The 269765-nt window shown below is 41.3% G+C and overlaps 8 protein-coding genes and 1 long non-coding RNA gene across 31 annotated transcripts; 5 read left to right on the top strand and 4 right to left on the bottom strand.

The window, feature by feature from the left end:
• Positions 1 to 13504: 13504 nt before the first annotated feature.
• ppp1r13l (protein phosphatase 1, regulatory subunit 13 like) lies at positions 13505 to 40895 on the bottom strand. Of its 2 annotated transcripts, none has more exons than XM_074640229.1 (13): positions 40739 to 40895; positions 30800 to 30862; positions 30564 to 30685; positions 27980 to 28532; positions 25502 to 25594; positions 25264 to 25352; positions 23382 to 23754; positions 22834 to 23285; positions 22465 to 22599; positions 17447 to 17580; positions 16468 to 16634; positions 15939 to 16132; positions 13505 to 15833 (listed from the first exon to the last, which is right to left on the bottom strand). In XM_074640229.1, the coding sequence occupies exons 2-13, from the start codon at positions 30834 to 30836 to the stop codon at positions 15798 to 15800; spliced, it is 2385 nt and encodes a 794-aa protein (XP_074496330.1). In that variant the 5' UTR covers positions 30837 to 30862; positions 40739 to 40895; the 3' UTR covers positions 13505 to 15797. The 2 variants fall into 2 exon arrangements, with proteins under 2 accessions (XP_074496330.1, XP_074496331.1); XM_074640230.1 differs by lacking the exon at positions 40739 to 40895 and adding an exon at positions 31137 to 31371.
• Positions 40896 to 44785: 3890 nt separating this feature from the next.
• On the top strand, positions 44786 to 47199 carry opa3 (outer mitochondrial membrane lipid metabolism regulator OPA3). Its single transcript, XM_074640254.1, has 2 exons — positions 44786 to 44972; positions 46193 to 47199. The coding sequence occupies exons 1-2, from the start codon at positions 44831 to 44833 to the stop codon at positions 46519 to 46521; spliced, it is 471 nt and encodes a 156-aa protein (XP_074496355.1). The 5' UTR covers positions 44786 to 44830; the 3' UTR covers positions 46522 to 47199.
• A 1334-nt stretch (positions 47200 to 48533) lies between these two features.
• hnrnpul1 (heterogeneous nuclear ribonucleoprotein U-like 1) lies at positions 48534 to 62934 on the top strand. Of its 4 annotated transcripts, none has more exons than XM_074640225.1 (16): positions 48534 to 48687; positions 49216 to 49501; positions 50450 to 50782; positions 52117 to 52330; positions 52474 to 52547; positions 53108 to 53247; positions 54288 to 54387; positions 54502 to 54614; positions 54881 to 55147; positions 56057 to 56179; positions 57145 to 57273; positions 59589 to 59757; positions 60560 to 60847; positions 61030 to 61175; positions 61269 to 61472; positions 61998 to 62934. In XM_074640225.1, exons 2-16 carry the CDS (start codon positions 49249 to 49251, stop codon positions 62112 to 62114), a joined length of 2670 nt encoding a protein of 889 aa, XP_074496326.1. In that variant the 5' UTR covers positions 48534 to 48687; positions 49216 to 49248; the 3' UTR covers positions 62115 to 62934. The 4 variants fall into 4 exon arrangements, with proteins under 4 accessions (XP_074496326.1, XP_074496325.1, XP_074496328.1 ...); XM_074640224.1 differs by having other exon boundaries at positions 50438 to 50782; XM_074640227.1 differs by having other exon boundaries at positions 48594 to 48687; positions 49216 to 49529; positions 50438 to 50782.
• A 3075-nt stretch (positions 62935 to 66009) lies between these two features.
• On the bottom strand, positions 66010 to 91766 carry rasgrp4 (RAS guanyl releasing protein 4). Of its 2 annotated transcripts, none has more exons than XM_074640233.1 (17): positions 91252 to 91766; positions 79831 to 79988; positions 76697 to 76808; positions 76420 to 76482; positions 76174 to 76305; positions 75880 to 76021; positions 74584 to 74757; positions 74339 to 74455; positions 72541 to 72816; positions 72368 to 72448; positions 71974 to 72078; positions 71745 to 71854; positions 71463 to 71610; positions 71332 to 71368; positions 69731 to 69862; positions 69429 to 69631; positions 66010 to 67105 (listed from the first exon to the last, which is right to left on the bottom strand). In XM_074640233.1, exons 1-17 carry the CDS (start codon positions 91266 to 91268, stop codon positions 66992 to 66994), a joined length of 2121 nt encoding a protein of 706 aa, XP_074496334.1. In that variant the 5' UTR covers positions 91269 to 91766; the 3' UTR covers positions 66010 to 66991. The 2 variants fall into 2 exon arrangements, with proteins under 2 accessions (XP_074496334.1, XP_074496335.1); XM_074640234.1 differs by having other exon boundaries at positions 69743 to 69862; positions 91252 to 91765.
• On the top strand, positions 77226 to 78209 carry LOC141770825 (uncharacterized). Its single transcript, XR_012594628.1, has 2 exons — positions 77226 to 77660; positions 77765 to 78209. It is a non-coding gene; the product is annotated as an uncharacterized LOC141770825 (long non-coding RNA).
• Positions 91767 to 95131: 3365 nt separating the features above from the next.
• ryr1b (ryanodine receptor 1b (skeletal)) lies at positions 95132 to 201989 on the top strand. Of its 16 annotated transcripts, none has more exons than XM_074640188.1 (110): positions 95132 to 95270; positions 98059 to 98129; positions 116772 to 116894; positions 116991 to 117092; positions 118939 to 118959; positions 124027 to 124101; positions 124209 to 124287; positions 124658 to 124770; positions 124891 to 124990; positions 125245 to 125341; positions 125440 to 125514; positions 127014 to 127170; positions 127292 to 127456; positions 127912 to 128033; positions 128243 to 128429; positions 129035 to 129170; positions 129264 to 129359; positions 130750 to 130868; positions 131136 to 131269; positions 131411 to 131652; positions 131747 to 131939; positions 133123 to 133339; positions 133434 to 133538; positions 134256 to 134359; positions 134463 to 134546; positions 134631 to 134790; positions 135019 to 135166; positions 135277 to 135482; positions 136545 to 136719; positions 136821 to 137029; positions 137106 to 137446; positions 138421 to 138559; positions 138820 to 138980; positions 140781 to 140943; positions 141075 to 141161; positions 142675 to 142901; positions 144073 to 144517; positions 144602 to 145171; positions 145307 to 145507; positions 145802 to 145913; positions 147050 to 147196; positions 147348 to 147621; positions 148477 to 148594; positions 148746 to 148878; positions 149096 to 149190; positions 149294 to 149429; positions 149517 to 149700; positions 149862 to 149973; positions 151041 to 151161; positions 151260 to 151429; positions 151572 to 151792; positions 151985 to 152075; positions 153693 to 153833; positions 153948 to 154108; positions 154400 to 154478; positions 154585 to 154674; positions 156009 to 156149; positions 156662 to 156739; positions 156839 to 156914; positions 157018 to 157141; positions 158067 to 158182; positions 158297 to 158364; positions 159391 to 159512; positions 159796 to 159845; positions 161340 to 161400; positions 161526 to 161652; positions 161739 to 161847; positions 161943 to 162024; positions 163362 to 163492; positions 163635 to 163955; positions 164144 to 164384; positions 164615 to 164702; positions 164805 to 164897; positions 165301 to 165315; positions 166915 to 167085; positions 167329 to 167388; positions 167960 to 168094; positions 168234 to 168346; positions 168460 to 168556; positions 168668 to 168774; positions 168866 to 168917; positions 170128 to 170208; positions 173743 to 173842; positions 175508 to 175587; positions 176914 to 176990; positions 177142 to 177215; positions 177724 to 177741; positions 181710 to 181790; positions 183105 to 183193; positions 183585 to 183713; positions 184896 to 185000; positions 186882 to 186911; positions 188634 to 188663; positions 188811 to 188892; positions 189463 to 190781; positions 190866 to 190975; positions 191825 to 192020; positions 192447 to 192533; positions 193456 to 193710; positions 193810 to 193940; positions 195411 to 195453; positions 195546 to 195679; positions 195766 to 195826; positions 195914 to 196060; positions 197380 to 197514; positions 197625 to 197781; positions 199258 to 199322; positions 199437 to 199537; positions 200020 to 200071; positions 200206 to 201989. In XM_074640188.1, the coding sequence occupies exons 2-110, from the start codon at positions 98082 to 98084 to the stop codon at positions 200299 to 200301; spliced, it is 15354 nt and encodes a 5117-aa protein (XP_074496289.1). In that variant the 5' UTR covers positions 95132 to 95270; positions 98059 to 98081; the 3' UTR covers positions 200302 to 201989. The 16 variants fall into 16 exon arrangements, with proteins under 16 accessions (XP_074496289.1, XP_074496288.1, XP_074496303.1 ...); XM_074640187.1 differs by having other exon boundaries at positions 95135 to 95270; positions 98056 to 98129; XM_074640192.1 differs by lacking the exon at positions 95132 to 95270 and having other exon boundaries at positions 97781 to 98129; positions 170128 to 170190.
• A 3142-nt stretch (positions 201990 to 205131) lies between these two features.
• LOC141770550 (galectin-4-like) lies at positions 205132 to 212344 on the top strand. 2 transcript variants are annotated; one of them, XM_074640185.1, is made up of 15 exons: positions 205132 to 205274; positions 206088 to 206176; positions 206591 to 206795; positions 208190 to 208303; positions 208426 to 208467; positions 209516 to 209568; positions 209676 to 209704; positions 209825 to 209880; positions 209972 to 210001; positions 210191 to 210286; positions 210427 to 210453; positions 210539 to 210568; positions 211233 to 211321; positions 211757 to 211922; positions 212027 to 212344. In XM_074640185.1, exons 1-15 carry the CDS (start codon positions 205230 to 205232, stop codon positions 212171 to 212173), a joined length of 1218 nt encoding a protein of 405 aa, XP_074496286.1. In that variant the 5' UTR covers positions 205132 to 205229; the 3' UTR covers positions 212174 to 212344. The 2 variants fall into 2 exon arrangements, with proteins under 2 accessions (XP_074496286.1, XP_074496287.1); XM_074640186.1 differs by lacking the exon at positions 208426 to 208467 and having other exon boundaries at positions 212027 to 212342.
• Positions 212345 to 212439: 95 nt separating this feature from the next.
• axl (AXL receptor tyrosine kinase) lies at positions 212440 to 256028 on the bottom strand. The gene is made up of 21 exons (XM_074640184.1): positions 255408 to 256028; positions 249299 to 249509; positions 247264 to 247364; positions 246957 to 247139; positions 240984 to 241064; positions 240755 to 240870; positions 238311 to 238506; positions 230233 to 230372; positions 229559 to 229703; positions 229247 to 229264; positions 227851 to 227980; positions 227488 to 227579; positions 223573 to 223668; positions 222721 to 222798; positions 222156 to 222248; positions 220400 to 220521; positions 219719 to 219828; positions 218499 to 218658; positions 217527 to 217663; positions 214201 to 216897; positions 212440 to 214147 (listed from the first exon to the last, which is right to left on the bottom strand). The coding sequence occupies exons 1-20, from the start codon at positions 255574 to 255576 to the stop codon at positions 216450 to 216452; spliced, it is 2826 nt and encodes a 941-aa protein (XP_074496285.1). The 5' UTR covers positions 255577 to 256028; the 3' UTR covers positions 212440 to 214147; positions 214201 to 216449.
• Positions 256029 to 262617: 6589 nt separating this feature from the next.
• On the bottom strand, positions 262618 to 266591 carry LOC141770824 (uncharacterized). 2 transcript variants are annotated; one of them, XM_074640672.1, is made up of 6 exons: positions 266210 to 266591; positions 265591 to 266009; positions 264928 to 264982; positions 264750 to 264827; positions 264330 to 264578; positions 262618 to 263763 (listed from the first exon to the last, which is right to left on the bottom strand). In XM_074640672.1, the coding sequence occupies exons 1-6, from the start codon at positions 266232 to 266234 to the stop codon at positions 263222 to 263224; spliced, it is 1368 nt and encodes a 455-aa protein (XP_074496773.1). In that variant the 5' UTR covers positions 266235 to 266591; the 3' UTR covers positions 262618 to 263221. The 2 variants fall into 2 exon arrangements, with proteins under 2 accessions (XP_074496773.1, XP_074496772.1); XM_074640671.1 differs by having other exon boundaries at positions 265591 to 265984.
• Between the last annotated feature and the right edge of the window lie 3174 nt (positions 266592 to 269765).

Genomic DNA, 269765 nt, shown 5'->3' with positions numbered 1-269765 from the left:
AATGAAATCCACAGGGCTTACGCTGAGTATTTAATGAGGTGCACTGCTCTTAGCTAGAATCCCCCCTCCCACAGAAACGGGTTTAACCTTTCGGCTGTTTTTTGTTTTTGTTGTTGTTGTTTTTTGGTTCTTTCCAGCCGGTCAGCACAGCCCGCAAAGCTGCCTATCTGATGCTCCATTTGTCTTTGGCTGTCAGAGTGACAAGCGACCTCTCAGTCCATCATGAAGCAGGGATCGATACACTCTCCTTAGTCTGAGCACATCCTCCCCCATCACTCTCTTTCTTTTCTTCCTCCTTAGCCACCTCCTCCTTAGCCACCTCCCCCCCTCCCTCGGAGTAAAGGACAGGGAAGGAGATAGGAGGATTGATTGGGTGAGGAGAGTGAGATGAGGGCACTAATGATATTGCATAGGGTGATACCGATGTATGGCTTTGTTAATGTCAGACAGATATTGATCGCGCAGTACACAAGCAATGTTGTCTCTCTCCGATATGATCGAGTGTTTGACCACAAATATATACAACAGCTTCTAAAACCTGCAGTACAATTTCACTGTCAAGGTTTCAGTGTTGTTTCAACTTCCAAATGTAAGATTTTGAAATACTTTGGCACAACACATTCGATATTAGTGACTTCATTCCAAAGATATCCGTATCAGCCTCACTCACATGCTGTCAGTTTATGCATAAAACATAAAAAAAGAATTTGACATGAACATTTAGCTTAAAGGTAGGGTCGGTAATGCTGAGAAACTAGCAAGATTACACTAGATTTAAAAAAAGATCCAACCGAAAACCCCAGCCCAGTGTTGCCAACTCTTTTCCAATGAAAGAAGCTAGCAGCACTATCTCCAAAAGTCACTAAATCTAGCAAGATTTGTCACGCCCCTTGGCCCCTTTTTGCCATCAAAACCACTACAGTTACCCTCAGCGTCACTTTAGGACTAGGCAACAAAACCTCTATAGTTAGGTTTAGTAAAGAACTACATGTTGGGCTTAAAACTACTACGTTGGCACAGTGAAAATGACACTGAACATTGTGAACACGGGACATGAACAAACAGCTGATTGTAATGTGACATGAACAGCGGTCTCCTGGATGAAAGCCTTGTGTTTGTTGGACCCATCCACCTCCCCTCCCCTTCCACCCGCCCTGTGTGAGTCTCTTTTGCTCTTTAAACTATGTCACCACACTCCCGGCACACTTTCTCGAAGCGTTTACTGTTGCCGTGTATGGGTTTACATTATAGTTAATGGAACGCCCGGTGCGTTTCACACCGGCGCTAAAGGGTGCCTTGTGCGGCGGTATCGAACGCAGACGGCCGTGACAAAGCCTCAGTACTTAACGCCCTGGTAATGAGAACGGGCTGGAAAGTTGCCAAGTCGGCAGCACTGACAGTCCGTCCCTTCAGGCCTCCCTCCAAAGCCACTCCCCCAAAAATGATCATTGTGAACATAAACATATCAAAATGAATGTAAACAATGAACATGGCTATTGTTAGTGTTCACAGCTGTCAAGCTAGCAGCTTGTGGAACGCACAATGAGTGCACAGGCAGGTAGCCGTCCAATCATTTCATTAGGCCCGAATGAGATGATCGGACGGATTTATTACAGTCCTGCGATAGCCACAGGTACTGGCTTTTTCAGATCATTAGATTTATTGATTGCTGTCGGGATATAAAGAGAGTTTCAAAAAATATAACAAAAAATGTATTTAAACAACAATACCAATCCTACCTTTAAGACAAAATCGGAAGTGTGTCAGCCAATAATATAAAAAATAGGACTACAAATTTGTACGTAAGTAGAGGTGCAGCTACCGTAAGAATTCTGGGGCCTCTGAATGAATAATGACCTCAGCTTTTGTTTTAAAATTGTGAAAATGTCACCAACATTTTTAATGAAAGAAGGACGGACAGAAACAAATTATTCTTTCATACAAAAAGGGAACACGTTAAGCAGGTAAATGACTCAACATGCATGCAATCAGCCCTAGTTGTGGGCCCCATTCTTAAAATGAAGGAAGTTTTTCTTTCTAGTCACAAAATAATCTACATTATTTAGTTGCTGCAAAGGGCCATAATGATGATCCATCACTTTCCAGAGAAGGAAAAGTCTCAGTGCTTGAGTTTAATAGTTGAGGCCAAGATGCACAGTTTTGCAATAATAATTCTCATACATATTACTGAAATTATTCTTCAGGTGTGGGTGAACTCAAACTTAGGGTGTTGCGGGTCCAGAAGGAAAAGGAGGAAGCTGAGCACCAGCGGGTAGAAGCTGCCATTCAGCGAGAACAAGAGCAGCAAAAATTCATCAAAGAAAAAGAGAAGGAGATTTTGAAGCTGCAGGAGGATGCAAAGAACTTCATCACTTTGGAGAACTTGGATCAGCGTATAGAAGAAGCTCTGCATCGTCACCACCATCCACCCCAACGTTTCCACCTGTGACGTGTGCGTGCGTGTGTGTAGCATGCCACTGTCTGAGTTAAGGGACGTGTCACTAGGTGACAATAAGACTCTTATCTCCTTACCCGCCAATCATTTTCTATAAGCCGATTAGAGAATAATGAGCTAACGTGGGATTGAGACGACTTCTAGGTGAGAAGGCAACAACCACCTTGCAATGAGATGACAGACGGTCACATGCAGCAGCGTATATATATCTACACCTACAGCACAACACTGCTGGAAATGAAGTTCAATTACAACATTCTTGATGAGATGGAGAAAAAAAAAGCTGCAGGCGAATGAAATAGAGCAAGGCTTCATATTTTAAGAAAGCTTTTGTTTTCCCTTTAGGAGCGCTGTGGCTGCACCTTCCCTACACAAATGGCCACCTCAGCAAACCCTGTAAGGAGGGTGAGAGGGTGGAGGGGGGGGTGTAGTGTTAGCAGAAAGCTTGAGGTGGTAAGTAGCTCAAAAGGGAAAACACAGCTAATCCAATACTCACTGAGGAGGGGAAACACAATCACTTTGCAGCTCTAAAACATAATTATTGCGAGGAAGCGTTGGATCTGCGTGGCTGTCTTATGACATTACACGTCATTTATTCAATTCAGATATGAAAAACATGTGCTGAAGCATCCAGGATGCTCTTTCTCTCAAGCCTGCTGTTGTTGTTGTTCTTTTGTGAAACAGCCGTGGGGGGAAATATCGATATTTTAGCAAGATGCAATCTATTATCTCTGTTACAGACAAGGGCTAACAAGAGATCCTGTTTGTGTCCCAAGCACTTTGGGCAAAATGCAAATGCAGCAGCTCAATCTCCCGTCTGGGCTGCACACAGCTGACGAGGGCTGGTTTGTGTCTGTGTGTGTGTGTGTGTGTGTGTGTGTGCGCTGCAGTACGGCCAGGGTTTACGCGCCACCACGTCCACGTCCTTCCCTGAAAAGACAATACACGGAGAAAGTCGGGGGGGCTCATGACTCTTTTCATTGTTTTCCATGAATGTTCTCCCTCCCCTCTCTGCCTCTGGAGGGCTGAATTATTTATCGTACAAAAGCAGAGAAATGCAAAGGGATACAAGGACAATCAAAATGGAAGAGAGCTCAGCGTGAAATACACAAATACGCCCACACACGTTCACATGTCAGAAATTCCCACACAAACACACACACAGTCTGAATATGGATGCATGGTTCAGTGATAGTGGATGCCTGAAAAATTGTCTTCATTTACATGCTTTGCTTTTCTATATTTGGTGAGCTGGTCTGTCTGAATTAACAGGGGAGGGAGACCTAAGGGAAGACACAGAGAGAGAGAGAGAGAGAGGAGGGGGTGAGGTTTTCTCAGGAGGAGAGAGAGATTAATGTACCAGTAAATTGATTACACGGCGAGCTGTGATGCACTGTTGAGGAGGAGAGTTTGGGGACCAACAAGTCAAAGCAGCAGCTTGTTGAGATGTAAACACTTCCAGCGGGATCACGGTTTCATCACCATGACACCTGAGAGACACCTGTGATTCAACAACAGCATTCATGGCAGATAATACAAATGATTCTGTATTACCTGAGATGTAAAGAAGAGGCTTTACACTTAGATTACAATCATACTGTAGCTACATGATTGATGGTAACGCATGTTCCAATGTGATCATATAGGATTGTTAAACAATACTAGAGTTATTATTTAACTTAAGTATACACAAGTCCCAGTCACACTATGAACAAATCACATGGTCACACTACTTGATCAATTGCAAACCACTTGCAAATTGCATTTATTTGACCAGATTAGGACACTGATTGTGTGCTTCTTGAGATGTGTGTTTGTACAGTACATTCAGAATGTATTCAACAGGGCTGTCAAAGTAAACGTGATACAAATGCGTTAACGCAAATTTGTTTTAAGGCCACTAATTTTTTTAATGCATTAACGCAACTCATCATATGACACTAGAAAACCTAAGGAATCCATTGGTACAAACTCATACTAGCTTGTCGCAAAGGAGGCTAAATAACGCTCCAAACTTATGCAAAATTTTGGCGATGAAAAACTGGCATGGTCATTTTCAAAGGGGTCCCTTGACCTCTGACCTCAAGATATGTGAATGAAAATGGGTTCTATGGGTACCCACGAGTCTCCCCTTTACAGACATGCCCACTTTATGATAATTACATGCAGTTTGGGGCAAGTCATAGTCAAGTCAGCACACTGACACACTGACAGCTGTTGTTGCCTGTTGGGCTGCAGTTTGCCGTGTTATGATTTGAGCATATTTTTCTGTGCTAAATGAAGTACCTGTGAGGGTTTCTGGACATTATTTGTCATTGTTTTGTTAATTGATTTCCAATAATAAATATATACATACATTTGCATAAAGCAAGGATATTTATCCACTCCCATGCTATAAAACTGCTTTAAAATGAAGTGTAATAACTGTGAAGTTATTCACGTGTCTGAAGGCTGAAGTTGATGGATAACCTTCCGTAAATTTACTCCTCAAGATAATCTGCACTAAGAGAGCTGGATGTGAAGTGTAGCAGGCTCAAACTTGGAGAGAGAGGAAAGTTTTTGGGGATACGTGCAACACAAAACAGTGTACTATAGCCATATTATGTTTGGAATATAAAAGAATAAGTATGTCTATTTCGCCCTGAAAAACTTGGAATTAATTGTAACTCAGGTCTTTGTTAAGGACATAAAGGGATGAGTGTTTGATACTCAAAAGATAGATTTTGCATGGACTCTCACTTTAATGGTCGGGCAACAGAGAGAGTGATTGAAAGGGAGACAGAGTTAGAGATATGAAAGGTGTTCAGGAAAGTGACCACCCAAAGAGTAACCGTCCTGTCCACTTTATTGATGGGACGCCGACCCCGGCTCCGGCTAACTTGGATTGCTTCAGCAGCTCGATCCTGTTGAAATAGCTTCCAGAGGATTATTCATCTGTCCTCCGTTTCTTTTCGGCGTAGTCACAGTCAGTTTCTTTCCTCTCTAACATCCATCCTCAGGAGGGATGTACGAGCAGAATACACACCAGACGTGGAACAAACCTCCACCAGATGGTAGGATGCTAGATACAAAAAATAGGCTTATGGGGATAAAGTAAACATGCCAATTTAGCAAAACTTTAATAAACAAATGTAATACACATCGACCCTTAGTCTGAACTTTATTCGGAAGGGAGGCGGGGAATTGAAAGAGCGGACTGAAATCAGTTTAGAAAGCTGTACGTTACTGAAAAACAAAAGCTCCACAATAAATTTCTTTGTCGTTTTACGAGAAAAGCGATCTTACAATTGATGCGGTAGAACATTTCGACTGCAGCTTTTTCTTCATTACATCCCCAAAATCTTCTGATTGACATTGGAATTGGAATAGACATTAAATTATTACTGTGGCAGTTATAACTGATATATTTAGATTGTAGACTGTCTCTATTGTTGAAGTAGCACTGGCTAGCACTCTGCATTCTGCCAGTTTGTAATCAGGGCTGAAAAGTTCCCCAGAGGGTGAACCTTACTGATTATGGTGATCCCATGACTTTTCCTCCAGAGCCACCATGATGTTGACTTTAGTGGTTTTTAGGTCATCAGGGCAGGACGAAGGCTCTAGCCCTTTCGGTGTCCTAGACGGATGCTCTAGGGTTGGGGGTCAGGGTTCTGGGGAGTTGAACTCTAGCCGAACTTGAACTCTGAAAAAACGTATTTCTATAAAACGGTTGCTATATCGTGACAGTAGTACATGAAACAGGTAACCTGAAAAAAAATCATGTGCCTCTGTGTCCTCCAGTGCTCCTTACGGCATCTGCAAGATTTCACAGACCGGAAAAAAACAAGCAGTAAGAGCTGATCTGAGGTCTGCTGTCCATCTGCTGTCTATGAGAGCCGGCTGTCAATCACTGGCGAACTCCGACCAAACGGTCAAACAAGGCAGCGCTGATCAAATATGAATCAATATTATGTTACGTTAATGTCTATTTCTCTCCTCAAATGTTTTCAGAATCATCTTGTAGTGCACGGTTTAGCTGTAAAATGAGAAAGTTTGTGACCCCGCCGCCATTGTGAAATCTGGTGAAGGAACGCCAAGTTCCGGTCACATGACCGGAGCACAGCCAATAGGAACGCTCTCTCAATAAAATTACTGTGATTGGTCAAAGTCTCCCGTCACGGGCTAGATTTTCTGAAGCCTGAAAACAGAGCCATGAAGAGGTGCAGAAGTCTAGTTTTCTCTCAGGACACCTGAATTACAATATGCTGAAAGCTTATTATGGAATTTTTGCCCAATGATGCCATAAATATACTGCCTACTGACACTTTAAATGTATCGAGAACACATAGTTCATCTGAAGTTTTATCCACATTAGTATGGTGGACAGCCATGAACAGAGCTGCCTGATATAGAGCGCTTCACTGCAACAAGGCAGACCGCGCTATTTAACTGAGGTCAACACACAAAACTATGATATTACACAACTCTCCTCAGCTCTCCACAGTGTCCTCTCCTCTCCATCTCTCCATCTCTTCATCACGCCATCTCTCCGTCTCTCTCTGTCTCTGTCTCTCATTTAGTCTGGTGCCTTGTAATATGTTTTCCCAGGTGCAGCATATTTGCCCACATCTTCCTCCTTTTTATTCATTAACCTCACAGTGAACTGAAACAGCACCTCGTTATGAACATTTGAAAGGGACGGTGGAGCAGTCACTAATCAGATCAGACAGCAAGAAAATACCAGGGCACACACACACATACCAGGGTCAGGGTGTAGATTCAACACACGCACACACACACGCACACACACACACACACGCTACGTTTGAGAGTTTCCGCTGGATCTTGATGTAATGAAGTTGTGGTAAATAATGAAATAAATGCTTGAGTGGCCATTTAAAGGGATGAGATGATGAAGAAAGCGCTAGAGTTGAGTCATTCGTGTACTACTGTAGCGAGAGAGAGGAAGAAAGGATGAGAAAGAGACAGAGAGAGAAACATCCAAAGAGAGAGAGGATGAGAGATGGAGGACGGGATGGGGGTCTCATGCTTTTTGGCAATTAAAGTGATTAATTCCCTCCCGCTGAGGAGGTGGTGGGAGTTGGGGATGCTCGGTTAATGGAGCCAGATTAAGAATAATTGCTGCTCGGGCAGTCGCTCTGTAAAGGACTCAAAGAGGCTGAGAACACCCAGAACAGAGAGGAGAGGAGACCGAGTCAGATGCAGAGGTTGTTCTCACAAAGCGATGATACCCAGAGAGGACCTGAGAGGGGATGGATGGAGGAGAGCAGCGTATGTGACGGAGCAAACAAAGGCTTTTGTGAAAACTTTCAAATCCTGTTCCTGTATGTTTTTCCCCCCCAAATCCATTCTGGTATTTGTCCTTGATTGTCATTTTAGTAAAGACCTATATAGTAATAGAGCTCCTTGTTAAAGGAACAGGCCAACATTTTGTGAAATATGCAACATACAGTACGTAGGGGAGAGCGGGGTCGGTTGGGACGCTTTTGTATCGATGGCAAATAGCCTTCTATTACTCACAGGCTACTTGAACAGTAATGACAATAATATGATGAAATTATCTCGTTTTTTAGAGCCCAACCCAAACATAAAAAGGCACAATTTTGTTGTGCATTTTCCCATAATTCTGCCTCCCCGGGACCATTGGGACACTTTGTTCTGGGCTAAAAAGATATGATTTAAATTGAAAAATGTGCAGTTTAAATTTGAACACCTTATATTTAAACATTCACTCAGTGGGTCTTATTCATTTAGGAAGAGCCTTTGTGTTGTTTTTGTCTGCTTTTTGTTGATTTGTAACAAGGTAAGAACTATAAACAATACTGTCCCAACCGTTAGGTTGTTATTATGGAATTTTTGCCCAATGATGCCAAAAATATACTAACTACTGCCACTTTAACTATGAAATTGGTCTTATCACTTAATGACACAAAATAGCTCTTTTTACTGATGGAATTTCCCTACATTGCTTTGCTTAAAGGTACCATGATGGTGTAAATTGAGCGACTGTAACCCTTGAATAGTGAAATGGTTAACTGTAGTTATGATTAGATGTAAAAAATGCAGGGGAATTTCTCTCTCTCCGCACACCCTGCAATTGTTTTGTTGTATCCTTTCCTTTTATTACCCTCTATGCAGCAGCATCCATTCGGGACATGACCACGTGACGTCATCCCCGACAGGAATTTCTGGTCGGACAGGGAGGGCAGGGAGAGCGAGAGAGAGAGAGTGGAGGCGTAAAGGAGGAGAGAGATGAGGAATGAGAACATTACGCATTGGGTCGAACTCTGGCAGAGTGAGAGCTTAAGTGAAATGGTTCCCCATGGGAGCGAGACAGAGGGGTGGTGGGGGGATGGAGTGCGACTCCTTGCCAGTCTGATTTGTCTCCTAAAAAGAGTCAGAGGAGGACATAAGAGATGGGACAACTGAAAAAGGGAAGGACACAGAGGAAAGAGATGATAGTGGAGGAGGAGGAGGAGGTTGTAGTGAGAGAAGATGGCAGGGTTTCACCAGCACGCATGGCCCTAGCTTAGCCTGTGCTGACGGGACTTGTTGTCCTGAAGGCCTCAATGATTTATTAAAGTGAGGAGTGGCAGAGAAGAGGGCAGCCAGGCAAGCTCTGATTAACTAGGGGAGCGAGGGAGGACAAGCACTCCTCTATTATTCATTACTCCACAGGAGCACAGAGAGGGAGCGTGGCAAGAATAGCCCAAGAAAGACAGAAAGATATTTTTGTAGACTGAGCCCACCACCATCCTTTTTAAAAAACATTTTTTTTAGTTTGTTTGTTTCCACTTTTTTAGTGCGTGCCCTTGATGCAAGGCTCGCTGGATTCAGTAAAGCTCTGTTTCTGCAGGGCCATGGATCTGTCTGCCCACCTCAGTGTCTGAGCGAGAGTGGAGCATGCATGCATAAATGTAGCCATACACATGCACACACACACACACACACACACACACACACACACACACACACACACACACACACAGACACAGGGTCTCCCTTCAAGGCAGTTTGTTGGCTGTCACATACAATACTCTCAAATATAGGGAGACATCAGTCCAGTTCTGGTCTGGACTGTTGGAAAACGGACATGGCACGCGACACGATTGCATCCGTCACCCAACTGTTGTCGCAGCGACAAAAATGCACATATATACACACTTGTTTGTTGTCCCTAAATAATGAAGCACGGCTCTTGCTGAGATCACACTATAAGATACTTTCCTGCCGCTGGTCTGACAGAACCAATCTCTTCGGAGGTATAACTGAGAGGGGCGTCTCTTCAATACTTAAAAGGCAAAAACATACAACATTGATGACTTGTGGGTCCACTGGTTGTCTTCTTACAGTAAGACGGATACACCGGTCACGTCTGCGACAACGTCTATGTCACCTCCATATTCACAAACAAAAATATGAAATGAACCCCTCCTTTAAAGCAGCAGTAGGCGAGATTGGAGCAAATATGATTAAAAAAAAGTTATTTTTATAAAACGGTCACTATATCCTGACAATAGTGCATGAGACAAATCATGTGTCTCTGTGTCCTCCGGTGCTCCTAATGGCATCTGCAAGATTTCACAAACCGGAGGAAAACAACCAATCAGAGCCGAGCTGGAGCCTTGCCGTATCTGAGCAGCGGTCAATCACTCGTAAACTGTGATCAAACGGTCAAAATAGGCAGCTTTGTTTGTGACCCGGCAGCCATGTTGAGATCAGTTGAGGAAATACCAAGCACCGCCCACCAGCCGGAGCACATGTTCTCATTTTACAGCTAAACAGTACACTACGAGATGTTTCTGAAAACATTTTTTGCGAGAAATAGACATTACAGTAACAGAATATTGATTCATATTTGATCAGCGCTGCAAAGTTTGATCGTAGATCGTAGATAGGAGGTGCAGAAGTTTTCTCTTAGAACACTTGAGTTACAATATGCTGAAAGGTTATTATGGAATTTTTGCCCAATGATGCCAAAAATATTCTGCCTCCTGCCGCTTTAAATATTGTTTTTCTCTCTTTTTGTCACCATCAGAACAGATTTCAGGTCGAAATAGCTGATTCTATTTGCTGTCAGTCAGGCCAGGTGTTTTGGAGCACATTTGACATAACTTTCATTCCTCTGGCACGCATCCCATCAAACAGAAAATTGTGTGGTGCGCTCAGAAAGGTATTCCATTCCCTCGCACTCTTTATTTCTCTTCATTCAATTTTCCCATCCTGCTCTGCCATTGTCTCAGCCTGCCCAGCTATGCTCTTTACTTCATGCCTGAAAAGCCCGTCTACTCTTAGTGCTCTTATGTGTTTATTTGACAGCAGCAGCAGCAGTTGAGGGTCGGCATGTCGTGTCAAGTGGGGTTGTCAGACCCTGATGGGCCAAAGAGGCTGGCTCCGATAATGGCCTGCATTGCTGAAATCACAGTGTGTAGCCTATATGTGTAGGTGGGGGGTGGGGGGGAAGAGAGGCAGAACTGAACGCAGTGAGGAGAATGAGAATAAGATGAGAATAAAAATGTGCAACCACGCCGCAGACTGGGTAAGCACTCCTCCGCCACCCCCAACCAGCTGGCTGCAGCCCACGTCAATAACATGTTCATTTTGCTCCATCGTGGTTGTAATGGGGTTTCAATGAGGCATCAAATGAGTTCTGCTTGAGCGGAATCACCGTTCAGCACAAAACTCTTCACTACTGCAGATACTATTCTTTCTCCAGTGCAGCAAAGAGCAACAGGGAGAGAGGGGCCCAAGGGACATGTGCATTTGTGGTTGCGGGAGCGTGTCTGAGACTCAGTGATCAGTAAAATAGAAAACCCAGCATATGATGTAAAGTAATCTAAGAGACAGGCAATGTTTAATTTTCAGTTTCAACAAGAAACATTCACAAAGGTAGTTGTTATTGTGGCACTGTGTTGTAGTCATGGATTGCATTAGATTGTGTTTTCTGCAGCAAATATTCAAATATTCAGGATAGCAGTCATTTAAATTGATGATCTTGTGAGTTTTTAGAGGTCTGAAGAGGCAAAACCTTCACAATAAAAGATGAGAGAAAACCTATACTGTTAGAGGTAAACAAAATGTTTTTGATGATATCTGGAGACCTTTTATGTACTTCTTAATACATGATGTTAATGTTGGTGAGGGATAGGGTAGTATTATGGTCTTGTACATTTATCTGAGAAATACCCTTTATTTTATTTTATTTTATTTTATTATGATGTTTACATATATTTTTTAGGGCTGTCAATCAATTAAAATATTTAAACGCGATTAATCGCATGATTTTCCATAGTTAATCGCAATTAATCGCAAATTAATCGTACATTTATTCATTTGTTCAAAATGTACCTTAAAGGGAGATTTGTCAAGTATTTAATAGTTTTATCAACATGGGAATGGAAAAATATGTTGCTTTATGCAAATGTATGTATATATTTATTACTGGAAATTAATTAGCAACACAATACAATGACAAATATTGTCCAGAAACCCTCACAGGTACTGCATTTAGCATAACAAAATGCTCAAATCATAACAAGGCAAACTCAAGCAACAACAGCTGTCAGTGTACTGACTTGACTATGACTTGCCCCAAACTGCTCCTTAGGTTTTCCGGTTTCATATGATACCAGTAAGCTTTTAAACAGTCAAAACTTTGACAGCCCTAATATATATATATATTTTTTTATATTTATACTCATTTTTATTATTAATTATTTTTATGTCTGTATTCAGCTGATGGGTGGGGTGATGGGAGGGAGTACGGGATGGAAAATGTTTTACATAACTGTTATTCACTGTACCGTTTGATGCGATTTGCAAACTGAAAACCAATAATGTAAAAAAAAAAAAGATTACAGAAAAGACAGAAAAGATGAGCATAATTTGTAAAGCAGAAATATATATATTTTTTGTCTTTTTAAATCTTCTTTTATCCTTTTAATCATATTGTGACCCCCATGCTGCGGACCACTGATTTAAATGAATGTTACACTTTTTTTCATCATCTAACCAAAGAATTGCTCTACAGTAAATGTGAAAACCTATCATGAAAATGACCGAAATTGAATTCCCTCTACGCGAATAATTACATTCAATCTGATGAAATGACTCATTTGCTCTTTGAGTTTGCATTTTCTTCCTAGAAAGCCGCTGAATGAAATTACAGTCCACATTGTCTCACCTCCTTGGTTGACTTGTTGAAGAAATATAATGTTTTATGAATAAAGATGAGACTAAACATGGGCATTTTGCAGTGTATGCTCCTTTTCTTCACCGTGGCCTTCTAGTCAAGGCCAGGAGGAGATCTGTTTCAACATTATCTATGCTGCCACGGACCAGTGGACACTTCAGTCCACTTAAATCATCTGAATTATTCACCAGAAACACTGAAACCACTACTTTAGCTCACCACAGCTACACACCACAGTGTGTGTGAGTAAACTGTGCATGTGTCTCTGTGTATGTCATCATCATCCTCATCATCATATGTTTTCTATAATCTACATGAAATTAAAAAACATTAAACATCAGTCAGCTTCAAACAGTGTTGACACTGATCTTCCTCAGGGATTGCGATGAAGCATGCGAGCGTTGGTGTTTTCTTTAATACCAGTGGGGTAGAGATAGTCTGCAGATCAAAAGGCTTGAGTCAGACTTAATTAAAAAAATATTAATCATGTTTGTAGTTTTTTTTTGTAATTATCCTTTTACATAATAGTGAAGCTAATTGATTCATTAAGAATCACAGCAGTTGCTCGGGCGCTCGGTGGTGTAAGAGAACACGAGAATAAATAGAACTTCAAAGAAGAAGAAACAAAGTGGTTTAATATGACACACACTGATGCTGCTGCAAAACGGCCTCAATAAATGGTGTTTTACTATATGTTAGTTTACATTTGCTGGTAGCATTGACACATGTAAATGTGCTGAGTTTATTTTTGATTATACAGTGTCATCTGCTGGTCAGTAAGGGACATTTCACATTTCTTATTTTAAACCACAAACACACGACTGGAACAAACGATTACAATGGAAACCAAAAAAACATGTGATTCATGTATTTATTGAGTATTTTAAACATTTGGTCACCCCTTGAGAGGAGTTACAGGTTGAAGGGGAACACCAGCCAAATTAAGAATTTTAATATGTTCTTTCCACGTCCGAGGAATGTCCAATCAGTATTTGTGAACATGAGCTGCTCTCTCTCTCAAAGACAGAAACCAGAGAAGTTAGCCTCAAACTTGTGATGTCATCAAGTATAAAGTCTAGAGTTGCTTTATAGACGATGAATGGGAGACTGATCTTGTGGACACACAGAATGTTTTTTTTCTTGTTTTATACCCAAATGAGCTTTATTCTATTGTAGTGTTCTTAGTTGTGAAACAGACATTTTCCCATATACTCAGAACATTCCCCTGGGTGCTCTCAGTGTCATTTAGAACAGTGGTTCCCAACCTGGGGTCCGGGCCCCCCTTAGGGGGGCACCAAAGATCACAGGGGGTGCGCCAGGATTTGTCTGCTCTGAGGTTGTCAAAAGTAGATTTGCACATGTCTAACTGTATATAATTTCTACAAAAGAATATATATTTATTGCTACTAGAAGGTCACCTTCTGTTCAACCCTGGTATTTAGGCACAGTAGCAGATAAAGATCAGACTACAATAATATTATTAGTATTATACTATTTATAGAATTAGATTCCAGTGGTGGCTGTGTAGGATTGTTTCCGACTTGTGTGAACCAAACATTTCTAATAACTCCAGAGCGTTGTAAAGTCCAAAAGTCAACATTTATTGAAAAAAGATAGATGTAATAATTTCCAAAATTCACAACATGTTTTATCTAATGAAATATTCTGCTTCAATCCATATTTGTTGGCGTTTAGCCTTTCAAAAATTTTCACTATGGTCAAAAACCATGACCCCACACAAAGGCAGGCACACACCTGTATTAACAGTAATTTAACAGCAACATCAATTTAATTTATTTAATAAAAAAAAAGACTAACTCATTTAATACACTGAATCACTTTATTCAAATTGTAATTTCTTTAAGGCTAATGACATCAGCTTTTCTTGGATACAATTAGGGGGGGCTTCAAGGACAATAGGCTGGGAACCACTGATCTAGAACATCTTTACCAATTCATTGTCTATGGAGCAGCTCCACACTTTATACCCAATGGCATCACAAGTTTGTGTTTTAGCACTTTAGTTTTTGGATTTGGGAGATAGTCGTTCATGTTTACAAATGTTTTTTTGGACTGTCTTAGACCGTAGGAATAACATGTATGAATCTTAAAAATGGGCTTAGTCCCCCTTTACGTGCGCAGCAGCCCCTCGCAACAAAAGTGTTACACTGGAAACTAATAAAAACACAAAACAAATGCATCACCAAACATTCATTCTACCACAGTGAATACACACACATCCACAAAAAGACCACTTTCAATATCATAGAAAAATGTTTTCTTCCAAAGAGATTAATTTATATAGGCAGCATAAAATGCCTACATGGTGTGTTAGGACTAGAGCCAAGTAGAAACCAGCCAGATGCAGCTAAATTTGGCTGATTTAAAAATATGTAAAGTCTACAGCCACATTTGTACGAAACACATGTTCGAAAAGAATATTTAGCTTGTAAAATCACGAGTGTGGCTTTTGTTAGGATTCATCGGAAAAACTATTTGCAAAAACAGTCATATGTACATAGAGTTAGCAATATCATAAAAGAATAAAAGCTCAATGTTAACTCCTGACCGCTCTCTCGATGCTTCTTTGACCTAGCAGCAGACAACTCTCCTCCAGTAATGAGTAGGTTGCTTTTGCTCTGATTGAAGCAGCCCTTTGCTAAATTGAGCAATCATGGGTCGTGTTTGTTGAGGGCACGCAGCTACATTGACCTCGCTGATGAGTGGACTACAGCCACTGTTTGCATTCTGATTACCAACCAGCCAATGAGTCAGAAAGGTCGACGTCTGACTAGAACACAGCTGAGCAAAACAGCAGGGAACACGGCCCTTTGTAACCTTTGGATAGACGGGCGTAGTTTGACAGAAGAGGTTTAGCACAGTGCAGAGCTGTAGCTTCACTAGAAAAAAAATATCCTACAGCAGAGATGTCTTCTAGTCTAGAGAGATGTATCCTCGTCAGTGAGCCGTAAACGAATACCGAGACTTCTCCTTCAACTCTCCTTGACTGACAGATCAAAACCATTTCTCATGCCCTGCAGCGATACAGCCTTTCCATAATCACACAGACGCAGTCCTGTCAAATAACAGTGTGAAGCTGTAAAGCACACGCAGTCCTCTGCTCTAGTTTGACCATCATCAAGACACCGCTTAGCAGAGAGATTTGGGTCGAACCTTTGGGAAAAGCTGGAAAAAAACAAAATGTTAATATTCATTTTTTTTTTCTCTGCATGACAATCAGGAGGTGAAAGCTAAATTGTTCAACCCTTCATTTATAAATTGGTATCTTACCCCAAAGTAGTTGTTTGGAACGAAGCCCTCCCTGCCACAGAGCGAGGCCCACCACCAGTCCGAGCCTTCAGGTTTCTGCAGGATGGTGACCATGTCTCCCTCTTTGAAGCCCAGCTCGTCGGTTGCCTGAGACGGGTAGCTCCACAGAGCGTACAGCACCCCGCTGTTCTCCGCGCCCATGGCCTCCTCCACACCTGGGATCACAAAGAAAACAGGTTATGTATGCATGTTTAACACTTCCCTTTAAGTTCCCTTGAGTGAGAATATTGGCTAAAAGCCATAGGCTAAAAGTAAACATGAGTTTTACAATGGATATTTTAACATCAGCTTTATGATGTGTACGTATGTGAATGACTGATGGGAGACTAAGACTCAAACCCGTCACATTTAACAATCGGTTCAAAGAGCAAAGGTCGGAGCCCCAGGAACTGTCAAATGGTGTCATTTTATGATTTGTTCTATTATGTTTGACTTTTAGCATTTAATAGTGCCGTGTCATAGGGTGTGTGTGTGTGTGTAATTGTCTCACCCCTAAGGAAGGTCTCGCACTCCTCAAACCCTACAGCGTAAGGATCACACTTCTGGGAGGCGGTAGCACCGTCGCTCTCCGTCATGGCCACGACGGCGGCTCCGTTCCTCACCAGAAACTCACACAGAGGACGGTCGTTACAAGAAGCTGCACAATGCAGCGGAGTCCTGTGGGCCAACAAACCGGCAGTTAATATATGTAGCAGAGTACAATCTGAAAATGTCACATTATGAACTCCACACATTGGCAAACTCAAAACTTAACCTGCAACCATTTATGTGCTGAGTTACACAACACCTTTACAGGAGGCCAAAGACAACGAGAGAGACAGTGGTGGAAGAAGTATTCAGATCCTTTACCTTTCAGTGTATTATTGTACTACTATATATGATGTTTCGGGATTCATATTACTACTGCATTAATGTGTATGTTGCATTTTACCCATGGTTGTGCAAATTTGAACTCCTTTAAATAGGCCTACTGTTGAGTAGTTTAATCTACAGCGATGCATCATATTCTATAAGATCATCATATGTTTGCAGCGTTGCTATCCTGCAAGAACCACATTATCTCTAAAAAGTCAACTTTTCATGAGCTCAAATGTCCTGCTTTCAGCTTTGTGACGATGCATTTTCCAGCTGATCCAAGAAGGTTTTAAACAGTTTATTTAGCTTAAGAAGCACACATAAAGAAGAACACATAAAGGAACACTTCATCCTTCAGTTTATCAAAAATATTCAAAATCAACACATCTGGACTAAACTAAAGCTGAAATGTAAATGTAGTAAAAAGTACAACATTTGCCTCTGAGACGTAGTGGAGTAGAAGTATACAGTTTCATAAAAGGGAATGGGAAGTACTCAAATAAAGTACAAGTGCCTTGAATTTGTACTTAAGTATAGTACTTGAGTAAATGTACTTAGTTACATTCCACCGCTGGAGAGAGGATACAGGTGTGAAAGAATAAGCAGATGTTTACCAGCCGTGGCTGTCTGGTGCGCTGACATTGGCTCCAATGCGAACCAGGAAATCCACCACATTGTAATGTCCCCCACAAATGGCGTTGTGAAGGGCAGTGATGCCTTCATCATTGGGTTGGCTGGGGTCGTTCATCTATGGAAGACATTTTACACAGAGTGGATTCATCAGCTAAACTGTAAACTGTAACTAGAAAATTTTGCAAGAAATTTTGACCAGTGTGCTTGGTGCTGGGGGGGGGGTCTGAGGACCATAGTGAGGTTATAAGAAGGGGGATGATAGGCCCAATAAAGTCCAAAGTCTAGTGACCCGTTTAAACTTTGAATCATTTTTCTACATTAAAGTATGGCGACTCTGAATGGCCCTAAAGACGAGTGTTTTTGAGCTCTCTTCATGTCAATTTGCCATTCATTCCTATGGAGCAAAAAAATTGCGCTTTCGCGCAATTTTTTCAGGAGCTGCTGAGATTTCTTTCGATAACAGTGACACCAGCCTTCTCGTACACTGGGACAGCCTTCATGTTGAGAAGCAGGGTGAACACCTTAATGGGATTGTGGACTTGGTCTTTCTTGTACCACAGGTACACCGCGTCCCCTTTGGTCCCCTCGCTCAGGTTAACACTCACTGGCGTGTATTTTTGCTGCTGAAGGGCATGATACTCAGCATCATCAGTGGAGACATTCAGATCACTGAGTGCACGCCCGGGGTCGGTGGTCTGACGGTACCAGATGAAGACATCGGATCCTCCTGCACCCTTGTTAGTATCTTCATCCACACGGATGTAACCATTCTTTAAGTAGTTGGAATCTGCTCCGTAGGAATCAGTGACAGTGACATCACAGATGTAGGTTCTCTTCTCTCTCTTCAACCAGGCGTGGATCCAGTTCCCTCCAGCCTTGCGGTTCAGATCACAGGCCAGTCTCTCCAAGTCATTCCGAAACTTCACGGCTTCACTATCTGCATTTGTAGAGACCTCAATGTCCACTATGGGAGTATAATACTCTCCGGACCCTCTGAAGTACCAAAGGTAGACACAGTCCCCTTTTGCTCCAGCATTTAGATTTCTATCGATCTTTTTGTACCCTGCATCGATCAATCCAGCAGCCATGTCATTGTTGAATGTAACTTGGAGCTTGGTGATTGGTACTGACCCACGTTTGTACCAAATGTAGATGTCCTTTCCCCCTACACCCTTGTTCAGATCAATATCGATTCTCGTGAAGCCTTGGTGTTGGAGCTTATTTTTGCCTGTTCTAAAAATGGTGTATTGGAATAATTCCGCATACTGGGGTCCCTAAACAGTTTTAGAATTATATAAATTGGGTATCACTGTAAAGCTGAGACTCTTGTGGATCCAATGAGCCTAACTGTATTCATGTGTGATGATGTTAGTCCCCATTTTGAAACTTGGCCTAACTGTGTAAAATGACTTGTGGTGACCTCTAGGATAATCACAGCCTCATGAAACTTTACAGCCACAAACTAGAGACCTGGAGCATTCAGAGCATGGATGGCTTTCCTAGCTAGGTTTACAATAAGGAGGTTTCTGCAGGATTGGTAGGTTATCCAAGATGGGATAGCGTCTGAGCTGCATCTCAAATGAATCTTTAGGTTCCCAGCTCAGATGATGTACACCAATTCTATTAGCTTTATTTTGACTTGGAGGGGTAAGGATAAGTTATATTAAAGAAAATTACTTATACTTTTGGGAGGGAAAATCAGCTAATTACATAAAAAGTTATTTTTATAAAATGGTTGCTATATCGTGACAGTAGTGCGTGAAACAGGTAACCTGAAAAAAATCATGTTCCTCTGTGTCCTCCGGTGCTCCTAACGGCATCTGCAAGATTTCACAGACCGGAGGAAAACAAGCAGTAAGAGCTGATCTGAGGTCTGCTGTCCAGCTGCCATCTACGAGAGCCAGCTGTCAATCACTCACGAACTCTGACCAAACGGTCAAACTAGGCAGCGCTAATCAAATATGAATCAATATTCTGTTATGTTAATGCCTATTTCTCTCCTCAGATGTTTTCAGAATCATCAGCGTGTCACGCACTCTAGCCCTTAACGACCCACGCAATACACACCCATTATAAAATCTGAAGCGGTCTGAAAATTTCACAAAACGTAAACTGCGATTTCGTGAAAACCGTGCCAGCCATCAAAAAATGTCCATTTGGCCAAATAAAGTCTCAAGTCTAGTGACCCGTTTAAACTTTTAATCATGTTTCTACGTTAAAGTATGGCGACTCTGTATGGCCCGAAAGATGAGTGTTTTTGAGCACTCTTCACGTTGATTTTCAATGCATTCCTATGGAACAAAAAATCCTGCTTTTGCGCGATTTTTTCGGAAACCGTTGCGCGAATCTCTTAGTCAGGTCATAGCACACGATTCCCGATCATTCCGCACGGTTTGATGTACTTTTTGTACATGTGCTGGCAACGCTGCCGGAGGAGTAGCGCGCCAAACTTTTAGGCGGAAGATGAAGAATAAGAAAATAAATGCGTCGAATAATAGACCAGTGTGCTTTGCACAAGGCTTTGCCTTGTGCTTCTAGGCACACTGGAATTACGCTACAAGAATTTCTGCTCTCAGATATTCTTAATCAACAAAGTGGGCTTTCTGTTTGTGTCTATTGTGGGGGTCTCCAACAAGTAATCGTTTCTGAGTGGCTCGCTGAAGGTTCAAAGAATGTGTACATATATTTGATAACACAAAGTAACTTTGTAAACCTATTCAAATTTCTATTCAATCAAATGACACAAAATCATTACTTGCCCATCAGCTGTCAACATTAGGCCATGTTAGAAGGATAGCAAGCGCACACCAGATTTGACAATGACAACAGAAAATAGCCAGGCCAAGAAAAGGCAAGAAATATACTATTTTTATGAGGAATGGGTGACAGATTTTTTTTTCCACAAATGTAAATGACAAATGTGCGTGTCTCATTTGCGGCGCGAGCGTGTCAGTTGGTAGAATATGTAACATTGAGCGTCACTCCAAAGTCCACATCAACTTTTCATGGGACTTTCCGGCTAGTAGTAGTCTACGAAACAGAGAAGGTAAAGGAGCTGGAAACAACAATTAAAAAACAGTCTCTGTTTACCAAACTGACGAAGAAGCCCTTCCCCTATGGCGGAATTGTAATAGAGGCATTGAATGGCTGACATGTTATTAAAGGGCCATAAAAGTATGACAGAAATGATGTCTGCTATTGGTGATTTACAACTTGGTGCTATGAGTAGCTCTCGGCCACTTTCATTTTGTCAAATTAGCTCTCAGAGGAAAAAAAGGTTGGAGAACCCAACTGGCTTTATCCACTTTATCCTCCTTCTAAAGCTACTTTCAGAATCACCTTGAGCCAGCTTTTAAACCACAGACTGTTAAAATGGAAGTAAAAGCTGATGTGCAGTATGAGAAACTTCCAGACAAATGTATTTCTGTATGAAGGAGAAGTAGCAGGGATGTGTTGAATGCAGGCTCAGCAAACCTTCCCTGACTGAATGAAAGTTAAGTTTCACATATATTTCAGTGTTTCTTAAAGTCTAAATCCAGAACTGGAGCACCTACTATTGCACTACACTTTACTGTCTTGACTAGTTTTGAGGGACTTTTTACCCTGTAAATCTTTTCTTTTTTTTTATGGAGGCTGCTGATGTAAGCTAAAAAAATGCATTCTCCAAAAATGAATTACAAAAAAATGTTTTTGTAAGAAAATAGATAAATATAGGAAACAATTAGAGCTTTCAAAGTTAACGCGATAACAACGTGTTAACGCAAATTCAGTTTAACGCCACTATTTTTTTAATGCATTAACGCAAATTACGATTTTCAGTTTTAAAGCTAGAGTGAAGATGAACGAAACTAGAATGGCACTCGGAGAGCGCAGACCTCCACCAAGGTGCGTGACTTTAAAAACAGATCACAGCTCACAGCTGGCGGTACCGTGAGGTGGTCGGCTTATTATTAACAAGGTGTGTTTCTGTGTAATGTATCGGCGGATGCCTCTCTCATTCAGGAGCTTTGTTATGTCTGTATAACGTTACACTACGTTGTCTCTCATCCCGTCATCTAGCGCTTTGTTCTTTGTCACCGCGGACGGCCAGCAGCTCCCGCACCTCGATGTCTCGCCACACACCCACACATGAATCTCTCTGCTCTCAGAAGGTCATGCGTCATCAACGCGTCATCAGTTACACTGCTCATGTGTTATACCCTGTGGTCTTAATGATCAGGCTGATTGGAATCCTTAAAATCCTGAATCCGGATCATGATCCGGATCGCCACCAAAATCTAATGGACTGTTCATTGTGCTACACCCCAACCCTCCTCATTCAAATCTGTCGCAAACTTTTGGAGTAATCCTGCTCACAGACCAACAAACAAACAAACCAACAAACCAACGTCGGTGAAAACATAACCTCCTTCCTAGGCCTAGAAGTAATTAGAAAACCTAAGGAATACATTGTTGTATTAGCTTGTTGTGAAGGAGGTTAAATAACGCTCCAAACTTACACTAAATTTTGGCGAGGAAAAACTGGTACGGCCATTTTCAAAGGGGTCCCTTGCCCTCTGACGTCAAGATATGTGAATGAAAATGGGTTCTATGGCCTTTATTTTAATGAATCAATTCATTTTTATCTTGTAATAAATCTTTATTCTCAATAGATTGTGTTTTATATAACTAGTTGGTAGTCTTTACATTTTGGATTTTTTGGCAAATTTCTTTGAATCAATTCAAAGTCTACAGTTTTAAGGATTTTGCTTCCCTTACTGAATCAAAGCTTCATGTTTATTAAAAATATATATATTATTTGTATATAATTATTAGTGCATTATGGGTATTATGGGTTTAGTATTTTAGGTATGATTACTATTACTGGGAGTAGTAGCAGCAGATAGCTGTAGCTGCAGTACAGCAGTAGTCGTACTTGCAGTGACAGTATATATACAATAAGGTATATTACCCCCCCACACACACACACACACACACACACACACACACACACACACACCTCCTGCACGGCCCTCTGCACTGTCTCAAGTTCTCCGACCAACGCTCCGTCCAGCAGCAGGACGAGTGGGCTGAGGCGAGCTCGCCTCCCAGTACCTTTGTCCCGCTTGGCCTGTCGCAGAATGGAATGGTAGCACTGAAGGGACACACAGGATAAGGTAAAACACTTGACAGCAGAGAATGTCATCCACCACAGGGATTTAAACCAAAATGTAAAGTTAGCTGTTTTATAATGAGAATCGTTGACAGATCATGTAGTTTTCCTTTACAGTGGGTTGAATGCATAATATTTAATAAGGCAGTTTTTTTCTAACAATTTGACACATTTCTGCTTGTCCAGAGATTATTACATCATCAGTTGCTTCCTTACTCTGAATTCAGGATGCATCGTGGGTGCAGGTAGAGGGGCAGGAGGCGTAGCAAAGTCCTCTCCCTCTGAAGAGCTGCTGGTCTCGCTACCTTGCTCCCCCTTCTGGCGGTGTTCCTTCCTGCGAAAAAGCTTGTCGATGAGATTCTTGTATTGGTTGGGCTGGTAATGGGAGGCCCTCTTCAGGGGCTGCGACTGGTCCGAGGAGCCCCGTCTCTTCAGGGCCCGGGGGATTTCTGCCCGCATGCGGAGCAACTCCTCCAGATTAGGAATCTCCTGGCTCTGGGCCTCAGGGGCCACCACTGGCTGTAGCCTGGTGGGGCTGAGGGGCCGGGGAGCTTTGGGAGCGCCCTCCCCTTTGCCTTCTGGCATGCTGGTATTCTCCGAAATCACAGGTATGTGATGAACCAAGTCCAGCCGCTCTAACTCTGCGTCTATATCCCCTGAGTTCAGCGCTGCAAAAAGATGGAAACCAAACCACATTTGTAACGCAACGTTAGTTGAACATAGAGAGTGTCAGAGTGTGTGTGCAGATGTTAAAGGTGTTATACCGTCACTGTACACGGCTGGCTGTCTCAGCTCAGGTGGGTGTTGCAGTGGATGGGGTACATGATGGAGGAAGTACTCCCTCGGCATGGGTACAGGTGGTTGGTGAGGTGCCATGTCACCCTCTCCTCCCAGGACTCTGGGGTGGCGGGTTGTCATCGCTCCCCAGCGGGGGTTTTGGAGACGCATGATGACGGAGAGAGGGATGGGCTTGCGCTGGCGGGACTGAGTAGAAGTCGGGGGAATGGAAATACGGGAGATGATGGGCTGAGGGTGGTAAGGGGAGTGGACTGGGGATGAAACATCTGGAGGTACTGTTATACGCGTGTTACGGGGGAGAGAGGCATTGGAAAACAGGAGAGATTGAGAGCGAGGATCCTGGGAAAGAAAGAAAAGGTCAGGGATAAATTCTTCTAATCTAATCCCAATCCACTGAATCAGATGACTGTATATTGTGAAGTGTCTCTCATCGTTCCAAATCACAGAGAATTATCAAATAACTCTGCAGCTCTATGCAGATATTAACCCTCCCATAGCTTGTTGTTTTGATTTTACGGCAAATGTATTGTGCAGTTCAGTCTCAATGCTTTCATAAAAAAACATCAAAAGGAAAATGAACACTAGGCTCGTATTCATCCGTTGGACAGAAACAGGGATGATAATATTGTTGCTTTGTGACTGCTGGATGGGGAAATAAATATTTCCTGAGACAACCTAACTTAAAGGGATAGCTTGGGTGTTTTGAGGTGGGGTTATATGAGGTATTCATCCATAGTCAGTGTATTACCTACAGTACATGACAGTCGGCACGACCCCAGTTTGGAGACGCAGACAGGAGTTATCACACAGGAGCAAAGCAATTTAGTGCTGTGGACGGGGGCAGCAGCAAAACACATTTTAACCACCTAAAAAAACAATATCAGTTTAAGTGTACGCTATAGTTAGAATATTTTTAACCGCTTTACTTTACAGCCCTCTCCAATGGGGAACTGAAGCCTTTGTGTCCATCTATCTCTCGCCAAAGCCACCAGACTCCATTGAAAAAAACTGCAATTTTTACCTTGCAGAACACAGAGGTTGCTGGGCTACCGCTGCCTCGATCAGTTAGTTTTTTTGTGTTATTGTGTGACTTTGGTTAGTTCAGATTCACCAAAGTCACACAATACCACAGACAAACTAACTGATCGAGGCAGGAGTAGACCAGCAACTCCCTTGTTCTGTGGGGCAAAATTACAGTTGTTTTTTTTAATGGAGTCTGGTTGCTTTGGTGAGAGCAGAGATTACAGCTTTAGTTCCCCGTTGGAAACATAGACCGTACAGCTGTCTCGTGGCAAGGTAAACTGGCAAAAATATTGCAAATATAGCGTACACTTAAACTGATGTTGACAGTTTTAGGTGAGCCTTTCTTTTAGGTGGCTAAAATACATTTTGCTGCTTTACATCCAGTACATTGCTTTGGTTCTGTGCGGTAACTCCTGCCTTCTTAATACACTGACTATGGTTAAGTACCTCATACATCCCCACTTCAAAACAACCAAACCATTCCTTTAACAAGCCAGTAACACTGTGCTGACTGTGTATCACACTGCTTTTAGCAGTTTTGATGGTTTTCTGACCCATAGAGGCCAAAAATGGTCTAATGCATCTTTAAAAAAAGAAATGCGTTTTGAGTTCAAGAGGCTGGTGAATCCCCGCCCACAGTCTGTTAGCCAGTTCACCCTGTTACTGGCAGTACCTCCCATTTCGTGGAGATCTGTGGCTTCTCAACAACTCGAGGGAATGGCTTAACACAGATTTAAGAAAAAAAGGGTTCGGGCTACAACATAAACCACACAAATAAATCTCTCACAGCACCTCTTTGAAAGCCTCTCTGTTAACACCACCCACCTTTTTGGGGCTCGGGGCCGGAGGAGGGCCATCGAGGTTGGACTCTCTCCAGCTGCTGTTTGGCACAGACGGCCGCAGCCAGTCTGTCTCTGTAACAGGAAAGTGTTACATTAGAAAACAGAGACCACATATAGAACAGCCAGAGCGCCAGGTCTTGTACCCAAATGGTTTGCCCTGGACTTATTCCACAACTTCACATACAAAATCAAAGCTGAGAGAGTGTCAGAAGTCAACCAACTGTCATAGGTGTGGTGAGATTTCTTCTCGTAGGACACATCAAGATCTGTCTCATTCCACTTGCCAGAACTCTTTTGCCGCTGCACACCCTCATCTGGGAGAGAGGGAGAGATTGGGAGAGAAAATAAGAGAAGAAAGGAAACACAGGAAACAGTGCCAGAAAGAGGGAGACATTACAAAAGGAGACTTCAGTATTGCAGTAATTTACAGGGCAGTATTTCTCCAAGACATTTTATTTGTAGAGTTGGAGAATCTGTGAAAGGGCCCTTAAACCCAGAGTAATTCAATTCTTTTGGATAGGTTGATGGAGTATTTTCGTAGCTAAGCTCTGTTAGAATGTTTAAAAAATAGGGTATTTTTCTATTTTTGTGGCAAACTGGCATGTAAGGCTAAAAATAACTAATACAAAATATCATTTAAATAATGTTGTTTGAAGCTGCAGGGGTTGTGCAACAGCTTCATGGTATGATGAAGGGCCGTGCAATGTGGTGCTTGTTCTTATCACTGGTTGTGTAATATGTGTGATGTGTGGTTGTGATTTGCTTTAGTACATGTTGCTTTGTTGCCTGTTTCTTTATTATTACTACTGTGGAGGCAGCTATATGAAAAGACGATGCGTCATATCATGTGTGCAGCATTTGAGCCCAAGACAAGTTTCCCTATGGGGACAATAAAGTACTGTATATTGTATCGTACTACTATACTGTATAAAGATATGAAGCCCATCTTTTTGTTCTGTCAGCCTCCAGAGCTTCACACCCATCTTTAATGAATACACACTGTTTGGGGTTCATAAAAGCTGCAGTAGGCAGATTGGAGCAAATATCATTAAAAAAGGTTATCTTTCTAAAACGGTCACTATATCCTGACAGTACTGCATGAGAAAAAAATCATGTGCATCAGTGTCCTCCGGTGCTCCTAACGGTATCTGCAAGATTTCACAGACCAGAGGAAAACAACCAATCAGAGCCGAGCTGGAGCCTTGCCATCTCTGAGCAGCTGTCAATCACTCGCAAACTCCGATCAAACGGTCAAAACTAGGCAGTGCTGACTAAATATGAATCAATATTCTGTTACTGTATTGTCTATTTCTCACTTCAAATGTTTTCAGAAACATCTTGTAGTGTACTGTTTAGCTGTAAAATGAGAAAGTTTGTGAGATCAATTGAGGAAATACCAAGCACCGCCCACCAACTTTCTCATTTTACAGCTAAACAGTACACTACAAGATGTTTCTGGAAACATTTTACGTGAGAAATAGGCATTACAGTTACAGAATATTAATTCATATTTGATCAGTGCTGCTGATTTTGACCGTTTGATCAGAATTTGCAAGTGATTGACAGCTGCCTCTGTTGAATGAACAGCCAATAGGAACACTCTCCGTGAAATGACCTGTGATTGGTCAAAGTCTCCAGTCAAGGGCTAGATTTTTTAAAGCCTGAAAACAGAGCCATGAGGAGGAGCAGGAGTCTAGTTATCTCTCAGAACACTTGAATTACAATATGCTGAAAGGTTATTATGGCATTTTTGCCCAATGACGGCAAAAATATACTGCCCACTGCCGCTTTATCATGACAATTGACTTATTTATGAGCTACTACTGTGGTTGGCAGCATTGCTGACCCTATCTGCTCCCTTGAAATACCATATCTAAAAAAAACTGATTCATCACCAAATTAGAAAAGATCACTGAGGGACAGTTCAGAATTTCTGGTTCAAAATGTGCATTGTCATCATGTTGACTGAAGAGTACCAGCTTCATGCTTAAACAGCACATCTGTAACTGAAACATCCACCCCAAGACAAGACTGCTTCTATTTCCAAAAGTATCCCTCCTTCACGAAACATTACAATGCTGGTCATATTGCAAATACTGCAGCACAAAGCCCTCGATTATACGTTGAGGTGATATTTCTTTTATATACAGTATGCCACTCTTTCAGGTAGTTTCCCACCTTGCATGTGCTGTCAACTCAAAATGATTACAATGGGATAATTAAAGGCAGGGTTGACAATGCTATCCAGTATCCACTATTTGTTATATTGGTTGAAATGGTCTTTACACCCCGACAGCGATCCATTACTGATTAGCTCTGAAAAAGGACTGGAAAAGAGCCATCATCCGTAGCTGCTGTAATCCTGTAAAAACGTCTACCAATCACTGCCTCACGGTCTGCTTGGAAAGATCCAATCAGATGTCTCCCTGCCTCCCTGCTCGTACTCTACCCTTGGCGTGCACCAGTCTGAACTCAAAGTGCGTCGCCGCTGCAAGTTTACTGGAGAATGGAAGAGAAAACTCAACCAAAAGTAGCACTGCCGCGGTTACCGCGTTACCTTGGATGAGCCCCGAGGGGGGGGGTTAGACGGAGCTCCTGAGGCAATGCTACTTTCAAATGATGCTAGCTTTCCAACATCGTCGCCCCGGTTTTTAAATATTTCTGCTGGGTTTAGTTGCCATCTAACTACAGCCACTTACCAGGTTTCCTGAAACCTCCAAAATTTCGAGGGAGCGTGCTGGATCCTGGATTGAAAGACAAAGGAGAGCGGCTTCTGTCTGCGCGAGGCGACCTGCGGCCCATCTGGCCGCTGTCGTACGGGCTCAGCAGGTTGGAGGAGGGCTGGGGCGAGGTAGGCCAAGGTGGCTGCTCAAAAGTAGAAGCCGTGGGGCTCGGAGAAGGGCTTCTATCCACGTAACTGATTGAGCCCCGTGGGCTGCTGTCGTAACGAACGGGGGAATTACGCCTCGGGGTGTGAGGCGAATGTCTGGGGCTCTTCTGGACGTACGAGTAGATGTCGGACCCAGCTCGAGGAAGTGGAGAGCGTGCCTTCCTCTGGATCTCGGGGGATGAGTGTGGGCTGGGGTAGAAGACAGTAGGGGGGGATGGTGTGTTTTTATTGCTGTAGAAGACGTCCACGGGATGGAAAGTTGTTGAGCTCGGGGAGAAAGGCTTGGAGCTGGAGCTGCCATTACTGCTGCCACTTGACTCCCTCGTGAAGATGGAGGTGTCGGACAGCCCGGTGGGGCTGGTCTGAAGGGAAAATGTATCTGTTATTAATAAATATTAAATGGAATGACTATATCACTGTGCTGGGTATCAAAATGTTTACATTGTTTCATTTTAACAAAGATATAACACTTATTTTGTTGGCATTCAACAACTGCTGCACCAACGGGTCTTTGACAGTCTGTCAATAGAGTGCTGCAGGGCTGACATATTTTTGTAGGCCAACCAGGAAGTTAGCATCGCCTTGGGTTCCCCGACAAAAAGCCAATGGGATTTTTCCATTGGGTTTTGGATTATTGCAGAAAATAAGCTCTGTGGCAAACAAATGTTTATGATACTTACACGTTTTTCTCCGTAAAATAATCTTCACAAATGACCACCACGTTTATGATTTTTGAAGCTTGAATACAATCGGCAGAAGTGAAAAGCTAACGTTAGGCTGTAAACGAACTACAACACGGTCTCATTACTTCACGTCGCCACCACTAAACTAAAGTCGTGATGACATTTAGTTGTCTCATTTAGCCACTTGTTAGCAAACCACCTTTTTGAAGTCACGTAAAGGATTCAAAATTGACGAGTGGGGTATTTACTTTATGTCGTAGAACAAAACGTTAAAATTAGGGCTGTCAAAGTTAACGCGATAATTATGTGTTAACGCAAATTTGTTTTAATGCCACTAATGTCTTTATTGCATTAACGCAACTTGCGATTTTTAAGCGGTAGCGGGCTCAGTTTTCAAGCTAGACTGAATACTGATACTAGTATCATATGAAACTAGAAAACCTAAGAAATCCATTGGGACCAACCATGTCATACTAGCTTGTCACAAAGGAGGCTAAATAACACTCCAAACTTACTCTAAATTTTGGTGAGAAAAAACTGGCATGGCCATTTTCAAAGGGGTCCCTTGAGCACTGACCTCTAGATATGTGAATGAAAATGGGTTCTATGGGTACCCACGAGTCTCCCCTTTACAGACATGCCCACTTTATGATAATCACATGCAGTTTGGGGCAAGTCATAGTCAAGTCAGCACACTGACACACTGAAAGCTGTTGTTGTCTGTTGGGCTGCAGTTTGCCATGTTATGATTTGAGCATATTTTTTATGCTAAATGCAGTACCTGTGAGGGTTTCTGGACAATATGTGTCATTGTTTTGTGTTTTTGATTTCCAATGATAAATATATACATACATTTGCATAAAGTAAGCATATTTTCCCACTCCCATGTTGATAAGAGTATTAAATACTTGACAAATCTCCCTTTAAGGTACATTTTGAACAGATAAAAATATGTGCAATTAATTTGCGATTAATCACAATAAACTATGGACAATCATGCGATTAATTAAATATTTTAATCGATTGACAGCCTTAGTTAAAATCTCTCAAGCTTGTGTTAACCACAGACCTTATTTCAGGCATCTAACTAAAAACCCATTCAAAAAACCCATTGACTTCCAGACGAAGGAACCGGAAGTGCTAAAATACTAACTCATTTCCGGGTTTTAGGACTCATTGTTGTCAATTTCAGTTTTATTTTTATTTGGTAGGGACGTTGCAATTTAACATAATGCCAATACAGGGCATGAAACTGATGTGCTGCACACAGAGTTTATAGCTATTGCTAATGCACATCTCTTGCACCACTCTATGGATAAGACTCATGGAACATGTTGTTGTTGAATATATTCACAAGGTAACTATTGTTTTATTTTGAGTAATATAAAAAGGTGTTTAACTTTTATTGGCCAGTACAGCTGTAGATACCCATTTATCTTAGAATATGGACAGATAAACCCCAGGAGCACATTTTATCTTTTAAGAAAGAATGATGAAAGAAACCCGTGAATGGAAAACCCAGATAGAGACCAACTATGAGAGGGTGCGAGACTTCAACTCACTAAAGAGGGACACTCTGGAGGAGACCAGTACTGGAGGTGTGTTTATGTGTGTGTGTGTGTGTGTGTGTGTGTGTGTGTGTGTGTGTGTGTGTGTGTGCGTGTGTGTGCGTGTGTGCGTGTGTGTGTGTGTGTGTGTGTGTGTGCGTACCTGAGACTCAGCCTTTTTGTTGTTGTTGTTGGAGGAGGCCTCCTTCAGCAGAGAGTTGAACTCTCTGGATAACTCATCTGCTGTAGCCAGCGATGCATTCAGATCATCATTTATCGTCTGGACTGAACACAAACCACATAAGCACCACAGACAATTAGCACAGGATATTACTCCCATGTGCACACATATACACTGAGCCAAAGACAAAGACAAGTCAAGGATAGGTGGAAACTCACACAGCATGCTGCTGCCAAAGCTCGTCTGAGAACTCATGGCTGTGAGGTAGCAGCGCTCGGCTCCTGACAAAAGGAAACACACCAGTTAGGAGAAAATTGTCACACACCCTTCAACTGACAAGGATATCACAATGTCATTAGGTAGACTCCCATTCAGCACTAGACATTCTATGGGACTTGGCGTGCCTCAGTCAACGATAAAACGCAACAAAGATTTGCACGAACAGGCTCTGCTCTGTCATTCCATTCCACTGAGCCTTTGACTCTTACTTTGATGCAATAAAATTAGACTTGCTGTGGCTTCAAACTGAAAACGCTAAGGAGTGTTTAACCCTACCCTTTCTCTCCTGCTGAAGGCTCCTAGCCGTCTCAACCCTCCAGGCGCTCTGACAAAGAGCCAATTTTCTGTGAGCACATAACCTGAACAACCTTCATGTCTACACAAGCCACAATGTCCTCATTCTTTGGCAACTGCAAAAAAAAAAAACGCTTGCAGGCATGCTTGAAACAACGAATCACTCCACTAAATGACCTCCCAGTCCTTTGAGGCCCCTTTCAGGAAAACTGGTGTCTGTCCTGTTTGCTGACTCAACCACATTATCTGGGACGCCAGGTGTTCCAACTTAACATCACGTATGACTGGTCTGTTTGAAAGACTGTTTCAGACAGACAGACAGACAAACAGACAGACAGACAGACAGACAGACAGGTGCACCGCACAGATAGTCAAGTAGGTGACAGACTATATTAAAAATCCAAACAGCTGTATATGCCAATAGGTCAATTAGACAAGACTGGTTGCAAAAAGCTATTCAATGCTATGCCAAAGAATCACTGCATGCCAAATATCACTTAAAATATCTGCATGGGAAATGATTCTTCATCATTAAACATTTCTGGTTTGATTTTCTGCTCACTAATATTCTAATGCATATTTGTATATATTTCATATGTGACAACAACAGCTGTCAAATATTGAGGAAATAAAGACTTTGGGTAAATAAATTGTCAGCTTCTATTTGTTTTGCAGTAAGTGTGACAAATGCTAGTAAAAGAAATTATATAGACCTTAAAATAATGTTCAATAGCTTAGAACAGAAGGTAAGTTGCGAAAATGTCCAAAAAGCTCTTGCGAGACTCGTTGATTGACGAACTATCATAACCTTAAAGGGATAGTTTGGGTGTTTTGAAGTGGGGTTGTATGAGGTACTTATCCATATTAGGTGTATTATACAGTGGATGACTGTCAGCACGCCCCCAGCTTGGAGAAACAGACAAGGATACCGACACCCAGAGCAAAGCAATACAGTGCTGTGGACAGGGACGGCAGAAAAACTTGTTTTAGCCACCTAAAAGAAAGGCTCACCTAAAAATATCAATATCCGTTTCAGTGTACGCTATATTTAGAATATTTTCACTGCTTTATTTTGCCTTCAGACAGCCCTTTTCCACGGGGAACTTTACTGAAAGTGAAACGTATCTTTGCTCTCTCCAAAGCCAGCAGGCTCAGATGACAAAAACAGTACAGTTTCACTTTCAATGAAAGTTTGCGGTCGGAAAATATTCTACATATAGCGTACAATTAAATGGATATCACACTTTTTAGGCACTAACAGTGAAAAAAACTTTGAAAAGCAACAGCGCTGACAGAGCTAACAGTGTTAACCTGGGGGGGAACCGGAGGGTGGGCGCTGCGCTTCTGCAACGGCGCCGTTGGTCAGGGCAGAGCGGCGGCCATGAGCCTGCCAGTGGGGCACGCTCACATGCAGTAACATGCACAAAAAAGCACTAGTGGCCGGCCCAGCTATGTCAACAAAGCACGGAGAAGCCCGGATTACAACGCAATCAGAGGAAGAGAGACTTCCTTCTCTGCTCAGGTAGATATTACTCCTCTGTATCTTTATATAGACAATAGTTGTTTCATGCTATATTAATGTTTTGGATATTGTATAGAGCCCCTTTAAAATACAAAATATTAGTGCATCTTTCTCTTTTAAGTGCTGTACAGCCTTACTACTGTGGAGAACATTTTTAAAGTCCTGATAGGTCTTCATGTACATGACATAAATACCATATTAGTCTAATATATTATTCCCATTAAACAGTAAATATGTGCATGTTGGAGTTGACAAAATATCTGAAAATTGAAGTTAAATTGAATGTTTATCCAAGTGTGTCGAGCCTTCCTAACACACCTGTCCCCCATTTACAATCGTGCCCTAGTTGAACTAATACCGGCCATGTTATTATGGTCTTACAGACAGACAGAAAGTGAGGTCAGTCTCTCATCAGCCTGTGAAAAATAAGGAATCCACTGTCACTGATGATTCAACCGCACGGCCTGCTATGTGACCTCGCAGATATTTTGGTACGTTTCCTACTTCAAAAACAAACCACGGCTACTCTTATACTGTATTAAACCATCAATTTGTTTTGTGTATTGTCTTATAGACATCACTCTGTGAGAAATTGATGTAGTTTATTTTTTTCTTGTGCCCACTATCCCCTAACGTGCCTTGTTCTTCAGGTAATTATACCAGAGTAACCTCCGTTTGTTGGAGGTTGTACTTTTTTCAACTTCAAACTTATTGAGTAGTTGTGTAGAAATAGAAACCCAGATATGATAGGCCACTGTAAGACAGATTTGTAGCTTGAAAGGTAGCCTATTAATTCCCAAAGTTTCAATGGATGCTCCATGTCTCCTCCTGCTTCAACTCTTTGCTAGGTTTAGGTTCAATATGTCCCAGACGTTATTATTTGTATCTATACATGGGAAACAAATGAAACTGATATTGATCTCACTTTGGGGAAGACAACAAAAAAGCTGCAGGGTTCCTATAAGCTTCTTTTGTTAATGTGGGCATAAACAGGAAGGGGTAGAGGATGTTTATCTTTGTTGCCAACCCAGTTTGTTATTAGGCCTGATACAATAGGTGCACATACAAATTGTGCACCTTTTAAAACTAGACCAACGTCTGGATAAGCCCCCAGCACCAGTTGAACATTAGCCAGGGCCAGAGGAAAACATGTGTTATGTAAGGTCATCAAACTGAAGTGTACAGGCTGTAGCCGGGAATTGTCGTGTCTCACATTCCTCAGCACTCCTCCCAGTGAGGCATTCGCCTGACACACACAGTCTGGGACGCTCATCTCCGTCAAGAGCAGCTCACACAAAAAGAGATTACACTCTCACTGACTCACAAAGGTTAGGTCGATCACTCACTCACTGAACTCTGCCTTTCCTGCACACAAATTCATTCACCTCGCCCCTTAACGATTTTCCCTTCACTGGTTCTATGACAATTTTTACTGTGTTGGTGACTGTTTGTGTAATCTATTGTTACTCTGTCAGTACACCATCAAAACTATATTTTATTTTATTTACTTTTTTAATTTAATTAGTACATATTTTGTACTTGTTTATGAAGTTTATTTTTAGCTTTACTCAAGCCTTATTCCCCTGTTAATGTGTCTTAACATAATCAAAAAAGCTGTAAAACAATAAGTACTTAAAGGTTCTCTATATAATATCAAGAACATTAATATAGCAGCAAACAACTATTTGCTATGTAAATATATAGAGGGGTAATGTCTACCTGAGCAGAGAATGAAGTCACTCTCCCTTTGTGTGTGTTGCAATCCAAGCTTCTTCTTGCTTTGTTGACATAGCGTGCCGGTTGCGCGTGCCTTTTAGTGCATGTTCGTGCATGTGCGTGTGCCCCACTGGCTAGCTCACGGCTGCCGCTCTGCACTGCTCTCATACGGCAGTTACAGCTGATAACGCCATCCCAACCGATGGCGCCGTCGCGGAAGCGTAGCACCCACCCCCCGGTTCCCCCCCCCCCCCCCCCCAGGTAAACAATGCTAGCTCTGTCAGCACTGTTGTCTTTGTTTTCACTGTTAGCGCCGTTAGCTACGAGCCATTGCCATGTTGAGAGCCGTGTGGAGGCAACATGTGTAAGAGATGTAATTAAAATGGCTAACAAAGTGTTTTGTCAACTTAAAGGGGACATATGAAAAACTCCCTTTTTCAGTGCTTATGCTCGACCATTTGGGTATCTGGAGTGCCTACCAACCCACAAACTGTGAAATAAGACAACCCAGACAGTTTTTTGTGGGCTTCCAAGATCAGAAAACATGTGATTCAGCAAGCTATTCATATTTGACTCCCCTTCCTATGTCACATGTAGGCTCATTAGAATATAGGCTACCGCCCACAGCTTGAGAACTATCTTTGCAAAGGTGCTCCATATTTTTCTCGCAAGCCAATCAGAGCAGAGTGGGCTTTTTCAGAAGGGGGGTCTTAAAGAGACAGGCGCTAAAACAGAGCGTTTCAGACAGAGGGTGAATACAGGTATATTCAGACAGACAGGAGGAGAACAATAATGTGTTTTTTGAACATTAAAGCATGTAAACATGTTCTAGTAAAAAAACAAAATACAAGTATGAATATGAAAATGAGCATGATATGTCCCCTTTAATAATGATAACAATAATGCATTTTAAAAGGTTCATTCACAGGACAATGGACAGAACTCAGGGTATTGCCTTACTTCCCTTATGACTTTATACTTCTCCTTCTATCATCTCCCATCATTTTCGTTTTTGTTGTTGTTTGAGGTGATAGATTATTTTACAACAAAATGATCTTGACAGCTTGTGTCAGTAATTTGCATCTTGTCTTCCTTTGCTTTTCTTATCAGCATATTTTATTACTGTGCAAATAAACTAAGGTAAACTCAACAGCCTTGGCCGGACTTTGTAAAATGAAGGTTTCAAGAAGAGAAGCATATAGTGAAGTTTTAGGAACAGGCAACATACATGCATTTATCACATAAAGTATCAAGTGAGGCAACTGTTACACCTTAAACGCACAGTAGAAATGGGGTGTTGGTCTGTAAGTTTTGAAACACAGAGACATTAATCATCTGAAAATGTGAAGTGGACTGACAGCTTGTGGCCACTGCAGCGGTCCTATCCCGTACTATTCCAGGCTTGCGGATCTGCTGCTGCACTTTGGTTACTTTCTCAAGAGAAGTTTCCTGGAAACCATATGCACTTTCTGTCCAGTTCCTTTCCAGTCTTGTGATTACGATGTCAGCTGGTTCTACCATTTTAACATACAGCAATTAGCTCTCTCGAGTGGTAAGCCAAGATGAAAGCCACAAGATGAAACAATGAAGGAGTAACTAAACTACTGTATACTATTAACCATTTGGGAACTTTGTTAACGGACACTCAGAAAAGCAGAGAGATACTGTGGGTGGCAGCAGGGAGATTTAAGGATTATAGACAATAATCATTAGCTTTGCAGGGTGTGTCTGACCAAGACTACAAGCGGTCCCTCCCTCTTTCTCTTACCAACAATTGCAGATTACGCATCTACTGTAACCTACTACTCTAGTTTCTGCTGGACTCCATTCATTTCCTCCCCCTCCTGTTGGTTCCTCCTTCAGATCCTTTCTTCAGATCCTTCTGGCTTTGTCTCTGTTCACTTTTGGCAGGAAACTTGGCTAAGACTGAATGATAAAAAAAAATCCCCTGATACAACTGAACAACTCCCTTTGTGGCTTGCGTTTCATTTCTCTTTGTTATGGAGTCCTAAAACCTAAATATTAGAGCTGGGACGATACACCTATCTCTCGATTCAATAGTATCACAATACTTGGATGACGATTCGATATGTATTGTGATCTTTAAGTATTGCGATTATACAAGTATTGTGATTCGATATTACGATTTATTGCGATTTTTGTTAGCTATTTTAACACTAGACCATGGAAAAAAGTTGAATCATACACTTCTAGGGACTTTTACTGTGGAAAATATCTAAATTAATACATTGAATATGTTTAATTTTCAGCATGTATGTAGTCAGAGAGTCTTGAAGTCAAATATATCCATCATTGTCAGGCATTATTTATTAAATGTTTTCCAGCAACCCAAAAATCAAAGAATAAAGACATTTCCTTCATAAATTAGTGGTATTTTCTTTTAATTTATAAGGGACATGTAATGTTTTATACTTCTGGTAAATATAATCTAATGAAGCTTATTTCCATATATGTATTTTGTATATACATTTCCCTTTGTTAACACCTTATTTTGAAAGGCGGACGTAGTCACACGTTTATACTTCCACTAACTTCGCCAAGTCCGTCTCTAGCTCTCCCCGTCAGCTCCGTTCTCTTTATACATCCATGGTCAGCTCCATCGGGGCTGTTTGAATGCATTTAACATAAATGTCAGTATATGGGTGCCCTACAGTTGTAGCGTCAGACGATTTGACCACGGAGATGAGAGTGTCGGCTGGGTTGAGCGCTCGTTACCTCAATACGATGACGTTTCCTGTCCATGACAGAGTTAGCATGCAGCTTTAGCCGTGATGTCTAGCTCTGCTTTTCCTGCAATGTGTGAAACCCAAAGTGTTTCCATACTTCACTGTATGTGTTGTGTTTACCACTTTGGATATAAAATGTGAGGGTGAAGGTCGTACCCACGTGGACTCTCCGCTGTTTTCTACTTTCTCGTCTCAGCTGGCTGCGGTTTGTTTTGGTTGACGGATATGGAACGGATATGACGTCACGTTACTCTGACTACAACAATAAAAGTGGTAACTTCCTTCTACCTCCACATTGACTCAAATGAAGCAAATAAAGGAGCTATGGATTCTGGCATTAAAAAATCGATTTCAAAATTGTAAAAAACAAAACGCGATACATAGGTGAATCAATTTTTTTTCCACCCCTACTAAATCTGTCTGTATGTCATCATGCAGACAACATAAACTAAATAATGTCCCACAGGAGAATAAACCTCTGCCCATGATACACTCTCTTAGGTTCCAGTGGAAAACATAAACCCTTGTATTAAAGTTTAATTTCCACAAGGTCTCTTAACTGCTCTTACACAGCTTGCTTTGAAATATCTGCAATATCATTGCGTCAAGTCACTTTTCATGCCAGATGCCCAATGTCAAAGATAACATCCAGTGTGATGTTTACATTGGCACACCACTATCTCATGTGATGGTAATCGTTTGACATGGGCTGTAAGCATTTCTGGATTCTGACAGGAGATTAAGTCAAATTGTGCAAATACAAGTGGGAGGTATTCTGTATTTATCATGTAAAACATCACTTTGTGGTTCTCATTTTCAGTATCTGCCAAAACCACAGAAAGAGTGTTTCCCAAAAAAGTTGCCATAAAGTAATAAGTAGGGCTGTCGATCAACTCAAATATTTAATCGTGACTAATCGCATGGTTGTCCATAGTTAATCGTGATTAATCACACATTTTTATTTGTTCAAAATGTACCTTAAAGGGAGATTTGTCAAGTATTCAATACTCTTATCAACATGGGAGTGGACAAATATGCTTGCTTTATGCAGATGCATGTATATATCTATTATTGTAAATCAATTAACAACACAAAACAATGACAAATATTGTCCAGAAACCCTCACAGGTACTGCATTTAGCATAAAAATATGCTCATATCATAACATGGCAAACTGCAGCCCAACAGGCAACAACAGCTGTCAGTGTGTCAGTGTGCTGACTTGACTATGACTTGCCCCAAACTGTGGGCATGTCTGTAAAGGGGAGACTCGTGGGTACCCAGAGAACCCATTTTCATTCACATATCTTGAGGTCAGAGGTCAAGGGACACCTTTGAAAATGGCCATGCCAGTTTCCAAAATTTAGCATAAATTTGGATTTGTATTTAGCGTCCTTCGTGATTCCTTATGATTTCTAGTTTCATATGATGCCAGTATCGTCACTGTAGTTTAAAACTAATTTGCGTTAACGCGTTATTATTGTGTTAAATTTCACAGCCCTAGTAATAAGCTGTGTTGACGTTTTTTTCCTAACTGCGTGAGCTGTTCACTTCAATTTGAATTCCATACTGACATACGACTGTCCATAAATGGCTCATCATAACTTACAGACTAAAACACCTGTGAGTTTCTCAGATACAAAAACTCCACCCAAAGTACTTATTTTTATTGCACCCGCACCTACCTTCCTACACAAGTAAACATGCATGCACTATCACGCGCACACAAAGCACATTCTGTTCATGAGAGCAACAGTTATTGACAAAGACAACAACAGCCTTTAACAATGCAGCTCCATTGATCTTCTGAAGCTCAGGATGCAACAATCAGTCTCTGCAGACACTAAGTGGACATACACTATGGACCAAATGATATTTCTGAGATAACAGCTAATCCCTAAACTAATTTACCTTCATTCTTCTGTTGTTGTTCTTCTGTCTCTTTTGGCACAATGGCTTCTAGCACTCTCCAGCTATCTCTGTCACCTCTAGAGCGACTCAGGAATCTCTCAGTGCAACACAACATAACAGACATTTCTGGCAAGTTTCACGCCGCGTCCAATTCCTGCAGGGTGTCATGCTCATGTTGAGGTGCAAAGAGCACAAAGCAGGGCCATTACCAATGAGTGACAGTCAGATGTAGTGTATCTGCTGCTGGCATGTGTGAGCATGCACAGATTATATAATTTAAGAGAAAGTCAAATGACAGTAACAGTAACAGGTTACAGCAAGTGGATTGCACAATGCAGCCCAGCTGGTTTCTGACTGAGACCCAGAGCAGAGCAAACATGTTGGATGTACGCCATTTAAATCCTGCTCTGACAGGAAGGTTACTTTCAGATTAGCAGTCCATGCAATTAATTCAGCAAATAACTGACACATCTGAATTTCTAACCAGCAGTCACAAGAAACAGTGCGTAAGGAACTATTTGTTTCGTGTTTATCACAGCATTACACCAAATCACCATTAAAGCTTCAGTAGGCAGTATATTTTTGGCATCATTGGGCAAAAATTCCATAATAACCTTTCAGCATATTTTAATTTGAGTGTTCTGAGAGAAAACAACACTTCTGCACCTCCTTATGGCTCTGTTTTCAGGCTTTTAAAAAATCTAGCCCGTGATGGGAGACTTTTACCAATCACAGGTCATTTCAGAGACAGAGAGCGTTGCTATTGGCTGTGCTCCAGCTGGTGGGCGGTGCTTGGTATTTCCTCAACTGATCTCGACATGGCTGCTGGGTCACAAACGTTCTCCTTTTACAGCTAAACAGTGCACTACAAGATGGTTCTGAAAACATTTGAGGCGAGAAATAGGCATTACAGTAACAGAATAGTGATTCATATTTGATCAGCGCTGCCTAGTTTGACCGTTTGGTCGGAGTTCAAGAGTGGACAGCAGACTCCAGCTCGGCTCTGATTGGTTGTTTTCCTCCAGTCTGTGAAAACCTGCAGATGCCATTAGGAGGACCGGAGAACACAAGCGCACATGATTTTTTCTCAAATTACCTGTCTCATGCACTACTGTCAGGATATAGTGACTTTTTAAAATCATATTGCTCCATTTCTACCCACTGCAGCTTTAATATCATGAATCTACTACACAATATGGTGAACATCCAAAACTATACCAACATAAAAGATCATAAAAATACCATTCAATCAGATAAGAGCACTATTAAATCACTATTAATGACGCCACAAAACTCCTCTAGTCCCTGTAGACTATAGATAGAAACTCAGGTGTCTTGGTAAAGGGTGCTGTATACTGGCTGAACATCAGTCTACCGATATCCAGCAACTTTCCTCTGTGTTTGTAGACTGTGAGGCATGCCAGGCAGAGATGGTAACATCTGATGTTCATTAGTTTGAGAACAAGCTCCTCCTCGCATTGAAGACCCCTCACAATGACCGAGAAACCCACGGAGACAATCACTCAAAGGGAGAAAAAAAGGCGTTTTCACGACTGGAGCTACCAACAGACTCAAAGAGCTACACTAACTCGCACAACACAGACACGATCTTACACTAAAACATGTTTCTCCACCTCACACGATAGCCTATTTGGCACGCAGATATAGATGCGGAAAAACTTCCTTACCTCAAATCCAATGAGAGCCCTTTTTGTTCTTCTGTCCCAGATCTGAGAGGAAAGCTGAGCCCTGTTCAAAGTTCCTTGTCTTCCTGAAGAAGTAGCTCAGACTGTGTTTGTCTCTTGTGGTGATTGCTCCAGACATTTAGTCATAGCTGCGCACTGGCTCGGAGTCCAGCCCCTCTGGCTCTCTCTCTCTCTCGCTCTCGCTCTCGCTCTCTTTCTCTGCTGTAACCCGAGCCAGGTGTTTCTGCACAGCTGGCCCAGGTGATGCATACCATCGCGAATGATCTGGCAGCTTTTGATTGACGAGCAGGTAGCCGACATGTTGCATGATTTATTACTGGCACATAAAAGCTATAGACAGCTTTACAACCCATGCAAAAATTCAAGTAGTCATATATGCTAAAATATAAACAGTACCGCATTTTGTCTTACATTGGACGTGGACATACGTCTATGTCCACGTCGATTCAGATTTCAAAACAATGGGCAAAAGGTATGGAGGGCGGAACCTGCCAAAATAATAAATAAATAAATTACTTAATAAATAGCTAGCCTATGAAGGTAAGCAAAAATAATATTACATTTTGTCATTAATTAATTGATAAAATCTGACATAAATTGATATTTCTGTTTTAATTTGCTTTTTTTTTTTTTAAATGTTTTACCTTTGTATTAATTCCCTCATTTATTTATTCTTCTGTTTAACTGACACATTTTTTTATTTATTTATTTATTCATTTATGTATTTATCTTTGCATTTATTATTTATATACTTTTTGCATTTATTTTATATTTCCTTTTAAATGTATGTATTGATTTATGTGTTTATGCATGTATTTATTTATTTATTTAACTATGCACAATTTTTATACCCAAATTAACTTTATTCTAGTGTTCTCAGTTGTGAAACAGAAAATGAACCCATATACTCCATATAACCCTGGGTATATTCCCCTGGGTGCGCTCAGTGTCATCTAGAACATCTCTCCCTATTCATTGTCTATGGAGCAGCTCCACACTTTATACCCTATAACATCACAAGTTTGAGTTTTAGCACTCTAGTCTTTGGATTTATAGGAGAGAGTTCATGTTTGCTAGTATTTTTTGGACTGTCTTTGACCATAATAACATGTATGAATTTTGAAAATGGACGTAGTTCCCCTTTAATGCCTATACCAGATAGGACCGTTTAGCAGTATTGGAAAGTAACTAAGTACTCATGTGCTGTACTTAAGTACAATTTTGAGGTACTTTAGTTGAGTATTTCCATTTCCTGCTACTTTATACTTCTACTCCCCTGGATCTCAGAGGCAAATATTGTAGTTACTTTTTTCTCCACTACATTTATTTGATACATTTAGTTAGGTTTAGTAGTTACTTTGCAGATTCAAATTCATAATACAAAATGTAATCAACAAATAAATTATGATGTAATATTATAGATATTGATAAGACTTTGATCCATTGATGAAATTCACAAACTACCTGGCAGTATAAGCCCCTCTTTTAACAGCTGCAACATTAAAGTGATGAACGCATTAATGCATCTATTATTATAATACAATAACACAATATTATTCTGAAATGGGCCATTCTGCAAAATGAGTAGGCCAACTTTTAACTTTTATACTTTAGTTCTTCTTCCACCACTGCCATTTAGGAAAATGATCAATAGGCCTATGTCATTCTATTCTCATCAATGCTGGTGTTAAAGTCAGACAAAGATCATTACCTAACATTACCCATTACCCAATATTACAGTATCACTGCATCACCGATTGTGAAATGAAATGGAACTCTTCCAATGAAACGTAAGTGTCAACCTAGGTTCTTTAAATTTGCGTAAGTTCACATTATTTAAAAGGTGAGTCACATAATAAAGGATTGGTCTTGTTACTTGCGCATGTGGGCGTTTTAACTTGGAAAAAAAAGTTCAGAAACTTGTGTTTGGTGGATTATTTCTTTGTTGTTACAATGCTGATTGGCATTGTATTTTACATGGTTGGAAAGCCTGTTTATTTACCTTCACAATGATGTCCAACTTGTAAAGATCATGCAATTGTGGGATGAGCAGCACAGCTGATTATGTGGGTAGCGGCCAAGAACAATTTGCTAAAATGCTCTACCAATGGTAAACAGTGTATTCTCCTGTTGGTATTGACTCTTGTTTTGAGCTCCAGGTGCACCTGTGTGCATGGGGCCTGCTAGGTACTGCGCCCTACTAAAGTGATAATTTGGTGTCTGCTCCAAGCATCGGCATGCCACGTTTATCTAATCTTGATAAGGCCCATGCGATAGGGCAATTTGAGGCTGGTGTTCCGCAAAACCAAGTTGCAGCATTATTTGGAGTCAGCCCTGGTACCATCTCCAAACCGAAGGCCAAGTTCCGTGAAACCGGTGATGTAAAAGACAGACCATGAAGTGGGCGTCCTAGGAAGACAACACCCCAGGAAAACCGGTTCATCACCCTTACAACACTGAGGAACCGTAGGCTGTCTTCTAGAGATTTGCCGGCAAGGTTTGCAGGACGTTATGGCAAACAGATCTCTGATCAGACGGTCAGGAACAGACTGCACACAGCCAATCTCAGAGCTCAAAAGGCTACCAAGAAGCCTGCAATGACTGCCCTTCACCGTCAGGCCCGTTTGCGCTGGTGTCGACAACACAGACAATGGAACCTGAACATGTGGGGGAATGTCATGTTCAGTGATGAGTCCAGGTTCTGTCTGCAAAAGTTGGATGGCAGGGTCAAAGTATGGAGACGACGCAGAGAACGCTATGCTGATTGTTGCACCGATGGAGTAACAGCTTTTGGTGGGGGCAGTTTTCATGGTGTGGGGCGGCATGTCCCTCACTGGCAAAACAAGGCTTGTCATCATTGAAGGCCATCTCAATGCAGTGAGATATCGGGATGAGATTCTGCAGCCAGTGGCGATCCCATATCTCCACAATCTGGGACCTAACTTCATCCTCCAAGATGACAACGCTCGCCCCCACAGAGCCAGGGTTATCACAGACTACCTCCACAATGTGGGAGTAGAGAGAATGTAACGGCCTGCCGAGAGTCCAGACCTCAACCCAATTCAACACTTGTGGGATCAGCTTGGGCGTGCTGTACGTGTTAGAGTGACCAACACAACCACGCTGGCTGACCTGCAACGAATCCTGGTTGAGGAATGGAACGCCATCCCACAGCAACGTGTGACCAGGTTGGTGACCAGCATGAGGAGGAGGTGCCAGGCTGTTGTGGCTGCGTATGGATCTTCCACCGCTACTGAGGCTCCTGATGGTGTATTAAATGAATAAAGTGTAAAATAGCCAATATGTCTTGTTTGTTCCTTGTTACTGATAGAGAGCTCAATCATCTAATCCACCAAACAACTCAAAACAAGAGTCAGTACCAACAGGAGAATACACTGTTCACCATTGGCAGAGCATTTTGGCAAATTTTTCTTGGGCGCTACCCACGTAATCAGCTGTGCAGCTCATCCCACAAATGCATGATTCTTACAAGCTGGACATCATTGTGAAGGTAAATAAACAGGCTTTCCAACAATGTAAAATACAATGCCAATTAGCATTGTAACAACAGAGAAATAATCGACCAAACACAATTTTTCGGACTTATTTTCCCAGTTTTTATATATATATATATATAAATAATTGTTATTGCAGACCTGCATGTGCATTAACAATACAAATATGCCAGTTGGATTAAGGGATAAATAAAGTATAAAAAAAGAAAAAGACATAAAGTATAAATAAGGGTTCAGCAGTTCCCATAATTTTACAGTTTACATAGCCTATAGAGGTTTGTTGAGTGCTGAATAGTTTGTATGTAGCCTACTGTTGCATTTCATTTATAAAATAAATAAATAAAAGCTTTATAGAATTTATAAATGTACAGAAAATCTTTCTGTGTACTTTTGTGAATGTGAAATAATGACAAAAAATCTATAATATAATGCTGTTTTCCTTCTGAACTGCACACGTCATAAACACGTGGGCGGGTGTGTGACTGACTTGTCAATCATATAACGTCATGACGTCACCTCCACGTTCCCCGCCCTACGCTGGTCAACTGTTTCCGCCAAGATGGTAGTCGGTGCTTTCCCCATCGCCAAGCTCCTCTACCTCGGAGTGAGGCAGATGAGCAAGCCTGTAGCGAACCAAATAAAGGCGGGAGCCCGGAGAAGCGAGTTCTTCAAGACGTACATCTGTCTGCCGCCGGCTCAGAGTGAGTAACCGAGCTAACGGCTACCTGTGACCGCTAGATTGTAGGTGTCAGACACCCGGACGAGGGATAAACCAGGAGGGCTGCGACAACCAATCAGATTGTAGTTGTCAAGACGGCTTATCCAATCATCTTCATGGGTTCATCGGGTTGACCAATGGCAGCCAAGTAAACTCGAAGAGGGCGGGTCTTGTGTGTCATTGAGCTAGTTGCATGAAGCCTTTGCTTTACTGTCAGGACAGGACATCAGTCTGAATGGCTTTTGCCCCTCAATATGAACCATTGTTAACCAGCTGCTATGCTCTGTTGTTGAGACACATTTGCCAGTTCAGTCGTACTAAACACAACCAAAATAACAAGGTAAAGCTAATTGTATACAGTGCTATTTAGCCTTACCTACCTCTAACTAGTCAGCATTCATTTTCAAAAGATTTGCACTATTCACACTAAATTAAAGTGTTTACTGAGCTCTTTGTCAATGCTAGAATATTTTGGACAATAACATGGAAACGTGGACAAAGGCACCAAGGCGCCTTTAAGACATTGTATTTTTATATCCATACCATACCGTGGTATATTTGATATTCTATTCTATATCATATTGAACATAATATATATAGTATAGTACACTATACTATATATATTATGTTCTACTATTTTACTACCTTTCACCTTCTATCTCATAGCCCATACTATATCATAATTTACCATTTTATTCTATACTGATTTTTGCGTCATTAATCACTCTACTGTCACTTTAACTTGTCACTTTTGTCTCCAATGCTCTTATATAATTCTATTTTGTGTTTTATTCTTATGTTAGTGTTATATACCTCTTGTTATTTCGTTGTTTTACTTTCTCTATTTATCTGTATTGCTGTCCTTGTGCTGCTGCAACAACCGCATTTCCCTGCTGGGGATTAAAAAAGGTTTATCTTATCTTATCTTATCTTGTGTAAAATGTTTCCTGACGTATTTGAATTAATAGCAACAAACTGTGCTTAAGAGGTTTAGTGTGCTCTAAGCTCACTACAAAGTCAATCGCACATTGCAAACTGTATACAAACTGTATATGAACACATGCATGTCGTTGCATTCTCACTTGCATTTCAAACTGTTCACTTTGAGACCATCTGCAGCATAAGTGCAAATGTGAGCAACATCCAAAGATCATATTGAAAGTCTAACTGGAACTGTCTACCGTTTGCTCTTTGTCCTCACAGTTTACCACTGGGTTGAGATGAGAACGAAGATGCGGATCATGGGCTTTCGGGGCGCCACCATTAAGCCGCTGAATGAGGACTCGGCTGCAGAGCTGGGTGCAGAGTTGCTGGGGGAGGCAATCATCTTCCTCATTGGCGGTGGATGTATGGTGCTGGAGTACAGCAGGCAGGCGGCTAACTCTCGCCTCAAAGAGGAGGAGCACAACGAGACCATCACAAGCCTACAGACTCAAATAGGAGAACTGACGCTAACCACAGAGACTCTAGATGCTCAGCTCAGAGAGATCAACAGGCAACTGCTGTCCTTTCCTCTTCCCACCAAAAAGTGACTGACTTAGTTCTTTACTATATGACGTGACCCTGTTTGTTGGTCTGTGTGTGAACAAACATAGTACTGCCATATGTACAGTATGATAACAGCCCTGCTTCACACACTATTCCCAGTCCATTAATTTGGGTGGAAGAGGTGGATATATAACATATCGGTGCACTATGGATTTGGGTGCTGTCCTTAGCTCATGTTTTGAGCAACTAGTTGTAAAGGGGGATTGCTATGATATTCATGGTGTATTTCTATGGTTGATCTTGCATGTTCATTATAAAGTTGGCTGTATATAAAAATGTACAACAAAATGACATCCTTGAAGATAATATATTTTATAACAGCTTCAGGCAGCATATTACTTTATCTTTTTATTTCAGTGATCTTCATTGACCTTAAGCACTTAGGAAGGTCTGACTTCCATTCTTCATTTCAATGCATCAATTTGTGAGTGACCCTAGATGATATAGAAATAATAATTTGCACTTGATTGAAGGCCAGAAATGAACAACAAAGACAAACTAACATTGAATCATATTATTGGATCATTTTTAAGAGTGTCTGCCCCTACAGTTTCATGGACACGTCATGTTGTATTTACACTGTAAATCACTTTTATGGTTCATGTACATTAGATGTGAAGACAACTGTAAAAGGAGGATCTCAAATAAAATGGTACACTGTCTGTTAATAGTTTTTTTTCACTTTGCACACAAGTAGTGATGGAGGAAGAATTCTTACTTAAGGAAAAGTACTAATACCACACTGTAAAAATACTCTGTTACAAGTCATGCATTGAAAATGTTAAAGTATGAAGGTATAATCAGGACAATGTATAGTACTCAATGCAGAAAATTGTCCCCTGTGCCTACCATTATATATTATATATCATTAGATTATTATTACTCGCAATAATGTAAGCAGAATTGTACTGTTGTAGTCTATTGAGGTGGAGCTAATTTTTTAATATTTTGTATAGGACTGCAACTAATGATTATTTTTATTAACGATCAATCTACTGATTATTTTCTCCATTAATCGATTGATTGTTTGGTTTATAAAAATTCCAAAAATAATGAGAAGTGCTGTCACAATTACTCAGAGCCCAAAGTGACACCAACAGTCCAAACCTCAAAATAATAATAATAAAAACAAAAATCCTCACATTTGAAAAGCACCAAGAAACTTTTATCAAACAATTATCAAAGTAGTTGCAAATACATTTTCTGTCAATCGATTTATCGACTAATCTTTTCAGCTGCACTTGTAAAAATCTGAATTTGTAAAGTAACTAAAGCTGTCAAATAATTGTAGTGGAGTAAAAAGCAAAAGATTTCCCTCTGTAGTCGAGTAGAAGTAGAAAGTGGCATGAGAATAAAATACTCAAGTACAAGTACCTTAAATTTAAAATTAAGTACAGCAGTACTTGAGTAAACATACTTAGTTACTTTCCACCACTGCACTGTGGTACTACTACTTTAATACAAGTAAAAGCCATGCATTAAAAATGTTAGCCTACTGAAGTAAACGTACAAAAGTATTAGCATCAAAATATAATTTAAATACCAAAAGTAAAAGTAGGCCTACTTATTACGTAGAATGACCCATTTCAGAATAATGTATATTATAATATTGGATAATAATTATTGATGCATTTATGTGTATGTATACTTTTTCCACCACTGTATATGATCATGGATGTATTAAAAGAACAGTATTTAATATATAAGTATACGTACAGTATATAAGTAAGTATATGATGTGTGTAAATAATGATGTAAGATGTGTTAGGGCGGAAGTGATAAGGCGGGTAGGTTTATGACACTACATTACCCAGAATTCATTCAATGTAAACACCGCATCACTTCCCACTTTGGAGTGTTCCAAGTGCGAGATGAGCAATATGCACACAAACTAAACTAATCTGTCTATTTCCCCTCACATTCAGCTGTTCACATATAACTAATTATTACAAACGTACGTGTTGTTAGTAGACACAACACGTGCACCTCGGTGTTTGAATAGTAGTAGAATAAACCTGTGAGTATCAGGTGAAGATAGGCTGGTCTTGTTTACTTCCGGTTGTAGGTGTGTGGTTTCCGGCCGTTAGAGGGCAGCAGCGACACTCTCAACCTCTCATCACGGCTGACCCGCGCAACCAGCCGGAGACAAGGTAGGCCTCAACGTTATCTACTCATTATGCATCATAACCAGGTTATACGCTCAGCACAATGTGCACTGACTAATAGACCTGCGTGCAAAACAGAGCAACGCTTGGAGTTTGCATAGTTTACAAGTTAAAGTGAACTTACTGGTGCTGCATCGGAACGTTAGCATAGCGCCATGCTAACGATGCTACTACCGTTAGCTAGCTATGCTAACGAGGCTACTACCGTTAGCCACGTAGCGACAACTTTAAGTGAATTACACATATTCTAGTGATATGACCGACTCTCAAACAGCTCTGTAGTAATAAACACGATACTATATGTTGTATATATTATAAGGCTTATATTGATTTAGTGGAACCAGGTAGAATGGTGCAGTTTATCCAGCGCTGCTAGCCTGGCTAACCTGCTAACTGATGTAGCCTGTGTTGCTGGGACTCTGCCGCCATCAGATATCGATTTGAAAGTTGGACGCAGTGTTGTGAGCTGTAACGTTACTTAACCATTTCACCCCCCTCCTGTTTTGTTGTTAGCAAACAAGTAAAGGCAACAAACACCGGAGATACATGATGAGTGTTGACGTGAAGAAACTGAAAGTGAACGAACTGAAAGAGGAGCTCCAGCGCCGCGGCCTGGAAACCAGAGGCCTGAAGGCTGACCTGGTGGAGAGGCTGAGAGCCGCGCAGGAGGCGGACGCTCAGGGTGATACCTCAGAGCCTGGGGAGAAGGGAGAGAAGGAGGATGATTACTGCCAGGATAACGACAACGACGATGATGGAGAGGATGCAGAGGATGCAGAGGATGCCCAAGAGCAACAAGGTAAGCCCCACTGATGCTGGATTTGAATGTGAAAGACATTTGTCTGTGCAATATATCCTTGATGCAATATACATCACCTCAAGTGCAACTACCTTTGTTTACATTTTATTTATTACATCTACCCTACCTATTTTACAAGTGCAATTACCTCTGTTAACATTACATCTATTTTTATATATTATACTTCTAGTGTAACACTTCTGTTTATATTTATTTATTACATCTACTTTACCTGTTTTATTTGCTTTATAACTGTGCGTGTTTTACCTGTTATAAGTTTTATCTGCCCCGTTTAGTCTTGTCAAGTATTTGTTTTAGAGCACTGACCAGAAGTGGCAACTGGGAATCTCGTTGTATTTAATAGAATAACAATAAAGCTTTCTATTCTATTTTTAAATATATGTTTAGCTCTCCTATTAGACTTTGATTAAATTAGATCTAACTTTATTGTCATTGTACAGAGTTCAGGTACTGAGACAACGAAATGCAGTTCAGTGTGTGTGAGGCAGAGGCAGTTCTAGTGCAGATGTGTGTGGCATTTAAACTTAAGAATCCTTTGTCTTCAGATTTATATTGTTTATCAATTAACCAAGCTTCATGAAACAATGACAGGGTCTGCTTTATTTGCCTGATTTGAAGTTATGTGCACACTATACAAACGTTAACTTGTAACATAGCCATCTTTTAGATCTAAATTGACTGACTCCTTTGATGAAGCTTATTCCCTGAAAAAATTGCTCTTCACAGATATTGTGTAGAATTGACCAATCTGTGTGTATTTAACATAAAGAGGTCTAAATCAACTTGCAGATGAGAAGTTAAATTTAGAACAAACTGTACAAATAAATCATGCAAGTTCTTCAAGAGTGCATTGAGTTTATATTTTTCAGTTCGTACGAGCTTGAGAGCTAAAAGTTTTGGATCTCCCCTTTTTAGGTGAAGAAGTAGATGAGGGTGAAGATGAGGGCGAGGGTGAAGATGTTGTCGAGGCTGAAGGTGAAGGCGATGGTGACGATGATGCCGAGGCTGGTGCCGAGGCTGATGGCGAGGCTGATGGTGATGGTGAAGCCCCTCAAGAGGAAGATGAGGGTCGAGATTCAGGTGGTTACTACGAGGACGAGGAGGCAGAAGGCGAGCCTTATGAAAGTCGACAAACTTCAGACTCAGGTCACAGCATGCCTGACTTCACAGCAGATGTTGATATCCAGAAATCCGAGATGATGTCCGAGGAAGAGACCAAGCCTGTGCTGGAGCCAGAGGAGACAGCTGAGAACAAATCAGGTGATTTTCAGCAGTTGTTCAACTAAACATGACCTGTAGACAAAGTGTTTTTGCCCAAAGGTACATTTTGTGAAATGCTGTAAATTCCAAATGTCACTAAGACAAAATAACACCTTGATTTGATATTTATCACATAAAGTGTTCACCACCAGAGTAGTGAGGATATAAATAAAGTTGATAGTTGAGAGAGACAAACTCTGCAGACACAGTAAAGTTTTCTAGTATTTAAGACACACATCATGCCATTTAATCGGTGGCATAATGCCTCAGTGATTAGTGTCACCTCATAGAGCATGTTGGATTTGTTCTGCTCTGTGGCTTCCTGCTTCCCCTAAATTGTCAAGATGGGGTTTTCGATTTGTGTGTGTGTTCTAATATGGTGCAAGAAATGAGACGGGCAGGACTCTGACAACTCCAAATAGTGCAACTTCACCTAATAAATGTGGCTATATAAACCAGGTATTCTTAACCAGTGGGTGCCTCAGAGCAACATCTAGTGGGCTGCGGAGGTACTGCCAAATTATGAGTTTATTTAAACATTACATTTTTGGTAATTTACATTATAAGTTATTTTTATTTCTAAACATGCTCAAGTAGTCACATACATTTGAATGCATAATTTCAATGATCAGTTAAGTTTGAATATCACCCCACCAATCACGACACATCATCAAGTAGAGACACAAGTTTTTCCACTGTTAGCTAGCTAGCGTTCCCTCGGATGCAGTGACAAAGAATGGATCAGTTTTTGAGATAAAAGCTCCCAGGTGTGTGGTGAGGATATATGACCCTGATTACATTAAATCTGGATTATAATGGGAGGCATTGATGGATAAGGGTAAGCAGAATATTTATTTTGGTCATTAGAACTGACAGTGGTGTAACACATATTTACAGCCCAGTTTATCTAAATTTTTCTTTGGTCATTAAATGTTTGTTTTGTTCTCATTTATTTGGGAATGTGGTCCTTGGGAATTTTTAACAATCAGAAGTGGGCCTTAAATTACAAAAGGTTGAGAACCCCTTATCTAAGGGAATACAGTAGCTCCGTGATTAATAGTTTGGGAGGTTTACAATATAAAAAATGTTATGACCCTTCAGGAAGGTCTAAATTCAACCATAGTTAACTGTGGCGTTACAAGTTACTGGCAGGAGGGGAACAGAATATTAGAAACACCTCTTTACTACATTGTCAGCAAAAACAGAGTTTTTAAACTGAAACTAACATATATAATGTATAATCTATTACAAAGCTGTCCTTTTCGACTAAGCTTGGTTGTACAGTTGTAACACTGAATGGGTAGCTCACTGTCATTGTTCATTTATCATTTTAGAAGTCAAAGTGGAGGTCAAAATGGAAGATGAACCCGAGCCTGCTCGAGACACACAGGAGGATAGTCGTGGGACAGAACCTCAGGGCGAGGGGGATGGAGCAAGTCGGGCTGAGCAAGTCAAAGCGGAATCTGATAGAAGTGGAAACTACGGCCGCAAGAGACCATATGAAGAGGGCCGGAGCTACGGCTACTATGAGCACCGCGAGGAGAAGAGGTATGCTCATCCTAAACTTGTGTTGTTTTGCATTAGGCTTCTAGCTGGTAGTATTATACACCAACAGTAGAATAAGGGACTGGTCTATTTATATGAACTTTGTCAATGAAAGTGGCTGTTAACGTCATACTCTGCTGTTACAGATCCCGCACACCACAGCCCCCTGCTGAAGATGAGGAAGAGAACATAGATGACACTCTTGTAACAATTGATACATGTAAGTAAGAGGATAAAACAAGTATGTCTTACTTGTGAAAAATGTGGCCACAGCAGGATTGTCTGTTACCTGCAGTGATAGTTAGTGCTCTGTTTACACCTTTTATCAGAAGAAGAGAAGTGAATTCAGGAGTGGACTCCCATCTCACAAGCTCCTTAAGACAAAGTGTTAGATACTATTACCTCAGCCTGCTCCAAAGCCTGCAGTGCTGCAACCCCAAGTGCCTTACCAGAGGTGATATATCTCTGCAAAATGTGTTGGTACATTCTACAATGACGTGTTGGTAGTTAGGTGTATGCCAAATAGACTGAGGAGTCTCTGACAAATGGATCCAGGGAGGCTGCCGGTTGGCCACTGGAAGCCCTGATTTTGACTGATTGTAATAACTGATTTTGATGCCAAAGTGGATTCAAATGACACTTTATGTGCTTACCTCATACAGTTGCATAGCTTAGACTATATTCATACATGTCTATATCATGTTTTGCACTGAAAATGCTGGACATGTCGTATTTTTACAAGCAAATACATTTAAAAAATCTGTTTTGGCTTCTTTTCAGACAACTGTGATCTGCATTTCAAAGTGTCCCGAGATCGCTACAGTGGTTATCCACTGACCATCGAAGGCTTCGCTTACCTGTGGGCTGGAGCACGAGCTACACATGGTGTCACCGAGGGCCGCGTGTGTTATGAGATGAAGGTAATGAATAATAAGTATCTTCCTCTAATGTCAAGGTGGTGACGCGTGCTTCACGCATACAACCAATGAGATGATGTTGCTAAGTTTTCTGACAGCTAGATGTTTCATCTGGTGAAACATTGAGCTACTGTAAATAAACTTTCTGTTTACTGTGTCCACATGTGACATAATGGTTCCTGATACACAAAACATGCTCAGTGTATTAGTTATTTTTGAAACCGTGGATGAGCAGCTAAGCTATGTTGTTTATCCTATTAAAGGGGAACAGTTCAATTAATATTTGTGAACATGAGCTCTTCTCTCTCAAAGCCAGAAACCAGAGAAGTAAGTCTCAAACTTGTGATGTCATTGAGTATAAAGTCTGGAGCTGCTCCATAGATAATGAATGGACCGATTTTGTGGACCCACAGAATGATTGTTTTCTTTTTTATACCCAAATAAGCTTTATTCTACTGTAGTGTTGTCAATTATGAAACAGAAAGTGTTCCCATATACTTGGAACATTCCCCTGGGTGCTCTCTGTGTCATCTAGAACATCTCGCCCTATTCATTGTCTATGGAGCAGCTCCACACTTTATACCCTATGATGACATCACAAGTTTGAGTTTTAGCACTGTAGTTTTTGGATTTGGGAGAGATTTGGCATGTTTATTAATACTTTTTGGACTGTCTTAGACAACAGGAATAACGTATGAATTTTGAAAAAGGGTATAGTTCCTCTTTCACATACAGCATGCTTTTACATTGAAGCACTACATTACTCTTTTGGCCTTTTTGATGTCAGTGTATGCACCATATATTTGCACCATATTTAGTTGTTGAAAACTAACACTGGGCAAGATTTTAAAATCCCACACTGCCTAACTTTGAACACAAATTTCAGAGATTTTACTACCAAAATTCAAAACAAAACATGATGATTAAGTCCGTGTTTAAGTACCTTCCAATGTGATGACTTGTTGCTGTTATCCAGCACTAGATATTCCCTGACTGTCTTCTCTAGGCTTTTTTTTTACCTGATTTGTCCGCCCATTCTTCAGATCAATGAGGAGATTCCTGTAAAGCACCTGCCCAGTAGTGAGCCAGATCCCCATGTGGTCAGAATTGGATGGTCAATCAACCACAGCAGCACTCAGCTTGGTAAGAGGAGCAGTTGCCCAAACAATCAAGATATGATGTTTGACATGAATGAAGCTTTGCTGCAAAGAAGAGCTGTGGCTTAAAATAGTAACATTTCATTCTGTCTTGTTTTAGGTGAGGAGCCATTTTCCTATGGATATGGAGGAACAGGAAAGAAATCCGCTGACTGTAAGTTTGCAGACTTTGGCGAGAAGTTTGGTGAAAACGACGTCATCGGCTGTTACATTGTAAGTAATGGCAACAGTAATTCAACTACTTTATCTTCTTTTAATAGCATCATATAAGGATAATTTGATATAACTGACTTATCATCCTTTATATTGCAAAACAATTTATTAAAATGGACCTCAGTTTGATTAATTTATAACTGTTTCTTTTTGTTTGTTTATCAAATATTTATGGTAATAATTTCTCATAATTCTTGTGTTATTTTGCCCATGTAGTTGACAGTGCAGTATTAACAAGTAAAACTCAAGATGCCTTCCTATTTTAGGACTTTGACAGTGGTGACCAGGTGGAAATCGGCTATTCCAAGAATGGAGTGCCATTGGGAGTGGCTTTCCAGACAACCAAGGAGGCGCTGGCAGGCCGTGCCCTGTTCCCTCACGTCCTGGTGAAGAACTGTGCTGTTGAGTTTAACTTTGGACAGAAGCCGCAGCCGTACTTCCCCCCTCCAGAGGGATACACCTACATCCACGATCTCGACATGGAGCACAAGATCAGAGGCACTAAGGGACCTGCCATCAAAACTGATTGCGAGGTATGGCAGCGCTGAAATTCTAGAACAATATGCGGCTTTTTCTGCTCACAAAAATGCTCACAATGTCCCCCGTACATTACTTTTATAACAGTGACATTACATTAATTCTAGGGTGACTTTTTCCCACATATATATATATCCTCATGCTGAAGCGGACTAAATCCACTTTTTAAAGCGGAAATTAAAATACAATCTTCCCCATCTTCACCCCTGATGAGTTTGCAGTTTGCACCCAAGTTGTCTCTACAGTGCACTCTTATGTATATTTGATGGTAAATGCATTGTTTTCCTTTGCACTGGGTCTACAGCCATACAACTACAGTTTCATTAATGAGAAAGCAGTTATGTTGGCTATTGTGCACTGAATATTTCATTGTTTTTCATTGTCATCCATTATTTGTTGTTTTTCTTTTGCCGCAGTAATGGTATTATTTTTTCCTTTTAGAGGTATTAAAAAGGGTCTTAAAAGTCATTACTTGTTTTTAAAAAATGTGCAGATACTCTGAAAAGAAAAGAAGCAAGTTGTACATGATAGATTTTTTTTTTTTTAAATCCTAAAGGCCCATAGAAGGAATCTCACTTCAATAAGCATTACAAGCAAATATGAAAGTAATGTAATCAACAAAAGTAAACATAGAATCAGAAAGCAAATGTGTAGTAAGCAATATAAATCAAGCAAATCAATGAGTGCCTATCGGACATATTTACCCCTCTTTAGACTTTTTCAATTTTGGTTTTATTTATTTCCGTTTATATTATAATCCTAGTGGATATAATTTGAATTTGACAATGATCAACAGAAAATTCATTTTAGATCAGTTCTTGTTTTAATTGATTTTATAAGGAACTGGTCTTAGGGAGTAACTTAGGGGGTAAAATCAACCTGTTTTCTTCATTCCCTTGTTTCAGATCTTGATGATGGTCGGCCTGCCTGCCTGTGGAAAGACCACTTGGGCCATGAAGTTTGCAGAGTCTAACCCTGAGATGAAGTACAACATCCTGGGAACAAACGCCATCATGGACAAGATGAAGGTGCGTTTGGGCAGCCACCCTTAATACTACACAAACATTCACACTAGGCTTGTGCTGACTGGCGATCGGATCGCATATCGATGATTGATTTTTCCTACGCCAATTTTGAGGTGATTTGAACTTTATCTAAGATATTATGAAAATAATCTTAAGAATCTGCCCCCTACTGTGCATTTAGAGCTGTGCCTGGTGGAGTTGCCTGAGCCCCTTTAATCAGCATGAGTGACGAGTGAATGTTAAATCCTTAATTACAAACCAGTTTGCCATTTACTTTCCATGGATCTGCCCCCCCCCCCTCCATATGCCTGCTCACCAAAACTTTGCTCTGCGCTCCATAAGAGTAGTTAACATTATGGATACTTTTTGGATGGTGATATTAAAGATAGGATAATAATGTTAAACGGTTAATCGGAACATGATGCTGTGATATTGTCGCACCAGCACAGACTTTTAAAAGGAAGCTGTTGTTTGAACAGAGGAGACATTTCTATTCAAAATATATATATATATTTTTTTTAATGTGTAAATATTTTACATAAAATGACACACTCTTTTATAACTGTTTATTCACCTATCTTTAACTCTGTTGCTTGCAGAGAGCTTAAAAGTTTGATTACTTCAAAGCTCAGTCAAATGCTGAGGCACGCTCAAGATGATTATTCAAAACTTTTAATCCAAATTAAATCCTAATGTCAATAATAATAAAAAAAAATACTGAACAGAGAATGAATTATTTTATAAAACCGAATAAATATACTACTTCTACTAAGAATGTTATTATTAATGTGATAAAATATTCTAACAGTAGAAATGTGTTACATTTTTCTTCCGACACTAAGACTAAATTGCCCGGGCTGGCATTTCACTGGCGTGCTGTGGCGTAACTCCCCCTCTTACTCCTGCCACCCCCTCATTCACACGGTGTTACAGTACATTTCTGTCTTATTTGACTATTTGTTCTGCAGGTGATGGGTCTGCGTCGCCAGAAAAACTACTCGGGGCGCTGGGATGTTCTGATCCAGCAGGCCACCCAGTGTCTGAACAGGCTGATCGAGATCGCTGCCCGCAAGAGACGCAACTACATCCTAGATCAGGTACTGCCCTCCCACCCACACTCTGCTCTCATACTCGCCACAGTCAGTCAATGTGCCCTGATGATCACTCTCTCTAATGGACTATTTATTTATCTTTCAGGGGGGCTCTGTGTATTATAGAGTAGAAGAAGCATTGATCACCCTCTTGTCACTTGCTTGTCTTGTACTGTAAAGGAAAAATGATTAATGGCTCTCATAAGTGACAGAATATTTCATGTTTTCATCCCTCAGTATATTTGCACTTGCTATTTCTTGTCATAATACAGTATTGTTTGTCTTGTGAATTCCAACAATGTACAAGTAAACCATGACTATGTAAAGATGTTGAGAAACAAGTAAGCTCTGACTGGTGAGTAAGAAAAACACCTTCCGTTGCTAATTTTAATAAGACAGAGTTGATAGCTTTTTTAAAAGCTATTTTTAAGTGAGATACATGGAACTTTTGAGTGTGTTTTTTAATAAATTGACCCTCAAGGTAAGTAATGACTAACAGTTTTTAGATTTTTAGATCCTTGTGTTCAGCAAATGTGAAAAAGGTAGGTGGGTCTGATGGCGGACTGTCTTTTCAATGGACACTGTGAGTATGTGCAGGTAGGTTATATCTGTATGTTGTTGTCTTGACTGGGACTAGAATCCGTATGAAGAATCAGGTAAGTTGAGGTAAGTGTGGGTGGCCCCCGTCAGAATAGCGAGTTTTGGATGCAGCATGCTCTCGTTTATAAGTGTGAGATCGGTTGTGCTAAAACGAAGATTTAATTTGACCGGTTCAGAAGGAGAGAATTTTCTGTAAAAAGCAAGGAATTGTCAGATGTATGTAGTTGATTTTGTAGACGTTGTTAATGGAAATGATAGCGAATGAAAGAAAGTAGAAGGATTTGGTGGTACTTGTACTTTAATATCTTATTCACTGATTATCACAATGTTGTTTCGATATAAACGTTAGTCGTGACATTACTATAGAACTGCTTTTACTGATATGCTAAAATGAATAATGCAGTGTTGATTATCTGTTGGTCGGTGTAGAAACTACTGGTAGCTGTCGTTGAACAGGGAGGTTGGTTGGTTGGTTGTTTGCAGCAGGTGCTTTGAGTTTCGTGCCGGAGCAGAAACTTTTTCTGTTGAGTGGTAAAGTGTGCCAGCGAGTGCTCTATTTGAATAACAGGACACAGTATGACGCTGACCTTATTCTTATCATCCGCCCGGTTTGTGCTAAATATGTGGCAGTTTGAATTCTGAATGTAACATGTAAATTATGTTATTAACATCCTGTTGTGAATTGCAACCAGCTGCAACATTGAAACATCCGAAGATTTGTTATGAAACGTTTTGTTTTTGATTTCTTAAAGCGAAGTTTAGACTCACTGCACGTCAGTACACACGCGTCGATGAATATGAATAGTTTTTACAACATGGTGGACCAGAGACGGCGATTGAAAGTTAGTCTAAGCTTGACAAATGAGAGTAGCGATGGAATAATCACAAATAATTTGTACGCGTAGATTGCATTTTATGCAACATGTTCGATGTCACAATGCCCCGGTAATGACTAATACTGGGGTTACTAACTGAACTATTATATGGCAAGATATAGAATAATTATATTTTTCACCATGTACCCAATAAAACATCTAATATGTCATTATTTATGGCAAATCACAGTTTATGGCATATTAAATTTGCGCGTGGTGGTTTTTGTTTTCACCATATATTTTTTTCTTTATGTAATACTTTGCAAAGAATGTCAACCAGTATTCTGTTTCTGTACTTGAATTAATAAGCTGAATCAATATTTATTCAATTTTACTGGTAATACAGCGGCGCGTCACACATTTCATCATCCGAAGGCATAGATAATAGATACATCAGCGATTGCTCACAATAGAATCCAGCAATAACACTTTTAAAACGTATTTACGAGCAGCACATTGTCACTGCATGAAGACATATTTGAGTAAGCACAGTAACTACTTGAATATCTATTTTTTGTTATCGATTGATCTGAAACTCGTATGTCTATGTTGAGTTACTGAGCTAATGTACAGTACAGTCAGGTTGAACATTTGTGGGGGGCCCCCTTTTTATGTCAATAATTAACATTCCCCAGCGGCCACTGGGGCACCTGAACGCACTGACTGTGAGGTAAGTCTGTGGAGTGACGAGAGGCCACTAGAACTTGAGTAAAAAGCGTAGACTGACATCCAAGCCAAACCTCTCTCACTTCATTATTGCAGGGTTCCAGCTTCCTTCCAGTGGAAAGCCATTACAAGTAAACAATAACAAACAAGCTTCTACTTCTTTCTTGTCACCATTGCTAGACAAATGTATATGGATCAGCAAGGAGACGAAAAATGCGTCCTTTTGAAGGTTTTCAACGCAAGGCTATTGTAATTTGTCCCACGGACGAGGATTTAAAAGAACGAACATTAAAGCAAACCAATGAGCAGGGGAAGGATGTGCCCGATCATGCTGTTTTAGAAATGAAAGGTAGGAATGCTGTGGAAACAACAAATAAAACACCAGATCTACTTTTTTACTTTTCTATGTGTTGTCTCTAAAATCAAACTTGGAAGATGCCCCCTACCCCCCCTACCCCCCTTCCCCCATCATAGCCTTTGGCCAGATATCAGACCTGGACATTTTTTTTAAAACAGCCCACATGAATTTGATTCTTCCTTATTTTTGCCCCCTATCTGCCACTCGCCATACAGCTTACTTCTGATGCACTGCAAACTGAGATGTGGGCCGTGTTGAGGTCATGTAATCGTAGAGCTAAGATTCTGCAATTTGCTTTCCCTGAAAGGGACGTTTCCAAATAGCAAACTTACAAGCAGTCACGTGCTGAAGTTGTTGGAAGTTAATTTGTAACAGCATTACATCAGCTGTCCTTGGTTTGCAGTGCTGTTTCCTCTTCTCACCAACCTTCTAGTTGTCCCTTTTGTCCCTTTTGTCCCCCTTCCCACCTCTACTGAACTCCCCCCTCTCCTTTGTCTGCTTAAGCAAATGTTTCCTCCATGTTCCCCTGGAGGTGGCGTTTGTTCCCTTTACCCTGCCATCTGCTTTCATCTATCTGCTCTTAATTTCTCTATGATTCCCACTGCCTCTGTATGGTCCTAATTATGTTTTCATTTTGTCTCCCGGTGGTGTGGCTGCTCTGGTCTTCACTACAATCCCCTCCCCCTCTCTTTCTCTCTCTGCCTCTCCATCCGTCTCTCGCTGGATGGGCTGTCTCTCTCTCCTCCTCCTCCTCCTCCTCCTCCTCCTGTGGTCACCTCTGTCACTCTCCAAGCCAACTTTACTCTCCCCGAGGCTTGCGACTTCCTGGAGGCGGTGACGTTTGTTGAGCTCAAGTGCGATGAGGCTGAAAGTCTGCTGAAGCAGTACAATGAGGAGGGCCGCAAGGCTGGCCCGCCCCCTGAGAAACGCTTTGACAACAGGCAGGGCGGGTTCCGCGGCCGGGGCGTCAGCGCTGGCGGCGGCGGCGGCGGCGGTAGCTTCCAGCGGTACGACAACCGCGATGGGGCCCGCGGCAGCTACCAGAACCGCAGTGGAGACAGTGGCAGTGGATACAGAGGAAGTGAGTGGAGCAGTCTGCAGATGTCGTTTTTATTTTGATTATTGATTGATTGTGATTATGTAAATCTGTAGTATGATCGCTTCCTCAGTTCTGTGATTTTAATGTGGAAAAACTATGGCTAGTATATTGTTTACAGTTAAGTTATGTATAGTGCTAATACGTCATTTTTGTTTGTTTGGTAGGCTACAATCGTGGCAGCTATAACCAGAGCCGTTGGAGCAACCGCGACGGAGGCTCTGATTCACGCGCCGGGTATAACCGCAGCCAGCCGTCAGGAGCAAGCTACAATCGCCCGGTCCCTTACACCAAGGCAGCAGCATACAGCCCGGTAATTAACATGCTCTTTTTTATGTATACAATTTAAAAATAAAAAAAAAACTAAATTCAATAGTAATTGAATGTATTCTTGCTTCACCTCCAGGGCTACAGCCAGAGCTACAGTCAAGGGTACAACCAGGGCAGCTACAACCAGAATTACTACAGTCAGTACCCAGGATACAGCCAGAGCTACAGCCAGACGCCCGCCGCTGCACAGACGTACAGCCACCACCAGCAACAGCCAGCGCAGCCACCGCAACAGCAGCAGCAGCAGCAGCAACAGAGCTACAACCAGCAATATCAGCAGGTAGGCAATGAAACTAACACCGCCTCTTACACACGTGTGAAAATCAAGCAGAAGAGAGTGAGGGAGGCAGAGAGCTGGTATTGGACATGGATTTGTGCTTGGCTACGTTACTAGAACCCCAGTTGGTTTCATAGCCCCGTTTACAGTGACGATGTCTACAAGCACAAAATATTCCGGTGTTTGCCCTTATTCCGAAAAAGACAATATTCACACTAAGCCGTTGACATGGCTATTGAAAATTCCACTAATATTCCCGATTACATACAGCCGTGTATACTATGATCCTAAAATAAAACGAAAACTACCGTCGTGACGTAGTTGTGATCATAGCTGAATACATTTTTATTTATTATTTTCCCCCACTTTTACTATTTAATGTGTGACACTCACAGATAGACTTTGGGCAGAGTCGTCCTTCTTCTAAAAGTCATCCACTGTGCCAAAAACAAAATGTGCAGGGGCAGATAAAAAGTGTAAACATGCTCTCACCGCTGTGCTCGCTCGCTTTCTGTTTCTCTCTCCCAGTACGCTCAGCAGTGGCAGCAGTACTACCAGAACCAGAACCAGTGGAACCAGTATTACAGCCAGTACGGCGGCTACCCTGGACAGGGCAGCCAAGGCTCATCTTCCGGTTCCCAGTAGCTTCGCTCCGCATCTGTACCTGCATCCACCCGTGTCCTAAACACTCTGACCTCTGCAGCAAATGGATTTTGTACAGCCTCACATTAAGTCCCCAACCATAACTGTCTCTGTCTGGGTTAACACAGTAGCCTTCATTCCTCACCAATCAATGTACACACGAACTGTATACAGGTTGATGTCTTTTCAAGTTTTTTTACTGAATGAAGTCTTACTCTAAGCAGCGACTGTGAGGTGGTAGATGATAGGTATCAAAACATTTAATGAATGTTATCCATTATGCATTCAATGTGGACGTCTGTCGAACCGCAAACTCCACATTTCCTACAGATTCAAAGAGGTAATTGTATATTTCTAGGATGCGTAGCGTGAAAACGTGACAGGGCAGGAAAAATACAGCAAGGCCTGAATAATTTTGCTTGTTTTGAGAAGCTTAACAAAGAACAAAATGCATGCTTTTTACCTTCACACACCTCCCACCCCCTCTGTCTTGCTCTTTATTTTTCAGTTTCCGAGTGAGCACATTTTATTTACTCCCGATAGAATTCAAACATTATGGAACATTTTTTTATAGGTGTTGATACTGTAGTATTTAAGCGTTAATTCAAGTCTTTGATTGAGAAGAATATTTTGCCACTCTTGAGTAGTTGTATGTGCAGTTTTCTTTTTTTATCCCTTTGTGATTGCTGTTCATTGAGTCCAGTAGTTAAATCCAGATGTTAAACTCATTTTTTTCTACCTGAAAATGAAAATCTGATAATGACCCCGTTACCCATGCTGTCTTCTTGTCTTTATACAATAAATGCAATTGTATACGCCTGGAGATGTTCATATCTTTTTTTTTTTTCATAGTTGAAGATTAATTACACGCACACCATGTAGGTGCGAAGCTGAAAGAACAGCGTCGGTAACGTCTGCACAATACTCCATGCCACGGTATTTTTATTGACTACGTTTCGATCTTGCTTGGATCTTCGTCAGGTCAAAATGTTTGAAAAAGTGGAAACCGCACCTATATTTATACAATATAGGGAGACAAGCTCTATGATGGCTGGTGTAGTTCATCCCAAAACATCCATAAACAATTCACAATTTGATAAAGCACATAAAAACTAATAAAAAAGCCATACTTCTAAATATCAAACATGTTATTTTATGCAATATTCATCTCGTATATCAGAAAGTCCATCGCCTATGTTAAAAAATATTACATTAAGGTAGAGGAAAAAGGAAAGCAGAATATTTAATACTAAATTGGGTTTAAAACACCCTTCTAAATATAATCATCTATATCAAATCCCAATATAGAAAAAGGCTCCCGTTGAAGAATTTTTTTTCATTTTTACAAAGATGTATAAATGTAACCTATATATAGGAAGAGCCATCATAGTACAGCCACTATTATTTGTTTTAGAGAATATGTTTGATCTCATACTCTTGATTCAGACCTCTGGGCGTGAGTCTGGAGAGTGAAAATGTATACACACCGCTCAAAAAAAACTAGAATGGCACTCGGAGGGCGCAGACCTCCGCCCCCCTCTTATCCACCTGTATTTTTGTTTATGTTGAGATCAGCTGTACGTAGCGGAGCATTGTAAACACTTCATTCAAACTGGACAGAAACAAAATAAAACTCACCTAAACCGTCGTTGCTACTCTTTCCAACAATCACCAAGTGTGCTTTGGTCAAAGTCAATTGTAATTTCACCGAATTTAATGTGGAAAAAACGCAGAATCTACAGGTGTCTCCCCCTCCACACTCTCTCTCTGCAGGCAGAATGAAAGTCATGAACGCGTCATCAATTACACTGTGCATGTCTTAAAGCCTGTGGTGTCTAATGCACAGGCTGAGCGGAGTTCTAAAAAAAAATACCCAAAGCCGGATCATGATCCGGATCGCCACCAAAATGTCATTAAAATTCTTTGTGGACTTTTGGAGTAATCCTCCAAACGGACAAACCAACAAACAAACCAATGCCGGTGAAAACATTACCTCTTTCCTAGGCCTTCAGCCTTGACGGAGGTAATTAAGAGAGCACTTAATCATCACAGTATAACAGCAAGTCAGTTAAACTTCAGGGATATCAATCTGTCCATTTAGGAAGCACAAGTGATTGTGAATCACTTTCAGCTGCTTTGGTGCAAATGAAAGTGACAACAGGTGTCAATGGAGAGGCAACAGCAAGACAACCCCCAAAAACTGAATGGTTTTGCATGTGGTGGCCACAAACAGTTGCTCTCTCCTCATCCTTCCTGACTGATTCTTCTCTAGTTTTGTGTTCTGCTAGTGTCCTTGTCACTACTTGTAGCATGAGGCGGTACCTGCAGCCCAATCAGGTTGCACAGGTAGTCCAGCGCCTCCAGGATGGCACATCCATACGGTATCTGCTCCTTTGTGTGAGGAGGAACAGGAGGAGCACTGCCAGAGCCCTACAAAATGACCTCCAGCATGCTACTGGTGAGCATGTTTCTGACCAGACTGTCAGAACCAGACTCCATGACGGTGGCGTGAGGTCCTCTAATGGGACCTGTTCTCACAGCCCAGCACCGTGCAGCTTGATTGGAATTCGCCAGAGAACACCAGAATTGGCAGGTCTGCCATTGGCGCCCCGTTCTCTTCACAGATGAGAGCAGGTTCACACTGAGCACATGTGACAGGCGTGAAAGAGTCTGGAGACGCCATGGTGAACGTTATGCTGCCTGTAACATCATCCAGCATGACCGGTTTGGCGGTGGGTCAGTGATGGTCTGGGGAGGCATGTCCTTTGAGGGTCACACAGACCTCCATGTCATAGCCAACAGTACCCTGACTGCTGTTAGGTAGTGTGTTAATTTTGTACTATCATGGCTCTACACAGTTACATTTATACACCAATCAGCCATAACATTAGGACAGCATGGGCACCCTGACCGGTCTGCGGCTACGCAGCTCCATACGCAACAAACTGCGTTGCGCTATGTGTTCTGACACCTTTCTATTGGAACCAGCATTAACTTTTTCAGCAATGTTAGCTCCAGTAGCTCTTCTATTGGATCAGACAACACGGGCCAGCCTTCACTCCCCACGTGCATCAATGAGCCTTGGGTCACCTGTCACCGGTTCACCGGTTTTTCCTTCCTTGGACCACTTTTGGTAGGTCCTGACCACTGCAGACTGGGAACATCCCACAAGAGCTGCAGTTTTGGAGATGCTCTGACCCAGTCATCTAGCCATCACAATCTGGCCCTTGTCAAAGTCGCTCACATCCTTACGCTGGCCCATTTTTTCTGCTTCCAACACAAAGTTCAAAATGTTCACTTGCTGCCTAATATATCCCGCCCACTGCCAGGAGCCATTGTAACGACATAGTCAATGTTATTCACTTCACCTGTCAGTGGTCTTAATGTTATGGCTGATCGGTGTATATTCTGACACATATTTGTAAAAATGAAAAAATGTTCTACAACAGGTGTCCTTTTTCCATATTAGGATTTGATATAAATAATATTATTTAGAAGGGTGTTTTAAACCCAATTTATTGCACAAGTATTAAATATTTCTTCTTCCCTTTTTCCTCAATGTAATGTAATATCGTTGAACGTAGGTGATGAATTTTCTGATATATGAGATGGTGAATATGGCTTTTATATTACTGTTTTTATGTACAAGTTGTGAATTGTTTCTTGATGTTTTTTTATCACGCTGGTGTATTGAATGAACTACACCTGCCATCATAGAGCTCGTCTGCCTATTGGTGTGCTATATTTAACATTTTGACCCGACGAAGATCCAAGCGGGATCGAAACGTAGTCAATAAAAATACTGTGGCGTGGAGTAGTGTGCGGACGTTAACCTTTTTCCGATATCTTTTTTTTTTTCTGACAGCGAATTAAGTCAAACACAACACATACTGCGTGATTTATCATTGTTGGTGTATCTTTCTTATTTTCAACAAGATTGACATCGTGGACAAAACAAAGAAGCATTCAGCTAAAACACAAGTATAGTTCCAGTGCAGTCCTGCTGAACCTTGAATGAACCTGTTGGAGAAATTTGTTAAAAATGTTGTCAGGGCAGGAAAAAAACATTTTCTGCTACTATCTGCGGTGGTTTATGGATTAGACTTCACAAGCTCCTCTCACTATTTACCAACCAAACTAGGGGTGGGCGATAAGTCCTCTATCGCAATATATGTCATTTTACATTGTTTGTTGTAGCCATTTTCTGGAAATTTAACCAAGAAACGAACCAGATGGCATCGTTAAGGTAGTTAATCACATGTAAAAAGTCCATTAAATCCAACATTGCCATCAAGAAAGGGCCTATTATAACCAGAGATATAAAAGAAATAGATAACTCATAAATGGTAGTAGAGTATATCTACTGGTTGACAAATTGTCTCATGTATAGATCTTCATATAACCCAACACAAAGCCAAACGAAAATGCTTTACCGGCTTACTTTCCAAATTCAGGAGCAATTGTCATATAGCTGCCAAAGGTTAGTGTTAATTTCCTACCCTGCATGTATTCTGTGTATAGATGACCAGGAAACCCTTATGTCTGTCGTCACAAATGACCTTATGGATTGAATCTTAGCACCAGAGAACCAAGGCACCTGTTCCTAACAACAAAAATGAGGTGTTCATAAATTACAGTAGGACAGTCGATGTTTGAAGCCTAAACAATAAGCCAAACTAACGAGACCGACAAAAATAAAATAATAAAAACACGTCTTAACCACACTTAAAACACGAAGGAGTCCATACATATAATTACTGGCATTCTGGTGTGAATGGCCAGCGAATGTTCAATCAGTTCAACACCAGTCAGACACAACGTGGTGGTGTCTGGATGTTTTTTGTCCATGGGGGGGGGTAAATGTTCAGAAGACGGAGCGCTCAGTCTGGCTCTCTGCTCTTGTCTTTGTAGAGATGCAGCTCCTCCATCTTCTCCTGCAGGAAGGAGTGGCTGAGTGGCATGGAGCAGCCTCGGTTCCTTGGCAGTGTGTTGACCTGCCAAACAGAGAAGACAAATCAAGAAAATTGTTTTCAAACTCCGGAGCAATATTTTATTGTGGGAAACCCCTTGTGGGAAAGCTTGTAAAAAAAAGGTTGGTTCAACAAAAATCTTGCAAAAAAAAAGTCTCACTTCACACTAGTGGTTAAGAGCCATGCACAGATTTGGTTTTATCTGCAGAGAAAATAGTTGACAGTGAGGTCTGTGGGTTATCCTGAGTGTTTCTAGAGAGAAATGTTGCTTTTGAATTTGTTAAAGGAGCAGTGTGAAGGATTTAGCAGCGAGGAGATTGCAACCAACTGAAGCCTTTCCCGTGTGCCAAGCGTGTTGGAGAGCTACGGTGGCCGACGCGAAAACGCGAATGTCCTTCTCTAGAGCCATCTGGAGCAGAGCCAGTGCGTAGAGTGATGTGTACGTGGGAAGTGAGTGGTGACGACGGGAGCGAGTAACGTTATCGACTCCGGCCCAAGCAGGAAAAGTTTACAGAGTTTGGTTTGTCTGTTCTGGGCTACTGTAGAAACATAGCGGTGCAACATGGCGGACTCCATGAACAGGATCCGCTCCCTATGTAGATATAACCGGCTCATTCTAAGGTAACGAAAACACAATGATTCTTATTTTCAGGTGATTCTACACTAAAGAAAACATACTTATTAATATTATATTTCCGTTTCTGCCAATAGATCCCCCTGCTTGTTACACACTGGTCCTTTAAATGGAATTCTTGAATTCTTTGATCAGTTTAAATAAAATTCCATTCACCTCCTTTGTACTTAAAAAGGATCAGGATTATTTCTTGACCTGATTTACTGGTTATTGGTGTTAGGGATTTTAGACTAGAGGTCTAAGCAGCCGACCTAAGTGAAAACACTTGTGCAGGGGCGCCTGGGTTAGCTCAGTTGGTAGAGCGGGCGTCCATGTATTAAGGCTTGGTCCTGACCGCGGCGGCCCGGGTTCGAATCCGGCCTGTGGCCCTTTCCGCATCCACTCTCTCTCTCCCCCCTTTCAAGACTCTATCCACTGTCCTGTCATAAAAATGGAAAATGCCCCCAAAAAAATAACTAAAAAAAAAAAAAAAAACACTTGTGCAGAGCTTTAAAGAGATAGTTCGGGTGGGGTTGTATGTGGTAATTATCCATAGTCAGTGTATTACCTAGAGTAGATGACGGTCGGCACGCCTTCAGTTTGGAAAAGCAGACAGGAGTTACTGGACGGAAGCAAAACAATGTACTACTGTGGACGGGCAGCAGTAAAACATACCTAAAAGAAAGGCCCACCTAAAAAATTCAATATCAGTTTAAGCGTACGCTATATTTAGAATATTTTCAGTGCTTTACCTCGCTGTCAGAAAGCCCTTTCCAACGGGGAACTGAACCTGTTATCTATGCTCTCTTCAAAGCCACCAGACTCCATTGAAAAACACAGTAATGTAACCTCGCAGAACCTGGTTGTTGCTTGTTTACCGCTGCCTCGATTGATTTGTTTGTTATTGTATAACTTTGGTGAATCTGAACCAACCAGTCAAACAATAACACCGTCCACAGCAGTACATTGCTTTCGTTCTGTGCAGTAACTCCTGTCTGTTTCTCCAAACTGGAGGCGTGCCGACCGTCATCTACTGTAGGTAATACACTGACTATAAATAACCACCTCATACAACCCAACTTCAAAACACCCGAACCATCCCTTTAAGAGGGGAAAGAGCTGCCAAACAAAATTATAGCCACAGTGTGTAGAATTTTAAATCTTCTGTCTTTGGCAGAAATGTTGTTATTACTTATGCTGTCAAAATCCTTTGAAATATGCATCAATCTAATCTAATCTAGTCAATTTAAACTACAGATTTAACAATTATTACATTATTACAAAAATTCTTTATTTTAGTTATAGAAAGGGGTAGGACCTCATAAGTGTTTACTTATGCCTGCTCCTTTTCGAACATATAATATTTATTTATAATGTGCTGTATATGTTTACTGGTCATTTCATTGATTATTCTTGTTTTATTGTTACATGTTCGAAATAAATCAATCTAATCTAATAAACAATGTGCTCAACATCTGCAGTAAAAGTAGTACATTAACAGTTCATTGTGGCTGACTCATCATTTATTAGCTCCTGTAGTAGCACCTGAATCACTGCTGGAGGCCTCTCTACCTTGGACACATGGAGTCTCTCCAGAGCTCTGCACTGACACACTGATATTTCATCAGTTGCTGAGGTGCTGAACATTTATGACGTAAAAATTAGATTAAAAAAACCCCAGAAAAGGTTGAGACACTCTGTCCTCTGATATGAGGGACTCCTGTCCTGTCTCACCCTTCTCTCTGGGGACGCATGCACAAGAGAGTTGTGGTGGTTTCCCCTCTTGTCCTTCTTCTCAGGTGTCCACACTCCAGGATCCGTCTGCGTGGAGTTGTCCGACAGCGCCGAATCACCGCCGTTATTTTTCCAAAGAGAGGTGTCCTGGTTGTTTTCTGTCTCGTTGCTTTGGGGGAAAACAAAGGTCTCCTCCTCTGAACCTGGCGGGATGGGGGACAATAAGACGTCAGTGTGCTGGGATCAAGGTCGTTTTATAGGCAGGGAATTTGTGTTCTGCATGTGATGGAGAAAGGACGTACTCCAGCCGTTACCCTTTGTTCTGGATTCGGGGGCCGGGGTGCACGGGCAGGACCCAGTTGTGTTTTTGTGTTTCTTCAAGCACTCCATTCTCACCAGATCTCTACAGTGTCTGTGACAGTTTATCCCACAGTCTGAGAGACAGAGCACACGTTGAGACGTTAAAAGAAGCACTGCTGCATAAAGGATGAGTTCACTCAAATTACAAAAGGTCTGTAGATCAAATACTTTGAACTTTCACAGGTGGCAGAAGAAACCCCAGGAACAGATATAACTTTAACGCTGCAGTCGGTAACTTTGAGCAAATATGATAAAAAGTTATTTTTATAAAACGGTCACTATATCCTGACTGTAGTCCATGAGACAGGTAATCTGTGTAAAAAAATCATGTGCCTCTCTCTGTGTCCTCCGGTGCTCCTAATGGCATTTGCAAGATTTCACAGACCGGAGGAAAACAACCAATCAGCCTTGCCGTCTCTGAGCAGCTGTCAATCACTGTCAAACTAGGCAGTGCTGATCAAATATGAATCAATATTCTGTTACTGTAATGCCTATTTCTCACATCAAATGTTTTCAGAAACATCTTGTAGTGTACTGTTTAGCTGTAAAATGAGAAAAAACAGTCTAGCCAAAACCAAGCACCGCCCACCAGCCGGAGCAAACTTTCTCATTTTACAGCTAAACTTTACACTACAAGATGTTTCTGAAAACATTTGAGGCGAGAAATAGTAGGGCTGTCAAAGTTAACGTGATAATAACGTGTTAACGCAAATTCGTTTTAAGGGCACTAATTTCTTTAATGCATTAACGCAACTTGCGATTTTTAGGTTGTAGGTTCAGTTTTAAATCTAGAGTGAAGATACTGGCATCATATGAAACTAGAAAACCTGAGGAGTCCATTGGTACCAACCATGTCATAACGCTCCAAACCTATGCCAAATTTTGACGAGGAAAAACCGGCATAGCCATTTTCAAAGGGGTCCCTTGACCTCTGACCTCAAGATATGTGATATGCCCACTTTATGATCATCACACGCAGTTTGAATTGCCCACTCCCATGATGATAAGAGTATTAAATACCTGACGCACCGCCCTTTAATGTACATTTTAAACAGATACAAAATGTGCAATTAAATTCCGATTAATCACGATTAACTCTGGACAATCATGCAATTCATCACGATTAAATAGTTTAATCGATCGACAGCCCTAATAAATAGGCGTTACAGTAACAGAATCTTGATTCATATTTGATCAGCGCTGCCTAGTTTGACAGCTTGATCGGAGTTCGCCAGTTTCGCGAGCAGTGATTGGCAGCTGCTCTACAGACTCCTCGGCTCTGATTGGTTGTTTTCCTTCAGCGCTGTGAAATCTTTCAGATGCCATTAGGAGCACAGGAACACACAGAGGAACATGATTTTTTTTTTTCAAACTATCTGTCTCATACTCTACTGTCAGGATATAGTGGCCGTTTTATAAAAATAACTTTTTGATCATATTTGTTCAAAGTTACCGACAGCAGCTTTAACTTCTTTTCCCTTACATGGGGCATTGTTTTGCTCTGGTGAAGCTGATGATGTAATGACATGGATTGGGATCTTACCTTTACAGTGGTAGCCCTGTTTGATGACTCCCCACATCTACAAGAGGACAGACATGATATGTGTGATACTGCAGTTTGATTGACCATTTATATATATAAAAAAAACAATACTGGATACAATGGATACTCACAAATCTTCTACAAGTCTCACAGAACGTGGGCCGTTTATACGTGGTTTCGTGGAAGTTATGTGCGTTGAAGTTGTAGCCCAGCTTGGCACATATAGACATTCCCCTCATGAAGTAAGAGGTGATTTCTTCACGGCTGATTTGTCCCTCCCTGGGCAGAAAATTTTCCAAAGTGCGACAACAAAAGTGACTCAGTGAGTTGAGGTTTTTCTGAACACCTCATGGTGCTTTTTGCAGCCACGTCACAGCGAGAGGCCCCGTGTGTGCGTGTTGCAGCTTCCTCACCTGTCAGTTTCGTGAGTGCAGAAGGAGAAGGGGAAGTTGGCTGCTATTTTCTCAAACTCCTCCAGTGAGATGTAACCATCTTGGTTCTGGTCGTAATTTTTCATGATGGACTGCAGGGGGCGACAGAGCAATCAGAGAGTGAGGGGGTCAGGGAGCAGTTGGTTAGTTCTGCTTTATTCTGTAATAAGGAAGTGAAAGACAGGAGACTGCTGCAGTGTCACATACTCACATCCACCATCTGTTTGACGTGTTTAGATATGGTGTCGGGGTCGAGCCTGGGGATGACCCCTGAACCCCACTCTGCCACTGCGGGCGGTTTAACCGGAGCTACAGGCTGTGGACCGACAGATGCAGTGATGAGACACGAAGGACTGCACATGTGAGAAAAAAAAAGAGAGCACACCCACCACATAACACGCTTCCCTAACGTACAGCGCTTTGATGTGGCTCATTTTGATGTGTTTCAGCACCGTGTGCTTTTGTTTTCAAGATGTTACACCCACAGAGAGCACAGAGAGCACACAAACGTCCCTCCTCTTGTGAAAAGAGGTTGCAACAAGTGTGAGCCTGATGATGTTGTAGATAGAGCTCGACTTCAAAGAGGAGCATGCAACTCTACTGACCTGGATCTTGGTGTTCTTGGGTTCCTTGGTGTACGAAAGTTCATATATCTCATCCTCGGTGTAGTATAAATCTAGAGAGAGCTGAAGCAGCACAAGAACATCATTTTAAGATGAATCTTTTTTTTCCCATCTGAATTCTAATAAAGATCACCCTCCTGGTTTCTGTGTTGTACCGTGAGCAGGTGCAGGAGGTCTTTGTTGGCCTCGAAGGGCGGATTGCAGGTGTGGATGGCCAGCAGGTCGTTGATGTTGCTGTACAGGTGCTGAAGCTTGCTCAGGTTGATCTTGTCCTCGTCGACATAGTCCGGCAGGGCCTCGTTCAACGAGATCAGGTCCTTCAGGTGGACGCCCAGGATGGGCACCTTGAAGCCGCTGCACTCGTTGTAAACCCGCCGGTAGTTGATGTAGTTGCTGCATGAGGAGAGCAGCTCCGTCATCTCACTCAGGGCCTGAGAGAGGAAGAAAATCAAGAGAGTAATGATGAATGAGACTGTCACGTCTCCATAGTTGTTAAGTTATTTAGACTTTAGTATAGCCATACAAATATAAAATACAAATTCAGGGGCTTAATAAGAACATTTGGTCCAAAAATTCTATTTACAATTCTGTCAGCACATAAAAACAACAATGTTCCAACACTGTCAGGCAACAAGACTTCTTGTTGAAGCCTGTAAACGGTGAATTTGGTTTGACCTACTGTACAGTAGGCTACGTTCAAACACAAAGCTCATGAGTTTGATGACATAGTTGTGTACAAATTAGGGTTGTCAATCGATTAAAATATTTAATCACAATTAATTGCGTGATTGTCCATAGTTAATCGCGATTAGTCGCAAATTAATTGCTAATTTTGTATCTGTTCAAAATGTACCTTAAAGGGAGATTTGTCAAGTATTTAATACACTAAGTGGGCAAATATGCTGCTTTATGTAAATGCATGTATATATTTATTATTGGAAATCAGTTAACAACACAAAACAATGACAGATATTGTCCAGAAACCGTCACAGGTACTGCATTTGCATAAAAAATATGCTCAAATCATAACATGGCAAACTGCAGCCCAACAGGCAACAACAGCTGTCAGTGTGTCAGTGTGCTGACTTGAATATGACTTGCCCCAAACTACATGTGATTATCATAAAGTGGGCATGTCTGTAAAGGGGAGACTCGTGGGTACCCATAGAACCCATTTTCATTCACATACCTTGAGGTCAGAGGTCAAAGGACCCCTTTGAAAATGGCCATGCCAGTTTGGAGCGTTATTTAGCCTCCTTCGCGACAAGTTAGTATGACATGGTTGGTACCAATGGATTTCCTGTTTTTTCTAGTTTCATGTGATACCAGTATCTTCACTCTAGCTTTAAAACTGAGCCCGCTACAACTTAAAAACCGCAAGTTGCGTTAATGAGTTAAAGAAATTAGTGGCGTTAAAACAAATTTGCGTTAGCACGTTATTATTGCGTTAATTTTGACAGCCCCATAAAATACAAATTTAGGGGTTTAATAAGAACATTTAGTCCAAAAGTTCTATATACGAGTCTGTCATCATGTAAAAACAACAATCCTCCAACATGTTCAGGCAAGTGTGCAACATAACGTCACATCAACAGTGAATTTGGATCATTTGAGTTCAAATGTTCAAGCACATAGCTCATGAGTTTGAGGACATAGTTGTGTACAAACTATACGTCTTTTATGGTGTAAAAAGTGTTATTTTTATAAAAATGTAACAGAAAAACTAAAAAGAAAGAACTGATATGAGGGTGAGAAAAAGAAACATCAAGAGTGTTGTCCCTCAAAAGGAAACAAGAATTGAAAATGTCACCTTCTTGACCGACAGAGAAGGTGGAAGTAACAAAAACACAACTAAAACAAAATGTAAAAGTTCAAGAATTACAATCATCATCGCTTTGTGGTGAGGTAGTCGCTGGCAGACTGACCCGTGGTTATGTGTAATATTTGACAAACCTTAGTGATGTCAGGAGGCAGCAGGTTCGAGGTGTCTTTGAGGCGGGAGATTGAGCTGTGACAGAGGCCTCCAGTCACTGCCATTAGAGTGTTAAAGTTTTGCAGAGTTCGAAGTTTCTGCAGAGGAAAGAGCAGAGTGACACCACAGAGAGTCATTTACAGCTCTTGGCAGCCAAACAAAAAATCCCCCCTCTGAGCCTCTTAGCTGAGTTTATGTGACGTATGAAACCCTCAGCCATGCTTACCTGAGCCACATGAATGAACTTAGTGAAGACCTGGGCTCTCTGCTGGGCTGTGTGTCTGCTGAGGATCATCAGCTGGACCCACTGGGAGACGCCGTTACACATCATGACCGACCGCTCCAGAGGAGGGTTGTCCCTCACCGAGCCTCGCACCACGTAGCTGCGGTAGTCCAGGAACTGGCCAATCAGATGGAAGTAGTCAGGCAGGAAGCAACTTTTAGCACTAAGTTTATCATTGTTTTCACTCAGGTGTACAAGCAGGGTAGAAATCTGTCACTGAATTTAACCTAATCACTTTCACCATTTCACCAATCAGGTAATTGTATTATTCACTGCAAAAATGTTTCCCCAACATCTGGAAGGAACATCTTACCTGACTTCTCAATAAAAGGAAGGATACTATTTTCTAATAAGACCTACTTTATAAAGGGTTTTAGTCTCGGAGTGTAAAAATGCAGCTCTGTCCATTGGATCTTTCTGCAGATCTTGCTAACTGATACCAAAGATAATATTATTATATTATACTATAGAAGTCAATGGAAGGTGTAGTCCTTAAACTCTCTGTCACCAGCAGGGGATCAATTATTATAGCCATATAACTAGGGCTGGATAGGGCTAGGATAATAAACGTGTTAACGCAAATTCATTATAACGCCACTAATTTCTTTAACGCACTAATGCAACTTGAGATTTTTAGATTGTAGCGGGCTCAAAAGAGTGAAGATACAGGTATCACACGAAAACTAGAAAACCTAATCCTGTCATACTAGCTTGTCGTGAAGGAGGCTAAATAACGCTCCAAATTTAGGCAAAATCTTTTAGGAAAAACTGGCATGGCCATTTTCTAAGGAGTCCTTTGACCTCTGACCTCAAGATATGCAAATGTAAATGGGTTCTATGGCTAGCCTACCCACGAGTCTCCCCTTTACAGACATGCCCATTTTATGATAATCACATGCAGGTTGGGGCAAGTCATAGTCAAGTCAGCACACTGACACACTGACATGCTGTTGTTGCCTGTTGGGCTGCAGTTTACCATGTTAATGTAATTAATCAGAATTAACTATGGACCATTATGTAATTAATTGCGATTAAATATTTGAATCGATTGACAGCCCTACATATAACATTTGGCATTTTAATTGGTACGTGTGTTATTAAATCTCCACGGTATACTTTCATCTATGTTTAGTTTTTGTTTCGGTAGCAGCAACATATCTGCAAGTCATGACAACATGATAAGGCCTCATGAAGCAAAGTCAGAATCCCACTTAGTGAAGCGTCGTTCACTGAACTCACTGAAACGTTACAGAAGTTCTTGAACTCCAGGTAGCTGAGGTGTTCAGCCATCTCATCTGGCTCCATGTGGTCGAAGATCAGAGACACCTTCCTCTTCTTCACCGAGGGCGAGGGTGCCTGGAATATGTTCCCATGAGGACCTCTAGAGAAAGAAAGCCAAGCAACAGAACAAAAATTAAAAAAAGAAAATTCCAATGGAAACTCTATTTTCTATTAATAGAAAAAACCTGTTTGAGTTGTGGCCAAAACTACAATTCCTCCAGGGCGTGACGGGTGAATCAAATCAAAACTCACAAGCAGGAGGTGTCGATGAGCTGCGAGTGCGTCTCCTCTCCGTCTGACCGGACCAGCGCCCACAGGTCCCCCATGGTCTGCTCCAGGAGGGGATCTGCCTCGAACACCGCTGGGAACTGGCTGATCCACTGCCTTGTCATGAAGCAGGAAAGAAAATTTGCTTACCACCCACAAACAGGGCAGGGTAACCAGTTCTGTCACAGTCATGTCACACAACACGCCCATGTGCCCGCTGCCTTTACTCACCTGATAAGGTGGCAGACCTGCGTCCGCCTCAGTCCCCTCTTGTCCGAGGGACAATCCTTATAAGTGAGAGAAAGAGTCAAGGATCTAAACACAAGTGGTGCAGATATGGCACAGTATTAAACTAAACACCAGCAGCAGGGGTATATACTTCAAATCTGCTTTGCCGACAAGGAGTGCCAAACAAAGCCAAGCTTGTTTCCTGATCTGATTAATGAATGTGGGCATGTGATTGGGAGCAGTGCTCCGGTGGGACCGGAACAGTGACGGTGGAGGATATAGGGTCAGAAGTTTCTGGGCGAACATCTGAGACGGAACGACCCAACTGTGCATCATCAGGGTCATGTGGACCAGCTGGGACCCTCTGGGGCTGGACAGCTTCCCCTCTGAATCTGCAACCACAACACAGCAGCAGCAGGATTAAACACAACAACAACAACAACAAAAACTGTGAGCTGCACGGCTCAGTGGTCTAGCGGCTCAGTTCAGTTCAGTTCAGTCAGTCAGTCAGTCAGTCAGTTAGTTCTATTTGAAATGGGTTTTAGACTTTCATATTGGTTTTCTCCAGGTGCTATGTTTTTCTGTCACACCCCCCAGAGGCATGCAGCTCAGGTGGATTGGACATTTTTTAATTTCCTATAGTTGTGAGCGTCTGTCTGTGATAACCTGGTGATGAAATGATAAATCTGTCCCGGGTGTTTTCTGTGACCTAGAGTAGAATAAGCAAATAAAAACAAAGGTCTCGACAAATGTATCTAATTTACTTGATATTAGGGCTGTCAAAGTTAACGCCATACTAACACATTAAAGGTCACATATTATACTCCATTTAAACTAGTTATTATAGGTCTCAGACACCTCCAAACCATGTCTCTGAAGTTTTTTTTTCAAAAAAACAATCAGATCATGCATTCCAGCATGTCTCTATAACCTCTGTTTCAGCCCATTTCCAAAAGTGCTGATTTCTGTGTCTGTAGCCTCTGTCTCCTCCCACTCTGCTCTGATTGGTCAGCGTTTTCTGTCAATCAAACGTCCTCAACAACACAGCGTCACCCTCCCCGCCCCCCTCGCGGCCTGAGAGCAGGGAGAGAGAGGAGCTAGAATAAAGTTTATAAACCACTTTAAAGTTTATAAACCAGAAACTTCACCCAGCGCACGTTACCGGAGGAATCTGATCAGAAATCGGCGACACATGATCAACATCTGCGGTCCAGATTCCAGGTTTTCCTGACGGTTTCTCTCAGGTAAATAATACTATTTATATCTCTGTTAGTTAGCTCAGTGTTTACCTCATGCATCAACTCTGTAAACCGTAAACATACACTCTGTTTTACGTCTGTCTTTACAGATCCATCTGTGAGAAATGACCGACAGAATCATCCCAGAGGAGAGCAGACAGCTGAGAGCAGATGGGAGATACAGAGCTAACCCGTTAGCATGTAGCTACATGCTAACGGGTTAGCTACATGCTACCGCTATGACACGGTGTGTAAACACAGCGACCATCAGGGTGGAAAATAGAAGATGTGAAACAGTAGTCAGTTCATTATTTCTGCTAAAAGATAAATGTATGGAAGATCAGAGTAATGGTATATTAGTTACAGTAGTAGCTGTCTCTGTGTTACCATGACTACAGACCACCGGAGCTTAGCTTACCATAGTTTACCAGAGCTGAAGACTTTCTCCTGTACCATGTTAACATAACTAACTAACAGGTGAGATGATTACAAATGCTGTGAATAATTAATATTGTCATCTGTCTACTCAAATAAAGTTTGACTGTGAAACAGAAATGTGTTGTGTTGCTTAGAAGTCACTATTTACTACCTGTAATCTGCTACATGCATGACATCAAATATATCCATCCATCCATCCCATCCATCTGCAACCGCTTATCCCGTTAGGGGTCGCGGGGGGGCTGGAGCCGATCCCAGCCGACATTGGGCGAAGGCAGGGTACACCCTGGACAGGTCGCCAGTCCATCGCAGGGCTGACACATAGACAGACAACCATTCACGCTCACACTCACACCTACGGGCAATTTAGAGTCCACAATTAACCTAACCTGCATGTCTTTGGACTGTGGGAGGAAACCGGAGTACCCGGAGAAAACCCACACTAACACGGGGAGAACATGCAAACTCCACACAGAAGGGTCCCAAGCCAGATTCGAACCTGCAACCCTCTAGCTGTGAGGCGCCAGTGCTAACCACTGCACCACCGTGCATCAAATATATATAATATATAAATATCATCTGTTTAAACAGTGTAATTACATAAAGCCTTTGTGAAAGAACATGTTATATTTAGATGATGGGAGTACATGAAGCCTGTTCTGCTGGTTCTTGCAGACTAACTGTAGGAGCTACTTTGCTCAAGTTCGGTTGAGGAGGAGAGACAGTGACGCGCTGTGGGCCGGGGTCAGCTACTGAAGGTTCTCTCTGGTTCGACCAGGAAACCCTCACGTGGCTTGCATTTCTCTAATGACGTCAGAAGAGAAGGAAAAAAGCGAATTTTTTTTCTGCACCCATTTCCGGACAAACGGAGGAGGAGAAAAAGAGAGAGGATGGTCTTTTATGATACTATGGTGGCCTGTAGACACACTGGGGACAGATATTGATGTTTAAAAGACATGGAAAAGTGCATTTTGCATAATAGGTGACCTTTAACGCAAATTTGTTTTGAAGCCAATTATTTCTTTAACGCTAGTTGCGATTTTTAGGTTGTACCCAGAATGTTTCAATCCGTCTGCAATGTCAAATACAATGCCCCTCTAGTTTCTGTACATTTTATATGTCTGGTATGTTTTTGTTATATTGATTTAATTCCACCGGTGTTACATATATCCGCAATAACCAGGTTACAGTATTAGTTAAAGGCGCGTATTTGTAGACTTAGTATAAGTATCAGCACAAGCTGCTTTCCACTCTTCATCACAAATTTCGGATTGCAAATTTTCTTCCAGGCATTCAATTTACAAATGTCACTTAATAATCATTGTGGCAGCAGGAGTCACACCAGTGGATAACCTCTGCAAATTAGACATGCACTATCTGTGTGCTACTAGAGGTATCCATGTGTTTGTTTGTGTGTGTGTGATTTGGATGAACTCACCAATGATGTGAGTGAGAAAGAGAAGCAGAGAGCAGATAGGAGATGTGTATAGTTTAACATTGCATGGGAATATCCACTTGGCCTCTGCAGCCCAACAGAACAAAGCTTGATTGTATGAGACTGCCCTTTGTCTCCCTCCCTCCCTCCCTCGCTCCCTCCCTCCCTGTCAGTCTCTCTCACCCTGGATTCCCCCCTCACTCTCCCTCATCCCTCATTTATATAACCTGGTTGTGATAAAGAGTAAAGACACATGACAAGCTTTGGGAACACATGCAAACACACGGACTGACAGAGACTGACCGAAGCAGTTCAGACAGCGCTGGATGAGCTCATCCAGGCTGGCAGCGCTGGCACTGGGAGCAGAGCTGGGGCTCTGCAGGGCCCGGGTGATGTCCTGAGGACTGGGACATGTATTCCTCCTCCGCTGGACCAGCTTCCTGCTCTCTCCACTGGGCTTCCTGAGAGAGAGAGAGTGAGAGAGAGAGGCAGACACAGACAGGGAGTATAAGTAGCCTAGAAATAAGTAGAGCAGAGTGTGGTGCAGGTCAGCATCTGAGGAAATGCAGCTTCCCACATCTGATAAGCTGCTGTAGAGCGCTGCAGCTGTCTGAACCATCATGCACTGGCAGAACAACTGCAAACAACTGCATAGTGCTCTGTGTTTCTCCACCTGATGCTGCCAAGCAGAAGGACAGCGGAAGAACAGTCCAGAAAAAGTTCATTATTTGTCAAGTAGCTCACAGGCTTGTACTTGTACTGACAGTTTGTCCAGTTGTAAGTGTCACAGGTTTAGATTTCACAGGTGTAGACCCCCTTCAGGATCGTATTGGCCCTGCTGCAGACCAGTGAATAGTATTTTTACATGCTCTGTGCTTTGAAAAGCTCCTTATTGAATAATTTTGATGCATATTTGTTTTGTCACAAACACACATCCTCTTTGGAACATGGAGCCCATACCTTTGTTGTGTTAAACTTAAAGCAGCAGTAGGCAGGTTGGCGCAAATATGATTAAAAAAAGTTATTTTTATACACTATATCCTGACAGTAGTGCATTAGACAGGTAATCTGAAAAACCTCATGTGCCTCTGTGTCCTCCGGTGCTCCTAATGGCATCTGCAAGATTTCACAGACCGGAGGTAAACAACCAATCAGAGCTGAACTGGAGCCTTGCCGTCTCTGAGCAGCTGTCAATCCCTCGAGAACTCCGATCAAACGGTCAAACTAGGCAGCTCTGATCAAATATGACTCAATATTCTGTTACTGTAATAACTATTTCTCACCTCAAATGTTGTCAGACACATCTTGTAGTGTACTGTTTAACTGTAAAACGAGAAAGTTTGTGACCCAGCTGCCATGTTGAGATCAGTTGAGGAAATACCAAGCACCGCCCACCAGCCGGAGCACACTTTCTAATTTTCCAGCTAAACAGTACACTACAAGATGTTTGTGAAAACATTTTAAAGAAAAGAAAAAGGCATTACAGTAAGAATATTGAGAGCTGCCTCTGTTGAATGAACAGGCAAAAGGAACGCTCTCTCTCAATGAAATGACCTGTGATTTTTTAAAGCCTGTAAACAGAGCCATGAGGAGGTGCAGAAGTCTAGTTTTCTCTCAGAACACTTGAATTACAATATGCTGAAAGGTTGTTATGGAATTTTTGCCCAATGATGCCAAAAATATTCTGCCTACTGCCGCTTTAATGCAACAACAAATGCAGAGTGGGGTAATAGTCTATCAGTTAGGCAATATATAATTATAATGACTACTGTAACAACTCCTTGCATGAGTTTTAAAAACCCACTAGCAACACAGCTGTGTTTATTAAGTGGATTTAAATTGCAGATGACCATTAGTAGGGCTACGAAATGTCTGGTCAAAGTTGCCAATACTTGTCATCACCTTTGTAGTATTAAAGCTACAGTCGGTAAGTTAGAGCAAATATGATAAAGTTATTTTTATAAAACGGTCCCTATATCCTGACAGTACTGCATGATAATCTATGAGAAAAAATAATTCTCCTCTACCTCCTAACGGCATTTGCAATGACAGTTTTATAAAAAATACCTTTTACCAACTGCAGCATTAATGCATCCTTCTAAACAGTATACTGTGAAAATCTGAAGTCGGGCTGAAAAAGTTCAGTATTGCGTCACATTTGAGGTCGGTACAATATGTCCCACATCTACACTAATACTGGTTTGCAAGCCATTGTAATCGTTTCCTCAGAAAACCAGTTCCGTTCAGCACCTGTATGTATTCACAAAAGAGCAGCGAAGTTTGTGGCATATGTGGTAACTAAAGACGGTATTATTTACTGCAATGTTATTCAAAGTATTGAGGACATGAGAGACAAATCTCTGCTGCACAAAGCAAATGAAAGACAGCATGTAAAAATGGGGCAACATGCTTTGCTTCTGCGGTTGCTGAACATTCACTATAGACAATAAAATCTATAAATGCCGTGTGCTGAGTGTTCGCAACCTTGGTTGTCTAGGACACAGAGAAATGAAACACACTGAACACACTAAATTGTTTATTTTCTTTCCTTCTTTTCTTCTTGTGAAATACAGAACAGTTTTACCTCTTCAGGTTTCTAAAAACAACCTGTCTGAGAAGGAAAGATCACCTCTCGGCTGAACTCCTCATAGACGCACAGAATGAAACCTGTGAGAAGGGATTGTAGGCGGACTTGACTTTGCTTTAGGGATCGCCATTAAGTTCAAAAGGTTGGGAACAAGGACAAAAATGAATGACGGAAGGTCAGACACAGCATAGAAGCTGGATTGATGTTGAGTGTGGTCAGAAACTTCCAACCAAAATAAGATCAGAGAGCAGCACTTCTTTCCTCTAGTGTTGACATGGAGTTACTCTTAAAAGGTGCTAAATGCGAGATTGGGAACATTTCTATTGCATCCGCACGGCTCTCAACATGGTGATGGCTGAGCCAGAAGCTCAGAGCTAACAGTGTTAACCTGGAGGGGATCTAGTGAGCTAGCCAGTGGGCCACGTTCGCATGCACTAACATGCACTAAAAGGCATTCGTGGCCAGCCCAGCTATGTCAACAAAGCACAGAGGAGCAGAAAACAGTTCTTTTGAACTGGAAATCAAAAACATTTAATAAATATCGTCCATTGGAACAACCTCCTATCAGAATATATATTTGTGGGGAAAAAAATCACTGCTTACATCAACTATCAACTATATCAACTTCCAAGTGTTTTCTTCAGATTATTTTATTCCTATTATGTCTTGAATGTTGACACAAAATACTTATTTATATTGTTTATTGAGAGTTCGCTTTAGGTTAGCGGTTAATTTCGTTATTTTTTCCTGCTTTGTTTTCTTAGATACATTCCTTGAATTTACATACACACCCGCAAAAACCCACCCACACACAATTTATAGAGTTGTTGCTCTTTTGTGTTTTTTGTTTCCTCAATAAGATGAAATATGATGACATTGTTACTGTTACTCTCGCTCGCCTCTCCAGTGCCCCGGCCTGGCCTCGCTCCTCATTGATGTAAAAATATAATCCTAATTATTATGGTTATCATTTTTTATTATACTACTACTACTACTACTACTAATAAACAAGGATACTTATCACTGCATCTCATACAAACATTCAAACATGCACACACACACACCCACACATATACATACGGTATTGAATCCAATCTAATCTCTAGTCCAAGACTCCTGTCAAATCATCACATACGTCATCGTAACTGCTTTATGTTATTGTCTGTCCATTACGTTTGTCCTTTATTCTTTGTACATTATGTCACTGTATATTTGATTTTGTCACATTACTTCACCAACAAGGCAAAAGTGAGCATGGCTCACAGAGTTTGAGTTGTACTCCGGAAACGAAATAGAAGTTGGAAAGATATCAGTTTTTGGCTAAAATTTAAAAGAATTTGAGCACCCTGGATTTTTAACCCCCAAAAGGCACAACTAGACCACACTGTCAACCATCATACCAAATTTGAAGTTCCTAAGTTAAATAGTTTCCGAGTTCTGTTCCAGAAACGAAACGGATGGAAGGACGGACGGACGAAAGGAGACGCGCAGAGCGCTATATACCTCCGACTACGTTGTCGCGGGGGTATAATCAAAAAAAAAAAAAAAAAGCACAAAGAAGCTCTGATTACAACACCCACAGAGGGAGAGTTACTTCATTCTCTGCTCAGGTAGACATTACTCCTCTATCTTTACATAGACAATAGTTGTTTGCTGTTAAATTAATGCTCTGGATATCGAGAACCTTTTAATTAAGGGCTTTTCAAAAGTCCTTAAAAAGACAAATGAGAGGTTTTCGTCATGATACGATTAATGCTTCCTCTTCAGATCAGGGGCTCAGTTTAGCAACGTCTGACTGTGTTTCACAATAATCAGAAACTGACCCTTTTCATACTTTTTGCATTTAAACTATCTTTGCTTCAGTTTTTGCGGTTTGAGAGTTGAGGGAAAAGGTTTGATCCACAATCCTGCTGCCAAATTGGAAATAAAACCAAAGTAACTTGTGTGTCTGTAGACACAGTGTGTGTCGTTTAACACTGTGAAACTGTCGGCCCTCTCTACTGCAGCTAATGTCACGATATTAACAGGAAACACTCTGAGTTCAGAGAACTGGCGACAAGTTCCCTGAATGACCAGACCTGCATCCCCTTCTCTTAACCTGTGTGTGTGTGTGTGCGTGTGTGTGCGTGTGTGTGTGTGTGTGTGTGTGTGTGTGTGTGTGTGTGTGTGTGTGTGTGTGTGTGTGTGTGTGTGTGTGTGTGTGTGTGTGTGTGTGTGTGCGTGTGTGTGTGTGTGTGTGTGTGCGTGTGTGTTGGGCTGGGGAAATGAGCCGCACACACACACACACACAATATTGTATTCTGAAGTACAGTACTTATGCTTGAGTATTTCGATTTCATGCTACTTTATACTTCTACTCCACTACACTTGAGTGGCAAATATTGTACTTTTTACTCCACTACATTTATTTGATAACTTTAGTTTAGTTACTTTGCAGATTCTGATTAATAATACAAAATATAATAAAGGAATACATTATGATGTAATGATATACATTATAACAATTGTATTGATCCCAGAGAGGAAATTCACAAGATACCCAGCTGATACAATATATAAGTAGTTCAAATTAGCTCCACCTTTAGCAGTTTCAACATTTAAGTGATGTATACATTAAAACATCACTAATTATAATCCAATAAAATAATATACATTATACGGAAATGGGCTATTCTTCATAACATGTACTTTTACTTTAGGTATATTTTGAGGCCGATACGTCTACACTTTAACTTAAGTAAGCATTTGAATGTAGGCCTTTTACTTGTTACAGAGTATTTCTATACTTTGTATTTCCTACTTTTACTTAAGTACAAGATCTGAGTACTTCTTCTTCCCCCATCGATGGACACTCGTGGATTAACATGATCATACATGCGTACGTGGTGACATTAACTGATGTATTTACACCAGGAGCTGCTCTGCCGCCTGTACGTGCTGTTTCATCCAGCCCGTCACAGTTATCTCACAACACGTTTACCCCTCAGCCATGCCTGTATTCAGAAACCCTGATGGGGGGGGGGGGTTATGTCAGTGACAACTCCATCTCTCTGCATCCTGGCAGTCTGGCTCCAGGTGGCTGGTTTGGCAACAAAACCCAACCTCTCCTCCTCTTCTTCGCCTCATTACATCAGCTGGCCACTGAATTAAAAACACTAACACTAAACAGCACAGCATGTACCGCCGTGAGGATAAGTAAACCTCACAACATATGGAGGTGCATGGGTTCATTTGAGCTATATCTCAGACAACTGTTACACTTCAGCAACCTTGTCCAGTGAGGATCGTGCATCTTGTCTTATGATGTCCTTGCAAGATAAATTGAAAGATTAAAAGGGCTGTACGTACGTTTTTACATGTCTAAACATTTCTTAAAGCGATGGTATAGGTAGAATATTTTTGGCATCAAAAATCCACTCGTGGGTGGGCGGTGCTTAGTATTTCCTCAACTGATCTCAACATGGTGGCATGGTCACAAACTTTCTCATTTTACAGCTAAACAGTACACTACAAGATGTTTCTGAAAACATTTGAGGCAAGATATAGGCATTACAGTAACAGAATATTGATTCATATTTGATCAGCGCTGCCTAGTTTGACTGTTTGATCAGAGTTTGCGAGTGATTGACAGCTGCTCAGAGACAGCAAGGCTCCAGCTCGGCTCTGATTGGTTGTTTTCCTCCGGTCTTTGAAATCTTGTAGATGCTGTTAGGAGCCCCGGAGGACACCGGAGGGCACAGAGGCACACGATTTTTTTCCAGCTTACCCATCTCATTCACTAGGGATATAGTCACCGTTTCATAAAAATTACTTTTTGGAATCATATTTGCTCCCACTGCAGCTTTAATCGTTTTTTTATTGCCAATGTGTGAACAGATTGTAACTTAACTTAAAAAATGAGACCTTCTGTGACTTTCTGGGTTTGCTCTCAGCCTGTAGACGGCTTTTAATGTGAAGAATGCGGGCCGTTTTTTTCGGGATAATCCAACTGATGTGACGTCATGAGCACTTGCGAGTGCCTCTACTCTCCTCTGCTCCGTTACAGGGCCAACAGTGTGCAACCATAGCTAACGCCAACAAACAACCAGCCCCCACCAAAGGTATATCTAGTGAAGCCCGTCTTGCAAACCAGGAAAGTGACCGACGTCGGGGGGGAAAACTAGGATCAACATCAGCAGGGCCTTATTAGATTCATGGAGACGTTCAGTCTCGTGAGTGATTCTTACATCTAGCCCTTTTAAATGTGACTCTCCATCCTTAGACCCTCGGTTTGTTGTTTCCTGTCCACATTGTAAAGCCCTTTGAGGCTTGATGTTGGGGCTATATAAATAATATTGATTTCACTTGACTTTGTTAGTTGAGAGAATTAACCAACCTGTAAACAATGTCAGAAAGGCTTAAGATGTTTACAGCTTGTTGTTTTCCTAAGCTCCTTAAAAAAAGGTTTTCATCTGATAACAGTGCGGCAGCATTCAGATGGTTCCTAGAAATTTCAAATTTAAATTAAGCATTAACTTATATTTTTCTGATACTCAACCCAACTCCAGATGCTGATTATCCATTGGGTCACTGGGCGCGTCTTCAATTAATGATAAGTTGATTTAAAATATCAACAAATTGTGAGCTCAAGGTGAAGTCCTAGTTGTTTGTTTTGTAAAAGCAAAAGTATTTAGTACTGATGAAAAAACAACAAATACTTTCACCTGAGAAGCTGGAACAAGTGTATGCTTTTCATTTTTGCTTGATGAATGAATTTTCCCATTTTAATTTCTAAAAGCACACATGAATATTTCCGTGTATATCTTTTACAATTTTGTGTATTATAATGTGCAAACTTGGGCTGTCAAAGTGAACGCGATAATAACGCATTAACAGAAATTTATCTTAACACCACTAATTTCTTTAACGTATTAATGCAATTTGCGATTTTAAGGTTGTAGCGGACTCAGTTTTAAAGCTAGAGTGAAGAAATTGACTGGTATCATATGAAACTAGAAAACCTGAGAAATAGTACTAGGAATAATACGAGGCTAAATAAAGCTTCAAACATGCAAAATTTTGGCGGGGATAAACTGGCATGGCCATTTTCAAAGGGGTCGCTTGACCTCTGACCTCAAGATATGTGAATGTAAATGGGTTCTATGGGTACCCACGAGTCTCCCCTTTACAGACATGCCCACTTTATGATAATCACATGCAGTTTGGGGCAAGTCATAGTCAAGTCAGCACACTGACACGCTGACAGCTGTTGTTGCCTGTTGGGCTGCAGTTTGCCATGTTCTGATTTGAGCATATTTTTTTATGCTAAATGCAGTACCCGTGAGGGTTTCTGGACAATATTTGTCATTGTTTTGTGTTGTTAATTGATTTCCAATAATAATTATATACATACATTAACATAAAGAAAGCATATTTGCCTACTGCCATGTTGAAAAGAGTATTAAATACTTGACAAATCTCCCTTTAAGGTACATTTTGAACAGATAAAAAATGTGTGATTAATCACGATGATTAATTCATGATCGTACATTTGGCCAATTCTCAACTCTCTGACTTCTGATGGATGACTGTCTTATCTCGGTGCCCTTTACAACCCGTCATCTCTCTCTCTGACTCAGAGTGAATCCAGCTCCGTCTGTCAGAGAGACGCTACGCTCGCTACTACAAACAGAAGTGCTGATGGGGAAATGTTATTGATGTCATGACGTCTGTCGGGGAATTTCCCCCAGAGTGTGTGAATGCTGAGCAGGTTGGGATATCTTTTCTGTGTAATGAGCCTGGCCAGCTTAACAGACAGAGAGCTGTTTGTAAATAGAGTCGGCGTGTGGTGGACTCCCATGCAAATCTCAACACAACTGAACTGTTGCTGTTTGGGAATTTGCATTCACCTTTTCCCTAAGACAACACAAAAAGGACCCGTCTATATTTAAAAAGAAAACTCATCACTGCTGAAACTTGATAGAAAATCCTTGTGTGAATGACAATGAAGAAAAAAATCCTATGTAGTCTCTTCTGGGTCTGGGTCCATCATATCATTGGTTTTGTTTTGAGAAGACCTTCCACACCTCCTTTTCCTCACTGACTCCCTCAAACACTTTTCTTTCCTCTTCCTTCATCCTTGCTCTATTCAAACCATTCAGGAAACAGCTTCTGTTTTTTTTCTTTGGAAATCCCCCTCTCACTCCCTTTTCCCATCCGTGTCAAGATTCCTGGCTACAGATCCAGTCCCCCCCCCTCCTTTCTCCCTCTCTCGCTCTCACACTGGCGGGGGGATATGCAAATTCCTCTCTTTCTTTCCTTAATTGATTAATTGAAGCCAGGGCCCTTTGAAGGCCTTGTTTGTGAGCTGCTCTTTTTCCCTCTCCCCTCTCACAACCTGCGTTCTTGTTCCCTCTGCATCTATTGCACTGAGCCATTCATCCACTTGGTGCGACAATAAAGCCACTGTACCAACTATTGTAGTTATAGCATCAGAAACATTGCAATTGCAAAATTGCAACAAATATTCATAAAGTATAAACTGTTTGGGACTGCAGCCATGCATCCATTAGACAATGAAATCATACCTGGGCAACTACTCGGCACCAATTCATACTTTTTCTCCCTCTTTTGTTCTTTGAAAAACTATCGTTAAAACTATATGTTAACTATCTCTCTCACACACACACACACACACACACTCATCTTCTTCTACAAAGATTTCTAAGCAAAATATATTTGTTCTTTTGTTGTATTTAAAACCACACACATCACAATGACCTTCAAAAAAACAATAACATTACAATATTCATCATCATCTATTGTTTTTGAATCATCTTTTATTTATTTATTTAGCATAAACTAAGATTCCATTACAACAAAAAGAAGTTTAAAGACTTCGTCATTTCCTGGAATGTGCTACTGCACAGTAGATGTCACAGAAAGGAATCAGAAATGCTGCATCATGCCTTTTCTGTTGCCATTTTTGCATATGAACAAAATGAAAGTAATTCCAGCAAAGCATGCCTGATCTATCCCTCGCAATCTTCTGCAGATATGTCCACACATCCAGCATTCATTACGTCCAATGTGGACATCTGATTATGTGGCTGGTGGTCATGAACCTTCCACCGACATGAGGAAAAGAATTCCTCCACGGGGTTGAGGAATGGAGAGTAAAGTGGAAGGACAAGTGACACCTTCCTGGGATGGGCTGTAAACCAGTCTGTGACGTATGATGCCTTCAAATGGGCTCGTGTTTACCATCCATATGAACGCCCCCCTCTTGTGGTACTCACAACCTCGGAAGTGGAACGTTTCTGAAAGCTCCGAGTTCAGGAGTTGTTTGTTGATGCCATAAAATGGCGTAAGCCATGGAAGTTAATTTTTCCGTCCATAATAAGTTAATATACTGTAATTTTTTGTTGTTGTAATTTTATAATAGGTCTGAGGAAAATGTTGATATTCCGAATGGGCTCATCTTTCTCCTCTGTCATTATGCCTTTGCATTTACTGCATTATGTTACCAACTTGCTAGCTTGCTAAACTGTTAGCCTCTGTGGCTTCTAGACGCTGACTTGTTGCTTAGCAACGGCGTTCTCATGACTTAACCACTTGAACGCCAAGCATATCTGAAAGCTCCGAGTTCACGAGTTGTGACGTGTTTGTTGACATCGCCAGAAATGGCGGAGGCCATGGAAGTTAATTTTTCGGTGAATAATAAGTTAATATAATTTGTAGACGTCGACAGCAGCGTTCATATTGCCGTTGCTTAGCAGCGGTGTTCCCACGACTGAACCACTTGAACGCCAAGCATATCGTGAACACGACTTCCCATGTTGTAAACACGAGCTCACGAGTTTCATTTGAAGGCACCATGGGAGAGGACGGTGAAGACGCCACATCGTCTTATAGAATAACATAACGTTCTCAATTCGGCCTCATCTGGCACAAGTCTATCATAGAGGACTGGAAATAAGTGCTCAGTGTTGCATGTCCCACTTAGAGGTTTATATTAGAGTTGAGTTTTTATTTTATTTTATCTTTATTTCTTTAGATGCTACATATTGCAGTCCAATTGTACAGTCATTTCATGTTATTTTATGTTGCTGCTTTTTATGGTTTTGAATGTAAATTTAAATTCTTATAATTGTATGCAAACGTGCTAAATAGAGTATAAATACACAGTTTTGGTTGAGTTTGATTGAGAAAACAATTCATGGATTTTGAAAAGACGTGGTCATTGAATGCGTATTGTGTCAAAGTGATCCTCTGTTTAGTCCACACTGACTTCTGTTGTGCTGACTGTGTGAAGAGTTTTGAAAAAGTGAACTTGGTATTGAGAAATACGTGTTACTAAGTGTAAAAAACAAACAAACGTAAGATAACCTCCCCACTGAAGGGGAAGCACAGTAATGTGGCCACTCCATCAGTCCACCTTAAACTCAGGTAAATCACACATGACACACATCTGACTACCTTAACATTTGACACCCAACCCTTTCATTCCAGGCAATCTGATAAGAGCTGAGGTCACAACTACAGCAGTAAAAAAAAAAAAGTACCACTGAAAACACAGGCTACTAAACGTGTAGTTTTCTACATCAGTAAGATCGAATGCAAAAAAAAAAAAAACATCACTGAACTGACGTATGAATGGGGATTAGTTGGAAGGAACAGAAAAGCAGAACCCACTTCCATGGAAAGGTGAGCAGGCAGTGCTCAACAGGCACGCGCAACTGTTGAATGTCAGAGCTTGCTTGTGTGCAGTACACACAAATAATTTGAGATGTTGATATTCTTTACTGATATGCAGGTCAAACACATTGGCCGTGACCGTGTGTGTGTCTGCAACCTTTCTTTTCACACAACACCTGTCTCTTTCTCCACTGCACACTGTCTAGATTCAAATAAATGGCACAAAAACACACACACACTCACATACACACACCAAGCAGAAAATGAAATGGCCTCATTTCTCTTCAAATTGTCAAGAGCCTCTGCACAAACCACACTGCAACTCATAACCTCAAGGTTCACACATCTCGGCTGCACACGAAACACTTGCTGCTAGACTTACACTTGCTGAGAAACTGAGTTGCAAGTGGGTGCACCAGAATCGCGGTTTTGGTTCACTCTCCTCTTTCTGTATTAATTACCTCTTGGTCTTGTTCATTGCGGAGCTCTTCTCCTCAGCGGCACTCCTCCTCCACTGGTGATCTGCACGGGCATCTGAGCGTGTCCCTACAGCTCCATGGTTGACCCTGCTCCTCCTCCTCCTCCTTCTCTGTGTCCTCTTATGTGTTTATGTGCCCAGGACAGCGAGAGCGGGCACTGCAGGACGGAGAGCTGCTGGGGCTGAGGGCTGCCCACCTACCGCTCATCGACAGGACTAAACTCCACGCCTAAACCCTGCTTATCAATCCCCTCTGTGTGTCAGTCAACTTCCCTCTCTCTCTCTCTCTCTGCTATCTGAAGATATCTATCTACCCCAAATCAGCGGTGCTTCATGCTCCCGTTGCCTGCAACAAAGCAAACATGCTGAGAGAAAAAAGGCTCAAACAAGCTTTCAAAGTAGAGCGCAAGAGCTAACAGAAGTCATCCACTTGTTCCTTCAACATAAACAAGTCAGCATCTTAAATGGAGGAACTGGCTCTGACAGATAGGGGAACTCACATCAGTTTCTGTGTGTGTGTGTGTGTGCATGTGTGTGTGTGCCCAAGGGGGAGGGGAGAGGAGGGAGAGAGAGAGAGAGAGAGAGAGAGGGAGAGAGAGAGAGAGAGAGAGAGAGAGAATAGTGAACACAAATGCAGACCCATAGAGGAAGAAGGAGGAGAGTTAGAGAGAGATAGTGATGAGCAATCATCTGAACACCATCAGTGTACTCCAGGAAGCGACATCTGCGGTTCTTTTTTCAGAGCATCAACACAGAAAAAAAGAAATAGGCCACACCTCAGTGTCACTGTTTGATGCAGCTTTCTGGGGCATTGCCTGAACTTGGCAAAAGAATCAGTTCCTGAAAAGAAATCATTAGATGCCTGATAACATTGTTGAATCATGACACACGTCTCTCCTCCTAGATTTGTTCATCCAGGGTCTCCAGTGTCCCCCAAATCACGTCTATCACCCTGATTTTTTTCCTTTTCTTCTTTTTTTTTTTTTTTTTTTAAACTCCCTCTGTCATTTCTCAGGGTGGCAAGTGATTACACAGGGAGGTAGTGTTTGTGCTTGTGAATGTGGCCGTGCAGCTGGACAGGGAGACTCAAAGGCATCCTTGTTTTAACATACCAAGAGGAAGAGGCGACCAAACAGGGGACATTAATGTCCCCAAGTGTGCAGAGGTGGCTTCTTTGCTGCAGGAAGCTGACTGGCTGGCAGAGAGAGTGGGTGATATGGCATTCAAAAGCAGGGAGAGATGCACCAAGCAGGAATCCTGCAGTCGATGCACGCCAAGTCTGAAAACACCTAGAAATGCATTTGGATTTGCATTAGAAAGCAGATCATTGAAGAACTCAAAAACAGGGAACATGGAAATGACATAGAGGAAAAAAAGTGTATAATGCTATTTCCTGGCAATGTGGTAATCTTACTGTAATATTAAGCAATAGTTCTGTAAAACAGGAAGAGTTGCAATCAACTCAGCTGATGAATCTATAAAGACATTTGACACATGCTGAAAAAAAAGAAAGGCTAATGGCCCATGAAGACATTGGAGTAGAAGCGCTGCTGGTAATCACATACAGGTGCTCTTTGGATCCTTCAGGTGTATTGGGCTCATTCTTGTGAAGGGCTCATTGCATGGGTGGAAAAAAGTACAAAATGCAAGTCTCCTTCAGAAATAATCCAAGGCACACTGTAGTGTTTGAACAAAATTAAAATGCCTTTATTTTACATGGCAATAATTGTTTAAAATGACCAACGCTTTGCGACCAACATAGATCTTCATCAGGGTCACTGTGAGCATTCAGCAGTAGCTTGCACACCTATATTGTGTTACACTAATCAGTAGAGTGGGAGGCTGGTTCTCCATCAATAAGCAAGCATATTGCTGGAAAAACAAGGAAATGACACATCATCAATAGGGAGGAGAAAGAGAAGAAAAAAGGGAAATGGGCCACATTTCTTTTAATTATAATTCAACATCACAATGTACATTTTAGCTTCTGCATTTCTCCTGTGAGTCTTTTCACATATGTGATGTTAAAGCTTTTATTTTGGTAATTATTTCAAAAGCGGAAGTCTCTACTCCGTTATTGACGTAGCTACATTACCGGTAACGAAGAGTAAAAGTAACGGTAACTCACGGGGCTCACAGGTGACAGGAAGACGTCATGAGAGAGTTGAACGTATAAACTAGCGTACTTCATGTATTTGTAAAGAATTTGACTTGTTTAGTTTTGTGATAAGTTCGTTAACTTTGTGTCGTTGTTAGCATATAACGCTAATGGTTCAGGTTGCTATGGTAGCTAAGTGGTAACTAACGTTAGCTAGCGCAACGTTAGCGCAGCGTTAGCGTTGCGTTAGCGCAACGTTAGCGCAGCGTTAGCGCTGCGTTAGCGCTGCGTTAGGGTCTTTCGGATATATCATTTATTTTCCTCCTTTGTTTTAATTAAACTTTAAGGAAGCAGCACAATAAACCGCAATAGACAGTCACCGGAGAGACTACCTGATCTACCTGCTATGTGGTTAAAGCTATTATTGGTTATCTTGGAGTCTAGTGATGTGTTGGTCATGAACGAGCTGTCTCTTTGAGCCGGCTCGTTTAAGTGAACGATAATGGTACGTGTCCACAGGGGCGTTTTTTATCGCGAGGGGACGCTTCCCAACATTGGACGCTTGGTGGGCTGTCACTAGACACAAGGCTGTCCCCACCTGATTGGACGAACGCTTTCCCTACGTGGGTTGCTGCTCCCAGCTTTCAAACCGGAAAAACAGTATGGAGGCTCGTTTGGAAACTTTCTTCTCTTATTTCACGAAAATAGTTCACCGAAATGTGTTTCTGAAAACATTTGAGGCGAGAAGTAAGCCATGCAGTTGCTGAATCTGTCTTTATTTTGGATCGACAACGTTTATTTCAAAAGATTCTCGGGAGTTTCGAGAGGCGGCGAGTCGCGTCGGACGCCCGTGATTTACATAAAGTAGACGAGCCCTCAACTTTATGCAAATGAGGAGCGTGCGTTGCGATGCTCCATTTCTCGAATCGCGACACCACGCTACCAGAATGCGTTTGCGCGGCTGCTTACATAGACAATGAATGGGGAGTGTGGAAAGCAGGGAGCCTGTGGACACGTACGATAAGAGCCGGCTCCCGTCTGAGAACAGTTTTTTTTCTTTTTCTTTAATTAATTTAAGGCAGAATGATAGGACGATATTCTCCGTGCCACGGGCACTCCATGCACTGACTGTGACTGAATGTTGTGTTAATGACGTCCGTGCCACCAATCGGGATGACAGACAAGGGTCATACCATCAAACAGGGAGGGGCGGGGGTTCGCGGCGCGCTGACTGTCTACAGGTACAGAGAAGGAGGGAGAGGAGGAGAGAAAGAGAGAGAGGAGTGCGGTGCGCGAATAGCAGACAAGATGAGTGACAGTCGGAAACGAAGCAGCATGTAAAATGATGGTATTCTGTAAATTATAAGGTTTAGTATAATTATATTTAATAATTAAGTGATATATGTGCACACATACTAATCATAGGTCAAAACAGGGATACATTTGGCTGAACTATAAAAGGCAGAAGTGGTAAAATGAAGAGCCTTTTGGGAGTCGAAAGAGCCGGCTCTTTTTGGGGAGCTGAGCCAAATTAAATGGCTCACTAAAAAGAGCCGGAATTCCCATCACTAGAGTTCAGTCCTCGGTGTGATGTCGCCTCCTTCAGGCGCTGCGCCGCAGCTGCAGGTAAACGGAGGCAGATTCGTGAGTTGGCAAAAAAAAGAAAAACAGGCAACAGCAGGTCAGTTCTGAATCAGGACTCACCCTCCCAGCATTCACGTTAGTTCTGGTTCAGTGGCGTATAAACCCCCTCTCCTCCTTTCAGCTCTACCCGTCGGACGGAGTTGTTGTATCTGCGAGCAGCAACGTCCCAACACATCTTCATCCTTCTGCCAGCTGCTGCTGCAGCGGGAGATGGGCGAGCAGGAGAGCATGCTGGAGGATGCCAGATGGAGACTGAAGAGGTAAGGATGTGTAGAGAGGATGCTCACCGTTTCAGTGTGATGCCGCTCAGACTTCCAGTTTTCCTGTCTGGTGCATTTATCCCTGCTGCCTGATATATAACCAAGAGGGGTGTGCCACTGACACTCATGCATTTATCCAGTGTTTCCCTCAGGGCTGCAGGCTGCCCAGACAGAGCTGTTGATGTTGAGAGAAGATAGCATTTAATGGCCTTTTGTAGTCTGCAACGATTATTTTCAGGTGTCTGATCATGATCTATTTGCAATTTTGTGTTAAGGTGTGATAGATCTTTTCAGAGCTCAGGGGGATTTTATTCAGGCTGTAAGGAGACTAACAGGGAAGCTGAATGGACAGACACCTTTTAATTTATTCAGTTAAATGAAATTGGATGTTTGGTCTCTAAAATAAGAAAAATACTAAAAATGCCCAGCATAATCTCCTTTGCCCAAGGTGACATCTTCAAATTGCTTTTATGTCTGACCATCAGTCAGTCATAACAGCAGCGAATCCCCACATCCCAGAAGCTCTAAACCAGCAGAACCAGCAAATGTTTTTTGTTTTTTTTACATTTTTGCTTAAAACACAATCAGTTATTAATAGTGAAATACATTTTCTGCTGATTAGTCACTGTTCATACCCCCCAACCCCCTCCAAAAAAGGATGGAGGGAAGAATCACACTGCTGACATTGATACATTAAAATATAAAATAATACTTTAGGTTAATTTCCTTATGGTGAAATGTCTCAACTTAATGACCTTTTGGGATTCATGCCCAGTCATTCAGACACAGGACAGGTTCATCCCTTTTAAATCACTGCAAAGGGTTTTTGTTGCATGACCACAGTGGCAGCACAGAATTGTCTGGGGGCTGTTGACAGCAATATTGCTACAGATAATTGAGCAGGATGTTAAAAAACAATATGGTAGTAATTACTAATTACTGTCCTTAGTGCAGCTAAGACCTTTGCTACTTTAACACTGAAGCATAAAATCTGAAATTGTGTTGTGAAGGAACACAGAGCTAATTAAAAGCCTGATGTGATGTCAGAGCGTCTCCTCCTGTTATTGATTAGACTGTAAGAAAGCATCACTAGTATCACTGCACTGAATGTGCCAAGCTGTAGGAGAAACACAATGAATGATAACTGTAACCTAAACTGAAATTATCATTTGTCGAATTGCTTATAATCAATAGGGAATTAATGGACAACAATTTTTTCATTTTAAATTGACCAAGTTTTAGGTCCAAGCAGAAAAGTCAAACATTCACTGGTTCCTGCTTCTAATGTAAAGTCTGCAGCTTTTCTCTGCATCGTATCATTGTTAAATATTTGGGTTTTTATGTCGTTCAGACAACATAAACAATCTGAAGACTTACCTTAGGGCTGTGAAAACATGAGATCTTAGACATTTATCATATTTTATAAAGTGTAAGATAGAAGCGATGGAGTCATGAACACATTGATACTTGACAGATTCCTGTATTTATGTTTTGTGTCACAAGTTTAAAGTGAGTTTAAAGTGCCGCTGTGTTGGAAAAGTGAGTATTTCCATGCACTGACTAATCTGAATTTTACAGCATAAGCATCTGAACCTGATTTTAGTCACTATCACTCAAATCTGATCGAACCACGTCCACACAGCCCTGATCAAGCAGATTACCAGATTTTGAGTTTTTTAACTAAGGAAGTTTTTGTGTCCAACTTTATCTTTGATTGTTGTATATAATGTCACAAATATTGAAATATTCGAACCCAAGTTTTCAGGAATTTGTACTCTTCAATTTTTCATATCAAGTTTAGTTCAACAATAGATTAATTAATAATAGTAACATAAAATAAGTCCTATCTATAGACTGTATAAGAAGTGAATGTAGTCACCGTGACGTCACCCATTGGTTTGAACCCTGGAGTTTGGCATCTTGTTTTTTTGCAACCAGAAATGACACTAGAGGGTGGAGCTAAGTACAACCGAACGCTGAAGAAGACATTTTCATGAATCTGTCCTGCATTACTCCTTCAGAGACCAAGATAAACTGTGAAGACACATCATAACATTACACTGATACACCCTCATCAGCTGACTGTCAGCTGATACAGTTGTCTGAATTTTCCAAATATCTCCCTTTGGGTGCAGAGCAGCTAATGTACAGTAGCATTAATGCACTCATGCACCTCATTCTGAAGGCATTTTTGTACAGTGCATCTATTCACTTTGAAGAGTCAAGGTGTGTGTGTGTATGCATCTGTTCTAACTACACACTCCCCAAAGGCTAGTCCTCACCCCCCTTTCTTTTTATAGCCTCAGACACGGGGAGGGAGGGGAGGGATGTGTGTGTGTGTGTTGGAGGGGGTCAGCCTGTGTGAGGGAGTGGCCCACTTCTACAAACATGGTGGCACGGTGGGATGGGTGCCGTGTAAATGTGTAACAAGGTGCCTGCCCCTCCCTCCCTCTCTCCCTCCCTCCCTCCGTCCCTCCCTCTCTCATCTGTGGTTGGGGGATGCAAGGCGAGAGAAGAGAGGAGCCGGAGAGAGCCTCGCCTCCCGTCACTCTCTCTCACAACACCGTGAGAGCCACAGGACTCATGCTGTCCTCCAGCACACCCACACACACTAGCACTGAGAGCGAAAGACACTGAGAGTGTGTGTGAGAGAGAGAGAGAGAGAAAGAGGGGTACAGCAACGAGAAAGGTGCAACGTGGAGAGCGGGAGGGAGGGACGTAGCAAAGGAGATAAAAAGAAAAAAATCAAAATCCTGAACAGAAGGATTTTCTCTTTTCTCCCGAGGAGCTGCGAATAACCCTCGGCGAAGGATGGCAGAAGGGGGAGAGGGAGAGGAGGAGATCCAGTTCCTGCGAACGGTGAGTCCTGCTCACTTTCCTTTTTTGGGAACCTGCACTGGCGGAGATGAGGAGTTATGAGAACAGCGAGGGAGGAAATTAGATTCGTTTTTACTGAAGAGAAGCAATTAATCTAAACGCTACGTGATTCAACTCCTGATCAAAAATGGACTCATGATCTTCAAGCATCAACTTCATAGCTCCTTTGGTTTCACCCTTTCTTCACTTGTGTCACATTTGCTTTTCTGGCATTGGATATTTAAGGTCTAATCTGTAGTTGCAGTTCTCTGAGCCAAGACCTGCTTCTCTATATAGTTGACTATTTTTGCGGTGCCCTGAATGTGCCATGACCCGCTTATTAGTTGCTCTCTTTAAACTTGATAATTGATTCCTTTAATCTCGTGTGAAATCTAACCCACATTACGTGATCATATTAGATCTTTTCAGAATGCACTGCTCATTGTCTCGCCTAATCTCCTCTATATTACATCAAGAATATCCTGTGTTTAAGAATAGGTGGGTAACAGTGTAAGTGTAAGCATATGTGTGTGTGTGTGTGTGTGTGAGCCCAGATAGATAGACAGGGGCTGGTGCATCTGTTAGCATCGTTATCTATTTTTATCTGAGGAAAGTAGAGCCTGTCAGTGTGGGGCGAGGAGGCAGAGCAACAAGCTACCCAGAGCCTGGAGGGGACAGCTGGCCAAAGGCTGCATGTCTTCCTTGGAGAAGCCAACACACAGTCACAGTGGAGGTATCCACTTCACAGTGTCGCACTCAATGGGGGGGGGGGACCCATAAAAATGACCTAAAACAGCTGAGTTGGTGAAATGGGTTTCCAGAGCTAGAGATAAATACTGTAAGCATGCAGTATCTGAGATAAATACTAAATTAAAGTGGTTTGAATATATTATTTTTCATTGAATCCGTTTGTTTCCATGCACCTGAACCTTTAATCTACCACCCTTTAAACCTAAAAAAAGGTAATTAGGATGACATTTTTTTTAATGTTGAGTAGTAATCACCTAGAAGAGCATAGGTTACTGCACAAGTTAGTATTTCCATCTAGAGCTCAACAATATGTTTGAAATCAGTATCAAAAGAATAGCAGTATATTATTTAAATATAATAATTAAGATTTGTATTCATTCATCAGACAAAACTCTTCAAGTTGTTTTTTAATGACAATTTGCTTGGAATAATTAATTTAGACAAAACATTTTATTAATGTTTTTACCAATAACATGATACAATTCCAATGAAAGCCAATAAAGCAATAATACTGTTTCTATTATGTGAGGAACATCCAGGGGACTCGTCTCCGCTCACATAGTTTGTCTTTGAGAGGAAGAGCATCAACGGAACCTCCACAGTGGAATGTATTTCTGTTAAAGTGGAGCTCTACTTTACCACTACAGTCGCTGCAACGTTTCCCTCACTGCCACTTGAATCTAGTTAGCTGTGAAATAATAATAGTTCAAGTACAAAAGAGCCCAGACAGCGGCATGCAGAAAGACCCACAAGCAAATTATACTGATGGACGGGATTCCTGTCGAGCCTGTAGAGTCCACTCACAATATCCACAAGACGGCATTACAGAGCAACACAGCTGTCGATTCTATTACAAAACTATTTTCTCCTCTTTAGAAACTGGGAGATGAATTGTGAGACACTTTAGGCCGAACGCTTTGAATGCCTTCAGTGGGTTTGTCCTTTGTTTGGTTCAAGAGGCCCAGTTAGGATGAAACTATTAGACACCAACACTTCAAAAGGAAAAAACAATGCAGCTCTATTGTAAATTATTGATGTGTTGTGTACTTCAATGGGTTTCTCTTTGACACTAACACCGTCGGGGTCAGGGGTTTAATCCCCGGCGGTGCTTGTGGTGCTGTGAGATTGAAACATCCACCAAATGGTTTGTGCTATCAGTCTTTTAATTAGAGGCCAGCGATGGGAGGCATTGTGTGAGTCAGCTGTTTCTCTCTGCTGGGGCTTTTCCCTGGGTTATAATGGAGGTGGGAGGTGTGATGAGTGGAGTGGAATAGGAGCATGGAGGAGTTCTTGCCTCTCCTGGACCAGCTGGGGCAGCAGACTGTAGTCATATATTCACCTGATATAATCCTTTCACAGTTACATAACCTGCCATGGAAGGTTCACAGCCTGTGTGTCACCAAGGCTCGCTTTTCAGCAGGGGTTTAGCTAGAAGTCATCATCCTATAACAATTTAATGAAATCTTTAAAAAAATTAACAGAAGAGCCATTTCATCACACCATGGTGTCAAGTTTAGGATAACAAACTTGTGATAAAAAAGCTCAAAATGGACCCTAGATGAGATTTATACCAACAAAATATATTCAAAAAAAAAAATTGTGTTCCAAAAAAGTCCTTTGTTTTCCCAAAGAATAGTCTTTGTGAGCTTAAAGCTAGGCACATGTTAGCACATTCTAACTGTGTATTGATAACTACAGCTAGCCTGCTGGTCTTTCAGAGTCCTGGGCAATGAGAAAAAATAATATTTAAGATGTTTTTACTAGGACTTTCAATTGAAATAAAATATTTAATTGCGATTAATCACATGATTTTCCATAGTTAATCGCAAATTAATCACATATTTTTTATCTGCTTAAAATGTACCTTAAAGGGAGATTTTGCAAGTATTTAATACTCTTATCAACATTGGAGTGGGCAAATATGCTGCTTTATGCAAATGTATGTATATATTTATTACTGTAAATCAATTAACAACACAAAATAATGACCGATATTGTCCAGAAACCCTCACAGGTACTGCATTTAGCATTAAAAATATGCTCGAATCATTACATGGCAAACTGCAGCCCAACAGGCAACAACAGCTGTCAGTGTTGTTGCCTTTTTCATTTTCATTCACATATCTAATGATGTGTGAATGAACACATTTTCATTCACATATCTAAAGGTCAGAGGTCAAAGGACCCCTCTGAAAATGGCTATGCCAGTTTAAAATGTAGTGTAAGTTTGGAGTGTTATTTAGCCTCCTTCGTGACAAGCTATTATGACATACCACTGGATTCCTTAGGATTTCTAGTTTCATATGATGCCAGCATACCATACAAAACATGCTTCCTAGTTGGCAAAGTATGGGGTTTCACTGTGACGGGCAGCTTTTCTGCTTGCACAAGTGTAGAGTTATCTGTGAAAGGTATAATCTTACTAAAGCTGCGTCTAAATCTTTGAACAATGGCCTTTGCATGAAATAAGACCAAGCAGTGAAGGGTGAACGTTGTGGAAACCGCTAAAAAAATGTATGTGCTTTACAGAAATTCACTAGGGACTCAAATCAGATATGCAATCTTGAGGTTTTTCAGGTTAAGTTAACTTCTGTTCCATTGTAATGTACTTTACCTCACCGCCAGTTGCTCTTTATTATTTGCTCTCTTGTATCCTGATTGTACAAGGTTTATCTTGTCATGCTTATGAGCTAAGTAATCAATAATAAGACATATTTTCTCTACAGTATTTTAGTATTCAGGCTTGTCCTCCTCCCCACTCGAAGGAATTGTGAGCATGTAGGTGTTCTTACAGATTGAGAAACCTGTTGTTGTGTCTATTTGAGGAAGGAGCTGAAAAAAAAGTACGATAGCAGTGTAATTCTGTCAGTACTTTATCCTTTTCTCTGGTACTCTACTTGTTTTTCATGCCTGCTGGGAATCTTCCAAATCAGATGAAAAGCTGTGAGGGTGGGAGTTTGGGAGTAAGGCAATGCTTTTAGTGTTTTTTTCCCCCATGTTTTTTGTTTTGTTTAAGAGAAGAAAGGAAGAGGAGATTAGATCCTCTAAATGCTGATTCCTGTTCCGTGTGACAGATGGGGGGGGGAATGTTATCCGTTTTGGGCTCCTTCAGCACATCTCCAGTGATCGTTTTCACATCACAAAAGACCACACACAGATTACTCAGCAGTGCTGCTCTATTCTATTCTGGGTTTTATTGTGTTATTCTAATATGGCCCAGGGCTGTGACTCATACAGTGCTGAGTGTGAATAGTTGTACAGTCTACACACTAGCTGGCGGGGCTTAGCCATGGCACCTGCTGTATACAGTAGCAGGTTACTTACATTCTCCTTCCTCTCAAACAAAGTGGATGTTGAACTATATGGTATTCAACCTCCTCCCTAAATAAAAACTCCCTGCAAGCACTTGAGCCCCCACATTAGCTGTCAAGAGATCAGCTTAGCTTGCAATAGCCAGCAATCTTTCCTTTTCTCTTTAGAAAAAGCCCATAGAGAAACCTGCTAAAATGTCTCACTGTGCTATAAACACACAAGAGTCTACATCAGGTAACCCAGAACTCATACAATGGTGCCCGTTTCTCAGCCGGTGAAAGCTGTGTCACTGTTTCACGATGCCACATATGCGGTGTGAATCACACAGGCGAGAGAGAGTTTGAAGGGGTATTTGAGTTCCAGTCTATAACAGCAGTTTCTTTTTTTAGTGTGCTGTGCCACTATAAGTGCACACACTCTGGAGGGAGAAACCAGAGGAGTCAGTGTCCTACTTGCCAGCATCCTTCGGGAGATGTGGTGTGTGTGTGTGTGTAGATGTGGGTGTTTCTGTGCGTGTCAAGTGAGCAGAGATCTTGTTCATTGTTGTGACTGTCAATCCTGCAGACGCCATAGTAACTTTTGTCAGAACTGTACGGGCCGTTTTGTTTGCAGGAAGCACTGATTTGCGGGTTAAAAGGTGAAGAGATGTCCTGGTTAAAACCAGGCTGGATTCGTTTGAAAAGGGATTTTTATGTCAAGGTTACATATGTTTTGATAACTTTTACAACTATATTTCAATGTCACACAGGTCCCACTACACATTGAAGTAACGTCTTTGAAATGCAGGGAAAACAACCTAGATGTTTTTTTAAATTTTCAACAACATTTATCCCAGACTTTCTGTAGACATGTTCAAATGAATAATGCAGTGCTCACTGGAGCACTCACTGGTTTTAGAATACAAGTTCTTCCAATGTCATCTAAGAGTACAGATGGTAGTAAGCATTATGCTTAATCGCTGTTACAATTAAGAGGGGGTCATTGGAAAATGTTCTCTCCCGTAAGGGGTCCCTGGCGCCAAAATGTTTAGTGTGTGCGTCTTAACCACTCAGATGCTCCACCAGTGACTTTTAGACAGTGCTTTCTAGGGTTGGGTTCTAATAATTCAGTTCCAAGTTGGAACAATACCCACATTTGTTAAGCTCTATTACCAAAATCTTTATTTTGTGCACCTTTGTTTAATTATCAAAGAGCTAATTAGAGTAATCACTACATACAACAAACATACAACAGCAAATGTGTAATCTATTAGGCACAACCTTTGAGCTTATCTACTCGTCAATTTCATTACTTAATTTGGTGAAAGTTAAACATAAATTGATTTAATAAGATATTTGAAAGGATTCTGATTCGATAAGTGAATTCAATACTGGATTTATGTGATGAAAGGTCATCCCTGACCTGCCTTCATCTGTCCCAATGCCCGCCTCCTCTTTTCAGACCCCTTCAGCACATATACCAGTCCCCTTTTCCCCAGTCAGTTGTCAGATCATTGGAGTTTCTTTGTTGCCATGTTGCTTGTCTGCCTGCTTACCAGCCTACCCATACCTGTACCTGCACCTGGCTGCCTGTCCACCTACCTGTGTCCACCTACCTGTGTCTACCTGGAAGCTTATTTGGATCTTCAACTGGTCATCATTAACCCATTAAGACCTGAGGGGCCGCCTAAAAAAACACTCTAAACATTTCCCTCTACACCACTGCCCCTACAGGGTATCCTATAACTATAGTCTGCATAAATGTTAAAGGTGCTACATTTGAAATCCAGAGCATTAATATAGCAGCAAACAACTATTTGCAATGTAAAGATATAGTGGAGTAATGTCTACCTGAGCAGAGAATGAAGTTTCACTCCCTCTGTGTATGTTATAATATGAGCTTCTCCGTGCTTTGTTTACCTAGCTGGCCACGCATGCATTTTAGTGCATGTGAGTGTATTTGTTTTGTCCCAGTGGCTAGCTAATGGCCGTCGCTCTGCACTGCTTTCACACGGCGGTTACCGCTGATAACGCTGCCCAGACCCACGGCGTTGTCGTGGAAGCGTAGCGCCCACCCTCCGGTTCCCCCCCAGGTTAACACTGTTAGCTCTGTCAGCACTGTTGCCATTGTTTTAACTGTTAACATTGTTAGCACCATTAGCAAAGACTACAGAAACAAAGAGATGAAACCAGTGTTTCATAGCTCTGCTGCTGCGTGCTGATGTTGCAATGGAACGAACAAGTGGCTTTCACTTTTTTGGCAATATACGTTCTTTGCCGTTAGTTGCTAGCCGCTGGCTCAGCCGTCTCCATGTTGAGAGCCATGTGGAGGCAATAGATAGCTCTGAAATCCGTATTGAGCACCTTTAACCCCACTTTTCCTCACTGTCTCTTTCTTTAAGATGCTAATTTCCAGTTACAGTTGAGATGACATTGATCAAGGAAATCAAAAACTATGATACATATTTTACTGCTTATTATCTCCCCATTCTTTTTTTTTTTTTATCTCAATTGTCTTTGTCCCCTCTCTCTCTCTCTTTTACACACACATACAGTGTGTACATCAGTGAGCTCCAGCAGTAGGCGGTTTTGGGACAGCAGCAGAGGAGGGACGGGGATGAGGGAGGTGGGGAGGGTGCCAGTGAAACAGGGCTTTAGAAGTGCTGAGCCCAGGGGATGAACACATCCACAGCGGGGCAACAACACACGCACACACACATATACAGCACCTGTTAGCCTGCTTGCTTTGGTCACAGCAGTTTACACAATAAACAGGTGGCCTGGTCTGCCCTCTCAGGCACAAGACAGAGAGAGAGAGAGAGGGGATCCTGCAGAAGTAAAGTGACACAACTGTTATGCAAGCGTGTGTGTGTGTGAGCAGAGGATGGATGATTAGCTCTGTCACCTTACAACTAGAAGGATCCAGGGATATTTTCTGCATGAAGGGCCCTTGTGTTCCTCCCCATGTTGCCACTCATAGTTCAAAGATGTCGAAGTGAGGGGGATTGTAAACTAGACATTGAATAGTTTAAATTAAAAATAAGTCAGTCAAACTATTAAATTTAGGACTAACCTCATCGTGAATCTGTTCACCTTCTCCCAAACTTACCAGGCCATGTTTTAACCACACACAAATAAAAACAAAAATACACGCTATTTAATTACATTTTTGCTGATGATTTTTTTATGTGTTAATCTTACACGGCTCAAAACTAGAAGCTAAAAAAAACGAAGGAGTCCATTGGTACCAACCATGTCATACTAGCTTGTCGGGAAGGAGGGTAAATAACGCTCTAAACTTGCGCAAAATTTTGGTGAGGAAAAACTGGCGTGGCCATTTTCAAAGGGGTCCCTTGACCAAGTTATAGTCAAGTCAGCACACTGACACACTGACAGCTGTTGTTGCCTGTTGGGCTGCAGTTTGCCATGTTATGATTTGAGCATATTTTTTATGCTAAATGCAGTACCTGTGAGGGTTTCTGGACAACATCTGTCATTGTTTTGTGTTGTTAATTGATTTCCAATAATAAATATATACATACATTTATATAAAGCAGCTTATTTGCCCACTCCCATGTTGATAAAAGTATTACATACTATTTTAATCGATTTAAAGCCCTAATGGAAACAAAGCAGCATGGTTTTCAAAATAGCTGGCAGTGATATAAAGTTGATGTGATTTGTTGTAAATGCGAAACCTCTGGTGTTGGTCATTTTTAAAGCCGTTTAGAAGCTAGTATAGCATAAAGTGTTCTGCAGCTAAACAAGTCCAGACGCCCAGTGTTTGCTTCATCATTTCTCACTGCTGGTACTTTGTTCCAAGATGCACAAAATCTTCCAGAATGTGTGTGCAACCAGAGTTTTGCCAGAAAGGAAAATGTTTTGGATCCAGTGCAGTCATTTGGTTTGAGGCACTTGGATTAATGCTGCAAAAGCTGTCTGAAAGAGAAATGGGACAATATGGTGTTATTAACTGAAGAAGGTTTAGCAAAGGCTGGGCTGAAACTACTTTTGGGGCTTTGTGAACTTGAAGGGAGGTTCAAGGATATTTGTACTATGGGATGTTGCTTTTCTTGCACATTAAATTCTCTATCTGCGTCTTAACTCACTCCCATGTTAAATTTTTGGACCACACATCTGTTTTAAACAGGCCTGCTGGTCAGGAAAGTACTTTACTTACTCTTAAGGCAAATAGACTTTTTTAAAGGAATGGATTTTGGATTCAGGCCAGCTAAAATAATTTATTTATAACAGTGTTTTCCTTTGAATTGCTGCTGTCTGCCAGACTTATCGTCTTTCAAAGGGCAGAGGCTGTTTAATGTTTGATGTGTGGTAGTTTGTAGCAATTTAACTGAGCCGGAGGGGAATGAAGCCTGTGTGTGCGGGCTGTCAAAACAATATGTGTCAATGAAATTCAGCATCAGTGTTTCTTTAAATCGGATTTGTGAATTATCGCTGTTGAAGAATAGAGTACCCGGTAGCTTAGCTGTGAGTGAAAATCATAAAGTGTAACATAGTATTTCTTAGTAACCTTATCAGAAGAGTTTATGGATCTTTTGCAGTTGTAGCCATTCTCCAGATTTGAACCCTAATTCTGTTATCAGTGTCGCTGAAATGTGTAACCTAAGCTTTAAGAGACGTTGGAATGGTACAATACCTGTCCTTTAATTGCCCCACTTTAGTAACTTAAATGCAATCTGTTTTTTTGGGAAGTGATTCGTTGTTTTTCCGCTTTTGCTTTTTGTCCATTAGAAGTTAGTTGTTCCTGTGCTCAGTGCCTTCCCTGTGAGCAAGAGAGTCTCGCTCATTCTCCAAGTGCGACAAGTATCTCTAAGTGAGACCTCTAAGTATCTGCTGGTCAGCAGAAGGAGGGAATGTGATAGTGACAGGTGCAGCCACCTAAAATAGGAGAGGAGTGGAGGGGGGGAAGGCCCAGAGCAGAGTGGTAGAGCGTAGAGGTAATGGAAAAGGGAACTGCAATGAAATAATAAAGAGTACAGAGAAAAAGTACAAGTACATCCAACAAAATAGTGAGAGAGACGGCAGCAGAAGCAGAATGTGAAAAAGACAAAGCTGTAAATGCTCTGGACACTCTTCTGTGTGCAGTTGAAAGATTTTTTTGCAATGATTCAATGCAGCACAATAACTTTTCAGTCTCGAGCCACCTATAACTTTAGTACGTCATAACAAAACCCAGTCATCCATAACACATTATATCACGTATAACTCAGAGCAGATGTTTGGATGTATTAATCTTACTGTTGCAGTATTTGATTCCCATTCATGGAATGAAATGGTATGTAAATCAATTAGCACACTATTGATTCTTTTTGAAGTTGAGTACACTATACATCAAATCCACATTCATTTGTGTCACTGTCACATTATCATTGCCTGGTACTTGGTAAAGGTCTGCACAGCTTTACTTCTCACCATAATGTAACTTTGATAAACTTAATGTGGTTATTGTGATAGATTACAGTAAGGCAAGTTTCAAGAGTCTACTAATAAAGTTTCATATTGTATTCAGAAATGAATAGAAATTAGGGCTTTCAAAGTTAATGCCTTAACGCAAATTTGTTTTAACGGCACTAATTTCTTCACAGATACATTTTGCATAGGATTTTTTTTTCACAAGCATATAGCCTATGGTGTTTATATTTATTTATAAATGAAATAATTGTTGGTTTGTTGTTTGGTGACCCACTATCAGCCAGTCTGCAGAGACTTTTTCTCCTAAGCTGGGAACAGGATACATTTCATAAACATGTTTACCAGTCAGATGGAAACTTGAGCATTTACACAGTATTTTTTTTATAATTTGAAGTTTTATTGAGTTTTATAACTGGAGTAATATCAACAAAAAGGTGAAAAACAAAACAAACAAAACAGTGGTGGTTACAATAATGCATTGGGCATTGGCACATACCAACAATTACATACGTACTGTATAATACCATCAGATTCTTGATAAGGTTGAGTTGCTCACTCCGGACCCACTAAAGCTTTCCCATTGTTCTTTAATCATTTCATTCTTCCAGTTCAATCTTCCCAGCATCTTTTCACATGCAACTATTTCCATAATTTGTTTCCTCAACATTTTCAGTGTAGGTGTTTGAGGCTCTTTCAATCAACCTAGCACAGGTTATTAAGCCCGTTGTTAATGCATTTCCACAGTACTTGAGTAGAAATGAATTAGGCCTGTTGTATTGTGATGCCAAAGCAGAGGGAAAGAAACCTTTGATGCAACAGAGTAAAAGCTTTTTGTCAACTGAACATGCTGCTGACGGTCTCTGTTAGTTGTTAACATGTTTTAAGTATTTGTTTATTCATCATTATAAAGGTTTGAGTAGATTTAATGGACTGCAGGGTTATCATATGTCAGGCCATCAGTGATCCTGTGAGCCCTTAACTGTAGTAAAATGACAAGAAAAAAGGCAATTTGCAAGTTGTTTTATGAGTATTCAATATATGGCACATTTAGAATACTACCCCCATAATATGACTCTCTGAAACAGGTTTATAAATGTCCACAGTGTTACAGACAAAGAGTAGATGGGAGAGAGAAGGGTAGAAAAGAGAGTCCACAAAGAGACTTTGGTTGAGCTGAATATGTACTCTCCTCATAAATCTCAGTGTTGGGCTGGACTGGGTTCAGGTTACACCTAACAGTTTTTTCCTCTAGATTGTTAAATGTTAAATACAAAAGAAAACAAAACTGTGGTCCCTCTTTAGTCTTAACCATCCATCAATTCACCTTCTAATTCCTGAAAGACAGTGAGGCCTGTTTTCTTAAGGCCCAGACATACCAAGCCGACATCAAAGAACTACATGTAGCGGCGATGAAGGCCAACTGTTGCGTCGCCTCACGTCGCCTTTGTCTTGGCCGACAAGTTGCACAGGAACACACTGCAAAGATGGCCAGTTAGCATTCAACATGCTGAATTGGACGAAAAATCTCAGACACGGGCAGACTAGAGCCGACGGTGCGGGACACACTGAAAAAACTAGGCCGACAGACGCTCACCGACAGCCCCAAACTGTCCGATGGCCAGCCGTTGGCTTGGTGTGTCAGGGCCTTTAGTTTCTTGGAATGGCAGCAGTAGCTATCTGCAGTAAAAAGGGGGACTTCTTCAGAACTAAATCTGATTCTGTTGACACAGTGGTGAATTAAGGAGACGGTTTGGCTATTTTAGAGGTGATATGTACAAGAGATGGTGTGTAGTGTATGTAACCTAAACCCTCAGCCGACCTTATATTTACACTTGGTGACTCTCTTCATATCCTCAGGCAGCACAGACCCATAACCCTCAATCTACCGTGTCAGGTGTTGGGGGTGGACGTTTTATCAGGACCGTGAAAAGAGTCTAAACTCTTAATGCCTTGGAAGTCTTTGGAAGAACGACACAAAATAACGAGTCAGGGAGAAAATAGGAAGGTTGTTTGGGAGATTACATTCTTTATCATACAAAATAGAGGAGAAAACATGAGCGTGCATGATTAAGGAGAGTGTGGGAGGGAGCCACAAGGCCCTGACTGCAATGTGTGATGAAGGATCCTGATAGTGCACCTGTATGGTCTCTTCTGGTTTTCAAAGGGAAACCCCCATCACCACTCTCCCCTCTGCCTTATTGAACTGCTCCTCTCCTCCGCCCACATACTGTGCAATGTGCTGTCCCTCACTCTTTTTATGTCTGCAGAAATATAATCAATGTCCTGAGGTGGCCTGTATCAGCACACTTTGATTGGGCAGAAATCTGGACCGTAAAGAAAAAGAATGGACATTATTATTCATCATTATTTATTTGATAAGTGATTTTGATTATGCGACAGGTGATTCTGTGGTGCGGATGTGGCACTTTGTCAATTCTGAATTTGATATATGTCTCAATGTGAAAGGCTTAAATAGTAAACCAATATTGAGATGAAAATATTTAGAAATCAGTCATAAGCCGAAATAAAGATTCAAAGAAATCTTAGTGAAACAGTAAAAACTACTTTTAAATTACCCTGTTAACTTGCAAATAAAATAAATAAAGACACTAGGGCTGTCAACCGATTACAATATTCAATCGCAAATTAATCACACATTTTTTATCTGTTCAAATGTACCTTAAAGGCAGATTTGTCAAGTATTTAATACTCTTATCAACATGGAAGTGGGCAAATATTCTTGTTTCTGCAAACGTATGTATGTATTTATTATTGTAAATCAATTAATAACACAAAACAATGACAAATATCGTCCAGAAATCCTCACAGGTACTGCCTTTAGCATAACAAATATGCTCAAATCATAACATGGCAAATTACTGCATGTGATTATCATAAAGTGGGCATGTCTGTAAAGGGGAGACTCGTGGGTACCCATAGAACCCATTTTCATTCACATATCTTGAGGTCAGAGGTCAAGGGACCCCTTTGAAAACGGCCATGCCAGTTTTTCCTCGCCAAAATTTTGGAGCGTTATTTTACCTCCTTCGCGACAAGCTAGTATGACATGGTTGGTACCAATGGATTCCTTGCAGCTTTAGCCGTGATGTCTAGCTCTGCTTTCCTGTCAATGTGTGAAACCCAAAGTGTTTCCATACTTTACTGGACGTGTAGTGTTTACCACTTTGGATGTAAAATGTGAGGGTGCAGGTCGTAGCCACGTGAACCCTCTGCCGTTTTCTACTTTCTCATTTTGGCTCGCTGTGGTTTGTTTTTGTTGATGGATACAGAACGAATATGACGTCACATTGCACACTGCATGCACACCAAACTAAACAATCTAACACACTATCTGCCCACAGCAACAACTGCATCAGCTACGTTCCCAGTTGTATAATTACCCCTTGATGCCCATCCTGTCTTACCTCTGTCTTAGTTTAGCAGAGTATGATAGGATCGGAGAGGGCGGACATCTCTCAACGTTTTGCATCTGTTTGCTTCCTGTGTGGGGCGGGCAGCATGCCCGCTAGTCTGGGGAACCCTGGCTATCCTCAGTCTGCGTGTGCACCAGAAGACCCTAGAGAATATACAAAGGTGTCTGCTTTCAGGCGCTATCTGTGCCTCTGGCTGTAAATCTCAGCTGCATTACACACCTCTATTTGCGCACACTAGTTGTGTTTATTTGTCTGTCACTTTACATCCAATTGTCTCAACCTCACCCTCTGACCCCGGACATCCACATAGCCCGGATGCTTTGCCCCCGCCAAGTCCAAACATGGTTTGGCTGTAACCCTACACCCACCATGTTGATGGGACAACAACATTTGTGTTTCATTTATTTATCTTTGCCCGCTGCCCAGGTTTAAGATCAGTAGGTCAGGTGGGTGAAGATAACCAGCACTTCCTGGCTTTCACTCAATACCTCCTACCTGTCTTGGCTCAGATACGGTCATATGAGATTAACAAATAATCAGGAGTTGTGGTTGGCTTACAATAAAGCGTCAGGTGCACATCCTTCAAGCTGCCTCTATTAATATAAGGGTGAGTTAAGCCCAAGAGTTTGTGTGGTCTCTAAGTCAGCTTTTCACATGGGTCGTATTGAGTGCGACTCTTAGAAGGACAGAGCTCTGTAGCTGCTGATGCGCTTGACAGAGTACTATTATAAGTTTCAGTGCCCTAACGTTCAGGGTGGAATAACAGGTCCAGCCATGCACCAACAAAGTGCTGACTGAGGCTTATGTGTTCATCTGCTCCACCAGCCATTTTCTCAAGGTTCTGGCTTGTGCTTCATATCATACTTCACTGGTTAAGTCTGTGAAATACTCACCAAAGCTGTGGTCGAATAGTCTTTTTTGTTTAGGAAGGTTCCTAAGTGAGTGAAATTACCTGGATGTATTAAAGCTGCAGTGGGTAGAAATAGAGCAAATATGATTAAATACAGTCACTATATCCTGACAGTAGTTCATGAGACAGGTAATCTGAAAAAAGTCATGTTCCTCTGTGTCCTCCGGTGCTCCTAATGGCATCTGCAGGATTTCACAGACCGAACAAGTCAATCACTCGAGAACTCCGATCAAACGGTCAAACTAGGCAGCGCCGATCGAATATGAATCAATATTCTGTTACTGTAATGCCTATTTCTCGCCTCAAATGTTTTCAGAAACATCTTGTAGTGTACTGTTTAATAGTAAAATGAGAAGGTTTGTGACCCGGCAGCCATGTTGAGATCAAGTTGAGGAAATACCAAGCACCGCCCACCAGCCGGAGCACAGCCAATAGGAACGCTCTCTCTCTGAAATGACTTGTGATTGGCCAAAGTCTCTAGATTTTTTAAAGCCTGAAAACAGAGCAATGAGGAGGAGAAGTCTAGTTTTCTCTCAGAACACTTGAATTACAATATGCTGAAAGGTTATTATTATATATTATGGAATATTTGTGCCAAAAAAAGTTGCCCACTGAAGCTTTAAGTGGCAGCCATGATAAGAGCTGGTCGAATTCTCTAAATGCTAAAGAAAGGTGCTTCAATGCTTCCTTTCCAATCTCCCTTAGCACAGTATACACTGAACCATCCTTTGCTAAAGAAAAGGAGAAAATTCCGTCACACAATTCCTTGCGGCAGCACCATTCAAAGCGACGCACCATTCGGCCATCAATAACTGTCATTGTTGTTTAATTTTACACTATGGATAAATTAGAAACACCCTTCTTGGGAGGAGTGATTCTGTTTACTTGAATTGTACAGCATTGAGCAAACTCAAAAATAAAGTTGCTAAAAAATCAAAGAAAAAAACATGGAGGTCAGGGAAAAGTGGTTAGGAAAAGACATGAGGACGTCATTTTTTTATTTGACTGCAGCACAAGTTTCAGAATCACTTCTCTTGATATGATGAATGAAAGCTTGATTCCTTGTCCTATTTACTATAATAATAGTTTATTGTATGACATCCACAGACCCATGAAAAACCCTATTTACTTTTATTAATGGCTTCCCACAATGTTTCCCACGGTCACTTACCGTGAGGATTTGTAGTTTGTTCAGCAGTCCATCAAAATCCAGATCATATATTTGTATAATAATAATAATTATTTTTATAACACTTTCCAGAACATATTTACAAAATGATTTGCATATAGGAAAAATTGATAAAGAAATTACAAAACATATTGTCTGCAACATTGAGGCCACGGCTCTGTGCCTGTCTAGCACCTGAACCCCTGATCTCTCCCAGTCCTCCCTTGGCTCCTCTGCCTTTTGGTGTTGCCCACAGAGGTGGAGTGGAGTGGAGTGGAGTGATTGAAGCAGAGTAAAGCTGCCATGTGAGACTGTGGCTGTAGAAATAGATGGAAGCCACTGGGCAGCCCTGCCGTATAACATTGGGGCATATATCGTCTACGGCTGTCATCCGATCGCACATCTTGTCTCGGAGCAATGAGTCACTCGGTTACTTCAGTCTGCTTTTAGACACCCACAAGCTCGACCCTATCTCCTTAATGGGTACTGCAGTCTGAGTCCGTATGCGCTGTCCTCAAAACATGGCCAGTTTAGCCCATTTTATCCTTCTTACTCAGCCCTGTCCAACAGCGCTTTTTTTTCTTTGAAATTACAATTTCTCTCCAGTGACACCTGGTCTCAGAACTCGTCATTTATATTCAGTCCTGGTAAACAAAGATCCATGTTGTCGTGGTGCATAAAGCTACTGCTCTGATACTCAGCTTTGGAGTTGTGTGAGTGGTAGTCAGAGGTGTGGACCCGAGTCACATGACTTTGACTCGAGTCAGACTCTGACAAAGGCTCCAAATTTGATGACTTTAGACTCGACTTGACAAAATTAAAAAAAGACTTGCCACTCGACTTGGACTTTAGCACCAATGACTCGTGGCCTCACTTGGACTTGAGCCTTTTGACTTAAAAATACTTGATACCTTCCCACAAGCCGAAATATCAAAAAGAATGTTGATTATAAAGTGTGTGCACGAAGACGATCAACTGCCCGGTACTGGTGGATGTTAGGTTTATTCATAGACACGGAAGTCATGGAATCAAGTTGCAGGAGGAAACTATGAAGAACTAACGTTATGTTAGTGAGAGCCAGTTGGGACCAGTTACTCTGTTGTTGAAATGACATTACAATCGGTGAAGAGCGCATTATGACTTGTTTAGACTAAACTCAACGTTTAGTTCTTGAGTGCAAAGACTTGAGACTTATTTGTGACTTGTAAAACAATGAAATGGTCTGACCTCTGTTGGTAGATATTGTTGGTGGGAAAGATAGTCCACCACTTTGCTTTAACATGTTCGAGAACTCTCTTTTGCACATTAGCTCAGAGATTTACAGATTTTGCTCAAAAGTCCTGTTTGCTCATGTCTGCAGTGAAGGAGAGAGGGCACGTTGCTCCACTTTCCACAGTGCAAAGCAGGGAACACGAGGACAGGACAGGACAGAGGAGACATTTCAAGGCTGAGGAAAGATAGATGATATCCCAGCCAAAGGGAAGAGGGGACTCTCTTCAGCCAAAGAAACACTAGAGGCCTCTGGGTATAAGAGAGGAGTACATATTATGAGGTCACTGATCTGCATCACTTTCCATTTTCCTGCTGCGTGCCATAAACATAGACATGCAAACTCCTGCGCTGCCCCTCGGCCTCGCTTTGAAGTGCCTGCGTATCCTCCTAAACACTATAAGTCATGGCACATCGACGGTGCTGAATCACCGGGGCGAGACAGTGAGCGGGTCAAGAACGAGAAGACAGAATGATTCACGAGATGTTAGGTGAGAGGGGAGAAAAGTCAGGAATCTGTCCAGAACCGTAGAGAGGAATATCATTCTGGTTAAGTGATGGATCCACTTGCGTAACGACTGAGTCGAAGGAACAGCTGAGAATGTTGAGAGTCAGGTGTGGGTTTCACAGGGGAGGGGGTGTTTATCGCTGTATTTACACCAGTCTCAGGAGGGTCCGGGCATTGACGAGGAGCAACAAATTACTGTCTGTTAGCGTTAACTATTAGCTATTGTACCGGCTTTTACTGACAGGAGCTGTATTATATGAACAAGAATTTAGCCGACTGTTGCTTTAGTTGTGTAATCCATCACAGTGAGCATCATATGTCTAAGTTATTTTACTGTTGTATGGCAGTGGAGTTTAAGTGCAAATCGATTTGAAAAGTCATCACTGCCTTACGTTACAATAACATAACTTTGTCAGAAATGAATGTAGACTTAATGTTCACTGTGATGGAGAACATAGCTAAAGTAAGTTTGCTAATTGATGGTCCGTATAGTGTGGAAATAAATGTAAGAAAATGCATTCAGCAATGAAAAAAGTAATGGTTTATAGTAAATGGGATAAAACACATTAATTTAATTTATTTATTTCAAATTTGAATTTGAGGATAAACCCCTTTAGATGCACCATCTCATTTTCAAGACACAAAAACATGGAAGTTAACAAAAATAAATACATAAATAATAGTAATAGTGATAAAATGAAATGATCCAAGTGACACAAAACACTACATATCTGTTACAAGGGTCATCTAAACAAATCTAACGAAAAATAAAATAAATTAACAATGCCAGACGAAATAACATTATGTCAAAAGCACTAAGTTTACCTACCTATAAGCTAAAATGAAGGTAAATACAATCAAAACAGAGCATTTTAGGTGAACACATTAAGAAGAAAGTAAAGAAGTAATAGATCTGAGTGAGTTGATCCAGTCTCATGGTGCTTTAGATTTAAAGGTGCCATTGATAACATTGATAACATTCAGCCACTAGATGTCGCATTCTCCCTCCCCCGTTCCATTACATTTACTTCACAACAAGTCGTTGCCATGCACTTACCGTCAATCTCAGCAGTTTTTTCCTCACTAACTGATGACTCAGAGATACCATGTGATACCACTGTTGTTGTACTATTGGCTCACAAGCCTTGTTAGAAGTGAGAACCAAACGTCACATATCTTCCACAGAGATGAATAAAACATTAATTTTGGACCCGCCAAATGATTCATTTACAGTCAAAATAATTCTTTTGAGGAAAAGCCACACTTTTATTTGGCACCTTTCTAAAAGCTCTGTGGATGTATTATTATTATTTTTTTAATATTCGTCTACATAAAATTGTATCAATAAGAACTTTAAAAGCACGTCTCCGAAAGTCTTTAAAAAGTATAGGCTCAATAAATAAAGGGTGTTGAGTGTGTCTAAGTGAGTATGATGATCTAAATAGAACTAAAAGGTTAAAGCAAATGCATTTGAAAATAAAGAGCAACCATTAAAGAGTAGTATATTTGTAGTCATTGTGTACTGTACAGAAAGTGCCTCTTTTTATTTTGCTCTGTTTTCTTCTATTATGTGCTGTAGGCAAGTTTTCCTCTTCTGTACTCCTTATGAAACATGTCACTTTAGTCAATAAAAGGTCAGTATTGTACACAACAATGCCTGCACCAAATGTCAAGCCAAGCCAGTTTTATTCAAGAAGTGCTATAAAAACACAAAACAATATGTGCTAAAATAAGAAAAAGCTGGCATATCATCAGGGATGAGCAGCTGCTAAAATGAAAGAGAAATAAGTGTGTGGTTGAACTTAGTGGTGGGAACATAACATGATGTGTCCTAAAAATGAAAGGCCAGTGAATCAAAGTGTCTGTTTGTGTATTGGGTGCAGGATGACCAGATCGTTCTGCAGTGCACTGCCTCCGTCATGAAGGGGGAGCAGATTAAGCTGTGTCTGTCCTGCGAGGGCTTCGGGAACCGTCTCTGCTTCCTGGAACCCACATCCAACGCTCAGGTAAGATGCTGGCACCCTCCCTTCCTCCCTTTTTGTTTCGTCCTGTACTGTGTGTAACCTCGTTTTTATCAACTTTGTCTTATATCTGTGCTGCAGAATGTGCCCCCGGACCTGGCCATATGTGGCTTCATTCTGACGCAGTCCCTGTCGGTCCGCGCTCTGCAGGAGATGTTGGCCAACACAGTGGAGATGACCGAGGTAGGACTCAAAAACAGGAATAAAGAAATGTGAGAGATCGAGTAGAGGAAATGGCTCATGAATGACGAATAGAGATATATACTTTGGTAGAAAGTATATTTCAGGCTGCTAAAATATGTATCTTTCATTTCACTATGTATTCTACTGTGCCTATCTCCTGTCCCTCTCTCTCTGTCACAGGACTGAATTCTTCTATTTCAATTAGGATTGTGGTTGTAGATTTGAGATCTGATTTTGTTGACAGATTTGCTTAAGCATACAATTTTCTTTTAGTTTAGGATTCCTCAATACCTTTTACTGAGAGGAACACTGTGACACCTTTAGAAATATGCAGCTTTGCTTTCTTACTCTGAGTTACATGAGAAAATGAGCACCAACATAATCTGTACGTCCAATATTGCAACAAAAGCCCCGTTTTGACCGCAGGAACTCCCCCCCGGAACTAAGAACCTTTTGAGGAACTCTTTGCGTTTGGACTGCAGGGAACAGGGTCTAAATTAAGTTGTGGGGACATTTTATTGGGCCTTTTTACCTCGAAAAAAGGCCCTTATCGGGGTACCCCGAACATTCGGAGTGGAGTTTGCAGGGATGACCGCCGCTGATTGGGTGAAACACAAACACGGCACTGCTGCTTCAACGGCTTCAACTCGTGTACCACTTCATTCATAAAGAAGAAAGTACTCTAGTATAGTAGTAGGACCGTTTTAGGACGAGGGGAGAACATTTCTTTTTCTTTGATAACATTGAAAGTAAAGTTAGGCTCCTGACTCGTTTAAAAAAAGATAGAAAGACCGTGCGAACGAGCTGAGAAGGCGAGCGGTAGAAGGCAAAGAGAGACGTATCGCGGCGGTGCTGTGAATGAGAGAAAAACAGTTATTTTCTCATTGTTTCACGGCGTTAACGTTCTAAAGCACAAATAAATAAGCTTAAAAGGTACCAGATCAGTCTCTGTAATGGACTCAGATTTATACATTTTATTGATCCTCTCATGTGACTGTGAGTAAGAGGGCAACCAAGCATATTTCCTAAAGATAATTTTAATCAGTTTTAAACCCCAGCTATAAAGCTCATATTTGTAACACATTTTTTATTCCACTGTTATTATAATATATTACGGTTACAAGGGGTATACATACAAGATTTTGCCTTGGATGATAAATAAGGGTTTTATGTGTTTCATCAACTGATCATAATTTGAAATATATGCCTGTTTTGATAATTATATTTACTAACAGTACTCAAACCTGTAACAGCACCGACCTGTTAGTCCATGTATTAGTGTTTTTTTTAGTTTTTTTTTTTTTTTAGTTGGGCTACTTTCTTGTTTAAATATGGATGATCGCAGATTGCGCGTTTTTCCATCATCAATAATACTATACATCAGTGGTTCTCAACCAGGGGTCCAGGGACCCTCAGGGGACCTTGAAGGAGTTCCAGGGGGTCCCCAGAAAAATGAAAATAGTTTCATTGCACTCTTTCATTCACTGTATTAGTGAGCCCAATGTTAATAAGAGTCTTAAGAGTGACTATTCTGATCATAGGGTTCACTTCCTCCATGCTTATCTCCTCAATTGTAGTTGACAACTATAGAATTTTGGTCTTAATCATATCTAACAACTCTTCAGATGGAGGTCCCCGAAGCGAAATATTATCAAATGAAGGTCCGTGACCTAATATTTAGGGGTCCTTATCATGAAAAAGTTTGAGAACCACTGCTGTACATAATGATCCTTCAGCCTATGTGAGCACCGTAGATGGACTCTTTGCTTTTATTTTATTATGATTTTTTTATTTGTTATCTGACACCCCCTCCCCTCCCCTTCCCTTCTTGCTCTCTGCCAAGCAGGCAGTCGATTTGGACCAATGGGTATGTCTGTTAATATGTCTGTTGTCCTGTAACGTGTGTCTCCACCAACCTGGCAACTGTCCTCGTTTCCTGTCCTGTTGCCCAATAGGCAATGAAATAGTGCTGTTGTATCATTCACACGTCTTGATTCATATCTGTTTGGCCCTCCTTCTGAGGGGGTGGTCGCTCTGTACGCCTGTCATTAATTTCTATCTACAGTAACTGATGGGGTCCAAGTAAACAAGCTCCATTGTCTTAAGATTCATCTTTTATAGTGATACTAACTTATACTGGAAAGATCTGAAAAAAAAGCTTTATTGGAAACATTGGATAGAAATGACTAGATCTGCAGTTTAAAAGCCAGTATGAATTCTGTAGTGAACATTATTTCATGTACTTTTTTTCTAATAAGTACAGCTAGCTACCCTACAATAGCAAGCAGATCTAGCAAGGTGCCACAATGCGTCATTCATTTGCATTTCATGCAGAGATATCACCAGCACATTTATCATCATGCCCTTCATCATAAATATTACGGTACCTCGCCTTGCTTGATGTCGTTCCTTTTGTTTCAACACATTGTTCTTTGTTAGTCTTTGATGACGTAAAGCCAATTTCTGTTCCCCTTTTTAATACAGAACGTGTTTTCACACTGCTGTAAAAATTAACTCTAATTAGACGAGCCTCACCTAACTTGGCTTACTTTAAAAACATGGAAATCCACACAATATATACTGTAAGTTTAATGGTATTTTTCTTTTCCAGTAGAGCCAAACATAGGTGATATCACATCTTTCTGATATGTTTGCAGCCATCTAGAAATCTAAGTTTTGATGCAAGTCCCTCTGAATCAGCGAGCAAGCTTTTGTGGGCTCAATATTGCATCAACATTCAACAATCATTTAGTGGGAAATCCATCGACTCACTTTTCTGGCCTTTGTTAGGTTACAACTAGAATTTAATGCAAAACGTTGATGCCCATCCTCTGGGGTTGTCAAAGTATCTGAAGCAAGTCAAGGGGAAAGTAGGTGCACCAATGTATTGCATTTATTGATGAAATATGATCATTCAGTATTCAAAGATGGATTTGTCATACCCACCAGATCGGTTCCACTAGCTTTCAGTTCTCAAATATTTTACAATATTTCTTTAATCACTTAAAAAGCATGTTAATGTGCTTTTTGTCCATACTCTAGCTAACTTTGTGTACCAGTTAAGACAAAATTTAAGCACCTTGTTGTAAAAATTCAGATGAAATAGCAAATATTGGTAACACTTTCTAATAACCATCATTTTTAAATAGTAAACTAATATTTAATTAAACTTTGTTAATAGTTCTTTTACTGTTAACAGTGAAATGATCGTTAATAATTGTTTATAATTATTAGTAATGCTATAATTTCATCATTCGTTTTTGTAATATGACATAATTAGTTTATAATTTCTACATTGTATCCTAGATGATATGAGACAATAACAATTACATTCTGATTACATTAGTAAAGTATTATCAGTTTATTGTTGCACACATTGCAAAATTGTATATATTATATTGAGTATTTGTTAGTGATGACTAAATGATTTGTAAACCTTTAAGAAATTGTTTGTAAAACATCTATAAACATTACATAGATAGATGGACCAGAAACCAATTATTAACCAGTGACAACATAATAACTATTTATTTAATTAATGTTTATAGATGCTTTACATTTTTTTTTTTAAGGTATTATAATCATCAGTTGCAACTTTATAATAGCCATCCAAATAATGTTTATAGACGGTTTATATACCAATTATTAACCATTAACAAAGTGTTACAAATATCTATCTATGTAATGTTTATAGATGTTTTACAAACAGTTTCTTAAAGGTTTACAAATGTTTTTGTAATCATTAACAAATACTGATAATATAGAATATAAAATGTTATAATGTGTGCGACAAATAACAAATTATATCATTACTATGAATAAGTAAACATGATTAATCAGCATTTAGTTGTTTGTTAACAGTAGAATAGCTAAATTTAATTAACCATTCATTTATAATTTATAAATGATGGTTATCATAAAGTTTTACCCAAATATTTTGTTAGTATTTAACTACAGCTGCTGTGAATGTTAGTCACAGGTATGCTCTCAAAACATCAGTTAGCATGTACAATAGTAGAGACTGATTTAGCTGAGAATGTGGACAGAAAACACAGTTTTTCAGCTTTTTTGAAAGATAGATGAAAGAAGCCTTGTCTGGCTGAGGCTAATGGAACTCAAGGGAGGCTCTCTATTGCAGCATTTTATTAGTTGCACTATCGTGGCTGGTTTGGTCAGTTCCTAGCCTCGCAGGAGTTGGAAAATGTGTATGATCCAGGCCTTTCTAATGGTGAGCAGGAGGATGAGAAAAGGAGCCCAGTGGAGGGTCCCACCCATCTGTGTCGGGGGTGAATGGGGAAACCGGACACCACCCAGAGCTCTGGACTGGCCTCTTAACACACACACACACAAATCACACACTGCCACCACCACCTGTCCTAACCAAGCCTAGCGCTAATGCAGACCAGAGCTAATGGTACAGCGCTACCACTTGACATACCTGCCCCTCACTCATCCTGGTGGATTATGGGTGTTTAACCCTACAGAAAAGGCTTAGCGTTATCTCCCCGTAGGCTCAACTAAATGGTTGTTTTAGCTTATCCATCTATAACTGTTGCAGTAATTGTGTTTTCTTGTTGCATCCTTGCTGGATGTTGAGAAAGGTAGGATGGATTGATGTCATGTTTGCCTTTTTTGTGAGATTATAATCTGTGGTGAGTGGATTCAAAGTTTGTTTTGCTTTTTTCAGTCACATCATTGTGATACCTTCTCTTAGAATTATGATTTATAGCATAGCATCGTCCCAGTTTCCGCAACATCTCTACATTGCTTCGCTATTGACGTGGCTCTCGTTGTTATTTTCTTGTACTTGCATAAGAATGGACCCCAACATGTTCTGTACAGTATTTGTTTTGAGAAAAAGTCATCGTTCAGTGATGTGGAGCTGTTAGTTAATATTGCTTCATAATGATTGTACACCAATGACTCACTAAAGTATTTTTTTCAGGGAAGTTGCAATGATACATCTTTGACACACACTCAAGTTGTACATTGCCACAATTGTTCCCATTCACTTCGCCCATCCGTCTCATCCGTCCCATTCTAATCGTTCCTGTATCTCCATCTCTAAAAAAAACGAGAGGACATATGTTTTATTGGTCCCCAAAGGATATACTTGAAGTGAACAGTCTCTATGTTCACAAATCATATGCAGCACATACAGTTATATTAATATTAAGCAATGTTAAATTCGACATACAGTGCTACGTACAACATAGAATTAAAAATTACAGTCTCAACACACAGAGATTCAAGTTGATGATGACAGAGAAGCCCTGAGAGGAAATGAGAAAAAAATGCAGCTGATCCATTCTCAAGTCTGATCTAAATTGTTTTCTCTCCTGTAATTATGACTTAAAAAAAACAGGTCATAAAAAGGTTTTACCAGGATAATATTTCTATGTTCCTGAATTTTTTTTCATCTGTGAAAACAGGTGGAAAAAAGTTTTGGCAGGTGAATTTTTCAATGTTATTTTTTTCATTTGTGAAAACAGGGGGAAAAAAAAGGTTTGGTAAGTTTTTTAAAAGTTTTTTTTATGTTTGTTGTTGTAATATTCATTTCGACCACAAAAAGGCTGAAGTGCACCACTACCCCGTGTTCTAAATAGGACTAAAAGCATTTATGTTTTCTTCCAGGTGAGTCTTGAATTTCCACAACTTGCTAACACACAATATACACCGATCAGCCATAACATTAAGACCACTGACGGGTGAGGTGAATAACATTGATTATCTCGTTACAATGGCACCTGGCAGTGGGGGGGATATATTAGGCAGCAAGTGAACATTTTGAACTTTGAAGTTTGTGTTGGAAGCAGAAAAAATGGTCAAGCGTAAGGAGGATGTGAGCGACTTTGACAAGGGCCAAATTGTGATGGCTAGACGACAGTCAGAGCATCTCCAGAACTGCAGCTCTTGTGGGATGTTCCCGGCCTGCAGTGGTCAGGACCTACCAAAAGTGGTCCAAGGAAGGTGAACCGGCGACAGGGTCAGACCCGAGGCTCATTGATGCATGTGGGGAGTGAAGGCTGGCCCGTGTTGTCTGATCCAATAGAAGAGCTACTGGGGCTCAAATTGCTGAAAAAGTTAATGCTGGTTCCGATAGAAAGGTGTCAGAACACACAGTGCATCTCAGTTTGTTGCGTATGGGGCTGCGTAGCCGCAGACCGGTTAGGGTGCCCATGCTGACCCGCGTCCACCGCCAATAGCACCTACAAATGGGCACGTGAGCATCAGAACTGGACCACGGAGCAATAGAAGAAGGTGGCCCGGTCTGATGAATCACGTTTTCTTTTACATCATGTGGATGGCGACAAGTTGGAGGTGTTGTCTCGGCCTCCAAATTCCCCAGATCTCAATCTAATGGAGCATCTGTGGGATGTGCTGAACAAACAAGTCCGATCCACGGAGGCCCCACCTCGCAACTTACAGGACTTAAAGGATCTGCTACTGACGGCTTGGTGCCAGATACCACAGCAGACCTTCAGAGGTCTAGTGGAGTCCATGCCTCGATGGGTCAGGGCTGTTTTGGCGACCAAAGGGGGACCTACTCAATATTATGCAGGTGCTCATAATGTTATGGCTGATCGGTGTATGTCCTGTGTGTTTAGAGTGTATGGAGAAATTAAAACTCACCTTGAAGAAAACATGAATGCTCTTAGTCCTATTTAGAACACGGGGTAGCGGTGCACTTTAGCCTCTTGTGGTTGAAATGACTTAGAAACTGGATCACCAGGATGTTTTTTTCTCACTTGCCTCTCAGTGCTTCCGTATGATGACATGTTATGATTACAGTTATTGACAGTTTCGTCCTCTGACCTCTGGACCCTCTAAAATATATCCTTGTTTCCTCCCTGTCTGATCAAGGTGTATTTGAAGAAGTCAGTCTTGACAGGCTAGTCTGTTTAATATCTCTCTCTCTCTTCTTCCCCTCCAGTCGTCCCAAGGTGGAGGTCATCGTACCTTACTGTACGGTCACGCCATCCTTCTGAGACACTACCACTCAAGCATGGTAAGACTGCATCCAGAGTTGAGTTTGAAGAAAATAATAAAACTAACTGAAAAAAGGATGGTTTGGTTAAGTTATGGTTATGTCCTGAATAACACCTTTCTCCCCAGTACCTGAGCTGTTTGACTACGTCTCGGTCACTCACGGACAAGCTGGCCTTTGACGTAGGCTTACAAGAAGATTCCACTGGTAAAACCAAACTTGAAAATCCTCCAGCTCTTTTCTAAGCCTGCATTTCACTGATTACTGAAACTCATTAACCTCTAATAGTTTTGTTAAATTGTTTTATTTTGTGAGACTAATAAGTTTTTTAAATTTTGCTGAGTTGGCCATCTGGAACTATTGACATAAATGGAGTCAGCATATCTTCTATTGCAGTACATTTCTTTCACTTTGTACTTTGGCTGAGAAACATTGTTTTGATACCTGTTACAGTGAGGGAACAGTACGTTGTAGGTAAACAGGCAATGGTTTTTGTTTCAATACACTTTGAGTGAACATATCAGTTGTGCGTCTCAATCTCTGTGGGAAACTTAGTTTGTTCCTCTTCTTCTTGCAGGTGAGGCATGTTGGTGGACCATTCACCCAGCCTCCAAGCAGAGGTCAGAAGGTGAAAAGGTCAGGGTGGGTGACGACCTCATCCTTGTCAGTGTGTCTTCTGAGAGATACCTGGTAAGACTCCTCATACTCCGTTTCAAACTCACTTTGCTGTTACACAATGGAAGATTTAGGCATGTATAAGCTGTTCTAAGCTCAACCTGTCCCCCCCTTCTTCTTGTCCTCTGTCCACAGCATCTGTCCTACGCCAGTGGGGATCTGATGGTGGATGCCTCCTTCATGCAGACTCTGTGGAACATGAATCCAATTACCTCAGGATGCGAACTAGCTGAGGGTACAAACCTGCTTTACACATTTTGCACTACAGCCACAAATGTTGTGCAGCCCGCGCAATTCATATACACACATGTACACACTGATATACGTAGAAAATGTACATGTTTTATAGTTGTATTTTAAAATATCAACTGCGAGCATGCAAAAAATTTGGAGATGATATTGGGTGCGATCGGAAATCATGTAGTGTACACTTTACATAGCATAAAGAGACATTTCCACGCTCATTGTGGTGTGTATTCCTCCTCTCAGGGTATCTGACAGGAGGTCACGTTCTCAGGCTGTTCCACGGCCACATGGACGAGTGTCTGGCCATCTCCACGCCAGAGGAAGGAGAGGAAAAGCGCAGGTGAGAGGAAGAGGATGCAGAGTGCTACTGAGCAGCAACATATCTTGTTATTATGATACCACATTATTGTATGTGTCTCTGCCCTGACTCTGCCACAGGATGGCTCACTATGAAGGCGGTGCTGTGTGCAGTCAGGCTCGATCCCTGTGGAGGTTGGAGCCTCTCAGAATCAGGTGATTGTCCCCTCAAGGCATTTACAGAAGACATTTAAATCTGTGCCAGATATGCTTGTTGACAGAATGTTTTGTGTGTGATAAATCTACGGTGTAGAGTATTTTCTTTCCCTATAGAGTTATTGAAACTTAGCAATCGCTGAGTAAACATAAGCATTATTGGCATAACTTCTTACTTCAACAGTTTTGGTATTTTTTTCTTTATAGCATTTTGCCTTTATTTACACTGAACAAAACAGCCTGGTCACACGAAAAGGTGTATGAATGACAGGGTAATGAGCAAGGCGGAGCTAGTGACTTAGAATAAAAAGTGAGAAAGGCTGCTTATGGTGGGCGGGGAGGTGGATGGGTCCAACATATACAGGACTTTCAACCAGGAGGCCGGTGTTCGAGACTGGTGTTTTGTTTTGTAAGATACATAAGTGAAGTGTATCACATGTTTTTCAGTGGCGTTTGTGACGTTTTTTCCGCACTTATGTTATGTCGTTTCCATACGTATTGTATTTGGCTACGTTTTTCCTAAACCTAACTAAGTGAATTTGTTGCCCCCTGCTGGTACTGCACCTTATTCACGCCTCGGTGAGACAAAACGTGACACTGACATGCTATTGTCTGATGGACAGTCAGGTCTATTACACGCTTTGGCGTGATGCTGGGCTTGGAACAAAAATATAAATACAACACTTTTGTTTTTGCTCCCATTTTTTACAAGTTGAAACAAAAGTGGATAACGTAAAAATGATCGAGGTCATGTCCATATATCGTAAGATAAGTCAGTAACGTAAAAATAGTCAAGGTCATGTCCATATATCGTACGATAAAACGATAATGTAAAAATGATCAAGGTCATGTCCACATATCGTAAGATAAGTCAGTAACGTAAAAATAGTCAAGGTCATGTCCATATATCGTACGATAAAACGATAATGTAAAAATGATCAAGGTCATGTCCACATATCGTAAGATAAAACGATAATGTAAAAATGATCAAGGTTATGTCCATATGTCGTACGATAAGTCAATAACGTAAAAATAGTCAAGGTCATGTCCACATATCGTAAGATAAAACGATAACGTAAAAATGATCAAGGTCATGTCCATATGTCGTACGATAAGTCAATAACGTAAAAATGATCAAGGTCATGTCCATATATCGCACGATAAGTCAATATCGTAACTATTGTGACAGGCCTAGTCCTGGGCTGGTGTGGTGACACGTAGTCTGTGGTCGTGAGGCCCGTTGGATGAACTGCCAAATTCTCGGGAACGACATTGGAGACGGCTTTTTTAGTGAAATGAACATTCACTATCATAAGCTTTTATTGTGATCAGCCCTATGCCCATCTGTGTAATAATCATGCTGTTTAATCATGGATTTTAATAAATGTGTTTGTCGCGTTTATATTTTTGTTCATTGTAGTTACTATAATGATATTGTAATAATTAAAAGACGTCGGCTTTTTGATAATATATCGTTTTTTTCCGCTTTCTTCCGGCAGCTGGAGCGGTAGCCACATGAAGTGGGGGCAGTCTTTCCGTATTCGCCACATCACCACAGGCCGGTACCTGTGTATGGACGAGGAGAAGGTTCTGTTGGTGGTCGACCCAGAGAAGGCCAACACCAAACTATCCGCTTTCTGCTTCCGTGCTACAAAGGTCAGAAATTAACATTTTGGTTTCTGTCCACCTGTTATGATGCTATGATTTCTTCTCTCATTGACCTCTCTATGATTTTCTCCCAACCACCCCTCTCTCCCTCGTGGTTCCCCCTGAGCAGGATAAGGTGGAGGTGGCTCAGAAGCGTGATGTTGAGGGGATGGGCATTCCAGAGATAAAGTATGGAGAGTCCATGTGCTTCGTCCAGCATGTGTCCACAGGCCTGTGGGTCACATATGCCGCCCTGGATGCCAAAGCTGCTCGTTTGGGAATGATGAAGAGAAAGGTTAGGATCTACTCTGGGGATCAAAATAAGCTGTAACTGTCTTAATATGGCAGCACAATCTGAGTCACTGCTGATTATGTGAACAATGGAGACAGACCTTTATTAACATATTTAATCATGCAACAATGAAAATAAGAAGAAAACTAAAATATTGCTACGAATGCATGAAACAGATATCTGTCTCTGAGGTTGCTTGGCTGAAGCTCTGTGTTGTTTAATGATTTAGTCATACATAATGATAAATAACATGTATAGCGGTAATACTAATGGGAGGATAAGCAAGTGTTGGGTTTATATCTTTGGAATATATGACATAACGCAGAGCTCTTCAACATTCCCAGTATCTTAAGGACAAGATAAACATACTGCCACCGGAAACAGACCTCGTTGGAGGAAGGATAGAGAGAACTTTGGGGATACCATCTGTAATATAATCATGTTGTCCATGTCCCCAGGTCATTCTGCACCAGGAGGGTCATATGGACGACGCCCTGACTGTGTCCCGCTCCCAACTTGAAGAGTCTCAAGCTGCTCGAATGATTTACAGCACTACAGGCCTCTTCAGGCAGTTCAACAAGTACGTTTATTAGGGCTGTCAATCGGATAAATATTTAATCGTGATTAATCGCATGATTGTCCATAGTTAATCGCGATTTATTGCAAATTAATCACACATTTTTTATCTGTTCAAAATGTACCTTAAAGGGAGATTTGTCAAGTATCATGTTCTCATTTGTTTATGGTACTTACAGCATTGTAATGTGTGATTTGTTTGTGTCCTTCCAGAGGTTTGGACTCTCTGAAAGGGAAGAACAAGTCACCAGGGGCTGTGTCGCTCCCTCTGGAGGGGGTCGTCCTCTCTCTCCAGGACCTCATCTTCTACTTTCATCCCCCCGAGGAGGAACTGGAGCACGAGGAGAAGCAGACCAAACTTCGTTCCCTCCGCAACCGGCAGAACCTCTTCCAAGAGGAGGTAATCTGCATGCTGCCTGCAAAGTCTCACACACCCTCAGACTTTCTCTGACTATTGATTTTTACTGTCTGTTCCTATAAATAAAATAAATTCACCATGCAAAGGGGAACTTTTATGTCCTCATTCAGTTTTGTTACCATTTTTACTGGAACACCACATACACTTTTTTTTTTTATCACTTGTCAGGACATTGTGCTAATTTACTTACCATAACCATCACAGGTACCCAAATCTACATACCTAAACCCAACCAATTACCAAAACCTTAACCTGTAACCCTACCCCAAGTGGACAAGGACACACACACATGTTTTATTGCTATATTTGTGAGGATTACTAAACTATTTCCTGTTTCCCGATAATATAATTCCGGAAAAACAGGACTTTGCGCTTTGTAACTTTGCAGACCTTTTACAACACACTAAAGGAAAGGGAAAAAGCACAAAAGCATAATTGATGCCGTTAACCTTAGGATAGACCTAATTCTAAACTTAACCCTAAAGCCACAATACTGCTACCAACGGCAACAAAATGCATGTAAAAAAATGAATAAGTGTGTGTATAACCTTTCTGGTTCCCTCTTCTGTTTCTGTTGTCTTTCACAGGGAATGATCACCATCGTGCTGGAGTGCATCGACCGCCTGAACGTGTACAACACTGCTGCCCACTTTTCTGAATTTGCCGGGGAGGAAGCTGCAGAGTCCTGGAAGGAGATTGTCAACCTTCTTTACGAGCTGCTGGGTAGAATAATCACTATAAAAGTAATACAGTACTAAATGCTATCTGTGCTGAAAAAAGTAACATTATTTCACTCTCTATCTCTCCACTGAACAGCTTCTTTAATTAGGGGGAACCGCTCTAATTGCGCTTTGTTCTGTGACAACCTGGACTGGCTGGTCAGCAAGCTGGACCGTCTGGAAGCCTCCTCAGGTATCAGATGTGCCACACTTATTCACTGATACCTCCCAGAGTTGATCTGTAGAATTTACTTATTGCTTTTAAGGGGTTGGCTGGTATGGAGGACATAACCTGCCAAAACAAAAAATCAATGAATAAATAAATAAATAAATAAATGACTAAATAAGTCAATAAATGTAGCAAAGCTATAATTAAAAATAAATGTAGCCATTAAGTAATTGATCAAATGTGACATAAATTGATATTTCTGTTTTAATTTGCTTCTTTATTTATTTATCTTTGTATTAATTCCTTTATTTATTTACTCTTCTGTTTAATTTTCCCTTTTTATTTATTTATGTATCTATTTTTGTTATTTTTTTAATTATGTTTAAATTAGTAAATTATTTTTTATTATTTATTTAGTTTTAAATTTATTTTTATTTATTTTATATTTATTTAAAAAAAATGTCTGTATGATGCACGAAGCTGGGAATAAAGACTGGAGCTCAGCTAGCACAGATGGACCATATGCTAGCATATGGTCCATCTGTGCATTCTGACACATGATCTGACCCTCGACACAAGTTGAGTGACAGCCCCCTCATTTGCATAATGAGGCAGAAATGCATAAAGAAATATAAAAAGAAATGTATAAAGAAATGTAATACAAAAAGAATAGATGAATAAATAAGTTTGGGAAAATAAATAAGGGGTGAAATGCAAAGGGAAAACCATACATAAATAAATTAATAGATAGATAAATAAATATATACACACATTTAACAATAAACAGGAAATAAATGTCAAAATAAATACATAAATAAAAATAAATAAATGCAAAAAATAAATAAATACATTTAAAAATGAATACAAATAAATACATGAATAAATAAAGGGATTAAACAAAAGGATAAATAAATAAGGGAATTATTATTAAAAAATCAAATCAAAACACATATCAATTTATATCACATTTTATCAATTCATTTATGGCGACATTTATTTTTAATATTATTTCTGCTGCATTTAATGACATTTATTTATTAATTTATTGACTCATTTATTTGTTTATCCATTTCATTTTGAAAGTTTCCGTCCTCCATAGCCTGGACCTACTGTAGTTATTAGATACAGTTTAAACCTTTAAACTGCTGTGAGCTTATGAATCACTTCTGAATAGATGAGTGAACTTTTATATATATATATACACACATATACACACATACATATATATATATATATATATATATATATATATATATAAATATATATATGTATATATATATATATATATATATATACATATGTCTTAATTCATTAGCTTTATTACCACATTGTTTTCACTTATTGGTACAGGAACTGTTACTACTGTTAGAAAATTGTGAAGAATTGATCATATTCTTCCTCTCTACACATTTAGGTATTCTTGAGGTGCTGTACTGTGTGCTAATTGAAAGCCCCGAGGTTCTGAACATCATCCAGGAGAACCACATTAAATCCATCATCTCTCTCCTGGACAAGCATGGAAGGAACCACAAGGTTTGTCTTTTCTCACTGGCAGGAACAGGGTGGGAAAGTAAAATCAGCCACTGCCTCCAGCTGGCAGGGGTACCTACTTAACCAGACCCTTTTGCAGGTGGTGATTTGTAAAGTTCTAGCATCCTGAAAGCGTATTTGGCTGAAAAAAAAAAACACTTCTTTGTTATGGAATTCCTTTAGCAATTGTAGCCAGCGGTCGACGGTGCGAATTGTCTGCTCTGCTACATTTAGAGTTGATTATAACGTCTGTCTTGCTTCTGCCTTTAGGTCCTGGATGTTTTGCGCTCTCTTTGTGTGTGTAATGGTGTAGCTGTGAGGTCCAATCAGAACCTCATCACTGAAAACCTGCTCCCGGGTCGTGACCTCTTGTTGCAGACCAACATTGTAAACTACGTCACCAGGTACTTAAACTGCTGTTAAGGCACAGACTGTTCGTTGTCTGTTTTTTGACTCGTATTTTTCTTGTAAAAAAATAAATAAAAAGTCACTCTGTCAAATGGTTGTAAAAGTTAACGCTGATGTCTTTGCTCTTCTGTGCTCAGTGTAAGACCCAACGTCTTCCTGGGTACATGTGAGGGGTCCACGCAGTATAAGAAATGGTACTTTGAGATGATGGTCGACTATGTGGAACCCTTTGTGACGGCGCAGGCCAGCCACCTGCGTGTTGGCTGGGCTATGACCGAGGGCTACAGCCCCTACCCTGGAGGAGGAGAAGGCTGGGGAGGCAACGGTGTGGGAGATGACCTCTACTCCTACGGCTACGATGGACTGCATCTATGGTCAGGTAAGATGACTCCCCTAACTAATTTACCATACTACTTTCCATGATGCTGTGTGTCTTGTTTTATGACTTCCTTGCTCTCTGCTCTGCCGTTCAGGTACCGTACCCCGCCAGGTAGCGGCGCCCAGCGCACACACCCTGGCTGCAGACGATGTCGTCAGCTGCTGTCTGGATCTGAGCGTGCCCAGTATCTCCTTCCGTATTAACGGCCACCCGGTTCAGGGCATGTTTGAAAACTTCAATGTGGACGGCCTCTTCTTCCCCGTCATCAGCTTTTCTGCTGGAGTCAAGTAAGTATCAAATTAAAATAAGTTGCGTTCCTGTATTCAATTAATTTGACCGTTTTGTGTTGAATTATGAATGACTTATTTTATCGATTTGCATGTTAATGTCTTTATTTAATGAGTACAACAGTAAATAATTATTTTTTAGAATTTTATTTCTACTAGTGCAGTGCCTGTTTAAAACCGGCCTATTCAAAATGGGCTGAATACTTGGTCTGTGGTGTTGTTGCTTGCAGCTTTCTCGAGAACCGCTCATACAAACAACTTCACTCGACGCTGTGCTTCCTTGGGTCTTGAGCAGTACACCTGCCGTGACATAGCTGCGTCACACACCCAAGTCACAGCTACACCGGTGAAATACACTCCCAGGTCGCTGCTAATCATGGTCAAAAACATCCGTGAAATACACTTAGCGGAGGTAATTTCCAATTAGGCGTATTAGTCGCTTGCTTTGACATAACCACTGCCGTTATAAAGTAGAGCAGGGATATAATTAGCGACGGTATTTTGCTGGTGGTAACGTTACAAGTGTTATAAGAGTATCAAGTCTTTGGGTAAATACACTCCGTTGAAGAGTACGATCACTTTATGGGAGCTGGGAGCTCACAAAGTGATTGTACTCGTTCTCAGTACAGTCTTACTCACGGGCGAAAACACACCCGAGTCGTGCTAGTAGTAATGGCTGAAGTCCCGCCCCTGCTGCTGCACAAAGCGCTGTTCGCTTGTTTATACAACGTTTATTAATATTGAGCATGTCTCGTGTGCACCAAATTTTTTAAAAAGCATTCCCTTGGGTCCCCAGGAATACACTCGCCAAGTTTGAAGAAGTTCGGCTGAGCGGTTCTCGAGATATGGGAATAACACACACAGACAGACACAGATTCTTCTCTTTGTAGTTAGATAAATGTGTTTAAATCCTTCAAATGATCTCTCAAATAATCCCTCTAAAACCTACAGTGTCTCGTCCCCAGAAGAGATTTTACAGCTACTGTGTGTAATGATCCCTCACAGTGCTGAGATGGGGCTGATGGTGAATTGACTGATGAGAGCAGGGAGGGAAACACAGGCTCAGGAATTGGCACAGAGATTAAATCAATGTTTTCTTTATTACGAGTCTTATAAAGATCAAGGCACCGCTGCCATAAAGGATTTAAGTAGTATATAAAGATCTCCGTTTCTGTCACCTCAGGGCTCGGTTCCTCCTTGGCGGTCGCCATGGCGACTTCAAGTTCATGCCCCCGCCCGGCTACGCCCCGTGCTACGAGGCTGTGCTGCCTAGGGAGAGGATGCGCATCGAACCCATCAAGGAGTACAAGCACGACTACCAAGGCGTGCGCAACCTGCTTGGCCCCACGCTGTCCCTCAACCACACCTCGTTCACCCCCTGCCCTGTGGACACTGTTCAGGTAAAGAGCCCCAAACCTGAGAAATCCGACTTTGATCGTGTCATTAAAGTATCTGCTGTACTTTATACTTGCTGACTTTCCTTTCGCTGTATAGATTGTGTTGCCACCCCACTTGGAGCGTATCCGAGAGAAGCTGGCAGAGAATATTCACGAGCTCTGGGCTGTCACCCGTATTGAGCAGGGCTGGACCTATGGGAGTGTGAGTACGCAGTCAGCACTGCAATACAGATGCAACAGTGGTATTGATTTGACAACCTCAGATTTAGATGATTTGGAGCTCTTGAGTAATATGAGAGTAATATTTCAAAACATTATACTGTGTGTATTAATTTTACTATAGATATTAAGACTGTAGTTCATTGTTTAATATAGGGGCCAGTATGTGACTTTTCATTTCTTTAAAAAAAGGGACTTGTGTTATCTCCTTAAATTCCAGCATGATTAAAAACATCTTTATTGATTAGTGCCTTTAGTATGGATTTCAAATATCTCAATGCAGAAAAATACAAAAAATGCAGAGATGTAGTGGAGGCTAAACGCACCTAAATTTGCCCCCTTTTTAGGCTGAAACTAGTTAGGGCTGTCAGTCGATTTAAATATTTAATCGGGATTAATCGCACATTTTTTATCTGTTCAAAATGTACCTTAGCGGGAGATTTGTCAAGTATTTAATACTCTTGTAAATGTATGTACACATTTATTATTTATAAATCAATTAACTACACAAAACAATGACAAATATTCCATAGTCCAGAAACCCTCACAGGTACTGCATTTAGCATAAAAAAAATATGCTCAAATCATAACATGGCAAACTGCAGCCCAACAGGCAACAACAGTCGGTAGACACCGATGTTCGGTCAATGAATCGGTGCATCCCTACTAGTCATTAACCTGCCGTCATCTTCTTCCACAGTTCAGGGATGACAACAAGAAACTCCATCCGTGTCTGGTGGACTTCCAGAGTCTCCCTGAACCAGAGAGGAACTACAACCTGCAGATGTCTGGCGAGACTCTCAAGTGAGTTTGTAATTGAGGTTCTGTGAAGGTTTCAGTTTGAGAGATGTGAGCGTAAGTGGAGAAATTTAATGTCCTTGATGCCCGTGTCCTTGTTATCCCACAGGACTCTCCTGGCGCTGGGTTGCCACGTTGGTATGGGTGACGAGAAAGCAGAGGAGAATCTCAAGAAGATCAAGCTGCCCAAGACGTATGGTGACAATTTTCTGGCTGTATAAACTTTATACATTATCTTTTATGTATATCTGAATATAAACTTCCATCTGTCCTCTAGCTATGTGATGAGCAATGCATACAAGCCTGCCCCCCTTGACCTCAACCATGTCAAACTGACACCTAACCAGAACCAGCTTGTAGAAAAACTGGCAGAAAATGGGCATAATGTTTGGGCAAGGGACCGGGTACGACAAGGATGGACCTACAGTATTGTGCAGGTATTCATTTCCAATCCTTAATATTTTTTTATTTTTATTTCAGAGTTTAATTCATTTCTATCAACTAAATTATCTATCTTAAGACCATGTCCATTTATACAAGTATGATCCAACCGAGGCTAAACCCTGGTGCCATTCCAATGTTTTAATTTTTTTTTTTATAAATAACATTTACAAATAGTTACACCTTTTGTTTTATATCAAGTCGTATTCTGTTACGCTTCTCAGGACATCATGAATAAGCGAAACCCTCGTCTGGTACCATACAACCTGCTGGACGAGAGAACTAAGAAAACCAACCGAGACAGCGTTAACAACGCTGTCCGCACCCTCATTGGCTATGGCTACAACATTGAGCCTCCAGATCAGGAGAGCAGTAAGTCGCATCACCTCATATTAACCTGTTTATTTAATCCAGAATATCATTGAATTTCCATTTTCAGGACATCTCCCTTCTTAATCTTATCTGTCATCTTTTCCCTGCAGCTGGCCATGGCCTGGAGAACACCCGCGGGGACAAGGTACGAATCTTCAGGGCAGAGAGGTCGTACGGCGTCACCCAAGGGAAGTGGTACTTTGAGTTTGAGGCTGTAACCACGGGGGAGATGAGAGTGGGCTGGGCACGTCCCAGTGTCCGCTCTGACATTGAACTGGGAGCAGATGAACTGGCCTACGTCTTTAACGGCAATAAGGTCAGTCCGCATCTTTGGTTCACCTTCGTTAAATCAGTGTCAGTCTTGATTGGACAAATCAAGTGCTTATCAATGCCAAATAGGTAATAAGGTGTTTAAAGTTGTTTTCCAAAACCTTCCAAAACTTTGACAGATGAGATGTGGATCCTCTTTTAGATAAACTTGTTTTGGTGTTGCCCAACCGAGGCCCTGTTCAGACCTGGAATTAACATGCGTCTTGGGTGATTCGATCACAAGTAGACAGCTTTAAGTACGTCTGTTCACACCTGGCATTAAAATGCATCTCCACGTGTGTTTTGAGACACCACTTGTGATCCGATCTCACTTCCCCGCTCTATTTGCAAATAAACACTTAGTATCACATGACTAATACAGCAGACTTTGAGATGTAAAATCACAGGAATGTCAGTAGTGATATCCTACATATTCACATCAAAATATAAGGTTATTGTACCGGCGGCAACAGCGGGGTACAGAGCTTCAGAGAGCCGGGGATGAAAGCGAGTGAGTAGGTGTTAGCTCTGTGCAGTGCACCAACAGTATGATAATAATGCACTTTCCGTGCCTAGTCTGATAGTTTGTAGATATGTAGCCTATAGTTGAGATAAATTTGAATAAAATACAGTTATAGAATAGATAGAATACTTGTCTATTCACATGAGGAGCGCAGTGACACCCCGCGGATCCCAGTGGGACGTCAGTTGAGTAGGCGGTCCTTCAATGTGACCCAGGACACATTCGCGTACACAATGCTAAAGAATGTGGCCCAGACCGCCTCTGAATGTGGTCGGATCTCAATGCGTCCTCAATGCGTCTTGAGTGCGTTGACACCTGTGCTTAGAGCTGTTCACTTGTGATCCGATCACTGAGGACACATTTTAATGCCAGGTCTGAACAGGGCCAGACTTTCTTAGCTAAGTTTGAAATAGACATCAAACCAAGACACGTATAAGTAGTCACAAAAGATCAATAGAATATACTATAGCTCGACATTGATGTCTCTGTTTTTATCTTTTTGGAAGTAGTGTTTTATAGATAATTTATTGATGTAACTCTTTCCAGGCTCAAAGATGGCATGTTGGCAATGACCCCTTCGGTCGCCAGTGGCTGTCTGGTGATGTAGTTGGTTGCATGATTGACCTGACGGAGAATAACATCATGTTCACACTCAACGGAGAAATGTTGATCAGTGACTCCGGCTCGGAGATGGCGTTCAAAGACATTGACATTGGGGAAGGTAAGATAAATCGTTGCTTCAGTTTGTATAAAATATATACAAATATAAAAAATAAATATAAAAATACTTACCAATCAGTTTCCTGTGGTTTTACCCCTCAGGTTTTATACCAGTGTGTGCCCTGGGCCTGGGTCAGGTTGGAAGGATTAATCTCGGGCGGAATGTCAGCAGCCTGCGCTACTTTGCCATCTGTGGCCTGCAGGAAGGATTTGAACCTTTTGCCATCAATATGAAGCGAGACATTACCATGTGGTTCAGTAAAAGTTTGCCCCAGTTTGGACCGGTACCCAGCGATCACAACCATATTGAGGTAATTACTCAGTGACACTTTTTCATTTCTATTGAAGCTAGGTCATGTATTCATCTTTAAACATGTTGTCTCCCAGGTCTCCCGTGTGGACGGGACTGTGGACACCGCCCCCTGTCTCAAGCTGACCCATAGGACCTTTGGCTCGCAGAACGCCAACACCGATATGATGTTCCTCAGACTCAGCATGCCCGTCCAGTTCCACGAGACCTTCAAGGTCACGGCAGGCACAACCCCCCTCACCCGTACCCTCACCATACCCGAGGAGGAAGTGGTGGAGCCCGACTCGGAGTTTGAAGTTCTGAAGAAGTCTGCCAGCCGCAAGGAGCAGGAGGATGACAAGAAGGAGCCGTCTGTACCTAAGGACATCTCTGTGGAAAATGAGAAGGACACAGCGTCAGAGAAGGGAAAGAAAAAAGGGTAAGTGTGGCAGATTGTGTCTTTTAGAGAAGAAGAACAAGCCTGCAGAGTAGTAAAGGTACAGATTAAGTAATTCATCCATCTTCTCGGTATACAACAAAACATGGGTCCGAGAAGAAACTTTATATAAAATTACTAGAGCTGTCAATTGATCGCATGATTGTCCACAGTTAATGGCAAATTAATCACACATTTTGTATCTGTTCAGAGATTTGTCAAGTATTTAATACTCTTATCAACATGGGAGTGGACAAATATGCTTGCTTTATGCAAATGTATGTAAATATTTATTACTGGAAATCAATTAACACAAAACAATGACAAATATTGTCACTACCCTCACGGGTACTTCATTTAGCATAAAATTATGCCCAAATCATAACATGGCAAACTGCAGCCCAACAGGCAACAACAGCTGTCAGTGTGTCAGTGTGCTGACTTGACTATGACTTGCCCCAAACTGCATGTGATTATCATAAAGTGGGCATGTCTGTAAAGAGGAGACTCGTGGGTACCCATAGAACCCATTTTCATTCACATATCTTGAGGTCAGAGCTTAAGGGACCCCTCTGAAAATGGCCATGCCAGTTTTTGTTTGTTTGGAGCGTTATTTAGCCTCCTTCATCACAAGCTAGCTATGGCATGGTTGTTACCAATGGGTTCCTTTGGTTCTAGTTTCATATGATGCCAGTATCTTCACTCTAGCTTTAAACTGAGCCCGCTACAACCTCCGAAACATCGATTGCGTTAATGCGTTAAAGAAATGAATGGCTTTAAAACAAATTCTTAACGTTATTATCGCGTTAACTTTGACAGCCCTACTTGTGCTACATGCAGTTCACTGATGTTACATTACATGGTTTCAGATCAGTTCTTCAAGCATTACCTTAATATCATTTAGCAGTGAGTAAAGCTGTATAGTGCAGCCTGAAGATCTAAGTGTCCTAATAGATGTTATCTTCTGTACACATTAGATTCTTCTCCAAGGCCAAAAAGGTGGTTGCCATGACACCTCTCGCCCCTTCTCCTGCGCCCCCAACGGTGCCACGTTTGGTGGAAGACGTGGTCCCAGATGACAGAGATGACCCTGATACCATCCTGAGTACCACCACTGTAAGCTAAACTGTATCCACTGCTAATGCTAGATATACAGCACCTGTTAATATTATCCCTCCAGTTTGTGCAAAGTCCCTGGATAAGACCGGCACGAGTTGCTGAGCCTGCTCATTGGGAGTTTGTTGCATATTAGGTTCCATCATACTATTTTAAGTTATTATTGCATCTCTAGATAAGGAGATATTACTCCTCCTAGATGTCTCACTCAGATGTCTTCTTGTCTTATTTTCTTCCTTATTGTCTTTGTCTATTTTCAGTATTTCTATTCTGTGAGGATCTTTGCTGGACAGGAGCCCTCTGGTGTGTGGATCGGCTGGGTCACTCCTGACTACCACCAGTATGATCCAACCTTTGACCTTTCCAAAGTGCGCAGTGTCACTGTTACTGTGGGAGATGACAAAGGCAACATACACGACAGGTAAGTCTTTCCCACATGTTAATGGTATTCTCTTACTAAGAACAATGCCAGTACTTGTACAGACTATGTCTGGGGCGGCTGTGGCTCAGAGGGTATAGCAGGTCGTCCACCAATCGGAAGGTCGGCTGTTCGATCCCCCGCTACTCTCGGTCACATGTCGATGTGTCCTTGACCCCAAATTGCTCCCGAAGGCATAGCCATCGGTGTGTGAATGAGTGTTTAGATTAAATCCTGATGGGCGAAGTTGGCACCTTAGCAGCCTCTGCCATCAGTGTATGAATGTTTGAATGCTGACATGTAGTGTAAAGCGCTTTGAATGGTCGGAAGACTAGAAAGCGCTATATAAAAGCAAGTCCATTTACCATTTATTGTTTATTCAATCTTGGTTTAAAGGTGCAATTTGTAAGATATGGCCAGAATTAACCCTTTACAACTCCGTCAAGCTGTCAGAGCTACCATAGAACACACACTGTCACTAACTGCACTCCCCGCATAAATATTATCTGATTTTTGGAAAAATTAAAAAAGCGATTTCAGAGAGAAGCAGACAGAAAGGTCTACAATATGCGTTTGGAGGATATATCAGGATGTCAAACTGATTCAACAGCGAAAAACAGGTTAAAAAGATAAAGATAGAAGCTAAAGATTACAGATCACAGTGTAAAAGTGAACCACCATCACCTGGCGATCGAGACAGAAGGCAATGAAATTAAGGAACAACACCGGTCCTGTAAAGCCGGGTAGGTCTTTATTCACTTTTCCAATCATTACACAGTATACCGTCAGTAGAATTGCGTAGCATAGAAGTGCTAACCCTAGTTAAAGCTGAAGTAGGCGAGATTGGAGCAAATATGATTAAAAGAAGTTATTTTTATAAAACGGTCGCTATATCCTGACAGTAGCACATGAAACAGGTAACCTAAAAAAAATCATGTGCCTCTGTGTCCTCCGGTGCTCCTAACGACATCTGCAAGATTTCACAGACCGGAGGAAAACAAGCAGTCAGAGCTGATCTGAGGTCTGCTGTCTATGAGAGCCGGCTGTCAATCACTTACTAACTCCGATCAAATGGTCAAACTAGGCAGCGCTGATCAAATATGAATCAATATTATGTTACGTTAATGCATATTTCTCGCCTCAAATGTTTTCAGAATCATCTTGTAGTGCACGGTTTAGCTGTAAAATGAGAAAGTTTGTGACGCCGCCGCCATTGTGAAATCTAGTGAAGGAACGCCAAGTTCCGGTCACATGACCGGAGCACAGCCAATAGCAACGCTTGCTCTTTGAAATGACCTGTGATTGGTCAAAGTCTAGTCGTAGATTTTTTAAAGCCTGAAAACAGAGCCATGAGGAGGAGCAGAAGTCTAGTTTTCTCTCAGAACACTTGAATTATAATATGCTGAAAGGTTATTATGGAATCTTTGCCCAATGATGCCAAAAATATTCTGCCTATTCACGCCACTTTAATGATGTGCTAATGTACTCTGCTAATATTAGCTCCACAGGTTTTTACATAGAATTTGACTTTTTTGAAACATATATCTCCTTCCAACCTCTGCAGGTAACTATTAACCATAATCTGAAACGATTTTCTGTAGTGCAGTGTCGTATAGTCCGATGCCAAGCTGTGATTGGCCAGTCTGCGTTCAAAGGGCTGGACTTAGCGAAGGGCCAATTATAGTTCAAACTAACATTATCAACAGAATGTGAGGAGGTTACAGTGTTGACGTTATGTCAAAGAGTCCAGTGTATTGTGTTGCAGAGATATCTGCTGAAATGTGTTTGCTGTTTCTGTTGCAGTATGAAGCACAGTAACTGTTACATGGTGTGGGGAGGGGACCTGGTCAGCAATCAGCAGACCCGCTTCAGCCAGGAGGACATGGTGGTTGGCTGCTTGGTCGACCTGGCAACAGGTCTCATGACCTTTACAGCCAATGGAAAGGAGATTAACACCTTCTACCAGGTAAGGAAAGGCTACACAGTAGTATAGGTTAAGAGTGTATTTGTATCTGTGCTTTTCAGACTGGACTTAAAATGAGTTGGATGAGTTATGTTACACCGTGGAGCTGTAAATCCAGAGGTGTTTTATTTCAGGTGGAGCCCAACACCAAGCTGTTCCCTGCCGTCTTCGTTCAGCCCTCCAATCAGAACATGGTGCAGCTGGAGCTGGGCAAACTCAAGGTCAGAAACTACTTTTGCTCACACACGACAGTACAAAGTCATTTTTTCTCTTCTGATTCAACTTCTCCAACTATCGTGCTTAAAATATTCTTCATGCCTACTTCCTCTTATACCTCATTCAGATCGGCATCATAACTTGGGTCAAACTCGCGTTGGCGGTTTATCTAAATGGGTCAACGCGTGTCAGCCAGTGGCGGATTGTATATTTTAGACCCAAGTTTTCAGAGCTATCCCCCCGCAATCAAACCACCTTTGAATAACCTTACCCTGACACCAGGGCTATGGAGTATTGTCATTCAACATAACCACCCCTTATTCACAGTGACCGTAACCTTCATCGAGTGGAAGTGATTTATTCTTGCTCCGACTGCTGCCACGGCAATCAGTCTTCATCTCTGTAGCGTAATTGTCTCACAGCCCACAGTCCAAAAGTCAGATTTATTGAGAAAAGATAGATGTAATCATTTCCAGAATTCACAACATGTTTTTATCTAACAAAATACTCTGCTTCAATCCATATTTGTTGGTGTTTAGCCTTTCAAAAACAACATTTTCACTGCGCCCAAAAAACTTGGTGCACACAAAGCAGATGACATTTGGTATCCAATGGCCTTAGTGAGCCACTTTGTTTGTATCCCTTGTGCAGAGTCAGGGCTGTGTGTTATTACTACTCATTCAGACTGTGACAAGCTGTTGTTTCAGCACTACGGCGCTGTTATTACATACTGCAACGCTGTTTCTACGCAAACATTTAGCTCTCTAATGGTGCTAAATATCAGGGCGCTATCATATACGACCTCCGAGCAAGCAAAAATGCCATACAACACAAATAACACAATCAGCATTCAACAGGCTTCCAAATAGATTCCAGCCAAGCTGCTGGGCAAAAAGACACCCATGCCAACACGCACATACTCAAAGGCACAGAGGTCAATGAATCTGAATGTCATTCACACCAGCAGCAACGATCTAAAGCCAGCAATAATCAATAGCTAATAAAGATACAGTAAAATTCATTAAACTTACCAAAGCTGCTCATCATTTCAAGACCATCCTCCTTTCTTCTTTAAAAAGAGGGCAATGACATGGATAAAAAGGCTTTGTGAATAAATCTGCTACCAAATCAGTGCATTAAAACACAACAGAGCTAAGGAAAAGTCTAAACAGAAAAACATAAAGCACTACATCTAAAAATCTAAATGTCACGAAAAAAGTCTAGATAAATCTCAGAACTTCAACTTGGATTACTACTACGTTATGTGCTAGCTAGCTAGTTTTACTTCAGTTAACCAAAGATTAACCGGTGACTGCTGTCTGGGTCCAACATAGGTTGAACCTTCATCTCATGCACATCTGCTGTACAAAAACACCCATTATTTAGTTTCTTGTGCTGGCTTAATTAGTTTGTTTTCTTGTTAGACCCATTGCTTTCTTCCTTTTCAATTCTCATTGTTTACCTGTTTTTTTATGATTGTCTACGCCTCCTCCCCCTCTCGCTCTTTTTCCCTCCCAGAACATCATGCCCATCTCGGCGGCCATGTTCCGCAGCGAGTGTAAGAACCCGGTCCCCCAGTGCCCTCCCAGGCTGGATGTCCAGATGCTGACCCCAGTCATCTGGAGCCGTATGCCCAATCGCTTCCTCAACCCAGAGGTGGGCAGAGTGAGTGAGAGGTTGGGCTGGATGGTGGAGTGTACTGAACCTCTCATCATGATGGCTCTGCACATCCCAGAGGAGAACAGGTCAGTAGTAGTAGTAGACTATAACCCCCGGTTCCCTCGTCTCCAAGTCAATGGGTTGTTTAGTTAGATGCCTGAAATAATATCTGTGGATAACACACACATTTTGTTCTACGACTTAAAATATATCAATAAATAACCCACTCTTTTTTTTAAGCTTTTAAAAAAGCTTAAAAAAGGCAGTTGATATCAAGTGGCTAAATGAGCCTTTAGCTTTAGCTGGTGGTGACATTGAAGTCATGCGACCGCGGTGTAGTTCGTTGATAGCCTAACACCAGCTTTTTATTTCTGGCGATTGCATTTACGCTTCCAAGATCATAGAAGTGGTGTTCATTTGTGAAGATTATTTTGCTGAACAGAACAGTTTGTTTGCCACACAGTTTATTTTCTGAAATAATCCAAAATCCAATGGAAAAAAATTCCATTGGATTTTTGTTGAGGAAACCCAGGGCGATGCAAACTTCCAGGTTTTACTACAAAAATACAGCACAGCATCCCGGCAGCACTCTATAATCCAGTTGAACAAAGACATGTTTTTTTCCTACAGAGCCTAGCAGGTATCAGGGGTAAAAGTTAAAACCTTAAAGGAACAATATGTAGCACTGACAGCTAGCGTTTAAAATGGGAAAACAGCAGTCCAAATACAAAACATTGGAGCCGTGGCCCGTCTGCTCCTCCGGTGTGACTGATTTTCGCAATTTGAGGGTTACCTTCTAGACACGACCACGTTAACGTCTGGTCAGCACTAGTCAGAATCCCTTCACCTGCTGTGTGTCTCATCACTGCCTTGTTAACCCGGCTGCACACGGACCACAGAGAGATGAGCCGAGGCTTTTCAAGTCGGGTACAATCTAAGGTTAACGTCATCTCTGTTGATCCATGGGCAGGGGACGGGATCACACCGGCCAAAACAAAAAACGATTTTCCGGACCGGAATGGAAATTTCAAAGGAGAACATACTGGCTGTAGCGTTGTTGTCGGAGAAGCCAGTATTTCTAATTATTTTCCTTAATCTCTGATGACATATCATGGTCATTTTATGATTTATTACAGTAAATACATTACATATTGGTCCTTTAAATCAGGAATTTAAGTAATTTCTAATAAGTAATTACCCGTGCTCACCCGTGTTTCCTGATCAGTTTTGATCTTTGAATCTGTCTTTGTTTCTCAGGTGTATTGACATCCTGGAGCTGTCGGAGCGTCAGGACCTGATGAAGTTCCACTACCACACCCTCATGCTCTACTGCGCTGTGTGTGCACTCGGCAATAACCGAGTGGCTCATGCCCTGTGCAGCCACGTGGATGAATCCCAGCTGTTCTACGCCACCGAGAACACCTACCTGCCAGGACCTCTCCGCAGCGGCTACTACGACCTGCTCATCAGCATTCACCTGGAGTCTGCCAAACGGGCACGCCTGGGCACCAACAGGGAGTTCATCGTCCCAATGACTCAGGAGACTCTCAGCATCCACCTCTATCCTGATGCTAAAAAGGCCCATTCTCTCCCCGGTGTTGGCCTAACCACCTGCTTACGGCCCAAGCTACATTTCTCATCCATCAACTTTGTCGGCACAGACCCTGACTTGTACACCCTTAGTCCTATTTTCCCCCTGCAGGTAAGAGACAGGTTGCATTGCAAAAATGTAATGAAATTTGGGTTGCCTTTTGCTTATTTTTATCATACCCCCCTCAAATCTCAGGAGCTGAAGACCAGGGCGATCAGCATGTTAACAGAGGCTGTGCTGGATGGGAGCCAGGCTATGCGGGATCCAGTAGGAGGCAGTGTGGAGTTCCACTTTGTCCCAATCCTGAAGCTGATCAGCACACTGCTGATGATGGGCATCTTCAACGATGAGAACACCAAGCACATCCTCAAGATGATTGACCCAAATGTTTTCAGCGGAAAGGAGGAGGTGGAGGAGGAGGAGGTAGAGAAAGCTGAGGAGGGTGGAGCTGCCAAGGGAGAAGGTGAGGAAAAGGAGGAGGAGGAAACAGATGAGGCCGAGCTCGAGGACGAAGGGGTAGGTGACGAGGAAGAGGAGGAGCTGAAAGATTTAGAAGGGGGAAAGCATAAGGAGGGAGAAGCCGAGCCTAAGGAGGAAGGAGAAGAGGAGAAGGAGGAGGGAGAGGCCAAAGGAGGAAAGGTGGATGGAGAGATGGCAGAGGAGGAGAAGGAGGCAGAAGCAGTGGAGGAAGAAGCGAAAGATGAGGAGGAGGGTCTGGAAGAGGGATTGCTCCAGATGAAGCTGCCAGAGTCCGTCAAACTCCAGGTCATTATATGTCATATTTAAACAGTCTGCATTCGTCTGTATGCATCTGCTCAGAATTCATATCCTTAAAATATCTGTTAACTTTGTACGTATTTTACATCTTAAACTCTCATTCCTATTGTCTACCTCTCTCAGATGTGCACACTCCTGCAGTACTTCTGCGACTGCGAGCTGCGACACAGAGTGGAGGGCATCGTGGCCTATTCAGACGAGTTTGTCAATGAAATTCAGAAGAACCAGCGTGTTCGTTACAACCTGTTAATGAGAGCCTTCACCATGTCGGCTGCTGAGACTGCACGCAAGACCCGCGAGTTCCGTTCACCACCTCATGACCAGGTACTGATGAACCACCATTACCAAATATGGGTTAGAATTTGAATTGGATTAGGATAATATTACTCCCAAAAGCTATAGGTTGACACCGAATTTCTAAGGAAAATGACAACTGACATTGAGTTTTGAAGGCACAAGGTGTTACGTCATATGTAAGAACAACAAAGACAGACATTCTGTCTTGCAAAAGACCCTAAGAAGCCCCCGGAAATGTATGAAATGAAATGACTCATGCCAAATGAGAAGAAAACAGACAAAATATGCTGATGGGGTTGTCTTACTGTGTTCCTCTTCTAGGTTATTTTGCTGACCAACTTTAAGCACAGTCCAGAGGATGAGTTAAGTCCAGTGCCTGAGGAGGTGCGGGACACTCTGGTAGAGTTCCACAACGACCTCCTGCTTCACTGCGGTGAGAAGTTCTTTAAAGATCCTGTGTGTTTTTATGTTTTTGGGTTGTCCGTACGTTACGCACCATAGGCTGTATATAAGAAGTGGACGTGGGCGCCTGGTTAGCTAGGTTGGTAGAGCGGGCGCCCATATCTGGCAAAGGCTCAGTCCTAGCCGCGGTGGACCAGGGTTCGAATCCGGCCTGTGGACCTTTCTGCATGTCATCTCTCTCTCTCTCCCCCCTTTCCAAGACTTTATCCACTGTCCTATCAATAAAATGCTTAAAAAATGCCCCCATAAAATAACTTAAAAAAAAAGAAAAAAGAAGTGGACGTAATCACCACCACGTCACTCGTTGGTTTGTGGACTGCCGTTTTGAAGCCTCGAGTTCGGCATTTTGGCTGTTGCCATATTGGTTATTTGCAACCAGAAGTGACACGAGAGAGCGGAGCTAAGTTTAACCGAACCCTGGAGCCGAACGCCGAAGTCAATTTTAGGCGACCAAAATTTTATAATTAACTTTAATGAACTGAAAACACTGTGAAAGGATTAAAGTTCTACGACGAAAACACGGACAACTCTCAGACCGGACAACGGCGTGGTAGCGACCTGTTAATCACAAGGTAGCCACGCCCTAAAGCATCCCCTGCTTTATGGTCTATTTGACTCTAAATGGGACCATAATGTACTAAATTACCATCATGCTGTATTGAAGAAGACTTGAAACTAGAGATTGAGACCATAAACTCATGTTTACAATGTTTACTGAGGTAATAAATGAAATGAGAAGTAGGGTCATTTTCTCATAGACTTCTATACAATCTGACTTGTTTTTACAACCAGCGGAGTCGCCCCCTGCTGGCTGTTAGAAAGAATGCAAATTCAAGGCTCTTCTGCATTGGCTTCACTTTTCAGACCCAGAAGTTGCCACTCTCGTGGACACGATATCTCAGGAAGGCTATGCTAATTATGACAATTTAGCACAAATGTCTAACAGGATAAAATGATGACATTTTTGACAGACATGGATGTAAACTGCAACTTTTCTTGTTGTCTTCTTGTCGTTGAGGCGGTAACTCTGGTTTACTCTGCAGGTGTGAATGACTTTTTACGTTAAGTATTTTGGGCTCTTAATGTGAATTCTCATTTTACACACAGGTATACATATTGAGGAGGAGACAGAGGAGGAAGAGGTGGACTCCTCACTGAGGGGCAGGCTCATCAGTCTGGTTGATAAGGTCAAGAGCTTGCGCAAGAAGAAGGAGGAGGAGGAGAAGCCAGAGGTCGAGGAGGAAGTAAAACCCAGTAAGAGCAGCATCCGAATGACCTGTTAGAAGGACTTGATTGGCAACTATAGCCAAAAAAAAGCAAAATCTGCCTTTATAAATCCATAACAATCTAACACATGATATTACACAACAGACATATTGCATCTCTCTGTTTCTGCTCCAACAAGGCACCCTTCAGGAACTGATCTCCCACACTATGATCCACTGGGCCCAGGAGTCGTTCATTCAGAACCCTGAGCTGGTGCGTCTGATGTTCAGCCTGCTCCACAGGCAGTACGACGGCCTCGGCGAGCTGATCCGATCGCTGCCCAAAGCCTACGCCATTAACGCCGTGTCCGTTCAGGACACCATGGACCTACTCGAGTGTTTGGGACAGATCCGTTCGCTGCTCATTGTCCAGATGGGGCCAGAAGAGGAGCGGCTCATGATCCAGAGCATCGGGTCAGTGTTGGGGTCATGATATGTGCTCATTATGCATCTGTAGTTGTGATAAAGACGGGACGTGCAATTTTGATTTCCTTTTAGTAATATATAAGGCTGTCAATTGATTAAAATATTTTATCGCGATTAAGCACAAATTAATTGCACATTTTTTTATCTTTTCAAAATGTACCTTTAAGGGAGATTTGTCAAGTATTTAATATTCTTATCAACATGGGAGTGGGCAAATATGCTTGCTTTATGCAAATGTATGTATATATTTATTGACAACACAAAACAATGACAAATATTGATCCAGAAACCCTCTCAGGTACTGCATTTAGCATAAAAATATGCTCAAATCATAACATGGCAAACTGCAGCCCAACAGGTAACAACAGCTGTCAGAGTGTCAGTGTGCTGACTTGACTCTGACTTGCCCCAAACTGCATGTGATTATCATAAAGTGGGCATGTCTGTAAAGGGGAGACTCGTGGGTACCCATAGAACCCATTTTCATTCACATATCTTGAGGTCAGAGGTCAAGGGACCCCTTTAAAAATTGTCACGCCAATTTTCCCTCGCCAAAAATTTAGCGCAAGTTTGGAGCGTTAGTTTTCTAGTTTCATATGATAACAGTATTTTCACTCTAGCTTTAAAAATGAACCGCTACAACCTAAACATCGCAAGTTGCGTTAATGTGTTAAAGAAATTTGTGCCGTTAATATCGCGTTAACTTTGACAGCCCTAGTAATATACTGTATTTTTGTTAAATGCTCGCCCTACCCTAATATCTCAATCTGAAGTTGTTTTCTAATGTGTCGTCAGAACTTCATCAGTGAATCTGACTTGTGTATTTGTTTGTTATTCTTTCAGGAACATCATGAACAACAAGGTGTTCTACCAGCACCCCAATCTGATGAGAGCTCTTGGTATGCACGAGACTGTCATGGAAGTGATGGTCAATGTGTTGGGCGGAGGAGGAGACTCGAAGGTAACTTTGATCATTTTCTATTTGTTTAGTTTATCTATCTTATTCAGTCTAACCAGTCTATGTGAGGGGCCTGTTGGACACTTTCATTGTTTGAGCGTGCATCGTACAGCCCACAGTAGACAGAATGTATCTTTTCACTTTTTCTCTTCAGGAGATTCGATTCCCCCAAATGGTGACCAACTGCTGTCGTTTCCTGTGTTACTTCTGTCGCATCAGCCGACAGAACCAGCGCTCCATGTTTGACCATCTGAGCTACCTGCTACAGAACAGCGGCATCGGCTTGGGTTGGTGTCAGCCACCTGTCACACTGTTTGCTGTACTGTACATAGGGCGACTTTTTATTTAAATAGTGGATTTATCTGTATTTTTGAATGTTTAAAAAGATGTAAAGATCAGATTCTAAACTTCCCATCATCATCTGAAGACCTATGACATTTTTCCCCAGGAAAAATCAAGATAGAAATCAGTTTAAAAACAGACTTGCTTATTTTACATTTGCAGGCATGCGTGGGTCCACGCCTCTGGATGTGGCTGCGGCTTCTTGCATCGACAACAATGAGCTGGCGTTGGCTCTACAGGAGCAGGACCTGGAAATGGTTTGAGAAAATAAAAAAAAAATGACAAGAAAGAAAAACACATGAAAGGCTATAGTGGACTTGTTATTTTATAATCTCTCTTGGTGTCCCTCACATGATGTAGGTGGTGACATACCTGGCGGGATGCGGTCTGAAGATGTGTCCGATGCTCCTTTCTAAGGGCTACCCTGACATCAGCTGGAACCCCTGTGGAGGAGAGAGATACCTGGATTTCCTCCGCTTTGCTGTCTTTGTTAACGGTCAGCACACTCCCATGTAATGGTTAAATTTTGTTGTTTTGAGTTTTGGGTAACCGTCGCTAACATCTGCATGTCTTCTCCTCATAGGAGAGAGTGTGGAGGAGAACGCCAACGTCGTGGTGCGTCTGCTCATCCGTCGGCCCGAGTGCTTCGGCCCGGCCCTGAGAGGAGAGGGCGGGAACGGTCTGCTGGCTGCCGTGGAGGAGGCCATCAAGATCTCAGAGGATCCAGCTAGGGATGGACCCACTGTCAAAAAAGACAGACGCTTCATGTAAGTGTTGGTGCAGTAGATGTGATACAGGCTCATTCACCTTTCAGTTTGTATTTTCAAAATTTGATCAAGCTGCAATACTCAACAAATAACAATCTAGACAAATTGATGAATGGACATTTTGTTTTAAAGCTACTCTAACACGTTTTCTTGATTGGCAGGTTTGGTGGTGAGGAACAGCAGGAGGAGAACCGTGTACATCTGGGAAATGCCATCATGTCCTTCTACTCAGCCCTCATTGATCTGCTGGGCCGCTGCGCCCCTGAGATGCATGTGAGTACAATGGCTTGTCACAATATTGATTTTGCGGATACAAGCGGCCAAAATGAGTTTCCTTCGTAGTCTGGCTGGGCTCAACCTTAAAGATACGTTGAGGATGTCAGACATCCAGAGGAAACTCAGAGTAGAGGCAGACTTCTCCAGACACACCAAACCGACATCAAAGAACTAATGGCGACGATGGTCGCCTGTTGCGTTGCCTCCCGTCGCCTGTGTCTTGGTCAAAAAAGTACACTGCAAAGACTACCGGTGACGGCCAGTAAGCACGTATGTTCTGCACATGCGTGAGAGGAAATAACTATCCATACCAGCGGGCGGCGGTAGTCTGAATTCGTCATTCAAAAAGGGAAACCAGAAGACCGAGGATGGCGGATATACAAGCCGTTGTTATGATATGTACATGAAACAAAGTGGCGTTTGTCGAAACCACTCTCACTCAGCACTTAGCTTCATTCTAGACAGCCATGCTGTTGTGAAAATATCCGTGTATTGGAATGATCAGATGAGATGAAGATGAAAAATGAGAAGAGCCTTCTGTGTGACTTTACTCGTTGGCTTGCTTTCCTCACTTCCGTTTCTCTTCCCGTGCACTGATTCATTTAAGCTGAACAGCCAATCAGAGTAATTTCTCTCACCGACGAGCTCCGCCGCCGATTCAACATGCTGAATCGGCCAAAAAACTCCAACGAGAGCCGACGGTACGGGACACACCGCAAAAACTAGACTGACAGACACTCATCGACGGCCCCAATCTGTCCAACAGCCGACCATCGGCTTGGTGTGCCAGGCCTTTAGAGGTTTTACGAAAATTCCCAACTGGTAAGAGGCCCCCGGGGTAGAACCAGAACACGTTAGAGAGATCTCGTTTTGGCCTGGGAACGCCTCGGGGCCCCCCAGAAAGAGCTGGGGAGATAATACTTTGCTTATCCTGCTGCCCCCGCAACCCGGCCCCAAATAAGTGAATGAAAATGGATGGATGGATGAATTTTCTTAAGCTCAGTATGTGGTTGATGAACAGTAGTTAATCTCATACAGTATATCCGAAATGTTCATATCTACAGCTGATCCAAGCAGGCAAGGGTGAAGCTCTGAGAATCAGGGCCATCCTGAGGTCTCTGGTGCCCATAGAGGACCTGGTGGGAGTCATCAGCTTATCCGTGCAGATCCCTGCTTACGGCAAAGGTTAGATACCACGTTGGAATCATGTATGGACACACTGCGTAAGTGTACAATATTTTGGCATCATCCTGCATATCTGATTTCTTCTGTCCAAACCACAGATAGTCAGGTTATTGAGCCGAAGATGTCCGCCAGTTTTGTGCCAGACCACAAGGCCTCCATGGTGCTGTTCCTCGACAGAGTGTACGGTATTGACAACCAGGACTTCTTGCTTCATGTGCTGGAGGTTGGCTTCCTGCCTGACATGAGAGCCGCAGCCTCCCTGGACACGGTGAGTAGGAAAAAAGACACAGACGACAAGTGAAACAAGCAAGAGAAATTTTCAGAAATCTGTACGTTGATGTGAGTCAGAGTATCTCCAGAGTATTATCACTCGGTACAAATCATTTTTCTGTCTTGCTCTCTGATCATAGTTGTCATTCAGTACGACTGAAATGGCCTTGGCACTGAACCGCTACCTCTGCTCAGCTGTTCTGCCTCTGCTCACCAAGTGTGCCCCGCTGTTTGCCGGGACGGAACACCGGGCCATCATGGTCGACTCCATGCTCCACACCATCTATCGCTTGTCTCGCGGCCGAGCCCTCACCAAGGCACAGAGGGACGTCATTGAGGAGTGCCTCATGTCGCTCTGCAAGTCAGTACTAATCCCAGTCTCTCTGTTTAGAAACATGGAAATCATAATTGGGCATCTGAATGATTATAATAATAATAAATATACTTTTTTTTATTTGCAGTATATTGCTCAATAATATAGAATCCTGAAATTACACGAATAAAGCAATATCCCATTTACTTTCCTCATGAAGCATGTTGATGACATTCACAGGTACCTTCGACCCTCCATGCTGCAGCATCTGCTCAGACGGCTGGTATTTGATGTGCCCATCCTCAACGAATATGCAAAGATGCCTCTCAAGGTTTGCCTGCTATTTAGTTGTATTGTATTCGTTTAATTTTATTGTATAACAATTATATGCAAATTATATTGAATAGAATAGAAATAAAAAGAAATGTGTATATATCTCTCTAAATATATGTGTATGTATGTATATATACTGTATATATGTATGTATGTATATATATATATATATATATATACATACATACATATACAGTGTATGTGTAACACAGAAATTATGTATGTATTACCAGATGTTTGGACTCGAGTCACGCATTTGATGACTTTAGACAAAATAAAAAAAGACTTGCAACTCGACTTGGACTTTAAAGGAACAATATGTTATATATTTACAGTAATAAATCATAAAAGGACGATGATATATCATCAGAGATTAAGGAAACTTGCTGAATTGAAATACTGGCTTCTCCAACAAGCCGGCCACTGGCCAGTGGCTTACGCGATCGTGTCTAGAAAGTAACCCTCAAATTGCGAAAACATGCGCCGCTGTCAGTCAAACTGGAGGAGCGGACGGGCGACGGCTCTAGTGTTTACAATTTGGACTGCTGTTACCCATTTTAAACGCTAGCTGTCAGTGCTACATATTGTTCCTTTAACACCAATGACTCGTGACTTCACTTGTACTTGAGCCTTTTGACTTGAAAATACTTGATACGTTTCAACAAGCCAAAAGATGAAAAAGTATGTTATTTAAAAAGTGTGTGCACAAAGACAATCCACTGTCCGGTACCGTAGGTATGCGTTGGAGATTTGGGGTTTATTTACTTTTTGAGAGATCCTTTATGAAGAGGATTAACTTGTGGGAGAAATAACTGAATTGAACTGAATAAATTGAATTTCAAGTTGCAGGAGAAAAACATGAAGAACTAATGTTACGTTAGTGAGCGCCAGTTGGCGCCAGTTACTCTGTTGATAAAATGGTATTACAGTTGGTGAAGAGCGCATTATGACCTGGGACTTGACTTGGGACTTGACTTGGGACTTGACTTGGGACTTGATTGCAAAGACTTGAGACTTACTTGTGACTTACAAAACAATGCTTGGTCCCACCTCTGTGTAATACTGACACAGAGATTACATCACAGTGATTATTGTACCCCTGCGACAACGTAGTCGGGGGAATATAGCGCTCCACGTGTCTGTCCTTCCGTTTTTCCGTCTGCTCGCGTGTCACACTTTTGTTTCCGGAGCAGAACTCGGAAACTATAGGAACTTCAAATTCCATATGATGGTTGACAGTGTGGTCTAGTTGTGCTTTTTGGTGGTTAAAAGTCATGGGTGCCCGAAATTTATGACATTTTGACAAAAAACTGTGATTCTGAGAATTTTTACCTTATTTTCTTAAGAAAGTACTCAAACCCATTAATCAATTATCAAAATATTAATAGTTGACAACTTATCAATTAATCATTAGTTCGAAAAGGGCAAAACCGTTGGCCCTTACTTTAGTAGCGGTCAAGCAGTGAGCGGGGGTATGTGAGCCATGCTCACTTTTGCCATGTTGCATTTGCTAAGTTCTTATATACAGATATTACCAGGAAATTGCTTACTTGCGAATACCATGTATTAAAAAATGTCCTCCTTTTGTATTTCCATCTGTGATTAATTGTTTCAGCTATTAACCAATCACTATGAGCGCTGTTGGAAGTACTACTGCCTGCCTAACGGATGGGCTAATTTCGGGGTGACCTCAGAGGAGGAGCTACATCTTTCTCGTAAACTCTTTTGGGGAATCTTTGAATCTTTGGCACACAAGGTGAGGGATGAATCTCTTGGTGTCCGCCCACAGTTTTTTAATACTGTATGATTACACAGGTTTAAAGCTCATGTCGTTATCAATGTGACTCCTCTGATGTCATCCAAACTCTAGAAATATGATCAAGAACTCTTCAAGATCGCCATGCCTTGCCTATGTGCCATAGCAGGAGCCATCCCGCCGGACTACGTTGATGCCACCTTCTCCGCCACTGAGAAGAAGGCCTCTGTGGATGCTGAAGGCAACTTTGATCCCAAACCAGTGGAGACCACCAAGTGAGCAGAGAAATACAAGACAGTACACAAATATTTTCATTACTTAATGTTCTTTAATGCACAATGATACTATAAAGATAAAACAACAGCGAAACATTAACACATACAAATTAATCTGATGCAATTTCACATGTCATGAATGCACATCAGTATTTTATTTTCAATGAGAAGAAGACATGTGGGGTGACATATTACCTAAGCACTAACATGGATTTACATAGGTAATTCACAGGTTACTACACGCAAACTATTCATAACCTCACACTTAATATGAATATCATTTCTTCACAGCACCATCATCCCAGAGAGGCTGGATGCCTTCATCAACAAGTTTGCAGAGCACACTCATGACAGATGGGCCTTTGAAAAGGTCAGTTATGAAAAATGTAAATCGTCAGATGTAAAAGTCCCTATTTGTCTTTTTAAAATCGTTAATACCTTGTAGTAATTATCTCAATGGTTAAATCAATTTTCAGATTCAGAACAACTGGACCTACGGAGAGGTGTTGGATGAGAATGCCAAGACTCACCCGATGCTTCGGCCATACAAAACCTTCTCTGAAAAGGTAATGATTCGTACCTTCTGTTGAGTCTGAATCCTGATAATCTGCACACAGCTACTAAACTCTAACTAAGCTTATTTATCGGACCAAATGTGTTTTCAGATGGCATTAAACCAGTATTCCTGAGACGGGAACTTTTCATCTCTAATTCTCTCTAATTTACGTTTCACATTAGGTACGATTGATCCGTACCGTCCCCGAATACGATTGCCCCCCCTCCCCCTCTCCGCTCAGCTTTCACATTAGTGAAGTTGTTCCACACCCGAGTACACCTGCGTCATCATCCACGTGTATTTGTTTATGTTGAAATCAGCTGTTCTAGCAGCGGAGCACCGTAAAACATTCAAACTTGACAGAAACAAAATAAAACTCACCAAAACCATCATTGTTAGTCTTTCCAACAATCACCAACTCTGGTTCGGTCTAAATAATTTTTTAAGCAGAATTTGCTGTGAAAATGTGCCGCTCTACACGCTGTTTCCCCGCTCTCTCTCTCTCTCTCTCTCTCTCTCTCTCTCTCTCTCTCTCTCTCTCTCTCTCTGCCCGCAGAGCAGCTGAGCGGCTCTTGTTCTTCGGAGGCAGACCATTAAACTAGCTAAATAAAATCGGCCAACCCCAGCGCCTACTATCGTTTATATTTTAAGGAACCTCTCGCCTGCCTTCCTGCTTTACCACCCACGGCCGTACAGTTCAGAGGATGAGAGCGGCGCATGCTGCGCACAGATACAGACACAGTTTTATATCTACTGTATGTATAAAGATTTCAGAGGAGATCAGCAGAGTTGAAAAAAGCCTGCCCTTTCAAAACTACACACCGACTGCTAACGTTACTCGAGTTAACCAGCAGTCCACTTCCGTGTTTTGGTACAGTTGGCTTTCACACCTGATGCGAACCGTACCCGAGTACACATGAACCGTGCCCGAGACCACCTTTTCAAGTGGACTTGAGTACGGATCGACGAACCGTGCCCGAGTACGGTATGGAGCGTCCACACTAATCAAACGAACTGGACTTTGGGGACAAGTGTACTCGGGCCCGGGTCCCTGATGTGAAAGCACCCTAATATCTTCAGACATTCTAGACTTTAGACTTTATTGTCCCACAGGGGGATATTCCTTTCCACAGCACTGTACTTGTCAGACATCAATACATACAACAGCACACAGTAACACAGTAACAGCAATACAACAGCGATAACAACAGAAAATGACGGACAGCAGCACACACTCAGGCCTATTCAGCGACGCCTGTTGTTTAAGGCGGCTACGACTGCAGGTATCATCTAAATAAAGTACATTGTTTACAGAATTTAAATCCTCTTGTCTGTGTTTCTCAGGACAAGGAGATTTATCGTTGGCCCATCAAAGAATCCGTGAAAGCCATGCTGGCCTGGGAGTGGACCTTGGATAAAGCCAGGGATGGGGAGGTGGAAGTCGAGAAGAAGGCCGCCACACGCAAGATCTCCCAAACTGCTCAGGTACAAGAGAGGAGCGAACAAACACTCACTATTAATATCTGATGCCGTGTTTCCTATCTGGGCATATTGGGAAGGACACAAGGGTACACAAAAGCAAGGATGGATCTCTTACTGGTCTGGAGTGACTCATCTATCTTGACCCCTGAGTTCATCATATATATTTTATTTACATTTATTACACGGCTTTGTTGAATTACACGTTGTAAAGCCCCCCTGAGGCAAATTTGTGATTTGTGATATTGGGCTATATACAGTAAATAAAATTGACTTGAATAATGTGATTATGTCAAGCTGGGCTGTCCCTCCAGTTCTTAAAAAAAGGGTTGAAAATAATCAGACCTACCTGTTCACAGTACATACTTGTTGTGACCCATTGATATCAGTAATCGTTCTGCACTTGGGTGAAACGATGGTGAAATTAAAGCAGTAATCTTTTATGTGGGAACCTCCTGGAGTCCTCTAGAGGTCCCTCAACCTCACACTTCTCTGCATGGTGCGTTTTCTGTTTTCAGGCCACTTATGATCCCAGTCACGGCTACAACCCTCAGCCAATAGATATCGGAGGAATGGCCCTGTCCAGAGAGCTGCAGGTATGTATCTTTCTGTCACAGCACTGATAGGTCTCATATTTTAGTTAGACAATCCTTCAGGAGCCTGATGATTAAAATGTTCTTACCCTCACCGTGCAGTCTATGGCCGAGCAGCTGGCTGAGAACTATCACAACACCTGGGGCAGGAAGAAGAAGTTGGATCTAATGGCCAAAGGTAAGCAGACTTTTTTTTTTTTATTACACATCCTCATCTGAGAAGTTTGTTTTTAGTGGTGGTTGCTAGTTTGCAGTCTGAGTCCAAAAATGACTTCTGTTAGGTGGTGGCACCCATCCTCTGCTTGTGCCTTATGACACCCTGACGGCCAAGGAGAAGGCCAGGGACAGGGAGAAAGCCCAGGACCTGCTCAAGTTCCTCCAGCTCAATGGATATGCTGTGACCAGGTAAGCAGGATGTTCTCACCATTAAGTTTAAGATTATTGTTTCCTCCGATAGATGGGGCATTCCTGTTATGCAGCAACATTTTGGCCTCTTAAATTTTGGAGAGAAAATGGAGATTTTTTTTAATGTTTTTTGCATTATATAAGAATAGTGACATGACTAACCGTCAGGAAAACATATTGGCCAACCCCAGGCACTCAAATAATAATAATCCTTATGGGTGGATTGGTTTATAGAACTAATGGGTGGAATATTTTGAGTGAGCCAGATTTAGCTAGCTAACCTTCTACACATAAACAGAACTTTTATAATAACTATATCAAATATGTGTTTCCATTTTGGAACTTTAAGAGTGTGACAAACAGATTAACATCATTAAAACATGGGAGACAAGACATGAGTGAAAGGTTATGCTCACCCTACTGAGTTCCCTCCCAAAAAACTTCACTTCCTGAAAATGATCTCAGTGGAATTGTAGTCTCTTTTTTTTTTTGGAAGGTGAGAAAGTGCTAACTAACAGGGTGAAATGACTTCAGGGACACACAGTAAATGATGAAAGTTGTAAAACAAAACAACCCTATAGTTCTTCCTAATAAATAAAGACATAAATTAAATACATTATTATTATTATCATGGCCTATAAAATAAAAAATATTTTGAGTATTTCATAATTGTATGCCTTTCTTGTAGAAGTTGATTACTTTGCATTGGGGACATGGTAAAATCGAGCACATTCTGTGTTTATGTGATAAAGAAGACCTTAATCTATGATTTAAGACATTTGTTATAAATATCTGACACACTTTAAAGAAAATATGAGGAAACAATTCATGGGGACAGAAGTGTTGCTGCATAACAGGAACAACCCAGCTGTGTTTCTCTATCCGTCTTTATTTGATTTGTACTCCCTCTTCTCTCCATCCTCAGGGGCCTGAAGGACATGGAGCAGGACATTTCCTCCATTGAGAAACGTTTTGCCTACGGCTTCCTCCAGAAGCTCCTTAAATGGATGGACATCGCCCAGGAGTTCATTGCTCATCTTGGTACTGTGGTTTGATTGACTTCTCATGGGCGCAGGCAGCTCTCTATTCCGTTTACTCCAACAGGAACCTGTTGACTGAGAGCTGACTTTGTTTTTAATTCTGTTTTCTTAACAGAGGCTGTGGTTAGCAGTGGTAGAGTGGAGAAGTCGCCACATGAACAAGAGATCAAATTCTTTGCCAAGGTGAGCTGTTTGATGCTGTGTATAGTTCTCTTTTTGCTTCTCTGCCTCTACAGGGAAGTCAGAGGTCATGAGAAGTAACAAAACCTCACCTTTGTAGGGATTCAGTCTTAGTGAAATACACTTGAAATAGAAGATTCTTGTCAAAAACGGTGATTTAGAGACCCTTAATGAACACAGAGACATGAAGCCTGTTTAATGGCATCATGGTGCATTTCTTAGGAAGTTATTATTTTTTGTAACTAGTAGGACTGTCAATCATTTAAAATATTTAAGCGCAATTAATCGCATGCTTGTCAAGAGTTAATTGCAATTCATTGAAAACGAATCTGTTCAAAATTCACCTTAACGGGAGATATGTCAAGTATTTAATACTCTTATCAACATGGGAGTGGGCAAATATGCTGCTTTATGCAGATGTATGTATATATTTATTATTGGAAATCAATTAACAACACAAAACAATGACAGATATTGTCCAGAAACCCTCACAGGTACTGCATTTAGCATAAAACAATATACTCAAATCATAACATGGCAAACTGCAGCCCAACAGGCAACAACAGCTGTCAGTGTGTCAGTGTGCTGACTTGACTATGATTTGCCCCAAACTGCATGTGATTATCATAAAGTGGGCATGTCTGTAAAGGGGAGACTCGTGGGTACCCATAAAACCCATTTTGATTCACATATCTTGAGGTCAGAGGTCAAGGGACCCCTTTGAAAATGGCCATGCCTGTTTTTTCTTCACCAAAATTGAATGTAAGTCTGGAACATTATGTAGCGTTACATATTAGTATGACATGGTTGGTACCAATGGATTCTTTAGGTTTTTCTAGTTTCATATGATGCAACTATCTTCACTCTAGCTTTAAAACTGAGCCCGCTACAACCTCAAAATCACAAGTTGCGTTAATGTGTCAAAGAATTTAGTGTTGTTAAAATGAATACGCGTTAACGCATTATTATTGGCATAACTTTGACAGCCCTATCAATTAGTGTTTCATTTCGAGTTGTTGTTTTTTATAGATCCTCTTGCCGCTGGTAAATCAGTACTTCAAGAACCACTGCCTTTACTTCCTCTCCACACCTGCTAAACTCTTGGGTAGTGGCGGGCATTCCTCCAACAAGGAGAAGGAGATGATTGCAAGGTATGTGCAGTAAATGTTCAAACGGATATTCAAAAGACTGGCTCTGAATTATGTGACTTGGAAGTCTTTACCATCTACCTTTCCTTTAGTGCAGTACTCTTGTGTGACTGTGTCGGTCCTCTCCCTCTTCTGTGTCTCTCCATCTCTCTCCTGTTGTGCAATATCCAGCCAATTTCCTTGACCTCCCTTTTGCTTTCTGTGTCACTTCAAACATCTTTCCTGCCCTGTTTCCCCTTACCGTTCTCCCTCCCTCTCCCTTCTCTCTTTTCTCCTCCTACCTCAGTATCTTCTGTAAATTGGCTGCTTTGGTGAGGCAAAGAGTATCTCTTTTTGGTAAGGAATCTGCATGGTGCCGTTATGCCCCCGTCACCATCTCTAATTTGCTTTTGATTTCTCCAGATCTTGTTTGCTTCCTCGTCCTTCCTCCTTCCCATTTATATTCTAACAAGCATTGTGTCAGATTCACTTTTAGTTTCTCCTCACATGCTTTCTTCTTACTGGATCTCCTCATCTAATGCTTCTCTGTCTTAAGCTCAACTTCTGCTTGGTTTTCTTTCTTTTTTTCTGTAACCTGGGGCCAGATTTGTAAAACAACTAAAACCCTGAGTGCGCACAAAGACAGAAATATGCATACACACTCTTTTCATCAGATTTATGAAGCTGAAAATACGCCTGATTCTGTTTTAAAAAATCTCAGTCATTGTGGAGCTGGACGCACGTGCACAAGCCTCATTTCCACTCCCACGGTTAGCCATCAATCTGTTTGCATATTGATATTTGTGCCTGCTCCACCACTCATTAGACCTGTCAATGAGAAGAACAGCAAAGAAGTGCAATTGGTTCTCCAATTACCTGTGGTGGTTACACATGGCTGTGTCTATTTACAGCGCCAATACCATTCATTTATCACATGCCTCTTCAAACCATCATCGTGGTGATATCTCAGAAATAATCAATGATTCATTTACAGAGCTCATATTGAAATACATTTATCATGGTACACATGTACACACATACATTATATATGGCAATAAAAGAGATGAATGAATAGTAATCTTCATTTGTTTGCTGTGGATGTTTATGGGAATGTGGACCTTTCAGATCAGTTTGAGGAGTGCCTCTGGTTTGTCATACAGTGTGGGACTCACACTGGTCTGGTCTTTATCTTGACTCAATCTCAACCCCTGAAAGTCTTGGTCTTAGTCTTGAAACACTCTGGTCTTTTAGTCATGACTTGGTCTCGGTTTAGGCGGTCTTGACTACAACACTGGTGGTTTCTGCTTTTAAAGCCTAGACTCAGAGTGGCATTCATAACAGAATGATTTGGGCATGAATGTCTGTCGTGGTGTAAAAGTAGGATGGCATTGTACTGCAGCTCCGTGAAGTGTTCTCAGCCTGGCTTTATCCTCATTCTCCTTCTTCACCACCATATGTCTCTAATAGTTGGTCACTCTTATGTAACCAGCGGTCACTAGACACTGGCAAGTACATCATAGTCAAGTGCAGTTTTTAACAGAATATGCACAGTATAGCAATATATGGTTAAACTGTTCCATAACTGTGTGTTGAAGATGTCTCTGTTATGTAACATACAGTATTTGTGATGAGTAAAAATGAATGTTTTTTAAAATTTTCATTTTTAGTTTGGTCGATGTTTTTTAACACTCTCTACTGTAACTGTATGTCCTGTTTTCTGTTTTTAATGGAGTGCTTTTAAGATTAACTCGTCTATTATGAATAAATCTGTCCTTTACAACAAGCTCTTGTAGAAAGTGGATTCGATAGTATGACAGCTCTGACAACACATCTTTGCTGTGCTGTTTTCAGGAACGGATGCAGGTGCAGTGGTAAACTGTCTGCACATCCTGTCACGATCACTGGATGCCAGGTAACTCAGAGTATATTCATGTCACATCCCCAGCAAAATCCCAGGCAGAAATAAAGTAGAAACAAACTATTTGCGATGGTATATGTATCTTATTTGACTTTTCTTTCGTGGCCTTCTTTTTAAAGGACTGTTATGAAATCCGGCCCTGAGATTGTCAAGGCTGTCCTGCGCCAGTTCTTTGAGAGTGCTGCAGATGACATTGAGAAGATGGTTGAGAATCTGAAACTGGGCAAAGTGTCCAGTCGAAACCAGGTCAGAGATGCTGCCATACTACGTTGTTTTTACATGTTAACCTTCCTCGTGAGCTGATATCTGTATGTGTGTCTGTGTTCCTGTAGGTTAAGGGTGTGTCCCAGAACATCAACTACACCACCAACGCCCTGCTGCCAGTCCTCACCTCACTGTTCGACCATATCGCCCAGTTCCAGTTCGGAGATGACGTCATGTGTGAGTGAAGCGCTTCTCTCCGTTGAGCCCTTCATGTTCTCTTGACTCAGTGACACAAAAATATTCCAATGCCTCTCTCCTCTCTCCACCCTCAGTGGACGACTTGCAGATATCCTGCTATCGTTTAATGTGCAGTATCTACTCTCTGGGCACAGTGAAGACTCCACATGTAGAAAAGTGAGTACAGACCTCAGGATCTATTTCAAAAAGTTGCATTTATATGGGATTTGATTGTCAAGTTAATTTCAGAAAACTTTTAATACAAAAAAAGATTGTCTTGATGTAAGTAATCAACTGGGGAAGTTTCATGGCGATCTATATTAGTTAAAAATCTTTACCCTATTCACTTGTAGTGTCATACAAAATGTATGGAATTTTTACAATACATATCTTTTAAGGCCGTTTTCTCATAAATCTCCACTTGAGTAGCAAGTTCATGCACCAAACTTTCCATTTTCATTCCTATCTATATTCTGAAGGTTTTATACAGAAGGGTTTGTTCATATATCATTCATAATCTGATTTATCCATCCATTATCTCTAACCGCTTATCCCCTCCGGGGTCGCGGGGCTGCTGGAGCCGATCCCAGCTGACATTGGGCGAAGGCGGGGTACACCATGGACATGTCGCCAGACTATCACAGGGCTGACACATAGAGACAGACAACATTGACACTCACATTCACACCTACGGGCAATTTAGAGTCACCAATTAACCTGTATGTCTTTAGACTGTGGGAGGGAACCAGAGAACCCGGAGAAAACCCACGCTAACACGGGGAGATGTAAACTCCACACAGCACGCAGCCCCGACCTGATTTATATTTATTTTATTTATGTATTTGACAGGGACGCACTGCTTCTTAGCTGTACCAGAGTTACCTTTGAACTAATCTGTAAGCTTAGATCCATGTAGTCCCTGTCCCCTGCAGACATAGTCTGTGGGCAGGAAACAGAGAATAACATCTCTGTTAAGAAAATGATCCTTTTATTCCTAAAAAACATGGAGAAAATAGATTTTTCTATGGCCGTTGACAGTATTTTTCTGATTTTTTGTTTTTGGAGATATCCAAAACTCCCTCTGTAAAAACCTTTGACTCTTAATATATCAACAAAATGAAACAAGACTTTTGAACCTGGCTTTATCCAATGTTCACTTTTCTGTTCTGGAAATATATGCAAATTAGCACATGTTTAATAAGATAATGCCTCATTTGCATATTTAAACATAACATTTCAAAATTGTAATACAGAAAAAATAATTGCCTTAATGTAAGTAATCAACTGGGGAAGTTTCATGGTGGTATCTATTAGTTCATTTTTTTTTACCCTACTCACCTGTAGTGTCTCCCCTTAAATAGCCCCAAATCAGAAGTTTGTACAACATACAACATTCTCTATTCTTAGACCCTTGAATCACAGCAAAAACTGCAAAAAGAGCCTTTCATAGGAAAATCATGTTTTATGTAATGCTTTCAAAGATGAAGATTTAGTGGTATTTTTCTTGTGTGCAGACAGCGACCAGCTCTTGGAGAGTGTTTGGCCCACCTAGCAGCTGCTATGCCCGTGGCCTTCCTTGAGCCATCGCTGAATGAGTTCAACATGTTTTCTGTTTACACCACCAAGACCCCCAGAGAGAGAACCAGTGAGTTTTAGCATTTTGCCTTGTTTTCCTCCCTAGCACATTACCCTCACATTATATTTAAATCAAATTATTAGAATTAGTTAATAATAATCACTTGGTTGCTTACCTTTTTGTTTCATCTGTCTACTCTCTCGCTCTTCAGTTCTGGGTCTTCCCAGCCAAGTGGAGGAGCTGTGCCCTGACATCCCAGAGCTGGAGGTCCTGATGAAGGAGATTCATGACCTGGCTGAGTCTGGGGCTCGCTACACAGAAATGCCCCATGTGATTGAGATCACTCTACCCATGTTGTGTAACTACCTCCCACGCTGGTGGGAGAGGGGCCCAGAGAATTTCCCCGAGATGGAGGACCAGCTCTGCACCTCTATCACCTCCGAGCAGCTCAACCAGCTGCTGGGTAGCATCATGAAGATTGTGGTTAACAACCTGGGTATAGACGAGGCCTCCTGGATGAAGAGATTGGCAGGTCAGTCAGCAGAAGTTTCACAGTAAGCCAGAAGGCTTTCAGGTCATGTGAGACTCCATACTGGACCTCTCTGATAGTACCACCCATGGTTGTTGCTTTTCAGGCAACTTCAAATCCTTTATTATGTTGATTTGTGAATCATAAATGTTGCAATGTTGGTTTACTCTTACCATGTACCCCTTGTCCAGTGTTCTCCCAGCCCATTGTCAGCAGGGCTAAACCAGAGATGCTTAAATCCCACTTCATACCCACCATGGAAAAGCTGAAGAAGCGCTCAGGGAAGGTGGTGGCCGAGGAGGATCAGCTGCGCATGGAGGGCAAGATGGAGGTGGACAGTGAAAACGGGACCATCCGAGATGAGTTTGCTGTGCTGTGTCGGGACCTGTATGCTCTCTACCCCTTGCTCATCCGCTACGTGGACAATAACAGGTAAAATGTCATCCGTATACAATGTTATTAAATGCTTTTGGGTATATTTACAAAAACCATGAATGTGATCAGATTATTTCTGACAAAAGAAAGTAAAATATTGTCAGCAAAATAAACCCAGATGGATCAGTTATAATAAAATAAGGTATGACCCTTTCCCAACTCTTTGCTAGGATTTACAGACTTTGATTCAAGTGCCTGAGTTAATCCATTGCTGTCTTTCTCTGTAGGGCAAGGTGGTTGACCTGTCCAGACCCAGATGCAGAAGAACTCTTCAGGATGGTGGGAGAGGTCTTCATTTTCTGGTCCAAATCCCACGTCAGTCTTTTTTTTTTTTTTTATTAGAATATTCCTATTTTGATGTTTGTGTTGTTCCTTTGCCATCTACCATCTAACTCCTATTTGTGTTATTCATTGCAGAACTTTAAGAGGGAGGAGCAGAACTTTGTGGTGATGAATGAGATCAACAACATGTCCTTCCTGACCGCTGACAGTAAGAGCAAGATGAGCAAGGTGAGAGTGGACAAGCAGACAAATGGCCAAGAAAAACATTTGACCTAATTGGATATTTTATTCACTTACTCCTGAGCTGTAACACATTACGAAACTAAACTCTAATAATTCATATTTCACTAATGCCACCCATTCCAAGCGGGCAAGATTTCAAATGAAACCCCTCTTGATCTATTCTCAGCTGTTACTTCCTTTCTTTCATTTAAGTTGATATGGAAAGAAACATCAGGTAAATAATAATCATTTTCTAGAAATGTTTGAGCAATAGACTATTACAGAACTAATACCATCCATTGCCAGGACAATGTAAGTGGCGGTACATGGTGTTTAGGCCGTAGTAGGAGTGTCGCTAACTGTGTTTTCTCCTTATATCCTGTGTCGGGGTTGGACGCTGGGCCACTAGGCCGGAGATGGAGAGGTTAGACTGTGTTTGTGCACGAGCGCTGTGCTGATCGCATGGCACCCTGAGTTTTGGGAGGCATTTCATCAAGCTCTCACACATACATACACACAAACAGAGTTTTAAAAACACAGTTACTATCAGGAAAGAACTCGCTGCAATATTTAGTAATAGCAATGTTACAATAATGCAATATCTATGGGTGATATGATACTGTATGATGTAAATATAGTTGAAACTGCCTATATTATGAATGTTTTCTGTGAGTGGGACATATTTGTTATTGTATTAAAGTAATATTGAGTGTGAATGTGTGAGTGTGTGTAAGCGAACTGCGTCTATGTTTGTGTATATGTGTGAGGAGGGGGTCTGGAGCGGCTTGATGAAAGCTCTTTGCTGTAGATCGTAGTAGCCTGAGAGGTTTCATGGCGCTCGGTTGAGCAGTTGTGTATGTAATTTGGATTGTGCACTCCTGCAGCCGAGCACCATCGCCCCTATTTTTCTTTGATTAATTAATCCAACAGTTTGACTTTAGATCGTCCCTGTTGGATACAGTTGTGGGAGCCCATGCTACTGTGCCATCTGTGATGTCCAGATGTTGTTATTGACGCTTGGATTTCTTTCAGCTTTTGTGGTAAAGATTCCTGCGCTGTTGGGACTCTTCTCTTTCAAATATTATCATCGGCTTTCTCTTCACTTCCTGTTCACACCAAAAAAAAAACATCCCACGTGTCACCATTAGATTTGCTTGGTCCATCAGCAGCACATGCCGGGGAAAACTGAAGCTAGCTCGACATCACCAGTCATCTTATTTTACTAACTGGACTCCATGTCTAATTCATTGACACCATATAATTGTTAAATCATTGAATAGCTAATCACTGTTTGATGCTTTTTTTCGTGGTTTCTATAAGATAAATACGAAAACCTCCTCTCCTTAGCTATCAGGTGGGCATTACTGTGGTAAGCTTCTGTTGGCTGATCATCACAACGGCTCTCTCTGCCCAAAAAGCAGTTTTTACCCCCCCCCCCACACACACACACACACACACTGCGCTGAGGGCAGAGATGTTGCTGTGAGGCCAGACAACAGTCAGTAATGAGCATTGGCAGCCTCAGGACAGGAGCGTGTGAGAAGAGATCCAGGGCGATGAAGCTGACCCCATAGAGTTGTGCTGCTCTGTGTGCTGTCCAGTGGACAGGATGTGCCCTGTCTGGCCATTGCACTACTAACAGTGAGGCTTTACTGTGTGTAACGACCTTAACTGAAGCAGCAGCAAAGCACCTTAAATCCCACGAGAAGTTGGGTGTTTACAAGAAAATGTAGTTGTTAATCTGTCTGATTTCAGCTGATGAATAATTATTTTCACTTAGTTGATGATTCACTTTATCAGCATGTTGTGATATTGCGTAAAATCTTACTCTGCAGTGGGTCGTTGCTATCTCATTGTATCGATTTCCTGTTATATTTTATGTTTAAATGTAGTCTTACTTCATTGCATTTGCCTCTGATGTCACAAAAATATTTTCTGAAAAGGAAATGTTTGACGTGTGAGGCGCAGGGGCTTGTGAATCAAACAGTGATGGATCGGTCTGAACCTTTCTTTCTTTCTTTAGTCTGGAGGCTCGGAGCAGGAGCGTACGAAGAAGAAGCGTCGAGGCGATCGCTACTCTGTGCAGACCTCTCTTATCGTAGCAGCGTTGAAGAAGATGCTTCCTATCGGCCTCAATATGTGCTCTCCTGCTGACCAGGAGCTCATCAATCTTGCCAAGATCAGATACTCACTGGTACTTTGATGAGTTTGAAGCCAACTCGCTGACTGTATTTTGTTCCAACGTGGAAAAACCGGCACATTTTTCCATTTATAGATTGATTTCTAAATCAAGTGCGTTAGATTTAAAGTGTGTGACTTTATACTTTCATATATATATATATATATATATATATATATATATATATGTATATTATGATTGTCTTGAGTGAACAAATAATTATGAATGTCATCTGAATCTTGGTCTCTTCCCTTCCAGAGAGACACGGATGAAGAAGTGAGGGAGTTCTTGAACAACAATCTGCATCTGCAAGGCAAGGTGAGTAAACCTTTTAATTGTTTTACATTATTATCTGTGGACTGGAGACACATACATTGCAATACATAAGTGGCCACAATGTATAGACAGTTAGCGCTATTTTACACAAGAACTTGCTGAGATCAATGAATCAGATCAATTAGCTGGTGACTAGTAACTGTTCTTGTACAGTCTCGCCACTGTTTATATTAAACCCGGATGTGGGACTGAAAGAATGAAATCGCGGATACAAGCAGCCGAAATGAGCTTCCTTCGTAGGGTGGCTGGGCTCAGCTTTAGAGATAGGGTGAGGAGCTCAGACATCCAGAAGGAGCTTGGAGAAGAGACACTGCTCTTTCGTGTCGAAAGGGGCAAGCTGAGGTGGTTCGGGCATCTGATCAGGATGCCTCCAGGACGCCTCCCTTTAGAGGGGTCTCCCAAGAAGAGCTGGAAAACGTTGCTGGGGAGAGAGATGTCTGGAATTCCCTGCTAAGCCTGCTGCCCCCACGACCTGGCCCCGGATAAGTGATAGAAAATGGACGGATGGAAATTCCTTTGTAAATACACATTCATATTTGACCTTTGGTTTCAGGTGGAGGACCCAGCTATGCGCTGGCAGATGTCTCTTTATAAGGAAATGGCCGGAAAGGCTGAAGATGCCGAGGACCCTGAGAAGGTGGTAAAAAGGGTACAAGAGGTGTCTGCTGTCCTTTACCACATTGAGGTGGTGAGTAAAGACACAAGCTCAAGTGCTCTGCAAGCAAACACACATGATTGTATACAAGGTATAGGTTGTGCAAAAAAAAAAAAGAGGACATACTCACAGGAAGGATTTGTTCAGTAGACATTTTTTTTTCTTGTTATAGACAGAGCATCCCTTCAAGTCAAAGAAAATGGTGTGGCACAAGCTGCTGTCCAAACAGCGTCGCAGGGCTGTGGTGGCCTGTTTCAGGATGACGCCCCTGTACAACGTCCCCGCGTAATGATTCCCTTCATACTCAATAAAAACACGAACCACAAAAATATCTAAAGGCTTTACATGAGTCATTAAAACTCTCCTGAATTAAGTCTCAATGACCTCTCCTCTCACAGGCACAGGGCAACCAACATGTTCTTGGACGCCTACAAACGCAACTGGTTAGAGACTGAGGGTTACTCATTTGAAGACAATATGATTGACGACTTATCAGTAAGTCATCCTCCATTTAATTCTGAGACATACAATTGTCATTAATGGCATATTGTCCGTAGTGTATACTAAGGTTTTTTTCTTGTGATTCATGTTATCTCCAATAATTAGAAAGCCCTGGAGGAAGTGGAGGAAGAGGAGGAGGAGACCGAGACGAAGCCTGACCCCCTTCATCAGCTGATTCTTCATTTCAGCCGCACAGCTCTCACAGAAAAGACGTAAGAGCATCTCGCTTCTTCTGTGACTCACCTCTGTGACCTGTTCCTCAGTGAGGCTTGTTGATTCCCGTCATGTGTTTTCTCATTACAGTAAACTCGACGTTGACCATCTCTATATGTCTTATGCTGATATTATGGCAAAGGTAAGACAGTCTTAAACTTTGGGCTACGAGCACAATGTCTTGAGATGTAAATTGTGTGCTTTACGCACGATAAATGATAGAAATACTGAATTACACATGACTGGAAATAGACATTGAAATTGCACAGCAGAAAGTATGGTGTTAAAACTATTTGGGTTGATTGAACAAAACTTTGCCCAAAACTTGTTTAATATAACAAACATTAACCCTGAACATACCTGATATTGATTTACTTGCCTTAAAGGGATAGTTTGGGTGTTTTGAAGTAGGTTTGTATGAGGCACTTATCCATAGTCAGTGTATTACCTCCAGTAGATGACAGTCGGCACGCCCCCAGTTTGGACCAGCAGACAGCAGTTACTATCAGTTAATATCAGTTTAAGTGTACGCTATATTTAGAATATTTTCGACGGTTTACCTTGCTGTGAGACAGAAATTTTCCGACAGGGAACTGAAGCTGCTGTATCCATTTAAGCTCTCAGCAAAGCCACCAGACTCCATTGGAAAAAAACTGTATTTTTACCTCGCAGAACAGAAGGGTTGCTGGTCTACCACCGCCTCGATTGGTTAGTTTGTTTGTTATTGTCTGACTTTGGTGAATCCAAACTAACCGAAGTCACACAATAACACGATCTAACCGATTGAGGCAGCGGTAGTCTCCCGTGTTCTGCAAGGTCAAATTACAGTTACTTTAATGGAGTCTGGTAGCTTTGGCGAGAGCCATAATGGCTTCAGTTCACACGTTAGAAACAGACTGTCTCAAAATGAAAATATTCTATATATATAGCGTACACTTAAACTGATAGTGATTGTTTTAGGTGGGCCTTTCTTTTAGGTGGCTAAAAACGTTTTGCTGCTGCCCCCCCTCCACAGAAGTACATTGCATGGCTCCTGTGCTGTAACTAACTGTCTTTCTCCAAGCTGGGGATGTGTCGACAGTCATCTACTGTACTATAGGTAATACACGGACTATGGACCTCATGCAACCAAGACATCCGAAATCTCCCTTTAACCTTCAAGTCACATAAATATTTAACCTTGCATGAGACATATAACAATGAAACATGAAAATAGCAATTGCAAATCGAGTTGTTGTTACATCCACCAGAAAAATCTGGTAAACAATTGTGAATTTGTGATTTCACAAAACGTTATCTGGAGTAATATTACTAAATCTGATGTGATCTGACCCGCTGTTATCTCCCTCCAGAGCTGTCACATTGGTGAGGACGACGAAGGGGGAGATCAGGAGGGGGAGGAGCCATCCTTTGAGGTGCGACAGACAGAGATGGTATGGGGGGACCAGGGGAGGGGAGACAGGGGAGTCAGCGGAGAAGCAACTCCCCAGGCAGTGACACCAAGACATCACACTCGGCACAGCCCCCCACCACAACTCTTTTTTTCTCTTCCTGTCTTTTTCTCTTGTTCACTCACACCACTTGTCGATTTCCTGCTATGGTGGACTGACCTGTGCATGCCTTTGCTGGACTCATGCCCATCAGTCGGATCAATGTTGCGGACTCAATTTGTTTTATTTTTTCTAAATTGCATGACTTGAGTGCAGAGAGACGGTGCAGCTAAAGACAACAAAATGAAACCCAGGTCAAAACAAACCACTGAGTCTTTGCTAGGTGTTTAAAATGCTTCTGGATTTTTAGGGGGTTGATTGAGTTAGTCTACTGCAAATTACCGCATCCCAGGATGGTTTAGCATATCTACTTATCTAAATACATTCAGCAGCAGTTAAATGAATTTTCATGCCACATGCTTGTGCAAAAGAGAGTGCAATACTGAGCTTAAAACCTATAAGTAATACAAAGATTACAGACGTACAGTATTATTACATTAATAATCCAAAAATGTTGGAATTTAGAAGGCCTCCTGGAAATCTGAAAAATCTAACTTGAATTTTGTTGGTTTTTTTTGGGGTAGAAGTTTTCCAAAATATAAGACACCCTCATTTCTGTTGTAAACAGATCTACTACGATTCAAACAGGCATTTTTTTTTAGCAGCTATCAATTTGCCTGCACAAAACCTTTGTGCAACTGCACATTTAATACGGACAAATGTGCTCAGCAGCACCTAAAAAAACAAATCTTTAGTAAATCAACCCCCTTACTCTGACTGATAATTTGAATCAGTATCTCAATGATTTGTTTGGCCTCAAAATCCAGGGTTGGACACTGTAATGTTGTAGGTATAGAGATCTATTGCTTTTCCTGGAGGGCAGCATTACACCCATTGCACAGCAAATTCCTTAATGTACTTTAAGAACCCCTTCATTGTTGATCCTCATTCGGGGTAATTTGTGCTCAGAAATGTGATGTTGTCATCCAAGACAAGCAGCTATTTTTTAGAAACTATGATAAAAGTTATCAAGCCATGCAGCAGGTTTCCTAACGATAGAACCAGCTCTCTTGTGCTGATTTTGTGTGTCTGTGGTCAGTCTCTCCCAGGCTTGCACCACCCTTTCCTGACTCACACCCTCCTGTACTCACCTGCTAATTGGCCTGTGTTCAACTACGTGGAATCGCCCGATAACTCGAAATCTAACAACTGACAAGTATCTGATTTTGTTTGTCTTTACTTTGAATTGGACAACGTTAACAAGTCTCCCTCTCTTTGCTCACCAAGGACTACAGTATAAGCCTGCACAGTCAGCCGTACATACACTGTCCCAAACCCAAGCACACACACTCATACAATCACATACTGACACACATCCAGAGTCAATTTCTCCTTACACACACACCCATAACACATACGCTCTCTTTTCACTCATCACCCTGACACGTAATTTGCTTGAAAGATGAGCAGAAGCTCTGTAAGTACAGAAAAGTTGCTCCACAATTTTTTTTAAAACACAGTCAGGCTTACGAGGGAGGGGGGGCGGAGGAGGGCGGAGGGCGGAGGGCGGAGGGAGGAGGGAGGAGGGAGGGGGGAGGGGTAGCTTCAGTTCTGGGTGTCTTGGGTGGGACTTTATGCATGGTGTGCAGTGGGGTGGGTGAAAACTAACCTCTTTTATCAAGAGGACGGTTGTTCATAGCAGCCATACTGTATCGTTTGTAACAAAGGGAGTAATGTATTATAAAAGGACAGTGAAGGACAGTACAGTAGGCATAGCAGTGAAGTAGAGTGCTGTATTATGTGGCAGCAAAGAAGTGTAATATAGTATGACACTGTACAGTGTAATATTGTACAGTTTTCAATTTTCAACATGGCATCCATAAGATGTACATTATATTAACAAACTAAACAATATCTGTAAAAACATTAAATAATATGATTTTATTTAGTTCAAATAGTTGTTTTTCCAAAAACATTCATTCTTTTCTTGCAATTAGATATCTACGACAGCATATTAAGGCCATTGTAGGAAAAGAGGAGTAATATTTACGGCTGTACTCTCAGACTGTACTCGCAGAAATTGAGATATTCTCTGAGATTAAAGTCACAAATTTAACCCTTACCTGAATTTTTCGTTGTACCTAAAGTAGTGTTATTATGGTAAGGACGGCCTCTGAGTGAGGTGAAAGCCCTGAAAGATACATATACGTGTTTTCTTTCATGTTCTTTCTGTATTATTTTATGAACATAAATAAATATATATCAATAGAATACATTTTGCACTCGGCGGCTCACATTTAACGGTGGCTATGTGATGAGGTTGATCTAACCTTGCAAAGGGAAGCGATGTAGTTCCATGACAACAAAAAACAACACTATTTTTCCGAGTTTCTTTCTCATAAATTTGCCGCTTTAATCTCAGAGAATGTACAATGTTTTTCTCGTAAATTCTGAGTATTTTTCTCGGAATACAACCCTCTCCCCCGGCTATGTAATTGATTTTTCTTTTAACCTTCAATGGCCATAATACGCCGTCGTAGATATCAAATCAAATTCTTTGATTCATTAAATTGAAAAACAATGAAAAATTGGCTAGCCCTGCAAGTGCAAATTTAGGTTATTAACTATCAATATCCAAAACTTTTTGATAGTCAATTCAAATAAACGCCTTTTCCTTAATTTCAGCTCAGGTTTACAGACTTGCAGGTAGTGTCCCAGACACATGATGCTGCTGCAGGTAGCATAACCGTAGGGCTCTGAGATAGAACAACAGGGAGTTGGACTGTTGGATTGCAGGATATGCATGCTGTGTTACTCAGACGACTGCTGTTGCTTCCTCGTACGACTGTGTGAAATGTGTGGTATGCCCTGGGAAGAAATGTTTGCTGCCATCGAACGTTTGCTTCCTCTGGAAGATGTCAAGAGCTGGAATAACTGTCTCCATCACTAACACACATTGTGTTCCATTGGAAGAGTGTGTGTGTGTGTGTATCTCTATCTCTGTGAGAATTAATGTGATTTTAGTATTTTAGATTTAGCTTTTCTATGAATAAAGGGCCAGTGCTGCAGCCAGCTCCTGAGCCAAAATGTTTCCATCACCAAGACAGTGGAGGTACCATTAATTCTGGCGACCTCACTACGAGGACAGGCCTGATGAGATACAGTAGTTATTTTTGACAAAAATAACTTCACATATTTGACTACTACTACTGCATAGCTGCTTGTTATTGTTTCTAGTTTGTAATGAACATAAATTAGATTAACATTGTTTTAATAATTAAAACTGGGTAGTTTAAATCTTGTATGTCTCCTATGTCTTTAGAAAACGTCTTTGTGCGCAGTCAGTGGATGGTCATAATTAGGACAGAATTAGGAGGATGTGTGTGTGTTTGTGTGCGAGTGAGTGAGTGAGTGCGGGGGGCAGTGCAGTCCCGGTTGGCAGGGTTACAGCTGTGTCCCCTCTTCTCTGCTTCACAGGACAAGGAGATGGAGAAACAGAGGCTTCTGTACCAGCAGTCCCGTCTACACAACCGTGGGGCTGCAGAGATGGTGCTGCAGATGATCAGCGCCTGTAAAGGTAGCTGCTGTACTCACTCACACACACTCACGCACACACATGGTCGTCACTTGTGGGGACATTGTATTAAATATTTTTTCTGTAGGCTATCCGGTAACACTTTATAATAACTATTACTTATAAATGGTAGTTAATTAAACTTAGGTAATAGTTGACAAACAACACAATGATGATTAGTAATGTTTACTAATTATTAGTAATGCTATAATTTGTTATTTTAACAGTTTTTCTTGCACACATTATAACATTTGATATACTATATAAATAAGTATGTGTTAATGATTAAGATATTATTGTGAACCTTAAAGAAACTGTTTGTAAAAGATCTATAAACATTATATAGATAGATATTTGTAACACTTCGTTAATAGTTAATAATTGTTTTTTTAAAAGGTCAATAAACATTGTTTGGATGGCTATTATATAGTTGCAACTGATGATTATAATACCTTGTTAAATGGTTAATAAATAGTTTTTAAACATTATTTAGATAGATAGCTAATACTTTGTCAACGGTTAATAATTGGTGTCTGGTTCGTCTATCTACGTAACGTTTATAGATGTTTGACAAACAATTTCTTGAAGATTTACAAATCATTTGGTCATTATTAAGAAATACTTAATATAGTATATACAATTTTATAATGTGTGCAACAAAAAACTGTTAATAGTTTACTAATGTAATCAGAATATAATTGTTATCGTCACATGTCAGCTGTGATACAATATAGAATTTACAAACTAATTCTTTCATATTACGCAAACTAATGATAAAATAACGTAAATTCTAGCATTACTAATAATTAGTTAACAATATTAATTATAATTTAATTGTTTGTTAACAGTACAATTACTATTAACTAAGTTTAATAAACTACCAATTCGCCATTTATAAATGCTGTTTTTTATAAAGTGTATCTTAGCCGCATGAATGATAAATTACCCATCTGAGGTGATCTGTAACAAATAGGTCATTTTTTTGCTGTGTAGCTCTTCAGTTCCTCTCAGCCCAGTCAATTGAATGCTAGGACAGAGATGTGATATACAGTACATTGCTTTCCTACATTTAGTCCAAATCAGATAAGTGCTATTTGAGAAACTAATCAACAAAACACATTGTCTCACACACCACCAGTGGTGGAATGTAACTAAGTACATTTACTCAAGTACTGAACTTAAGTACAATTTTGAGATATTTGTACTTTACTTGACTATTTACATTTTATGCACTTTATACTTCTACTCCACTATATCTCAAAGGGAAATATTGTAGTTTTTTACTGCACCACATTTATGTGAAAGCTTTAGTTACTTTCAGATTCACATTTTTAATACAAAATATAATCAACAAATAGATTCTGATATACAGTAAAGTAGTTCAAATTAGCTCCACCTTTACCAGTTTCATCAGTAAAGTGACATTAACGCGTCAATAATCAAATCATATACATCACTCTGAAATGGGCCATTCTGCATAATGAGCACTTTTACTTTTGGTATTTTGATGTTAATACTTTTGTACTTCTACTGAAGTAATTTTTTGAATGCAGGACATTACTTGTAACAGAGCATTTGTAGACGGTTGTGTTGGTACTTTTTACTTTAGTAAATGATCTGAGTACTCTTTCCACCTCTGCACACCACTGATGTATCGTCTTATTTCAGGTGAACCTGGAGTCATGGTTTCTTCCACTCTCAAACTGGGAATCTCCATCCTCAATGGAGGCAACTGTGAAGTACAGCAGGTAAATAAACCCTATGAGCAGGGCAGGAATTTCACCGGCTCTATCTGGCTCCATGCCCTTCTGAAAAACCCATATGCCCATCGGCCACAGTGGCCTTGATGCCCTGCCCGCACTGCCAACAGCTGATTTCGCCATTTCTCCACCGCCACTGTCAGAGCAATACGGTTTTTAGACATCAGTGTCTTTTGTAGAGATTCTGAATTCTTATTGGGCAACATCAAGTGAAACGCTGCGCACATAACCAGTAGTGGGTTCGATTTTGAGCCTGGTATGAACCACTGGAAAACTGGGGATGCACCAAAAACTGTCTCCTTCTCCTTCCCTGCGAGCGTTCTACTGGCACTGTGTGTGAAATATTAGATACAAAATAATTCTGAGGATGAATGTATTATTAAGAACTAAAACAGCCACAAATCTTTGATCCATGTTGTTCATAACTGGACTTTCAATGGTATTAACTTTGTCTGTAGGCTACATCATAACAAAGTAGGAAATAACAATAAACAACTTACAAATACTGGTCATTTTTAAATACCAATACATTATTTTGTGAAATAAACAGCTGTTTTATTTATTTATTTCACTGCTAGTTATACCATGTATTTAAAATAAAATCATCCTTAAGTTAAATTCATTATTTCTGCGGACTTAACTTTGTTTTATTTGATGGCCTTGCTGCACTGGCATTTGGCCTTTTGTGGCCTCAAAAAATTGACACCAAAGGCCAAGTAGCCTTGCCCCTAAAATGATGAAATTCCAGGGCTGCCTAGTGCGTACGAGTTTTACATACGTTTTAGACAATTACATTTTATTAGAAAGCTGGAATAAAGTTACCTTGCACAGCAGCTGGATTCCGTGATATCACACGAGAATCCATCTTGTCAGGCTTCAAGTAATGCGTTCGGAGCTACTGGTGGTTTAGGTGTGTGTGACGCGACACCGCGAGGCGACGGGCGGCTCCTAAAGAGGTTAGCTTAGATGCTGCCGAAACACAAGTTATATCAGAACTAGGGAGTATTTCTTTACTGAAAGAAGAGCAGAGAACGGCACTGAAGGCTTTACTCGATAGAAAATTTGTTTTTTGCTCTTCTCCCGACTGGCTTCGGCAAGAGTTTGATTGACAGATGGTTCAACCAATCACCTGCCAAGTATTTTTTCAAAGTGCCTTTTTCTAATGACAGCTTCTCAGATGGTTCTGTGTAAGCAAACCATCTGGTGTGTCAGGTGAGGCATAAAGTGCTCAACTAAATGTTCTATTTTTCAGTCTAACGACAATACTACTCAACATCTTAAACCTTTGTTTTCTGCCTTCCTGCCTGTGTGCAGAAAATGCTGGAGTATCTGAAGGATAAAAAGGATGTGGGATTCTTCCTTAGCTGTCAGGCTCTGATGCAGACCTGCAGGTCTGTAATGAATTTTCCTTTGTTAACCTAACTTGTTTTTGATTGTCGAGGTTTGGAAGACTGTTTTACTCTAAACATTGCTTTGAGAAGGGCTAAGTTTGAACAGTAGGGCTGCATATTGTTAAACTGACTGAATAATTTGTGTTGACAGCGTTTTGGACTTGAATGCTTTTGAGAGACAAAACAAGGCTGAGGGACTTGGGATGGTATCAGAGGAAGGCACGAGTGAGTATTGACTACAGCTTCTTACCGTCACACACCATCTGAACACACTGTTATACTGACTGCTACATTTACACACACACACACACACACACACACACACACACACACACACACACACACACACAAACACACACACACACACACACACACTGCCCCATCCCTGTTGTATTGTTATATTGTTGTATTGTTATATTCTGACATGTTTCTGGTTCCAGTGTGTAGTCTATTCTTGTGTGCATCCTTGTGTGTCTGAGTGTGTCTGTTTGTGGACCCTGGTTGCAGGTATGTTTTCGTGTAAGTGTGTTTCGAGTGTTACAGCCACGATACTCTGTGTTTTAGTCCCAGCATCTTGACTGTATGAAACTGTCAGCCATGAGATCTCTGGACTCACTGCGTCTCTTTGTGTCTCTCTCTCCCCCACATCCCGTTCACTTTGCCCGGTTCAACCTTTTACCCCTCATGCTCATGTGTTTCCCACACGTCATTTTGCTGCTCTCACGGTTCTCAGATAAGAAGCTAGAACGCGGTAAATGATCTGATATTTACTTTCTTTCTTTCCCTCCTTTTCTGTCCTCTCCTCTCTGTCTCTTTTTAGCTCTTATTCACCCAACTAGTCTTTTCCTTGCAGTGACCTTAATATGCATTTCATTTCACACTCAAGGACCCAATGAAATCAAACTTTACAGTCACTTGTCGCAATGACGCACTTGCTGCTGTTGCTGTACTTGTGTCTCTTCCGTTTTCCTCTTGAAGTGATGTAAGGTTTGATTTTCAACCTTGAGTGTTTTTATCACAGATCTACTGTAACTCTGACACTCTGTCTTGTGACTGATCATTGGGAAGGAAAGGCAGTAACCTCATTCTTCCTCTCCCACTCAGTTCTCTCAAGTAGACCATAGAGAACTCAACTGACCCTGTGTCCTAGAAACTCTGAAATGAATTGCCGCAGCAGTAGGTACTCTCTAAGCCCTGTATCTCTCTCTTATTCACATCATTCAGATGTAGTTGGTTCGCCCAGAACTAACCCCCGCAGCGAGACCATCTGTGTCAAGCCACTGCATATAAATCCTCACTTTTCCGAAAATGTTTCCGTTGAATCCTGCTTTACCGCAACAGCGCCATTTAATTGTGGCCTTGTTGTTGGAAAAACTCAACAAGACAGTCTTCCAGGGTACATTGAAGTAAAAAGTGCAACACCTACATAGCTTCATGTGTCACAAAGAGTGGATCATAAAGGAAAAAATAACTGAATAGTCAATATAAGAGAGAAAAACTTGCTGAAAAGCTGAAATGCTACACAGAACAGAGCTTTCTAGTAACTTCCACATAGTGTATTCCAGTCAATTTGAATAACTTGTTTATACACAATATTCTCTGCCTAATGCTTAAAGGTGCAATATGTAAGATCTGTCCAGAATTTTAGTTTAAAACATTCAAACATTATCATCAGACTGAAGAGGATACAGTGTTGACGTTATGTCAAAGATGTCTTATGTGTTGCGTTGCAGAGATATCTACTGAAATGAGCATGCTAACCAGCTAGCCCCGGCCCGTCCTGTCTTGTAATACCACTTGTACTTCGAGAGGCGATAGTGAGTCTGCCCTCAGTCCAAGGCTTTTCTGTTTTCAATGTGATTACATTGCAGGTTCCGGGTCCGTGTACGTTTTATAGTTTGTTTGTTAGATTAAATCCAAAGTGGCAGAAATGAGAAAAATGACTCATATTTTCGTTTCGTCCTCCCCGCCACCAGGAAACTACTTCGCTAGGAGGAGGGCGGGCGACAGCTCAGGGACACGGGGCTTTAGTTTAGCGGTTAGCAGTAGCCACTAGCTTTCAGCCAGTGCAAACACGAGCGCCAGGAGTCTCTGGGGTTAGCGCTGGCTGAATTTGTGTTACTACAGCTCTGCTAAATTAAGATCCGTCTCCCGGAGCTGCCCCCCCCCCCCCCCCCTCTCCTTACGGCGAAGTACAATACAAGGTTTTTTCTCGTTTCTGCCACTTTGGATTTAATCCAATAGACCAACGTTTGAAAACATACACGGAGCATACAGCCCCTGGTTAGTGCCACAGTAAACACAATGATGGCTGACGTAAAATATAGGCCGCCGCCGCCACCGCATGTGAAGATTAAAAGATAGCAATGTTAAGGCCCAGACACACCAAATCGACATCAAAGAACTAGCAGGCCGACTGTTGCGTGGCCTCACTTCATCTTTGTCTTAGGTGACAAGTTGCACTCGAACACACCGCAAAGACTACAGCCAAAAGCCAGTTACCACGTACGTTCTGCGCCTGCATGATAACTCAAATAACAAATAAATAACTCTCCACACCAGCAGGCGGCGGTCAAAAAGGGAAACCAGAAGACCGAGGACGGCAGATATACAAGCCGTTGTTATGATACGTACATGAAACAAAGCAGCGTTTGCCGACCGTTTTCACACCACTCTCACTCACCACTAAGCTTCAATCCAGATGGCCATGTCGTTGTGAAAATATCCGTGTATTGGAATGATCAGATGAGATGAAGATGATAAATGAGAAGAGCCTGCTGTGTGTGTCCTCTTGACTTTACTCGTTGGCTTGCTTTACTCACTTCCGTTTCTCTTTTTGTGCACTGATTCGCTTAAAGCTGAACCGCCGATCAGAGTGATTTCTCTCACCGACGGGCTCTAGGCACCAATTCTGACACGGGCAGACTAGAGCTGACACAGCGCAACAACTAGGCCGACAGGCGCTCACCGACGGCCCCAAACTGTCTGACCACCGACCGTCGGCTTGGTGTGTCGGGGCCTTTATATTGACCAGCTCTGAGTTTCAGCAGTCAAATTGTGCATATTCTTGACCTGCTGTTAGTTAATGTTTGGCTTATTTATCAATAGTATTATTAGAACCACCTTACCGACTGTAAATTTAAATTATATTGACCCAGTATAGAGGTGAAATACTGTTGTGCATTTTTAACAAAGGCAGTTTTTCAAGCAGCCAGTTTGTGATGGCATGCTAACAGAGAGCTGTACACTTAGTATTTTGTAATGGATGGGATTTAAATAAGTCAAAAGATACTCAAGTGAACCGCACCCACATAAAAAAAACTACTCACGTCCTGTAAGAAGATTAGTTGTAATAATTTACTTCCAACTAACAGGAATTAACTCTTGCATTTTCCAGCATTTGATTTATGTATTGGTGTGTATTGAGTGTTTTTTTCCCCAACATCCATCCTCTTACAAAGCTTACTGCAATTTGCAGAGTTCAGTAGATCTGTCCTGCATGACGGAGTGCCTTGAAGTTATCTGTGTATTCCCGTGTTCACTGTCAACATTTGTGAGTGTTTCCTCCGTTGTGTATATATATATATCTGTTATTCGTTGGGTTCCTGTCTTCATTTATCTGTGTACTCCATGTCCTTTTCAATGTGATGTGACCAGTGTTTGACCTGCTGTCCATTTGAGTTTTGTTGAATAGATGTTTTCTGTACAAAAAGTATCTGGAGTGCTAGACAGAGGTAACGTCTGGGGGGAGGGAGCAGTTGGAAGCCTATACTAACATATTCTAAGTGGTGGTGAAGTGATGGTACTTACAATTTTACAGGCTTTGCAGTGCACATGTTTGTACAGTCACAGACACTTTTCTACAAACGTGCATACATACAATACAAGTACACTAATATATGTCATCTCACGCACACTAACACACACACTCTGTGCTTCAGTTTGATCTACTGTTGTACATAAGATTTTTGCTTATCGATAGTATTTCACTACTGAATCTGGCACTGCACTGTAGCATTGTGCAGTGTTTAGTATGTATCAGTGAATGTGTAATATTAAGTTGGATTACCATAATCACCATTTCACCAGATTTTTGATAAACACAATTGATGCTTAATCTAATCTGAAAACTGTTTATTCTGCTTTAACAAGTCCTGTGGTTTCAGATTTAGCCTGATTTAACTTAATACTAGAAAAGAATCTAATTAATCTCTAATTCCCAGTGCACTTTTCTTTATTAAAATATTTTTTTAAATATTTTTTTTAATTTAGAAATGGGACAAATCGCTGCACTAATTTCAATAAAACGACTATTCTGTAAAAAGTTGATTTGTCTTTGGAACTGGTGAGATAATTTTGCCTGGGAGGCAGAATTATTTTGCTTTTTGACTCAACAATAGATAACAATGAATTGTTAAGATGGAGACACTTACACCAGTGTATTGTTTTATTGTTTTATTTGTCAAAGCACTGTGCCCATATGTAATGTATGTACACGTAGTGATGCAAGGGCAAATTAAAATGTTGAATAGTGGGTTAATGTGTTGAGTTAAAAAAAGGTAAAATACACTGGTATTTACACCTAATACCTTGTGCTTATTTTTGTGTTTACTGTTGTGTATTCTAACAGAATAGAGTCCACATGTACTCGGTACTGGGACTGTTGAAACTTTCTTTTCCAACAAGATTTACCTGCATTTCCTGTGTGTCTCTTCCCAGATGAGAAAGTGATGTCGGACGATGAATTTACGTGTGACATCTTCCGCTTCCTGCAGCTTCTTTGTGAGGGCCACAATAACGGTGAGTCTCTTTACCGAACTACGGCCTGTTTTAACCCTTCGAACTCTGCAATAGAAATGGGCCGCCTGTGCCTACATTGGTATTTTTGCTTATTGTGATGTCATTTCTTGGAGTATCTTCAAATGTTTCATATCCCTAAAATCTGTACAACCTATGCTAAAAGGTTATGTATGTCAATAAACCATAATAATTGATAAAAGTATTGAAATTGTGCCATAAATTTAAAAAAGTGTTTTTGTCAAATATGAATAAATAAACACACAAAACATATTTTTCCTAAACAATTTTGAATGTAAAAACATGAACAAATAATTTCTCAACACAACTAACATTATTTGAACTTTTAAAAACTTTTTTAGTTTTTGACAAATGATCATTTTTACGAGTGAGGCATTGATAGTTTCATTAAATTTGTGTTCTGCACGTAACCTAATGATGTCCTCAAAGGCGTACGTGACGCCTGCGCAAAGACGCAAAAGACTGTAGCCTTAAGCTTCATCCACACTGGGAGCGCCTCACGCGCGGCTCGGCTGCGTGTCAGCTCCGTCTCTTCTAGGGATTCGAGGTCTCGCCTATTTATGACGCGAGCCGCGTGCGCTTCACAGCAGCAACACAGTGAAGGTGATCTTTTGACTGTATATTGACATCATACCAGCAAGATTACTACAGTTTCAATGTCTCTTTCTGTAGAAAATGTTACTGAGATGAAAAAAAGTAAAGACTTGTTTTTAAATCAACACTTCCTGCTTTCATTTCAAAATAAAAGCCCTCAAGTGTTTTTTCTGTGGACAGAATTTCTTCATTTGTTAACACGAGGCTTTTATTCGGAAATATGTGCAGGAGAGTGTTGTAGAACATGCAGTGACTTGGAGAGCTCTATGTATGAATATAGTACGGGCTTTAATTGTGGATTATTACTATTATTTACAAATTGCCACACGTTTCTTAACCTTTCTCTGTCTAAATAAATATAAATGACATTTATAATTAAATTAAATGGCCATTATGAAAGGCAAACTTTATGTAGAAAGAAAGGGCTGACAGCAGCTGTTGAGCAGCAGAAACGTATCTGGTGTGAACACCCGACGCGTGAATCACGCACACAGCCGCCAAGCAACGCAGCCGCCAAGCAACGCAGCCGCCACGCACTCCTGATGTTCGCAGTGTGGACAAAGCGTTAGCTTTGTGCTGCAAAAAGAATGAAAGCTATAGTTATTATGTTTTTCATTTTAGATTGATTTAATCAGTACTGTGAATGATGGTATTTCAATTGTTACAAACTCCATTTAAAGTGCATCTTGTTTCCATTTTCAGATTTTCAGAACTACTTGAGAACTCAGACAGGCAGCACGACTACCATCAATATCATCATCTGCACTGTGGACTACCTGCTGCGACTACAGGTCATTCTGATAGACTGATAGTGGTTCTCTGATCTTGGTCCCATTAACTCCACACCGTGGGCTCCTTTTGTGAAAACCCACTTTGTTTAGTTGATTGTTGTTGAAAGATTTTAGGATTTTTGTTCATTCAAATTTAGTCAACCAGCGCACACGTATTACGTTTATTCCAGAAAATATAGTCTTTTTGTTTATTATACCAAAGAGTGACTTCAGGTTAACATAAATTGAGTTGTATAAATGTACTCAGACTACATTTTTCTGTTATATCAGTATAAATATACCTTAATTTCATACACTAAAAAAAACCTTATAGTATAATTTCATATGGGCCAATTCGATAGTAAGATAGAATTCAACATGTTGTTTTCTTCCTCCTCCGTCCTGTATACAGGAGTCGATCAGTGACTTTTACTGGTACTACTCAGGAAAAGACATTATTGACCAGCCTGGTAAAAGGAATTTCTCCAAAGCAATGACTGTGGCCAAGCAGGTCTTCAACAGCTTGACTGAGTACATCCAGGTAAGAAAGTTCCTGAATGAATGATGGATGATTTAAATGTTGAATCACAATTCAAAACATGATTTTAAGGGGACTCCAGGGGTAAAATTAGACAGAGCTCCTGAGGCGATGCTACTTTCAAATTATGCTAGCTTTCCAACTTCGTCGACCCTTTCTTTAATTTAACTTAGGTAACAGTTATTTTACTGTTAACAAACAACAAAAATGATAACTAATAATGTTTACTAAATATTAGTAATGCTATTATTTGTTATTTTAACAGTTTATTGCTGCACACATAACATTTTATATACTATATATTTGAGTATCTGTTAATGATTAAGATAGTATTTGTAAACCTCAAATAAACTGTTTGTAAAACATATATAAACATTACAGATATTTGTAACACTTTGTTAATGGTTAATAATTGATTTGTAAACCATCTATAAACATTATTTGGATGGCTATTATAAAGTTGCAACTGACGATTATAATATCTTATTAAATGGTTAATAAATACATTGTAAAGCATCTATAAACATTAATTAGATCAATAGTTAATATGTTGTCAATGATTATTAATTGATTTCTGGTCCATCTATCTATGTAATGTTTATAGATGTTCTACAAACAATTTACAATATATATATACAATTATACAAAGATTTACAAATAATTTGATAATCATTAACAAATACGTGATATAGTATATAAAATGTTCTAATGTGTGCAACAATAAACTGATAATAAATACTTTACTAATGTAATCAAAATGTAATTATTGCCTCTTATCAGCTATGATATAATGTATAATTTGTAAACAAATTATTTAATATTATACAAACATGAATGATAAAATTACAGAAATAATAGCATTACTAATAATTAATAAACATGATTAATTATCAATTCATTGTTTTTATTAACTATCAATTTATCATATATAACTGGTGGTTATTATGAAGTGTTACCGGAAGTTATTTCTTCCAAAAACTGAAACCTACTTTCTCCACAATACATTTTAATGTTAGGATATGTGTCCAAGAGATCATAACCCAGACAAGCTAACAAACCAAAACTACACTATAATAAATGAAAGGAAACAATAAAGCTAGATTTGAATCTGCTGTCCACACTGAAAATAACCTCCTATTAAATATATTGACATCATTTTCCACATTGTGTTTCTGTGTCTGTCAGGGTCCCTGTACTGGGAACCAGCAGTCTCTGGCTCACAGCAGGTTGTGGGATGCTGTTGTGGGCTTCCTGCACGTCTTTGCTCATATGATGATGAAACTTGCTCAGGTAAGAAACATCCCAATTCATTCTTAACCATTTTCTAGGCATATTATTTATTACCCTGTTTATTTCATTGTGTAATTCATGGGTAGTGTCTGTAGAGAATCCAGAAAGTTCTGCATTTTGAATGACCTTAATAATGTGTTTGTTGTATTACAGTTGACCAAAAGATGAATCAAAGCAATTTTCAAATAGAAGTGTATGAATTTCCATAATGGTATATTTTAATTCATTAGTCCACTTTGGGTATACTAATTTTTTCTCTCTCTCATGGTTCCTGCAGCGTAAAGTATGTATTTATTTGATTATTCTTTTGTTTAATGAATTGCTTTTTAAATCTGAACTAGCCTTCCCCCTCTTTTCTTTGTCGGATTGTTTCTGCCTCTTTACTGAGCCGTTTTATGTTGTAAGTGGCAATCCGTAAGAATTCAGTCCTGGTTGATTTGGCTGTTTACTGGTGTAGAAGCAAAAGTGCTTTAATACTACAGGTCCCAGAATACTGGGGGCAGCAAAACAAACTATTGTCGTTTTAATAAAGAAGTCAGGCAATAATTGGCCTTTTTCCATCATTCTGTGAGCAACCGTGATCTGATTTTATGCTGCACACGACATGAGTCTGCCAACAGCGAGAGTGAAAGTACCTCGCTCTGCGACCTGTCGCCTGCAGCCGTTCGTCTAACAGCTCCCTGTGGCTGCTCCCGAGTGCCTCATTACTCCCTGCGATATTTCAAACTGATCCGCTGTCAAAAAATGCAGAAAATGACCGTTGTCTTGTTTAGTAGACGCATTTTTGATGAACAATAGTGGTCAGTGTTAAGCACAGTCACAAACACATTGGGCCTTTCCCATTTCCCAGTTTGTACACCCTCGATTCCTCTCCACACCTCCTCTCCTGGCGTCTTAGTCGTTGCATTGGAAGGAGCCCCGAGGGTAGGGGTTGGGTTTAGACGGAGCTCATGAGGCGACGCTACATTCAAATTATGCTGGCTTTCCAACATCGTCGACCCTATCTTTAATATAGATTTAATTTAATTTAATTAAGACCTAATTTAATTTCCAGGTAGCCATGTTGCTTCTACATTTATTAGCCATGCTAATTGATTTGAAATAATCTGTTTTGACTTTTTATTTTACTACATAATATCTGTTTATCATTATACTGCTGAAATATGTTATGGCTCCTCCTTCGCACACTTTCACAGATCAGTTCCCAAGATTCACGTCGTCATCAACATGAATTCAAGTTTAGATGGCAGAAACAATTTGAGGAAAAACAATTACTCTTTCTTTTTCTTTCATTTTCTTTCTGATCCTGTATAATACAGTTAATCCACCTCACCTGATTATTCATTCCATAGTACTGACCAGTGATTAGGGTTTGATCGTGCTTTGGACAAACGTGTGTTTGCTTTGAATAATCTGTAACTGGTTTGATCTAACAAGGAGCTGCAGTGTTTCTTACTCCGTCTAACTTTAACATTGTTGATTGCTACTCATGCTACTATTTAAAATGCATTTTTGTATTTTTATATCTTTGATATCTTTCAAATGTTAGGTTATTAGGCTTTGTTTAAAAAAGGTAAGATAGAATAACTTTTGCATCAGCACTTACAGATGAGTTGTGGTCATATATACATTTTCAGAAACCCTGTGTTGAAATTTACTTTTACATGTGTTCTGAAAATGTGTCATATCTCATGTTTTTGTATTGGATAAGAGAGCGGATCTGCGCTGATTTACTAACACTCAAATTTAATAAGCTTCAAAGGGTTTAAAAATAGATAAATATATGTATTTAAAATATAAAATTCCAGGTTAATACAAATACAAAAATGAAGTAAAAATGTTGATGGATAACATTTTTATTTCCGTGTGTAACCCTGTTAGATGCTCCCCGATCCTGGACAACGAAATGGCGTAAGAATCTGTATCTCTCATTTAGAGGCCCTTCATGCTTTCTTTTAAAGATCTCATGCTTCATCACATTATTTATTAGCAGCTTAAAGGGATACTTCACCCGCAAAATGACCGTTTGTATATCAATTATTCACCCTGTATTGCCTTGAAGACAATTTTGTTTTTCTCGCATGCTTCCACAGCGAACGAATCAAAGGGCTAGGGCTGTCAAAGTTAACGCGATAATAACGCGTTAACGCAAACTCATTTTAACGCCACTAATTTATTTAAAGCATTGATGCAATTTGCGATTTTTAGGTTGTAGCTAGCTTTTTTGCAAAAAAGGCTAAGTAACCCCTCCAAAATTTAGGCTAATTTTGGCGAGTCAAAACTTTCATGGCCATTTTCAAAGGGGTCCCTTGACCTCTGACCTCCAGATATGTGAATGAAAATGGGTTCTATGGGTACCCACGAGTCTCCCCTTTACAGACATGCCCACTTTATGATAATCACATGCAGTTTGGGGCAAGTCATAGTCAAGTCAGCACACTGACACACTGACAGCTGTTGTTGTCTGTTGGGCTGCAGTTTGCCATGTTATGATTTGAGCATATTTTTTATGCTAAATGCAGTACCTGTGAGGGTTTTGGGGGGCCGCGTTTAACAACAGCAAAACTATATCAAAACATCCATTTACAAACTCTCACACAACTCGTGCAGTATAATCCCAATTTCATTTATCCAGTCGAGTCCAAATTGTTTTAAATAGTAAGGTTTTAGTGAAGATGCATTTGTTTGGGAAGTAGTGAGCATACGACCGAGTCTGTAAAGGGATGTTTTGATATAGTTTTGCTTTTGTTGAATGCAGCCCCCATTTACTTCAATTAAGTAAGACATTTTGTGGGTGAAGTATTCCTTTAATACCCAAATCATTGACATTTCCCTCTTTGTGTATTCCCTCCGCAGTAATTCATGTATTTCCTTTGCGTTTACCAATATTAGTGTTTATAGAATTTTTTTTCAGTTAGACATTGTCCCTGAATTCAGGGAAAATGTGTAACAGGGACAGACACTGACTGTCCATTCAGAGACAGTTTTTAATAAACGGTGACTATAGGAAAAGATTCAACAAGTTTAATCACTTGTGACCGTTCAGCCGCATCCTGAAAGATGTTACTCCATTGTTAAAGGTGGTTTACAACAAATGGAAACTTTATTTCTTCATGCAAAAGATTATATATTGACTATTCCTTCCTAATTCATGAGATTTGTTTCACGTTGTTGCCTAAAGAATCTAAATGTCTTGCTTTGCTTCTTTTCATTAGGCTGTATTTTGGATGTTTGTATATTTTGTGTTGTAGAGGTATTAAAAGGTGCCACTGTGATTTCACAGGTGGCTGATGCTTGCACAACCTGACACCCTTATCCTCTAGATCTCCACCAGCCTGACAACCACTCTAGACTGTCTAAAATATTTGTGGCTCTTATTTTTGTTATCTGCTGGTGCAGGTCTTCAGGAGTGCTCAGATCAGCGTCTGCAAATATGTTTATGTCTTCCTTGCTCCCATGCTGCAGCCACTTTTTCAGATAAAGGGCAAAGGCGGTGCTGTCTAGCAGAAGCATTTTCTTCCCTCCTCTCATACCTGCCTGTGTTTCCAATGTCTTGTCTTGCTGTCCATCGCATCCAGTGTACTAATTATGATGCTAAAAATGCATATTCTTTATTTAAAAATGCAAACCCAGGATCATTTTTGGAGTAGAGCACACTCTGAGGTAGCGTCTCTCACCGTTTTACGTCTCAGAAAGAAGCACATATCCTCTCAAATTAAACTGTGATATATATCATCAGTCGGTGCACATGTTAACAATATCATGTCTCTACTGTTTGTGTTTTTTCTTTGTGTTTTGGCTTTGTTGCAGGACTCCAGTCAAATTGGACTGTTGAAGGAGCTGTTGGACCTTCAGAAGGAAATGGTGGTGATGCTTCTGTCCCTGCTTGAAGGTATGATGTCCGTCCCAGTCTAGTGATGTCCTCTCCTTTCTGTCCGTAGACTGTATACAAAGATGGACAACTCGTCTCCACTTCCTCCCACTGTACAAAAGTGAAGCCAACATATCCCAGATATGAGATTTTTACGTCATTTGGAGCCAGAGTCTGCGCAGTCGTGATCGGGGGGGCTGGAGCTGTGTTATTGAGGTCACACACCCGCCCAAACCAATCATGGCCGCAGCTTGTTAGCATGAGCCATCTAGCTGCTACGTTAGCACCACAGTAGCTGTATATAACTAATTAAAATCTTATTGCAAAAATGAAAAATTGAACAGACACTACATTTGGGAAAAATGTATTTGACGTGTAGTTTGACTTTTTGGTTTGGCCCATGTCCCATCCGCTAACATGGAGGAGGCGGACTTTAGAACCTATACTGCAGCCAGCCACCAGGGGGCGATCCAGATGTTTTGACTTCACTTTTGGGGAGCTGTCATGTCGTCCATCTTTATATACAGTCTATGATTCTGTCACATACTTTCGTTATATTTCTCATCTCCTCTCACCTCGTACTGCTCTTAGGCAACGTGGTAAACGGCACCATCGCGCGGCAGATGGTTGACATGCTGGTGGAGTCCTCCAGCAACGTGGAGATGATCCTGAAGTTCTTCGACATGTTCCTCAAGCTCAAGGACATCGTGGCGTCCGACGCCTTCCGAGACTATGTGACTGACCCCCGTGGGCTGATCTCCAAGAAGGACTTCTCCAAGGCCATGGACAGCCAGAAGCAATACTCTCCCTCAGAAATCCAGTTCCTCCTCTCTTGCTCAGAAGCCGACGAGAATGAGATGATCAACTTTGAGGAATATGCCGATCGTTTCCAAGAGCCGGCCAAAGACATCGGTTTCAATATCGCCGTTCTGCTCACAAACCTGTCAGAGCACGTACCCCACGACACCCGCCTTCAGAACTTCCTGGAGCAGGCCGAGAGCGTGATCAACTACTTCCGCCCTTTCCTAGGTCGCATTGAGATCATGGGAGCCAGCAGGAAGATCGAGCGCATTTATTTTGAAATCAGCGAGGCAAACCGCAACCAGTGGGAGATGCCACAAGTCCGAGAGTCCAAACGGCAGTTCATCTTTGATGTGGTCAACGAGGGCTGCGAGAGTGAGAAAATGGAGATGTTTGTGAACTTCTGCGAGGACACAATCTTTGAGATGAACATTGCCGCATCCATCTCTGAGCCCGATGGAGAAGGTGCAGAAGAAGAAGATGATGAGGAAGGAGAGGAGGGCGGAGGGGCAGAGAAAGTAGAGTGTGGAGAAGGAGAAGAAGGCAATGGAGAAGAAGAAGAAGCACCTCCAGAGGCCGCCTCGGCCTTTGCGGATTTCCTGAAGAGCGTCGTCGACTTCTTCAACATGTTCACCTTCCGTAACCTGCGGCGTCGCTACCGCAAACTAAGAAAAATGACGGTGAAGGAGATGGTGATCGCCCTTGTTACGTTTATCTACACTGTTGTGATGGGCATCCTGATGTTTGTGTATAGTATATGTAAGGGCTTCTTCACACTCACATGGAAGGTGCTGTTCGGCGGAGGCTTAGTGGAGGGCGCTAAGAAGATAACAGTGACAGAGATCCTCGCCAGTATGCCAGATCCCACACAGGACGAAGTTCACGGGGACCTGCCACCTGAACCAGGGGCTCGAGAGGTCCAAGACTCAGACGGGGGGGAAGACCTCTTAGATGGTATGGGAGGAGAGGAGGAAGAGCAGGACAGCGAGGAGAGGGAAGGTGGACGCCTGCCTGGTTTCAACGCTCCCGGGGGACTTGGAGACTTTGGTGAGACAACAGCCGAGGAGCCTCCGACTCCAGAGGGCACGCCGCTGCTGAAGAGAAAACTGGTGAGGTGTTCCATCTGTTACTGTTGTTTAATGTGTACGCTCTCCATTAATCAGTGAATTAACTGCAAACAATTACTGAAACAGTTGGAAGCCGCAGGAGGACCAGGAGAGGAAGAACAACCTGTTCAACCTGTTCAACCTGTTCAACCTGTTCAACCTGAAGAAGAGGCTCCTCCGGAGACTGAGAAAGCAGAGTAAGTCGTCTGCCTGTGTTACACCCATGTAAGGGAAGACGGAAGGAAATGAAGGGGCTTGAGGGGTACTATGTTCTTATATTCCGCTGATGGGTCATTAACACCTCATCAGTCTCCATCTATTTAGTGCACTATGACAACTCAGGATGTGCCAATGTTTCCATCTCTTTAGTGCAGCAATGACATCAGTCGATACGCAGCCCCCACAAACCATAAACTGCCAGATAGCTTATCTAACAGTTAGAACAAACATAAAACTCTTAGCAGTGTAAAATGTGCTATTTTCATGTGATATCTATTTTTAGAAAAAATATTTCAATGCTGCCACCCGATGCAGTAATAGTCCATGGCAAAGCAAAAGTACCGTAGCATATGAAACAAAATGTTTTTGAAAGTATCAAATGACAAAAATATGGATTGAAGCAGAATATTTCGTTGGATGAAATCATGTTGTGAATTTTTTAAATGATCACACCAATCTTTTTTCAATAAATTGACTTTTTGACTGAAGACTGAGATAATTACAGAGACAAGTGAGTGCCACGGCACTCTATGTGCGTTTTGTGTGAGAGACAGAAGGTGAACTATTGCATGCAATGTAACGTATCTCTCAATATATGTAATGTTTTTAAAGCAAATTAGTAATTAAGTTAAGTAATTATGAATCATAGTTTGACTCTATCGAATGTAAAACACACTTTTTGTACAGAAATGTGTCCAGACATTTCAGTGTACATTATTAACTCTCACACATCTGTGTAGTTATCAAGATAGTTTATTATCAGAGTCAAGAGAGGTCATTTTTTCTGTTTAAAAAGAAAGTTTCTCTCGCCATGTGTTTTTTTCCAGCATCGAGAAGGAAGAGAAGGAAGAGAAGGTAGAGAAGGAAGAGAAGCCAGAGCCTGAACCTGAGGTAAAGGTGGAAGAGCCTGAGGAGAAAGAGGAGAAGACTGTGAAGGCGGCCAAGGCGAAGAAGGAGAAGAAAGCTGTCGAGGAGGGCTTTGAGCTGTGGAATGAGCTGGAGGTCCAGAGGGTTAAATTCATGGTGAGCAGCTCTCTATTACAGTACATAGTTTTTCATTTATATTGTAAGCCACAACATGGTGCCACAGTCTGACATGTGCTGTAACATACTGGTATTTTAACTAGTAAAGATTGCTGGAAATGGAGCCTGATGTGTTCATTTTATTTGATTTGGACTGTTTGTTTTTTTTGTGACTCAGAAGGCCGTCCTATTGTTTTCTTGGAACACTATTTGGCCTTATCCCTGTATATACTTGCCTGTGTATTTACCAATGGAAAATGTTTGGCAACTACATACTAGAAGAAGTTTAGCACCTATTCAGTACGTTCAAGCAGTAGTGTAACAACACGATGACTCCTAACACAGTATTATTTGTTAGCTGGACCAAATGTTAATGCAGTGGAATCAGCCAGTGAAATGTTGCTTTTGTGCTTTGCTCCCACGCAGAACTACCTCTCTCGCAACTTCTACAACCTTCGGTTCTTGGCCCTGTTCATCTCCTTCGCTCTCAATTTCATCCTGCTCTTCTACAAGGTCTGTGCATTTCTAACTAACTTTAGACGACACATACGGTATCAACTCTGAGCGATCCTGCAAAATACGATGGCATTTCCACCTGTAGGATGTGCCACTGCATCATGATACATTTCACTGACAATAAATCAGCGTTCAAGAGTCTGAATCGGAAAAAAAACAAAACAGAACTAAAGGTGACATCCACCCCCCACCCCCAAATAGATCTCCATAAGAGTTTTTTCTTTAGCATCATATAGCTATTGAAGGTTCCATACTAACAACATGGAGATAAACAGATAACCACTGAGATTTTGTGAGAGTATGTGGAGGACTCCAGCACAATGCCAGCATTTTTTTTTGCGGCTGTTAGGCCGGCTCGTAACATACGTTGTTGTGATAAATTTAACAAGGTCAGTTCATTCAGGAGCAAAACAGCAGGGGAGCATGGAACTACATAATTCAAGATCTTCATTCAAGACATCCTTACAAAACCAAAATGTGCGTAAAAGAGACGACAAGTCCATCCATACAAAGGGTGCGTATTGTTGACGGAGTAAGTTCCATTAAGAAACTTTTCTTGGGAGGTGAATCTTCTAATGATTGGGTAAATAAATTATTTATTTATAATATATTTATTATATATTTTTATTTAGTTGTATTATTTTTTATTGTTACTATTTTTATTATTAATGTTTTGTTTATTATTTATTTAATTGTTTTTGTCATGTCCTAATCGCCAAAAAATTTGATCAAAAACACAACTTGCCCAACTACAAAGCACTAACATTCCTGGACGGGATTAAGGTTTGCTCCAAAAATCGTAGCTGCCATCAGCAGGTAGTATTCCAATGTCAATCTGTATTTGCAACAGTTAGTTAAAAGCTTCTTCATTACCAATGAAAATCATCTCAAAAGACTAATTTTGTGTTTGACCTTCCAGGTGTCTGACAGTCCTCCAGGTGAGGAGGAGTATGAGGGTTCTGCTCTGTTTGAGGGCTCTGGCCTATTTGAAGGCTCCGGCGCTGAGGAGGATGGCTCCGGATTAGATGACGGAGGAGAAGACGATGAAGAAGAAGGTCCCATGTACTACTTCTTGGAAGAGAGCACAGGCTACATGGAGCCAGCCATGTCCTTCTTTGCTATCATCCACACCGTCATCTCCGTCCTCTGCATCATCGGCTACAACTGCCTCAAGGTACGCGGTGTTGCTCCGCAGGAAAATATCCACATTTCTTTTTGTGCATGCTTGTAGGTTTCAAGCAGCTTTGTCTTGGTTTCCCTCTATACCCTTCAGGTCCCTCTGGTCATCTTCAAGAGAGAGAAGGAGCTGGCCAGAAAGCTGGAGTTTGATGGCGTCTATGTCACTGAGCAGCCTGAGGACGATGACATCAAGGGCCAGTGGGACAGACTGGTGCTCAACACTCCGTAAGAGCCCTGTTACATTATTAGAGAGATGGATGGATGGATGGACGGATGGATGGATGGATGGATGGACGGATGGATGGATGGATAGACAGTAGAGTACTGAACAGGCCTGCCAATTTCAGCCCAAAGCCAATGTTTTAGCATCAAACTTTCTCCTAAGACACTGAGAATGATTACGCAGTCTGACTCACCACTTTTTCCTTGTGAAAACAGGATAGAAAGCAATTCAACAAAGGTTTATCACAAACCTGCTAAATAAACAAAAACACCCTCCAGAACCTGAAAAACTGGCGATTGTTGAAAGTACTTCGTTACACATTCAACTCTTATTATCGTCCTCGTATAGTAATCAGCTAAAATGAGTAACTAATGCTAGCTGGCAAGTCACAACCGCTTGGCGTCAGTTCTGTTGCATGTGTGTCAGAGTGGTGTACGTGATGGACTGTCTCTAGGACAAGATTGGTATTCATTATATTAGGTTTTATCGTTTTATCTTTTTTTTTTTTATATATTGCTACATAACATGATGGAAAAAATACAGCAACTTGCTCACGTACGCGCATATTGCAAGGGCGCGCCGAGAAACCACGAGGTGGCAGCGTCATCCCAGTAAACAGTGACTGCCTGTCAGTGGCAATATGAAGGGAGTGTAGAATTTCAACTTTTGCAATATAAATAAACATGCTTTCACTTTCTGAACCTATTTTATGTTAACAATAAACACTTTTAAGAAAGGGAAACTGGGTCATACCTTCTTCCAGTAGTTAGAGTTTATGCAAGAAATCCATGACAGGATTTGGGCAGCAGCTAGCTCGTAGTTTCCACAGTGAGGAACAGCACAGAGAGCAAGCCATCTTGAACTATTCCCATCTGCGTTGACTTAGTCAAAAAGGTCTACTACTGTACCGGGTTTATGGAATTAGCTTTAGCTAATGTTATTGTACTATCTAACTAGCTAGCTAACAAAACATAATATGCCGTGCCGGTTGTGTGGTAGCCACATTTCTTTATGAACATAAACAACGAACATGGCTATTGTTATAACCCACAGCTGTCAAGCTAACAGCTTATGGAAGACTCGCAGTGAGTATAAGCAGTCAGTGAGTCAGTCAGGAAGGCAGGTAGGCCGTCTCATCATTTCATTCGGACTGAATGAAATGATTTGACGGGTTGATTACAGTCTTGTGACAGCCATAGATACCAGATTTTATTCTTTCTTTTGTTAGATGATATGATTTATTGATTGCTGTCGGGGTGTAATGAGAATTTCAATAAGAAAAAATGATTTGAAGAACAGTACCATCTGTACCTTTAATGTTTAATAATTGTAATATATGTTTTACGGAGTCTGAGCCTGGAGTGTTCATGTTGCATGTCATACTCGGGTCAGGTTTCAGACCTCTAATATATTGCATTACAAATTGAGATTACTTTCAATGAAATGTTTACGATGGCTCTCTGTCAATGCAGATCTTTCCCGAACAATTACTGGGACAAGTTTGTGAAAAGAAAGGTGAGTTTTTCCAGACCGCTTTTGATTCAAAATATCAGCAGAAAATCAGGGATATTTCCTACAGTGGAGTGGAATTTGTGTGTGATATCCAGGTGCTGGATAAATATGGTGACATCTACGGCAGAGAGAGGATCGCAGAGTTGCTCGGAATGGACTTGGCTTCTCTGGACGTCAGTGCCATGACGCATGAAAAGAAGCACGAACCAGACGCCTCAATGTTGAGCTGGTAAGTACTGTACACTCTTAACATAAACCATTCAGGTTTTCTACTGCATAATATCACAGAACAAACTTGTCCATCTCTCTCTGTAGGGTAACAGCTATTGACCTCAAGTACCAGATCTGGAAGTTTGGTGTTATTTTCACTGACAATGTGAGTTAAGGAAACAGTTCATGGTATGATTTGGACAATGAGTGAATCAGTTTAGAGTGTGACTGACAGCCCTCTTTCATTTTCTAGACCTTCCTCTACCTGTGTTGGTACATGCTCATGTCTCTGCTCGGACACTACAACAACTTCTTCTACGCCTGTCATCTTCTGGACATCGCCATGGGTGTCAAAACCCTGCGCACCATTCTGTCCTCCGTTACTCACAACGGCAAACAGGTCTGCACACTTCCACTTAGGGATGTCACGATACCAGGAATCTAGTAGTCGATACCAATACCAGTGAAATTCCACGATTCTTGATACCCAATTCGAACTGACCGTAGAAAACAAAAACAAAACAATATATCCCATTTACTTCAACATACATAACTTTATTACTGTTTTTGCATACTGTTTTTTTTTTGCAAATTTGTTATTAATCCCTGATGATCCGCCTCAAGTTTCTTGCCAAAAATTCAATTTTACAAGATTACATTTGAACACATCATGATAACGTTCTGATTTACTTTCGCCCAGTATCAATGCAACCTCCGTATGTTAGCTGTTAGCTCCGTTATTTAGCTAAGCAGGGCTGTGCTGCCCACCGGCTGCTAGCAGCTAACGTTAACTAGCTCTCCTCCTGCTGATTTCAACATGGATTTGTTGTTCACAGCATTACCAGAAAAATTGTCTATCGTCCCTGGGACCCCGTTAGTCTCGAGCCCTGACAGTACCCACTGTACCTGTGGCCCAGTTGCACAGCAATTCGTGAAATAGTCATGAAATTTAAGATATTGATTTGTGTACATAGAGTAAATTTTTTTTGTGATGGTCAGCACAAAATCAATTCGTATTCACGTAATTGCGACCGGGAAGTATAGAGGGTGGCGAACGCCGCGTAGGGAGGAGACCGTGTTTGTGTACCGTGTGAAACAACAAGTCAAAGTTGATTTATTTGTCATGTAACGTCTGTACTTACGTAAGTCACAGCACTTCCGGAGTTATTTTAACCCAAACCACGATCTTTTCCTAGAGCTAACTAAGTCGTTTTTGTCACTTAACTTCCGTACCTACGTTACGGCACTTCTTGTGTTCTTTAAACCCAAACCCAAACCTTTTTCTAAACCTAACTAAGTAGTTTGTTGCCTAATCCTAACCAAGTCGATCTATTCCCAAACCTAACTAAGTTGTTCTGTTTTGAAGAGACTGGAGCGAAAATTCACACGTACATCACTTGTTACTGGACATTTGTAGCAAAACACACAAAAAATTTGTTGTTGAAAGTCGTGCTGAGTGTCACGAAAAAAAGGGAAATTCGTGTCTATGTACACGAATCAAATAGATTACATTTTGTGACTACTTCACGGACTGCCATGAGACTGTGTTGGTACTTGCGGTACTCGCGTATGTCATGTTTTCAGAATTTTGGCCTTCAACTTATATCAAAGTATCGGTTCTGGTGACATCCTTACTTCCACTATAATGATGCGGCTATAATCATGAGGCTTTCTGCACATTGACCTTGTACTAATGTCACATCCACCTGTTCCTCCTAGCTGATGATGACAGTGGGTTTGCTGGCTGTGGTGGTGTACCTGTACACCGTGGTGGCCTTCAACTTCTTCCGCAAATTCTACAACATGAGCGAGGATGAGGATGAACCGGACATGAAGTGCGATGACATGATGACTGTGAGTGGAGGGCAGAGATATGCTTTTAGGACAATAATATCAGAGGTCAACCTTACTTTAGGTTGGTTTTGTGTTTATAAAACATCATTTCCTTTCCCTCCCTCCTGCAGTGTTACCTGTTCCACATGTACGTTGGCGTGCGTGCTGGCGGCGGCATAGGAGATGAAATTGAGGACCCAGCCGGGGATGAATATGAGCTCTACCGAGTGGTCTTTGACATCACCTTCTTCTTCTTTGTCATTGTCATCTTGCTGGCTATCATCCAGGGTATGGTTTTTAAATAGTTATTTCTTTAATCAAAAGGTAATTAGATGCTCCCCTGCATCCAACTGTTAAGCTGCACTCACACATCGTGTCAACTTTACTGTAATACAAGTCTAAACTGAGAAAAATGCCTATACAGTGGAAACCTATACAAACGCTGTTTAAGTAATTTGCTTATAATAATCAATTAGTCCGCTAACATTGTTTATTTTGGGTCTTTTCATCCATGACAACATATGGAAAAACATTATAAAACTATGTTAGACTAATGTTAGTTGAATTTTTGATTTATTTTTTACTCCCTTGATACTTTTTGCCTCACTTTTTGGCACAACACCGGGAAAGGGGCACCACACATTTGCATGCGTGCTCGCGCTGCAGAGCCGGCCAAAAAATGGCAATGCCTCACCCGTGGTGAGAGAAAAGGCAGAAGAAGTGAGCCAGTAAATAGCGAAACGAAATATCTCTGAGGAGAAGCAGCTGTGGAGCCTAATTGTCCCTGAGGATGAGGATCAGGTGGTTGAAGCCTATATCTACCCCTGGTTTCAGTGCTCAGGTGCTGACTCATTGTCTCTTTGTCAGAGGTAGTGAGAGTGCTATCCTGTGTTTGCTCTGTCTGTATAGGGGTGTGTGAATCAATTTGACCCAGACAGATGTGATCACTATAAGCGGTTTCCACTTTAAAGTAGGGTGGGTTCTGCAGGCTCTTCTAGGTGTACTTCTGTGTTAATATATGTCGCAAGAAATGCAAATAAAATATAATTAAATAAATAATAAAATTTAAATTCTACAATTTAATTCTGCAATAAGTAACACTTAACTGAAAGTCACTATGCAAAGAGTTAGTGACACTTGGTGAGAGTGGCGCCTTCTTGTGGTTGTATCAAAAAAGACACTGAGGTAGAGAGCAATGCACACGATGAAATAATTGAAGATTGCATCAATGTTCACCAGGATTGTCTCAAACCAAAACTTGTGCCAGAATTTGACACATAGTGGCTTTAAAGGGGCATATAATGATAACATGTTTCTAATAACAATGGGTTAAAACGATTGTGTAATGTGAAATAGGTTAATAGGAGTGATCATTCTACAGTTCCCCTCAGCTCCACAGAGCTTTATGGCATCTTTCAGCCAGTCAATGGTTTCTACAAGCAGCTATTTTCAGCGGAATACCTCTAAAACCCCCACTGTATGCACTGATTTAAAATTCACTCATAAAAATGGTTTTGGATGTGGGTGAGTTGAACACTGTTCGTAGAGATAAGATGTTGTCCAGGACCACCAAAGGAACATGTGTTTTCTGATGTGATGTGAAGCTAGGAGTCTCCTCCTGACTGAGTGAACAGGACATAAATTTTGAGTGAAAATCTAGAGAATAAGAAAAGGTGTTTTAGAGGTCAGAAAATATCATTTGTGACTAGAAGTTTGAAATTTTCTGCACTAGTAAGAAATGCTGTCTGTCTGTCTGTCTGTCAGGTTTGATCATTGATGCCTTTGGAGAGCTGAGAGACCAGCAGGAGCAGGTCAGAGAGGACATGGAGGTAAGATAATGAGTTTCAGAGGGATTTAACCGCTCACTTTACTGAATCCACCTTCAATTCTCCTTCAGTTACAAGAAGAACGTGTTTAATCTGAACTGTCCCTTCTCCCTCTAGACAAAGTGTTTCATCTGTGGAATCGGAAGCGACTACTTTGACACGACGCCACATGGCTTTGAGACCCACACCTTAGAAGAGCATAACTTAGCCAACTACATGTGAGTTACCTTTCAGAGCGTAGATGTGCAGACACACTTTTAAATACAGTATGTATTCATTTTTTTATGTTGCGACTAATTACCTTTACTTTACTTATAAGTCGGTTGCGATGTGAATATATGACATATAAAATCAACAGGGATTTGGACAATTATTCTTTATTAATTTATTACTGTACAAATCATACAATTAATATGCTCTCCTCAAAGCCAACTGTTTTCTGGCACGTTCCGTGACGTTGAACGTGACACACCAGAAAAAAAAGAAAAAAAGGGAAGGGATACTCATCTTCTGCAATGGTCTACTACTGAGTCTATTGACTATTTTAGAGGGTTTTCCCATGTTTAAAAAAACTGCATAAACGTGCTAATTTTGGCGGGAAAAAGGATATATAGTTGTGAATGTCTTTTCTTACCCCCCAAATAACCAACAACCCTGTTATGTTGCCTTACTTTTCTCTGTTTCCCTTTTTCTCTTTCAGGTTCTTCCTGATGTATCTCATTAATAAAGATGAAACAGAACACACAGGACAGGTCAGTAAACATACGTATATTTAAGATATATATAAAGAAGGTACATAAAATAAAGGTGCAGCCCTCATTGGTTGTTTTTGTCTTCATAAAATCATCATTTTTTTAAAATCATTAAATAAATGTAATTGTTTCAGGAATCATACGTGTGGAAGCTGTACCAGGAGCGATGCTGGGACTTCTTCCCTGCTGGTGACTGCTTCCGGAAGCAGTATGAGGATCAGCTCCAATAACGTCCTGCATCGTTTAACGTCTGACGGAGGGAGGAGGGGAGGGAAATTCAGAGAGAGGAAAGATTAGACATTTAGAGATTGAACACATCTATTTTCTTAGTTTTGTCCTTTGTCTGCACATCTCTCTCCTCCGTTGAAGCTATGCACACTTTGACTGCACTGTTGTACCACCTGCAGCAGAATGTCGATGAGGTAGAGTTGAGAGGAAGAATAATATCAGAGAGGCATAAAAAGACACAAGAAGCCAGGGGCCTTTTTATTCCGCTATGAATACACTACACATGGCCTTTTTGGTGTAAAATATACATAGACTGCCTTGCCTATCAATGCATTTATACAAAACGGGCTCTTTCAGTCGCTACTGCTGTAAACGTTTTAGTGCCTATAGCAATGTCACTGCTTTAGCGATCAGATAGTTTTTAGCTTTAACACTTTTATTTGAGATTAGAGTGGATATGTTTATATTGTTTGTAAGGATGGGATTTTTTTTTTTTTTTGAATGTGGCTGCTGCCATTTGATATTTCATTTCTGATTTCTGGTGTTTCAGTGAGAGAAAGCGTTTTGAAGGAAAATGATTCAGCAGCTCACAGTTCTATCTCCGACATCCTCGAGGGAGCAGTGGCCCCCTCTCGCTTCTTTGTCTTCCTCTCTCAAGAGAGAGTTAGAAACTCGTCTTCAAATAAGCGATCGTGAATGGAAACTCTTGTCGGACTGACTTGCCAAGATAATAAACGGAGTATCATCTGCGTACGCGACACACACCGGTGTGAATCAGCTGTATAGACAAATCCAGTTTGCACTCTGAAGTCTTACAATGCGTCCCTGGATGTATGTGGTCCCCTATCTCCACTGGTGTCTCTGTGCCATGTAAGATAGTGATGATGTACACACATACAGTATAGGAGGATGCCAAGGTTATTTATTTATTGTTTATATGCAAATCAAATCTTCTGAAGACGACCGTTTTAGCCCGTCTGTATTTCTGGCCAACAGTCTGTTTTATGACACTTTATGCACAAACAAGTTTTTGTCAGTGCATTAAAATAATAACTAATGAATGTATTTAATGTATACATTTTGACCAAAGTGTCATATGTATAACTGAGTATTGTCGAGGCTACTTAGAGGCCTTTTGATGAAAAGACGTATTTTACATAAATCATAGATACATATATTTATTTTTCTTTAGGGCTGTGAAGAATTTGAACGATCATGCTTCTTCGTCGGACTTGATCACGTCGTGTGTCCCTGTTCGTAAAAAATCCACAGTGGTGAGGAGACTTGGTCTCACACTGAAGTAAATGCCCAGTTTGCAGTCAGAAGAGCACATTAGCTTTTGTTTTTTGCTAGTTAGGTTTTTATTATAGATATTTTTAGGAATCCAGCATATCACTTATTTTTCTCAATCAAAGTCACGTGTGATGCGTTGATCCCAGACACCTCTGTCTCACTGTGCCTCTTACAGATCACATACACACTCTCCATCTCTCATTTAATGTCCTGACCGAGAGGCAGAGCAGTATTTTGTTTTCCGACCACTCTGAAGTGTGTTCTCGCCGCTGTGGTCCACACAGAGGCGGCTGACAGTACGGAAGCTGAATGGAGATCACTACTGTCCACCTGACTTAGTGTCTTCTGACTGAACCCTGTGTTTCAATACAGAATAAACAGATTATTTTAAGGACAACTGAGACATGTGTCCTCATTTACATGTACGCTTCTGTATGTATGTGTGTGTGTGTGTGTGTTTGTGTGTGAGCCTCGGAAAATGTTCAGTCTTCATTATTTGTTCCGTTGTGGCTTTTTCTGACCTGTCCCTCAATATCTCCACAAGTGCATTAATATAAATGAGTCTCTTATATGCGTTAATATTTAACCAATAATGTACATGCAAATATCATGAAAAAATGGTTTTAAGTCAAATTTAGTGCTTAACATTAGAATTTAACTCCACATAATATCCTCTTTAAATGAGAAGAAAATTAGGTAACACTTTCTATAACGCCCATGTCTATATTGCATTATAAACATACTTATAATGAATTATAATCTGCTTATAGCACTGTATAATTATAGTTATAAGCACTCGTAAATATTCACAATGCTTTATAACAATCATAACACATTATAAAGCATTTTGTAATGACTTATAAGGTCAAGTATCATAATACTTTATAATTGCTGCTCACTCACTGACATTTGTTTTGCAAGAATCATACTGTATTATAAGTTTATAAGTTGTAATACATTAAAATGTGATTATAAGACACTGTAACTGGTCATTTAAAGGCCTTGTGAAACAATGATAAATACGCATTCTGGGTTTGTCACACTACAGAAAAATGTGTTACTAACCACCCAGCCAAATTTGAATGATTAAAATTTTTAAAAAAAAAGTATATAAAATTAGCTTTCAAAATCATGGAAATATAAGCAGTATTCTCTGCTCTGAAACGCTGAGGGTGTGTCCGCTGAAGGCGCTGAAACCACGCCCACAAGCGGGGAAGGTGCATTCCCTAAATGGTAAACGGGTGGGGTCCGCGCAGTCTGCCCGGGGGATTCAACTCTGCGGGTTAGGGACGGCCGCTCGGTGTGGTAGGATCCCCTCGTGGGACCTCTCCCCAGCACTGGCTGGCCCACACCAGGCACATTTTCTCCGAGGCTATAGGTCGGCTGGGGAAAGTCTCGGGGTGAAGGTGGCTGGCGAGTTCGCGGACGCAAGCTTTACAGCGCCCCTCGTCGCTTCCCAGGGCCATGGACAAAGTGCCTGCTTTTGTGGTCCTGGTAGCTCTTGGCCCTGGTACTTCATACTCTGACACTTTGTCATTTTCCTGGGCTTCTCTTTTGCCTTTCAAAAACTAGGTTTCTGAAGACATGTGGGGTCATGCTAAGGATGGCTCCACTGCGTCATCGAGCCATGGTTTCAGCCCCGCCCAAAAAATCCTGAACACAAAACTGGTGAAAAACAGTTTAACGGTCTAACTCCACAATCCAGGAATACAATGTTCACATGTTCACAGTCTTTTCACATGTTTTCAGTAATTATTTTCCAACATTTATAATGTGTTTAGAAACAAATCTCTTGATTTCCTTTACAAGGCCTTTAAGTGAAGTGAAATTGCTTTAAATCTATGCAAAAACAACACACAGAAATTGTGAAATGAGCTTGTACCACTTAGAGTAACTTATAATCACATCATAATGTATTATAACAGTGATTAAAATGCATCATAAAAAGATTATAATCACTATGATCCTTGCAAAAAATATCAGTGAGTAACCTAAAGTCATTATAAAATGCTTTATAATGTGTAATGACCATTGTTATAAAGCATCATGAATGTTTATGAGTGCTTATAACTATAATTATACACCGCTATAAGCAGATTATAATGCATTATAGGTGTTTATACTGCGTTGTAGACATGGGCATCATAGAAAGTGTGGTCATTTTTCTTTCAAGATATAATCCCACTAATAAAACTGATATTCTGATATCTTTAGCTGATTATTGGACCTTTGCAGTCTTAATTCTTTGCAAGGGGTACAACTCTGACACTCATTGACATTATGAAGATTCTTACTGTTTTACTTTATAGTTTATTGAATCAAATGTTCCCTCTCAGGCGTCTGCATTGCAGTTTCATGGCGGCTTTGGCATAACTTTATCTTAATCAAATATCAAAAGTGGATTGTTACATTAAACATGTCAGGAAACACCCATGTATCACTAAGACAGCCTTTGTTCCCTGACAGATTATGTGTCTGTGCGTGCATGTGAACCGCTTGTATGTTTACTTTGTGAAGCATTTGTTGGAATAACCTATACTGCCTCCATGAAGTATGTATATAAAGTTAAGGGAAAGATAAGGGTTGTTTCTATTTGCTTTAGGTAGGTAGACAGGTGGGTGGATATTTTATGAATCATGAATAGACCCTACTACAATTCTTCAAAAAATGATATCTGGTTTCTGGTTTGCTGAGATTATGTCTTCTACATAGACCTCCACTTCGAGAAATTCAAAGTTTGTTGTCTTTTCCACCACCAAAGAGAAATATTCTGATTCAGATTGTATAATGCCAGTTTTGTTCACTGTGTTAGATTTAGGCAGCGTTCTAAAGTTGAGGTACTTGTACTTTACTTCTACTCCACTAATAGACAGAGGGATACTTTTTATGACACTTCTTTGACAACTTTAGGTTCTTGTTATTATACAGACCGAGATTTTGCAAACAAAAATATGATGAGCTTATAAAATATGAGCTGTTAAATATTAAACTAGTTTAAATAGTTCAAATCAGCTCCGTTTCGACCAGTTGCAACAGTGAAATGTTTAGTTCAGTAATACAAATCCAATAATATATAATAGTTGGACACTCTTGGCACTATTAGTACTTTTGTCTTCTGATAATACATATGTACTTTTTGACTTTTACTTGTAATGGAGTATTTTTATATTGCAGTATTATTACTTTTACTTAAGTAAAACATCTGAGTACTTCTACCACTGTGTAGAAAGGATATACTCGTTGCTTCAATAGCTGCTGCAGTTTACAACCATGTTGGTTTTTCTTGCCGCACGCACTCACACACACACAAACACACGCAAACACACACACACACACACACACACACACACACACACACACACACACACACACACACACACACACACACACACACACACGCACACACACACACACACACACATATTCTGTCTTTTGTTGTACCGTGCCACTCCTCTGCTGGGTCAAGGGTTAATTTGCATCTCGTGCCTCCTGAGTAAACATGGTGATGCAGACCTGGGTTTGGTACCCGGCTCTGCCCCTCCCTCATCATTTGTATAAAACGAGGCCTCAAGCAGGGATCAGTTCCTGACCAAACCCTCCTGATTCTGTCTGCCCGTCTGTCTCGCCGACTGCTGCCATGTCGTTTGTTGCTCCTCCTGGCTATCAGCCAATCTACGGCCCTGTAAGTATCTGCACTGACTGCTGCCACTGAGTAATGCCTTGCACAAATGCAAAGGGATTATGACTTAAATCACCAGTGGGGTCAGCCACGCTAGAAAAATCTGTTGGTGTGATAGTTCAGAGTCTAGTTTAGGCTTGTGTCTGGGATTTCCAATCTATATTTTGTTCTTCAGAGGACTTGGTACAGAATAATGTTGCACTCTGGACAACAATATGACCTAAAATTAATATCAGTTAAAAATAACTAGATGTGTCGGGCTGCCTCATTTCTGATACGTTTGTCCGCATTAATGACAGTATAAACATTTGAAGATTCTGTAGGCTTATTGTTTAATTACTGAATTATAATAATTATTGGTTGCTGTAGATATTCATAGTTTAATTACCATTATGGGATTCCATGAATTTATTTGTTGAAAATTGCAACAAGAGTAAAAAATATCATGGCAAGAGTTTCAGTATGACATCAATACATTTAATCCAGCCCTAGTACAGGGATCTCATGGGGAATCTCTTGTTGGGTCTCTAAATTATAGAGTACGGTCTACACCTGCTCTATATGAAAAGCGTCTTGAGATAACTTCTGTTATGATTTGATAAAAATAAATTGAATTGAACCACCACTGCATCCAAGGATAGCAAAGAGTGAAATCAAACTATTGCTACACTCATTTTTATGGAGACTCTAAATAATATCCTTCAGAACCGGACTTTGTGAATCACTGATTTACTGATTAGTTATTTGGAGGTGTGTCTTGCGTGCCTGCAAGCATTGTGCAGCAGTGTGAATGAATATGTATTGTTCATTGTACAGAGAATTCCCTATCTGGGGCCTATTTATGGAGGCCTGAGGGAAGGAGTGTCCATCTACATCCAGGGATCCATTCCTGAGGACATTACCAGGTGAGTACATAGATAGAGTAGTAGTTTGACAAACCCTTTTGTCACCATTTGAGAAGTGGGGGAACACCTTGTGTAATCTTAGGCTGGGTGGAGCTGGTTTCTTTGCATTGTTGGATATCAAAGCACATTTATAACACACAGCTCCACTTTTATCACCTAACCCTGCCCTTTTCAAAACAGTAATATCTGAGGTACTTTTACAGCCCATTAACAGACAGAGTAAACATTACACATACCTCACTGTATCGTTACATCTTTTGTGGGGAGATTTTTTTTTTTTTACAAGATCCTCACTTTTCAGCCCCACCTTCACTGTTTGCATTTCTTCTGTTTTCTAAAACTAAACTAACTTATCAGTTTCTTCAGGGCTCAGTGACATAATGTCTGTGGTTCACCTGCTGTTCCTCGTGGCAGGTTCTTTATCAACCTGCTCTGTGGAGAGTCTGAGTCTAGCGACATCGCCCTCCACTTCAACCCTCGGTTTGACGGCTGGGACAAGGTGGTCTTCAACAGTTGTCAGGAGGGATCCTGGGGGTCTGAGGACAAGATTCGTGATATGCCCTTCAGTAAAGGCCAGGCCTTTGAAATGGTCATCATCGCCACTTCACAGGGCTACCAGGTCAGACCAACCACAAGTTCACACATACTTGCAAACTATTTTCTAAATACTACATGGTTTATAACACACTATAATGTAGTTGTTAATAGATGTAAGTGCATTTTGTGAAGCCCCGTTGAGCCCTCGCCCTTGGAAAAAAACGCCTAAAAGTAAAATCCCCAAAATTAATCAGGAATAGCTCATCAACCTTAAAGCTTATGTGCATATATCTGGTCTCTTTTGAAAGGTAAGAAGCTAAGTAATATGAATCCATTGTAGGTAAACTAAACTTTATTACCATGGAGATTACACTCGAGATGCAATAAAGGAAAAAATAGGATTTTCATCCTCGCCTAGTATTACATTTAAATGTCAATCACCTTTATAAAAAAGATCCCATGGATATTGATGCAACTGAATGTCTTCTCCCACTTTTTGATTACAACTGTATCTATAAATTTGATGAAAATACACTAAAATACAACATTTAAGATACAATTTATAAAGATATAGTCAGGCGGACTCAATGTTCTGGCCATGCTTATTGTTTACATATTGACTGTTTACTGGGAATTTTACTTAAAACACTATATATCTCCATATAACCATGTTACAAATAAAACATTGAAATAGTAATAAACACAATGAATATTGATCAATATTCATATAAGACCGAAGCGCCCCATGCTATACAGGCAGATACATGCAGAATGGAAAGGCCCACAGTGCTCTGAGATATCCATAGATCTGTCAAAATGAGACGAAAATAATAATATATGGGTTGTTGGTGCGTTCAGGTGCGTTAGAAAGGCTGGAATCTCTAGTTTCCAGCAATACCAAGCATGATATAAACCTTTTCTTGACTTTACATAAACATTGTTTATGGTGTCAAGTTGTTGCCCTAGCAATAGAATGACAATGAAAAGATCTATAGTAGACGGAAATTATCGCAGATCTTTTGATTACAACTTAGTCTTGTATTTACAAAGTTTATTTCTGTATGACTTTATTGTTAAAATACTTCATACTAATACATAGTTTGGACAACATACAGTTGGTCTATTCTGAAAGCTGAAGACCTCAGGTTTTCAAAACATTCATATCTTCTATAAATAGACGATTATGAATTAGCGATATTTCGTAACTACGTCACGGGTTGCTTCTCCAATACATCTTTTATATTATTTCAACTGTGTTTTACTATATTGTCATTTATCTGTTTATACACCAGCATCCACTTATTGGTGCCCACAGGAGGAGTTATAGTTGTTGACAAATAACAACTACATTATAGTGTGTTATAAACACAGTAATGTGTTCGGTATCTCATTGTGTGAATACCTCTTAAACAGGTTGGACCATATACAGAATATGTCATGGCACACTTTGCTTAACGTGATATGATCCTATTACAGTTCAAAGTCAATGGGAATGACTTCTACACCTTCGAACACCGCCTCCCTGTGGAGAGAGTTCGAGCAATGCAGATCGCAGGAGACGTCTCCATCCAGACGATTAACGTCATCGGGGTGAGACTCCCCGTCCCTGGAGTTTTCAGCTGGATGCTTTGGGCTTTGCTGGGGCAAATAACTTCAGCAGCATAATAAATCATGAATGACTGATTTCTAAACGCTTTCTGCTTCTGCTCCAGGGTGCTCGAGGTGGCATGAATAGGTATCCTGGAGGAATGGGTGTAAGTTAAACAGTACTGATGTGTTTAGAAAATGTTTGCGCTTGCTTCGTTTTGCTGGGTTCAAATGGTTTCAAAAATGTTTATCACTTCAAGCGTTAGCAAAGCTGAAACCTCAATGTGCAATGAGAAAAACATGTCTTAGGGCTACCGCTGGTTGCTAGGGTGTTGTTAATGGTTGCTAGGGTGTTAGTATGTGGTGGTAAGACAAATGGTTAAGAGGTTACTATAGGTGATTATTACACGGCTTGAATACTCGATTCTGATTGGTCAATCACTGTGTACTACGGTCTGTTATTTCTTTATAGTAGACTGTTGCTATGTATAACAGCGCGTTGCTATAGACAGTTCTGATGTCGGACTCTGGCTGTTCAAATTATCGATTTCTTAAGTAAGTAGCATTGAAATAAGCGGGATATTGTACAGCTAGCGGGTCATTGTTGTGAAATAAACCCAAACAGGGCGATGTGGCTGTACATTATCCCTTACATATATTATAGTAGTAGTTGCGATGTCAGTAGTAGTTGTTGTGTCATTGTCACGTGATGCCATTGGGCCCAAAAATACTTTTTCCCATAGACTGACATTGGGAAATATATGTCTGTAACTCAGCTGATAATTTTTTTTTAGGGAAATCAACTTGCCAGTATGAACACTTGAATAGCCCTTATTTAAGTCAGTAGGTCCTAAAAGTTGTAAAATGCACTAATAGCCAAATCCAGAGTGATTTCCCTTCCTCTGTTCATGTGAATGAGACCCAGACCGAGGCTGGAACGAGGACTGGGAGGCGGAGTTAAAGGAAAGGGCAATGGATGCCAAAAATCGCCTGAAAATCAGAGTACTTTATCACTCGGCAGTCGAGCCATTTTGGCTTCATGCGCCACTGAGCAGCTCTCATAGGAATGAACGGGAGCCCACCTCCAACACTGTATCCAGTTCTCTTTTGACATCCATGTTCACAAACTTTCTCATATTTGCTCAAAGTTACCGACTGCAGCTTTAACGAGATTTGTTGTCTGTTTAGTTTTACACTTCTGTTTGGTCTTTTTAGGGCGGAGGAATGGGAGGAGGAATGGGAGGAGGAATGGGAGGAGGAATGGGAGGAGGAATGGGAGGAGGAATGGGAGTGAGTATGCTTAGTTTAAGTGTAAAAATTCAAATTTAACACAGCATTGTACAGGATTTAACATGTTCACCACTGTTCAACAGGGTGGATATCCAGGAGGTGGCATGGGGGTATGTTATTTTTGTCTTTTTGAATGCAGTTTCCTTTAAATATTACTGGAAATATAGTGAAATACAGTGAACATCTTTCCATTAACCCCCCTGCTCCTTCTAACTGATATCCAGGGAGATGGAGGCATGGGAGGAGGCATGGGAGGAGGCATGGGAGGAGGAATGGGAGGAGGAATGGGAGTAAGTATACTTAGGATGAGAATTTTTTTAAGTGTCAAAAATAAATGAAATAAATAATTAAACAGTATTTAACATGTTCACCACTTTTCAGCAGGGAGGATATCCAGGAGGAGGCATGGGGGTGAATACATACTTATTTTTCTGCTTTTCATCAGTGCTCAAATTTAAATTCATTAATTAATAATATGGTGTCTATTACATCCATGTCAAAAATACATTTAAAACGCCAGCCTAAGTCAAGCTAATTCACAATAAATCACAGAAATAAATCATATTAAATCTTTGGTTTAAAAAATGTGCTTCTTCACAGGGTGGATATCCAGGAGGCATGGGAGGTGGTATGGGAGGAGGCATGGGAGGAGGCATGGCAGGAGGCATGGGAGGAGGCATGGGAGGTGGTATGGGGGTAAGAAACAATGATATAATAAGAAACTATCGTTCTTTTGTATTTTTTACACTGTGTATCCTAAACCAAGCCAAACTCATTTGTCATGTGTACAGTTTTTTACAAATTTGTACAAATAACTTATTTTTTTCTTGTGTCAGGGAGGATTCCCAGGATCAAACCTACCGGTGAGAACACATTCATAGAGCCCTCTGTGTATGATATTATTCTGGTAATCCAGTTTAAATCTGATATCTGTTAATCTGATTACAGGGGATGGGCGGGCAGCCAGTCTACAACCCTGTAAGTAAAATTTGTTCCTCACTCATTTGCAGTACAGTCAGTGTCAGATTGACAAAAGCACCCCCTGTACTCAACACCACAGGGCAAAGTCTGGGTGACACAGCGAGGCCTTGTTGATTGGTCACTTGTTTTTTGGCTTTTTGATGTGAGGCAGTTACACATCTAGTCGTGACACTTTGAGCGTAACATCACTATTCCCGTAGTCCACTTCTATTTTATTTTGAACGTCGTTATTACCTCGGTTTAACGGTTACAGTCTCTACACTGGTATTTGAGTGTAATTCATTTGCCAAAAAAGAGATGCACAATAAACAAAGTTAAAGATACATTTGACTGTTCCAATTATTATTATTATTTTTCAAATTTTCTGTAGATATTGCGATAATATCGTGAATTCTTTTGGCCACGATAATCGTGTGGGGAAAATCTGATATTGTGACCGTCATACTTGTCATTCAGCTGCAGTTTAAAGACTGTTGAAAGCTGAGCTGAGTCTAACGTTGTAGAACTGAGCCTGACAGGCTGAGTGTGATCACTGTAGGCTGCAGATTTAGGTAACAACGTACCCGTTTCTCTGGCATTACTTTGTTTTAGTTTTAGTTTTAGTTTTATTATTATGCCACCTGTCTTATGTTTTTGTTTGTTGTTTTTTTGCTGTTTTAAGCCTGTGCCCTACTCCAACATGATCCCAGGAGGGATGTACCCTAAGAGGACCATCATCATCAGAGGCATGGTGCCCTATGGAGCAGACAGGTGTGTGTGTGTGTGTGTGTGTGTGTGTGTGTGTGTGTGTGTTTGTACAGCTATCTTTGTGAGGACCAATTTGAGTTTTAGACCTTCAGAGTGAGGACATTTTTGGAAAGTGAGGACATTTTGGCCGATACTCACCTTCGGACAGACCTTCAGAGGCCTGTTTGAGGGTTCAAACTTGGTTTTAAGGTCCAGGTTAGAATTAGGTTTAGGTTAGGGTTAGGACAAGGGTTGGGGCCAGGCATTTAGTTGTGATGGTTAAGGTTAGGGTAAGGGGCTAGGGAATGCATTATGTCATTGAGTGTCCACACAAAGATAGAAGTACACAGCTGTGTGTGTTTGTGAGTGTACATACACAAACATCACTATAGTGTGAGTGCTAACAGATATGTATTACACTCCTTGGTGTGTGTGTGTGTGTGTGTGTGTGTGATGCAGATTGAGCATCAACTTCATGGTGAGCAGATCTCGGGACATCGCCTTCCACATGAACCCCAGGGTGAGGGAGGGGATGGTGGTGAGGAACAGCATGATCGGAGGCGACTGGGGCCAGGAGGACACAGAGGCCAGCATGAACCCCTTCATGGAGGGACAGTACTTTGATGTAAGTAGTATCTGTCATATAGTCTTTATATTTTAGTCCTTCAAGGTGTTCGACATTATTTCGTGGGTCAGCCGTGTCTTGACTTTTACGTCTTTGTTTCTCAGATGTCGATTCGCTGCGGGAACCAGAGGTTCAAGGTGTTTGTGAACGGGCAGCACTTGTTCGACTTCTTCCACCGCATGCAGTCCTTCAACGAGATCGACATGCTGGAGATAGATGGCGACGTGCAGATCTCCTACATCCACTTCTGAGACCACACATACACTTACTATATAACTATTCATTGTGTACATTATTCAACTATTCCATGAGTTTTTCAGCTGTTGGATGATCTTTCAGAGAGATATGTCAGCCACTGTGTTATCTCAGGTTCTTCATCTTCCTGTGCTGTGTGATCATAAATCCTAATTAGACAAAACGTTACATCATCATCGGCCGTATTGAGTTAATAAACATGTCAGAAACACATATGGATGACATTGATACTGACTACAACAAAGCTGAGAAAGAGAGCTCATTCATGATGAACACTTTTATTTCTTATACAAAATACTGTAGGTACTGTATAAAACTTTGTTTACAAATCATGACAGTAACAATATAAAGGCAATTATAGTTCAGTCTCCCAATTCAACACACCAGGAGAATCACAATCCACACACACATTTACTGTAATGCACAATACTGGCTCTCTGAAGGCACTGAAGGTAGAGAATTAAGGCTGAACCGACTGGAATCATTCAGTTTTTGCTGGGATCTGTTTGGAGAATCAGTATTTCTTTTCAAATACACGGGTTGGTTCAACACAGTAGGTGTCTCTGCATTGAAATTAGGGATGCACCGATCTGACTTTTTCAGTCCTGATATCGATAGCGATACCTGGGCTATGGGTATCGGCCGATACCGAGTACAGATCCGATACCAGTGTTTAATTAATAAGCTGTGTGTCTCACTGTGTAGACGTGACTGGGATCATTCTTTTATGTGCAAGGCAACATCAGGCCTGACTTAAACATTACTTTCCTAACTTTGTAAAACAAATTGTAACAAATAAATACACAGATATACATTTACTGAATTGATATTTCTTATTAAAATAATAAATCGTACACTAGCAACTTGGTAAAGTATAATCAGCAACAAATTGCTCAAAAATGAAACAGGAATTAAAATGCCAGTATATAATGTATATGGTATATAAACATAGAAATGAATTGAGTGGCTATTTGAGTCAGTATCGGCCCGATATCTGATCCGGTATCAGTGCATCCCGAGTGGAAATTGGATATATATTGAAATATTTGTGCAGACCAAATTAGAGTAGTGCCTCAGTCTCAGCAAACAATGTAGGACTATTACTCAATGAGTATACAGTACCAAATGTATAGCAATGAATAGACATCTTAACAAGGAATTTCAGTAATGCTACAGGTATAAAATATCACTGTAAACTGTTTCATATATAAGTACCTTTTGATGTATACATCTGAGAAACACAGCGCCTCATTTTAAACAATTGTTCTCCCAAAATGTGTGTTGGAATATGGTCCATTTCAATGACAAAATAATGAACTAAAGCAAATATATATATATATGAAAATAAGTGCATGCATGATGCAAAGTTGCAGCTAGTGAACCTCACAGCAGAGGTCTGGATGAACACACTCGCTGCTGCTTTCTGTCTCCTCGACTCTGCTGGTGCCAGACTTCTATTTACAGTGCTAAACCTCGAGAAATAAAAATATCCCAGAAGAAGAGAGTGGCAGGATGATGTCAGATGACGAGGTTAGTCATGTTTCCCAGTCTTTTGTTCATTTATGGAAAATGGACGCCCTACGATGTGTGACTGACAGCCCAGTCGCACAGCACTTTCAGTTCAAATTCAATGTATTGATTCATGTACATACACGAATTTTTAAAATTTTTTCGTGATGGTCAGCACAAAATCAATTTGTATGTAAGCCACGTAATTGTGAACCGGGAAGTATAAAGAAAACTTCCGTAGGGAGGAGGTCGGGGTGGAAAAAACACAGGACTTTCACCCAGGAGGCTGGTGTTCATGTCCCGTGTGAAACTACATGTCAACGTTGACTTATTTGTCACGTAACTTTTGTACTTAAGTTACGCCACTTCCAGAGTTATTTTTAACCCAAACCACAATCTTTTCCTAAACCTAACCTAGTCGATCTATTGCTAAATCTAACCTAGTCGATCTATTCCTAAACCTAACTAAGTAGTTTTGTTGCCTAAACCTAACCAAATCGATCTTTTCCTAAACCAAACTAAGTAGTTTTGATTTGAAAAGACTTAAGAGGAAATTCACACATGCGTCATGTCTTGCTGGACATTCCTAGGAAAAAGCACAAAAATTACGTCGTTGAAAGTTGTGCTGAGCGTCACGAAAAAAAAAGTGAAATTTGTGTCTATGTACATGAATAGAATAGATGAAATTTCGTAACTATTTCATGAATTGCTGTGAGACTGCGTTGCAACTGATTTCATGAGAGGCGTCTGCAGGACGACTGAGAATGTCCAGAAAGAAAATCAAAACACAAAATGAAAGAGTAAAAGATATACAAATTATAAACAAACATACAATGATATAAAAATATTAGTGCAAAATTGTAGAAATACAAAAAATTCAGCATAAAAAAAAAAAAAATTACAAAATGTGTAATAACACTGTGCTTGAGCCAAAAGCAAAGGTGAGGAGCTTATCCTGCCATTTGCCCTGGGTAACTCCACCATGTCCGTACCTACTCTCAATCCATCCACCTGCCTCTGCTTATCTGTACCCTCTTTATTTGACCAGTACCTGCTGAGCAAAGTCTCCTGAGTTATGACAAAGATGTATCGACTAGTTGAATCAGGACTTTCACAGGTGTTTAGCGAGGAAAGAGTTGCCTTGTGTGACCTGTAACTGGCTCATGGTGCTTCATGCACAACTAGCAGTACGACGGTTGTTAGAGCGCTACATTAGGCTATCATACACACTACTGTAATAAGATGGTAGGTTCCTCATTCAGAACAGCTTCACATGAAAGTCTCTAAAGCCTGCAGTGGAATTTCATTTGCAAATTTTGGTCTCTTAATTACTTAGCTGTTATTACTTATTTAAAAAAAAATCATATTTCATTCATATCCTGTTGCGGCTATAGAGTGCTACTGGAATGAGTCCTAAAACCTGGAAATGAGTTAGCCTTTTAGCACTTCCGGTTCCCTCATCTGGAAGACTAGACAGATGCCTGAAATAAGATCTGTGGTTAACACAAGTTTAAGATATTTTAACATTTTGTTCTACGATATAAAACGTCAATAAATATCCCACTTGTGAATTTTGAAGCCTTTATGTGTCTTTAAAAAGGCGGTTGCAACAAGTGGCTAAATGAGACTACTAAACGTCATCACGCCGACTCGTCCGCCTTTACAGCCTCGTTGTGTATACAACTCGTTCTCATGCGACCGTGTTGTATTTCATTAAAAGTGGTGTTCATTTGTGGAGATTATCTTGCTGAACAAAACGTGTAAGTATCATAAACGTGTTTGCCACAGAGCTTATTTTCTGCAATAATCCAAAATGGAAAAATCCCATTGGCTTTTTGTCGAGGGAACCCAGGGTCATGCTAACTTCCTGGTTGGCCTACAAAAATACGTCATCCCTGGAGCACTCTTTAGGGTAAAAGTCTCCTAACTTCAGGTAAAGTGAACTTCAGGATTTCTGTGTAGCATCCTTAAAGTGAAGATACAGAAACCACAGCTCAAAGTGGATAAATGAGCCATAAACTCCTCTTATTGTCCTTCATAACCTGTATCAATATAACCTTAAAGCAGCCAGTTGTCTTCATCAGATGATACCTTCACTGCTTCCTTTCTTTCCTACCAAGTTATTTTGTCTGTGAGTTCCACAGAAGCAGGGATTCAGATGGATGAGAGGAAGACTTTTCTCAGCTGGTGTGAGTCCTCCACGTTAGCACTTAACTCACAAGTTCAAGCCTCTGAGTTTGTTTGGTTGTAGATTCAGCCTGGCAGTGTCTGAGCTGGTTTCACAAAGATTTCTTTTTTTTAGCTTAATCCCGTGAAGGAGATCGATCCGCTGTACACAGGTAGTTGTGCAGATGTGGTATATTATTTATTGCTATAGCCACTGGGAATTCTTTTCTCTGATTGTGCTGCAGTGTTCGTGGGCAACAACGTGTGCTCTAAACTTGTCCACCCACCGTCTGTCGTTGGTAACAGTGTTCCTCCGGCTACACTAATCACACAGTCACTTTTACACTCACTTGGAAATGTGCTCTTTTCAGAAAGAGAGAGGGTTGACAAAGGAAACAATCCACAATCCTTCACTTCCTTGGAATGCGTTCGGCCGTGCGTGTGTGTGTGTGTGTGAGTGTATTTGTGCAAAATCTGTATGTAGGGGCACATTGGGTTTCTTACAGTAAGAGGCTGGATCTCGATCTTGGACTGGGGATTAAAGGATGGCACACTTTGGCAGTGATGAGTCTTGTCATTTTTGTAAGAGTGAAGCCATCACTGCCAGGGCATTTTCCTGGACCCCTCCCTGTCCTCCAGCAGCTCGACGGTCGGGGTGGGATTGGGAGTGGAGCGGCAGGACGGTTGTAGAGGCAGCGTGGCCGCGGAGGACGACACCGGCATGCCCAGGCTCTCCAGGGAGTCGGAGAGGGCTCGGTTGGTCTCGTGTTGGGGACAGAGGACGTAGCGGTTGGGGTGGTGGACCTCCACCGTGGTCACAGAGTCCAGGCCCTTCAGGCAGAGAGGGGACGGCAACCCGATGGGGTCACGGCCGCCGACGGCCCCTAGCTCCATGGAAGACTCGTCCATGTTGACGTACAAGATCTCGTCTGGGTCCTGGGTGTCCGGTAGATCATCGAGGGCCTTCTCCAGCTCGCAGCGCAGGGCCTCAAATGACGGGCGGTCCTTGGGGCTCAGCAGCCAGCAGGAGAACATCATGGAGTAGCTGGACCGGATGAACAAATGCTCATTTAATACTTAATGTAAGCACATTGTTAAACACTTCATTGTGCAGGTCCAATAGTTGCATAATAATTTCACTAGTTATAGTGAGTTAAATGTAATTCTTTTCTAGATTAGCCTAGGAAGTATTTTTTTCCAGATAATAAATGAATACTCATTATTACGTTATTAATTATAACTGGACTTTTCTATGAAATTCCTCCTACCAATTCTATCTCTTGGCAAGTGTATTGTCTCAGAAAATTATCTGAATTTTATCTTTGCCAAATTATACATTCCCTTCTGAAACTTGTAAAGTAACGTGTCATCTGAAATTCAAGCAAAAGGCTGCTTTTCAAAGTGCTGTTAAACAATTTAGGGTGAAACTAATTTCACAATGTAATAAAGAAAATCATAGAAAACTGTCTTAAGCTTGAAGAAACATGGAAAAAAAGTCAAATTATCATCTGAGCTTCTTGAAAATCAGATAGACTGGAACTGTTTTTAGCCTCCAGCCTTGATTGCTTTCTGGTGAAAATGTACTTCTAACCAGGAAGCAAAAGATTTCCTTTCCTTCATCATCAGCTGAGTGTGTTTTGTGAGGAATGTGAAAGGGAAGGAGTCAAAACTCACATGCTGTCCAGACAGTCTGGTGGCTGTTTGAGACGGTTTCCCTGTCTCAAGTAATCATAAATCTCGCTGTTTTCGACGCCGGGGTAGGGAGTCTGGCCCCGCGTGGCGATCTCCCACATGGTGACTCCAAACGACCACTGAGAGGGACGGAGAGATAGAAAGAGAGAGAGAGGGAGGGAAAGGGTTAATGAGTTTTGAATTCCTTTAGCTTTTACACACCTTGCCACACACTTCTCAAACATGAATCTGCACTGGTCAAACACTGGCTATGGAGATAACACACACATGTTTGTCTGGGCTTTCTGGACATCCTACTTTTACGTACAACTTACTAAAGAATGCACATCCTTTTTAACACTTACACTGCATGATCACTTTCACATGTGCATGAAAACTAGGGCCCATCAGGCAAACATACAGTCATAATATCAGCTGTTGCTGTTCATCTAATTCTGGACTAGACCTTTAACATTACGATAACCTTAAAGCAATAGTCATCCAAAATCAACTTTTTACGACACGCTGGCTGTAAAAAGTTTGCACAGTACTTTCTTCTTTGACAATCTGCAACCACACCACTAGATGCCACCAAATCCAACACAATGTACCTCCAAAGTAATGTTATTAGTGATATATTGGTGAAATGATAATTGATTAGAAAACGCTAAGTGTGCGGATGACCTGTAGAGTAATGCATTATGCTTTAAGATGTTTCTATAAAGGTTTTGATACTTGTATCTGCTGTGAAATTTATTGCCACTAAAACAATCCACTGTAACTTTTAGAATCAATTTCAGGTCTTTTGGAAACTCAAAGGACAGATTTTGGGAGATGTATGACTTTAATCTCTATTCTAACCATAAGTTAAAGTAAATAATAACTCTAAAATAAATTGTGAACCTTGTGGGGACCGGTCCCCAGATGGGAGGTGAGTCCCCATTATGTTTATACACACACAGTAGGTGAACTTACCACGTCGCTCTTGGTGGTGTAGACGCGATCCGCCAAGCTTTCGATAGCGATCCATTTGACGGGCATCTTTGAGATCCGCCCCTGCCTGTAGTAGTCTCCATTGTAGATCTTCTTGGAGAGGCCAAAGTCGGCCACACACACATTCATGTTCTCATTCAGCCTGAGGCACAGAAACCAGAGTGTTACAGCACTGCAAAAGTACATTAATCAAAGTGCTGCACAAGTTTACTGTTGATACTTTTAACTTATAGTCTACACTATATTTAAGAGGTAAATTTGCTGTTATTCCACTACATTTACTTGAAAGCTGCAGTTAAAGTCAATGCGATAATAATGCGAAAATGCAAATTTGTTTTAATGCCACTAATTTCTTTAGCGCGTTAACGCAATTTTCAATTTTTAGGTTGTAGCGGGCTCAGTTTTAAAGCTAGAGTGAAGATACTGGGATCATATGAAACTACAAACCAAAGGAATCCATTGGTGCCAGCCATGTCATACTAGCTTGAATGCTCCAAACTTATGTTACATTTTGTCGAGGAAAAACTGACATGGCCATTTTCAAAGGGGTCCCTTGACCTCTGACCTCAAGATATGTGAATGAAAATGGGCTCTATGGGTACAAACAAATGTCTCTCCTTTACAGACATGCCCACTTTATGATAATCACATGCAGTTTGGGGCAAGTCATAGTCAAGTCAGCACACTGACACACTGACAGCTGTTGTTGCCTGTTGGGCTGCAGTTTGCCATGTTATGATTTGAGCATATTTTTTATGATAAATGCAGTACCTGTGAGGGTTTCTGGACAATATTTGTCATTGTTTTGTTTTGTTAATTGATTTCCAGTCATAAATATATACATACATTTGCATAAAGCAAGCATATTCATCCACTCCCATGTTGATAAGAGTATTAAATACTTGAAAAATCTCCCTTTAAGATACATTTTGAACAGATAAAAAATATGTGATTAATTAAAATGAATTAATCATGCGATTAATCGCGATTAAATATGTTACTCGATTGATAGCCCCAATTTAATTACATGCCCATGCGAAAGTGGCATGCCTTTCAGCATCGTATTCCGCCTTTTTTGGGCTTTCCCTCTCCCAAATGTTGCTTTGACAGTCTCTTGGTCTACTTTTAGTTCTGTTTAAGAGCAAAGTGATAACACATACAGGAACCGAGAGAGTAAAAGTGGAAGCAGAGATTGTGCTTACATGCAGTTGCGAGCGGCGAGGTCTCTGTGGATGAAGCTCTTCTCGCTGAGGTACTCCATCCCTCGGGCAATATCGGCCATAAACTTTACCAGCATTTGAGACGGGAGGTACTGCAGGACAGCACAGAGAGAAAAAGCTTTTAGTCACACACAGCTGACATTTCTTTTTCTGCACAGTAGAGGGCACTAGAGTCCAGCTCTGTGATCAGCCTGCTCCAGATACTAACAGCCTCCTCCTGTGGGAAGAACAGGGTTCAACATTGCTGTGTTTTTGAATGTTTGCCGAACTCATAGATGTTTCAACATTCTGTAAGGATCTTGTTTTGATTAGGCTTTTGTTTCTCAACCCGCCTCTTCTGGGACTTACTGCGTGTTGCAGTTGTCGATTCCAAGAAAACATCTCATCCATTAATAAATAAAACTGCAGATAGCAACGACAGACACATGTCTCTTGTTTGCATGATCTCAGAATGTACGCACTGCCAAAGAGGAGTAGATGAGGCCTTGCTGTAACAAATACTTTACGTCTATGTTGACCTTTGGATCCCATTTTGCTGACAGACATTCATGTGAACTTCTAAACCCCCGAACCCATTAAGTTGTTAAACTGTGTGCGTGCGACTGACTGCGTTTGCACGTGTGATGCTGACTCTGTGATTTTATTGTGTGAAATCAGACTTACCACAGGACAGTCTCCCAGCCTGGAGTACAGCAGATAGCTGTGCAGGTCTCCGTGTTTCATATAGGGCAGGATGACCACAGGGGAGGGGTAACCTTCACTCTCCACAGTCTGCAGACACACACCTGTAAAAACACATCAGCTTAGTGTTATACACAGAGACATGACCTGTACGTATATAACTTTCAGTCATTATCTCAAAACAGCTCAGTGTTGAATTCGCTAATTATGAAGACAGTATTTTAAAGGGTCAGTTCACCCAAATTACAAAAAACAAACAAACAAATTTTCTCGCTCACCTTCAGTGGTATTTAGTCATGTAAATAATTACGGTTTCATTAGCCCAGGTTTTGAGATATTCGTCTCAAACATTTAGTCTTTCCAGACAGAGTCACTGTTACTCTTGATAATCTCCAGAAAATGCAGTGAATCTGAACTATTTCTTTGGTAGAAAGTATTTCCATTAAAGATGACTTATTATGCTTTTGTGCTTTTTCCCTTTCTTTTAGTGTGTTTTATAGTTTTTTTGTGCATGTAAAAGGTCTGCAAAATTACAAAGTCCAGAAAGAAGGGAGTTACTCTCCCCCACAGAAACGCTACTCCTGAACTGCCTGAAATGCCTGGCTTCAAGTCCCACCTTTTCTTCCGTAACATGGTGATGTCACCAGGGTTTATGGTAACCGGCATATGCCGGCTTTTAGCCGGTATCACATGTAATTGTCCGGCAGATTAAATGATCAACGGCTAAAAATGTCCTTTGGGAAATATATCAAATTAATTAATTAATTAATTAATAGCATTTTAAATAGACTAATATTGTAAGATATGTTGCCAAGACAACTTAAATAAAAACATATATTATATAAAAGTTTAATACGTTCATATAGCCAGCCAGCTGACTGTGTAAATGCGGAACAAACAAAGGGCTCTGACCAAGCCGCTACAACGATGATATAAATAATGATTACATCAGTGTTTCTTCAATATATTTAGAAATTTTCCGACCGAGACAAACACAGAGACGAGGAGCGCAACGCCGCACGCATAGAGGGGAAGAGAAGGTGAACTGCACGCAATGTTTCGGTAAGGTATTAATAATAATTTGAATGTCAACGTTATGAATGAAGCATAAAAACTATTCGGTAGGCTGCAGCCCTATGAGCCACACAACACTATTCAGAATTTGACAAACGCGGAAATCGGACCGAACAGCCTATTATTTTATTTTTTAGACCGCTTCTTCATGTAAATTATTTTCAATTTATGGCAAATGTATTATATGGCTATTTAAGACATACAGTATTTCTGGTAGTTGTTCTATATTGACGGAATTCTGGAATATTAACGGCCATAAAAATAAAAGTCTAGTGTAAACACTGGATGTCACCAAGTACCACATTTGCATAATACCTGCCTAGCGGTTAGTTTGGAACACCGTCAAACAAAGCCGGTATGAGAAAAGTAAAGCGTTTTTTGAACATTAAAGCATGTAAATATGTTCTAGTAGAAACCCAAAATACAAGTATGCACCTGAAAATAAGCCCAAAATAAGCTCCTTTTTAAAAACTGTTCATAGTGTGGTTTGTGGGGAACCTGAGGAATCCTGATAATTTGGACAGTGTTTCTAAACAGCAGACCTATTGCTGTTTAAGTTTTTAAATGTTATTTTTAATCTTAATGTATTCACCTCCACTGTCTCTATCTAGTAATGTGAATGAGCAGACCCATGACGTGCCGGGCAGCATGGATCCGGACTCACCTAGAAGCCTCATGACGTTGGCATGGTCAAACTCTTTCATGCAGGCAGCTTCACGGAGGAAATCTTCCATCTCTGAGCGGGTACAGATGGCAACTGTGGAGGAGACGAGACAGAGGTGAGACCGTGTGGTTATGTCTAGCTCACGGCACACACTGCCAAGGTGAGAAACAGACTTTTATTTCAGAGGTTTTTGGCTCCTGAATTTATTAAACTATCATTTAATACATGTTAGCAGTTTTTACCACTGAGTTTGTTTTAACTTAGTCACCACAGCTTGAAACTGGCAGAAATCTCCCATAAGAGGGTGGCGCTGTTTAAAAAATTCATCTTTTCCCCTCAACTTTTTATACAGTTGTCTTTGCTTTGGCACCACGGTCAATAAGGGGTCAACTCTTTCTTCTGCCAATATCTTTTACGAGCTGCGTCGTCGTCTGTTTTCTGATCGAAAACTGACATTTTTGCCCCCCAGCACTTGACCCAAGGGGCTGTCCATCAATATGGCCTGTGTTCCCAAGATGAAGGGAGTCATTGTGGGGATTGCTGAGTACTTTGACTGTCTACTCACTCTTCATAGTCTTCACAGCAACTTTGAGGAAAGACTCCTCCTGAGTCAGCAGTCCTTCCATCACGGAGCCAAACTCCCCTGTCGAAAGAAATTAAACACAATCTAACTCCCAGTTTAGATGCAACAACATTAGATGTCTGATCAAACACTGAAGAGTAATGGAGGACGGAACCTGCCGAAATAAAAAATAAATGATTAAATGAATAAATTAATTGATAAATAAATAAATATATAGTCATTATATAGTCTTTAAAAATAAACGTAGCCATTCATTAATTGATAAAATGTGACATAAATTGATATTTCTGTTTCAATTTGATTCTTTACTTATTTATCTTTCTACTAAATCCATTATTTATTTACTCTGTTTCATTTTCCCTTTTATTTATTTCTGTTTTTATTTTCATTCATTTTTTAATTTATTTCTGCAGTTCTTTGTTATTTATTTTTTATTTATTTAAAATGTTAGTTTTTATTTATTCATGTATTTATGCATATGACATATTTATTTATTGAGTTATTTATTTATTAATTTATTTTGATTTTGGCAGGTTCCGTCCTCTATAAAGAGTGGTACAAATTACAGAGCTATCAGGTTATCACATTGTAAACTGTTACACTACACCTGGGGTCAAACCACATTGGTGTCAGATGGAAATGACTGGAGATAAGTGTCAGATAAGACCTGACTATGTACTATTTACCAACCCTGAAACAAAGGCGTTTATAAATGCCTTTTCCAACTTGCTGTTTGTCAGGCAGTCCCTCTACTTAAACTACATATTAACTCCCAGCTGTCCTAGAAATGAGACTGACACGCAAGTTACAAAACAAGCTAAAACAAAGCAGTACCTTCTCCCAGGGTCTTTCCCAGGGTTAGTTTATGTCTGTCCACCATCACGTCTTGGAGCTTCTGCTTCAGCTCGTCGCTGATGCCCAGGCTGTTCACTGAGGAGGAGAAAATAAGGCGTTTTAATAGGCCGTGAAGCAATTTAACGAGGAACACAGAAAAGAGAGAAAAACAGCCAGATTGTAAAACCACAATGCACGACGCTAAGCCAAAAACAAAGTGTGAATAAACACTACCAGCTTGAATAAAAATGCAAATAAGACTATAACTGAACTAAAACCACCCTGTTTACTTGTAAAACTCACCAGAAAAAAAAATCTTTTTTTCGTTTTCATCTTTTTATTGCAAAAGAATGCATTTTAAAGTGGGCCTTACGTTATGTTATTTTAATTTGCATTAATGCATTAAAAAGTTAATTATCTATTGTTTTTAATGCAAAAAGTCCTGTTCAAAAAATGCTATAAACCCATGGGGCTGTGTATTGGCTAGGATCTGGCGATACGATACGTATCATGATACAGGGGTTAAGATTCAATATATTGCGATATATTGTGATTTTCTTCTTTTTTTTTAAAATCTAATTTTAGGAAAACTATCAACACCACCATATGCATAAAATCTGAGTAAAAAAAAGTTAACTTTTTTATGCAACCAGAACAGTGGGATCTGCATTTGCATTCATCACAGTCCCTGTAACATCCAATATAATTTTCTTACACCCCTACAAACACTCTAAATGTCAATTATTATATCTTACGAAAAGTCTTACTTTCAAAAGTATTACTATTTGAGACTACATTGCAAACACAATTTTAGTAAAACTAAAACAAAAAACTAATTAAACCTGAACTAGAAAACAAAAACTCAAGCTGCTGAAAAAGGAGTAAAAAACTATACAAATATAAAAACTAATTCAAAATCGTGTCAATGTGTCCACTGTTCTCTCACACCATTTTTCAGGTGTGGGACATCATGTGACCATGTGATCCTGACATGGACCCGGTTGGGGAGTTTAAATATCCCTGAATCCCTTCAACCAGCTGGGTGTCATCCAGCTGTGTGGTGGCGAGCAGACGTCAGCTCTGTTTTCACATCTGGGCCAGGATATGACAAGGCAACGACATGCATCAGAGACCCTTGTCCAGCTGCTGCTACACTATCAATCTGCCACGCGTCCAACAACAATGTGCTCAGTCCTCAGGCATGTTCCAACACATGCTGGCGTGACCAACTATTAGCCAATGCATGCAATAACCGGAGCCCCAGGGTTTCAACTCTGTCCTGAGAATTTGCCAAAATTACTGGTCAGCAGCGTAAATCCCGCCCAGATCCCTCCAGTCTGACCCCTTCCTTTATTCCCAGAGAGCTTTCCTCACATTCACTCAGAGTACAAATTATCTCCACATCTTTTTTTTTTTTGGGCTGGTCTCATTTTACTCACTGAATACGTTTTTGTTTTGTTTTCCTCTCCAGTTTTCCCCTGGCCTCTTTGTGGCTGCAGCAAGCTGAGACTTGCGTATGAGAGGTCTACGCTAATATTGCGTGTACACCTGGGACAATGTGACCCAGCTGTGTGAAATTAGAGTCAGGGTGCTGTGTTTACAGGTACGTATCTCTGTCTGTCATCACGAGGACTCACAGGGACTGCTGGCTGGCTGGTGATAGCACACAAAACACACTTCAAACCACTGCTGCATCTTCAACCAGTACGAGATCGTAGCTCCACCTGGACAAGACTTGAAACTCCCTCTTTACTCCCCGATGAGCTCCAGTCAGAGAAGTCACGTAACTCCTCGTCTGTTGTTTCAGGCTGCTTCAGTTTGAAATCTAATTCACATGCGGGGTATGTCAAGTCACTCACTTCCTGATGGAACAGGATCCCCTTTAGCACAATCTGCTGTTATCTTGATTTCACCTTCCCCCGTCCCTCCTTCCTCTGCTCTGCTCTGACTGTAAAATGCCTAAAATCAAAATTTCCCTTTCAAAATTCCATAGTTTTCCAGACTTCTTGGTAGATTTTTCAGACCATATTTGACTTTGTGACTTTGTGACTCGGGGTGCAGAGGATGCTGTGACAAGACTACAGTGCTTCGGCGCCTCCCCCATGGTTGAGATATCAAATGATATAACGCAAAGTTTGCATCCAGCTTTCTTTTCCCATTTGGAATTATTTAACCAACCAGGCTTTGTATTTGGGATTGTAAAGCCAGCCCTTTACCCATTGTGGCCGTTCAGCCCACAGCCCTACGCAGAAAGTTGGACGACGTTCCACTGTCAAAGATTTTGTACTCGGGGCAAAGCTGCTCTAAGTGAAAAACAATTATAGTAAATGGACTTGCATTTATATAGCGCTTTTGTAGTCTTCCGACCACTCAAAGCGCCACCCCTCTATGGGCAACAGGGACATACTGGAACAGAAATCCATCCTGGGACTTTGAGGAGGTGAGGCCTTTTATGCGAGCACCAATGAGGTGCGAGCGGAACATTTTGGGCAGTAATTTTAACACTAATACAGTTTTTATGGTATAACGAGAATCTGATGGTGCTGAAGAGCTTCAAGACTCTTCATAGTGGATGGCACCTCTTTAGTTTGTATGAGCATGTCGCCACTGCGCTGAATCAAAACAAGACTTGGCTTGACTTTAGCTGCACTGGCTGCTCCAAACGCTGTGAAAAACACTCTGCTTGTATGATCAGTTTATTTTTAGAAATTCTGAATTTAATATTTTAGCAAACAGAATAGGGGCAATAGTCTGGAAATGTTTTTCCATACTCTCTTTTCTTTTTTTCCATACTCATCCAGACCTGGAAATTACAAAAATGAAATTCCATACTTTTCCATACTGCCTAGGATGTGACGGTTCCATCCGTGCCATCAGCCTTCCTAGTGTGTCTTTTTCCTTTTTCCCTGTGTCCAGTTCCCTGTCTGTCTCGTGTGGGCGTGCCTGGCTGTTTGTGTGTGTGTGTGTGTGTGTGTGTGTGTGTGTGTGTGTGTGTGTGTGTGTGTGTGTGTGTGAGGCTCTTTTCCTCTGCAGACTCTCTCTCTTTTTCAAATGCAATCAACTCACCTGCTCAACCTGCCTCTCATCTAATCATCAACCACAGTATAAATACCCTGGTTCTCCAGTCACTCTTCGCCAGATCGTTGACTCAACACAAGTGGTATTTTTGCCTCGGCTGCTCAGCATTATTATATACAGAGTTTTTCGTTCCTAGTTTTTAATCTTGTTTTTGTTCCCTAATGTTTGTTCTCCTGTGCCTAGGAGCACCACCTGTCTGTCTGCCCTGCTCATTTACAGCCTTGACTTTCCCTCCTTCCATTCCCCATTCATGCTTTTGGCAATAAAGCCTTTGTTCTACTTCCACGCCGTTGTATGTGTCTGCATTTGGGTCCAAACCTCACTGGTCGTAACACGGGAAACCCTGTAAAATGTAGTCCAGTCACCTGCTGTTCAGGCCTGATTATACAGGGCACAACTTCACGAATGGATTCACAGCACATCTAATTGATATGATAGTAAAAAGATAAAACACATAGTACAAGCACAAGGGGCACAGTGTTGTTGTGGAGTATGTCAGCTGACTGAACACTCCAGGGCTGCTTTCACAGCTGTGGTGAATGAATTTACTCTTGCTTGGTCGTGTTCTTGCCTTTGATCAACCGAAGTCAAACCGCGGACGTGATTCCTATCTTGAAATGCGGGGAATAGATGTGTCATTGTATATCCCACAGAGATCCTTCCATGGAACCAAGCCCAGGGCGTGAGAGAAGATGCTACCTGTTTAGTATTGCTATCTATCCCGGGGACATGGGGCATGTTTGGGCACGCTGAGAGATGCTGCTGTAGGGACAGTCAGGAGGAAATATAAAGTGTCATCTTCCTGGGTAACATGTCGGTGCAGAGAGGGGAACTCACGTGTTGCTTCTGTCGTCCTGCGGCTGTAGGTGCGGCGGGCGCGGTACCTGACCACCAGCTCTCCGCTCTCCATCATGGGCTCAAACGCCTCTCTGTGAACGGAAACACATCATATAAATCAGGGCCAAACACACAATAAGAGGTCTCTCCAAGCAGATGTATAAACACAGCTGAAAGCATGGCATTGCTCCAGAATTCATTGGTTTTTCAAAACAGATGTTTTTCTACTGCATCCAAATGCTTCAGAATTGTGAGGCAACTGGGTCAAGAAGCTGAAAAACACTGAAGATTTTTTTTTTGGTTTGGCAACAGCTATCGGGTCCCTCCCTTCAACCCACGCAGAGCGGCAACAAGCCTACGCACCCAAATCGCGTCTCCTTGCGCCGCAGCTTGGCCACGTAAACAGCCATGAGCACAGCTATGGCCACGGCGCCGGCGATGGCCATCACCACATACCACCAGTGCCAGGAAAAGGCCGGGGGCGATGACGGACCTGAGGGAAGGGAAGGGAAGGGGTGTGGACGGAGACAGAAGAGGGTTCAGTCATGAGTGTCTTTTAAGGATTATGGAGCAACCAAAGGGACAAAAAATAGGGACTATGTTTTGATGTTTGCTGTTGTTGTCTGTTGGGCTGCAGTTTGCCGTGTTATGATTTGAGCATATTTTTTACGCTAAATGCAGTACCTGTGAGGGTTTCTGGACTATATTTGTCATTGTTTTGTGTTGTGAATTGATTTCCAATAGTAAATATATACATACATTTACATAAAACAGCATTTTTTATCACTCTCATGTTGATAAGAATATTAAATACTTGACAAATCTCCCTTTAAGGTACATTTTTAACAGATAAAAAATGTGCAATTAATTAATCATGCGATTACTCGCGATTAAATATGTTAATCGATTGACAGCCCTAATTTAATTACATGCCCATGCAAAAGTGGCATGACACTAGTATTAAATACCAGAGTATTAAATACTTGACAAATCTCCCTTAAAGGTACATTTTGAACAGATAAAAAATGTGTGATTAATTTGCAATTAATCATGATTAAATAATTTGAATCGATTGACAGCCCTAGTTCTTATTACATACATTCAAATGCAGCATTATTGTGAGGAAAAACATGTTTCAACTTGACTAAGTGACCTCAGTCCTGCCCTCCATATTTGTTGAGCTATATCTAAACATTTCTACTTACTAAAAATATGCTCTTCTTCCCCTCATTCTCAAAACATCTACTGTTTTGTTGTCCCTTCTCTCACATTGAATGTGTTCCCTCCCAAGCTACTGCTATTCTTTCACAACCTCCACCCAACTTAACTTGTCCTCTAACTCCCCCCCCGCCCCCTCCCCCAACTTTCCCTGCCTCCTCTTTTATCTGCCATTCCCGTTGTTTGAATTGTCTGTCCGGCTCTATTAGACTAAGCAAACAGAGATGCAACACTGTTCCTGTCTGTTATAAATATTTATGATGCGTCTCCCCATTCACCCCACCACCACCCCTCTTCCCCTTTCCCGTCTCTCTCTTCTCTTTTTTCTCTTCCTTCCTTGTTTTTATCTGAGATACACAGGAAGGAACTTTCGGGCTCATGGAGGAACCCAGTGACAGAGAATAAGAAAGAGAAGTCCTGTGGTCGATAAAAAACACCATGAGCTCACTTCCACTGTCACTGTGTCATTACGTGTCACTCCGAGAGGTCACAGCAGAGCGAGTTTTGTAGTTTTGCATGTGCAAAGCCGGTTATTACTCACCTCTTAATTCCTCCAATTCTGTGGGAGAAAAGAAAAAACAGAGCTCATGTCAATATTTTGACTGTCGGGGGGAAAAAAAACCAAATAACATGTTTATCTGTGCAGAATTTATATGAAACAACACCTGACACCTCGTAGTAAAACCTGATTACGGTCATTATAATATAATGCTACTGAAGCTAAAATAAGACTGCTGCTTACAAAATGATGCATAAAAATAAATAAATAAATAAAATTAAATATTTCAAAGTGGATGCAGTATTGCTGTTTTGCATATTTTCATCAGTAGTTTTGATGCTTATTGTCACTCACCTGGAGTAATAAGGGTCACGGTCTGTGTGGGGGTCCAGGGTCCTTGACCCGCTCCTGTATAGGCACACACTCGAAAAGACACATTGGACAGGGGGACAGACAGATTGATTGACAACTCAGAGTCCAATCCAGTGTCCACCACCAACTGTCAACAAAAGAAAAGAAGCAGACGGTCAGAAACAGGCAGATTTAACCCTTTAAAAACTGACTTTGATTGTTAAATGCATGATCCTGTTTAAATCGATCCAAAATAATAATAAAACAAACAAACATAATAGCTATAGAACATTATTTCCTTTTTTTAGCAGAATGCTAAGACTTCTGTCTTTTGTGTCATTACGTTATATTATGTGCGGAATGTAACGAAACTATCGAAACACCTTTGCAGCCGATTATAAAAATTAGCTTATCTCAAAAACTAAAAAATGTGCATCGTTCAAATAAGTTATGGAGTGTTTAGAAATATTTTGTTTATGTTTCTACATTTAGAAATATTTTGGAACAATAAGTTTTGTGTGTTTATTTAGCAACATTTTCTGAAAAAAATATGTCAGATTTTACGTATTTTTTTATTTTGATAATTTCACACAATTTCAAAATTTTATCGAGGGCTGAGGGCTGACCCGAACAACGTCAGACATCATCCTAAGTTTGTGTTTTGTTGCAAGACTGACCTGCTGTGTGTCCGGCGTGCTGTACTCCACCATGTAGCCCTGCAGTTCTCCATTCAGCTTCCCTGGAGGCCCCTCCCACGCCACCAGCACCTCCGTACCGTTCAGCGCCGCGCTCACGTTCACAGGCGGGTTGTCTGGCACTGAAACACAAAATCAGAATCAGGTTTATTTCGCCAAGTATATACAGTACATACAAGGAATATGTTTTTTATGCAACTCTACACAGAATAGAAATAACAGAATAAAGAATACAATAAAAAAATCAAATAAAAATCAAATGTCTATATACAAGTCAAGTGTTCAGCAGTTGTAAACAATAAAATAGTGCAAAGAAATAGATACTGGATGGAAAACACAACACAACTTCACTCAAAGATGCTAAATACGACATTGGGAGCATTTCTATTGCCTCTGCATGGCTCTCAACATGGCGACAGCTGATCCGACAGCTCGTAGCTAACGGTGCTAACGGCGCTAACATTGAAAACAACGGCAACAGTGCTGACGGAGCCCACAGTGTTAACCTGAGGGGGAACAGGAAGGTGGGTGCTACGCTTCCACGCCCGTGCCGTCGGTCGGGACGGCAATATCAGCTGTAACCGCCATCAGAGAGCAGTGCACAGCAGTGTGCATAAGCTAGATGGTGGTGCACGCTCACATGCAAGAACATGCACTAAAAGAATGTGTTGCGGGACCGGCTATGTCAACAAAGTGAGGAGAAGCTCGGACACACAGAGGGAGAGTGACTTCATTCTCTGCTCAGGTAGACATTACTCAACTATATGAAGCCTCGTTATCCAGGGCCCAGCTGTAATCAGCTGACAGCCAGCCGATTGAATCATTGTTTCTTATCGTAGACCAATCACAGCCCATTCTCACGACAAGGCGGTCCATTTAAATATGGCTCCCACTGATCCCTGCCACACCAATGCTGCTACACACCGCTGCTGCTGGCAAAGCTTTGCCCCCACCACCCCAGCCTCCACCTTCTAGTTCAGAGTCCTAACATACATGACTCAAAGGTTAAAATGGTATTCAATATCTTGCTTAGGGCCCACTCTTGTATACTTGGTAGGGGGGTTTCTGCATTGCGTTCCCTGTCTTGGCTTAGCATGCTGCTGGGCTAATCCAGGGAGCATCTTGAGAGTGGAGCCATCAACGCCAAGCATAACTGTATGTCCATTCATGCAGTAAATGGTTTAATCCATGACAAGATGTTCCTGACTGAAATCTTTACAAATAGTTGTTTGCTGCTACTTCGCACACAGTTACATGTATTTTTACTTGTAGAGTTGTAGTAAGTGTAGCTGAGGGTGTGGCGCTGTACGTGTCAGCTTGTTTTGGGTATGAATGAGGAGTGGGCAGCGCTGTGACTGTGGGCCCGAGGCCGGCGGGCTGGAGGTCAGCCAGGCGTGTGTTGTTTTGACAGCCTGAAGCCTCTAGGGTGTGGAGAACTACAGCAGCTGGAAGGAGAAGATGTCAGAGAATGTGGAGAATTCAGCTTTATTAGGAGAGAAAAGGCTAGCTGAGGGCTCCACAGACAGAGGTGATTAGCGGAGTTCAGAAGCCACGGTTGGACGACCTCAGATGGACACATGCTGAGGCTTGTGCTTCATTCTGTCTATCCCTTTTTCTGCTTCATTATCTCGCCTGCCCTTTTATCTTCTGGCTCTCTGGAGCAAACAAGACTCGGTCCATATACCGAGTATATGTCTGGACCGTGTACGGTCAGTCTGTGAATTTGTGGCTAAATTGTTACACAGACAGTCAGCGGTCATGTCTATAATGTTAAATCCAGCGGTACATGTCCACCAGGTCCGGTGAGGACACTATAGGGGACGCGCTGCTCGACTCAACTGGCCGTTCAAGCGTTTACGTACCCGATCGTTGAATGCACCTGATGCGCCCCGTCAGACTTTCCCGCAGTTTAAAAAGCCCAGCCAACACATCTCGGCCTTTAACCCGAGGAGCTTTAGGAAAAGACTTCCCCAGTGCCAAGAAACGCTCCTGGATAGACGTAGAAAAGGAACTGGAACCAGATCTTGAATCTGAATCTGATGCTGAATCTGAATAGTCCGACAGTTTCTCTTGCTGCTCTCTGTTTCAAACAGGAAACAACATGGCGGCCTGCTCGTAAACATTCTATTATTCCGTCTAAACAATCGACCAGAATCTACTTCTGAGAACATTTTAAGAGAGAAATAGTCTATGCCACTGCTGAATCTCGTTTAATTTTAGAAACTAGATCGCCTAGTTTCACAGCTTGGTCCAAGTTTCGTGAGCCGGACGCGTCGTGCTGGACGGGCTCATTTGCATAAAGAACTGTTCCCGCCTTTTCATTTTGAAAGAGCTAAAAAGCCAATGAGGAAACTCCAACACTCGGCCAACCAATCGTGTAACTTCATCAATCAGTCAGTCAGTGACGGACTTTTACGTTTGTAGGGCTGGCCCTCTGCGGCCCAGACAAAAAAGGCTGCTGGCAGCAGAAAGACCCAGTGGAGAGAAAAACCTAAAGGCTATAAATAGTATGAGGAATTTGTGTATGTATGTGTGTTTGTGCACGTATGTTAGAGTGAGAGATTGATGCTCTGTACAGCAGAAACTCAAGAACATTTTCGCGAGGAGGCGACAGTGCTTATTTCCTTTGTTGCCGTTTGAGTTAAGGCTCTCTTTGTCTTTGCTTCTCACTCTCTCTGCAGGCTTACAAAGTCACACAAACTAACTGCACACACACACACCCACACACACACCCACACACACCCACACATACACCAAGTCAGTGTGAGTTTGGGAAACATGGCCCAGCCTATATGGATGATGTTATCAGGAAGCGTTTGGCGGATGATTGTTTCCACATGCGGTCCCCGTTCTGCCTGCCAGCGGCAACAAAAACAACCTCTGAGTCAAGCTGGTTCCAGCAGTTCGTCTCCACCTATGATCCGTCATCTGTCGCTCTTCTCCACCTCTTTGCTGCCTCTCCCTTTCTCCTTCATCTCTTACTCTCTCCCTGTCTTCCATCCAACATGATTCCATCTCCTTCTTTCCAAGTTTTCTTCTCCCTCGCTGCCCCCCTCTGTGGTAATGCCTATGAGTTCATGAGATGTTGACGAAAAACTTTATGGAGGAGGAGGGAAAAAAAAATGTCTAGTTGAGAAATTTGGGGAGTTTTCAAAAAGAAAACCAAAAAAACTAGATGTGTGCTAGTGTCATTTTCTGAAATGCAGAAACTACAGAGAGAGAGAAAAAGTCTTGTGTTGTTCCTTTGTCTTCCACATGAAAGCAGTCCGGGCTTGGCAAGAGACCGAGAAACAAACATTTGCGAGCCACAATTAGTTCACAGCAGAAGAGGTTCACATCTGCATCCATGGCAGACTACTGTTTCACATCCTGTTTCATGCTGCTATGGAAGAGGCAGCGTCGGATCACCATGCTTGGTTAAACACGGTTCGGAGGCTGTTTCTCTCTCTCTCTGTACGCTTCATCTCAGTCTCTGCGTGGGTCAATGCGTGGATGGAAAAGGGTCATCCTTAAGCCAAAAAACTGACTCCTAACCCTGGGATCGGCAGTCTGTTCCTCCATAAATGAAAACAAGCTCAGCACTTCACAGGAAACATGTTTCCCAGATCAGTCAGAGCACGAATGTTAGTGTCATCAGAAATGTCACATCCACATCGTTTAAACTTTTATGGCGGAACAGACTGTTGTCTGTCTTTAGCAAGTAGAGTCCTTTGCATTTTTGCTGGCAGCAGTATTAAAAGGGACACATCATGCTCATTTTAAGGTTCATGCTTGTATTTTGGGTTTCTACTAGAACATGTTTACATGCTTTAAAGCGGCAGTCGGCAGTATATTTTTGGCATCATTGGGGAAAAAATGTACATACGAAGGGGAGCCACATCTGATTGGCTTGTTGAATCACATGTTTTCTGATCTAGACAGCCCCCAAAAAGTCTTATTTCACAGTTTGTGGGTTGGTAGGCACTCCAGATACCCAGATGTATGTGCACAAGAATTAAAACAGTGAGTTTTTCATATGTCCTCTTTAAACAGGATTAAATGTGACACGTGTATGTGCTGTGCCACATCGTCATGACTCACTTCCATCAGGACAGTGAGTTTGGGTTTCCAGTAACTCTGGATTACTTTTGCTCACTTTAGATGTATAGACAGATATGTAGAGTAAATCAGGGGGCCCTTTGTTGCCTTCTCAGTGTAACAAACTATGTGGAAAGTACACAATAAAAGCTGGTATGTGTTGCCACACCCGCTTTTAGACCATTTTTTGTTTGCTTTTTGGAAAGTTGCATTTCTGGAGATATTTTAGGATGTGAAAGGAAAACATATGTAAAACATAATCATATTGCAGCTTTAGGATTATGGGGTGACATGGGTCGTCTCACTTCCTCTCCCACCAATCAGACCCCCACCCCATCCCGCCTCTCTCTCATCCTCCGGGGAAAATAGTGGGCTTTGGGAAAATAGCTAAATGAGTGTTTTCTCAAAGCGCCCCCTTCCCTCGTTCCCCTGCTCGTCTATCCATTCCCTGCCTTCTCCCACCATCAACCCCTCTTTTTGTTTTTTCCCACAGTGCCTAGCTGTGTGCTCTGGAGGGGGAAATCACAGGTCATCTGAGGTCAAAAAACTGGGGGGGAAATGAGACATGAAGGAGAGAAGTTGAAAGATTCAGAAAAAAAACAAAAAACGTGTTGTTTGCTTGTTTGATGCAGGAAACAAATTCCTCGGTGCTGTTTGTAGGATTTGAGGTCGGAAAAGACTATTGCGACAAAATGAGAGCCCCGTCTGCTCGAGGGAAACGAAGGATGGATATGAGAAGAAGAAAAAAGAGCTGGCAGGAGAAGAGTCGGTAATGAAGTGAAAAACTTGAGAATTAAGGAGGAGACAGAAAAGGGGCTGTCTGTGCCAGGATGACACATGTAAAGAGATAGTGAAGCACACTGCGCAATTTCTTAATGAGAAACAAATGGAGCAGAAAGAAACGCAAGAAAGAAAGACTCAGCAGAGCATTATGGGAGTTTTGTCCCAGCTTACAGCACTGAAACCAAAGAGAGAGAGAGCGAAAGAGATGTGGAAAATATGGCTAAGCTGTGAGCAGTCTACCTCTCCCCTTTATTCTCTCACTCCCTTTGACCTCCAGCGCTCTGGAGCCATCTCTGACCACTAGCTGAATCTTATCTTATGACTCATTAGGACAAGTGCAGAGAGAGAGAGCTGATGGAGATGAAACAATATTGGCCAAAGAGAAACTACATAAATTGGCAAAACGAAGGATTTTTTCCACGGAAACATAACTAATAACTCTGTTGAATAAAGAAGTGAAACTTGAAAATCCTGACTGTAGCCATAGCCTCTCAAAACCACTTTTTTGTCCTTCTCCTTTACAGTAACATTTCACTACTTCTCCATTTTCCTGTTTATGAGAAATGTTGAAGATTATGAGCATCTTCCATTATGGAAAGCCCCCACCATCCCTCCTGTGGCATATCTCTCCTCTTAGTGTACACTACGCTGTTTCCATTCCCGTTCATCCAGGGATAGAGGCAGCATGAGCTGGCATGGAAAATCCCACCTCGGTTTAAAGTCAAACACGCAGCAGCCCAGCGTTGCAGTTTGGACAGAGCACTGCGACCTAACTGAAGCCTTTCAGGAGAATCTGACGTCCTCCCTCCCTCCCTCCCTCCCTCCCTCTCTCTCCATCGACTCTGTCCCTTCAATACCAGTCAGCCTTCTACCTCAAGAGTTTACATTTGAAAGCTTGTAGAGGTACAGTGACTCGTGTCTGGTGTTCTTCATAAACACAGACGGGGGCACAGGAAGGAATATTATGACTAACAGTGCACTGTAACTCGATTCTCTGACTCCTTGTTATTGTACAGAATCATGCCGAAAAGCAGTAGACAGCAGAAAAAAATGTGTCCATTAGGCGAAAAATATCTTTTAAATAACCAATATTGTGTCCATGATAATTAAAGGTCCAGTTTGTAGGATCTGGCGGTGAGGTGAGATCAACTGAAGCCTCTCCTGTGTGTCAATCATGTTGGAGAGCTACGGTGGCCGACGTGAAAACACGAATGGCCCTATCTTAGAGCTATCTGGAGCAGAGCCATTGCGTAGAGAACGTACGTGGGAAGTGAGTGGTGAAGCAAGAGAGTGAGATGGGGGCGAGTAACCTTATCGAGGAAAAACTAATAAAGTTAGTTTGGTTTTTCCATTCTGGGCTACTGTAGAAACATGGCAGTGCAACATGGATAAACGGCTCATTCTAAGGTAACGAAAACACAACGATTATTATTATCAGGTGATTATACACTAAAGAAAACATACCTCTTAATATTATATTCCATTTCTGCCAATAGATCCACCTAAATGCTACACACTGTTCCTTTAAGAGTATCCCTTTAGGCATTTCACTATCTTTCACTAAGCTGTCAAACACTCATGAATGTGACTATAGCAGCCCAGAGGCCACTGCAGATGGCTTTTTTGGAGCCAATGGCAGCTTGAATTTGAGGCAAGATAGAAAACTTCAAACATAAGAGATCATCAGAACACAGCTGCAGTCCAAGACACTCACAGCACTGCCTGAGCCAAAAAAATAAAAGAGTTAATGTCAAATCTGTAGATCTTAGACTTAAAGGGTAACTTTGGTATTTTTCAACCTGGACCTTATTTTGATGTTTTTGTGTCTAAGTGACTAATAGGCACAACAATTTCTGAAATTGGTCCAGTATTGAGGAATAAAGGTGCAGCCGGCAGCCGAGCCAATGAGCTGTTATGTAATTGCTTGGGGCAAGCTGGCACCGTCAGTTTACGTCCACTAAAAGTGCTTGTTTTAGCCACTGACAGGCTCAGATTGTTATTACAATTGTCTGACAACATTATGCAAAGGACCCTAAAGAGAAATGAAACGTTTTTTATTACCTTTCGCTTCCTGTTTGTTATTGTGTTATGTGACTTGTTGCTGGAATACAATGGTGGAAATGTGAGTGAAAGTTGAAGAGAGGAGTGCCACGGGACACCAGGGTCAGAGTTTGTTGTGTTGGAGTACAGAAAGCGTATTTTAGTGTTATCTAAAAGATTTTCAATGTCACGGCTGAATATTCAGATGATTCCGACAATGTGGACGAGGCAGCGAGATTTCACAACGAGACTCCTCCTTGAGCGAGACACGCGATAACACACAGACCGGATCAAGCAAGAAGGTAGAAAAAACACAACAAAAACAATTTAAATTTCTCTGTAGGGTCCTTTCCATAAAGTTGTCAGACACTTCTTATAACAATCTGAGCCTGTCAATGTCCAAAACAAGTAGTTTTAGTGAACGTAAACTGACGGTGAGAAGTTGCCCCAAAGGATTACATTGCAGCCTGTTTAGTGGCTGGCAGCTGCAGCGTTCTCCCTCAATACTTGATCAATTTCAGAAATTATTGTCCCCATTAGTTAGTTAGACAAAAAACATGGGAACATTTTGCAGGTTAAAAAAATACCAAAGTTCTCCTTTAAGTTAGACTTCAGTCACAACTTTGAAGTATAATCTGAAAATAATAAAAAATCAATAAGAAAGCAACAGTCATCTTTCATATCTAATTTTTTTGGCCTATGCATTAAGTTACTTGTCTTTGGTTTGTAAAACACTAACACAGCTTTGACATGTTCAAATGCTGCATCATTATAACTGCAGCTAAAAGAGTTGCAACTTGCCTCTGAACACTAAAGACTTGACTGAGTCTTCCCACTTTGTAAGACCTGCTATTTTTAGCATTAAAAAAATAAATAGTTTCATTCTAATAGTACGTCCATTAGACAACATTATACTTCATAGTTCAATAGAATGATCCTTGGTACGGACCAAAACACCCTTAAAAGCGGCTCAGCTGTGCCTGCTAGCAGCAGCGTATCATCTGCCCCGCTCTGGTTACAGTACACAGCAGCAGAGGGAGGAGACTTGGACTCCATCAGTAGCCAGATAACACAGCTTCGACCTTGACTCCCTTCAGAGGAGGTGACCTGATGCACACATTCAGGGTGAAAACAAACATCTCCTCACTTGGAGGCCTCACCTCCTTCTTTGGTGCGTAGATCCACCCAAGGCGACCAGTCGGACGGGCCCTGGCTGCTGTGACAGGCCACCCTGACGGCGTAGAGGCTGTGGGGCTCCAGGTCCCCGATGAGGTGCGTGGCCGGTGGGATGTTCACATTCTGGTTGTGGATCATCTTATCTGGGCCCGCTGCAAAGGGCTTTCCTGAGTGTTTGGCCTGGAACATTCAGAAAACACACTATTTTTATTTACCGCTTTGACACATTAGAATAAAAAATATATTCTGCTAAGGAGATTGACAACTTCTACCTGCCTTTACACTGGATTTTAGATTGTGTGGCCAGATCATGAGGGCAATCTGTTTTATTGCTTTATGGCACAAACAGGAAGAGGACGCTGTTTTTTTGTTTTTTGTTTTTTTAAGCATATAGAGTAGTAGAAGAACTGAAGAATTGGTGGAGAAATCACTTCCAACATATTTGGAATTTTAAGTAAAGCCAAAAAAAAGTGTAGAGCAACGACATTTTTGACCAAATACCTCTATCGATATTAAGACAATATTGTAGGGTTTACTACTGGTGCTTCAACAAAATATCTACAAAATTAGATTTTTGATAAATAATTATCAGTAATATGGATAGAATAAAAGGATATAAGGTGTAAAAGTTCAGAAAATGACATCACTTCACTGTAATGCAGCATTTAAAACCAAGAAAAGACAACACTTTTGCCATATTACGATATCCAAAATCTAAGACGATATCTAGTCTCATATCACGATATACCTATAATATTGATATATTAGCCCACAAAAAACTGACTGGGTTGTCTTATTTCACAGTTTGTGGGTTGGTAGGCACTCCAGATACCCAAATGAGTGAACATGAGTGAGTTTTTCATGATATGTCCCCTTTAAATGACTAAAAGTTATTTAAGTTTACAGTATAGAGAATCTTAGAATTCCTGTTTCTGTTATCAAAAATATGTTGAAGTAGTTTTTCTGTTATAATTTTCCTCTATGTGCACAGTAACTGGTATGAGGTACTGTGGAAGAAAAAGATGGGAGGTTGGAGTACGTGCATAACGGTGGTGGGGGATGGTCATTAAGCGTTTAATCACCAAACATGGTGTAAAATCTGCTTCACTGCTGTTTTGAACGTGACCCCGGCTCAGTGAGGTGCACCGAAAGCAGAACCCATCGACTCAAAAATCCCAGGCAGAAAGCTGCTGACTCTGCGAACTCTCTGTGGTAAACACGTTTAAAGAGGAACACAAGGCAGGAAAAAAATGCTTCATTGCAGCAATCTGAGAAACCACATTAAAGCTGCCAGTCTGGACCACCATTATTCTGGTGCGTTGTTCATTATCAGGCGGCTCTTGCAGGCTGCTGGCTGCACTTCACAGGGCGGGCTTTACAGTAAAACCGAGAAATGATAGACCAAATGAGCAGACACACACAAACACAGTGTGTACAACAGGTGCTCTGCTTTGACAGTGAGAGGTCATATACTGTAACTAGCTGGGTGGGAGTTTTTTTTTTTCCTTATGGCGTGACGTGAGTTAGGTGGTGTGATTCCAAAGCATATTAAGTGGTATGAATGGCGACTGTATGAATGTGTGTGAGAGAGAGCGAGTCATTCGTGACTCGATGAATCACCGTCCAGCCTGTAAACAAGTGTTTAATCTAATTGTACAGCTCAGCTCTGAGTCAGCCCGCATTCCCCTTGTATGGCTCAGGCCCACAATACCTGCTGTCACTGTCTTTTCCTGTTTGCTTTAACTGACTTTCTTTCTTTCCTTCTTTTTGTCTTCCTTTGTTTCTTTCTGTCTGTCTGACTTCCTTTGTGGAGAACAGTAACATCTTTCTGCTCTCTACTCTGCAGCTTTTTTTTTCCACGTTTCTCTTCGCCAAACAATGGACCGTTAAATTCAGATTTTTGCCCCATTCTGCCGAAGCCGGCCCCTCGCCTTGTTCCCCCGTGGGGGTGAGGGAGGGCTGAGGGGGGGAAGGGAGGGGGAGGGGGGGCAAGAACAGCGAGAGGTATGAGGGGCAGCTTTATTAGAACCAGACGTTTAGGGGTGGTGCTGCGCTGCTCCCTTCTCCAGGAGAAAATGTTCCTCCTCTCAGCTACGAGCTGGAATGGCCACAGAGCAGGATAGTGGCAGAGAGACACAGAGAAAGAGGGAGTGGTGCTACACAAGATTAGTCCAGGAGGCCACTTTCCCAGAGTGAAACCTGATCCACGGGTACACGAATAAAGCAGGGAGGGGTAGAGGATGAGTTAAGAGAAGAAAAGAAAAGCAAGTTCTCTTTTCTTTAAAATCAGGCCTGCAAGAGGTACAGCTCTGGTCTGCAGAATCACACACATAATAGAGGGAGAGTGATGTATTTGTTTAACACGCAGGTCACACAGTCAGCAGTGACTAGTTTTCTCAGCTAGTTGTGGTATCTCATGTTGTCTCACCTGAACAGAGCAACGGATTATTGGGTAGTCGCCTCCAAAACCAGGCTGCCACGATAACCGGACGCTGGTCGGAGTGATCTCCACAGCTCTCAGGTTGTGAGGCTGGGATGGGAGAACTAAAGAGAGGCACAAAAAGACATATACAAAATAAAGATATAGCCACAAGGAATTATGCAATTATCAGTTATAAGGGTCAGAAATGCTTGTAAGTCCACAGTGTGACACCTACCAGTGATGGTACCAGATCCAGAGGTGGCCACACCTTTGCGGTTATGGGCCTCACAAGAAAAAGTGCTGGTCCTGTTCAAACCTGGACGGGAAAAACGAAACAACATGTGCTTGTGAAGCGGGAACATTCAGGGGCTTTTAAAACCAAGACTCCTTGCTCAGCATGCTGAGTTGCACTTAATGTTGATGTGAGAAAACGGTGTGAAAGTTCAAACTGAAGTGAGAATAATAATGTGAGGGTAATAGTTTCCATAAGGTAACGGGATCTCTCTGTCAACAGTATTGTGATTAGTTTCAGGGTTAGTACGTGTTTGTTGATGTCAAAGTACATTTCTGAGAGATTGGCCCTGCACATTGAACAGAATATTTCTGGCATTTCAACAAAATCAGACTAGTCGTGGTGTTTTAAAGGTTAAAAAGTTTGTCCGGTAAAGTTTCTGGAACCCCTCTATCTGACACCTTCTCATGTGTCAGACTTATCACGCTCAATTTGAATACAGCGCCCGTGTCAGCTTAAAGCTAGGGTTGGTAATGCTGAGAAACTCGCAAGAGTACACTAGATTTACTTTTAATTATCCAACTGAATAACCCAGCCCAGTGTTGCCAACTCTTTTCCAATGAAAGTAGCAGCACTAGCTCCAAGCGTCCCTAAATCTAGAGAGAAAGTCACCAAGTCGGCAACACTGACAGTCCATCCCTTGAGGCCTCCAAAGCCACTCCCCAAAGATTATCATAATGAACATAAACAATGAACATGGCTATTGTAAGTACTCACAGCTGTCATACTCGCAGCTTGTGTGATGTGCAAAACATTTAAGGGGATTCATTAGCAGAAACACCGTAGTTCTCCTACACGCTTGGAGAAGTTTCAGTCGGTTGCAATCTGCAACTTCACCACTAGATGCCGCCAAATCCCACACGCTGCCCCTTTGATGCAAGTCCTTGAGCCGCACATGTTTCAAAACTTATACTTAAAATCCAGCTATGTTATAAAACTTATTGAAAATAATCAATTCATATATGCACAGCGAGCACCGATTTGGTGATTTGCAAGTCAAAAGGTTAAAACTCTGTCGCATTTTGTTGAAAAGGGTTTGAAGGCATATGAGTTACAACTGTTTAATGTTTATAACTGTTACTTCAACAGAATTTCAATTATTTCTTACCGTTAAATACGGTTGAAACATTATTTGTAATCTGGCATCTACAAATCCTTCAACCATATTTGGGCCTAGCTGTTGTAGTTGGGACCAAAGTCTTAACTAGAATGGAATTTTTGCCTGAAGACGGCGTGATTGTGGCTCTTCATGCCTGCAGCGTGAAATTTTTTTTGCAGTGTAGTTTTGAGAACAAAGAGAGCGGTGGTGTTGAGGTCCAGGTGTAAAAGGCTGAGCTGCTGCTGCTGCCTTCAAGAGGCTGGGGCTCCTCTGAAGTGAAGGGGGCAAAACACTGTGACACACATCCAACAGAGAATGACTCCTCTCACAAAGTGACTCACAGCGGCGTGCTCACAACACACTCGAGTCATACCACAACACAACACGGGGCCTACACACACACACACACATACTGAAACATGTGACATTTGAGTTTTACCCCTGGTTATCTAACACCCCGTCACATTGTCAATCAGCCACAATACTGAGACTCGCACAGAACCGCGGCTGTGTGTCGCTCTGCGCTGATGGCACCATGCCTCCATTGTGTTGCGGCCAGAAAAAGAACAGGGGGTGCGATCCTCGCTGGGTGAAGCGGGGGTTTGTGAGAGAGGAAAGGGGAGGGAGGGAGGGGGTAAGGGATGACCACTGGCTGTGGGGGAATGAACTGCTCATCAGGCCATCTCCAAATTGCGCCACTCGCCCTTTTCTGTATCCTTCCTTCCCCATTCAGCAAACCGCAACACAACATCCTCTGATCAGCTGAAAGTGTCATAATCGGTCACTAGGTAGAACTCCTGAGCATCTCGGTATTGACCGACAGTGTTAATGGCTGGGAATGACAGAGGATAGTCCTGCTGCTTCCTTTATCTTGGTCAGGAATTATTAGGACTGTGACTCACTGTGCTTTTCATTGTTTTGTATATGCACTCCAGCGAGGGATGTCAAAGTTAGTGCGATAATAACGCGTTATTACGCAAAATACGCCACTAAATTCTTTAACACATTAACGCAATCTGCGATTATTAGGTTGTAGCGGGCTCAGTTTTAAAGCTGGCACCATATTAAACTACAAAAAACCTACGGAATCCACTGGTACCAACCATGTCATACTAGCTTGTAGCGAAGGAGGCCAAATAACGCTCCAAAGTTACGCTAAATTTTGGCGAGGTAAAACTGGCATGGCCATTGACCTGTGACCTCAAGATATGTGAATGAAAATGGGTTCTATCGGTGCCCACAAGTCTCCCCTTTACAGACATGCCCACTTTATGATAATCACATGTTTGCCATGAATTATGATTTGAGAATATGTTTTTATGCTAAATGCAGTACCTATGAGGGTTTCTGGACAATATTTGTCATTGTTTTGTGTTGTTAATTGATTTCAAATAATAAATATATACGTACATTTGCATAAAGCAAGCATATTTGCCCACTCCCAATGTTGATAAGAGCATTACATACTTGACAAATCTCTCTTTAAGGTACATTTTGAACAGATTATATAATGTGTGATTCATTTGCGATTAATCGCGAAAAAATATTTTATTCGATTGACAGCCCTAACTCCAACATATTGGATTTGAGGCGGCAGCTAATATTATTTCCATTCTTGATTAATAATTTTCAAGACTGTAAAATGTTACAAAGTAGTGAAAAATACCCACATTCCATGAGGTGATGTCTTCAAATTGCTAGTTTTGTCTGCCCATCAACAATTAAATTTGTTATTTATTAGGAATTTTGATGGATGAATGACTTGAACATTTTAGCACTTATTGGACTTGAAACAATGACAACAAGTTTAAAGGTTCTCTATATAATATCCAGAGCATTAATATAGCACCGAACAACAATTTGCTATGTAAAGATATTGAGGAGTAACGTCTACCTGAGCAGAGAATGAAGTCGCTCTCCCTCTGAATGTGTTGTAATCAGAGCTTGTTGACATGTAGCCGCGTGTGCTTTTAGTGCATGTTAGTGCATGTGAGCGTGCCCCACTGGCTAGCTCACGGCCGCCGCTCTGCACTGCTGTCATACGGTGGTTACAGCTGAGGACACATCCCAGGTTAACACTGTTAGCTATGTGTTAAGTGCTGTTGCTGCTGTTTTCACTGTTCGCTGTTAGCACCATTAGGTAAGAGTCGCCGGCTGGTTGTGTCTAGAAGGGAGCCCACAGACCATGAAATCTGATCTGAGATTTGCCAAAACTTGCAAAAACTCGCACGAGACTCGCTGCCCAACGACCTATCCCAACTTTAACTATTCAAGATCAATGCCTAACCTTAACAATCTGCAGTGATCCTACACATAGAGCCAAACAACTGAATATACTTGACTGGTCCAAGTCAGTCACCTGACCTTCTGTAAATGAGCTTCAATTCTCTAAGAGCATCACCAGGATGATACCAAGTCCCTGCTGATGTCTGTTGGTTATCGACCTCATAAAGGACTTGAAACCAAATACCATACACTATAATAAGACTTAATTTAAGTTGTTTAAGTGCTTTCTGCCCTAAAACTGGTGGACCAGGCCTACAAAGAGCTTTGGTTCCTACACTGTCCATCAGATGTGGATGGAAACTACCTCAGACTGGAAGTTACTGGGAGATGTGTCGCCCTTGATTTCTTAATGGTTGGAATTCACTTCGTGCCATTTCTCTTTATGGGCCTACAGAACAGTAAGATTATTTATGTTTGGACCTGTGGTCTGCCAGCAGCTCTCCATTCCAGAGATGTGAGTGTAAGTTACTGTCAAACGGGCCCCGGTCAGCACCAGCCAGCCGGCTCCGATGAGTCAAACCAGATCCTTCCACCGACTGCTCCTCCCTCCCTCCATCCCTCCGTCTGACTCAGCCTGCTCTTCCTGTCCTCCTACTACTGGACTAAACACTATCTGGCAGGCAGCTGTGGTTCGCATTCAAGCAGCAACAGAAGCCTCTTCCTTTCTCTCCTTCTTTCTTTTATCTCCCGACGTCCTCTGCCCATCTATTCCCCCCCCCCCCCCCCCCCCCCCATAGGCCCTCTTGTGCCTGCCACTCTGCCTTCGCTCATCAACCGCACAACCACAAGGCACGTCCTCAATGGATCCGCTGGCCCGATGCCAGCCAGCCCGCTCTCTCTCTCTCTGGGGAGGGGAGGGCTTATTTGGTGGTTTTGTTGTAAGCCCCGGAGGAGAGGGGTTGAAAGCCTTTGAAACTAGAGAAGATAGTTGCAGTGTAGCTTTTGAAGCCATACGTTATAATCAGTCTAAGTAGATTAAATTAAAACCAATGATTTTGAGATTGTCTTGTTTCTAGTAATTCTAAAACGTTGCTACTTATGGCCACGAGCTGCTGACAGCGACTTCTTACTCGACTAATGCAGTGCTGAATTGAGCAGCCAATTAATCCATTTGGCGGAAATTATCAATCATTTTGATAACCGATGAGCTCGGTTATCATGCAAAAATGGCAAAAATGTTCTGGTTCAAACTTTAAAAATGTATATTTTTGTATTTTATCTAATTGTACATTTTGTTTTTGTTTTGGACTGAAAAAACAATTTTCCTTCACCTTGCCAAAATGTTTTGAGCATTTTTTTTGTATTTGATTTCACATTTTATAGACTAAACAATTAACAAATACAGTCCCAGACTGTGTTACTGGTCGCTGGAGGTTGGGCTGCATCAGTGCAAAGCAGTGTTGTCGTACTCGAGACTGGTCTCAAGATCAATTTTTTGAAGTTCTCGCTCTCGTCTCGGAATCAACAAATCTTTACTCGGTCTTGTCTCGGTCTCAGACAAAGAGAACTCAGGATTTTTTATTTCAAGTCCAGTCAAGACCACAAATGCAGGGATGTCACTAATTGTATTGTTGTGTGTGTGTATATATACAGTATATATATATATTAGGGCTGTCAATTGATTAAAATATTTATTCAGGATTAATCGCATGATTGTCCACAGTTCATCGCAATTAATCACAAATGAATCACACATTTTTTATCTGTCCAAAATGTACCTTAAAGGGAGATTTGTCAGGTAATCAATACTCTTATCAACATGGGAGTGGGCAAATATGCTGCATTATGCACATGTATGTATATATTTATTACTGGAAATCAATTAACAACACAAAACAATGACAAATATTGTCCAGAAACCCTCACACGTACTGCATTTAGCATAAATTAATATGCTCAAATCATAACATGGCAAACTGCAGCCCAACAGGCAACAACAGCTGTCAGTGTGTCAGTGTGCTGACTTGACTATGACTTGCCCCAAACTGCATGTGATTATCATAAAGTGGGCATGTCTGTAAAGGGGTTCAATTGTGGATACCCATAGAGCCCATTTTCATTCACATATCTTGAGGTCAGAGGTCAAGGGACCCCTTTGAAAATGGCCATGCCAGTTTTTCTTTGACAAAAGTTTGGAGTGTTATTTAGCTCCTTCGCGACAAGCTAGTATGACATGGTTGGTACCAATGGATTCCTTAGGTTTCCTAGTTTCATATATGGCAATAAAAGAGGTGAAGGAATCTTCATTTGTTTTCTGTGGTTGTTTTTATGGCAACGTGGATCTTTAAGATCAATGCGAGGAGTCCCTATGGTTTGTGTCGTGCAGTGTGGGACTCGCACTGTCACAACCCCTCAAAGTCTTGGTCTAGTCTCGGTCTTGATACTCTCTGGTCTTGGTCATGACTTGGTCTCAGTTTAGGTGGTCTTGACCACAACATGGCGCAAAGTGATGAGTTGATCGAGGCTGCATGCTTTAATGGGCCAGACTAAGCTGTGTACATGCTGAGATAACAGAGAGTGAAAGATGATACCTGTGAGGTTGAGTGTGGAGGGTGACAGAGCCACCGCGTCTGACAGCGAGTTGAGAGGAGCTCCGTCCTGCAGCCAGATGAGTCTGACCGGCTCCGGAGGTCCATGGGCCACGCAGCTCAGGCTCAGGGACACATTGGCTACTAGAGACATGTGCTGCGGCTCCACAGAGAAATGAGGAAGGCCTGGGAAAGAATCAGCTGAATCAGGATCTCGGCTCTTTTAACAATCCAAATAATACCATAGCAGGAAGAGAGCTTATCTTTGTAGCCGTCTTTGTGTACATGAGAGAGCTGAAGGTGAACTCACCCTCCAGCTGAATGTTCCCCTCCTCAGACATCGTCTGGTGGCTTTGTGATAGAACTGCACATCGATAGGCGCCCATGTCGTGAAGCTGCACCTTCTCAATGCTGTTGTGTGTATAAAAGGGTTTCACAAAGATCAAGCAATGACAAACCAAATTGATAAAAAACAACTTGGTGATGGAGGCAGAAAGATGCACACACCCTGAATACTTTCCATCTAATCCTACCTGGATTAAATCCATTACGGGGAGACACTACAGGTGAATAGGGTAACACATAATTAACTAATAGATACCACCATGAAACTTCCCAGTTGATTATTTACATAATTGTTTTGTATTACAAGTTTTCTGAAATGTTATATCTCAATATGCAAATGATGCATTATCGTATCAAATATGTGCTAATTTGCATACATTTCCAGAACAGAAATTTGATAAAGCTAGGTTCAAAATTATTGTTTCATTTTGTTGACATATTAGAGTCAAAGGTTTTCATTGACGGAATTTTGGATATCTCTTTTTATCACTCCATGAATCAGAAAATACTGTCAAAAAATATTTTTACCATTTTTTATTTAGGAATAAAATGCTGTATATATCAGGCTATGAATGATATATGAACAAACCCCTCAGTAGAAACCTTCAGTATATAGATAGGAATGAAACTGGGAAGTTTGGTGAATGTAAGTGCTACTGAAGTGGAGATTTCTGGCTCAGAGTCTGAGAGAAAACTCATTTTGAGAAAATGGCCTTTAAAGATATGTTGTGTCAAATTCCATATGTTTTAAAGACACTATGGGTGAATGGAGTAAAGATCTTTAACTAGCATACATTAGATCACCATGAAATGGTAACACTCTATAATAACCATCATTTATAAATGGTAAATTGATGGTAAATTAAACTTAGTTAATAGTTATTTTACTGTTAACAAACAATTAAATGATAATTAATAATGCTTTCTAATTATTACTAATTAATGCTACAATTTAATTGTGTTATATAATTATAATATATAATTTGTCATTATACATTTTTTGTTATTTTATCATTAGTTTGTGTAATATGAAATAATTTGTTTATAAATTCTATATTGCATCATAGCTGATAAGAGACGATAGCAATTACATTTTGATTACATTAGTAAAGTATTTATTAACAGTTTATTGTTGCACACATTATAACATGTATAAACATTACATAGATAGATGCACCAGAAACCAATTATTAACCATTGACAAAGTGTTAACTATCTATTTAATTAATGTTTATAGATGCTTTACAAAGTATTTCTAAACCATTTAACGAGGTTAAAATCATCAGTTGCAACTTTATAATAGTCATCCAAATAATGTTTATAGATGTTTATAAACCAATTATTAACCATTAACAAAGTGTTACTAATATCTATCTATGTTTAATTGTTTGTTAACAGTAAAATAACTATTAACTCATTTTTATAAACTATCAATTTACCATTTATGGTTATTATAAAGTGTTACCAATGAAACTTCCCCAGTTGATTACTCACATTAAGACAATCTTTTTTTTTGTATTACAAGTTTTCTGAAATGTTATGTTTAAATATGCAAATTAGGCATTTTCTAATGCTAACTTTTGGTGAATTTAGGAGAAATCTACAGACGCAAATAGTCAAAGTGTAGTCAAAAAAATGTTTTCTTTCCACTGGTCTGACAGAGGACATGTTATGGAAGCAAAATAGCTGAAAATCTCAAAATTGACCGGTGCATGAAAAAACTGTTTTCCCCTTAAGCCACAGAGGCACATGGTGTGTTTTGCTTATCATTTCTTTCACGCATAGTAGCAACACGGTGACGTAATCCAGCAACAGTACTGGTTCAACTAGGTGACAGGATAATAAGGTAGAGGAACAGGAAATAAATACAATCACTGCACATGCATGACTGACATTTTTAGGCCAGGTGTGGCTGCCTCACAACAGATGATCTCTTTTTATCTCTACATCTCGTTCAGCAGCATGACAAACGGTTGTAACAGAGAAAAATTGCCGCCTACCTGAGCGTGCTCATGATGGTCCAACTGTTGCTGCCGGTGTGGACTTGGAACTGGTTGGTGTCTGCGTACTGCAGCGGCACACCGTCTCTCAGCCAGAGCACATCGGGGGGGTCCTCTTCCTCGTCCCCCGTACCCTTCAGGGTGCAGTGCATTTTGACAGGTTTACCCAGAGAAGAGATGACAGTGTTGGGACTCCGTTCAAACTCCAAATCTGTGATTAAGAAGAGACAGGAAGCAGGATTAGAGGTTAATTCAAATGACAAACAAAGACCTGAAACTTGTTTTTCTGTCAGTCGTTTAACGCACAGCACGCATTTACAACTAGGTAACAACAGCAAGCTTTCCTCCTGTTATCCTTTCTAAAGAAGCTATGCTGCTATCATATAGAAAATGACATTTGAATTTGACATAAGGAAGCAAGTATGCAATATCTTTTGCATTTAAGTGGTTTAAGCCCCTCAAACAAACATGATGCCCTGATTATTCCCTTTAAAAAATGATGAATGGTTTTGTGTTTTTTCCATAATTGAGAAAAAGAAAAGACTTTTGATTCTTTTTTAAAACATTGGGTTATTCATAAGAAGTCTTGGGAACATGGTCAACATGACCCCACTCGATTACACCTTCAGTATGATTTTTTTGTCCAAAGATGTTGAATTTATAGTGACACAAAACACAGGAAAGCAGTGAATCCTGACATTTGAGAAGCGTGAACGGGCACATTGTTTTTGTTAAATTAATTTCTTAAAGGGACTGTATGGTTGTAACCTAACCTAAAAAGTGAGACCTTACGTGACTTTCTGGGTTTCCTCTATCAGCCTGTAGACTGCTTTTTCTGGGAAAATCTAACGGATGTGACATCATGCGTGCTCGTGAGTGCCTTTATTTTCAGCTCTGCTACAGGGCTAACAGTGTGCAATAATAATAATAATGTTTGGTTAGAAATGGAGTCCGCTAATGTCAACAAACAACCAGCTGCCACCGCAACTCAGACTCCAACACAAACTTCACGGAAGCACAAAAAAAACAAAGTTATATTTAGTGAAGCCCGTCTTGCAAAACAGGAATGTGAAAACTAGTGTTGTGGGAGTGTGTGTACGTGGGAAGTGAGTGGTGAAGCAAGAGAGAGAGAGAGAGCGGCAACAACTGTGTGAGAAAACGAGCGAGCAACAGAGCAGAAGAGAGTTAGTTTAGCTCTGAGAATATCAGTGAATGTTCAGTGGAAGTTGCAGTTTGTGCAGAAATGTGTCTTGTTTCCTTGCCGCTGAGTGAGTGACGGGGTTAACTCCGGAGCAAGTTATCGACTCCGTTATTGAGACCAAATCTACGGTGTCTCCCCTGGTCCTTCTGACCACGGTCGGGAGGCTGAAGCAGGAAAAGTTAACACTAGGATCAACGCCGGCCGGGCCTTCCATTCATGGAGGGACCTTCATTTGGTAACGTTACTGCCAAGCATGTGAAATATAGAGTGATATTGTGGTTTTAGCTGCTAATGTTGCTAACGTTAATCAACATGATGCCTGTCAATCACGTTCAGTCTCGTGTGTGTCGCCTCACTGTTTTGACCGATGCTCGCTCGCGTCTACAGTGCGAGCACAAGCGCGAGCAATGGGACGCTGACTGTCGTTGACTTAGCGGCCACAGGTGTCACTGTTAACAAGCTATTTCTGATTCTTACATAGTCCCTTTTAATTGGCTACCAAAAATTGTTGTTGACTTTATCAACTGATCTCCTCGACCACTAAAAACTTAATTTGGCTGTATATGCTCGTTCTGATGAATGTTAACTTGCTGGACAGGTTAGAGATGTGATAACAACAGGTGAGTTTATCACCACCACAGTCCAGTTATCTCGTGTCACTAAGAGGGGGTTGACCTGAGAGGGACAGAGCTGATACTGGGACAAAAGGCTCCTTGTCTGCTGCTCTGACAGTGTCGGAGCAGCAAAGAGCTCAACGCAAACACTGCACAGATTTCTCTCAAACAGCAAAGACGGGCCTGCATGTCGTCTGCCGCTGTGTCTGTGAATCTGTTCAGCATCCTAAAAATGACTCATCATAAGAGGATCATCATAAATATGATGAGCACAATCTGCTTCTACTTTGTCTTACTTTCAAGACATTCAACAGATATGAGAGGTGTTCCTGATAACACTGAGGCGTGGCGTGCATGCCGTGTCAAAGATAAAACAGCCTTGATCTTGATCTTAATGCGGCAGTAGGCAGAATGTTTTTGGCATCATTGGGCAAAAATGCCATAATGTCATTTCAGAGAGAGCGTTCCTATTGGCTGTGGTCCGGCTGGTGGGCGGTGCTTGGTATTTCCTCAAATGATCTCAGCATGGCTGCCGAGTCACAAACTTTGTCATTTTACAGCTTAACAGTACGCTACAAGATGTTTCTGAAAACATTTGATGCGAGAAATAGGCATTACAGAGTGTGTGAGTGATTGACAGCTGCTCAGGGACGGCAAGGCTCCAGCTCGGCTCTGATTGGTTGTTTTCCTCCAGTCTGTGAAATCTTGCAGATGCCTTTAGGAGCACCGAAGGACACCGTAGGCACGTGATTTTTTTCAGATTACCTGTCATGCACTACTGTCAGGATATAGTGACATTTTATAAAAATAACTTTTTTTTAAATTATATTTGCTCCAATTCTACCCACTGCAGCTTTAAAACACAAATTTGGCAAGGACACACACACACGCACACACACAATGGGCGTAGATCTCTCCTGCAGCATCAAATAAAAATGCGAAGCATCCAAAGAGCACGCCAAGGCTCTCCTTAACTCCTCCTCGCCTTGATAAAATAAAATGAGAATGTGTAAACTTGACCTGCAAGTGTTCTTGAATTTCAGGAAAAGAGAATAAATCACTCCTGTTTCACCTCAGCGGCGATGCCTGTGAAGATTTTCTCAAGCTTGTCAACCCGCCCTCCCAGTCTGTTTCATGGCCAACCTTTAACCTCTGACCCCCCCCTTCACTGTGACTCCACACACATAAACAGTAATGTAAATAGCACACTTTGGCATTTTCATAAATAGAACAGGCCCTTAATTTTGTAAAAGTGCATGTAATCTACACACTTGCAGCATTCAGAGAGCTTGTTCTGGGAGTGTGCACTAAATGAAGGGGCCCGCTGAGTCTCTGCCTCACCGCCTCTCCGTCTCTGTGTGCTTCTTGGCGTTAAAAGTCATTCCTCCCTTTATTTTTAAGCTTGGCTGAGCTCTTTCATGAATCTGCGCGGCCCTGACTTTGTTTTTTTTCAGTGTCCATATTGAACAAAAACAGCCCTACTTTCTTTCTCTGTCTCTGCATTCATGTAATAATACGCTTGTAAACCTTTTATGAGAATGCAGAGGTATACGGAGAGAGCAAAGTGCGTGTGTGTGTGTGTTTGTGTGTGTGTGTGGCCTGTCTCCAGTGATTCATTTGAGCTTAACTACTCCATCTCCTCCCTTTTGTACCCTGAATTCCCTCGAGGTCCCACACTTTTTTTTTCAATAATATCCCTCTTTCCACCCTGTCTCTACTCCTACTCTCTCTCTCTAGTAGAAAATGTTAAATGTCAGTGGACGTGCACATACCAAAAATGCCCGACACAGTCCGAGCATTTATCCTCCCCTCACTCCCCCCTTTATCTTCCTGGCTTTTTAGCGCTCAGCCCCTCCATTCACTGCCGCCGCGCCTTTGCCCTTTTCCCATTTAGCCTCCTTTTCATGCCATTCTTCCGATTCATCGCTACACATTTTGCCACCTCCCCTCCCAACTCTCCCCCCCTCACTCTTGCCCCCTTACCCCATCCATCATGAGTCAGACCGGCTCTGACTCACGAACCAAAGCATTCCCCCCCCCACCCTCCCTCTCTGTACCCCTCCTCATCCCCTCTCACTCCTGGGCCACAGCCATCCCTACATCCAAATAGGAACTGAGACATCAGGAAGGATTCTCTTTGAAAGCATCAGCCCGAGCTTATAAATCATATCGGTGTCTAGTACTGTCTGTCCCTCCCGGTCACACATCTGCTGAGGGCAGAGTGCTCACCTCCCACAAGAGACAGCGTGGCCATAATGTTGAAAACACATGAGCTGACAGGTGGAGGCCCCCGTAGGGACCCCGTGTTTTCACCCACTGGTTGTAGTAGCTGATGGATTCCTAAATGTTAGCAGATAAGGACTTCTGAATGATGGTTGACAGACCACCACTGATGTAAAATGACCTGGCATGTACACAGCAGGATTCAGTGGCTGTGGCTCAGAGGTAGAGCGGGTCGTCAACCAATCGGTAGGTCGGTAGTTCAATCCCCGGTTCCTCCAGTTCACATGTCAAAGTGTCCTTGGGCGAGATACTGAACCCCAAATTGCTCCCAAAGGCTGGGCCATTGGTGTGTGAATGAGTATTTAGATTAGATCCTGCAGGTTGGCACCTTGCATGGCAGCCTTTGCCATCAGTGTATGAATGTGTGTGTGTGAATGGGTGAATGTTGACATGTATGTAAAGCAATCTGAGTGGTCGGAAGACTAGAAAGGCGCTACATAAATGCAAGTCCATTTACCATTTACCATAATGGTGAAAACACATGAGCACATGAAACACATGAGCTGACAGGTGGAGGCCCATGTAGGGATCTTACATTCATCATTCAAAACACAAAATGGCCATTTATCATATAAAGAAAGTGGCCTCCCGGGTGGAAGTAACAAAAAAATAACTGAAGAAAAGGGAAGTGATGAAAATGTATGTGGATTGAAAAATAGAGTGATAAATTGTCAATTTGTTTGATTAACTTGATATACAATTTATTTGAAACAGTGTTGATCTGATAATAAACTGTCAACCGTTCATCTTTCACAACACCCAACTGACATTTACCGGTTACTGCACGCATTTTTTTGTCACTTGTTAGTGGCGATGCACCGATACCGATACCGGATCAGACCGGATAGGGCCGATACTGACTCAAACAGCTGGATCGGATATCGGGTACAATAGGGCCGATCTATTCAATTCAATTAGATTTTTATACAAACATAGAATTGAACTGGAATCTTAATTCTTGTTTAGTTTTGACCAATTTGTTGCTGCATTAAAAAGGTTTACAATTGAATTGAAGTTCCTGTTCATTTTGAAGATTTTTTTTACCAAGTTGCTGGTGGTGCTCAATTTTAATACAATTCAGTATATTTGTATTTATTTGTTACAATTTGTTTTGCAAAGTTAGGAAAGTAATGTTTAAGTCAAGGCTGATGTTGATCCCAGTCACTTCCACACAGTGAGGCATACAGCTTATTTAAACACTGGTATCAGATCAGTATACTCGGTATCAGCTGATACCCAAAGCCCAGGTATCAGTGCATCCCTACAGCAAAGTTGATTGTTGGAACAGATAAGGTCTTCTGAATGATGATTGACAGACACTGGTGTAAAATGAGCTGGCATGTAGACAGCATGAGTCAAACAATCTGTTTTTCTACAGAACCAAACAGCAGGTTTCTGCTTGTGAGTTTCTTAGTGTTGTGATTGTCTCTCTTCCCAGCAGGAGTTTATTTTAAGCCCTTGCTCTTTCCCTGCCTGGAATACATCTCCCAAAATTCCACAGCATTCCGGAAATGCCACAACTGGTGGGAATCCTGCATGCATGGTCTACCTGGTTTGTTCCCAGCTGCAGTAGTGTATGCAGAGATTTCATTCATGCTGCACCTGATCTCAAAAACATGATCTCTGCACTCCAAGGAAAACAAACCACCATCCTCCATCACTTCTTTTTAAACCTGCAGAATCAGCAGCTTCCAGTCACTTTTGAGTACAAGCCCGATTGAGCCAATAAAACTAATCTTCTACTTGTTTTTCTTTGATCACCTTGTTCTAAAAGGCTTTACGAGTGTAATGAATTCCTTCACGCTGGCCAGATGTTGAGCTCACTTTGCAGCTGTGGTCTCACTCACCACCCCAAAGCAAATGCATTTAATGAGTTAGTGAGCAGAAGGCTGACTGGGCTAATTGCTCATTACCATGTTGTTCCTCACACTGTGAAATGTGTAACAAATAACAGTTTGTTAGTCAGATTGGATTAAAAACAGTCTGCTGCTCGGTGCCAGTGAAAGCTTACCTGTCAGTGATCCGCCACTAACTGGCCTCCAAGCAGAGAAAAGCACGATGAGGATCGAGAACCAGCATCTATTAGACCCCTTCATGGTTGTTCTTGACTTTAGATCGCGTGTGAAAATGTGCTTGATGAGTAGAAGAGCAGTCATCTTGGGAACATCAGCGGACTCCATCACCTCATCATCTCAGCAGCTCAACGATCCAGAAAGTTGTGCTGTGTGTGGAAACGTTTTCTTCTTTTGAAGCGCAAAAGAGTGATTTATCCAAAGATGAAACCAAAGTAAAGCTGATCCCGTCGTTTCACTTCCTTTTTTTAAGGAAACACAGTGTAAAAAAAAAAAAAAGAAGACAAATCCTCCGCGCTGCGTAAAAGTCTTGTAGCGTTTTCTCCTCGCTGTTGTTTTGGTTGATCCCGATAGTGTCCACCACCCAAAAGAGCGCACAGCAAAACGCGCTCCAAACTTTCCCTGATTATCTTGTCCAAGAAGTCTATTAGTAGAAACCTGAAGGAGTATTTTTAAACCAGTGTTTCCTGCAGTCTGCCGTCCCCACCGGTTCCCTCAGACTCACTCACACATTCCCCTCTCTGCCTCTCTCTTTTCCCTCTCCCCCTGAGAAACACCATTCAAATTCCTCAACTCAAGTTCTTTCCACCCTCCTCCTCCTCCTCTTCCTCCTCCTCCTCCTCCTGAGTCTCCCTCCTTTTCTCCTGGGATGTGAGAAACCCTGCGGCATGCTGATTGTCTCCACACAATCCCCCATTCGCTTTTTAATTACACACGGATCCCCAGGAGTTGTAAATAGACCAGTAAATCAGACGTTTCCCTCCAGAAACTAAGTCTAGATGTGTCAGACTGACCTGCGCACTGCAACATGCTTGAATGGATCAATAGATAACATTCAGTACAACAGCCACAGAGAGGTTATAAATTAGTTTGTTTACTTGTGAATGAAAGTGACACAGTGAGTTAAAACTTATTAAAGGGCAGTAACTCACTTTGCTTTACCTGTATCACTTGTTTAGCCTATAATCAATTCGTTCTCACATTAGATACATTCATGTTAATATTTTCTGTTTCTCTTTTTATTTGTGGATATCTATCAATTGTGCCCTGGTTTAATTTTACCTTTTTGCCCTAGGCAAAATTCGGATTTGGAGCCGCCCCTTGCAGGCAGCTCCTCTAGGGTTGGGCAACAGACATCACAATGATTTTAAGTATGTGTATATATTATATTATAAATCAACAATTGGTCCCTGATTTTGTTGGTGTAAGATAGAGGTTTGTTTTTTTAGAGGGCGTCCAGCGCCCCCCAGAAGGTGTCGCCCTAGGCAACCGCCTATAACGCCTATAAGCCGGCCCTGTTTACCTGCATGTTGTAAACTGTAAGCTGTTTATAGTTGATATTGTTTCATGGTGTCTTGTTTAATAAATGTATGATTTTCTTCTGTTTTTGCATTATTGTTTTTTTTCTTATTATGTTTAGGGTCAAAACATTTGATTAATTTGTTTTGTTAATGTAAAAACAAAAGATTAAAGGGAGAGTGTGTAGGATTTGGCGGCATGTAGAGGTGTGGTTGCAGATTGCAGCCAACTGAATACCCCTCCGCTCACCCCTCCCTTTCAAACACTGCGGTAATGTGAGCCGCAGCTTGATGGGCTGTCACTAGACACTCGGCACCTGATTGGACAAACACTGTCCGTCGTGGGCTGCTGCTCCCAGCTTTCAAACGGGAACCAACATGGCGGCTCGTTTGTAAAATTTCTTCTCTTATATCATGAAAATTATTCACCGAAATGTTTCTGAAAACATTTTATGAAATAAGCTGAATCTGTCTAGATTGACATCGGTTAGTTTTCAAAGTTTCTAAGGAGTTTCCAGAAGCGGCAAGTCGCGCCAGACGCCCCTGATTTGCATAAAGTAGCCTAGACCTCGAATGAATGCAAATGAGGAGTGGCCAAGGTGACGCCCGTCTCTCGATTCGCGCTGCCACGCTACCAGAATGCATTGCACGGCTGCTTGCATAAACAATCAATGGGAAGCGTGGACAGGACGTAGGCTGTGGACACGTACCATAAGGCTCACGTTAGCGCAGTTTACCACTAATAAAAACATGATTCTTAGTTTCAAGTGCTTATACACTAATGAAAACGTAGTTATGAATATTATTTTCCTTTTCTGCTTATAGATCCCCTGAAATCTTAAACACTGCACCTCAAATCAAATATCTCTTCGACTTCTTGAAAGGAGTGGTTTAATAACTTGGTTAATAACCAAAAAGCCTTCCAGTGAATTTCACCCATTGGCCTATAAACTAAATATGTCAAGTTACTTTAAAAATGTTTAACATGTTTCAACCTTTATTTAAACAGATGTCTTATTTATCAAGAGGCTGGGAAAAAGGGAAGAGACTAAAAATTTACAAGAGTAAAGTAATCTTCAGACTATTCTGTTTGTATTTGCTACTCCACATAAGCACGATTATGTCATCAGAATGTCTGGAGATTTGTTTGAACCCACCGTTTCAGCCCAAACAGACTGAAGCATCATCAGCTGTAGTCTAAATAAATGCTGCTGTCCCTGATACCCATCAGACGAAGGAAAGGGGGCTTGTTGTGTTGTTGTAGACTGTGACTGTCTGAGGTGATTATTGTGTGTATTTGGACAGAGGTGGTGCTGGCGCTCGCTGCCTGGGAGAAGGCCCTGCAGAGTTCACATACCATTCATGAATAATTGATTTGCTGCTGTTTTTTTTTTTTCTCTTTTCTTTTCCCATGAAAATGATGGGAGGTGCTGGGACTCAGGTTGAGAAGACCTGGGTCCCACTGGCCCTTTAAGAGTGGCTCTGTGGACAGTGTTGTGTTCCCAGGGTCTTTAATGGAGACAGAGAGGGACTGAGAAAGACCCCATTGTATATGCTCTCTTTTCAATAGGAGCTTGAGCAATGGTGCTCTCGCTGCTCCCAGATAGAAGCACAGAGAGAGAGGCAGGGAGGGAGGGAGGAGGGTCACCGAGGGGGTCCTGTACAAGAAAGAGGGGTGTTCTACTCCAAAACACAAAGTTTTTGGGGCTGGATGGGCCTGGAAGGAGTGAATGTTTGGGTTTTGAGGGGGATGGGCATCAGCTTCGCAGGACTCAGTCAGTGTTTAGGTTTTGGCCACGCCGAAATCCAGCAAACCTGATTCACCGAACGGCGAGACTTAAAGACTTAGATGAAGCTAAAGTGGATTAACAGAGTTGAAAGCACGTGCTTTCAGTTATAAAAAACGACAAAACAAGTCATATGGACACCTATTATTATGTTCTCACACAAAGACAGACTGCAGTGGTAATATCCCTGTTAGTCTCCACTGCCTGCTTAACAAAAAAAACCTGTTAGTTTGGAAGGAGAGTCCCTCTTGGCTGCGAGACATGGGAAACACCTTCCTCCTGCTCTCCCAGCTACACGCTAACAATGAGCTAACTTCTTCTTCATCATCATCATCTTCTTCTGCTTCTTCTTCATCTTCTTCGTACTGCAGCCAGATAAACTGCTGCCCCCCAACCTGTTGATACATCACAAGGACAATATAATGACACGTGACTGCCTAAAGTTTACAGGTGCTCTTCTGCTCCCTGCTGGTGATAAACCCTCAGACTCACATGAGACTAACACTCCTTGAAAGAAATGACAGGAACTCACAGACATAGAGTAAATACATTGTTATGTTACATTCAAATCTTAACTTGTGTACTAAGTTCTAGAAAATGCATCCATTCCTCAACTACAAGAGTAAAATACTGCTTTTACATTAAAGCTGCAGTAGGCAGTATATTTTTGGCATCATTGGGCAAAAATGCCATAATAACCTTTCAGCATATTGTAATTCAAGTGTTTTGAGAGAAAACTAGACTTCTGCACCTCCTCATGGCTCTGTTTTCACGCTTTAGAGTATCTAGCCCGTGACGGGAGACTTTGACCAATCACAGGTCATTTCAGAGAGAGAGCGTTCCTATTGGCTGTGCTCCGGCTGGTGGGCGGTGCTTGGTATTTCTTTAACTGATCTCAACACGGCTGCTTGGTCACAAACTTTCTCATTTTACAGCACACTACAAGATGTTTCTGAAAACCTTTGAGGCAAGAAATAGGCATTACAGTAACAGAATATTGATTCATATTCGATTATCGCTGCCTAGTTTGACCGTTTGATCGGCGTTTACGAGTGACTGACTCGTGGCTCTCATAGACGGCAGCTGGACGGCAGACTCCAGATCAGCTGTGATTGGTTGTTTTCCTCCGGTCTTTTGCAAATGTCATTAGGAGCACAAGAGCACACAGAGGAACATTATTTTTTTTTCAGATTACCTGTCTCATGCACTTCTGTTAGGATATGTTGACTGTTTTATAAAAATAACTTTTTTTAATCATATTTGCTCCATTTTTACCGAATGCAGCTTTAATGCACGAGTAATAATAATCTAGTCATCATATTGGTTCAAATAAACCATTACCAAATCTCAGTATCATTTATAAAATTGAAATTCAATATTAACAAACATAATCAAACAACATTATTAAAATTCTAATTCAAATGACCTGTGGCGTTTATTTGCTATGCTGAGCTGACCATAGACAGACTCCATCTCCTCCTCTCGTAGGTCTACAGCGCCATCCACTGGTGCTACCAAGGAACTGGCAGCATTGAAGCCTGGCTCAAATAGGGAGAATGTACACAATTCTGTAGGTTTCCATGTTTTCAGATCATATACACTCGATAAAGGTTTATCCTTAGGAACTGGTAGGGCCTATGAATACATCACTCTACTCACCATGTAAACACTCTGTGCTGTCATGTCACCCAATGTGTTGTGGAGGTAAAACTTTTAGAATTTATAAAAATATATTATTGATCACAAATGTATAAAATCATTGCTAAAAATTATGTTATAATCCCCAGCCTACAATATTGTCCACCATCTGTGTGTGTGTCCCCGACTTGACCTCACCTTGCCCATCTGCATGGCTAATAAGACTGTATCCATCTGCCTGGCCACCTCACAAGTTGATAAGACTGCACCTGTGTTTTCACACAAACACACGCACGCACGCACGCACGCACGCACGCACGCACGCACACGCACACACACACACACGCACACACGCACACATTCTCTCACTAAAACCCAGCTGAGACCTGATACCAATAAAAATAACACCACTATAACAAAAGGAGGAGCCTGACTTTCAAGGTTCCCCGAAATCATATATAAGACTGTGTTTGCTGAACCTTTTTTAGTCTGTTTTGCCGGCTCAGGCTCGGGTTGGATTGTGTTTCTGTCTAATCGAATATTTAATCATGTAATCCTGAGCATAATCATGTGTGATTCTTTTGTTGTTTTTAGAGATAATTTACTCATATGTAATTTACTCATGTGCTAGCTTACTTCAAATCATGGAAACCACATAAACCTCGGCAAGGTGCTAAGTGACCTCAGTTGTGCCCTTAAAATGACTGATGTATGATGTTACATGCTTATATTTACACAGGTTGATTTATGTGGGACTTTACAGTCCCAAAGGGAGGACATTTTTAATGTCGTGGCAAAATATTTCAGACCTTGGGCCAAATGATGTATAAAAACCTTGATCAAGTTTCTTCAAAAATCAATGTTCAAGTGGTCAAAAAGTCAACACAGGACACTCAAATAGCTCTCTGGAGATGTTCAAGTGAGTTGCAAAAAGCAATGATTTTATACATTTGTGATCAATAACATATTTCTATAAGTTCTAAAAGTTTTTCTTCCACAGTGTCCCCCTAAATATAGTGACAGTAGTGGGAATTAAAAATAGTAGAAATAAATGATGAATCCAAACCAGGGAAAATGTATTTTGTGATAGCCTTCAGAACAGAAACCGCCTGCAGAGCACAGTCAAAGTCTGCTCCAAAATTATTGGACTTGCTGTTAGAGCTCTCTCCACCCTATGCAAGCAGCAGATGTTAAGGTCAGCCGGCAGGATCTTACAGGACCCCTCACACGTCCTGTTCCCTGCATTTGAGTGGCTCCCCTCAGGACACCGGCTTTGATGCCCAGGCTGCAGGACACAGAGGAGAAGGGCAACCTTTGTCCCCAAGGCTGTCCTGCTCCTCAACTCCCAACCATCCCTGTCCCTCTATCCGTTTACTGTGTATACTGCACTATTTTGCACTATTTTAAGTATTTTACTAGTATTAGTACTATATTAGTATCTTTATTTTTAACTTTCAAGATGTTTAAAAATTTCCTGTGTTGTGTTGTTAATTGTACTACTCTACGAGCCTCTACAATTGCCCCTTGGGGACAAATAAAGTGATTTGAATTGAATTGAATTGAATTGAATATAAAAATGTATTTTTATTTGCACAATAACACTTGCTTACAGTCTTGGCTATCAGTTATATCAAATACATGAAAAATATATGGATTTTTCTTTTCATAAGGAAAGATCTTATCCCACGATAATTTATTTTTGTTCCCAATAGTGGTGATGATGTGAGGGCTTTGGTTTAGGACCCAGAAGCAGACACAGACACAGCTGGATGGTGGTTGAAAGTCAGGTGGATTTATTATAATAAAGGTGGTGAGGGCGCTGGAGAAGGCAGGGGACAGGCAGGCTGTTGAGCAGGGTGGAGTAGCTGGAGGAATGAGCTGCGGCGGCGTGAGGATGGCTCGATGGGAGGCTGGCACTGGAATCCAGAAGACAGGAGAACACAATGTTAATACTAGAAGCACTAGGAAACACAAGAATAACTCTGGTAATTATAGTACAGAGCGGCCGAGAGAATACCAACTGGTAGGCAGAACAATCTGGCGAGGACTGGCAGGAAAGCTGGTGTTCTTGTACTGTGGGTTGATTAGGTGATTGTTGACAGGTGCAGAGTGCAGAGTGGAGAGTGAGACCAGGTGCCTGATGAGGAAGCCGCGCCCCTGCCACACCCACACAGACAGGCAGGGGAGGAGGAGACCCAGGGGAAGCAGAACACCGGAAAACTACTGGAGTCACGGCCAGAGCCGTGACAGATGATCCTTGGGCTTAAAGGAATAGTTTGCCACTCTCATATCTGTCCATGAAGTATGACGCTAAGCTAGCATCATGAAGTAAAATTACGCTAGCTTAGCTTAGCACAAAGACTGGAAACAGAGCTTGGCTCTGTCCAAAGGTAACTAATCCACCTACCAGCACCTCTAAAAGCAGATGCTGCAACGTAATATTACAGGAATGTCAGTAGTAATATCGGTCAGGGTACTAAAGTATAATCCGTACATTTCATTAACCCGCGCTTATAGTCTGATAGTCTGTAAATCCGACAGAATAGAGTGGAGCACAGAAGCCGGTTCCATGCTGAGAGGCAGACAAGCGCTTGCGTCTGCGTACACACTGCTGAAAGAATGTGGCCATATGTTGCCCAGACCACCTCTGAATGTGGTCTGAGCAATCGGATCTCAATGTGTCCTCAAAGCGTCTTGAATGCGTTCACACCTGTACTTAGAGCTGTCACCCAGGACGCAAGTCAATGCCAGGTCTGAACAGGGCCAGAGACAAAACAAGGAGTCCCTCTGCCACCTATTCTTCACATGTTACATTACAGAGGACTCTCTGGCCCGATCCCAAACCAGTGGGGGTTGTTTGGTTGAAGGCTGTGTCCTGGGGAGAGAGTCAATTGCAGAGGTCATGCAAAGCGTTGAAAGAGGCAGCCAAGAGTCCTTCAAGATGCAAAATTAGCCTTTCAAATGACAGCCAAAGATCACACACTCCGGGGAGCAGTGGGTGTGTTTCTGATGCTGCCATTGAAGGGTTTTTTATTCAGCCAAAGTCTCCTGTCCTGCTTGCCCAGAGGGAAACATCCCAGGAATCCCCAGATCTGGAAGGGAAGCCAAGGTGGAGCAGGACGATCCAAAACTGGACACCAGGCCAGAGTCTGAGTCCGACACAGCCAGCTCCTCAAACTTCTGGATCACTTTCCTCACCGACTGGAAGGGAATCTCCCTGCGCCACCGGCCACCGCCAGCCCCACAAGGCCCCCTGTAGGCCGAGTCCTTGCTGAGGAACACATGAGGGGGAGGAGGGAGGCCGCAGCGCAGCCTCAGTCGACCCTGGCCTAGGCCCAGAGCCGGGACAACTCCAGCAGGGTCGAAGCGCGTAGGCAGCGTAGCTAGGTGCTCCCGGGTCAGAGGGTTGTGGAAGCTCAGCGCGCCCCCTCCAATGTTAAGGAAGACTCCAAGGGTTTTGATCTGAGGCGGGACAGTGCAGAGACGTTCCCGGCTCCCATCATACACTGCACAAAAACACAAGCCCTGCCTTTCAAGCCACCAGACGCCAGAACCATCCGGTGATCTCACACCTGAGAGACAGGAAAAGGGAAGTTTCATATTCACTGTGCACATTTTACGGATTAGCAGCCTTTACAAAAGGCTAAGATTAACCATACGTCCTGCATGTTTCTTTCACTATATTCTATCAAGCCAACAAGTTGAAAATCATTGGTTTTAGCCATGCTAGTAGCGGATGGCAATGTAGGTTTGTTGGTTGGTTGACTGCTTTGGTCTACATAGAAATATGTCAGCAACTATTGGATGGAGTGACATGAAATTTTGTGCAGACATTCACAATCCTCAGAGGACAAATCCTAGAGACTCAAGTGATCTTTGATATAGCTTCTCGGACATTTTTAGTTTTTAGTGAAATTTCCCGGTAACTGTTCTATAAAATTTGGTAAAAAAAAGAGGGAAGAATGGTCAATGGTCTAACAACTTGGTGGCACTATGAACTATGAAGTTGTGTCTGATGACAGTGCACATGTGTGTATACATATGAGCATGGGTTTAAACAAGCACAGTCTTGCTGACTAACAGTGAGTCTGGAAACAATACACACATTGGCGTTGAGCCAACCAAAACAAACTCTTACCGATCCTGTAGATGGAGCTGTTACAGACATCCACCTCCCAGTAATACTGTCCTCGTGCAATGACAACATCAGCGCAGACCTGGGGGAGGGCCAGTGTAACTTCGGGGTCAGAGGTCGCTGATCTCCTGACCTTGTTGTCCGGAGGTGGACCAGGAGGAGGGCCCTCTTCTCGGTAGGTGACGGTGAGGGAGGAGTCGGAAAGATGGAGCGATGGAGGGACAGTTGAACGGTCCAGAGCAAAACATAGTCCTAAAAATCGACCAGAGGAGAGGTGAACAGATGCAAGGAGATAATATTTTTTAGCTTTTTATAATAGTAATCCATGCAATCAAAAATATTGCTCATCTGCCATACACCTTAACCTATTTATATTAAATGTATTTAGTTAGGGCATTAAAAGCATCGTGCGTGATTCCTGACCGAAGACAGACCGCTCCATCTCCTCCTCTCGTAGGTCTACATCCACCGGTACTACTGAGGAACTGGCAGCATTGGAGCCTGGGTCAAATTGGGAGAGTGTACACAATTCTGTAGGAACATAGATAAAGGTTTATTCTTAGAAACTGGTTAGAAACTATTAATACATCACTATACTCACCATGTAAACCGCTCTTTGCTGTCATGTCACCTGCATCCCGGCAGTATGTGTCCCCCTAAATATAGTGACGGTATGAATTAAATATAGAAGACAGAAGTTGTGAATCCAAACCAGGAACACATCTTGCCTAGAATGAAAATGTATTTCGTGAAACTAAACAAATACATGCCCACTTTATGATAATCACATGCAGTTTGGGGCAAGTCATAGTCAAGTCAGCACACTGACACACTGACAGCTGTTGTTGACTGTTGGGCTTGACTTTGCCATGTTTTTATGCTAAATGCAGTACCTGTGAGGGTTTCTGTCATTGTTTTGTGTTGTTAATTGATTTCCAGTAATAAATATATACATACATTTGAATAAAGCAGCATATTTCTCCACTCCAATGTTGATAAGAGTATTAAACCCCCCTTTAAGGTACGTTTTGAACAGATAAAAAATGTGTGATTAATTTGCAGTTAAATAATTGAATTGATTGACAGCCCTAGTTTTCATATACTGAGAAATTGTACAGCCCACCTACACATGGACCAGTATAAAGTTTAGCATTTTAATACTTATACTACATATATTTATAATGTATATATAATCTTCTAATTATATAATCTCTAATATATTATAATCTTTAGAGCTCTCTCTGATTAGTTTAGATCACTTTACCTGCACATATTGAAGGTGATCTTCAGAAGCTCCCTCCTTGGTGCCGGTCTCCCTGCTGACACATGCGGTACTCAGGGTGGGATGTTCTGGGAGACAGGAAGTGGCAGATGACCAGGTCCAGCATGGCAGCTCCACAGGATGTCGACAGCATGGGCACAGCACAGAGCAGACCGGCAGGCCGACGCCACGGTGAGGAGACTGACCTGATCTTATTCCCTCTCCGGCTGCTATGCAGTGACCACACATGGTGTGAGAGCACGGCAGGAACAGGACGATGTCATAGCTCTGGTCGCAAGCAGGACAGAGGGAGAGCTGCTGCAAACAATCTTTTTCCTCATCTTCCTCCCTGTTAGACTTTACTGCCTCCACGTCCAGAAGCTTCTGCTCCCTGTGTCTTCTCCGGGGATACACTGACATTACTGACAATTAAATACATTCTTTAAATACCATTGCTTCTTCGACTTTCTCATATCCTGTCTTGTGAAAAAAGTCAGCAAAGTACATCTCTTTGTCCGCGTTTCCTTTGGTCATCCAGTTTTGCTTCACAATTAAGATAAAGGCCAAACAACATGAACAAAACAATCCACATTTCTGTTTATTCCCAATATGGAAGCAATACCTGACTGTGTATATCCAGCTATCATCTTCAGTAAGCAAGGCCTCAGTTAGTATAGAAGCAGCATCAACCATCCATTCTTCCAGAAAAAGAGAGACACGGGCGGCATCTTATTATCAAGATATCCTTTTGTTAGAAAATCACACACTTCCTGCGAGTAGAGATATCCCACTGTGGCGAAAAAAGTTCACTCTTCTCTAACAGACGTCGGCAGACTGCAGAACACTGTTGAACAGATATTAAGAAATCCTCCTGTTGTTCCATCCTCTCTGTCTCCCAGCTAACTGTTGTTGGTGAAATAGATAGAATGGCCTGAGAGCAGATAAAAGACAGAGAGGGTTGTAGAGAGAACAGAGAGAGAGAGAGAGAGGAGCCCAGCCTTTTAAAAGGTACTCATTGCTTGGTGTTGCCATGGTAATGGCTCTTCCCATAGAGACGCACAACTGCAAGATAATGTGCTGCATTGAACCCTTGTGTGCACACACACATCTGAATGTTAACAAAGAGCTCATTACTGCCATGAGCACGAGCCACGCCACTTAGACAAAACCTCTGGGACACCGGTGTATAGACAAATAACACACACACACATTATCTCCTCCTGGTCTGGATGCTCTGCTCTCCTGTTCAGATGCTTACGGGGGATTATCAATGATGGTCCACCCTCAGGATTACATGATGTTAATGTGAAAGATATATTTGACACAGATCTTTGTAATTCACTACTGGTGAGAAGGAGACGGCTCATTGTTACCTCGCCTTGACTACAATGTAGGGGGCAGATCTGAGGTCAGTGTTGGGAGGGCTTTCAAATACTGTGGATGGTAAAAGGGTGAGCACTTCCTGGGTGGATCATGTGAGAAAAAAATAGATAATTGTGGCTTTGGATGACATTTTGGCATTAGGTAAAAAACAAACTATGTTTTTCCCTAAACCTAACTAAGTGTTTTTTTTTGCCTAGACTTAAAGAAGTTGTAGTTTTATTGTCTAAACCGACATAAGTTGTAGTTTTGTTGCTTAAACCTAAAGAAGATGTAGTTTTGTTGCCTAAACCTAAATATGTTGTAGTTTTGTTGCTTAAACCTAAAGAAACCTTTTTGTTTGTATTCAAAATGTAACGTTTCATTCAGTTTTACATGTTAGAACGTGTTGCTCACTTGTTTCACTTTTATAACCTAGTAGGCGTAGTAGGCCCCTAATGACCCACATCTACGGTGCTTATAATGACTGATAACATCTATTTAATGGCCTGATAACAGTCGAATTGGGTGCAAGACCTGACTTACTTATCTGCCCAAACTAAGGTAGACATTTAATATTGTCGTACAGGCGTTTTCACACCTGTAGTTCGTTTGCTTTGGTCCGAATCAGGGAACAATTTGTTACAATGTTGCATATTGCCTTGAGTTTGCTTTGTGTTCACACGGCAGCATTTACAAGCGGACCACAATTTTGGTGCGCAAAGTAATTGCTCTCTAGTTGGTCCCAATCAGACCCAATTGCCTGAGTTTATACAAATCCCTCCCTCAGTCCCAATCTAGATCTTCTCCAGAGATGTCCACAATGTTCAAGAATCTCCTGGCAGCGCCCAGCACCATCTTAATCCTTTCTGACTTCCCCTATATTTTAACAGCACAATTCAGAACCATGGCAATAAATGCAAAAGGTCTTTTCATGTCCATGCAGATAATTTGATCAGTTCCATGTACTGCCACCATTTCGTCATTTCTCTCCTTTCTCTAAGCAGCTTCAGGATATGACAAGCCCTCACATGCTTGGATCTTAATCACTTTCACTCACCCCGTCATGGACACCCTTTACTGGGAATTCACCTTCAAATGTCAAACACACCGAATTACTGTCCTCCTTCCTCCTTCTCCTCTTGTTGGAATCACGTCAGTCTTCGTACCTCAGACACACCTGCAATATCCCGAAAAGACTCACTTCCTTCTTCCTTACTTCAGATCTGAGAGGGAAGCAAGTCACACAGCTATAGTCTTCAAATACAGAGACAAACTTTCCAGCCACAAGTGGATCCCTGAAAATCCCATCTCTTTTTGTAAAAGCCATCATTCCAACAATATATGTCTCCTCTTTCCTCATTGACTGACTGTTATCACTTGAATTACTACTCCTCTTTCTTTTATTTTCAGGTCCTCTCGTGTCCTCGTTTTCAATTTTGCTCTCTGTGTCCTGCTCTGACACCATCTCCGCCATCTTCTTTGACTCGGGTCCTCAATTCCTAAATCAGAGTCCTTGACCAGATCACAAACTCTTAAGACGTGCTCCTGTTACTGACAGGAGCACGTGCGGATAGGGCAGCTTGAAGCCTGAGGGAACCGATAAGCGGCATGGCCGGACTCACAGGTGGAAACCAATCATGTTGTTAGCACCTGGAAAGAAAACTGCCTATTATGAAACAGTATTCAGTTCAGTTTGATTCAAAACCCTTAATAAGTCCCCAGGGTATAATAATTCAAACTGTCACGTTGTGCGTAATAGGGCATGCATAGACTCCTTCTGACACATGAGCCTTCTTCCTCCTCATAGGAATTCCTGGGAACAACATATATGGTGCCACAGCATTGTGCAAGTTTGGCATGACCTGTCATCTCTGAGCTGTTTTCCCCCTTGATTTTAAATGCCAGGTCCATTATTTAATTTTATTTTTTTTTAGGTTTTTACATCATTCAATAGCTTACCAGTGGTGTCCCTTATGTATTCCAATCCGAACATTTAAATTTTGCCAGAAATATGTATGTTTTAGCATCAAATTGTTATTTTCCCAAGCCCTTCTAAAAACTTTTCCCCACGTGACCTGGCATAGGTTTCTGTCAGGGCTGCCTGAGAGCTGACAGGATTGCATTTCGCTTGAGTTGTAACGTTACCTTGTACGATTTCATGTGACAAGTAAAGCTACATTGATTGATTGATTTGAAGAAGTCTGTGTTCCAGTTTTTTTCAGAGAGTGAAATTCTAACATTAGTATTGTTTTATGTTAGCACTGGTACCAACCGGCAACCGGGACCAACAGTTACAGCACCCGGTCTTCTTCCATGCCGCAGCGCACGGAGGTTCCCTGCTAATCGCTCAGAACATACCCAGCAAAGTCCGTGGGCTTTTGTTGGCGGTGACCATTACCGGTGTGTTGGCCTCAACACAAGCTTAAGTTGGACTTTCACCTCAGCTCCATCCATGCTCCACCTTTTTGCTCACTTTGGATTAGCTCGAGACGTCACTGCCAAGATAGCGACAGCCGGAGTCGGTGGGAGCTGCTCACTTAATTTTGCTCTTCAGAAACCTAGCATTAAGTAGCTAAAGAGCCAGATATTTCCATCAAGAGTTGGTAGAGACCAAAACAGAGCTAAAAGAGACAATATTGGAAAAGAGATATATTGTAACATTGTAATGTATTGTAATGTTTTTTTTGTGGTTTTGTTTTTCTGCATCCAAATCATGGATCTGGAAGGTGTTGCAGGCTGTACAGACGTCTGAGACAAATGTGATATGTTGGGCTGTATAATTGAAATTACCATGACTTAAAAATAACTTTCTCAGT

Source organism: Sebastes fasciatus, chromosome 7, assembly GCF_043250625.1.
Source record: "Sebastes fasciatus isolate fSebFas1 chromosome 7, fSebFas1.pri, whole genome shotgun sequence".
Taxonomy (NCBI): Eukaryota; Metazoa; Chordata; class Actinopteri; order Perciformes; family Sebastidae; genus Sebastes; species Sebastes fasciatus.
This window is presented reverse-complemented; position numbering and strand designations above follow the sequence as displayed.

Excerpts from the sequence above, each read along its gene's own strand:
- LOC141770550 (XM_074640185.1), top strand. The coding sequence starts at position 205,230 with ATGTCGTTTGTTGCTCCTCCTGGCTATCAGCCAATCTACGGCCCT. Across the intron at positions 209,569-209,675 it reads ATGGGAGGAGGAATGGGAGG|TGGATATCCAGGAGGTGGCA; the intron begins AGGAATGGGAGG and ends TGTTCAACAGGG. Across the intron at positions 209,705-209,824 it reads AGGAGGTGGCATGGGGGTAT|GCATGGGAGGAGGCATGGGA; the intron begins GTTATTTTTGTC and ends AGGGAGATGGAG.
- ppp1r13l (XM_074640229.1), bottom strand. The coding sequence starts at position 30,836 with ATGAGTTCTCAGACGAGCTTTGGCAGCAGCATGCTGT. Across the intron at positions 25,595-27,979 it reads TGGAGGTTTCAGGAAACCTG|ATGAGGGTGTGCAGCGGCAA; the intron begins GTAAGTGGCTGT and ends CCTCTCTCCCAG. Across the intron at positions 17,581-22,464 it reads TGCAGAGGGCCGTGCAGGAG|ATGAACGACCCCAGCCAACC; the intron begins GTGTGTGTGTGT and ends TGTCTTCCATAG.
- hnrnpul1 (XM_074640224.1), top strand. The coding sequence starts at position 49,249 with ATGATGAGTGTTGACGTGAAGAAACTGAAAGTGAACGAACTGAAAGAG. Across the intron at positions 52,548-53,107 it reads TCTTGTAACAATTGATACAT|ACAACTGTGATCTGCATTTC; the intron begins GTAAGTAAGAGG and ends GCTTCTTTTCAG. Across the intron at positions 56,180-57,144 it reads CCATCATGGACAAGATGAAG|GTGATGGGTCTGCGTCGCCA; the intron begins GTGCGTTTGGGC and ends TTTGTTCTGCAG.
- opa3 (XM_074640254.1), top strand. The coding sequence starts at position 44,831 with ATGGTAGTCGGTGCTTTCCCCATCGCCAAGCTCCTCTACCTCGGAGTG. Across the intron at positions 44,973-46,192 it reads CTGTCTGCCGCCGGCTCAGA|TTTACCACTGGGTTGAGATG; the intron begins GTGAGTAACCGA and ends TTGTCCTCACAG.
- LOC141770824 (XM_074640671.1), bottom strand. The coding sequence starts at position 266,280 with ATGGTTGATGCTGCTTCTATACTAACTGAGGCCTTGCTTACTGAAGAT. Across the intron at positions 264,828-264,927 it reads AGCAAAGAGCGGTTTACATG|GCTCCAATGCTGCCAGTTCC; the intron begins GTGAGTATAGTG and ends AATTTGACCCAG. Across the intron at positions 264,579-264,749 it reads GATGGAGCGGTCTGTCTTCG|GACTATGTTTTGCTCTGGAC; the intron begins GTCAGGAATCAC and ends GTCGATTTTTAG.
- axl (XM_074640184.1), bottom strand. The coding sequence starts at position 255,576 with ATGGAGTCCGCTGATGTTCCCAAGATGACTGCTCTTCTACTCATCAAG. Across the intron at positions 223,669-227,487 it reads CAGGACGACAGAAGCAACAC|TGAACAGCCTGGGCATCAGC; the intron begins GTGAGTTCCCCT and ends TCTCCTCCTCAG. Across the intron at positions 219,829-220,399 it reads GGCTGGGAGACTGTCCTGTG|TACCTCCCGTCTCAAATGCT; the intron begins GTAAGTCTGATT and ends GCTGTCCTGCAG.
- ryr1b (XM_074640188.1), top strand. The coding sequence starts at position 98,082 with ATGGCAGAAGGGGGAGAGGGAGAGGAGGAGATCCAGTTCCTGCGAACG. Across the intron at positions 129,171-129,263 it reads CCTTCTTTACGAGCTGCTGG|CTTCTTTAATTAGGGGGAAC; the intron begins GTAGAATAATCA and ends TCCACTGAACAG. Across the intron at positions 154,109-154,399 it reads AAACCAGTGGAGACCACCAA|CACCATCATCCCAGAGAGGC; the intron begins GTGAGCAGAGAA and ends ATTTCTTCACAG.
- rasgrp4 (XM_074640233.1), bottom strand. Across the intron at positions 71,611-71,744 it reads TGCACTCACGAAACTGACAG|GGAGGGACAAATCAGCCGTG; the intron begins GTGAGGAAGCTG and ends TTTTCTGCCCAG. Across the intron at positions 69,632-69,730 it reads AACAAAGGGTAACGGCTGGA|GTTCAGAGGAGGAGACCTTT; the intron begins GTACGTCCTTTC and ends CCATCCCGCCAG.